This window comes from Ahaetulla prasina, chromosome 7, assembly GCF_028640845.1.
Source record: "Ahaetulla prasina isolate Xishuangbanna chromosome 7, ASM2864084v1, whole genome shotgun sequence".
NCBI classification, from domain to species: Eukaryota; Metazoa; Chordata; class Lepidosauria; order Squamata; family Colubridae; genus Ahaetulla; species Ahaetulla prasina.
The window spans coordinates 69,379,675-69,668,032 of NC_080545.1; the positions used below are offsets into that span (position 1 = coordinate 69,379,675).

The 288,358-nt window shown below is 40.7% G+C and overlaps 1 protein-coding gene across 3 annotated transcripts; it reads left to right on the plus strand.

The window, feature by feature from the left end:
- The first annotated feature begins 13,628 nt into the window (after positions 1-13,628).
- On the plus strand, positions 13,629-222,474 carry ELFN2 (extracellular leucine rich repeat and fibronectin type III domain containing 2). 3 transcript variants are annotated; one of them, XM_058191292.1, is made up of 4 exons: positions 14,205-14,312; positions 41,312-41,376; positions 80,139-80,317; positions 211,344-222,474. In XM_058191292.1, the coding sequence occupies exon 4, from the start codon at positions 211,934-211,936 to the stop codon at positions 214,343-214,345; it is 2,412 nt and encodes an 803-aa protein (XP_058047275.1). In that variant the 5' UTR covers positions 14,205-14,312; positions 41,312-41,376; positions 80,139-80,317; positions 211,344-211,933; the 3' UTR covers positions 214,346-222,474. The 3 variants fall into 3 exon arrangements, with proteins under 3 accessions (XP_058047274.1, XP_058047273.1, XP_058047275.1); XM_058191291.1 differs by lacking the exons at positions 14,205-14,312; positions 41,312-41,376 and adding an exon at positions 13,629-14,136; XM_058191290.1 differs by lacking the exon at positions 41,312-41,376 and having other exon boundaries at positions 14,180-14,312.
- Positions 222,475-288,358: the final 65,884 nt, after the last annotated feature.

Sequence of the window (288,358 nt, forward strand, 5' to 3'; positions counted from 1 at the left end):
TCTATTCTATTCTGTTTTATATAATCTGGCTTTATTGAAATTAGAGAGAATGAATTTTGTTTGGGATTTAGCACTCCCAAAGAATTCTAATGAAGATATTAGAGAAAAGATTAATAAGGTCTTGGCAATTTGTTTGGATTGAAAAGAGGAGCAGAATAAATTCAAGGTTTGTGAGAACAAGAAATGTTCCAAGGGATGTTTTGGGGCACTTTGTTAGGAAGAAATAAGGAATCAAGTTTTGCAGTAGCAATTTAATACAAGATTTAAGATAGATAACACAGATATAATTGTACTTAAAGAAATTTCTACTGGAATTTTATGTGAGAAAAAGTTTTTTTAACTGAAAGATTAAAGTAGAAAAATGCCCATTTTGATGGGATAAATTCCAAGTTATGGTTTTTACTTTTCATGTGAGGAATATGAGGGAAATTCTAGGGAAAAAAATCAAAGAATTGAGGGGATTACACAAAAAGTCTTAACATGTGCAACAAGAAAGAAAGTGAATATAATCAATATTGAATGATTAGATTTGTTGGGATGGAAATTAATTCACACAACACTAAGACTTTGATATTGGGGACTTTGTGCCAGAAATGAAACTAAGTATTGTTTTATAAATGACTTGTAAAGAGATTGATAGTTATTTCTTATGAAAATTAGTGTTAGATAGAGGATTGAAATGGAATGATCTCCCTACAACCTGACAGAACTTCTGAGAAAAATGTTAAAGTCACTCAAAGCAAATTATGAAAGTTTTCTTTGATTTCAAGGACAAAATAGATACATGGTTGATAAATGGAGACAGAAAAATGGTAAATTAAGAACACATACCTAACTTTGTAAAATACATTGATCCTTTACAAGAATAGACATGATTTAGATTTCAAAGAACTTGCCTACTAAGGTTTCTCAAGTAGATATATTACCAAAGACTTTTTTAGATCATAATCCTGTGAGTTGGTTTATAGAAAATCTAATTCTTTTATATGGAGGCTGAATAAAATGTGGCTATAGAAAGAAGCAACAGAGGAGGATTATAGAAAGGAACTAAAGGAATTTTTTTTGAAAATAATGTAAGTAAAGACACTGATTTAATAATGGTTTGGGTTGCAAGTATAGGTTTTATTAGAGATTATTTTATACAACATAATAAACTTGAAAGAAGAGTTAAGAGAAAGCAGAAGCTGTTTTCAATGAAATAAAGAGAATAAAAATGTATAGAGAATTTTTCAACAAATTAAGCTTTAACAATGACAATTATCTAAGTTAACAGTAAAAGAAATGGAGATAAAAATGCATTGTATAACACAATTTTTTTTTGTTTGCATTAAAGAAGTGCCTAGCATGTAAAGTACCAAAAGAAATGAAAATGATATCAAAATTACAAGAGAAAGATACTATACTAGTGGAGGATTCAGCCATACAAAGAACATTCTATCAAAATTATACCAATTTATATAAAGGAAGTGACATCCCACTAGAGAAAATAGATGAATATCTAAAAAAAGCAAATTTACCAAGGATTACAGAGGGACAGAGACAGATTATGAATGGATCTAATACAATCAGGAAAGTTTCTGAAGTTATAAAAAACACATTAAACTGCTGAAGGTGCTTGGATCGGGTGGGTCATTAGGTTCTTATTACAAATATATTACAATGTAAAATGAACTTTTTACAACCTGTACAAAATACAATGAGTTCTATCCTATACGGAGGAAAAATACTGAAATTGAAGAGATCAGTATAACATTGATCCCCATGTTTTCCCCAAAATAAGACCCGGTCTTATATTGTTTTGCCATCAAAGAAGGCACCGGGTTTTATTTTCATGGGATGTTTCACAGCTGCAGCACCGACAGCCCTGCCTAGCAGGAGCTCTCGGCTGGCCCACTTTTTTTTAAAAAAATCATTTTGTCACAACAGTATACATAAACATCGACATAAAACAACAACACATCATAAAAGAAAAACATATATATAAGCAAAAGTATGCAACAACTATGTTAATTTGATATAATGAAAGGGAACAATAAGACAGGAACGGTAGGCGCTTTTGTGCTCTTATGCACGCCCCTTATAGTCCTTTTAGGAATGGGGTGAGGTCAATAGTAGACAGTTTTTGGTTGAAGTTTTTGGGATTTTGAGTAGAGACTATAGAGTCAGGTAGTGAGTTCCAAGCGTTAACAACTCTGTTACAGAAGTCATATTTTCTGCAATCAAGTTTGAAGCGGTTGACATTAAGTTTGAATCTATTGTTTGCTCTTGTATTATTGCGATTGAAGCTGAAGTAGTCTTTTACAGAAAGGATATTGCAATAGATGATTCTGTGTGTTAAACACAGGTCATGTCGGAGTCGGCAGAGTTCTAAGTTTTCTAATCCCAGGATTTCAAGTCTGGTGGCGTAAGGTATTTTGTTGTTTTCAGAGGAGCGAAGAACTCTTCTAGTAAAATATTTCTGGACGCGTTTGATTATATTAATATCAGAGATGTGATATGGGTTCCAGACGGATGAGCTGTATTCAAGAATAGGTCTGGCAAATGTTTTGTATGCTCTCATTAGTAGTGTAGAGTTTTTGGAAAAGAAGCTGCGTAAAATTAGGTTTAAAACTTTTAGAGCCTTTTTTGCTATGTAGTTGCACTCTTTGACAGGGTCGGGGTCGTCAGTAAGGTAATGTCCATCAAGCTTGTACTTGTTGTTAGGGTTCTTTTTTCCAATATGTAAGACTGAGCATTTGCTGGTTGAGATTTGGAGTTGCCAAGTTTTAGACCAAGGATACAAAGTCAAGGTCTTTTTGAAGGGTAGAAGTATTGTTAGTGGTGTTAAATAGTTTGACATTGTCAGCAAAGAGAACACAATAACTTGAGATAAGGTCACAGAGATCATTTATGTATAGTATGAAGAGTGTTGGTCCAAGAACACTACCTTGGGGAATGACACTTTTGACAGGAACAGGATTTGATGGAGCGTTGCCAATTTTGACCACTTGTTGTCTGTTTGACAGGAAGGCATTTATCCAATTGTGAAGAGGTCCTGAAATGCCATAGGATTTTAGTTTTAGGAGAAGTTTATCATGTACTACTGAGTCAAAAGCTTTACAGAAGTCTATGTAGATTGCATCTATTGCTTTTCCTTGATCAAGGTTAGTAGTCCATATGTTTTTGCAGTGGAGAAGTTGTAAGTTACATGATAATTTTTTTCTGAAACCAAATTGTTTATTAGAGAGTAGGTTGTTTGTTTCAAGGTGGAGTGTAATGGATTGGTTTATGATAGATTCCATTACTTTGCATGAGACACAACATAGATAGGTCTGTAATTTTCAACTAGGCTGGGATCTCCTTTTTTGAAGATAGGGATGACTGTGGCTAGAGATCAGAGTTTGGGAAGGGAACTAGTCGTGAAAACTTTATTAAAGATTATGCTTAGGGGTTCTGCTATATTAATTGAAAGTTTTTTTAAAAAGTATGCACATAGTCCATCAGGTCCAATATATAATGATGGTTTCAGGTTGCGAAGAGCTTTTTCAACATTATCTTCTGTGAAGTTTATATGTGTTACGTCGTTGTTAACATTTTGAGTACGATTGGGGAATGTCGGATATGAGCCATCGCTGTTTACAAAGACTGAGTGAAGAATGTGTTAAAGAGGTTTGCTTTAACTGTTTCATCAGTACATTCTTTGCTGTTAGATTCTTTTAGTGGTGGAATGGATTTTGTTTCTTTAAGTTTATTGTTCACAAAATTATAAAAAGCACGATTGGAATTAGTGCGTAGAAGGTCTTCTTCTTGCTTGGTGTGGTAAATGTTACATTCAGTTTTTATTTGGTTGCAAATATTTCTGTAGCGGTTTTTGAAGTTTGCTACATAGCCCTTTTTGTTTCTTCTCCAGAGGGATTTTTTTTGGATTGAAGCTTTTTTATTGATATGGGTGATTTGTTTTTGTTTTTTATTTGGTGGTGGCTTGTTGCCCCTTGTGCAGCTGCTTGTTGCCACAGGTGCGAGTGCCTCTGGCTTCCATTTTGTTATCAGAGGCCTTCAGCCAAGAAACAGGCTCAGATTGACATGCACGGAGCACCCAGGCCTCGTTTCACCATCAGAGGCCTTCAGGAGAGGCCTCTGTAGCTGAGAAATGAACTCCGGATTGATGCGCATATAAATCCAGAGCTCTTTTCTCAGCTGCAGAGGCCTTTCCTGAAGGCCTCTGACAGCAAAACTGAAGCCAAGGGATGCTATGGATATCAATCTGGAACTTTTTTATCGGCTGCAAATCCAGGGGGCGATGAGGGCAAGCAAGTGGCAGCAGAAGTGGGCTGGCAAGGTAAGGCAAGTGTGGGGGTGTGCGAGGCCTGGTTGCAACTGTCCAAAGGTAAGCAGCTCCATCCCCCCATCCCCACCCCATTTTACCCGTGCACCTCACCCCACACCATGTAATCAGGTGCAACAGAGTGGGCAAGTCTTAACTGGGGCTTATTTTGGGGGTAGGGCTTGTATTGGGCACACAGGTGCAGCAGCTGTTAAAAAAGCCAACACAGTTCTGGGCTGCATAAACAGAGGGATAGAATCAAGATCACGTGAAGTGTTAGTGCCACTTTATAATGCCTTGGTAAGGCCACACTTGGAATATTGCATCCAGTTTTGGTCGCCACGATGTAAAAAAGATGTTGAGACTCTAGAAAGAGTGCAGAGAAGAGCAACAAAGATGATTAGGGGACTGGAGGATAAAACATATGAAGAACGGTTGCAGGAACTGGGTATGTCTAGTTTAACAAAAAGAAGGACTAGGGGAGACATGATAGCTGTGTTCCAATATCTTAGGGGCTGCCACAAAGAAGAGGGAGTCAGGCTGTTCACCAAAGCACCTGAGGGTAGAACAAGAAGCAATGGGTGGAAACTGGTCAAAGAAAGAAGCAACTTAGAACTAAGGAGAAATTTCCTGACAGTTAGAACAATTAATAAGTGGAACGACTTGCCTTCAGAAGTTGTGAATGCTCCAACACTGGAAATTTTTAAGAAAATGTTGGATAACCATCTGACTGAGATGGTGTAGGGTTTCCTGCCTGGGCAGGGGGTTGGACTAGAAGGCCTCCAAGGTCCCTTCCAACTCTGATGTTATGTTATGTTATGTTAGGTAAAAATCAAGTTAGGTCTTATTTTTTGGATAGGTCTTATTTTTGGGAAACACAGCACCTAAAGAAAGTCAAGATTTGACTTTAACAAGAAATTATAGGCTGATATAATTATTGTATACAATGTATTTGTACAACATACAAATTGTTTATAATCATTTTAGCTGATAGACTGAAAATAAATTTGCAACCTTTTATTCATGAGAATCAATGCTGGCTTTTATCTAAGACCGTTCAAACAAAGCTAGAAAATTCTAAATTCAAATACATACATTGAGTCAGAAGATTTTAAAGATTGATATACAACTGAAACCAGAGGTATTTCTTTTTGAATCGATGGACAAGCAGTTGGAAAAGTCATGGAACTTCATTTTTGGAGATGATCTCTACAGTGAGATTATTGTATGCCCAAGACGGGAAAGTTCAGCACTACCCACAATGGAAGAACAGTTGGTGAAGATGACAGAACCTGCTAAATTGACTTCTCTGATTAGAAGAAAAAACAATATGTTAATTGTACCTTATGAATGTTTTGCAGAAAACAGAAAAAAATATATGAATGATTAATGCTTTTGATGATTAGAAATATTACAGAAAGGAAAAAGATATGTAACTTCACAGAAAGAATTATTAATTTATAAATACTTATAACTGCTCTGAAAAAGCTACTTCTTTTATCTATTTTTCTTTTGAATTTTTCTTTTTCCATTTTTCCCTTTCTTGTACTTTTTAAGATTTTTCTTTGATTTCTTTCTTCTTCTCTCTTTTCTCATTTTAGTATTAGTTTTATCTTTTCTTATATTTTAAAAGATATTTAAAATTCTTTAATAAAATTAAAGAAACAAAATAGTTTGCATTAACATGACTTTTATGGCTTTATATCATTATATATTATATTTAAGAATATGATCAGATTGAGTTTATTCAAACAATCAAATCTTTAAAGGAAAAGCAGCATGTTCACAGTAGGTGGCAGCAGGTGGCCAGTTTTATCTGGGCTTGGAAGTTGAGCAGAGCCAGGCTCAGTTTTTGGATAGGAGACTACCAGGCAATTTCAAGTCTATAGAGGAGAGTAGGAAGGTGAATAATACATGCCTAAAATGACGACAACCTCTTTTTGTATGCTACTTCTTGATTTAACAACCATTTGTTTAGTCACTGTTCATAATTATAATGGCACTGAAAAAACTGATTTACAACTGGACCTCACACTTGTAACCATTGAAGCATCCCTATAGTAATGTGTCAAAATTCCTGTGCTTGGCAACCAGCATGAAGTTAGATGGTTGCAGGGTCCTAAGGTTGTGTGATCACCATTTGCAATCTTGCCAGCTGGGATCTGATGAGAAAAGTCAATGAGGGAAGCTGGATTTGCTTAAGAACTTCATGATTCACTTAAAAACCCTGGCAAAAAATCATCATAAATTAGACAACTTGCTTAACAACTGCCATGCTTAGCAATGTATATTCTGGTCCCAACAGTAGTCATAATTAAGGCTACCTGCATCGTTTCCATGAATGACTTTTGACTCAAGGAAGACTTTACTTTTATTCCAATTGCAAATTTGGGGTGAGGTTGGTGACACTAGTGTTTCAATATACTGAATTAATTAAACAATTAAATTAAAAAAAATTGGGATATTAGATCATAGACATAGCCTTTCGTCATTTTGGTCAGTCTATCAAAGGAAAAAAAAGATAGTTTGATTGTTTTTTTTAGAATTGGCACTTACAATTGCTCACATTTTAAGAGAAAAGAAAGGTTCACACGATAACTACTTTTGTTTCTACTGTTCACTAAGGTCCACAAATAACAAATTGGAGACTCAAAAGACTTCTTTTTAACTCATAAAAATATCTCAATTTACCTTTGGAAAGCATTAATCCAAATAGCATCCTAGCAATTCACAATAGCAACCTTTGATCCAGTCATGTTCTATTCATAATGAACGGAACGCGCTAGAATTTTATATGGATGAATGATAAATTGTGTATAAGTCAGTGGTGGGTTTCAAAATTTTTTTACTACCAGTTCTCTGGATGTGGCTTGGTGAGCGTGGCATAGCTTTTTTTTTATAAAAAGTTTTTTATTTTGAACACCTTAAAACACAAGAACAAACAACCAACATTTATATACATATCACTGTTTCTTATCAGCTATTCAAAGCGGTCCTTTCTTATTATTTATACATATTTTAATTCTATCTTATTCTACTTTTATATTATCTATCTTCCTTTATTTCATCTACATTCATCTACATTTTCTTTATTTCATCTACATACAGATTTTACCCTGTTGTTCAATTTTCATTATCTTTCCTATTTTCTAACCATCCATACCATCTACACCAGACCTTATAATATTCTGTATACTCTTTTTCTTTGATTTCTTTTGTGAGTTTATCCATCTCTGCACATTCTATGATTTTCTTAATTAAATCTTCTTCTGTTGGTGGGTTCTCCTTCTTCCAATTTTGCACGTAAGCTATATGTGCTGCTGGTAATATGTGTAGTATTAAGTATTGTGCATCATTTGTATAGTTTTCTGTTGGAATCCCTAATAAGAATTGTTCTGGCTCTCCCTTTATTGATCCCTGTATTATCTCTTCTAACCACTTTTTGATTTTGGCCCAGAATTGTTTTGCCACTGGGCAGGTCCACCAGAGATGAAAATATGTTCCATAGTTACTCTTATATTTCCAACACTTTGGTGAGTTACTAGGGAACATCTTTGCTATTCTGGCTGGTGGAAGATGCCATCTGTGAAACATCTTCATCTGGTTTTCCTTGTATGCTGTCGATATTGTCAATTTCATGTTTGTTCTCCACATCTTTTCCCACTTTTTTAGTTCTATTGTATGATTAGTTTCTTACCCATTTAATCATAATATTTTTCACTATTTCCTCTTCCATTTTATACCGTAACAGGAAATGATATGTTTTACTAATTAATTTTTGGTCCTTCCCATATATTATTTTATTCAATTCATTTTGCTCCAATTGTATCTGATTAGTCTTTGTATCTTCTATATATTTTGATCTAATTTGGAAGTACAACCACCATTCAACTTCCCTATTCTAATCCTGTTCCAATTCTTGTTTTATTTTTAATTTTCCCAATTCATTTGTTATATCCCTGGGTGTGGCATAGCTTGGTGGGCGTGGCAGGGAAAGGATATTGCAAAATCTCCATTCCCTCCCCATTCTAGGGGAAGGTTAGTGCAAAATCCCCATTTCCTCCCGATCAGCTGGGACTCGGGAGGCAGAGAATAATAATAATAATAATAATAATAATAATAATAATAATAATAATAATAATAATAATAATAATAATAATAATAATAATAATAATAATAATAATTTAATTTGTATACCGCCCTTCTCCCGAAGGACTCAGGCGGTTTACAGCCAGGTAAAAATAGCATACATAAATATAATACAACAAAAACAGAATTAAAAAACTTATTCAAATTGGCTGATAATTAATATAAAATACATAACAATCTAAAACCCCATTAAAATCCAACTAAAACCCATTTTACGCCAGTCCCGCACGGAAGAATAAATAGATCTTCAGCTCGCGGCGGAAGGTCCGGAGGTCAGGAAGTTGACGAAGTCCTGGGGGAAGCTCATTCCAGAGGGCAGGTGCCCCCACAGAGAAGGCTCTCGCCCTGGGGGCCGCCAGCTGACATTATTTGGCCGATGGCACCCTGAGGAGGCCCTCTCTATGGGAGCGCACCAGTCGGTGGGAGGCATGTGGTAGCAGAAGATGGTCCCGTAAGAATAGATGGGGGCAGGGCCAGTCAGATGTGGTATTTATTGGTTCTCCGAACTACTCAAAATTTCTGCTATCGGTTCTCTGAACTACTCAAAATTTCTGCTACCGGTTCTCCAGAACTGGTCAGAACCTGTTGGAACCCACCTCTGGTATAAGTGAACAAAAATTAAAGCAGCCCAGATCTAGATATATTTTCTTAGAAAAGTGTCTCATCAAAAAAAAAGAAATTTGCCTCTTATTAAATATATTTGAGCATGTAGCCATGCAACCTAATATGATGAATGTTCAGTCAGATATAAAACCCAATGCTCTTCTAACAAATCTTTGATTATGGCAGTTTCATTCTGCACACCATGTGTCTTTTAGGCATGGTAAAAATGTCTAGACAATAAATGTAGTTGGTAAATGGAATTTATTAAGTCAGTGTAATCTCCTGAGTGGGATGAAACTTGCTAGCAATGTCTATCATAAAGAAAAAAAAAACATCTTGGATGTGACTACTTACTTGTATGTGTAGGAAGTTGATAGATATTATAGAGATCTTAATGTAAGGCTTTTGGGCTTTCTATTCTATACTGAGGTGATCTTAAAAACAGTGTCATGCTTCATTGGCTGAGAATACACATCACACTAAATATTAAACCATACAATAGACTTTTTGGTCTTGATTTAGTATATAGTGTGATTCATGCCCATTCAACAAAATAATACTTAAGAAATTCAATAATTAAGGAATAGGACATATACCCACAATTTGAGATCAGAAGTGTCATGAAATTTTCACAAAATTGCTTATATGAGCCTGGAAAAGAAATGGGAAACAGAAAAAAGGTACCACCATAGTAGTTGCTGAATATCTCTCTCCAGTTGTTTGTATCTAGGGAAGTTGATAAACGGAGGTGTTGAGGCAGCAGTGAAGCTGCTTTCTACAAGTAAGTTATATATATGTATGCTGGAAAGGCTTGGCTTATTTCTTTGGAAAGACTGGATGTATGGGGCATATATGTGATGGGCTAGTGTTTTACAGTTGAGGAGGTTTCATATACATACATACATACCATGGTTCCCTGAAAATAAGACCTCCTGGATAATAAGATCTCCCCTGAAAATAAATCCTCCTCAAAAATATTTAACTGCATGCGCAGCCGGTCCCCGCCATTTCCTCTGGTGAGGGTTAGGGAGACAGAACTGGAAATCAGTTAAGACTGCAAGAGGAGCCCTGTCTTGCTCCACACCCCCCAAAATAATAAGACCTCCTTGAAAATAAGGCCAAGCGCTTGTTTCGGGGTATTAAAAATATAAGAAAGGGTCTTATTTTTGGGGAGACACGTACACACACACACAAACATATTCAGAGGGTCATGTACAAGGAGGAAAAACAGATTTTTCTCATCAAATCTTAGGTCAGAGCTACAAATTCTTCTAACAGCCCTTCCTCTCTATATATGAAGGAGGAAAAATGTTAACTGGATGTGAACATGTTTTAGTTTTTCTCCACATTTTATGGAGTGATGCAACGTAAAGATGTGAATTAAATTAAATCCTATTGATTTTTATCACCAAAATGTTAGTAAATTGTCATCTTCTTAAAGAACAGAAGATATATGTCCACAAAATCAACTGCAGGGCCATATATTTTACAGGTTCATCTGGAGGTGTCTGTAATGGAGAATAAAAAAGTCAAGATGGCATCTATGACTGAATGATTGGAACCCCACATGGTCCCAGCAGCCATCTTGATTATTTCGACCTTCCCTGTGAAACTGCTACACGCAGCTTTACCCACCGGGAGCAATCAATGATAAAGTGAGTCCATAAATATCAAATTGCTCTGCCTGCCACAGCTCTGTGAAAGGCACAGTGTCCCCATTTGTTTCCTCAGAGAAAACAAGTCACAAGCCTGACTGCTGGGCCGATCCATTTTTTTTAAAACAATGGAAATTTACTGTGAAAGTATTTCTGGAAAAATATGGGTTTTTTAAAATAAACCTTCCAAAAATATAAATTTTCTATTTGAATTAAAGTCATCCAGAATTGAGCTGGACCCCTTATGACCATATGCAAACAAGATTACAAATTTCTTGGCAACAGTATGTGAAATGGGTTTGCCCTTGTAGTTTTGGGTTTTTTTTTGACTACCCAGTCTAGGTATGATTAATGGTACTTGCAGGCATAGGGGATAAGAGGGAATACACAGTGTACAATCAAATGCAGACATATATAACTTCATAGTCATGTTCCAAGAAAAGGGGTTTAAATAAAATAAAATAACCAATGTCATAAAACTGTTCTATTATTTCTTGATGACCGAGTGGCAGTCTGGAATCCTGAGTATTATATCCAGCAACATCTGGAAGGCTACGTGGTCCACTACTGTTAGGCTGGGCTGCCTCTAAATATGTAGTTTTGTGCATAAAAGAGAAAGACTAGATGTGCAAGAGAAGGCAGAAGCAACGTATTTCCTGACTTGTATATGTATAATAGAGTTATGAATAGTTTTAATGGTTTCTGTATTTTTTTTAGTTGTTCCACATTTAAATTTATCAGAACTGATGTTTTATGGTATGTTATGTGATAGTCCTCTAGTGACTGTTTATATTTTTGATGGTGGTGGTACCGACACTGGAATTCCCTCCCCCAGTAAGTATAATTGATTATTTTTGTGTGTGCTTTAACAAATAATTTAAAGTGCATTTTGATTCTCTACCTTTCCCTCCATAGAAGCCATGCTTGATTTGCTGCTAGATTGCTCATGCCTTGTATTTTTTTTCAATGTAGAGTGCATTGCTTGTTCATTATTTTAAATAGCTTTATGATAGCATTTTATTTTGGGTTTTTAAAAAATTCCTGGCTGTGATAATTATTTATTGAGTGTACTGTTAACTGCTGGGGGCCGGCCTGTAGGTTGGGAATGCACAGTATATAAAATGAACAGAAGAAAGCGTATTTGAGAAGCCAATAGGCAGATTTCAATGCTTTGGGTTCTACCACAATTAGATTGTACCACATTCTGAAATTATTTTAATAATCCCTTATTTCCATGGAATCCAGGGAATGGTAGTTTTGAGATAGACATAAAGTTCCACCAGATCATTTTCTGCTCTCTTTAAGATATCCCTTATCCAGATAATTTTTTGATAAGAGGAACTGTAGTAAAATACTAGCATGTTTAGAAAGATCTAGGTAACTAATTTTCGAATAGCTGTTCTCTGAGATTATGTCAGAACAAGTTAAGAATGATGTAGATTAGAATTGCTACATTGTTGTCCCCATAACATCTGGATGCTTTATAACACCCAAACCCATGTTTTGTAACATCATATTTCAAAAGTGCAGCTTCCCTATGCCTATATTTCATGCCAGAGTGTTTTTAATGTACTTGCTGTATAACTATTGTGCCTGCTGTATAACTATTACTGATAGACATCTGCTAGGAAAATGTTAATGAAGTAACAAGTAAGTAGTTTTTGGCAGCAGCTGGAATGTTTGAGCTTTGATGTACCTTCCCAATTGTTTTTGATTATGTGATGGATGTCTCTTAGCAGCTGTTTTGCAATTGATATAGGCATGTGTCTGACTTATATGTAGTCTTTGGTCTTGTTGTATAGAAAGTACTCTTTTTTTCTATCGATGCATTTATGTAGCTTTGGGAGATGTTTCCCACTTAGGGATCTCTATGCTCATCTTTACAAGATTCCTACTCACTGCCCATGGCCTACAGTCATTAATGATGCTTCCTGCAGGGATGTGTATTCAGCTGGTGAGAGTTGTTGTAAAGAATGTTGGTACCTAGCAGTTGGAGAAGCCTATATAAAAAAGATTTCTCATCACCTGTTGCTCATGTGTAAGATTATTTTCAGAGGATGTCAAAGCCTATCGCCTTCACATCCCCACATTTACCTATGTTTAGATCAGAGGGAGTTAAACAGCTTTTATAGGTATGTATCTGTAGGGCTGCAGGCAAGATACAGCTATTTCTTTGGCAGCTATTTTCTTTCTCTAATGGATGGAAGGTTTCACAGCTGTGATCTAGGATGTCAGTACCATAACTGTGGCTTGCACAGGCATGTGCTTTGGCTATACAGGAGGGAGCTACTCAGCAGCTGTCCTGCAAACTGCTACTTAGTGACCATGTGGGGCATGCAATGCACAAAGCCTTTGGGGTGGTGTGTGCGTGTGTGTGTGTGTGGTAACTGATCCTGAGCACTGATATGCTCACAGGAAAGATGGTTTCCTGGCAGCTCCTGCTGGTGGACAGCGTAGGCATAAGGTTACATGAAGTCACCGGGTTAATTTTCCAGTTGCTGCATTAACATCTGGAAAATTGCTCTCTCTTCTCCCTGCACACCTCTCTCCAAGCTTCTTCCCAGCTGTTGTGAGGGACGCGGGTCGGCGCCGGCAGCTGGTCTCGGCCGCGTGCACACCCATTGGGGACTTTCCAGGCAGCTGCTACCTCTCGCGCGCCTAGGTTTTGGGTGGGCAAATGGAGAAAAGGAGAGCGGATAGGAGGGGGGGGGGGGACGGCGAGAAATACCTGCAAATGCGACTTCTGGCGCGCCCTGCCTTCCCCCCCTATCTCTTCTTCCTCCTCCTCGCTTCCCATCCCACGCTGCCGATCTCGGAGCTTCGGCGCTGCCATTCCTTGCAGCCGGGCACATGGATCACACTAACCAGCTGTTGCGTGTGCACGCAGGCGTGCGGCTGTTTCCCAGCCCCTGTTAAAGTGTGTGCGTGTGTGTGTATATGTGTGTGGAGGCGTCTTTCGCGAAAAGGGAGCGTGGAGATCCCGAATCGGGCCCTACGACCCCACCTGGAAAGGCGGGGAGGCGCCCGGCGTCGTCCCTTCGACCTGCCACCGCCTGGCCTCCGGGATCACTCTCCAGGCACGTCCCGCCCGCCTGCTCTTTATCCATTCCCAGTGACGCGGCTGCGGTAGCGACGGCGGCAAAGCCCGGCTTCTTCCGCCGGTTTATCTCCAGCACCAGCGCCGCAATCTCTGCTGCTGGCTCCCCCCCTCTACTCCAAACCCGGTCGGGGCTTCCCCGCGGTGAAATCTCCGTTGCCGCGTGGTGGAATCGTACTTTAAGGCGACCGACGGCTTTCATTCCTCCCCGGGTTGGTGGGCGCATAAACCGAAGACTGGCACCATTTCAGAGAAGAAGGGTGTGTGTGTGTGTGTGCGTGTGCGCGCGCCTTACACACACACACACAAATACACGCACGCACGCAGAGGTACGCAGGCGCGCGCACACAGCGTGTTTCTCTCCCGTTTCGAGTCCTCCCCTCGGCGAACGGCAGGAATTTGAATGAAGAGTGGTCCTCCTCCTCTTCCTCTTCCTCCTCCTCCTCGATCTCTCGTTGGGATGCCAAGCCTGAACTTGGGGGCAGCGTCGCTTGCGGAGAAGCAGGTAGGCGGCCGGGGTCCCTCGAAGCGGGGTCTGGGCGCAAGGCTGCAAATGCAGCTGATCCCAACTCGCGTCGCCGTGTGCGTGTTGCCTTTTGTAAAAGCTCGGGGAGTGGGCGGGCGGGCGGGGTGGGTGAGAAGGGTGGGGGGTATGGAGGGAAAAAAAAAAAGATCGACGCTTCTCCCTCCTCCTTGCCTGTCCCCTGCCCTAATCCCCTCCTTGGCTGCCTGGAAATGCCGGGGAGGAAGAAAATAGGCGATGTAGGCGGAAGGTCCGGGGGGCGCCATCCAAGCGAGGGAAGAATCGGGCTTGCAGAAGGGAGAAAGGGGAGGACGAGGAGGAGGAAGAGGAGGAAGGCGAGATTTGCCGGGATGCGGGCAAGCTGCGCGATTTCCTTGCTTTCTCAGGCATGGAGTTCCGGATGGATCTTCAAGCCTGCTGGGCGCAGCTCCCTTTGGCTCGCTTTCTTATCCCGGTCTCTGCAAGAGCATTAGCAGCAGGAGGGGAGGAGTAGCTTTTCAATTTTTTTTCTCTATTTAATTTGCAAGCACGGTTGTGGCGGCGGCAACAGGAGGAGGAGGAGGAGGAGGAGGAGGAGGAAGCGAAGCGAAGCGAAGCCCATCCCCGCAGCCTCCTGCCTCCGCTTCTGTGTCATCCCAGGAAACTTTGGCAGGAGCGCTTTGCGGAGCCCGCGAAGGCTGATCTTGGGCTTTTTTTGTGGGGTGGGGGCGGAGGATCGATGCATCTCCCGGTGCCCCGGGTTGGGGAAACCTTGGGCGGCTTGGCTGCGTGCAGGAGAATGCCCTTCTTGCCTACCGGCTTCTATACCCAAATTAAATGTAAATGAAACGCTGATGCCTCGTTTGCACACTGAATACAACCGGCTTTTTCTACAGGAGCATCACAGTGGAGTCCTGCACAAGAGCATGCAAGTTTAGAGGGAATTGACCCTGCATGATGTCTGGTTGTGGTGGTGTGTGTGAGAGAGAACAGGTGGATCTGTCCATTTTGTATTTCAGCAGCAGCAGCAGCAGCAGCTCCTCAAAGCACAAAGCTTCTCAAGGAGAACCCAAAGAACTGGATGGAGGGAAGAAGCCACACAGCCCTCCATCCATTCCACATTAGTGGAAATAGTGTAGCAGTTGACTGTTGAGTACTGTTGTGGTGGTACACACCTCTCTAGGTTGCCGTGGATATGTGTGCACACAAGACATATATGTATATACATTGATTTTCATCATGGATGGCCAGGAGCAAAGCATGGAGGATTCAAGCCATCCATCTCAGGAGCTGTGATTGCTGTCTGTTGTATTTAGGAGCCCAGGTGTATGGTCCAGGAAATCCTATAATCCTGTAATAAATCTATATTTAATCTTTTACCCAGTAAGTTTTGAGGATCTGTGGATTTGAGCAGAGAGAAGTGTCAGTGCAGATTAAGAGGCACACACAAGTGTGTTTCATTTTATACATTGACTTCAGATCTATCTGCAATGGGTTACATTAGCCAAAACATTTGATCTACGCTAGCTAGAAGACAATAGCCATGGGGGCAAAGTCCCCTATTTGCCCCAGGTATCATGATATCATCTTTCAGCACTTGGGCTAAATGGTTTTGCAAGGCACGGCCCCTCCTGGCAAGTCTAGGAAAAGTGCAGCTTGACAACAGTGCTAATATTTTTAAGCTAGCCTTATTTGCATGCAGCATGCATTTTTAAACAAGAGCTATCCTGGTCTTTCCATGCCCTACTCAAGTCACCTAGCAGGAAAACCAGATGATGAAACCGAAGGAGACAGAGGTTGTGATGGGGTATATGATAGTATCTGAGAAAAGGAAGGAAGAACAAGACTGCAGAATTCTTCTGCCCTGGTTCGCTTGAAGGGCAGCAGTGACTGGAAAAGGGGCCTTATGTGTTGTTGATTTTTAGGATTGTGGGAAATACTTTTTTTCTTTTGGAATAATTATTCTGTAGGTCTCCCCCAGCGCCCCTCAAGTGATGCCCTCTGTATTGCTATACCGTTTCTAGAATCGCCCAAGTATTGCCCCTGCTGTTTGGAAATTATGGAATTTATAGCACACTATACCAGATAACATAAAACCAGTCAGTGGCTGTTATCAATTTCCAGTCAATGGGATTGTTTCGTAATGTATAAGTGGTTTGTTTTGTGGAATGTTTGAAGTTTGGTCAACATTGTGATTTAAATGCTGATAATTCCAGAAAAAGTCCTCAAACTCAAGGATTTGATGATATGTGATGATCATCACCTAAGGATAAATGCAAGAACATTTTCATAGGTCTGTAAAGTGAGGATTTATTTTTATTTATAGATTTACTTTTGGGCATTCACAACCTGTTTATCAGCATGAAGTATAATATTGATGTTTATCAACATTTGGATAGTCTTCATTTTTTCTGGTATTAGCTGTGTGACATTCATCTCAATTGTAACATTTTAAATGTCTCTCTTCTCTCAGAAATGTTTGCTTTTAAATAAGTACACTTACTTACTTTTTTAATAAAGTTGCAATCTTATGGAAAACTCTCAAATTGGATCAGCTGAGAGGCAAAGACATTTGTTTATTTATTATATTTATAAAGCTGCCCCATTTGCTAACACGATTCTGAGCAGTTTACAAAATTAAACATCCAGAAAATCATACCCCAAAATAACTGCAAAAAACATTAAAATAATACAACTATTAAATTCATAGTCAACAGGAGAGAGCACCATTCATTTTCCTAAAAGTACAATCACTTTTGGTTTTCCACCAGATTCATAGGATTATCAGATGACAAAGCTATATCTTCAGACATTTCTAGAAGGCCAACAAGGTCAGTGCCAACAAAGAGATAGTGGAGCCTTCCTTTTGAAAACAGGTTGATCATTACCACATTGTGCAATCCCCAGGGGCCAAATATATAGGGCAGCCTCTCTCTGTCTCAGGCATCTTATATGTCCAGCATGCTGGCTGAAAAATTCTGGGAGATGCAGTCCACTCAACTTAAAGTTGCCATGGGCACTTAAGGCATGATTGGCAGGGATATAAGTGAGGGCCTTCTCCCAGATGCTTCTCTGCTACAATATGAATTCCTCTTCAAAAAAGTCTGGACTGGCTCAATTCATGTTGCCTTTCTCCCAACAGACACAGTTTTTATTCAGAGAGGAATTTGGCTTTATGTAGATTTGCCCACTCAAATAGTCTTAATTTACAACACATTCCCCTTTCATGGATTACTGCCTTGTCATGGCGAAGGGGCTCTTCTTCATATTTGTTTTATATTTCATTATAATTCTGTATTTTAGAGTTAATTGCTTTAAACCTTATTAGGAATGGAAGGGTAGGACATACATAAAGTAATCTGTGATTTTAGCAATAATTTTCCTCATGATATCTCCATGGTGTAAGAGAAGGAAGGAAGGAAGGAAGGAAGGAAAGGAAGGAAGGAAGGAAGGAAGGAAGGAAGGAAGGATGGATTAGAATTTGATGTTTTCTCTTCTAAGCCCTGCCTTGGGAAGCCCTGCTACATTATATTTACTTCCAAACTTTTTTCTTCGAACAACTCCACCCCCCCACACATTAACTGTTGCTACAGAATGCAAGCATTTTGCAGAAGATTTTTGGATAATTTCTAAACAAATTCTCTACCACGGTTCCTCAGCTGTGATAACTTTAAGAACTGTGGAGTTTAATTTCCATTCCATAGTGGCTGGGGAATTCTGGGAGTTGAAGTCCACCCATCTTAAAGTTATCAGGGTGGAAAAATCTAGCATCTGGGTAGGACTGTTGCTAAAACACCTTATCCTTGCTAGCTGCTGGTTTTCTAGTACTCGGTAAGATACACTGCTGCATCCGGCCTAGGATCTTTGTAACTTGGTCCTGAGGACTACCATGCAACTACTAGGCTATACTTTCTCTTTCTGGACCCAGGAAACAATCATATTAGTATAAATTGTGCTATCTGGAATGCTGTTGCGTTGTGTTGTGCTGCTGTCTGTACAGTTGTAACACTGTTAGGAAAAGAGATTGGTGCCTGATAAAGAAACTCTTGTTCTGAGTAAGTGTACACCAATAGGTAAACATTCTTTTGAAAATGCAACATATAAACCAGTTCGTTCAAAGTTCAACATATAAACCAACATATAATTAAACTTCAGTCCAAGGATCTGGACTCACTTGTAGCCCAGCATAGCCAGCATAGAGACTAGATGGGAAGGGTTGATCCCTCAAAAGACATGTCCCAAAGGTGCTTTTTCAAGAGGCAACTGGACTTTCTGGTTTTTCTTTGAAGAAGTTTTGTTCCTCATCCAAGAAACTTTTTCTCATCCAGGAAGCTGCTTCTTTGCTTCTGAGAAGTGAAACATCTTCAAAGGAAAACCAGAAGGTCCAGTTGCCTCTTGAAAAAGCACCTTTGGGACAACCATGACCTGGATGACTTGAGAATCTCCATAAACACTCAGAAGACATGCTGAACCAACTAGAGATTAGCTCTTTGTCAATCTATACTACACTGCCCTAAGGCTCCTCCTAAATTTGCCCTAGATTGTTTACATGAAAAATTTTGGGATAAGAAGGAAGACACTCCTTGTATACCAGAACACAACTGACTACAAACTGTCTGAGGAACAGGCTGGTGATAAAATTGATATTATATTATGACATTTTTTTCTACAAAGATATGATGGGCGATCTTCATGCTATGACAAATGGAATATATGGATGAACACTGTGGAAAAGTGTAAACATTTTGAAAACTCTCAACAAATCTTAAATTAAGTCATTATGAGATATTAAAATTGGGTGTCCCTGGAGCACTGCTGCTTCTTGCAGTCATTATTGCCATACTGAAGCCTCACCAGAAAGTATTTTCTTGAGAGTTGCTTCAAACCAGGAGTTTGCTCTGATTAACACTAGTTGAATCTCTTGTTGTGTCAGCACATCTGGAGGGTGCCAGGTTGGGAAAGTTAACCAGACACACTCAGTCATCTAAATTGATACCAAGTATGTCTTTTAAAGAAATGCATCTCCCACTTTCATGAAATTCTTTCTACATTTTTTTAGAAAGACAGTTTCATTGTCAAAATAATATTAGTTGATGGTTCTCTATGTTCAATACAAAGAAACGATTGAGTTTCTTGTGATGTATGTGCATTGCCAGAAAGTAGCATTTTATTATCTAGAAATGGTTTCTAACTACAAGCTGAAGTGCTATAGAGAAAAGGTTACCTTCATATTACAAAGCACTGACTTGCTACCCAGATGCAAGAAAAACAACAAAAAAGCTTGCAATGATTTAAAAACTATACATTTATTATGATATACCGTATATACTCGAATATAAGCCGATCCGAGTATAAGCCGAGGTCCCCAATTTTACCCCAAAAACTGGGGTAAACTGGGGACTCGAGTATAAGCCGAGGGTGGGAAATGAGGCACCTACCGGTTGGGGAAACCCCCCCTCCCTCAGCTGAGAAGGCTGGCGGCTCCCCCGCCCCGCCCTCTCACTGCACCGGCAGGGCTTCAGTCCGGTAAAATGTGAAAAAAAGAAAAAAAAAAAACCTCGAGTATAAGCCGTATATACTCGAGTATAAGCCGAGGGGCTTAAAAAAAAAAAAACTCGAGTATAAGCCGTATAGACCCGAGTATAAGCCGAGGGGACGTTTTTCAGCACAAAAAATGTGCTGAAAAACTCGGCTTATACTCGAGTATATACGGTAAATGTTGATGAATTACAGGCCGTAAGAACTTGGTTCTATCAGCACTGAACTTGGTTAAATGCTAAATAGACGTTCGTTCCTTATCAAATACATATGATATCAAAAGAAGAAGGAAGGAAGGAAGGAAGAAAGAAAGAAAAAAAGAAAAAAAGGGAAGAGGTATAAGAAAAGAAGAGAGAGAGAGAGCAAGGATTGGGTTAACCAATGGATAAAAGCAAGTTGATCTCTTAGCTGCCATACAGGTTCTCCTTGGAAACAAGGATCCTGACAGACTCTTGGATTCAATAGAAGAGAATATACAGTATATAGTTCAGGGTTGAGCTGTGAAGTCTTCGGCGCTCTCTGAGCCTGGTTGTTTGCTTGCAGACATTTACCTAGTCAGGTAATGAAATGTCTCCAAGCAAACAATCAAGCTCAGAGAGCACCAAGGACGCTATGACTCTTAAGATTATTTACAGATAGAATTTCACATCAAAATGCATTGGACAGCTCTCCGGTATTTCCTTAGATGCGTGCATAGATTTGTGTGTGAGAAGAAAAAGTATGAAACTAATGTTGGAGAATAATTGAAATAGTCATCCTTAACCCCCCTTCTATGATCCCATTTAACATTCCATGTAGGAGACAGGGCAGTTATGCAAAAAAAGTATTCCTAAAAGCCCCTTGGCTTTCTGGCTGGCACCAAAAACCAGGGTGGTGCTTTCTGTTTAATAACCCCAAGACAATGATGAAATGAAATGAATATTCTTTTATTGATGGCTTGAAATGGGGTTTTCTGTGATTCCTTTTCAGTTTTTAAAATTAATTTCATTTGCAATGACCTTGAAGGGGAAATATTGCAATGGTTACATCTGTGGTGCTTTCCGCCTCTCCTGAGACTTGTAATTACTGAACAGGGATAAACAAACATACCGAATGTGAAGTGCTTCTGTGGGCAGACTGATCAATTTATGTTTGAGTTCAAGAAAGAATAGTTCGGTTCTTTGGTTTTTCTGGATTTTCAGTCCTGTAACTTTTCTATGAATAAAATAAAATGCTGGAAACCTATTTTGCATGAATACTGTGACGGAGAACAAAATAAAAATGTGAATTATTCTGCACATTAAAAATCCTTCATGAAGAAATGCCCTTCTCCTCAACAGGCAGTGGGTTAAGCTTCAACGAATGGCTCTACTCATTGGAGGATTTAAGCCGGCAATATTTTTTTTTCCAGGAGACACTTATTCTTGATTCAAGGCTGAAAGTCAGCACTGAAATCTATAGTTAACAATTATCTGAGGCTTATTCCCCTGGCTATCATGCTCTATGGCAGTTTTAGGGAAAATCTGGGCCAGTTTCCCACGATCCTGTCTGACTTTGAGATCTCAACCCTGTTGCGGCATGGAAAATTAGGACTGTGCTGTATAGTGGCAAGAGCATTGGACTAGAATGAGAGAGGGGTCAAAATCTGCATTCAACCATGAATATTACTTGGTGATTTAGGGCCAGTCAAACTAACTTTTCCTCATAGTCTGTTCTGAGGTTAAAATGGGAGAGACAAATAATAAGGATGTTGCCTTAGTTCTTGGAGGAAAGGGATATTATAAATGCCACAAACCAATAAATGAATGTGCATGATTTGATCTATTACTGCAAACACTTCAAAACTGATATTGCAGATTTTTATGACTGCCTCAGCCACAGTTGATGTGATACCGTATTCCCCCTTCTCCAGTAGCTATTTGCATTCTGCCAGAGGCAGAGGCGTTTGTATGAACAGGGCATGATTTGACTGTCAACATCAGGACATATGTAATGATTTGCTGGTCTGAGATGAAGGACAATCTAATGGTTCATAGGAATTACCTCCCTTGATGCTATCTTCAGAATACTATGCACAAAGGAAAGCAGATTAGAGTAGATAACTTTTGGTAGTAGCTCTGAGACATAAGAATGCAAAAGGCTCCTAAATAGAATTGCCTGGTCATTTGATATACAGGGGAAATGTCAGGGTTTCAATGTGAGCAATGCTAAATGACATTCATTACCACCTCCAATTCCCACTGATTTTAGCCCAAATACTGTATGTATGTATGTATGTATGTATTTATTTATTTTATTTTATTTTATTTGTCACAACAATATATATAAGCATCACACAAAAAGATTATATAGTATATAAACATATATATGAGGAAATATAAGGAGGTATAAGCATATATATATATAAGAAGAAAAAAGAAAAACAATAGGACAGGAACGGTAGGCACGTTTGTGCTCTTATGCACGCCCCTTATGGTCCTCTTAGGAATGGGATGAGGTCAATATTAGAAAGTTTTTGGTTAAAGCTTTTGGGATTATGGGAAGAGACCACAGAGTCAGGTAAAGTGTTCGAAACACTGAAGATTCTGACCCGGCGTAGGTCTCAACCGGCTCCCTGGTTTTCCGAGGAGCTGAGGGAGATGAAACGCCGGAAAAGATGCCTAGAGAGTGTCTGGAGGGCCAGCCGTTCTGAAGCTGACCGAACACTAGTTAGGTCTCATATTCAGACCTACCTAGTGGCTCTGAGGGACGCCAAGCGGGCCTATGTCTCTATCCTCATTGCGTCGGCAGATAACTGCCCGGCCTCCCTGTTTAGGGTGACTCGCTCTCTCCTTCATCAGGAAGTGTGCGATGATCCTTACAGGGTTGTGCTGAGGACTTTAGTAAGTATCTGTACGATAAAATCGCTCAGCTCCGGTTTGGACCAAAATTGGGTAGTCTCAGGCAAAGTGACGGAGGCGAGTCTTGTTGAGTCCATTTGGGAGGACTTTGATCCTGTGGCTCCCGAGGACATGGACAGGTTGCTGGGGCGGCTGAATGCCACCACATGTTTATTGGACCCGTGTCCCTCCTGGTTGGTACTGGCCACTCGGGAAGTTACACAAGGCTGGCTCCAGGGAATTGTGAACGCTTCTTTGAGGGAGGGGGTTGTTCCCACCGCCTTGAAAGAGCGGTGGTGAGGCCCCTCCTCAAGAAGCCCTCCCTGGACATAGCTGTTTTGGGAAATTACCGTCCAGTCTCCAACCTTCGCTTTGTGGTGAAGGTTGTTGAGAGTGTGGTGGCATATCAGTTACCCCAGTACCTGGATGAATTTGTCTATCTAGACCCGTTCCAGTCCGGTTTCCGGCCCGGGTATAGCACGGAGACGGCTTTGGTCGCGTTGGTGGATGACCTCTGGAGGGCTCGGGCCAGGGGTTATTCCTCTGCCCTGGTCCTGTTAGATCTCTCAGCGGCTTTTGATACCATCGACCATGGTATCTTGCTGCGCCGGTTGGAGGGTTTGGGAGTGGGAGGCACTGTTTTACGGTGGTTCTCCTCCTATCCCTCTGACCGGTCGCAGACGGTGTTGACAGGGGGGCAGAGATCGACTTCAAGGCGGCTCCTGTGTGGGGTGCCACAGGGGTCGGTTCTCTCGCCTCTCCTGTTCAACATCTACATGAAGCCGCTGGGTGAGGTCATCAGTGGTTTTGGGGTGAGTTATCAACTATACGCTGATGACACCCAGCTGTACATTTCCACCCTGGACCACCCCAATGAAGCTGTCGAAGTGCTGTCTCGGTGTCTGGAGGCCGTGTGGGTCTGGATGGGGAGAAACAGGCTCAAGCTCAACCCCTCCAAGACTGAGTGGCTGTGGATGCCGGCATCCTGGTACAGTCAGCTACAACCGCGGCTAACTGTTGGGGGCGAATCATTGGCCCCAAAGGAGAGGGTGCGCAATCTAGGCGTTCTCCTGGATGGACGGTTGTCTTTTGAAGAGCATTTGGCGACCGTCTCCAGGAGAGCTTTCTACCAGGTACGCCTGGTTCGCCAGTTGTGCCCCTTTCTAGACCGGGATTCCCTATGCATGGTCACTCATGCTCTCGTCACCTCTCGCCTAGACTACTGCAATGCTCTCTACATGGGGCTCCCCTTGAAGAGCACCCGGAGGCTCCAGTTGGTCCAGAATGCAGCTGCGCGGGTGATAGAGGGAGCCACTCATGGCTCCCATATAACACCTCTCCTGCGCAAGCTGCACTGGCTACCTGTGGTCTTCCGGGTGCACTTCAAGGTGTTGGTTATCACCTTTAAAGCGCTCCATGGCATAGGACCCGGATATCTACGGGACCGCCTTCTGTTACCATATGCCTCCCACCAACCAGTGTGCTCCCATAGAGAGGGTCTCCTCAGGGTGCCGTCAGCCAAACAATGCCGGCTGACGACCCCCAGGGGGAGAGCCTTCTCTGTGGGGGCACCTACCCTCTGGAATGAGCTCCCTCCCAGACTCCGTCAACTTCCTGACCTCCTGGCCTTTCGCCGCGAGCTGAAGACTTATCTATTCTTCCGAGCAGGACTGGCATAATATGGGTTTTAAATTGGATTTTAAATGGGGGTTTTATATCATGTTTTTTATAGTTTTAATTTGGCCAAGGTTGAATAAGTTTTTTAAATGGGTTTTATTGTATATTGAATTGTGTTTTTAATCTGGCTGTTAACCGCCCTGAGTCCTTCGGGAGAAGGGCGGTATAAAAATTAAAAATAATAATAATAATAATAATAATAATAATAATAATAATAATAATAATAATAATAATAATAATAATAATAATAATTACAGAAGTCATATTTTCTGCAATCTAGATTAAAGCGGTTAACATTAAATTTAAATCTATTGGTTGCTCTTGTATTATTGCAATTAAGGCTGAAGTAGTCTTTAACAGGAAGGACATCACAATAGATGATTCTATGAGTTAAACTTAGGTCTTGTCGAAGGCGACGGAGTTCTAAGTTTTCTAAGCCTAGGATTTCAAGTCTGGTGGGATAAGGTATTTTGTTGTTTTCAGAGGAATGGAGAACTCTTCTTGTAAAATATTTCTGGACATGTTCAATTGTATTGATATCAGAAATGTGGTGAGGGTTCCAGACAGGCGAGCTGTATTCTAGAATTGGTTTAGCAAATTTTTTATATGCTCTGGTTAGTAGTGTAATGTAGTGTAGTGTATGTTATCCTTTTTTGTGGTGTGGATGTGTGTGCATGCGTGCATGCGCGCCTTTGAGGCAGAATTTTAACTCCTGATGACTGCCTGGACTAGCCCTCGCTATTTCTTTGGCAAAATTTTTCATAAGTGGTTTGCCATTGCTTCCTTCCAAGGACTGGGAGAAAGTGACTAGTCCAAGGTCATCCAGTTGGCTTTGTTACTAAAGTGGGACTAGAACTCACAGTCTCCTCTAGGTTTCTAACCTGATGCCTTAATTGCTGCAAAAGGATAGAATCTTTTTTTTTTTGGGGGGGGGGACAACTGGGACAATCATTTCCCATAATTCAAGCATCAGAAAGACTGCATGTTCTGGGCACATATTGAAGACGTGGAGAGTATTGGTTTTTGCCAAATACTTATTTTGTATTTGCTGTGAAGGAGGAAACATGAAAGTTAAGTCTTTGTAATGGCTCCAAATTGGCTACCAATTCCCAGCTAAAAGTTGGTGGATCCTTAGAAATATACTTCAGGGTGACATTTCAAATTGAATCTCTTTCTGAGCTAGATTGCTACATAAATGTTGCTGGACTTTGCTGAATGACATTAAGAGTTTATTTATATTACTGGTAGTATTTTATGTTTGCATAAAAAACAACCTTTTTGTTAAATGCATTGTTGAAATAATGAAGATTCAGGAAGTCAGTGATGAATTTTTGGTAGGACAGATGTATACAGTCTTAGAGCAAATATGCTGGTTGCAAACACATGGCCTGTTACTTTTGTCTGTTGAATGGGATAATGTTATTCTTCATCTTTACAGGTCCATCCAAATAGTACATTCCTTAAAGTGCGTATTTTGCATTAGATTATACCATCATTCCTTAAGCATTCTACTCCTCAATCTGTTGGATTTCCTTTTCCAAATTTCCCAGCCTTTTCATAAATCACAAGCTATTGAATTATAAATACATTTTTTTTCCAATACATGGCAGAGATAACTGAGGCAAAATAATAGGATTAAGTTTTTCACATCAGTTTCTAACAGATTTTGGATCAGGTCATGACTCTTAATGGCATGCAGCAATGCAAGATTATCAAAAGTTCAGATATAGTGTTTATTATATATATATTTTGCAATGTCATGATCAATTTGTCATATTTTGTGTTGGTTGACTCAATGAATTCACTAGAATTAGTGGAAACAGATAACCTATTACATTTTCCTAGAATGCCTTGTTCTCTTTTTTTTGTTCAACATGTATTGATGGTTTCTTACAAAGATTGCAAGGAAACATAAGTTTAGATATTACCCAAATGCAGGTGACGTAAAACTACTTCATCTTGTTTAAGTGCTTTGATTTTGTTCTTGAATATGACTAAAGTGAAGATGATCAGCAGATCAAATGTCCCAGAAAACTTTGGGTTTTATACTATGGAATTGCGTAACTGCAACATAACCTACGGTACAAACAACAACCTTCAGTTCTAGCAGATAAAGCTGTCAAGCAGCTTGTTTATCTAAGATGGATTTGGAAAACATGTCTATCTAAGATGGATTTGGGAAACTTCTTTATATGTTCCAGACCACCATAACTCTGTTGAAGTTAGGGTACCCTTGAAAACTGTTCATTTTGTAAACTTTTGTGCTGAATAGTTGTTAGTATGCTGAATCAAAATAACAGTTGTACATGGAAGCATTCAGAACTAGATGATCAAAACTCTTGCAACAATCATACATTGTTGAAAGCCTGTTGCAATGTACTTTGAAGCCTCTACTGATTCCCTGTTCTCTACAATATATATTCCACACTGCTGTGCTTAACTTGGAACTTTCTAAACGTCTTGTTATCTGGATACCATGGTTGCTGCCACCTCTGTTGCTGCTTCTACTGAGCTTTGACAACATTATATAGCCCACGTATTTTAACTTAAATACATAGGCAAAAGATATGAAATTCATCAGAATGAAAAATAAAATAAAATAAAATGATCATCCTCTTCCAGGTTATATAAAACAGAACCTTAGACTAGCCTTTCCTAATCTGTAATTCTCCTGATTTGTTAAATTGATAACATGCTCTGGAGGGCACAAAGCTGGGGAAACATGCTTTGGATGAAACTTTTTTTTTGGAGAGGGGGCAGTTTCTCTGTATTAAAATCTGTAAAATGAAGCATGGATATACTTTTCATATTAATATTAATATCTTTTGTTTATTTTATTTAGACATGGAAATAGTATGGTGTGGAAATGCCCTAAGGATTACAGCAGAATGATATCTATTGTGATTAATTTTATTTGATCAGCTGTACATGTTAGCAGATGGAGCACTGATACTTTAGCCCATCTCTTTCCATCCATCTTTTATACATATGGTTGTAAGTGAGGCAAGATGCTTTTTATTTCATCTACAGATCTAGGGGTTATTGCATCTGATTTCTGTTTGGCTCTCCTTTGACAAATTACTTTCTTAACTCCTTCTTCCACCAACCTCATTTATTATAGCTATTAATAAAGCTATATCTCATCGTTATATAGTGCCGTCATTGTAATCGGTGCTTCATAGAAGTGTTACAGACTATGTCCTGCTATTTGGACAAAATTGGCCCGATAGGCAATAGATTTCATTCTAGTTTTAAGTAGCAAAAATGGAGTAAGCTGTTTGCTAAGATGGCTGCCAGGTGATAGGTATCCTGCCATAATAGAGCATGAACTTTGACTTGTATCTAATGCCTGATGATCACTGCTATGCAATCTGCATGCTCACTTATTGGATGTATAATTAGCTTTATGTTTCAAAGCCAGATTCACCTTCGGACAAAAGGGATATTTGCCCTAATGAGGGTTTAGTATATTAATTGCCTTTTTACAGGATACCTCTTATTCAATACAGTTCTCAATAATATAAACACACTTTTATACACTTATAAAGTAAAGCCAGGTGAGGGAGAGAATTCAACATAGCTAAAGAGTGCCAAGCTATAAACATTTATATACTTGTTCAAGGAAGTTGGTAAAAGTTCTGATAGGTAAGCCCTCCAACGAGAGAGGCAAATGCATATATAACATAGACCTGATGGGGCATGGAGGGAAACTTCTCCTCTTAGAAATGTGTTCATGCAGGTTTCAAGGGTGACACACTGCAGTAGCAGTGGAGTAGCTATGGTTATCCAGGAAACTCAAGTGCTTCTCAGTTGTGTTACTCCACTGATAAGCATAAGTGAGATTGAAATTGTGCTCTAGAAGCCAATTTATTTATTTATTTATTTATTTTTATTTATTTGTCACACAGTATATATAAGCATAAGCATGAAATAACTATACAATATATAAGCATATATATGAGTATGAGTATGTAATAACTATATTAATTGGATATAACAAAAGGAAACAATAGGACAGGAACAGTAGGCATGTTTGTGCTCTTATGCACGCCCCTTACAGACCTTACAGACCTCTTAGGAATGGGGTGAGGTCAATAGTAGTTACTGCTACTGTACCTTCTCTTTAGTAGCCTTCTTATTTATGATGCTCAGTATGTAGCTGGGTTGGGAATGGAGCTTCCCAGGTTTATGGTTTAGGGGACTTCAGCTAACCTTCTTTGGATATGAAGTTGGAGGAAACTATGGAGCTTATGGTTACCGTCACAACCATGGACCTGTGAGGGTTCAGCTCATTGTGTTAGCTCCATGCTAGATTTTTGTCTTAGGATAATAGCAGTGCAGTCTGTGGTTGGGATGTTACCATCAGTCCTTTGTTCCCTGTTGACCCTGGAGTTTTCCATGATTGTTTCCCACCAGATGGAGGAAGAATTTATATGATGGGTCTGCTCCAGAAGCTGAATGAATCTGATTGAGTTTCAGAAGAAACTTGAGGTTTTTCCTGAGGCTTTGATATATAGTTTGAGGCTCTAGACACCATGGAATCAGAGTGTTATGATAGTTTTGAACTGGATTGTACTTCTGCTTTCTCTGACTTTCTCTGCTCATGATTCTTTAATGTGAGTTGTTAAAAGAATGCAAATGACCAGCTGTCTGCAAGGAGTATAAATCCCTCCATTCCTCACCATCCAGTCAGAGCTGAAGAAGCTTCTTGGATGAGAAGTGAAAAGTCTTCAAAGAAAAACCAGAAAGTCTAGTTGCCTCTTGAAAAAGCACCTTTGGGACTACATCTGAAGGGCATCAACACTGGGGAAGGCTATTTTAAGGAGATCTTTTATTCCATCAGAATCCTTTCTTGTAAATATCATTCTTCCTGCTCTGTTCATTCTTAGATTCAGAACTATATTTGTTGCATGGAAACAATATCTTTTTGATTACAAACTTCAAAGAGATATGGCAGGAAGGAAAACCTTGAAGTTGGAGCCAGATAATAGCTTTTCAGAGTATTGAAGGGGCCATTATGTGATGCATTGGCCTAAATTTTCCATGGTATATACACGAACACACACACACACACACTTTTTTCAATCCTTTGTTGTCTTGGTCAAACAGAATTTGCATGGGTTTAGAATTATAGCAAGTCCAGAGATGCACATCCTTAGTGACCTGCTAGCCAGCTGGCCCTTGTCCTGGGTGGAATGGGACAACTTGCCACAGCCAACTTGCTGAAGGACAACTCACCATGGGAAAACTTCCTGCGGGACAATTTAACACAGGGCCGCGGTGTGGCTCAGGCTGTAAGAAGCCTGTTATTAAACACAGCTGCCTGCAATTACTGCAGGTTCAAGCCCCACCAGGTCCAAGGTTGACTCAGCCTTCCATCCTTTATAAGGTAGGTAAAATGAGGACCCAGATTGTTGGGGGGGCAATAAGTTGACTTTGTAAATATACAAATAGAATGAGACTATTGCCTTACACACTGTAAGCCGCCCTGAGTCTTCGGAGAAGGGCGGGATATAAATGTAAACAAACAAACAAAAAACTTCTATTTAATTATTTAAAATAAATTAAAAAATATTTTAATTTTTGCCATTAATATTTCATTTTGTCCCTCCTTTTGCATCCTTTCTTTAATGATTCTATTCCACTCTTTCTTTAATATTAGTGTAACTCTTGTCCCACAGTGTGTTTTCCCACGGTGAGTTGGCCGTGGCAAGTTGTCCTGCAGTTAGTTGGTGGTGGCGAATTGTCATGGCCCCACCCTGGGATTCAGCAGCCGCCGCCGTTTGTTGAGTGAGAGAGGAAGAAAAATCCCTGCATTGACATATTTAAATCACTGTTCATCCTGGGTTCCTAGATCAGCTCTTCTTTCTTTTCTGTGTGTCATGTCTCTACCTTGAGATTGTAACCCCGAGGGCAGAATCTGTGTTCATAATTTTTACACAGTTATTCACAATTTAGGCATGACTAATTATTTTTGCACAGCACAGCTATTGCTGCCACCACAGCACCTTTCTATTTTTAGGAAAAAGAAAAATCGGTGTCTGTCCAATCTGTGATTGCTCTTGATTTTATTGTAGAATGTGTATTTCTTCGAGATGGGTCATTTATCGATTTATATAGAAGCCAGCCTTCTTTTTGAAATGTTGACCAATCCATGTCCAATTTAAAGATAAGACATCCTAAAAAATAATGTGAGAAAAACAGATGCCCTGAAACAATCCTACAGTTCAATAGCATCTGGACAGAAAAAGTCACCTGATCAAAACTCCTGCTGCTATACTAAGCTGCATTTTAATACTAATTGAATTCCAGTAATTCTTTTAAAATTTGCAGATATACATAAATCAGCATGTGGAAATTGCCAACTGGTCTCCTCTTCAGTGATATGTACCTGCTATCCTAATGGCTACATATGCTGTTAGTATAATTCCAAGGACATGATATATACATAAATGCAGAGAGAGAGACATATACGGACACATACTCATACACATACATACATAAACTTTATTTTGCTCTTTATTGGACTAGGTTACTTCTGGCTCAATGTCTATCAACTGTCAGAGAATATTTAAAAAAAGAAGCCCTTTCCAGTTCTATTTTCCAGTGTCAAATGTATGTAATGAGGTGTCTTTGTATGACAATATCCAGAGTCATTCTGTCTCTGTGCCTGAAGGTAATCGTTCTCTATGCTGCTCTGTGAAGATGGGCTTAGAAATTACATTCCACTCTGGGCGCTCCTCTAGCAAGAGAGGAGAAGTTGACAAATTAGAAGGAATTCAGGGAAGAGCAACAGAAATGATTAAGAGGTTGGAGAGACTGATTGATGAAGAGAGATTACAGGAGCTAAATATGTATAGCTTGGCTAAACGGATGACACGATAACAGCCTACAAGTATTTGAAAGGTGTAAACACCAAGGAGAGAAAGGTGGAAGAAGAGTTATTTCTTATGGTACTCAATAGGATAGCTCAAAACATAAGATAAACAGCAAGATTTTAGCTGGTGTAAGTGAATGGGAGTGAAGATATAGCTGCCCGTCCCTCTCCAGTTGCATGGATTGTTGAAATTGTAGAAGTGACTCCCCTGGATGTATGTCTGAAAAGACATGTGGAATGGTGAAATCAGTGCTAGTCTCATATGGAAAATGAACTTGATGGGGCTTTCTTGGCCAAGGCTCAATATTCAATCAGGGAAGGTTTTTAGAATAGAATAGAATAGAATCCTTTATTGGCCAAGTGTGATTGGACACACAAGGAATTTGTCTTGGTGCATATGCTGTCAGTGTACATAAAAAGATAAGATACATTCGTCACGAATGATAAGGTACAACACTTAATGATAGTCATTAAGGTACAAATAAGCAATCAAATCATACTAGGAAACAAAATCAATATAAATCGTAAGGCAACAAAGCAACAAAGTTACAGTTATGCAGTCATAAGTGGGAGCAGATGGGTGATAGGAACGATGACAAGATTAATTGTAATAGTAATGCAGTGAATAGTGAATAGTTTGACAGTGTTGAGGAAATTATTTGTTTAGCAGAGTGATGGCGTTCTTGTGTCTAGTTGTTTTGGTGTGCAGTGCTTTACAGCATTGTTTTGAGGGTAGGAGTTTGGAGTTGGCAACGTTCTCTAAGGGCTTATCTCTATCAGAACAAAAATGTTTTCCCATACGGTTGTGCTTTTTTTTTTAATTTGTAAAGTTTTTTCTAGGAAATCAAGTCCAGAGAAACTGATGAAAAAAAACGTAGGAAGGCTTGAGAAGTCTGTAATATTTCCATATTGTTAGCTATGCAAGGATTGTCTTGCATCTGTATATAAATAAATGTTCCTGAAAAATCAAGCATGCATGAAACAGATGTACTTCACTTACTATTTGAAAGTGGATATTGCACAAAGATTTCTCTTTCTCCTTCCAGTAAAAACCAGGGCTGTCTTTTTCTCAGTTGATGGTTGGAAGCTAGTCAAATGGATAGCACTGCCTCATTTAATTTAAGGGTAATCTATTTTTACCCTATGGTCAATCTCATAGGCCCAGTTGGGCAAGGTCATCTATTCATTTGTAGGTCCTTTCTTAGTTACTATACATATCTTATATTTGGCAAAAATAGGTAATGAATAAGGCTGGGTATAATATAGGATACAAATATATTAGCACTTACATTATGTGTATATTGTGCATTCTTCATAAACCCCATAGCACTTGCCTCCTCTGTTTATCTTAATTATGCTCCCAGCAGATATGGGCCCATCACAAAGGATAAGATGCATGGGCTTAACCGTTACATTTGTTCCCTATTATCAGGGTAATAGTTTATACTACACATTTAAATTAGTTTAAAACTTGTATTACTTTCTGTGCTATTTCTGCCCAACCCTGGCAACAAAATAATATTCCCACATCAGCATGTTCAGAAATGTATAGTTTTTGGTAATACGCTGGAGCATTAAACTATTTTATGATCCACACTATCATTGTACAAAAACATAGAAAGCAGACAAATATTGGAGGTATTGCTATTTTCTCTTATATGACAACAGACTTCCAACTTACTGGCTATTTACTTTAGTAGTTTTAAAGGAAAATTTGAACAATTCTGAAAATCCCATATGAGTGAAATGGGTTTAATACCGAGAACAATCTGGCAATCGAAGAATGTAAGTTTCCTTCATTATCATAAGAAAAAAGTGACGTTATAGCACTCAAAATAGCACATGAAAAAATGGCGATATGACAGTTATAGAAAGCTGACTGAATAATGCCTTGGAACAGTGGGTAAGAGCCAAGTATTGCTGAATTACATCTCCCATTATTTTTAAAAGTAGACCACGCTGGTTAGCTCTTGGGAATAATAGTTAAGCAGCATCTGGACTGTCAGATTACTGACTGGACTTGGAATTAAAAATCTAATAGGATGTTCCCCTTTGGTACTGATGCCTCATTCATGAAACATGAATACTCACCTATTCATTTAGAAATTCAACTCTTTTGGCTATTCAACTCAGGTGTGGGATTAACTGTTACCAATATGTCCACAATATGTCCCACCCTCCTCCAAAGTTGGTTATCATACTCTTAGCTCTTTCACTGCTATGCTCAACTTTATTCAGTTTGTTCTAATTGTACTTATTGACCACAGCAAACTTAATCTGCGTTGTTAAGTGGCATGGTTGAGTGACTAAAGTTTAAAAATTTTGTTTGAAGGTGTCCTTAGATATCACATTCCATCTCTTGGAATGAAGAGTTTTGCTTCTGTCAAGGGGTACAGTTGGCTCTGCTTAGGGCATCAATTGGCCATAATCCAGCCCTGGTTCAGTTGTACATTTAGAGAAGCAGAGAAATTTCATGATGGGACCCCCGGGAGAGGAGGGATGAGAATTTCAGAATGATTATTCTGAATAATTATTATTATTTATCATGTCAAGATATTTGAAAGTAAGGCTTACGGGACAATAAACTGTGGAATGATGTAGAAGCCATGAGCAGAAAGACAAGACAAAGGTTAGAGGTCAGAACTGGAAAATAAGAGAATGGAAGGGAATGACAACTGTGATAACTTTCTTTTTCCTTTCCTTTCCTTTTAGGGTGGGGTGTGATATGTACTGTATTTTTCGGAGTATAAGATGCACTTCTCCCCCCAAAAGAGGGTGAAAATTTGGGTGCATCTTATACACAGAATAAGGGGATGCAGTGGCTCAGTGGCTAAGAAGCTGATCTTGTTGATAGAAAGGTCGGCAGTTTAGCGGTTCGAATCCCTAGTGCCATGTAACGGGGTGAGCTCCCGATACTTGTCCCAGCTTCTGCCAACCTAGCAGTTCAAAAGCACGTAAAAATGCAAGTAGAAAAATAGGAACCACCTTTGGTGGGAAGGTAACAGCGTTCCGTGTGCCTTTGGCATTTAGTCATGCTGGCCACATGACCACGGAGACGTCTTCAGACAGTGCTGGCTCTTCAGCTTTGAAATGGAGATGAGCACCGCCCCCTAGAGTTCGGAACAACTAGCACATATGTGTGAGGGGAACCTTTATCTTTACTTGTACACCAAATGTAGCCCCACCCACCTGCCGGTCCCCACCTTTTAGCCTCTGCCTCCCAGCAGCAAATAGCCCGTTTCAGCTTCCGAACAGCCTGATTAGCACAAACAGCTGATTGCCGGTTGGATTGGCCTCCCGACCCTCAGCTGTTTCAGGCTGCAGGGATTTCCATTGCCTATTGCTGAGCAGGCCTCTGCTGTTTGCTGCAAGGAGGCAAATTGCTGGGAGGCAGATTTTTTTGCTTGCGATAATCAGGCTGTGCTGAAAATGAAACTAAAGCAAATTGTTTGCTGCAAGGAGGCAAATTGTTGGGAGGCAGAGGCAGATTTTTTTTTTCTTGTTTTCCTCCCCTAAAAAGGCAGGTGTGTCTTATAGTCTGGAGCATCTTATACAGTGGTGGGTTGCTACTGGTTCACCCTGGATCGGGTGAAGAGGTAGAGCTGGTGGCGGGAGGCTCCTCCCACCCACCCAGACGTCTCTGTGCATGCGCAGAAGCTTCTGCACATGTGCAGAAGCGTTGTGCACATGTGCAGAAGCGTTGCGCACATGCTCACAAGCAAACCGGTAGCAACCAAAATTGAAATCCACTACTGGTCTTATACTCCAAAAAATACGGTAATTTGTCAAACTACTCTAAATATACATCATAGTATGTTTTTGCAATTTGGGGATTTCTTAAGACTGCTTTACAATTTGCATACCTAATCCAATTACAGTCATTTAGCGACTGCTTACTTTGGCAACCATTTGCAATTACGACAGTGATGAGAAAGTAACTTTATGACTAGTGCTTGTATTTATGATCTTTGAAAGTCTGTAAAGCAAAGAAAAGCTGAAATAGGATCATGAGCACAATCACAGTTTTAATTAGCAATCCTGCTTCACTTAAAAACCAAATTGCTGGTCCCCGTGTGGTTACTAAATGAAAACCACGTGTATGTCTGCAAAACTCACCATCGCAAAGGAATTCTGAATTGCAGACTATACTGCTCTGTTTTGGCTTTCACTCATGTTTGTTGGTTTAATTTATATTCAGCTTGATGAAGTTTTTTGAACAAATTCAAAGTTTGCTTTCTATGCAGCAACCTTTAATTAATTAAAAAAAATGAAAATGTTGTACTGTGGATTTTGGAATGAATAAAAGAAAATTAGGTCCCAAGGAGACCTGTTTATATACTTCTATTTATTTGTTTTTATTCGGGCCTCACAGTTGCTTAACCTGTGGTTTATAAAAATGCTAAATGCATATGGAGTTCCAGGATTGCTTGAGTGCTGCCATAAAAAGTGACAACATATCTAGTAGGATATGCTTATATGAATTCATGCTCAAATTAAACATTTGGCAGAGTTTCACAATCACTTAATGATAGAGTCAGAAGGCAGGAAGATGCAAGGAGAATGGATCAGACAGGATTCAGCTGCTGAATTTAAGTTTTGTGATAATAACTGCAGCTTTTATTTGAATTTAACAATTATACCCACCCCTTTTGGGAGACAAAGATTCTACAAATGAAAATGCCATGATTCTGGAAAGGCAGGCAGAAATGCTGGTGCATCCCTTAATTTCAGTACCTGTCAGAATATGTCAGGTAGATCCTTCCCCTTCCTATGCTACAAATTAGCTATCTATGACATACAGTCCCTCTGTCATACCCTTCACTGCATTCAAGTTGAAATTTGAGTCTCTGGTAGATCATTGCAGCTTGCTTAAGTGATTGGTGTTGCGTGTTGGCTTAGAAAAATGTATAGTGACAGGTTTTGTGCTTTCAATGTCCAGTTGCCATCTAATTCAGTTGAATTATAGTGAGACTTTTGTGTGAAAGTCTAAGCAAAGAAACTTGCCCCAAAGAAGATAGAAAGAATGCCACTGTAGCTATTTCTATACATATTTATAGGGTAGACTGATGACTAGGTAGGATTCACTGTTTCTGACACTTCCTCAACAGATGCCTCTTTCTATAGTTGTAAGTTTGATGGATTTCCCCCCCATTGCTTACTTCTTCTCTGTTACTATTTCAGACCTAGGTCAATAATAGCCTCGAAAAAACAGTATAATCCTTTCAATATTTGTTGCGATTTCTTTATTTTTGTTTTTTCACATCATAGGAGAATACTGAAAATAATGTTTGGATGACTTTTGTATTAACATTAGACAACCCATGTCTTGTTGGGTTATCATTACAGAGATATTCCCATACCCAAACAAAGAAACAGAATGACCAAGGGCAAAAAGCAGTGGCAGCAGCTGTAACTTCTTACTTCCTACCAGTTTCCCCACTGAGTTTCCTTGTAGGAATCTTGCAAGGAGCAGCAGAAATTTCTCTCCCCTTCCCTTCTCACCCCATCCCATCCCATCCCATCCGCTGGGTGGGGGAGGGAGTGGGGGATTGCAAGACTGGCTGGGAAACTACCCCAGAATGTTGAAAATGAAGATTATCTGACCATAGCAGCATCACAGCAGCAGCCAGTAGCATTGAAACAGTCACAACTTTCCCAAATTTTATTCCCTTGGGAGTTATGGATCTGGACTTTGGATACATTCTGTAAGTTAGCCCATTTGAGATACCTCAGTTCAAAAATTGTCTTATTCATGCACTGTTTTGCCCAGTTACAGGACATGATTCCTACTGACTTCTATGTACTTTTCTTGGCAACTGTATTGAAATAGTTTCCCATTGCTTACTTCTGAGATTTTTTTAAAAAAATTTCTAAATCAAGCTAGCCTGTTATTTTCTGTTAGTTTCCTTCTAAGTACTAACCAGGTCCAACCCAACTTATCTATCTTGAGGAGAATTCTTCGTTATTGGGTGCCATGGGAGGGACTTTAGAATGGCTATTGGTTTTAATGATTTTTTAAAAAATTATTTATTTTCATTTATTTCGTTCTTCAAATGTGTTAAAATAAAAATTGTAAATGTTCAAGAAAAAAAGAAAAGAAAATGTTCTTTTTAGACAGAAATTCTTTATGTAATACTTAATACTTTTGTTTTCATGTCTATGAAAATATTACCTACTAGATAATATCATCAGCGCTAGTAAGGAGTGGGCTTTCTCTCTCAGTTTATATTCTAGTGGCTTTCCCTGTCAGTGTTTGTAGGAATGGCCAAAGAACCTCCAAGATCACTCCCACCAAAACGGACAGGGAAAGTGCTACCTAGTTTGGATAATGTTTACAAGAAAACAACCAAGCTCAGAGAACATTAAGGACATCTCTCTATAGTTTTCTTGACAGTTTTGGGGAGTGGTTTGGTATTACCATTTTCCTAGGGCTGAGAGAGAGAGACCTGCCCACCTAGCTTGTTTTGTGATTAAAGTGGGTATAGACTCAGGGTTTCCCAGTTTCTAGCCTGGTGCCTTAATCACTACATCAAACTGGTTCTCACTGCTGATATAATAGTATAATATCACTAGCTGGCTTCGTTACGAAACTATGTGACTGGGCTCAATGAATTGACACAGCTTGAATCCTCCCCTATCCTCTTCCCTTCTCTCCCTCAGCCTTGTCCTACAGAAACATTTCCTATCCTAGCCCCTTCTCTCCCTCAGGCTTTCTAGCCCCTTCTCTTCATGAGGCTTGCCCCACAAAAGCCTGTCCTATGCTATCCCATTCTCTCCAGAGTTATTTTCAAGTTGGGAGGGGGAGTAGAACATCTAACTAATTAGCATCAGAGTGTGTTATAATAATATAGGAAATACTAATGCTCTGATGGTCATTTCGAAAAATCCTTTCTTACTGAGCACCTAGAAGCTAAGAGGAACATATGTGGCAAATTTCAAGTTTGTTTGTTTGTTTGTTTATTTATTTGTCAACAAGAACAAGGAAACAAGTAACAGTACAGACATAGACATGTACACATGAAAAGAATTGGCACCAAAAAAAAGGATAAATAAGCAAAACATAGCCATAAACACAGAATGATTACATATAATTGGGAACAGTAGGACAGGGATGGTAGGCACGTCCCCTTAGAGACCTCTTAAGAAACATGAACGATCCATGGTAGACAGTTTAAGGTAAAAGGTAAGGGGATTAGAGAGACTAACAACAGGATCAGGTAGAGTGTTCTAGACGTTTACTACTCTATTGCAGAAGTCATATTTCCTACAATCAAGATTAGAGCAAATTACATTGAGTTTGAATCTATTGATATCCCTTGTGTTATTGCGGTTGAAATTAAAGTACTCATTTACAGATAGGACATTTTGGTAATAATCTTATGAACTAAGCATATGTCGGAACAGAGACGATGTAGTTCGAGGCTATCTAGATCTAAACTTTCAAGCCTGGTGATATAGGGAATTTTATTTCGAGCAGAAGATTTGAGTACTCTTCTAGGACCCTCTCTTAATATAATGATGTCTGAAATACAGTGAGGGTTTCAGGCAGGTGAGCAGTATTTAAGTATAGGTTTGGCAAAGGTTTTATATTCCCTAGTTTGAAGAAAAGCATTACCAGAGAGAAAACTTCTTAAAATAAGATTTACAACTCTTAATGCCTTTTTTGCAATGATGTTACAGTGAGTTCTGGGACTTAGATCTTTTGAAATGAATACATAAAGTTTGTAGGCTTTACGGTTCTGGAGATTTTGTGATTAATGTGGTTTTCGCTTTTATATATATAGATGGTAGGCAATATGCTTGTTCCAGGCTGTGTTAGACCACAGACTACAGGTCCAATTGTTATCAATCTGTGATCACCTTGAAGATAGTCTGTGCATGTGAGAATTTTTAAACTTGCAGAAAGCAGCAATTAAAAGAGTGCTTAAAAATCAGTTTGAGCTGGTTTAGGGAGAAGTAAATTAAGCAAAATATGCATGCTCAAAAATTTGTATGGTATATGATCAAGCTTGTGTGTACCTGTAATGATGTGATTAGGGTGGAAACACCAGATTATATAAATAGAGGCCTGTTAGTTAAATCTTTAATGCTTCTTGCTATGAGAGGCTGCTGACTTTGGGGTCAAGTTTTTTTTAAAAAAACCTGCAGCCAATTTTCTCTGGTTATATCTTTGAGTCTGGAAGAAATTCCGTAACATCATTCTGAAGATCAGCCAATGGCAGGTCAGTGCCACCACTTGCATTGTCCAGAGCCATTGTTCTATTTTCTGTTGTGGCAAAAACAATAGAAGGAACTGCACAATCTATTCTGGTGGACTACAAGCCACTGTGTGAAATTGATCAGATTGCCAGGTTGGCTTTCTCGGTATTGGCCTTTAACCAGTGAAATGTTAAATATCACATGGCTGTTAATACAGAAAACTTTGATATAAAGGAATTTGGACATTTCCAGAGAAAGAAGAAATTGTGGAGGAGTTAATGCTGAGTTTTGTTAGCATACAGTATGTGATATGACTTTGCTCAATGCTTAAAAAGCATCTGAGACTTAGCAAGGGCTGAACAGAGGAGATGATTCTTGCCCTTTGGTTTACAATTAAATAGATGTGATACAAAAATAGAAAGGGAGGAAGACAGGAGAAGAAAGAGGAAAACAAGCTTTGAGTCACCTGTTTGATAGGTGGTGGTTGGTCTCTCAAGTTCTTTCCAGGGAGTGAAGATATGGTGCTTCCTAGAGGTTCTTCACAGCTGGTGTTTCCTTGTACCTCCATCAAAAGGAATTGAACAAATTTGAGTATGTATGCGTGTGCCAAAAAGTCATGCCAGAAAAATATAAGAAAATGGTTGAAATATATCATCAAGTGGTACTGGCTACCATCTTGGCTGGCTTCAAAAAATGGCTGGACTAATTCATGGAAGTCATGGAGATGAATGGCTGTTAACTTTGGTGGCAGTGCGACTGCCTCTGGAGGCTATCTGCTAGGAGATTGGTAGATTTCCTTGGGCAGTTGGTTGACCCTTGTGAAAACAATTGCCTGGACTAGATAGGCAAGGAGTCTGATCCAGCTGGGCACCATCCATCTGATTCCAAAAGATTATGAATAGTTTTACAAAATTAAATATAAAATAATCCTTGCAATAAAAACAGCACACACTGTATAGATGACATTGCTTAATTGAAAGGACTCAAAGGAAGGCAACGCTGTCAGAACACATAGAGTAGGTGGGCATTTTAGGGATTAGGCAGTCCCTTGTAACATTTCTTACTAGAAACAAGATGATGGTGCATCAGAATCTTAACCATTCGCAATCTTAATTCAATTAGGCCTAAATACAATATACAATTCTTCTTTTTCCTAGAACCTAGCTTTCTTTTTCCTAAAGGACACTTTTAATATGTTTGTTAATTAATGCAAATTCTCATGTTAAAGGAAATACTTGGAACCATTTTGATAAATTAAAAAGTTAAAGGGAAAATTGCACTTTTACTGATCTTTCTAAACTTAGTTTATAATTTGGTTAGAGGGAAAAGCATGTAACTTAATGAGCTTCATATCTTTAGCATAATAAAAATACTAAAAATGAAACCTTGGAAATGAACTTTGGGAAACAAGGTATTGTTTTTTTAATATAAGATTTAGATACAGGAAAAACAGAGATGGCCAGCTCAATGTCACTCATGTTGAGGGCACCTGTGGTGGCCCGAGCACTTTGCCAGTGAAAACGGGCTCCCCAGCTTCATTTTTGGCTGCAACAGCCTCCTGCAACCCTCTGCCAGCGAAAACATAGCTTGGGAGGGCTGCCCTCCTGAGCTCTGTTTTCACTGGCAGAGGATTGCAGGAGGCCATTGCAACCAAAAAATGGAGCTGGGGAGCCCGTTTTTGCTGCAGAGGCACTGTGGGCTAGTCTTCACTGTTTCCAGGGCGGCCGTGCAGGCCAAATCTAAGCACCCAGCTGGCCGCCTCCAGCCCCCGGGCCTTCAGTTTGATACCCCTGCTCTAGAACCACCATGGGCATTTATCTTATCACTTCCACAGCTTTCTATTACATTTGCAGATAGGGGAGAAGAACATGCAGGAATGTTCAGTGGGTAATGACCTTTCCGGATCATTGAGAGTCAGGTAATATATAAATTGAATAAATTGAATACATTTATACATTTATTATTTAATTGTTCTTCTTATAAGTCACATTTTATTTGGAATCTGGAAAACCAACAGATAACTACTTGGTGGCTTATCAGAACTATAATAGCTTGAAGCAATTTCTGTAGTCCTCCTCATCAGCAAAGTCCAATTCTCCTGGTAAAATTATATCGTGTGGAGGCTGAAAAAAACCAAGCATGACTGTATTGGGAAAAGCAGTCACTCCCAAATGTCCCCTTCTTGTGACTGATGGAACAATTGTTTGGTGGGGCGGCAAAAATACAATTTAATGGAGAAGACAAAATATGAAGAGAGTCATCATAACAAATATTTTCAATTTAAACCACAAGCTTTCCCCCAATGGTGTAGATTTCAGATGGCAGATATTAATTGTTTAAATGTTTACATCTGTGCAACTGAGGTCTATTGGGAATTGTATCCTCTCTTCCTTCTCTTTTTACCCATTACTGAATTTTCTGCAGTAAGAAAAAAAGAAAATAGAGGCATTATTACAATTAAATGACGATGCTGTGTAGAGCCACCTCCCTTGTGCGAGGCACAACAGTTGCACATTAAAGGCTTCATACAGAAGCGGCATTGAAACTTTGAGTGGATGTGAAAGAGTTCTCTTTCTTTTATAGCAGTTCTCATATTTCACACAAACCATTCTCTGAGCAAGGCACCTGTAGAACCTGTTGGCTCTCCCACTCTGTGAAGGGTTAGAGTCTCAGTTGATATCAGATAGCTTAAATTCCCCTGTGTGCTAGTGACATATTTTCTGGACATCTTGGTTCCCTGTTTGCAAAGATTCCATCCATATCTTCTGCTTTTAATTGATACTGAACATTTCTGTCCCCAAGAATCTAAAATTAATACAGTTATCAGTGCATGTAAGATAGATGTCTGTACAGGTAAGATTGTCAACCTTGCTGTCAAGCAAAACCAAGCATTTAATAGTGAGTGCCATACCATGTGCACTAATCAAACAAGTGGCAAGAAAGTAGGGGCAGTCAGGTACAACACAGGTTATGTAGACAGTAAACACAGGGTTAATCAAAATGGGCTCAGATGTCTACACCCCAATGCACAGAGTTTGAGGAGTAAACAAGGTGAATTAGAAGTTCAGGTAAATTCAGGCAGATATGATATTGTTGCCATTACAGAAACTTGGTTCCACAAATGGAACATACAGCTAGAGGGATTTAAATTATTTTTTTAAAAATAGACCAAATAAAAGAGGAGGTGGAATTGCACTATATATAAGAAATAACTACATCTCTACAGAAATAGAGCACAACAATGACAAAAATGATCTTGAATGCATTTGGGTCAATATTAAAGGGGAAAAAATGACTTTGCCATAGGTATATTCTATAGGCCACCCAACCAAACAAACACAGGAAATAGATGAACTTTTTGCTTGTCAGCTAACTAAGGTATGTAGGAAGCACATCACAATAGTAATGAGGGATTTTAACTACCCTGACATCAACTGGGAGACAAACTTTGCACCAAGTGGATGATCCAACAGGTTTCTAACAAACCCACCAGACAACTTTGTTTCCCAAAAAGTGGAGAAGGGAACAAGGGGATCAGCCATATTGGACTTAATTCTCACTTACAGAGATAAAACAATAGAAGGTGTTGAAGCTACAGGAACCTTGGGGTGAGTGATCATGCAATATTGGAATTCAACATTATGCAAGCATAAGCAATAGAACAAAGTCAAACTAGGGTCTTGGAATTTAAGACAGCTAATTTCAATAAACTTAGAGCTTGGGAAGGATTCCATGGATGAGAATCTTCAAGGGGAAAACAACTCAAGAAGCTTGGGAAATTTTGAAAAGTGGGATAATAAAAGCCCAGTCTAGCACAATACCAATGAAGAAGGAAAATAACAGCTCTCAAAAGAAACCATCATGGTTGCATAAAGAACTTTCTGACAAATTGAAAGACAAAAGGACAAGTATAAAAAGTGGAAAGAGGGGCAGATAACTAAGGCAGATTATCAGTGAATAGCCCGAGCCTCCAAAGATGAAGTGAGGAAAGCTAAGCTCACAATGAACAAAGGCTTGTGAAAAAAGTAAAAAATTACAAAAAAAGAGCTTTTTCCAACATGTTAACATGTTAAAAACAAGAAAAAAGTCAAGGAAACAATTGGTCCATTGCTGGAAGAAAATGGCAAGAAAGTGACAAGCAATAAGGAGAAAGCAGAACTACTAAACTTTTTTTTTTACATTTGTCTTTACACAAAGGGAAAAAAGTCCAACCTATCAAAACCAGCACCATAAAAAACAGATTAGGAACACAAGTTAAAATAGGGAAGGAAATGGTAAGTGAGCACCTCTCTACCCTAGACGAGTTCAAATGACCAGGACCCGATGGACTACACCCCAAGGTTCTGAAGGAACTGGCAGACGTTATCTCAGAACCACTAAGCTATACCTTTCAAAGATCCTGGAGCACCGGGGAACTGCCAGAGGATTGTAAAAGAGTTAATGTAGTTCCCATCTTCAAAAAAGGAAAAAAAGTAGATCCAGGAAACTACAGACCTATCAGCCTGACCTCAATACCAGGGAAGATTCTGGAAAAGATAATCAAGCAACGAATCAGCGAACATCTAGAAGCAAACAAAGTAATAACCAAAAGCCAACATGGGTTTGTCAAAAACAGAACATGCCAGACTAATCTTATTGCATTCTTTGACAAAGTGACACAATTAGTGGACCAGAGGAATGCTGTCAATATAATTTATTTGGACTTCAGCAAGGCATTTGATAAAGTGGACCATAACCTACTACTAGATAAAATAGAAAAATGTGGGTTAGACAGCACCACCACCAGATGGATTTGTAATGGCTGACCACACTCAATGTGTAGTCCTCAATGGAACTGCATCTACATGGAGGGAAGTATGCAGTGGGGTACCCCAAGGCTCTGTTTTAGACCCAGTACTCTTCAACATCTTCATCAATGATTTGGATGAGGGGATAAGATAGGGAGCTCATCAAATTTGCAGAAAACTCCAAGCTAGCAGGAATAGCCAACATTCCGAAATATAGGCTTAAGATACAAAAGATCTTGACAGACTTGAACATTGGATGCTATCTAACAAAATGAAATTCAATGGTGATAAAAGTAAGGTTCTACATTTTGGCAAGAAAAACAAAATGCACAGATACAGTATATGTGGTATCTCGCTCAATAGTAGTAATTGTGAGAGGGATCTTGGAGTCCTAGTGGACAGCCACTTACATATGAGCTAGCAGTGTGCAGCAGCTGCCAAAAAAGCCCACACAGTTCTAGGCTGCATAAACAGGAATAAAATCAAGATCACGTAAAGTCTTAATACCACTTTATAATGCCTTGGTAAGGCCACACTTGGAATCCTGCATTCAGTTTTGGTCGACACGATGTAAAAAAGATGTGGAGACTCTGGAAAGAGCACAGAAAAGAGCAACAAAGATGATTAGGGGACTGGAGGCTAAAACATATAAAGAATGGTTGCAAAAACTGTCTAGTTTAATGAAAAGAAGGACTAGGGGTGACATGATAGCAGGGTTCCAATATGCCACAAAGAAGAGGGAGTCAAGCTATTCTTCAAAGCACTGAGGGTAGAACAAAAAGCAACTGGTGGAAACTAATCAAGGAAAGAAGCAACTTAGAACTAAGGAGAAATTTCCTGACAGTCAGAACAATTAATGAGTGGAACAACTTGCCTGCGGAAGTTGTGAATACTCCAACACTGGAAATTTTTAAGAAGATGTTGGATAACCATTTGTTTGAAGTAGTGTAGGGTTTCCTGCCTAGGCAGGGGGTTGGACTAGAAGACCTCCAAGGTCCCTTCCAACTCTGTTATTCTGCTTTGTTGTGTGTTCTACAGTATCAATTTTTCTTCATTTTTACCCAGACATTTTCAGCAGAATTAATATCATGAATTAACGTAGTTCTGTTCCCAGGTTTGGGATTAGACTCTTAGTGGAGCCCCTGTAGTCTTTTTGAATATTATTGTTGCTGGTTTGTCTAGGTGGAGAAGTTTTTAATTGGGCTTGTAAATTATGTATTTGAAATATTGTAAGCTGCCCAGTCTTTTCACGGTTTTAAACTTTCTAAATAAATAAATACATATCCATACAAGTGTAATCATTCTTTATATGTAATGTAACCCCCCTTTTTGTTGGATCACATTTTTTAAAAGATTTTCCAGTACTGTATTCTTACCATGAATTTCATCCCACCAGGTTTTAATTTCATCATTTTTATATTTTCCCTCTATGTGAGGATGTCAACTTTTTCCTAATTATTCCCATGCTCTGTACTCCTGAGTCCTTTAGTGCTGGTCTTTTTTGGTTTGCCTGATATATCACTGTATATATTCCTGGGCAACCTTTTCTATTTACCAGTTCTTTCCTTGCTGTAAGATTTGCTGCTTTTAGACTTATTCTTTGGGTGTAGTTTAGATATTGGTCTTCTCCTCTTAAGGTGTATCTTAAAGCCTGCTAGATGATTGGAACAAGTTGTCTTCCAAACATGTTCTTCCATTTCTTGTGAGGTACAGATAGGTGCTTGCTCTAGAAATCTTTCCCAGAAGTAATCTATATCACGGTCCAAGAATCCAGTGTTTTCTCAATGAGACCCTATGCTGAGCCAGTGGTTCACTTTAAGAAACTTCCATTCCTTTTTTTAGGGCCATGACCATAAATAGAAAATGTGGACAAATTCAACACCTGCATCCTGATCATTTTCACTTTCCTGTCTAGCATCTCATAACCTCTTGGTATTATTTCCAGATTCTTTCTGGTGTATGATATAATCCAACTTGAACAAAAGAATGGTATAGTAGCCTTGAACTACGCCCTCTGTGTTCCGACCTAAGCTTAGTTCATAAGATTATTTACCAAAATGTCCTATCTGTAAATGAGTATTTTGATTTCAACCACAATAACACAAGGGCTACTCAATGTAATTTGCTCTAATCTTGATTGTAGGAAATATGACTTCTGCAATAGAGTAGTAAATGTCTGGAACACTCTACCTGATCCTGTTGTTAGTCTCTCTAATCCCCATACCTTTTACCTTAAACTGTCTACCGTGGACCTTTCATGTCTCTTAAGAGGTCCCTAAGAGGGCGTGCATAAGTGCACCAGAGTGCCTACCATCCCTGTCCTACTGTTCCCACTTATATGTACTCACTTTATGTGTTTATGGCTATGTTTCGCTTATTTCCTTTTATTTGTGCCAATTTTTTTTTATTTGTCCATGTCCATGTCTATACTGTTACTTGTTTCCTTGTTCTTGTTGATAGATAGATAGATAGATAGATAGATAGATAGATAGATAGATAGATAGATAGATAGATAGATAGATCTACTCTGCAGATAACTGACTCCATTCTTTTCAATAGCAGGTCATCCATCATCACCTTTTTCTTTTTAGGATAGCTGTTGGATGGCTGAACTTCATAAAAGTCTAAACACAAGTCTCCTTTCCATCCCTAATGTTAAGTTTGGGCAATAACGAGGCAGGAGACGAGTGACAACAGCTCTTTAGTTTATTGTGACCCAGCAAAAGACCAGCAGCAAAACCCCCTCTTTAAATACTATTTTGGCTGAGGCATCAGCCAATCAGCAACGTGCTTGTTCCCGCCCAAACTTCCCTCCTAAAGTTTAAATACATAACACCTGGAATGCTAGATGAAAACTTTTCTCCAGAAGCCTGTAAGTCCAGAGAAAGAACCTGAGCTGCAGTAATAGTCCATCTTCTGGTTCTCTTAGCCCTCTGAGTTATAGGCTGCCAGCCTCCCTTTCCTGGATTTGGTTTTCTTTATGGCAGTTTCTCCCTTCCAGGGTTTTTTGCCTCGTCCAGAAACTCTACTATTATTTCTGTGAAGTGAGTATTTGCTGGAAAGCAAATTGTGAAAATAAGTAATAATCTTATGTACATTTGATTGTTATATATAATAAGTCGTACATACAATTTTGAGAAAGATTGAGACATGGGATGACAGAAGCATTCTTTTTTTCCCCTGACAGATAATTATATTTGTCTTTTTCCCCCCTCTGCCACTTTTGACAATACCAATTGCATAGTTATAGAATGACACACCTGCAAAATCAGCAAACACAAATAATACAGGGATTGGAGGCCATCAACAAAAACAGCAGCGGTTCCATCAAGTCACCTTCAAATCCCTGAAACAATGCTGTTATCTTTCTCCAGGCTGTAAGGTTTTACTTGAGTTTCCTGTAATCCAGATCATTCGCCTTGTCAGGGCTGCTGAAAGGGGATTGCAATTTATTGTAAGTTGCATTGTGTTCCAGAAAAGTGGGAGCCCTCTAAGCAAACCAGCAGGTAGAAACCAGCTTTGAGCAAGCAATCTCAATGTGAAAGCAAAGAGGCTCTAGCTGCCTTCTTTTGTTACTCTACCTTTAAGAGTGCTTCATGTTTATCCTTAGCCAGTAGGTAGATCAGCTTATTTTCCCAGGCAAGACTTCATTTTGCTGTAAGTGGTGATGATCTCTTACCAGATGCTTTTTGTCGATGCAAAGGACTGTTTCCTCTAAAATTCATGGTCTCTTTTTCCTCCCACATCACCTCCTTTTGCAGGAATCCAGTTGAGGGCTTGTGTAGTAGGGGAAGGGCTCCAAATCTGCATTTGAATTGGGGTTCCCCTTCCCAATTCCTTAAACTAACCCCGTGCTTTGCCTCTTCTTCTCTGTATTATTCATATTCTCCATGTGATTCTTCTCTATATTATTCTCAAAACATGACAGTATATAATTGAAAAATGTAAATACGAAGCCTTTGCCTTGTTGGTTTACTTTTTGGTAACTAAACACGTTCACTGCTGGGTTGTGACTCATGACTATTCGACATTCAGAGACTTGGTCTTCTGCAGAAGTAAGCAATCTGTATTATGTCAGATTGCAAATGGACACCCTGCTCTGCTCAGTGAGATTTCTTCCATCGTGTTTCCCTTGTTCTTTTGCTGCTTCAGAGGTCAGCTATCTCTGCCCCCCCACCCCCTGCTTCACTGTTACAGCTTTCTACCACCATATTTCTCCCTTCATACATAGTTGTGGCATACTTACTGTCTATTTTTCATTTATTCATGTTATGCCTTTAATATAATTCTATAAATCAATCTTGATTTTAAATCTTTAATCTTGACATTAAAAACCAGTTTAAAAAAAGCAGCACAGTAGAATTAGAAAGGAAGGAAATTGGAAAACAAAACAAAAAAAAGTCATGATCTATATAACAGTTGCCTATGCAAATTTGCATGGATAGATGCATATTTTTGTAACCAAATTCCAACACAATTCTGCACATTGGGAAGATGGATGGATGGTGTTGGCAAATCTTCATTCTTTTCTTAACTGCTGCCAGTCACATGAAATCTCCCTTATCTTTATAATAATATAATAATAATAACAGAGTTGGAAGGGACCTTGGAGGTCTTCTAGTCCAACCCCCTGCCCAGGCAGGAAACCCGACACCATTTCAGACAAATAGTTATCCAACATTTTCTTAAAAATTTCCAGTGTTGGAGCATTCACAACTTCTGCAGGCAAGTTGTTCTACTGATTAATTGTTCTAACTGTCAGGAAATTTCTCCTTAGTTCTAAGTTGCATCTCTCCTTGATTAGTTTCCACCCATTGCTTCTTGTTCTACCCTCAGGTGCTTTGGAGAATAGTTTGACTCCCTCTTCTTTGTGGCAACCCCTGAGATATTGGAACACTGCTATCATGTCTCCCCTAGTCCTTCTTTTCATTAAACTAGGCATACCGAGTTCTTGCAACCGTTCTTCATATGTTTTAGCCTCCAGTCCCCTAATCATCTTTGTTGCTCTTCTCTGCATCTTTTTTTAATCATGACGACCAAAACTGAATGCAATTTCTCATGGTGCTTTAACTTTTAAACACTTAGACTAAGCAATCCTCAATCAGAAGGCTAGTTTCTGCTCATGATTAAGAGTTAATCCCAATCCTAACCCTAATCTTAATCCTGAGACATTTATGTTTTAAGGGTTAAGAGAAATAGCAATAGAAGGGGAGGAAAGGAACTAGTTTGCCACAAGAAGGAAAAATGGGAGGAAGCAAAACCACAGATGTTGGCCTATTAGAACTGTAGACTGATGAATTGAGGTATTAACAAAGAGTGTACAAAATGAAGAAAGATAGCATAAACCCTGAGGGATGCAGTATATAGTCAGTGGACAAATGCCAAGCAGTCAAGATATTGTGGTCATGTGTCATATTTTGAAGAAAATGACACTGTATTTGAAAGTCTAATTAGGAGAGCTAGACATCCTTTATAAGGTAGGTAAAATGAGGACCCAGATTGTTTGGGGCAATAAGTTGACTTTGTATATAATATACAAATGGATGAAGACTATTGCTTGACATAGTGTAAGCCACCCTGAGTCTTCGGAGAAGGACGGGATATAAATGCAAAATAAAAATAAAAATATGGTGGTTCATTTCTCTGATTTTTTTGAACAAGTCTTCAAAGCCTCTCTAACTAGGCTCCTTTTGAGTAATGATAGTACCAGTAGCTCTGCTACTGCTAAGCTTAGGGGAAGAGTTCCCTCAATGGGACTTCATTCCTGGTGATGTCTTTTCTTTGGGTTTAATTAACAGGTTGTAAATCAGGGAAATTGCAGATTCTTGTACAATGAAAGACAGTCTGGCATTAAGAATTGTGTGGACAAAATGCACGTTACTGTATTTCCACTGTTTGGTGATAATTTAAACATAAAGAGAGAATGGTCCTTTGAGACCATTTGCACAAGAGATTGAGGAAGCACACGAGTCTTCTAGTCCAGGGGTCTCCAACCATGGCAATTTTAAGACTTGTGGACTTCAACTCCCAGAATTCCACAAGTCTTAAATTTGCCATGATAGAAAACTCCTGATCTTGTCTGTAATCTTCTTTCTGATGTTGTGATGCTCTTGCTCTCTCTACCCCTCCCTCCCTCTCTCTCTTTACTTGTCTATTCCACTAAATGCTATTTTAAAGTATTCATTTTCAAATAACGTTCATCATTTGGAAGGTATTCTGTTTCAAAGAACTGAAAGATCTAGATTGGACAGGGAATTGGTGATTGATATAGAGCTCATTATGACTTTTTAAACCATGTTGTTTACTTTTTTAATGGTATTTTTTTTAATGGATCTAATTTTATAATGTTCAAACCATGCACATTTCTTTTCAAGTAAGCTTTGAGCTTCTTAAGATAAGCAGTATAAATACATTATAGGCTAGAATTTACTTTTGGATTATATTTTTAATCTTTTCCAATTGCCATTGTTATATCATTTGAGACGTTCATGTTTTCTGTTGCATAAGGGAATCATAGAACTGATTTGTTCAGAGTTTTGTCTTCTTTTTTCAAACTTTAATTAGGGAACATGATCTTGTAAGAAATAGTGAATATCAGTGAGGTTAAACTGATCCCGAAGCAGCCATTTTCTTACCTTTTAGGTTTGGGAAATTGGAGTTAATTTCTAGCCCTTGTCTCATTAGTTCATTGTAAAACAGTCAAGAAGTGTTACGTCTAGGCCTTAGGTCCTTATGTTGCCAAGAGTACTTATGGTTGCCAAATGGGCAACCATAAGTATACTTGGCTAGAAAAGATGATCATGGTTGGAGATAGAATAATTCTTGTGTACTGTAGATTAGAGGAATATTGGTGTTTCAGTTGATATTAATGAACCAAGAATCTCACCCGGTCTGGCCCTGTGTGCTTTGTCACCTTCAGCAAGCTTTCTCGTGTGTTCCTGAGAGCAACAAAGCTCTGTTGGCACAGGGCTAAGTGTGAGGCAACACTACAGAGGTGCCAATGATACAGTTTCATTTCCCTATGCTTCACAAATATTCTAGAACTTATTGACAGTGTCTGATTATTTATTCCTTTTCTTCTTATTAGGAACAAAGAAGTGATGTGCATGAAAGCAAAACACTGAGATCATTGTTCTGGATACAGATACAAAGTGTGCAGTCACTGACTATGGTGTTCTTTTCTTTCTCATTGCTTTTATCCCCCATCCCTTCAGCAGGATCTACAAGTTCTTTGGCAATTTCAACCTAGACGTATACTCAAATAAGTGTGTGGAAGGCTAGTAGAGGCCAGTGAAGCTTATTTCTTTTGGAACACTCAAGATCCATATATATATATATTTTCCCCTGCATGTAAGAAGAGGGAAATATACTCAATTAACCCCTGTTCTCTGGTTCTGCTGATAAGTTATGGCCTTACCTCCTCTGCAGCTGCCTTATAAGCAGAATAGCAGGAATGGGCAGTTAATTCACTTTATGCTGTTCCTGCTCCTCCTCCTCCTCCATTTTAGTCTGGAATAGCCAAGTCTGAAACCCAAAATATCTCACTCTGCAATACTTTGAGTTTCTCTTATTATATCAAAATAAAGACATCTTGTTCAGAGGGTCTCCAAATGCCAAACCATTCAAATTCTCCCAGACAAATATGAACCATTGACTTTCATTTCACCATCTCTTCTGGGTCATCTTGTCTTTCAGAGCATCTGTGTGCTGAAACTTCCATTTATAAGCCAGGGGAACACTTTTTCTCCCGAGTTTAAATCTAAATCTTAATTTGCAACCAGTGTCTCTACCAGGAGTAATAGCCATTTAAATTTCCTGCTTGTCAGAGAGAAAGCAAAGATGACTCTTTCCACCTTTTAACTGAATGAGCTAAGATTTTTATTCCTATACTGACTATGCAGCTGAAAGCCAGTTTATCACTGCGAATGAAATAGGGATGAAAGGCAGAGCCATGTAGGAATTGGGTAGGAGATAGGATTGGTTTCAAACTTAATGGGCCTTTGATAAAAGCCCTTTTAATCAGTAGATCCCAAGGGTTATTAGTTAGTCTTCTTTCTTCTTTTTCCTATTCTTTGCTGCCTGGATGTGGCAGTATATGATTTTTTTTGTCCAACTGAGGAAGAGATAGATGAATGCTTCTTCAATGAATGATGGGTGCTTGCCATTATTTCCTACAAGGTACTTCAAAAATACAACATTATTCTGGGGAGGTAATTACAAAAGAAGGTGTTGGAAAAATAGCTTCAAGCAATGGTTGACTAAACTCCTAAAACCACCAATTTTTCCTACTTTACAAAATACCACATTTAGTATCTATGCTGCCAAGTGGCTCTTACCGTTATTTTCCTAGAAGTTATGGTGAAATTGCAATAACTTTATTAATAATGAATAATATTAATGATGTACCTCATATATTTTAAAGAAAGGCATCCTTTCAAGGAATATGGAAGAAAGTAGCCTATAAAGTAGACCAGACTAAGAAATAGATGCTGTGTAGCAGCTTAAAGCTATGTCTATTAGAATAGCCATAGTAACAGAATCTTGCAAGTCTGAATGGACTTCCCCTCCCCTCTGTATTATCTTCATGTGAACTCAGGGGTGAGATTTAGGGACGCTATCTGAGATGCTTTTGTAGATCTCTTCCTTGATATGGGCTGAAGCCATGTTTATTTGATTGCTGCCTTGATAAGCGGCTTTCGATACCATCGACCATGGTATCCTGCTGCGGCGGTTGGGGGGTTTGGGAGTGGGGGGCACCGTTTTTCGGTGGTTCTCCTCCTACCTCTCTGACCGCTCGCAGACGGTGTTGGCAGGAGGGCAGAGGTTGGCCACACGGTGCCTCACTTGTGGGATGCCACAGGGATCGATCCTCTCACCTCTCCTGTTCAACATCTATATGAAGCTGCTGGGGGAGATCATCCGTGGTTTTGGGGTGAGTTGTCAACTGTACGCTGATGATACTCAGCTATACATTTCCACCCCGAACCACCCCAACGAAGCTGTCGATGTGATGTCCCGGTGCTTGGAGGCTGTCCAGGTCTGGATGGGACGAACAGGCTTCGACTCAACCCATCCAAGATGGAGTGGCTGTGGATACCAGCGTCCCGGCACAGTCAGCTGGTTCCATCGCTGACTGTGGGGGGCGAGTCGTTGGCCCCCAGGGAGTTGGTTCGCAACTTAGGCGTTCTCCTGGATGTACGGCTGTCTTTAGAAGAACATTTGACAGCCGTCGCCAGGGGAGCTTTTATCAGGTACGCCTGATTTGCCAGTTTAATCCTTTAATTAAATTAAAGACCTTTAATCCCTTCCTGGACCGGAATTCTTTATGCACGGTCACTCATGCCCTCGTTACCTCCCGCCTGGATTACTGCAATGCTCTCTACATGGGGCTCCCCTTGAAGAGCACCCGGAGGCTTCAACTGGTACAGAATGTTGCTGCATGGGGGATAGAAGGAGTATCTCGTAGCTCCCATATAACACCTCTCCTGCGCAGGCTGCACTGGCTGCCGGTGGTCTTCCGGGTGCAGTTCAAGGTGTTGGTCATCACCTTTAAAGTGCTCCATGGCTTGGGACCGGGATATTTACGGGACCACCTACTGCCACCAATAGTCTCCCATCGACCTGTGCGCTCTCACAGGGAGGGCTTCCTTAGGGTGCCGTCAGCCAAACAATGCCGGCTGGCGGCTCCCAGGGGAAGAGCATTCTCGGTGGGGGCACCTGCCCTGTGGAATGAACTATCTGTGGGGCTACTCATACTCCCTGACCTCTGGACCTTTAAGCGTGAGCTCAAGACTTTCTTATTTCGTCGAGCAGGGCTGGCCTAATGGGAATTTTAATGGGGTTTTATAGGGTTTTTATAATTTTATTTTATTATTTTTTAACTTTCTAGCCAAATTGAATTAGATTTTTAGTGATATATTGTTTTAATTGTTATGTTACTGTTTTATTCTGGCTGTACACTGCCCTGAGTCTTCGGAGAAGGGCGGTATAAAAATAAAAATAATAAATAATAAATAAATAATGGATCTTCCCACTGTTCAAGGTCATCCTTTACACTCTTTACCAAAAGCTATACCATTGCTGAATGTCTATGGAGATTCTCAGTCATCCAGGTCATGGTTGTCCCAAAGGTGCTTTTTCATCCAAAAAGCGAAATGTCTTCAAAGAAAAACCAGAAAGTCCAGTTGCTTCTTGAAAAAAACACCTTTGGGATACACCATTCCTGGTTATTACCGAAGTTAAAGCTCAAGGCTTGTGAAAAGCAAATCATCTGCTAAGAATTGGGGACGCATTGAGTTGGGGAGAACACCAAGGAAATAACTGATTATTACTTCCAAATGTTTTATCCATATGAGAAATGACCTTGACTACTTATAAAAGCACAACGGTGTTTGGATACTATACTTGTCATTGTGAACTCTTAACTGGCTGAACTTGTTTGATGATTCAGAAGGCTTGCCACTTTATGGCAAAATTCATCCCACTTTCTTTGATGAGTGGGAATGTTGTTTGTTTATCCAGATTAATTCAGCTGACTGTTTGGAATATGTCAAGGACCATAGGGAGGAAAAAGCAATAAGAATAGAATAGAATAACAGAGTTAGAAGGGACTGTAGAGGTCTTCTAGTCCAACCCCCTGCTTAGGCAGGAAACCCTACACAACTTCAGACAAATGGTTATCCAATCTCTTCTTAAAATCTTCTAGTGTTGGAGCATTCACAACCTCTGGAGGCAAGTTGTTCCACTGATTAATTGTTCTAACTGTCAGGAAATTTCTCCTTATCTCTAAGTTGCTTCTCTCCTTGATTAGTTTACACCTGAGATATTGAACACTGATATCATGTCACCCCTGGTTCTTCTTTTCATCAAACTAGACATACCCAGTTTCCGCAACTGTTCCATATATATATTTTAGTATCCTCCGGTCCCCTAATCATCTTTGCTGCTCTTCTCTGCACTCTTTCTAGAGTCTCAACATCTTTTTTACATTGTGGCAACCAAAACTGGATGTAGTATTCCAAGTGTGGCCTTATCAAGGCATTATAAGAACCTAGACTTAAAGGTCGCTCCAGAACAGAAACCAGACCACAAAAGGAAGGAAAATTAAATCGAGCACAAAGCATGTGATGCAGTGGTGAAATTCAGCCACTTCTATCCGGCTCTGGCGTACCGGTAGCACCGGTGGCAGGAGGCTCCACCCACCCACCTGGACATCATCATGTCCCGTTTTTGACCCTCTGCGCATGCGCAGCAGGCTCTGTGATTACATGGAGGAGGCACGCATGTTCACATTTGCGAATCAGTAGCGAAGGTAAGTGAATTTCACCCCTGATGTAATAAGAAGAAATTGAGGCAAGGCTACAGGTTCTCTTGCGCTTCCAACTGGTCATTCAATATGAGCATTACAAAGGTCTTGGAAAGGCTGATTTATAGCCTGTAAAACACTTCCAGGGGTCTTAAAATGTCCTGATACCTTCCTGTGGTCACCTGTGGTGATCTTATATTAGATGCCTGGCTCACATTTACAACTTATTGCAGCATCCCACGGATACGTGACCATAAATTTGAAATACTTTTTGCCGGACACCTGAAAAACATATCCATTTAGGAGAATGGGTTTACACTTATGATCACATGATTCACTTAATGATCATATATTATGAATTATGGCCATGTGATTCACTTAACAGCTGCTGTCAAAAACAGTTGCGAAACTGGGTCCGTTCACGTAGGTGCCTCGGCTGTAATGAATTACAAGTGAAATTCTGGTTCCAATTGCAGTTGTAAGTTGACAACTACCTATACTTAGTTGAAATCGGGGCAGTTTGCCAAGTTTAAGCACAGCTTAACCGATTTTATGGCCTCCATATAATCCTGAGCCAAGCAATAAAAGCCTACACATTCTTCTCCACTTTAAATTAAATATCAAATCAAAGCCTGAGCTAGCGAACAGTTCCCATTTCATTTCTTTTTTCAAGAAGTGCATTCAGAAAAAAAATAGGGATTTAAGACAAAGATAACTCTGCAAAATATCAAGATATCCTTCTCATGAGGAAATATATCTATGCCCCTTAATAAAGCTTGGAGAAAAATATTGTGGTGCCGTGTACAGAAATGAAGCCTCTTGGCTCAACATTCTGAGCAAGAAGTGGACTTTTCATTTTCACCCTGTTTTTCTAGGAGCAACTCCTAGCAGTATAACAGTGGTATCTGTTGTTTGACTTAGTGACTATTTTGTAGATTGAATCCTGAAAAATAACAGTGGTATCTCCCTGATATTTAAAAAACCTTAAAGAGTGATTTGGCCCCTTGTCAGATTTGTTTGAGAGTGTTGATGATAGCCACACTCATCCTTGCTTCTTGTTCTATATTCCTTTCTTATTTCTTTTTTCTAAAAAAATATTGTTTTTTCTGTTGAATTTGATTCTATTGTATACCACCCAAAGTCAGTCTGTTGTTGGACAGTGCTTAAATTGATCCAATCCAATTCATTCCTGCTTAGAATAAAATATGTCTCTCCATGACTGACTATCAAAGCAAATACATTTTATTTAGGAAAAGCTGGCAGTATGACTAATTTTTCGAGACTTAAATCAGAAAAAAAAAATTCTTTCTACCTATCCCACAGAGAGGAATGCTTAGGAAATATAGAAAGAGTTCCAGAGGATAGTATCAGAGAGATGACATAGTGTGGGAAGTAAAAAAATGGGCTAAAAATGGCACCTGAACTAAAAGAGAAAAAGAGGTGTAGAAAGTATGATGGGGTCATGAAAACAGAATGGAATGTTGCAAGTACATCAGACAGTTGAAGAAGAAAAATGGCTTTCGGAAGACTATGTGAAGGACAATGAAGAAGATGCAAGGAAGTTAGCACATCAGGAAGGCTTTAAGAATGCTAAAGAAAACACATTGGCCGATAAAAAAGTCCAAATGAAGAATAGAAAAGAGACATGGCAAGGCAAAGTATTACATGGCCAGTATATTAAAAATTAGGCAGAGTGGATAAAAAGATCTGGCAAAGGCTAAGAGCAGAAAAGTTGAAGAAAGAAACAGAAGGGTTAATTCTGGATGCACAAGAACAAATGCATATACTGTAAAATCGGAATTGAGAAGAGAGCAACAGAGAGCAAATGCCATCCTTGCAAGGCTAAAGAAACTGTGGGCCACCTTAGCTGCCGATTGCACAGACTGACAACAAACAATAGCATGACAAAGTAGTAACAATAGTGCATTGGAATATTGGCAAGAAATACCATTTGTCTGCCAGCAAGTTGATGGGATCACAAAATAGACAAATAATAGAAAATTTAGAAACCTAATGCTGGCCTAATATTTTAGAATTCAAACAGACAAGCACCTGTTGGACTTAACAATTGTTGATAAGAAAGACAAAAAAGTCTGGATAGTGGACATTGCAATCCCTGGAGACAACAGAATAGAAAAGAAATAACAGGAAAAATGTGCAAATAGAACTACAATAACTATGGCAACAGAAAGTAAAGATTTCCGTTTGAATCAATTGGTGCCTTGGTTGAAATTCCAAAACATCAATTGAATATCACTGGCATTGACAAAATTATCACCAATCAATTGCAAAAGGCAACTTTACTCAGAACAACTTACATCCTGTGACGATACCTTTAACATCATGAAAAAAACAGTACCTGCCTATCCCAGGTCCTTGGGAAAGATTTGATAGGTGGCCAAAAATGTCAAATCCTGTCTAAACCTCTAGCTGACTGTAGCGAACCATAATAAATTTCTAAGCCATACTTTTAACTGTGGATTAATTTACCCCAATTATGATTTTTAGATGTTTTAAAATTGCAGTCATTGTTAGCTGCCTTTAGGGTTTCTTTGAGGAGAAGGTGGGATATAAATGGAATAAATGAATAAAAAACTTGCCTGCCTTTTCACACCTTCTTCTATTCCTCTAAGAAAAATTTGTGAGCTCCATAAAGATGTTGAAAAAATTCATTCTGTGTGATAGAATGTAGTCTGGATTCCTGGGGGGGGGGAGGAGCTGCATTCCAGTGGACTAAGAGGCAGAGAAGTTTTAGTTGGGAGGAAGAGATTCAAGACAGTTTCTCCCTAAAAATTCACCGAGTATATCTTTATTGATGCAAGTTGTTTGCTTTAGTTTGGCAAGGTTTCTGTCTGTATTTGAGGAACAATAAAGGAAACTGCTTGGAAGTAATTTTGTGTGTCTTTCTTAGTTCTGGAGCTGGACATTCTGAGAATGTAAGTTGCATCCCTATGAATGCAGCACCTCTATGGGTGACAATAAGTGCTGAGATACAGCACATCATTTTGCAATTTGACTTACATAATCCTTTGTGTTCCCTTTGTCCAAGCACCCAAATTTTTCTCTGTGGATGCTACCCTTTGCCATTTCTCTCTTTCTCTGAATCTGAAGGGGATCCATATGCGTCATGCAGGAAGGTCAAAGCAAGATTATTTTTAACATTGTGCATTATTATATCCATTATTAACCCAACCTCTACCTCATATGCTAATTAAAATTCAAATATGTTAATTTAATCAGGAATTTGGGGAAGAACTAAATAGAACCGCTGGTTGAGTTAACCTCATGCACCATTTAATTGTGTCTCCTAAAGCAGGGGTCTCTAATCTTGGCAACTTTAAGCCTGGCGGACTTCAACTCCCAAAATTCCCCAGCCAGCTTTGCTTTGCTGGCTGGGGAATTCTCGGAGTTGAAGCCCGCCAGGCTTAAAGTTGCCAAGGTTGGAGACCCCTCTCCTAAAGGGAGTTGGGTGTAATAAGAATCCATGACAATCAGAGGCTTGCTTTGATTTAAAAGGAGGAGGCCTGAAATAGTCAGGCAAGTGGTTTGAAGCACAGTGGCAGAATTGTAGCTAGAAGCTTTGGCTGGAAAGACCAGAAGGAGAAAGCAAAGACCAAAATGTGTATGACAGACCTGGTTTAATGATCTGGGTTAATTAAAGAAGAAAGAGCTTCTGATAAGAGGCAAAATGAAATGGGACGAACAGCTGTAAATGTGAATGAGGATTGCCTTGATGCCAAAAACCTATCCTATAGTCTTTTTATTTAAAAGAAGCATAATCTTCGGTCCCCCAGTCATAATAAAATGGGTAAGAAACAAGCAAACATATAAACTAAAAGATTACAGGTATACATAAAAACTCCAGCTGCCTCCATAATACACTAATAATGTTAGAAGTTACATTAATGTTGTAATTTAAGAGTACTATATAGAAAAAGTAAAGAAAACAATTTATCCACCTAAAATCAATAGTTACTATGAAATGTTTGGAGAAATAAAAACTAGTTCACACAGTGAAAAGTACACTGTGTCACAGTCAGATGAACCTTATGTCGATATTTCCCTCCTATAGAAGGATTCAGAAAATAGGCTTCTTTTTCACATGACATACAGAATAGAATAGAATAGAATAGAATAGAATAGAATAGAATAGAATAGAATAGAATAGAATAACTGGGTTGGAAGAGACCTAGAAGGTCTTCTAGTCTAACCCCCTGCCTAGGCATGAAACCCTACACCACTTCAGACAAATGGTTATCCAATATCTTTTTAAAAACTTCCAGTGTTAAAGCATTCACAACCTCTGGATGGAGGCAATTAATCCACAGATTAATTGTTCTAACTGTCAGGAAATTTCTCCTTAGATTGCTAGACTTGCACAATCATTTAATCCCTGTAGCCATTAAAAAAAAATAAGTGAGAAGGGATCCCAGATTATTTAACCCGGTTCCAAATTTATCACAATGGTAATTTTATCAGTTTGCTACTTTTCTGGCCGCAGGTAAGTATTTTATAATGAAATTTTATTTTGAATATTTTTATACTATTTTGTCTACTTATCCAAAAGTAATGCTTAAAGCAGAATAAAGCAAGATAAAGATAATGTATTATTATTAATAAGGAATCAATTAAATTATGTCAATCAGAGATGGAGTTTTTAAAAGCCAATTGATATCATTTTTCCATTTTCTTTCTTTTTCCTTTTACCCCTTTCCTTCTTTTTTCTTTTCCTTTACAAGGTTATGTGCAGCTAACTTTGAAACAATAACAATAACAACAACAACAACAATAATAATTACATAGAAGTTTCTAGTTATTTTCTTAACATAATATAACAACTTCAACACATTTAAGTCAATCAATTAATGATATAATGAATTTTAATTTTTATGATAACTAAACCAATCATAAAACTAATTCATTCAAGTGTAAAACGTTGAGCATAATATTAGTCAGTGGAGTCTATTTATAAAGGTAAAGGTTTCCCTCGCACATATGTGCTAGTCATTCCCAACTCTAGGGGGCGGTGTTCATCTCCGTTTCAAAGCCGAAGAGCCAGTGCTGTCTGAAGACATGGTCATGTGACCGGCATGACTCAAAGCCAAAGGCGCACAGGACGCTGTTACCTTCCCACCAAAGGTGGTCCCTATTTTTTCTACTTGCATTTTTTACGTGCTTTTGAACTGCTAAGTTGGCAGAAGCTGGGACAAGTAATGGGAGCTCACGCTGTTACCAGGCAGCACCAGGGATTCGAACCGCTGAACTATTTATTTATTTATTTATTTACTTACTTATTTATCATTTATCATTATTTATTATTTTATTTTATTTATTTATAGTTTATTTATAGTTTATTTTAAATAATTCTATCTTCTCTTTTTCATAAGATGGTCATAGCAATATAAGCTAAAAATATAAAATAGGGAAAAAACCAATAACAAAGAGCAGCCAAAATATCTAAGCAGGCTCAATATAATTTTTTTTAAAAAAGGGGAGGGGGCTTTCAGCTGTATTGTCTTTCCTAAAACATGTTCCTGAAACATCCACATTTGTTCTGCAAGAGTATAAATGCCAGTGATTTAGGAATGCCCCCCAAAATGCAGTCTTGCTTAAAGGTACCCTTCCACAACCTGGTCACTCTTCAAATGTGATGATTTTAACCCTGATATTCTCAATAGCGGCTGTAACCCCTGGGGGAATTCTGAGAAATGAAGTCCACCATCTCTCAGTGCCCATGTTGGGGAAGAGAGGAAGAAACACCTTCATGGCTGGTTTCAAATGGGAATGTATGAAGACACAATATGAAGATTGCCATTTGCTGAGGACATGTCCTCATAACGAAGCCTCATTGCTAAGACAGGGTAAAGTTGGGCTGCAGTGTTCTGACATTGATTGATTAACATTCTAACAGTGTTCAATGATATTGATATTGTTTCCTGATTATTTATTTGTACCCTATGACTGTCATTAAGTGTTGTACCTTATGATTCTTGATGAAGGTATCTTTTCTTTTATGTACGCTGAGAGCATATGCACCAAGACAAATTTCTCGTGTGTCCCATCACACTTGGCCAATAAAAAAAAAATCTATTCAGTGTTCTCACAAGGAACTTGGCATGAGAGCATCCAGTAGGACAACACATGGTTCATCGAGGAAGAATAACCACTGGGGTTTGTGATCAACTGGGACCAATTAGTTCATTATAGGACTGTTTATCTGGTTGTTAGATTTTAGGCTTCCATATTTATTTATTCCACGAGTTCCAAAGAGTCTAAAGAGCTTAAGCAGCTGTTTTCTTTTGGGAAGAGGTCTTCAGAGATAGAAACATCAACCTCATGTAAGCCCAAATGCAGGTCTTCCAGGAAATCACTATTTTCACTGGTGGAATATGGAAATACTGCAGACTCTAGAGATTTTGCCCAGTGTGAAGTTGCATACACAGGATGCTATCATTCATATTGCTACAAAAGTAGCAAAGCAAATGTATTATTATCATCATCACAGAAGGGAATTAATTATAATATATGAATTGGCTATGAAAGGAATTGGATATTCTTTTGCTGGAACTGCAGCAACCTATTGTAGGCAATATGTTTTTATTTTAAAATGCTTGCTTTAATTGAAACAGCCTTTCTTTCTGAGGGGTGGAAATCATGCAAATTGTGATTTTTAAAAAACAGTTTTGCCCATAGGAGTGTCAAGAATGATTTCCAGTCTCTAGAAGAAGAGATGTGGAATTCCAAATTGGATTAAAAAGCTATACATGCTCTCTTTCTCTTAGTTTTATGCTGATTTGTTTTAGAAAAATCAAGCAGATTTTTTTTTTGGGTTCCTCAAATGAAAGGTAAAACATCAGGGTACAGGTAGTCCTTGACTTACAACAGTTTATTTAGTGACCGTTCAAAGTTACAACGGCACTGAAAAAAGTGACTTATGGCTGATTTTCACACTTATGACCATTGCAGCATCCCCATGGTCACATGATCAAAATTCATACACTGGGTAACTGACTCATATTTATGACGGTTGCAATGTCCCGGGGTCATATGATCACTTTTTGTAATCTTCTGACAAGCCAGATTCACTTAATAACTATGTGACTATTTTAACGATTGCAGTGATTCACTTAACAACTGTGGCAAGAAAGGTTGTAAAATGGGGCAAAATCCACATAACAAATGTCTCACTTAGCAACAGAAATTTTGGTCTCAATTATGTTTGTAAATTGAGGACTACCCTGTAGAATACTTTCCCAACTTCTTTTATATTCAGGGGAATGATTGGCAGTAGCTTTCTAATGGGTTGATGATGCTTGGTGGGGAGGATTATATTGATACTACCACCAATTATATTGAAACTACCTTGAATTGCAGTATACCACACTGACCCAACTCTGTTGCTGAGGCATAGTAAAGCTAACCACTTTTTCCCTCTCAAGCTTAGGAACTTTAAATCCTTTTCATGCTTCTGAATAGGGCTGTACAAATGGAGGTGACAATTGTGTGTGGTCCCCTGGAATCTTAGTGCAGGGGTCTGCAAACTTGGCTCTTTTAAGACTTGTGGACTTCAACTCCCAGAGTTCCTCAGCCAGCAAACTTTAAAAGAGCCAAGTTTGCAGATCCCTGTCCTAGTGTATCCTTTAGACTTTAAAAGAGGTGCTACTGAATTGTAATTTTAATGCAGTGAAAAAGGGAAATGTTTAAATATTCAGGAAGTTCACTTTAATTAAGTGAAACAAAATCAAGTTTAGTTATTTCCTGACTCCACCTACTTTTTGGAATTGAACATCTAGTCCTAGGAAAAAACACTGTTCGAGCCAGGGGTGAAATGTTCCTGGTTCAGACCGGATCAACTGATCTGGTAGCGATGGCGGCGGGTGGTTCGGAGAACTGTTAGCAAAAATCCCTGCCCCCCCAATGCCCCCCCAATCGCCTGGTCACCTGCTTTCCCACTTGCCGCTTCTTTTAAAAAAATGCTTTTAAAAGGTAAAAAAAAAGCTCTGACAATCACAGCTGATCCGCATGATCATCAGAGCCTGATCCAGATCGTTGGCTGAATAGGTTGTAAAAAAAATGCTTTTAAAAGTAAAAAAAAAGATTGCGCACCACAGCTGATCAAACCCCCCCTCCCGCTGTTCTACTTACCCCATGCCTCCTACGTACCTTGATGAACGTATCTTTTCTTTTATGTACACTGAGAGCATATGCACCAAGACAAATTCCTTGTGTGTCCAATCACACTTGGCCAATAAAATTCTATTCTATTCTATTCTATTCTTTTGGCATGCACTGTGCACACACGTGCACCTCGCATGTGCACACAGTGCACATGCGCAGCCAGTGAACCGGTAGTAAACTGGTTCAGATTTCACTACTGGTTTGAGCCCTAGTGTTTAAACACTAACCTTAAGAAGTTGCTCATAGCCATCCATATGGTCATTTCAGTCCGTTGAAGTGGTTAACATGTTCTTAGTAGCTGAAGTGAGATTCTTGCAATAGATTCTATCAGCAGAGACTTTGAAGTAAAGAAAAGCTCCAGGGGCTCTTTTGCTTTAAATAATAGTTTGGCTCAGACAAAGCATGGCACCATTATAGAAGGCTGTGGGAGCAAGTCATGCACTGGAATGCTTCCCTCACAGATTCCACTTCAAGTAATTACTTCAGCTTTAGTACACACCATATGGCTGCCTCAACCAGGAAGGATAGTTTTCACTTTTTCTCAGTCCAGGATTGTAAATCTGGAGCTTTCCACAATTTTGGTAAGAGTTGTGCAGTTGAATAATACTAGATACTGTACTGGATTTCATGAGTTTATAGTCCCCACAGCCTAACTGTCATGTAGATTGGTTTATCTATGAAGCAAACAACTAATGTTCTCTTCCTTCCCCACATGTCGTGCTCTACAGATGCTTCTACATTCCCCCTACGTTATTGCACAAAGATAAACAAAAGTAATAAAAATAAATAAATACTCTGAAGCACATACCATTTTACACTTTAAAATTGATTACATCAAAGCACTATTGTGGCTGCGGGAATAAAATTGAACTCAGTTTCTGCTTCCCTGGTGCTTATCACATTTCCTTGGAAATAATATTATTAATCATTTGAAGAGAAAACCTATATTGAAAAATATATTGAAAATAAGCATAAAATGGGCATCTGTTCATTCCAACTGCCATTTGTACTTTGGCTCTACAATGTTTGTGTGTGTGTGTGTGTGTGGTTTTTTAAAAAAGGATTCTACAGATTCCAGAACCAGCAGTAAACAAACACAATATGCCACTGAAAGGCTGTTGACCATTGTTACTCTTGGATTTTGGCAATGAGGTCCATTCTAAATGCATCAATAACAGTTCGTTCAAATGCAAAAATGTATCTCTGGTTTGAATTAAGGCAGAAATAAGTGAATATGGAAGGATGGATGGATGGGTGGGTGAGTGGGTGAGTGGGTAGATGGAAAGAAGGAAGGGAGGGGAAGGGAGAGGAGTGGGAGAGGAGATGAAAGGAAAGGAAAGGAAAGGATCCCAATAAAAAAAATGGTAATGCCTTTAATACAGGTGCATTTGCCATATTGTAAGATAGGTGTTGCAAAGCACACTCCTCCTAGAAAATATAAAAATAGCAAAAACATTAACACATGTTCCTTCTCTTGGTTTCCATACTATGTTGGGTTCCACTACTGTTGTCCTAAAGATAGGACAAACATCTACCAAGAAAAAAAATCCATCTGGATGGTAACCCTGTTCATCTTTAACTAGTGCCAAATAATGACAGAAACTTCCTTGAAATTATCCTTTCATCTTATAATCTTTTTTTTAAACCAGCTACTGAAAAGCTATATTTGGTTTTTATGCCTATTGTCTTAATTCTTCTGTCCATTCTGCTTCTGTGGTGGAAATAAATTACCTCTTGTTTAAAAATAATTGTCCATGTTTTGGAATATCTCTGGTGTACTTGATTTTAGGTTTCATTACTCAAGATTTTTCAAGTGTTAATCTGATAATATTAAGAAAAGGAGGAGAGAATTCTGGTCCTCTGGAATAAAATCTGGGTTCACACTATGAAAAATGGGAAGATTATCTTATATGCCTTATATTTTGCCAAATTGAATATTTGGTTATAAAATTAAGATTGCAGGTTTCTATTACAAATTTGGGGTGAGAGAAAGATTTGCAAATGTATGAATGCTTGCAGAAGGACTCTTAATTTCATCAGCTATATTCAGTTGTAACTGTGATACTGTGATGGAGCTCAGAATAATTGTTAAGAACAAATAAATAACTTTTAGGTATCTACCATCAATTGATTTATAAATATCTCTCCATCCAATTTATGGCCAGACTGATGAATGGCAGCATGGTTAGATTTCAGTTAGTCTTGCAGGGTCCAGGAAAATAATTTAGTCGGTAGCATTGCTGCAATTGATTTGAAATTTGTGGGCATTTCTTCAAAAAAATGACTATCATACAGAGTGTCCCAGCCAGTACTGGGAATAACTCCAAGACTGCATATGATGTGGGTTAGAATCAAGAGACTAGAAATATTAGCTTACGCTTTGGAAAACAGTATATTTTTTGTATCACATCAGATCCATAAATGTAGTCTTTATCTAAACAGATGACTACCAGTCCCAGACTATCACACAGCACAAAGTTTAGGTGCCTCTTTTACTCAGAAGGGGAATTCACTATTATATTGTCAACATATTTCTTCATGAAGAAATCTGAGTAACACTGAAAATTTTATTTTTTAGCCTTTAAAAATAACTTCACAATAGTATGTCTTGTTGTTGTAATCATATGTTTAATTAAAATAATGTTAAAACCTGCTGTTTAGGAGAAGCTTTATACCATGCTTTTTGGTCCTCTATTTTTTAATATTTTAAAAATATAACAATATTTAGCAGAGAGTTAATTTCACAGTGAATTATGGTTGCACTAAGAAATAGGTTCAATTAAGGATACTCAACATGTTTACAATGGACTATTTTAGAGTGATGGTGAAAAGAATGTGAGTCTATTCAGTATGAAATAAAATGAGTTCAAATATTCTAAGAGCCCTTTCACTGGATATGGAAACATTTTGTGACAATTTTAAAAATGCCACCAAATATATATATATAAATGTTAGGAGGGGGGAAAAACAGAGAAATTAAATACCGTGTTTTCCCGAAGATAAGACCTTGTCTTATATTTTTTGAACCCCGAAATAAGCGATTGGCCTTATTTTTGGGGAGGTCTTATTATTTTGGGGCACGTGGAGCAAGATGGGGCTCCTCTTGCCGTCTTACCTGATTTCCAGCTCTGCGTTTAAATTTTTTTGGGGAGGGCTTATTTTCAGAGGGAGGGTTATTTTAGCGCATGCGCTCAAAAGCCCGATTGGGCTTATTATCGGGGATGTCTTATTTTCGGGGAAACAGGGTATGAAGGGTTGATTTAACTCAGATAATTTATTCAATCCAAGTTGACACTTGAAATGATTTACCCAACAATTCTTATTTGGCATTTTGATTCCAAATGTTACATTGGAATATTTGATTGGAATTTTCAAATTGTTTTGGAAAAACAGGTTTGTCAGTTTGACGTGGCTTTCTTATTCAAATAAAATTTGTTATTTGCATAGACAGCACTGTTGACAAGATCTATTTATTGCCACAAAGTTCATTCAAAATATTCAGAAATGAACATTGTCAAAAAGCAGACAAAACAACCAGCAATCCAAAGCTACTCAAAGATGCAAGTGTTTCTTATTTACTTGGCTTTTTCTTTGACATGTAAGAAGGCTAGCAGGAAAACGTTTCTTGGTGGAGAGGCAGCATGAAGAGCTTCCTCTAGTTTGACTTTTGTGCATCACATTGCTATTAAAAAGTGCTGACAGACCATCCAGGCCACGGCTATCCAAATGGCTTTGATCTTTTGTAAGGCATTCAGGACTTGGTGTTGGGATTGGATGGTTAGGTTAATGTTCTCTTTTTATGAGTTGGGTTTGTTGCTTTTGACCATAGGCAATATAGTTGTTTTTGTTAAATTGCTGTTTTTGATCCTTGTACCCCACCCAGAGTCATCTTTGTGAGATAAGCAGCTATATAAATTGTATGTAAGTATGTATGTATGCATGTATTTATGTATATATATAGAATTAAAATGGGAAGTTGGGAGGTGTACCTGGAAGAACCTCTTTCTGAGAAATCTGTTGTAAAGTACACACAACCATTGACCAAATCTATAGACTAGTCCAACCTTCTGCAATGGTGCTTTCCATATACATTAGTATACAGTATTTGTGTATTCAATATTATGCAACTTATGTTGCATATGTTGGACATATAAATTAGGAATGAGGAGAGCTGTACTTGATCTCATTTACAGGGCATCAGGGCATCAGGCTTGGGAAGAGTGTGATTACCAATCGGAAAGAGGATCTTTGCCTTTATATCTCAAGCAAGTTATGATTTGTTCATTTGTGTGGACATTCCATAAAGTTGATAAGAAGGAAATATTGTCAGTAACAAAAGCCAGTCTATGCTTTTAATGAAGTTTGGTATTACTGCAGGGGTGAAATCCAGCAGGTTCTGACAGGTTCTGCAGAACCAGTAGCAGAAATTTTGACCAGTTCAGAGAACCGGTAGTGGAAATTTTGAGTAGTTCGGAGAACCGGCAAATACCACCTCTGGCTGGCCCCAGAGTGGGGAGGGAATGGGGATTTTGCAGTATCCTTTCCCTGCCATGCCCACCAAGCCACACCCACCAAGCCACATCACGCCCACCAAGCCACGCCCTCAGAATCAGTAGTAAAAAAATTTGGATTTCACCACTATATTACTGTTACCAAGTGAAAGTTGATGTAGTTTGAAGACCATGGTGTCCAGCTGATAATATTAGGTAGTACAGATTATAATGATGGCAAGACTGTTGGCAACACCTCAGCTAGTAAAATAGGCTTAGAAGATTAACGTAGAAAGCAACATGAAACATTATAAATGTTTGGGAGACATTGTAGTTGGGTTCTTCCAAAGGTTTGTAATATGTCGCTTAAAAGTCAGGTCCAAAATTACTGATTTTCCTGCCATGTTGTTATAAGAAAGTGTTGGTCATGTACACAGGGCCACTCTGAATGTGAAAAGCCTTCCCAGTCTTCTGAATGAACTGGATGTACTTAAGGGCAGCCTTTATCAAGCTGCTAGCTCCAGATGTATTAAGATGGCAATTCTCAGAATTCATAACCAGCATGTCTGAATGGATTCTGAGAACTGAAGCCCTAACACATTTGGAGGATTTCCGTTTGTAAATGATGACCTACCAGAGATTATGGCTGAAGAAACATTTGGGTGTTCATGTGTTCTTCATTCTAACATGAATGTATCTGATTCATGTCTTTTTGTGCTGATTAAAACATATTAAGATTTAGGTTATTGAAATGTATTTTATCCTTTCTCTGAATTTCATTTTGCTTTTCGAAACAGACACACAAATAAACATGAATCAGTACAGTCTGCTTCCTTAATAGGAAGGGTTCCTTACACTCTTTAAAGCTTATGGTTTCAGTTGCAACCAATACAGAGTGATTAATATCCCTTACTGTTTTCCTAATAAATATTTTGTTAGTATAGTAAACAATTCCATTGTCTCTCCTTTTATAGGACATTGAATGAATAGTTGTTTCCTATAGGAAAATGGTTTCTGCTGATTGATTGATTTAGTATGTGTTCTTATATACCGTATTTTTTGTGGGTTGATGCTCCGCTAAAATGTTGAAACAGCTATGTAATGATCACACAATATGCAATCAAGCTGTTCTTCCTAGCTTTTCAGTCATTTATCTGCATCTGTGACAAATCTATAAACACCTGTGTATTATTGCCTCTAAGTTATAAAAGGCATGCATTGTTAAATCCTTCTTGGGATTCCTCTGTTCAGCATAAGCCATTCCACAAATCTTTTGTAATGCTAAATATGTTTCCCTGGTTGATTAAAAAATATCCTTCAGTTACATCATATATTATACATCCAAGGATGAATTCTCCATGTTTCCTTGAGAATCTCATTGTGGGTACCAATCAAGCATATTAGTCTCACCCACATTGATCTTTGAGAAATAGAGCATAGTTCAGCTGTAGAATTACATCATTCATGACCTGTAAAAGGTTCAATGTTCAATCTTTGGCATCTTTATTTAAAGGGTTGAGAAGTAGGAAGGATCTGTGTCGGAAACTCTGGAAACTGCCTCCTATCAATGTTGCTTTCCAAATTGTAAGGACAATTGGCCAGTGGAGATTAGATATAAGCTGTCCGATGAGGATTGTACAGGCTAAAGTCACCATGCCCTTTCAAATGTATCTTTGGGTTAGGACCATTGCAATACAGGATTTGCTAAATAACTTCATGTGGAATTCAAAACTCTACCTAGTGTTTTTCTTATACAGATAGATCGGGATTACTTACATGTTCAAATAATGCAATATTGGATTTAGTGCGAATTTATATTGGATACCAGATTGTATTTAATGCAATCCCAAATTAATTAATTAATTAATCCCAGTTACTGTGAATCTAGCACATATCCGCTGAGGCTGTTGGATGTGTAGTTGCAGTTGAGGTTTTACATATTGTTAATATTCACACATGCAAAATGGAGAAAAGGAAGATTCCACTAGAGGAAAACAGTACAAATTTTAAATAAAGATGCTTTTGTCAGTGTAAGTTTACCTTTAGGAATGATATTTAGAGGGTTTTTAACATTTTATTTTACTTTCTCTAACTACTCTGTGACTTTGTTAATCATACTTTTCAATTATATTTTTATCCTTTACTGTAATATTTCATTAAAATAGATAATATAAATCTATGGTTTGCATTTTTCATTGCCTGTTTCTTTTGAGCTGGAACCAATTACCATATTTTCCATAGAAATATCACTTCAAATAGTGCTAATTTGAATAATGTGACCATTTTGTGGGATTCATTAACCACAGTAATTGAGATCTACCTGTACTTATGCAACCCCTTTGGGGAATTGAAATGGATAACTTTCACGTATGTATTTATCTACTCATGCAATATGCAAATATGACTTACTGAACTCCTAGCATGGTCTTTGAACAATTCTTGTTTTTTAAAAAAAAGTAGTTTTGAATAAGATCACCCTTTGCTTTTCTCTCCAATCAAGCTCTTTCGCTCTGCATCACTTTTAATATGTAAACTGCTTTGGGTTCTTCCTCCCAGCTTAATAACGAAAAATGTATTCCTTTCCTCATTGTGCCAAGAATTTCCAATCACTTCCTGGATGCAGTCATCAGCCAATGTCATATTGCATATTGTAGAATCTATGGTAGATTCTTCTTTGCCCGTAAATTATGCATATATATATATATCTCCAAAAGAAGAGAAACAAGAGATAATTTTTTTCAGTGGGAATGCTCATTTTTCAGATGTGCAGTCCAGAAATTATTGTGGAGTAGGAAATACTAGGCAGATAGGAGAAAGTGAAAGTGTAGAACTGACCACCCAGGGATGCATCTACAAAGCATCATTGGTTTAAATAAAACTTTTAAAAGATTGGCCATTTCTAGACCTTTGAGTATATCTTTCACTAGAACAGCACTGATGATACTACCTAGTTGGGTAATAAAATGTCTGCAAGCAAGCAACCAAGCTGAGAGAGCACCAAGGACTGCATAGTTCAATCCTGAGCTATGTTGTCTTTTCTGTTGAAAATTTGTTTGATCCAGAATCATTACTGGATTGTGTACCAGAAACATCCTTAGTGAAGTTGGGACCATACAGAACTATGAAGGAGAAACTTCTATCATGTTGGAATAGACATATTTATTAAAGAATAGCACCCAGGCGAACTTTCTTTTTCCCTCCCTACTCATGAATACAAATTAATTTTAGATTCAATGTAATGTTGATCTGACTGCTGTCACCATTTCAACAGTAATGAATTGCTGATGATTATTCTTTGTGTACAACATTTTCCAAAGAGATTGAAAATAGTCAGCTTCTGATTTTCTGCTTCCATGTTCAGTGTTTGCACTGATCTCTAGGTAAGTAAGTGGGTGGTAAATAGTTTATTAAATAGCCTCCAGGCTATTTCAAGTAAAGAGTTTTGTATGTTAATGTAAAGAAGTAGTGCCTTCCACACCTCTGATTCCATTGGGATCAGCTTACATGTGGGTGAGGGGTAAATGATAACCTGTGGATTGTGATACCATCTTGCAGATAATGTGATGTGTATCCTTTCATCAGATGTCATTATGTAATCAGGCCATTTGTGTGATGATACACATGCCATTTTAATGTTGTGGCTTATTACAGATGCCATTGGATCAAACACTGGACAGTCTTCTACTCTTTTTTTTGGGGGGGGGAAAGTGCGTCTTATACTCTGAAAAGTATGGTACTTTGTGGAGTGGGAAAAATTAAGAAAAGGACATATGGAAAAGGCATTTCTTAGTTCCTGGATCAGTTAGAAAAGGAGTTACCTGCTTTGTCTATATTCATTTGTATGTGTTCGAAGCTTCATTTCAGTGAAGAAAAGGGGAGAAAAAGAAAGAAAGGCCTAGTTTATTAAGATTTTCTAAATCTCCTCTGGATGAGATGAGCTTCCTTTGGGATTTTAAAAAAAGCAAATCAAAAGAGAACTGTTGCTCAACTGTGCACAAATTCTTGTTCTTTCCTAACTAGCTGGATCAAGTGGGCCATTTTTTTTTTACTTTCTTTGGGGAATTTAGCGAACTTGAAAATATACACACACACCAAATACGTGCTTCAGTATTTGGACACTCATTAATGAGGTGTTGAATAGTAAAAGAAAAAGAGAGAGAGAGAGAGAGAAAGAGGGGAAAAAAAGGTTTTTCCTCTGCTCCTCTTTCCTGGGTGATTTAATTTGGTGAGAATGGTAGGATATTTTTATTTGCGCACAGATTATTCCGGTGACTCAAGATTAGTTAATCTCTTTCATTTTCAGCATCAGAACATTTTGATAAGAATAGAAATGTATTCTTACACGGGTATATGTAAGTCATTCCCATGTCTAGCAATGGATAGTGTGTTCTAAAGTCCTCCAACTATCACTGTGCCAACCTAAATGTAATGAGGATATGATTTATACCACAGATACTCTAGAATCATAAGTATTATTGAATTCAAAGAAACTTCAAGGTTCAATTAGCCCAATCTTTTTCAATGTGCAAAAAACCTAATTCTACCATTCTTGAAAAATAACTGTCCCAGCTGTTAAAAATCTCCAGTGATAGAGAATCCAAAACTTCTGTAGACAAGACTATTTCAAATTTGCAATTTTTTACTGCCAGAAAATTTTGTTTATACTTAAACAAAATCTAGGTAGCTGCAACTAATACCCATTATTTCTGGTTCTAGTTTTTGTGGCCATAGGAAATAATTCCTTACCTTTTTCTTGGGGGAATTCTTTTATGTACCTCAAGACTGTTATCGTGTCTCCCTACCTTGTATCCAGTTTGAACAACCAAATCGGTAAGAGTCTAATAATTACCCTGATCATTTTCCTGTACTGCCCCAACTACTAATACCTGTTTAAGTAGCTCTTGGTGTAAAGCATGCGTGACAAGACTGTAAACTAGTACGAAATTAAAATGGCAATTATTAAAGAAATACAAAACATACTGTATGTTAAAAATACTATTATGTAATGGGAGTTAATTTTCTAGTTTGGTTAATGACTTATCCTCCAGGCATAAGCAAAAGATATTGCCCATAAATGTTGATATTTGCTTTACAACACTCAAACGCTCTTGTGAGTCATCGTGATGCAAATATATTTCTGCTAGATCTGCCATTGCCTTGCTAAGATCCTCAAATCAGCCATGTAAATGAGGAGGTTGAGAAGATGTAAGCTCATCTTTGGGTGATGCCTACTTGGGTTGGTCATCTTTATTTCCCTTTTAATAACATGTTTAAAAAGTTTTCAGCACTTTGCTTAGCAAAGGCACTGTAATTGAAGGAAGAGCTCTTATATTACAAGCCTTCCCAGGCCTGTCTGCCAATCTCCTTTTAGGGAACAAAGAAAGGGCACTAGTTTTACTTACCTTCCAACAGCATGTTTGGCCTCATGGCTTTTATCATACTATTGAGACCGTGCAAATCTTGAGCCAAATTGGGAATGCAATCCCAGTTGCAAGGACAAACCAGGTAGCACCAGGATCTGATTTGCTCTGATTTTATAGTTATCCTACTTGGGTGATCTTAGATCTTTTGATTTTTAATGTGTAGGTTCTATGCATTGTTGCCTTGTGCTTTGCTCAATTTCCTTTGTACGATGTGTTGTTCTATTTTATTTGATCAGCCTTTTCTTTTCAGGATTACAAAACATTGTAAAGCTCTGGCAGCTTTTAGAAGGGGAATTAATTAAAGAGCTAGTATTATTCCAAAGGGTGGCTCAGTGGCTAAGACGCTGAACTTGTCGATCGAAAGATCGGCAGTTCAATGGTTCGAATCCCTAGTAGTGAGTAATAGGGTGAGCTCCCGTTATTTTTCTCAGCTTCTGCCAACCTAGTAGTTTGAAAGCAGGTAAAAAATGCAAGTAGAAAAATAGGAACCACCTTTGATGGAAGGTAACAGCATTCTGTGTGCCTTTGGCTTTAGTTATGCTGGACACATGACCATGGAGATGTCTTCCAACAGCGCTGGCTCTTTGGCTTTGAAATGGAGATGAGCACCGCCCCCTAGAGTCGAGAATGACTAGCACATATGTGCGAGGGGAACCTTTACTTTTACCTTATTACTCCAAAGCAAGCCAGTGCATTTTGGGTAAGGTGTTTTGTCCAGGAGAAAAAGAAATACAGGTTGACTTGACATGGTATTTCATCTGCCCTGAAGATGAGAAGAAGAAGCTTCTCCGCACAAATTGCTTACGCTCAGAAGTTTCTACTAGCATTTCGAGTAGTTAATTGAAAGCCTCTTCCAATTCATTCAAGCTTCTAAAGTGATGCAGATTCAAACAATAGGGTTGCTTCATTTCAGAATTAGGACTACGTATAAAGTAACTTTGAAGGAGTGCTTCTCACAAACCTTTATCAATCATTTGGCATCCCTTCTGTTGATACCTTGAGAAACACAAGTGAAGATGAACAGACAGCATCTAGACCTGTGAATTGTAATGCTTGTGGTATATTTATTTTCCTGGCGGAGAACAATTTGACATATATTTTCAGCAAGTGTAAACTTGTAGTGGCTCTTGAAGGAAAATTCAGAAGATTGGAGTAGCAAGTGACCACACTTCAGGTGAAAGAAGCTAAAGATTTATCAGCTCAAGAGAAGGAGGCACTATAAAAGGAAATGACAGGAGAAGCAGTTCTCTTAGGGAAGAGAATTAAACAAGGGAGCAAGCTGAGAAGATGAGAGCCACAACCAGAAGCAAGTACTATGAAAGATATTCTGGCTGCTGGAACTTGGAAACAGTTTTTTGACCTTTACTAATGAAACAGCCCTTCAGGAGGACAAGAAGATAAATGGAACAGGAGATAGATGGTTGCTATATAAAAGGCAGAAGGCCTTGCAAGAAGACAAAGATAAAAATTGTGGGATATGTGATGCACTCTTATGAGACATTGAAACAAAGATTTGCTTTCTGGACCTGTCACTCACAAAGTGTGCTGTATGTCAGGGGCACAGATCAGACAGAGCAATTCTGATGATCAATTGTTCCTTCTGTTATGCTATTTGGGGACAGAGATACTGCAAAGACTAGCTATGACCATGTCACTCGGAAGATTTGAAAAACTAGTGAGAACATTAATGTTCTCCTGCATTCTTCCAGTCCATGAAAGAGGATTGGAAAGGGAAAGAAAGCTGCAAGTTTGCTATTAATTGTGCAGATAGTGCTGATTTGGTTTTGGGACCATGGTCTGAATTACCTAGATCAGGGATCTCCAACCTTGGTCCCTTCAACTGGGAGTTGAAGTCCACAAATCTTAAAGGGACCAAGGTTGGAGACCCCTGACTTAGATGATCAGAGTTGCCAAGATGGAAGAATACAGAAAGATCTATAATGGGGAAATGGATCATGAATATGGCTGAGTTTGCAGAAATGGATAAATTGACTTATTATGTTAAGGAGGGTAGTTACAATTGCTTTTATAAAAGACGGAGACCCTGTATAGATTTTTTATTGAAAAACATTAAAAATAAACTGGAGATTTGGGGATTTATTGATTTACAAGGTTTGTATATGGGAAGAAGGGAACCATGATATGTAATTTGGCAAGAAGGAGATAGTAATTACTATACTTGTAATTGCTGCAGAGAAGGGTGGAAGTCACTTCTTTAGATATCCTTTTTCCCCCTTTTTTGTTATCTTTCACATTTTTTCTCTCTTATATTTCCATTTCCTACTTTTTCTTTTATTTATTTTTTTAGTTTTTAAATTTATGTAAAATATAAAAGCTAATTTTTAAATCAAAGAGTTACCTAGTTGTAATGTTCACCTATGCAAAACTCTTGCTATATATGAGTTGCATTGAAAGCCTGTAGCACATAGGGTCCAGGTACTTACAGAATTGTTTCTGCATTGAATTTGGTAGGTCCCCTTTCAGGGTCCATTTTTTTCAGACAAGGTGCCATCTTGCAGAATTGCGATGTGTCTCCTTTGCTACAATATTTGCACTTCAGAACAGTTCCCTTTCCCTGAGAGTCAGATGGGCCCCACTTTCTTGGCTTTCTGAAAGACTGTAAAAACTTGGTTCTGTTCTTAAGGGGAGAATCAGAATGTTAGGGTGGCTCAATAAACATGTGTTTATTTTTATGGAATTGGTAGGTAGTATCTTGCCTATTTGTTTTTCTTGTATTAGATTATTTTAATTGGCTATCAGCTTTTAGATTGTTTTTGTTTGGACTGTTTACATTCCAGAGTTATGAATTTAAGATGGAGAGCTGTATAAATTTTCAGAATAAATACTGGGCATATCATGTATTTCAGTTCAACAGAATTGGCAAACATACAGTATATCTGGCTAAAGCATAGGGAGTTTGATCAGGAGAAATTTAAAATGAACTCTCTGAGGTTGAGAATGAAAACTCTGAGATAAGATTTCATTGCTTGGGCATTGTAAACAGGCTAAAGCTGAATTCAAACAGAAAGGAGTTATTGTATGTCCATCATGGCTTTTATTTCCAGTAGGAAATAAAGGGGAGGGGGGAAATGAGGTGAGACATTGTTCCTGAAATAGTAAGGTCATGACTTGGGATCCTCCTGGACTCACAACTGGGGGACAGGTTTCCTCCAGCTTTAACTACTGCAGCTGTTGTAGCCTTAACTAGAACATAAAGACCCTGCAACAATTAGCTTCTGGATTTTGTTGTATAGTTTTACACTTTTATTTTTGTATTATTAATATTATATTGTGGACACTTTAATGTATTGAATGATTAATCTGTCAAGAGTTGTTTGGTTGCAGTTACTAATAATGAATGGATGTATGAGTGAACAAACGAGAAAGAAAGAGAGAAAGAGAGAGAGAGAGAAAGAAAGGAAAGGAAGGAAGGAGGAAAGACATAAAGAAAGAGAAAGAAATGAATGTTGATATAATAGGATATGTTAATCACCTCTATCAAAAATATTGAGATCAAAAATCACCACTATCAAAAGATGCTGAGACTCTAGAAAGAGTGCAGAGAAGAGCAACAAAGATGATTAGGGGACTGGAGGCTAAAACATATGAAGAACGGTTGCAGGAACTCGGTATGTCTAGTTTAATAAAAAGAAGGACTAGGGGAGACATGATAGCAGTGTTCCAATATCTCAGGGGTTGCCACAAAGAAGAGGGAGTCGGGCTGTTCTCCAAAGCACCTGAGGGTAGAACAAGAAGCAATGGGTGGAAACTGATCAAGGAAAGAAGCAACTTAGAACTAAGGAGAAATTTCCTGACAGTTAGAACAATTAATAAGTGGAACGACTTGCCTGCAGAAGTTGTGAATGCTCCAACACTGGAAATTTTTAAGAAAATGTTGGATAACCATCTGACTGAGATGGTGTAGGGTTTCCTGCCTGGGCAGGGGGTTGGACTAGAAGGCCTCCAAGGTCCCTTCAAACTCTCTTGTTATATTATATATTATAAAAATGAAGATACTGTGGGAGACCCTGGCACAATGATCCATTCTAAGCAGAGGTGGGTTTCAGCAGGTTCTGACCAGTTCTGGAGAACCGCAGGGGTGAAATCCAGCAGGTTCCGACAGGTTCTGGAGAACTGGTAGCGGAAATTTTGAATAGTTCGGAGAACCGGCAAATACCAACTCTGGCTGGCCCCAGGGTGGGGTGGGAATGGAGATTTTACAATATCCTTCCCCCAGGAGTGGGAAGGGAAGGGGGATTTTGCAGTATCCTTCCCCTGCCATGCCCACCAAGCCACATCCACAGAACCGGTAGTAAAAAAAATTGGATTTCACCATTGGAGAACCGGTAGTGGAAATTTTGAGTATTTTATTTATTTTTTATTTATTTATTTTGTCACAACATCATACAAAAAGATTATAAAGTATATAAACATATATATGAGTAAATGTTAGGAGGTATAAGCATATATATATATATAGGAAGAAGAAAAGAAAAACAATAGGACAGGAACGGTAGGCACGTTTGTGCGCTTATGCACGCCCCTTATGGTCCTCTTAGGAATGGGGTGAGCTCAATAGTAGAAAGTTTTTGGTTAAAGCTATTAGGATTATGGGAAGAGACCACAGAGTCAGGTAAAGTATTCCAAGCACTGATGATTCTGTTGCAGAAGTCATATTTTCTGCAATCTAGATTAAAGCGGTTAACATTAAGTTTAAATCTATTGGTTGCCCTTGTATTATTGCAATTAAAGCTGAAGTAGTCTTTGACAGGAAGGACATTACAATAGATGATTCTGTGAGTTAAACTTAGGTCTTGTCGAAGGCGACGGAGTTTGGAGAACCGGTAAATACCACATCTGACTGGCCCCGCCCCCACCTATTCTCAGCCTCCCGAGTCCCAGCTGATTCGGAGATAATGTGGATTTTGCAGTAACCTTCCCCTGGAGTGGGGTGGGAATGGAGATTTACTACCCACAGAACCGGTAGTAAAAAAAATTTTAAACCCACCACTGATTTTAAGTCATAGAAGCTCATAAGGTAACTTTGGACAATTCACTTTCTCTTAACCCAACCTACCTTATATGTTTGACTTGGAGAGGAAAATAGGAGAAGCAAATATTGTATATGCCATCTTGAGCTCATGAACGAAATAGATAATAAACCTAATAAATATAAAAAAGGAAAAACACTAGTTCAGAAAATTCACAGTTCTTGTGATCTATCATATAACACTTACAATGTGGGAAATAAAACAAATCTTCCTACAATAATGGAAATTTAATATAATAGTATGGAATGAACCCTGCCAGTCAGATAAAGCAATTGAAAAATGTAATTTGTTCAAAAGAAATAGGTGCAATAGAAAGGGATGTGGCATTTTACTTTGCATTAACAATAAACATAGCTCTGGTTTCTTTGGTTTTCTCTGAGCTTGGTGGTTTGCTTGCAGATGTTTCGTTACCCAATTAGGTAAGGAACATCATCAGTTTATATATGTAAGCTTAATCTACATATATTTCCTTAGGTTAGTAATTATAGCTGCATAGACTTTCAAGTGAAAGAGCTTGGCAACATTTATATAGAAGCCATCTATGTTAAAATAAGTTGAAAAATCAATAAAACAATACTGTGGTTGCTGTCTATGATTGCTTCCACAGCTAAGGAGAAGATGCGGATGATCTTTCCAAAAGCAACCCTTTTCTCTTTCATAGAATTATGTAGTAATGGTGTTGAAGGGTTTAATTAACCTACCATATGTTAGGAGACAAACTCTCATAATACGATCTTTCTAGGAAATTCTTGATTTGTTTTGCTGACAACTTTTTCCTTCAGAGGATGAAGGAAAGCACAGAAAGATCTACTATCCTCGATTTGATACCGACCAAAAGGGAAGACTCATTCAAGGCTCAGTTAAGCGCCAGGAATAACGAGGGGAAAAACCATACAATGCTGTAGTTCTTGACTGTAACAAAATAAAATCTGCCAGATAGATATTTTAGCTCACTTTGCAGATCGGCCTGCTATCTGATGTGAAGCTAACTGGACAATTTTAAGCACTGCTTCCACAGTTGTGGATGTGGCTGGGAATAATTCATCGTGGCTGAATAAAATAATAAAGAATAGAGATTAACTAGATGCCCTCCTACTTACAGGGAATGCAAGGTAGGGAGGAACAATTTTTCAAAATGTACTGTACTGTGTACTCTTTGCAAGCTTCATCTCTTTGGCTTCCATAGGTCTTTCTGTTTTTTGCATTTCTTGTCTCTTTCCATGATACCCTGCTAGGTTCCACTGCCTGTGGATTCAGCAGCTGTGTGCCCCTCTCTCATTCTCTCGCCCCCCCCCCCCGCTTCTCTCTCACACACATACATGCATTCAAATGCACTCACTATTCATTTGTGGCATATCCTGTTGCCATTGGAAACCTAAGAAAGAAGTGAATATATCCTCCAACTCTCAGGCTTTTTCTTCCCCCTTTCCTCTCTTCCCCTTGCAGGAGACGAAGAGCTCAGCAATGAATCCATTGGAGCACCGATCCATCAAAGAGCCAGATCAACGAGTCACAGATCGTACCTAAATGTGATTAAATATCCTTCTCTTCCAAAGCTCAGAAGGAACACGGATTTATCTGGCATAGCCTTTTCACAATTTGATGTTCAAAGCACAGCATTTGAGGTAAGAGAAGCTTCTCTTTTTGGATTTTCCCTCTCCTTCCCTTTTCCTGTTTGCTTTCCATAAAAGACACATTGGAGAGGGATCTTACTCTTTACATATTGTCTGCTGAAAGGGTGCTTAGTCCAGGGGTTGCTTGCCAGTCTTCCTTAGCAGCTTTTGCTTGGAACTGTGATGTACAGGGGAGAGGACATACAATCTACCTGCAATCCAGAGATCTATCTTTTCTCTCCCTTTTTTCTTGTCTACATCTGGCCTTCTAAGCCCTACTCTTCACCCCTGTGGAGCACACCCCTTCCGACTTTCTCAATCAAGCAACATTTTGTTTTGCGTTTGATAAGTAAAGAAGTGACAAATGTTCATTATGCTGTGTAAGTCGGCAGTGCGTTTGGAGAAGGACAGCAGGCCACTTAAAATACCTTTTATTAGGTTCAGGCCTTGTCAGTTCATGAGTGACGTCCCATCTGGAGGTATGAATGATCAGAAGTTGAATATGTGCTTGAGAATCACCTTTAAAAGACAAAGCTGGAGATCTCAAAACCCAGCTATCTGGATATGCTTTACCATCCAAGTTAATGTGAGATTCAGTTTCATTAGGTGATACTTAGAAGTATAAACTAAGATCGTTGCCATAGCAGTGCTTTGTTGTTGATCTTGTTGACACATTAGTTTATCACACTATTTGTTGGCACTGGAAGCAAAGTTTATAATGATTTATACTTTGAATTTATAAGATTGCCCAACTCATATTTACTCCAGTTGGCAGGTAGATTAAAAATAAATAAATAAATAAAGCCTGCTACATTAGTTTAAATAAATAAATAAAAGATGGCTGATGCCAGGAAGAACAAACCTACCAGAAACATACTAACTATAACCTATTCTAGGTAGATCCATAGCCTGACCTAACACAGAACCAGATTTTCAAGGCTCATTTAATCGAATAGCAGGGTTGGATCCATTTGGATCTCTGGGGAGTGGCTCTCCCAGAGGAATCGCAGCTCAGTGACATAAAGGTAAAATATGTTTAGAATTAATCTCTTTATGTAAATTTAATACCCTCAAGTTTTCCTAGAGATGAATGAAATGTTTGAATCAATTCCTGATTTTTCAGTGCAAATCTACATTGTACACGATGGTTCAAATTTTTGGGGTAAGCTAGTGCAGTGAAACCTTAAGATCTTTAGAAATAATTGTGATTTCTGTAGGCCATGAAAGTCAGATGCTGCTGCTTTATAATGAATCACTCCATAGGTCTACCTGCCTTAGTAGCTTTCTAAGTTTTTACCTCATCTTTTGCTCTGCAGTCTTGTGCATGGTCTTAAGACCCACCTGTGTGGCTTAATGATCACATGGTCCAGTGTTGGCTCAAGTCACTCATTCAAAATTTGTGTGATTCTGATGGAATTGTAGGATATTTATAGGAAGAACGTTCTCCAGCTGAAGCAGTTCCAGCTATGACATTCTCAGCAGTAGGCACAGAAGAAAATTTGTCTCTGACCTGGATGAGGAGAAAGAGATTGCTAGAGAAAGAAAACAAAAAGTGTATTCCCTACTGACTTCAGTTCCATTCTGATGGACCACCAGATGAGAAAAGCTGTATTAATCAACAGCAATAATGGAACATTCTCCCACCTCTCCAAAGTTTGTAAAACTATGTCTTGTAATGCATCTGAATGGCTCTGCATTATGCAGAATTCCCAGTATTTGAGGCTCATGGAGTAAAGTAGGCAATTGGTTCAGGAACTTTTATAAATAAGATTATAAAATTACTAGCTTACTATCAATTAATAAATACATTGCCAGAATTGGCAGAGGATGGTTGCTGAGCAGCAAGTTTATCTGCCTCTTACTTAGTAGATAGATGTTCTACATTTCATCCACCCAATAACTTTTTTTTAAAAAAAAATCAAGATAGGGAAGGGCATTCAGGTAAAAATATAAAATAGAACTTGTAACCCTTGACTCTGTCCCCTTCAAAATATTCCTACTCACACTTTTAAACTGTTGGAGAATGAAAATGTGCTGCTATCCTTAAGGACCCTCCATTCAGTGTTTGCAAAATAATAATTACTCCCAAGTTTTTGTCTTGTGCATGCACTGTGACTAATGCTTAGAGTGTGGCTGTAGAACTTTAAAATCAATAAATAAAGGCATGCTGAATATTTCAAGGCTTGATTGAATGTTAACAGTAGAGTAGATTGTTCTGTTCTTACCTCCTTTCAGGCATTTATCAGAGAAAAAAAATCAGGAATAGCTGTAAGAATTTCGGGTATCCAGGACCAGTATCTTTCATGCATGGCCCTGTTGATGATGTCTCTGGCCAAGACACATTGACAAACATCTTCAGTAGACTTCTATTTGTGTTTTCTCAGAAAAAGAAGTAGAAATCACATGCCCGAGAAACCTGCCTGATCAGGGTTCCCAAGCATGCAGAATGCTTGGATTGTGTTCACATGCCAGATGTACATATGTTAAAAAATAAGCCTCCTACAGATCACTCTAGTCAACTTGGGAAGATTAAGATCAAGAGTGGGTTGCTACAGGTTCACCTGGGTTCGGGAGAACCTGTAGCTAATGTTATGGCTGGTTCGGAGAACCTCCAAATCCCACCCCTGGCTCACCCTGCTCACCCACCCCTCCCACCCCTCCCCTCCCCTCCCAGGAGTCTCCACATAGCCCATTTTGGATGCGAGGTAAGTGCAGGACCTGTGTGGAGGCTCAGAGAGGGGGAAAACTGGGCCTCCGAAAGCTGTGGAGGGCCTCAGGACCCTGGGGGAAATCTGTTTTTGCCCTCCCAGTGGCACAAAGAAAGCCTCCGGAGCCTAGGGAAGGTGAAAACAACCCCCGCTATGGTGCAGGAGGTTGACTAGGCCACGCCCACCATATCCACACCCACCCAGCAACCGGGTAGAAAATCCATTGCTGAAATTTTTGAAGCCCACCCCTGGTTAAGATACAACCCCATTTTACTTCTATATTTTAGTAAGATATAATGCATGAGTAGAGTTAGGGTGTCCTCAGAGAAGACACTTATTCTACTTTCTAGATCGTGTTCTTTTACCAGGAAAGTCACAGGAATTGCTTATTTTGAAGCAAAACTATTAATATAGTGCTGGCAGAATGCAGTGAGGCTGCTTAATTATTATTATGGTTAGGGACCTTGCTCAGGCTGGGATTACTATTTTGCATTCTTTGAACTTTTCCCCTTCATGGTAGGAAAAAGGATCTCAGGCTTGAGGTGAATTCCTAAGCCTAAAGACATACATATTTTTGGCTATCAGTCTTGTCTCCTGTCTTCTTATTCTGTCTCCTGTCTCCCAAACCTTGAAGCTTGAATTTCAGCTGCTTCAAGCAGTTACCTCCTTTTTCTTCTTCTTCTTCTTCTTTTTTTTGACAAATCACCAAGCACACTGATGGTATAAATAATAACAATTTGGCAGATAATGGCAGAACACAACTGAGTTCTCCTGCAGACTGTTCATGCTGGGCTTGCTTCTCAGCGGTAAACTCCACTTCCATGCTGTTGACCTTTCCAATTGTCATCTATTTTGAATAACTCGGGTTAAATGCTGTGGCCAATGACGCCATCAGCAGATCCCTTTAGATGCTAGGTAAAAGCTTGCTCTCAAGGCCAATTTAGCCTGTGGCAACTTCAGCTTTCAGGGAGTCTGTGAAATATCAGCTTGCATACTCATCAGAGCTTTTGTACTCAAGTCAACCTGGATGGATTTTGACATACATTTGAAAAGCTGCTGTCAGCGATCACATTGGCTTTGGATTACACATGCCATAAAGCATAGAGGCAGTGGTGTCCCTAAGAAGACACATCTACAGGCATATGAAGATTTTCTTCTTTTGAAGATCATATGATAGCCGTCACCAGGGGAGCTTTTCATCAGGTTCGCCTGATACGCCAGTTACGTTCCTTTCTGGATCGGGCTGCCTTATGCACGGTTGCTCATGCCCTGGTTACATCCCGCCTGGACTACTGTAATGCTCTCTACATGGGGCTCCCCTTGAAGGGTACCCGGAGACTCCAACTGGTCCAGAATGCGGCTGCGTGGGTGATAGAGGGAGCACCTTTTGGCTCCCATGTGACACCCCTCCTGCGTAATCTGCACTGGCTCCCAGTGGTCTTCCGGGTTCACTTCAAGGTACTTGTTATCACCTTTAAAACGCTCCATGGCCTAGGACCGGGATATTTACGGGACCGCCTACTGCCACCATTAGCCTCTCACCGACCAGTGCGCTCTCACAGAGAGGGCCTCCTCCGGATACCGTCAGCTAAACAATGTCGGCTGGCGACCTCTTGGGGGAGGGCCTTCTCTGTGGGGGCCCCTACCCTCTGGAACGAGCTTCCTCTGGGGCTTCGTCAACTCCCCGATCTCAAGTCCTTCCGCCGTGAGCTGAAGACGCTGCTGTTTCGAAGAGCAGGACTAGCTTGAACGTAGTTTTAAACTTGGGATTTTAAAAAAAAGGGTTTAAATGAGGTTTTAAATTTGTATTTAAAAGTTAGAGCATCAATTGAATTTAACTGTCTATTCTTTTAGCTTTTTATGTATTATATGTTTTTCTGTTGTTTTTGACTGTGAACCGCCCTGAGTCCTTCGGGAGATGGGCGGTATACAAATATAATAAATAATAATAATAATAATATATTCCACTGACCAAAGATGGAAAGGAGAAGATCCAGGTTGTTCAGCTTACTTGATAGGTTATTGGATGAAATCATTTTAAAAGAATGTAATGTAAAGCATGGAAGGGATCTTGGAGATCATTGAGCACAAGCCCATGCCTAAAATCTTCAGATCTCAAATGAAGCAATTCATTTCACAACTCATTTGATTCTTCCAGATTGGGAATTCTGCTTATTTAAATAGGCAAAGCAAGAGGATGGATGAAACTTTGGGAGTTAAGGGCTGTTAGGGCAGAGTGTAATTCCCTAGATTGGAATTTGGCAACCATGAATGCCTCAGCCATAATAATATTATTAACAATTGTGTTAACATTATTAATATGAAGTCACTGCTGCTAATTCTTTAACTGGCATTGGCCTTCATATGCACTGAGGTATTCCGAAGAACTTAGGATCTCCATTAATTAACAATTAATAGCATTAATATTATTAACAATAACATATTAACATAGTCACAAATAATGTGCAAAACTAGTATAATGCTTTAAAATTGGGAAATGATGCAAAACAAAAATTAGTATTTTGTCCTTTCTTAATGTCTAGGAACTGCTCATCAGTGACACATCTTTTTCTATAATTAGGAGTTGCAGCTTGGGTCATCTTCCTATTCACACATATATTTTGCCTTTTTGTAACTAATCAATATGCTTGAATCATCCTTCCCTCTGCTTCCTATGTTTATAACTTCCTCTTACTCAGTTCTTTCTTTTATTTCACTTACTACGTTTATAGAATGCAGAAGAAATTCTAGATAATGCCTCTCCACTGGTATTAGAAGATCCTTCTGGTATAAAACTTTTCCTTATTTTGCTCTCCTGACCAAGTAGATCTTCTGGAGAGATTACAAGCACCCTTCAGTTGTGTATTTGCCACTCTCTGCTTCTGATGCATTATGACCTGCTCTATTTGCTTCAGTGTTTGGCAGGTTTCTCTGAGTCTTGCCTTCCACATCTGGCTTTGTTGAGGCCTTGAGCAGGACCCATCTGGCTTCCTGTAAAAGTACAGCAACAATTGCAAGACTTTCAAGAGAATTAAATGCTTGCTCCAATAAGACTGAAACTCAACTGAAGTCTTTTACTCTCCGTCCTTACTCTTCCTGGCCAAGATCCTACCATTTGCCTGTTGCCATTCTCTGATTGCTACTGCTGATGTTCAAATAAGGTGGCACAAGGTTCCATTAACTCAGTGAAAATAAGCTCAATAGTTGATTTATATATAGTAAGGGTCCTGATTATCAGCTTCTTCACCACTTATATCTTGATATAGAGCTTCTCCTCATCTCTTGTGTCATCTTCACAGGAACCTTGTGACAGAGGGAGAAAGGTAGGGTGTGAGAGAAATGAACCACAGAGGGCTTTCAGTGATCGATGACTTTGGCTCTTCTCCACTTGATGTGCATCAAAACTGGAGAAACAACATTTTTAAACACAGCTGATACCATTTGGCCAAAAATAATAATGGGCTGAATGTATCCACATCAGGCAACAGTGACATTATAGTATCATTCTCAACTCTTTGGGTATGATCATCAAGTTCTAGGTTCTGAAATAATGGTATCAAAGAATGAAAGGCGTCTTTTCTATACATATGGGCAGATAAATTCAAAGCTGAAAACTGATGATACATTTTCACTAATAATGATATTGCGGGGTAGCAAATGGCTGTTTAGCAAGTGGAAAGGATTGGCAAAGTTGCCCACTAATTTTTGAATCATTGTAAGCATTTTATGATTTACCATTTATTATTACAAATATATCATTTTTCTGAGTCATAAAACCAGTGGCCTGCCCATTTAATCTCTGCTCAGAATAGTTCTGATGTTTCAAGCAACAGCTTTTAAACTTTTAATAACTACACTAAAATGCCAAAATAATAGTAGCATAAAAATATTAGGCTAGATTCATGTAACAACACTGTTATCAAACATGTCTAATTAGTTGTAAAATGTATTAGCAACCATACATAAATGTAATTATTTTGAAAAATATATAACTGTATAGTAACTATAAGAGAGCAGATGAAAACAGATGATTTAAATGAAAGATTTCAAGTTGATGCTTTTAAATCATCTTCAGTTGTGGGTCTTGCTGCTAATCATTATGACTAACAGCATTGTTCTGTGCATGGTAACTCAGATATAAGGGCTAATGCCAGTCTAAGAGATGCAAATAAAGCTATGTTTGACAACCATATAAACTGAAAATCTTTGAAAATCTTTATACTGGAACACTTAATCTCTGGAAACTTCCAATAAAATCAGACGTGCAAATTTTCCAAATGATGAAAGCATTAACCAATAGCACTACTTTTTTCTGTCATCCAGGAAAATATAGGACTTGAATATCATCATCCATCCATCCATCCATCCATCCATCCATCTGGATAGAGCTGGAAGGGACCTTGGAGGGCTTCTAGTCCAACCCCCTGCTCAAGCAGAAGACCCTATATAATTTCAGACAAATGGCTGTCCAGTCTCTTCTTAAAAAGACTGAAAAAAATGAGGGGAAAAAATGCTGGATCAGCAGAAATGTTTATGTCATTTAATTTTCCGCACTTTCTTATTTCTGGGCCCCAGTCCATTATTTCAAAGAGAGTCCTCACTTTTCTGAATTAGTTTAATCTTTTATCAAAGCCATCCAAGTTAGTGGCCCTCGTAGGTTCTTGTCACAAATTCCATAGCTTAATTTTGTTCAAGGTGAAGAAATATTTCCCTTCCTCTGTCCTGATCCTCCCACCATCCAAATTCATTGGGTGACCCTAACTTTTAATGTCAAGAGACAATGGAAAATACTTTCTCTGCACAGTGCATAGTTTTATGTATTAGCCATACTGTCCCTCCCTTCCTTATGTATTTTATAATACTCATATTATTTTCTATCTCATGTTTTGTTGCTTCTTTGAGAACTTTTTCACATTTTTTCATACATTCACATGAGCAGATACTGATGTTGTGAATTTTTCCCCCAGTTCCTCAAAGTTCCCTTAAAATGTCTCAATTATAATACCTTTGCCATTTCTGTAAGATTCACTGCTTTTCTAGTAACAGCCATTTCATCAAGCACAAAAGTAAAAAGAACAGTTGTTCTTTCTTTTTTATTGTCCTTCTCGAGTCTGTAAGTCTTTGATCCCCTCCAATACTCTACAGTCTGTTTCAAATTTCTTCCCTCTCTCCCTCTTGCTCTCCCTCCTCCCCCCACTGAAAATCTAAACATTCTGCATTCCTATGAAAGTATTATTTTATTTCTTTAATTTCAAAAGCACTTTAGCAAAAGCTCTAACATTTCAAACTTATTATGGCAGTGGTCTCTTACCTGTCTTCACCTAGCTTCTCCCCACCTAGTAGTTTGAAAGCATGCAAATGTGAGTAGATAAATAGGTACCACTTTGGTGGGGATGAAACAATGCTCTTGACATCATGCTGGCCACATGACTGTGGAAACATCTTCTGACAGCGCTGGCTCATGGCCTCAAAACGGAGATGAACACCACCCCATATAGTCGACAATACTAGCAGAGTAAAATCTGCAGAGACTCTTTTCCTTTCCTTTCCTTACTCCATTTAAAACTTTCTTAGACTGAATTGTAGCAAGCATTTTGCTATTACTCTTAAGTTCTTTAAATTTGTCGTGGCTCCAGCCCTCCACCCCCCTGGGCCTGCCCCCCTGCCAGAAAGTGACTCAGAGAATGAGGGGGAAGGGCTGTCGGGGCTCCCCCTCTGCAGGGCCGGCCTCTCTGGCTCAGCTCCAGGAGCCAGAGGCAGGCCAGGTGGAGGAGATGATGAGGCCTCTGTCTCCTGTATCTCCCCCCACCCAGGCAACGCTTCCAGACCCAGCTGTGGACAATCAGTCCTGGTTAGATCCCAGGTTTCGTAGACAAGAGAGGCGGGAGCAACAAAAGAAGGGGTGGGGCAGGCCTAGAGAGTGCTGAGTCATGAAGCCACACCCCACAGGATATAAAAGCAGGAGGGGCTGCTATACTACTTCGTGACGGACAAAACAAACTGACTGGAGAAAACTTGAGCTGAACTATTTGACTGAGCATTTGGCCTGGATTGCTGTTTGTTCCTGACTTCCTGGTTGCTCCGGTAAAGAGCTTCTGGGATGCTGGTATCAGGGAAGATAAAAAAACCTTGGCAGACGTTCGCTGGTCTGCTGCCAGAGCTGATAGCTGCCATGAACTAAATTGCTGGCTAATTGAGTCAGTTCATGTGTCTCCTGGACTGAGGTGGGGGGAACAGAACAAAATTGTAATTTAACACTTTGTTCTAGAATGCAGGATCACTCACCAGTTGATTTTATTTAGACCTGCTGCTCAGAAGATCTCTTTTAGCATTACAATAGTTGTAATTCTAAAAAGGCTTTAGAAAGTGAGGCTTAGTGAAATCAGTGTCCTTACAGCCACCACAGCGGGTATGAACATGTTGTCTTTTCCAAGTGTCCTAGCATTCAGATTCAGAAATTGATCACAGTCCTGCAGTATCTTCATGAGGAGCAGCTGACTGGAATACAAGTGGACAATCTCTTGGCATATCTTTTCTGGAGAGGTTCCTTGGCTTTGGCTTGTCACCTGCCATTGGTCTTCACCATAGTGTCAGCTTTGCTCCTTAGACACATCTTAGCTCACCACTAAGGCCAGAAGTCTCTGCCATCACACTTTGGTCATCTCCATAGGCAGTTCTACATGGAACATATGATAAAAATCTAATCTGGTTGCAATTAGAGTACAATTTACAGATATTAAGGCACACTGGTCTAAATTGGATCATAATTGGTGTACCAGCTGAAGCTGGGCAAAGATTCCTTTAGCCATGAGTTCCACGTCCTTTAGCAGAAGTCTTGATTTCAGGGGAAAAAAAACCTAAGACACAAACCACTTCCTTCATGGTGCTTTTAAAATGGTTATAAGGTTTTTAAAAAATTCTATTGTTTTTAAAAATTATTATTTGATTATATGTAAAAATGAAAGAGTTTTTTGTTTGGTTAAGTATGCCATTCAGGAAGGAAGGAAGGAAATTGTGAGAACAAAAATACCAAAGGATTCAGTGTTGTATACATTCTGAAGTGAGCCTCTGTTAACTCGATCTGACTTCTGAAAAATATGTGCCCAGGACTGTGACCCAAATCTGATCGCAAGACCCACCATGTCTGTTCTTCCTTCTTCTAAAGATGAGATTGTGGTGGTTTGGGTTGTTTTTCTTCTTGATTATAGGTTGTTCAACTGCTCAAATTACAGCTCTTATTGTCTTTATGATGGGGAATAAAACAGCATACAAAAGAAGCAGGTGCACTTGCTACAGAGAATGCATGTGTTTGCCAAAAAATTATGAAAACAAGGTAGAGAAAGCACACAGAGCTTAGCTTCTGCGATCCTTTCCAATTCCTTTTCCGGCAGCAGTCATAGAGGCATCTGTGCAATGAAGGGATGTGTTGCATCTGTGGGTCCATGTACATGTGTTTGCCTTTCTTCTCTTCTCCCTTGTTACAGTTCTTTACGTTTGTATGTATGTGTGCATTGGAAAACATGCAGTTGAAAAGCATAGGCTGCATGTGTTTTGAGTCAAGGGACTGGAAAAAAAGGAGAAAGGTTTAGATTACAGCAAATGCCAGTATCCTGCAGCTTTTCTGAGGGATCCATAGGGTCAACTGAGGGAATATTTATTTCTCTCAACTCTCAGCCAGCTCAGATCTGGTTTTTTTTTGTTTGTTTACATTTATATCCCGCCCTTCTCCGAAGACTCAGGGCGGCTTACAGTGTATAAGGCAATGTTTTTGAACTCATTGTTTCCTTTCCCAGCTTCCGTCCTGACCCTCACTCTGCTAAATTTTTGGAGAGTTACTTCGACTTACAACGGTTGGTTTACTGACCGTTCAAAGTTACAACAGCACTGAAAAAAGTGACTTACGACCCTTTTTCAGAAATTCAGACAACTGACTCATATTTATGACGGGTGCAACAGTAGTGGGTTCCTCTTACCTTTGCTACTGGTTCAGAACAGGGAGCGTGTGTGCGCTTGCTTTGCTCACGCACGGCACTTTTGCACGTGCACAGAACCTTCTGCACATGCGCAGAGCATCTGTGATGACGTCCAGGTGGGTGGGTGGAGCCTCTTGCTGCTGCCACTACTGGTTCACACGAACCAGGGCAAACCGGTAGGAACCCATCACTGGGTTGCAATGTCCTGAGGGCGGTGTGTGTGTCATGTAATCCCCTTTTGCAGCCTTCTGACAAGCAAAGCCAATGGGGAAGTCAGATTCACTTAACAACCATGTTTACTAACTTAAGAACTGTAGTGATTCACTTAACAATGGTGGCAAGAAAGAAATAAAATGAGGCAAATTCACTTAACAAATGTTTCACTTTGCAACAGAAATGTTGGGCTCAATTGTTATTGTAAGTTGAGGACTATCTGTATGTTCTCTAGAGTCTAGACCCTCTTTACCTGACTTAGTTGGAAAGAATACCGAGATGGGAAAACCTGCAGATCCTAATTTCTGGATTTTTTTTCTTAATAGCAGCTCCAGTCTGGGTTATACAGAAGGGGTGGAGGGGAGGACAGTTTAAGAATGGAACCAGCAGTATCCTAATTCTCTACTCAACCCATTGGGATTTTTTTTCCATACTGTTTTTCCCCTTCAACCCATCCTGGGTCTAGCCCATTTTGACACCCAGTCTTTGTTGTTGTTGTTGTTGTTGTTGTTGTCATATTCTCCCACAAAGCCATATTTCTGTCCTGTTTTTAGAGTTCTATTGCTGGCGCATGGATTGACAGATAAACAGACAGAATATAAATCCATATATTCTGCGTTTTCTTTCTTTCATTGCATGGGTTAAAGAGAATAATAAAAAACCCTGAAGGTGAAATATAGGAGAATGGTAAAAGAAAAAAATTATTTCCAACTCAAATACATACAGGAACCCTAATGTACACATTTAGGAGAGAGATTTATGTATGGAATTTTTGCGAGCAACTATTAGCCAGAAATGCAGGAAAACCATGGGAAATGCAGTGCTTCAAAGCTTAAAGGAAGCTATTCTCAAGAGCTGAAGTCTTAGAATTACACTGGTGCTAAAGGGAATCTCACTAGACCTTTTGAAGTAAAGCAGGAAAAAAAAAATAATTTCCTCCAAATATTTATGTGAATGTTCTCAGTTTGAGCCTAACTTCAACTACATTGCTCTTGCTCACTTAAATCAACACATTACAGTTTAAAGCTAAAAAGAAGAGCAGAAAAATAGGGATGTTAGGTAATAGTGTGCAATAGCACGTATATGTTTGGGGAAAATGCAGAACGTAATTCAATCTATTGGGGAAAATTGCTTCGAAAATGGTTTACCAATATGCCTACATTGTATGCAAATCTTCAAGCAAATATTATGAATATTATAGTGTTGAGTAAGAGAAAGATCCTTCATGCCTATTTTAATAAGTAGGTACAATTGAACAGATTTATCCATCCCCTGAAGTAAGCTGTTTGTGTTAAGAAAGGTTAGAAGTATTTATACTCGTGACTTTTTAAGCTGCTGTTGCTGCACTAACACTGTTGTCACTTTTTTTTATTTCATTTCACTTTGCTGTGTAGTGTCTCACTGATCTAAAATAGTCTTTGAAATCTTTCTCACCTTTGGAGGTTCTTCTATGTTAACTCCCTTTGCGGTATAGAGGCTTCGGCTTTGGCTTTCTCTTAATTGCTCCATCAGCACTGGCCGTACACTCCCAACTCCAGAAATCATCTGGGGAACATTCAGTGCAATGGCACATATGAAATCAAACATTTATGAACCAAATAAGTATTCAAATGGAAGATTAAGACAAATCTCTCTAAGAGCTGCTAAAATATTTTGATAATTTTTCTAAAGGGGTGGAGGTTGGGGGAGGCAGTCACTGTGTTTCATAGTTTCAAGCATCTAACCATCCCAAATTGCTCAAAGAAATAAACCAGGAAGTGATGCTTTCCTAATCGAGGTTGAGAATTGAGTAACAGGAAGACCATTCATAGCAATTATGCCTTTTAAAGGCCAGGAGAGTATACAGGCCTGTTCAAGAGTTTGGGTTTTTTTGAGGGTTGTTGTTTTTTTTTTGAAATTCTGCCAATGGCACAGAAAGTTCTCCCCCCCCCACCATCTCCTTGTGATGAATAAAAACAGTGAAATAACTTAACAGATAACAGTGGGTAGCAATTATTTTCTCACTTCCTTAGAATTTCTTGCAGTTTGTTTGCTTCTGCGTTCTCACGCCCCCCCAGCCCTCCCACTCATAGGCTCATTTGCTCTGCCTTTTTCTCTTTTTGTCTCTCTTTCCCTTCCTGTATCTCCCTATCTCGACCCCCCCACCCTGTCTTTTCTCTGTCTTTCTCTACTTCCCTTCTAATCTACTTCTCTCCATATATAAATCCTGCATATTCCCATTAGTATGGTAGCTTTCCTTTCCCTGTCTTCTGTGCTCTTCCCTTACTTCTCAGCACCCCTCTAATCACAATATTAAACTAAACTGTCAAAATGTCTTACAACACTTAGTGTCATGAGAATAGGTGGCATATGAATGGAGGGGGAGGGGAGGGAGGAGAGAGAGAGGGGGGAAAAGAGAGAGAGAGAGGATAAAACATAAAAATATATTCAGGTGGAATGATCTAGGTTCTCTATTAAAAATAAATGCTCATGCTCTCACACAATTCTGAACTGTGATTTGGTCAATATATTCTCACACTGGTTCTCTGCTTTTCTTCCAGGGTAGTATTTATTTATTTATCATTACATTTATACTCACACACTGCCGGCAAGCTAGCCTGTAGTGCTTTACCATACAGCAATAAATATTGTTAAATCACAACAATTTACATCAATTAAAACAGCATTAATATAATAACAAAAAATAAACTGTGACAAATCAGCCATCATAAAAAGTTATCCATGTGCAAAATTAGGAAGGGAATGCTTCCTGATTCAAGAGCACTTCACTCAGTGAAGTGAATGCCCATATTCACAGGTTGTTGGTACTACTTAGAATGCCCTGGTCCAAGTTATTTCTATCTGACTATCCTTTACAGGCTGGGTTTATAATTTATTTACAGAGAAGAAGAAGAAGAAATTAAGTTGATGAAAAAATAGTGGAGTCCTTTATTTAGGCAAGAGCTGAGGAAAAGAAAGGATTTATATATTAAGCAATGTGAATTGGTATGAATTTTTGATAGAAGTCCCACCATCCAGCAAGTCAATATGATGAAAATTACCATATATCAATTTTGAATGGGGTGAGATTGGAGAAGGTAGCTCTGTGGAACAGAAACATCATCACTTGACAGTTAAAATACTTTCTTCCTGACCCTTTTAACCTAATAAGCGCTAGAAACATTCTTAATGTAAAGGAACAAAAGAGAGACTCTCAGGGTATTTCCTTTATATTCCTGGATAAAACTTAATGCTGTCTTAATGCTATGTATGCCATGACTAGAATAAATGTAAATCTACAAAAGTGTTTCTGTCTCAAATGGGTCACTTATTTTAGTAGTAGATGAGGTTGCTCAGGATTGACTTGTGATGTGTTGATGCCTGGGCTAGCTAGTGATAGCAAGCCTTGTAAATAATATGAATAGCACGAGGGCAAAGGCTCAGTGAGGCTTCTGCGTGCCAGGACTGAGGCCACTGTTCTGCCTCAAGACCCTGTTTGTTTGCAAAGAGAAAGGGAGCTTGTGGTTTTCCAGTCTAAAAACAGAGTGAGGATTCAGTAGGAAGGACTGGGAGGGATTCTTAGATGTTTCTCAACAGAGAAGCCATGGAATATGCATGCCAGAAGTGCAAAGGGAAGCCCAGTACCAATCCCAGTCCCAGGCCTTTCTGTGAACCTAGCTGAGGAAAGTAGCAAGCCAGAATTAGCTGCACAGCCATTTAATAATGGAAGGAAAGTCGGTACATGCCTTCCTCACGGAAATGGCAGGATAAGCAAGAGGGAGGGAGAAAGGAAAAAAACAATATAGTGTTCTATCTCCCCATTCCTTAGCCATTTCCTCTGACTTTTTCCCCTCCCTTCTTGTCTCTCTCTCCCCTCCCCCATACTCGCTCCCTTTTTGGTTCTTTTTCCATTCTTTCCTCCACTCCCCCTTTGACCAGATATTGGCATTAGCATTTCCAATTTCCTTTAGCTTTACAAGAATTAGTTATGCCATGTAGCAAAATTGCATTCCATTCTGGCACCCCCTTTTTTCTTTCTCTCCACAGGACCTCAGAGAGAGGGAGCTTAAATTTATTTTGTGTTTTATTGAGATCGTGAGATCCATGAAATGTTATATATCCAGTATCAAGAAATTGGAACATGTGGACTTGATTCAAGTACCAATGTTGTTTCTGTAATCCTTCCACACAATCCCCATTTGCATATTACTTATTTCTTCATATAATTTCCAAGTGGCAATAATGATCCCCAAAACTAAATGTAAATTTTAGTTTTAAAGTAAAAATCCCCAAACCTTTAATCTTAGACTGTCTACTGTTGACCTCACACCATTCCTAAGAGGTCTGTAAGGGGTGTGCATAAGCGCACCAGTGTTCCTACTGTCCCTGTCCTAATGTTTTCTTTTATTCATACCCTTTACATGTGTTTATAATTATGTTTACACTTGTATCTGTCATAAAATACATGCTTGATGAAAATAAATAATAAAAAAAAATGATGCTATTACCATTGTTAACGTAACTGGGAATCAAGAATCTTTGCCACTCTATTTCCCACCCAGCTGTTTATCTCTACGTACCCCTTAAATAAGAACCTCAGTGCAGCCCTTCAAATAAACCAATGGAAAAAAAAACCCTAGAAAAATCTGTTTCTTTAAAAATAGCCATGAAACAAAGGAATATTACTATCTTCTACCTTCTGGAAAAATTAGGTTTTAATTCAGAGAAGAAAATTTTTCACCTGTCAAGAATGTCCAAAAATGACATCTTATCTCAAAATGGCAACACCATACATCTTGCATCAGAATCCCAATTCGTACCCAAATGACACTGTGAAATTCTGACTTGCCACTTTCTGCTACCTGGTGATAACTGTACAGTCTAAGATGGCCTGTTTTTTCCACAACAATCCTATAGAGACGTTGCCAACCTCCTTGTTTCACTAATTTCACCAGTGTAAAGGGCTGTATCACAATAGTGTAAGTGGACGAGTGTTATTAATGAAGCTGATGGTAATTATGATTTTTAAGCAAAAGCCTCTGCAGTTCCAGTTTCACTGCATCCTTCAGAATGGCACTCATGAGTCGAAAGGAAGTTGGGTATTCATGTGTTTTGAACATCCCAACAGTGCCCAGCTTCTTGAGCTGGGTGGTATAAGAATATTTACAAATAAACGTCCAGCACACTGAAATTGTGATGGGCACTAAGGGAGGTTTCTGAGGTCATATTATTGCCCATTGTGCCATATACTATTATTATTATTATTTTTTTTATAAAAAAGTTTTATTTTTACAATCATATCAAATAATTCATCCAATGTACAGTTATATACAATTAGTCGGGCCTGCCCAGTCACCACCCCCCTTTTTAACCTTCTTCCCTCTTCTACCTTCTTTTACTTTCCAAACCTTCCTCTCCTTCTCTTATCTACCTCCTCTCCTCCCTCCTCCCTACACTCTTCTCCCTCTTCTACCCCTCTTCCTTCCTCTTCTCCTCTTTCCTACCTCCTACTCTCTCTTTTTTCCCTCCCCACCGTTCTAAAATGGCAACTGGTCAGACCCGACCCTACATTAATTATATTTATACATCTTCAATAATCCCTGTACATTAACCATCACTCCATCACTAACCTCAACCCCCCAATTCCCTTCCCCTTTACCCCCCACCCCCCACCCCGACTTCCCAGAACAAAATGCAGGGTATCAAAACTAACAATCATAATCTAAAATAATTCCTAAATTATAATCTCTAGTCTCTCCACGCTTATTCACACTCTCAATTCCCCTCTCCTTCAAAAATATATCTAATACAAATTATTCCTAAATTTACTCATATGCTATTTGATATTTTTTTATCTGATACTTATTTTGAATATAATCAATCCACATTTTCCATTCTAAAATATATTTTTCTTGTGTATAGTCTTTCAAGTAAGCAGAGATTTTTGCCATTTCTGCCAGATTTGATACTTTAAGAGTCCATTCTTCAATTGTAGGTAATTCTTCTTTCTTCCAATATTGAGCAATCAAAAGTCTTGCGGCTGTTATTAAGTTCAGAATCAATTTAGTCTCTATAGCTGTACAATCCATAATTATTCCTAGTAAAAAGAACTGCGGGGTAAACTTAATCTTCTTTTTCAAAATATTCTGCATGATCCACCATACTTTAATCCAAAATGCTTTAACTTTTTTGCAAGTCCACCATATATGATAATAAGTAGCATCTTCACAATCACATCTCCAGCATTTAGCCTGTACATTAGGATACATACATGACAATTTTTTGGGGTCTAAATGCCATCTATAAAACATCTTATAAAAATTTTCTCTCATATTTTGCGCTTGTGTAAATTTAACATTCCTCACCCATATACTATTATTGATTTGAGGCAACTAGGCGTGCATATTTGTATGAAAGTGTTATGAGTTTACTCACATCTGATAGTGAAACTAGATTTCTTGGTTCAGAATTCCCTTGTTCTGAGTAAATGTATTTGGTATCCAGTTCCAAGTAGAAGTTCTGAAGATTCTAGTAAAACATCAGTCTAAGACTAATAAACAACTAAATTCTGCTTACTCCTAAAATAAGGTAGTATACATCACAGTGGCAGAGCCCATATACTAACAGTAAGACTTTTTTTCTTCAAATGTGACCGTTTAATGTACCCAAGCTGCACCCATGAAAAAAAGAAAAATGTCAGCAGTGTTGAAAATGTCTATATTTCTCTGACATTTATCAGTCAATCAGTAGAAGGCTATTCCCACCCACAAATGCTCAAGAGTCACTGATTGTTAAGAAGAGGAAAAGAAGAAATATATATTTAAGGTCCTTCTATTGTGTTTCATTTGTGCAACCATCCTGAAATGACAGGGTAGTTGGAACCAGTTATATTTATCGTAGATCAATTATCTAGATTCAAGGTTGAACAGCTCTTATGGATATGACAGAAATGATATGGGGGGAGGGAGTCAAATCCCAAGCTAGCCAGGAAGAGACCCATTGAGTTAAAACAGATGAGATTAGGGATGAGATGTGGGAATTTAAGGTTGTGGTCTCTCCTCAGATAGGAAATTCCTCTTTCCCTTCCCCTTTTCCTTCAGTTTTGTTTGAGACCAAAATTTACTCCTTGAGAAAGGAAGATGTGATAAGTAAATCTACGAGTCATAAAGTAAGTTTCTTTATGAAAGTACCAGTTTAGTCCATACATATGAGCTATGTGTATTTGTAATGTATAATGGCAGGATAAAGTTTCAGTCTTAGCAATCGGCAGAATCGGACAAGAGTCTCAGGCAGCTGTTTGGAAATTATGGAAACATTTTTGAGCTATTTAACATATTGTTACTTATTTTTATTATCAAGGAAGGAGAAGGGTTCTTGTGAAGGGTGTTTTTTTTTTTGCCTCAGGTCCCAATACTATTTTGGGTATTACATACTTTGACTTTTGGGTAGAAGATGCCATATGCTTCTGTGCCTCAGGTGGGAAAATGTCATGGGCCTGTTTTCAACAGGGCAGAAAAAAATAATAATAATAAAGCAAGCTAAGATATGGAATGGAAAGTTTGCTAGAAGCAGGATGAACAGTAGGATAAGGCTTTGTTGATTTTTCTTATTAGTAGCATAGTTTTTATTTTCGAGAAACAGAATCTTCAAGAGCTGTTCGACAGCTGCTGCATATGACAGTTGATGTTAAATCTGGGACTCCAAATTGGTAGTTACATTCCTTGTTAGCTCTCAACTAATGAAGTTACTTTGTGTGCATTTGTGTTTGTGTCTGTTTGTCTATCTCTCTATCCGTGATATGGAAATCCAGTATTAACAAATGTAGGAAATACTTCATGGGAAATAAAGGCTTCAATTACGCTTTTAAAGATATCAGAGGAATGGATGACAGAGAAGAAAAATGTTCTAGGTGCCAGGAGACTGGAGTAGAAGGCATGGGGGCAAGTAAGGAGAGAGAGTAAAAATGTTCTAAGATTAGAAAAAAGCTAAATCCTGATTAAAATTCAGCTAACACTGTTATACAATACTATAATGTAACATTGCCAGAATAACTAAGAATCTGAAAGACATTATGCTGAAAGACAAGAAAAATAGCCAATTTCAAAAAGAAATGGAAGTTGCATAATAACCAAGTAGGATAGCAGCTGATGAAATAGTAAGTACATTTAACATTCACATCCATTTAAAAAATTCAACAAAATAATATATTTTCACTAGTCAGAACTAGTATCGGGCAACCCAAGTTCCTCAATCATGGAAACTCACAGAGTCATCATTTTTTCCTCACTCCAATCTATTTCAACAGCCAAGCCCTTTGGGGGAGAAAATGAAGAAGAGGTCTCCATATACACTTCTAGGCCTCCTTAGGGCAGGGGTGTCCAAACTTGGCAACTTTAAGACTTGTGGACTTCAACTCCCAGAAGTCCTCAGCCAGCAAAGCTGCTGAGGAATTCTGGGAGTTGAAGTCCACAAGTCATAAAGTTGCCATGATTGTAGATCCCTAGACTAGATGACTCGTGTACTTCCTCAATCTCTTGTGCAAATGGTCTCAAAGGACCATTCTCTCTTTATGTTTAAGTTTGAACACCCCTTCCTTAGGGGAAAGGCAAGATCTAAATCAAGCAAGCAATGAATGATCTGTGCATTTGAAAGCACATAGATTGTATTTTGTTTCTTTACTGTAATCTTGACTTAACCCTATTTTTTTAATTCATTGTTCATTTTGACCTGCTTAATACAGGTAATCCTTGACTTACAACAGTTCATTTAGTGACCGTTTGAAGTTACAGTGTCACTGAAAAAAGTGACTTACAACCGTTTTTCACACTTACAACCATGGTCATGTGATCAAAATTCAATCACTTGGCAACTGACTCATATTTATGATGGTTGCAGTGTCTTAGGGTTACATGGTCACCTTTTAAGACCTTCTGACAATTAAAGTCAATGGGGAAGCCAGATTAAGTTAACAACCATGTTACTAGTTTAACAACTTCAGTGATTCACTTAACAACTGTGGCAAGCAAGGTCATAAAATTCCTTGTGTGTCCAATCACACTTGGCCAATAAAGAATTCTATTCTATTCTATTCTATTCTATTCTAAAATGGGGCAAAGCTCCATTTAACAAATATCTTACTTAGCAACAGAAATGTTGGGTTCAATTGTGGTTGTAAGTCGAGGACTACCTATATATAAATGATTTTGCCTGCCTTTGCTGGTCATTCTTACAGTGTCATAAAGGAGAGAGATCCATTGTTTATTGAAGAGTGTTTGTGGAAGGGACTATATGATGAAGTTCCTGAGAGTTTTCTTCCCACTGAATCTGTCACTGATTCAGTGGTGAAAGACAATCAGTGGTGAAAGACAATCAGAAAGACAATGTGGCACCACATTGTTCAACTCAAAGCTCTGATTTACTCCTTTTCATTTCTACTGTTCCCCACTGCCTGTAAAATTCAGGTCAGTGATGTATATATAAGCATCAACCCTCTCTTCTGCCAATTTCCTCTAAATATTCCAGGCACAGAATAGAGGTCAAGTAACTGTTCTCCAGGGAGCATCTTCACCCAAAGATATTGAAAAGCAGTCTAAAGGAAGGGCATGCTTTTGACAGTGAAGCACAAGACACATGATATAACATATTGTTTTTTGGGAATAAAGTTAGAGCTAGACAAGTTGAGTTTCAGGCTTAATTTTCTGATCTCCTTTAGTCAGCTTTAGTGTGCTAATTGAAGGCTGGGGTGGTCTCAGGACCATACACAAAGAATTTATAATTTGTTATCCATAGGATAGTTTTTCTCTGCGTTTGCTTTGGATTCATTGTGGCATAGCTGCATAGCTAGCTGGTTTGGTTAGTCAACAACCTCCATATTCAGCACTAATCTGAGGTAAAATACTGATAAATATTAAGAGTCAGGGCAAAATATTTTATTTTTGCTGTCATGAATGTATACATTACCCCCGAGTCTGCTCCACTCATACCTAAACTTATCCAAATGTATGGGTCTCTGTTTTCTCTGCCTGTTTTACTCTGAGGCAAGATGGAGAGAAATTGTCGGAAATGAAGGTGCATGGGAAGGTAAGGTGCGAAAGAGAATCGTCTCTTCTCACCTTTGCAATGCTTTTGCTATAAAACTAGTGTTTTCATTCCATTTTTAGACTGAGCAAACAAACTGGCTGTTTCCATAACATCTACTTTGGCTTCAGTTGCTCCCTACTGAAGCTGAGAGATGGTGCATTATGCAGTGAGCTGTTTATCAGAGTCTTTGTTCTCTGAGTGCAAAAATACACACATTAAAATTTGAAATCAAAATAATGGAAGCAGTATGAGAAAACAATAATACACATTTCTATTCTGTGTCATGCTAAAAGTTCATTTAGCCCTTGCCAGTCAGACCAGTGTAAAGCTCAGAGACAGAGAAACAGGATCCAGTAATCTACCCCAGCAACTAATGCTGAACTCATGTATTTAGGTAGCCATGGTGGCGCAGTGATTAGAATACAGTATTGCAGGCTGACTTTGCCCACTATCAGTAGTTCGATTCTCACTGTCTTAAGGTTGACTCATCCTTCCATCCTACCAAAGTGGGTAAAATGACGACCCAGATTGTTGGGGGCAATATGCTGACTTTGTAAACTGTTTAGAGGAGCTATAAAACACTGTGAAGCGATATATAAGTCTAAGTGCTGTTGTTATTGCTAATAAACAGTGTAGATTTATCCTCAATTAAAATGTTTAAGCACCAGTGTAGAGCCATATCCCCTGTGTTATGCAAATATCATTTAGGAGTGTGAAAGTGCATTATTGCTTTCAGCTTGAATCGTGTTATTGTTATTTTATGATAGAAGAACCCAAGGCTGAAAGGTTGTGGTGACTTGCCTTGGGCTATATATTTGAGAATTAAAAATTCAATCCCTTATTTCAGTTTTTCTAAAAAAGATTATGCCAATAAAAATATGCAGCAATAGAACAGCTTGAACCTTTAGTTTATAATATTCATATTTGATTTGCCATTTAATATACTCTTCTGGAATAGGTATAATAAATAATTAAATCCATATTTATTTTTGGGAAGACCAAAAATGACTTCATGGTGTTCAAGCTTGATTCTCTCTAATCATTACTGTGCTCCAAGTTTATATTTCCAAGTGAGAAAATCTAGAGAGCTTGAGGCTACTGCTTGACAAAGCTTAGAAATTGGAAAGCTTTACAAGGTTACCTATAATCACAATGACAAACCACCTACACTGCTCTTTCTCCTTCTGTATGTTCATTTCATTATTTCTCTTAGGCATGAATGCATATTTCTTCCGCCATCTCCCCCAACACTCAAACTGCATCTCCTTCTGTTCCAGTTGATTTTCAAGTAGAATAAATTAGGGTGGGGAAAAGAAACCCAAAATGTGAGCACGAATAACTTTTGATTTTTGGCTGCATAATATGAAGAATGTTAGTGCAGACATCTTTCTTCCTCTTTCAATATTAGTCATGGAACAGCAAAAAAATGTTGAGGAACACATTTTCTATTGGGGGAAGTTAGTGCTAATTTTATACCTGCTGAGGTTTAAAGGCCTGCAAATTCAGTTATATGATTATTGAAAATAAATTGGATTTGAATGCAAAGTTTCTACTGTGCAGGAACTAGCACCTGAGCTGGACATCAGAGTTAAAAGGTTACTTGTTAACTTTTTGTATGGCTTCTAAAATTTCTCTCAGAGAGACGGTTTTGCACTCTGCACAGTAGAAGAGCCACAGCTTGTGAAATGTGTCCTAGAATTACTACTCATCGTGTCAGGAAAGCAATATATAAAAGGAAGGAAAGAAAGTCTTAAAAGGATAGGAAACCAAAACTGAAGAGAAAGTTGTTGAAAATTCCGAATGTCACATATAGGTCAGACCTGTTCCATGATAATATTGTGGATTTGTCAGTATTTGTGCCAGAAACATGTAAAAAGCTTGCCAAAGGATACTTCTGGAGTGAAAGGATTTTCTGGTGACAAAACCATTGCCCAGGAAGGATGCCTGATTGCCAAAAGTAATGCAATTTTCGGGGAGGCTCCTTTCATTTCTCCCAATATTGTGGGTGTATCTTAGGAAATACTATGATATACTATGGAGTCCTACTAAAGACTCTTCATGACTAGAGTGTGGATGGACAATAATGGCTGAACAATGATAATAGGAACTTGGATTTCTGATCATGCTCTTGAATCAACTGACCATTTTGTACACATTATTTAATCCTTTGAGAAAGGTTTGCAATCTTCACTGTTTCTTCCATTGTTTTTTGTAATGAGTGAAAGACCAAACTAAGCTTGGAACTACTTATTTATTTATTTATTATTTATTATTTAAATTTATATACCGCCCTATCTCCCAAAGGACTCAGGGCGGTTCACAGGCATATAAAACATCAGTGTACAAAATTAAAATAATCTTTAAAAAACTTATTCCAGTGCCCTATCATTAAAAATAGAAATATAAATATTAAAATCAATTTAAAACCCCTATAAAATTTAAAATCTAAGCCAGTCCTGCACAGATGAATAAATGTGTCTTGAGCTCGCGACGGAAGGTTCGAAGGTCCGGAAGTTGACGGAGTCCTGGGGGGAGCTCGTTCCAGAGGCGGAGCCCCACAGAGAAGGCCCTTCCCCTGGGCGTCGCCAAACGACACTGCCTAGCTGACGGCACCCTGAGGAGTCCCTCTCTGTGAGAGCGCACGGGCCGGTGAGAGGTATCTGGTCGCAGTAGGCGGTCCGTGAATAACCCGGCCCTATGCCATGGAGCGCTTTAAAGGTGGTCACCAAAACCTTGAAGCGCACCGGAAGGCCACAGGTAGCCAGTGCAGCCTGCGCAGGATGGGTGTTATCACGGGAGCCACGAGGGCTCCATCTATCACCAGCGCAGCCGCATTCTGGACTAACTGTAGCCTCCGGATGCCCTTCAAGGGAGCCCCATGTAGAGAGCGTTGCAGTAATCCAGGCGAGGCGTCACGAGGCGTGGTGACCGTGCATAGGGCCTCCCGGTCCAGAAAGGGGCGCAACTGGCGCACCAGGCGAACCTGGTAGAACGCTCTCCTGGAGACGGCCGTCAAATGATCTTCTAGAGACAGCCGTTCATCCAGGAGGGCGCCTAAGTTGCGCACCCTCTCCATCGGGGCCAGTGGCTCGCCACCGATGGTCAGCCGCGGATTTAGCTGACTGTACCGGGGTGCGGCATCCACAGCCACTCTGTCTTGGAGGATTGAGCTTGAGCCTGTTTCTCCCCATCCAGACCCGTCGGCCTCCAGACACCGGGACAGCACTTGATAACCGTTGGGGTGGTCCGGTGTGAAAAGTACGGCTGGGTGTCATCCGCATACAGCTGGTACTTCACACGGAAACCACTGATGATCTCACCCAGCGGCTTCATGTAGATGTTAAACAGAAGGGGCGAGAGAATCGACCCCTGCGGCACCCCACAAGTGAGGCGCCTCGGGGCCGACCTCTGCCCCCCTGTCAACACCGACTGCGACCGGTCGGAGAGATAGGAGGAGAACCACCGATAAACGGTGCCTCCCACTCCCAAACCCCCCAACCCGCGCAGCAGGATACCATGGTCGATGGTATCGAAAGCCGCTGAGAGGTCTAATAGGACCAGGGCAGAGGAACAACCCCTATCCCTGGCCCTCCAGAGATCATCCACCAACGCGACCAAAGCCGTCTCCGTGCTGTAACCGGGTCGGAAACCGGACTGAACGGGTCTAGATAGACAGTTTCATCCAGGTGCAAGGAAACTGATATGCCACCATACTCTCTACAACCTTCGCTGGCGGGTTGGAGACCGGACGATAATTACCTAAAACAGCCGGGTCCAGGGAAGGCTTCTTGAGGAGGGGCCTCACCACCGCCTCTTTCAAGGCGGCCGGAAAGACACCCTCCACCAAAGAAGCGCCAGAATCGCCTGGAGCCAGCCTCGTGTCACCTCCTGCGTGGCCAGCACCAACCAGGAGGGGCACGGGTCCAGTAAACATGTGGTGGCATTCAGCCTCCCCAACAACCTGTCCATGTCCTCGGGAGCGACAGGGTCAAACTCATCCCATACAATGTCACCAAGACCACCCTCAGACGTCTCACCCGTATCACCGCAATCTTGGTCCAAACCATCCCGAAGCTGAACGATTTTATCGTATAGATAACCGTTAAACTCCTCAGCACGTCCCTGCAACGGGTCATCCCGCTCCCTCAACGACCAATTGCCTAAGCTCCTCAGTTCATTCCCACATAACCATTCCGTTATATATAGAGAGGAAAACGTGCATACATTCATGCAAAACGTTGTGTGGGGGGATCACTGTTCACAAGTCATTATTACTCCTGTTTCCCTTGCCCCTCCCCCCAAAATCTGTAATTACAATATAACATTCCAAGCATTGGATGGGGGCAATTGTACTCTTCAAGGCAGCTCCTTCATTCTACAAATACCATTAATGCTGCTAATTTATGATATAACATCTTTCTGAGACATTTGAAGGGAAATCTAACTGTGGTTGCAAGCCTCAAGAGCTTGTAGAAGTAGAAGCTACCCGAAAAATTTGCTGATACCCTCCTGAAAATTAAAATCACAAATGAGAGCTTTCCCTTTCCCCCCCCCACTTCAGATTCCCTCAAATTCTGATTCAGAATCTGCAGTGACTATCTGGTTGGCTCTCTGTCTTTTTGGCATCCCTAACATGTAATGAGGGGTGTCTAGAGTGTGTGGTCCAAAAAAGAGAAGATGGAGGCCTCAATGATGCAATTGAAGCTCTGCATGTTGTTTTTAATCTGTGTCACCATGCAGATAAAATTTGGTAGAGCTCCTGCCATCTTGATTTTTTTTTTTACCCCTGCCTGTAATTGCCAAATGAGTTGGGTTACAGCTCCATGTTTCATGATATATTAATTCTAATCCATGTGATTAGAATCTGATGTACAGACACTATCTGTGCATTGGATACTCAATGAAAGCTCTTGCCTTCAGGTCTCTGCCTCAGGAGTTTACAGTCTAATGCAGAGGTCTTCAAACTTGGCAGCTTTAAGACTTGTGGACTTCAACTCCCAGAATTCTCCAGCCAGCATAGAGAATTCTGGGAGTTGAAGTCCACAAGTCTTAAAGCTGCCAAGTTTGAAGACCTCTGGTCTAATGCGTATCATCGCACCTCCCTTCCTAAGAAGAACTCGGCACCTGGCATCCTGATGCGAGTGGGTAGAAACTGGAAAGAAAGCAGTGGAGGTACATAAAAAAGAAATGACAGATTGGAAAGAAATGTGCAAAAGATTGTTCACTCGCTCTTTAATTATCCTTTCTCAAAGCAGATTTGACTTCCTGACAGGAATATCCCATGAGGATTGAATGATGTAGGGAGGGACAGAAGCAGAATCTTTTTTAAAAGTAGTTTTTATTATAATAAGATTTTACATAAGTTAAAAAAACCTGCAGAAATATAAAAGAAAAAGTAGGAGAAGAAAATAAACACCCAAAAGATAACAAAAGAAAAAGATATCCAAAGAAGTGACTCCTGTCTTTTTTACATCAGTTACAAATCTAATAATTGTTGTCTCCTCCCACTGAAATTACCCATCAGGGTTGGCTTCTTCCTATAAACAGACCCTTTTCATCAATAATTCCTGAAATCATCAATTTATTATTATCCATTTTCAGCAAAGTGTCCATAAAGGGTGTCCTGTCTTTTATAAAAGTAATTGTAATTCCCATCTTAACCAAGCAAGTCAATTTAGCTATTTCTGCAAACTCAGCCACTGTCACAATCCATTCTTCCATTATGAGTGCTTTTGTATTTTTCCATCCTTGTGCATAAGATAGCCTTATTGCAGTTGCCATGTATAAAAATAATTGTCCATGATCATCTTCTAGTTCAGGGGTCTCCAACCTTGGCAACTTTAAGCCTGGAGGACTTCAACTCCCAGAATCCCCCAGCCAGCAAAGCTGGCTGGGGAATTCTGGGAGTTGAAGTCCTCCAGGCTTAAAGTTACCAAGGTTGGAGACCCCTGTTCTAGTTGCTGCTGCTGCTGCTGCTGCTGCTGTTGTTGTTGTTGTTGTTATTACTATTATTATTATTTATTGGATTTCTAGACCGCCCTTCTTCCGAAGGACTCAGGGCAGTGTACAGCCAGGATAAAAAATAAACAATGTACAATTAAAAACTAATTAAGAAACTTATTATACAATTGGCCGAAAAATTAAAATATTTAAAATCTAAAAACCCCAATTTAAAACATAAATAAAATTTAGAATTTAAAAATTTAAGCAGTTTAAGAAAAAAACTTAAGCCAGCCCCGCGCGAATGAACAAATGTGTTTTCAATTCGCGGCGAAAGGTCCGAAGGTCAGGTATTTGGCGTAAAACCAGGGGGAAGTTCATTCCAGAGAGTAGGAGCCCCCACAGAGAAGGATCTTCCCCTGGGGGCCACCAGCCGACATTGTTTGGCGGACGGCACCCTGAGAAGTCCCTCTCTGTGTGAGCGTACGGGTCGGTGGGAGGCATGAGGTAGCAGCAGGCAGTCCCGTAAGTACCCAGGCCCCAAGCCATGGAGCGCTTTGAAGGTGGTAACCAAAACCTTGAAATGCACCCGAAAGGCAACAGGTAGCCAGTGCAGTCTGTGCAGGAGAGGTGTTACATGGGAGCTACATGGAACTCCCTCTATCACCCGCGCAGCTGTATTCTGGATCAACTGAAGCCTCCGAGTGCACCTCAAGGGGAGCTCCATGTAGAGAGCATTGCAATAATCCAGGCGAGAGGTAACGAGAGCATGAGTGACTGTGCATAAGGCATCCCGATCGAGGAAGGGGCGCAACTGGTGAACCAGGCGAACCTGGTGAAAGGCTCTCCTGGAGACGGCCGTCAAATGATCTTCAAACGACAGCCGTGCATCCAGGAGAACACCCAAGTTGCGCACCCTTTCCCTTGGGGCCAATAACTCGCCCCCAACAGTCAGCTGCAGCTGCAGCTGACTGTATCGGGGTGCCGGCATCCACAGCCACTCCGTCTTGGAGGGATTGAGCTTGAGCCTGTTCCTCCCCATCCAGACCCGTACGGCTTCCAAACACCGGGACAGCACTTCGACAGCTTCGTTGGGGTGGCCCGGGGTGGAAAAGTACAGCTGAGTGTTGTCAGCGTACAGCTGATATCTCACCCCGAAGCCACTGATGATCTCACCCAACGGCTTCATATAGATCTTGAACACCAGGGGCGAGAGAATCGACCCCTGCGGCACCCCACAAGTAAGGTGCCTCGCGGTCGACCTCTGCCCCCCTGGTCAACACCATCTGCGACCGGTCAGAGAGATAGGAGGAGAACCACCGATAAACAGTGCCTCCCACTTCCAACCCCCCCAACCAGCGCAGCAGGATACCATGGTCGATGGTATCAAAAGCCACCGAGAGATCTAACAGGACCAGAGCAGAGGAATAACCCCTGTCTCTGGCCCTCCAGAGATCATCCACCAACGCGACCAAAGCTGTCTCCGTGCTGTATCCGGGTCGAAAACTGGACTGGAATGGGTCTAGATAGACGGCTTCATCCAGGTACTGGGGTAGCTGCCGTGCCACAGCACTCTCTACAACCTTCGCAATAAAGCGAAGGTTGGAGACCGGATGGTAATTACCTAAAACAGCTGGGTCCAGGGAGGGCTTCTTGAGGAGGGGCCTCACCACTGCCTCTTTCAAGGTGGCAGGGAAAACCCCCTCCAACAAAGAAGAGTTGATAATCCCCTGGAGCCAGCCTCGTGTCACTTCCTGTGAGGCCAGCACCAACCAGGAAGGGCAAGGGTCCAGTAAACATGTAGTGGCGTGCAGCCTTCCCAACAACCTGTCCATGTCCTTGGGAGCCACAGGGTCAAACTCATCCCAAACAATCTCAACAAGACGTGACTCCGCCCTCTCACCCGGATCATCCCAATTTCGGTCCAAGCCATCCCGGAGCTGAACGATTTTATCATATAGATAACCACTAAACTCCTTGGCACGTCCCTGCAAAGGGTCATCCCGCACCTCCTCATGGAGGAGAAAGCGGGTCACCCGAAAAAGGGCAGCCGGGCGGTTATCTGCCGACACAATGAGTGTGGAAGTTGACTATTCATTAGCTGGGATGTAGCTGGTTCTGTATTGTGACTGAATATTGTTTCTTTAATGGGCTTGCCTCTGATGGCCACAGTGTGATGAAAAGGGATATGCATTTTTGTAGATCTGATCCCATTTGTTTTTTAAATCAGCGAAGTCCCAGTTGATATAATTTTCATCCTTCAAATTTGCATGAAGATATTTTAAGGTTACAGAATAATTGGAGTCTCAGAAGTTGTAAGACATAAGGTTTGGGGGAAAAAAGGGATTTTCAGGAAATATTTCAGGAACAGAGATAAATTTCATATGTAGGTGTTCTGAGAAGGGAATCCTTGTACACAGAATGGCAAGGATGGATGGATAATGCCGTTTTAAAACAAGATTTTTTTTTTCATTCTGTATGCAGAAGCTGTATGAGATTTTCTCAATATCTGGAGGTTTGGGTATAATTTCTAACCAGCATAACTGTTTTAGAATTGAAATTGGGAACAGATACTGCAAGTATTAGAAATGCATTAAAGCAACATCTAAAGTAGATCACATGTCTAATTTTATAGAAGGCACTTCTATATTTGAAAAGCTGTTTGAAGGACTGTTGAGTTCAAATCTAATATAAAAAGTAAAAATAGTATCAAGAAAGGAGTCTCATGAAATTGTCCTGGGGAAAAATACCAGGCTGGATAAGGAGTAAGCAAGTAGTATGGTCTTAGGTATTGGATCTATATTTTAAGCCATTGTACTTGTAACTGTAATTATTACATTTGTTTGCCTTCGCACAAAATTAGAGGATTTTGGAATGGCTGCTTTGACTTTGGAAGTGACAGTTTTGAGTCTATTGGAAGGGCTCCAGCCTTGAAATTGCATCCTAGAAAAAGCAGTTTCTAAACCAATGGAGGGAGTTTGTTATTACATTGCCACAATGGTATTCTGATGATAATTCCCCCCCCCCCCCGCTCCACTCACTCATTCAACCACATACAAACACACACAGTTATACACCATTGTTGCATCAAAGAGGACGATGGTAATAATATTTAGATTTATCTTTCAATTTGTGCTTCAAAATAAATATGACAGTTGCAAAAGTTGTTACATACTCATCAACAGCACCAGTAAGCTAGCAACAATCAGATATTAAAAACAGCCTATTCAAACTGTTTGTTACAGCACAGTGGATATAAACTAGCAAAGATTAATCCTGGCTAAACTATTGGAAATCAATAGAACTTAATGAGTTGAGACAGAGTCTCATTCTGTTATTGTAAATGAAACTTAGTCACATTTAATTTTTGCTGGGCTTTCTCCAAGGCTTAAGAGTAGAGTCAGTTGCTCTACAGATGTTGAGTACAAACTCTTCTTAGCAACTTCTTTTTTTTATAAAATAGCTAAGTCCTAGAGGAGATCAACCCTGACTGCTCTTTGGAAGACCAGATCCTGAAGATGAAACTGAAATACTTTGGCCACCTAATGAGAAGGAAGGACTCACTGGAGAAGAGCCTAATGCTGGGAAAGATTGAGGGCAAAAGAACAGGACAACAAAGAACGAGGTGGCTGGATGGAGTCACTGGTAGAGGACAGGAAGGCCTGGAGGAACGTTGTCCATGAGGTTGCAATGGGTCGGACACGACTTCGCAACTAACAACAACAAAAAGAATCTTAAGATTTTCCTCCCCTGCCCCCCATTTCTGGTGAATGAAGAGACATGATATTTTATATTCTGCAATTGAAAACAATCCTGGAAGCACTTTAACCACTGACATGACCATGATGGTGAAAATGCATTTATTTATTTATTTATTTATTTATTTATTTATTTATTTATTTATCTATCTATCTATCTATCTATCTATCTATCTATCTATCTATCTATCTATCTATCTATCTATCTATCTATCTATCTATCTATCTATCTATCTATCTATCTATCTATCTATCTATCTATCTATCTAATCGCCCTTCTCCCGAAGGACTCAGGGCGGTTTACAGCCATATTAAAAACAGCCTATTCAAACTGTTTGTTACAGCACAGTGGATATAAACTAGCAAAGATTAATCCTGGCTAAACTATTGGAAATCAATAGAACTTAATGAGTTGAGACAGAGTCTCATTCTGTTATTGTAAATGAAACTTAGTCACATTTAATTTTTGCTGGGCTTTCTCCAAGGCTTAAGAGTAGAGTCAGTTGCTCTACAGATGTTGAGTACAAACTCTTCTTAGCAACTTCTTTTTTTTATAAAATAGCTAAGTCCTAGAGGAGATCAACCCTGACTGCTCTTTGGAAGACCAGATCCTGAAGATGAAACTGAAATACTTTGGCCACCTAATGAGAAGGAAGGACTCACTGGAGAAGAGCCTAATGCTGGGAAAGATTGAGGGCAAAAGAACAGGACAACAAAGAACGAGGTGGCTGGATGGAGTCACTGGTAGAGGACAGGAAGGCCTGGAGGAACGTTGTCCATGAGGTTGCAATGGGTCGGACACGACTTCGCAACTAACAACAACAAAAAGAATCTTAAGATTTTCCTCCCCTGCCCCCCATTTCTGGTGAATGAAGAGACATGATATTTTATATTCTGCAATTGAAAACAATCCTGGAAGCACTTTAACCACTGACATGACCATGATGGTGAAAATGCATTTATTTATTTATCTATCTATATCGCCTTCTCCCGAAGGACTCAGGGCGGTTTACAGCCATATTAAAACAATTTTTACAAACACTAAAATAATTTAAAATGATATATTTAAATTTAGGCTGACTCCTTGAAACCCATTTAAAATTCCCAATTAAAACTATCAGGCCAGTCCTGCACGATGAAACAGCCATGTTTTCAGCTCGCGTCAGAAAGTCCGGAGATAAGGGAGTTGGCGAATACCTGGTAGTAATTCGTTCCAGAGGGTTGGGGCCCCCACAGAGAAGGCCCTCTCCTTGGGGGTCGCCAGCCGACATTGTCTAGCCGACGGCACCCCGAGGAGGCCCACTCTGTGGGAGCGCACTGGTCGCTGGGAGGCTGTCGGTCACAGTAGGCGGTCCTGTAAATAGCCGGGTCCCATGCCATGAAGCGCTTTAAAGGTGGTAACCAGTACCTTGAATTGCACCCGGAAGATCACCGGAAGCCAGTGCAGCCTACGGAGGAGTGGTGTTATATGGGAGCCTCGATTTGCTCCCTCTATCACCCGCGCGGCTGCATTCTGGACCAGCTGAAGCCTCCGGGTGCTCTTCAAGGGGAAGAGATGTTGTCTAGATGGAGAGATACTGGCTTCCTTGCCTCTTCCTCATTGCTAGTAATTTGTTTTCTTTTATGAGGGCTTTGAAGCCTTGGTCATGATCCTCTAATATTTAGTGCACACAAGAACTACAAGCAAAACAGCCTGAAGGCGCATAGACTTGATACATGAGATCATTGCTTGAAGTTCCTGCTGGATTGGTTTGTCAATCTGTTCCCAGAACTTCACCTCTTTGTCATCATTTCTGACTGCAAAAAATCCTGTCATCGGCATTTGTTAAATAGGCCATAGAAATTTAGTTTCTAATTCGCCTTATTGTCTCTTTGTCTGTCCTATGTCCTATCTTCTATTCTATGAGGACCCAGATTGTTGGGGGCAATAAACTGACTCTGTAAATCACTTAGGGAGGGCTGTAAAGCATTGTGAAGAGATATACAGTATAACCTTAAACAAGACACTATATATAAAATATAAAATTAAAAACTTATTATAATTTGCCTAAAAATTTAAAATCTATAAAAACTTATTATAATTTGCCTAAAAATTTAAATAACTTGTCCATAAAAACAAAATATCTGCAAAAGATGTGTCTTCAGTTCGCGGCGAAAGGTCCGAAGGTCAGGTATTTGGCGTAAACCCGGGGGAAGCTCGTTCCAGAGTGTGGGAGCCCCCTTGACATGCTGCCAAAGACCTAATTGGCAATTAACTTTGCAAGCAAAGAGTCAAAACGGAGCTTCAGAATTTAAACTGACCAGAACGAACAAAGCTGCTTCCTGCAAAGGCTCATGTGCCTTTGCTCCTCCTTTATGTCTTATGGGAGGGGCCAATCATCTCCAAGCCCTACTCCCGAATTGTCCCTTTTGTCTTAACTGTTCTTGCCTTCTGGCAGCTCTGCGCATGGATGCACTGGGAATAGGCTCCCCCTGTTCCTCTGCCTCGTTGATGTCCGACTCTGGAGGCTCTGGAGGCAGGACATAACTCCCAGATGGCCCTGGCCCCCTCTCTGCCTCCGATGCAGAGCCCTCATCTGAGCCTTCCCCAGACTCCAGGACTGGCCCATGTTCCTCCCCAACCTCCTCACTGTCTGGCTTTGCTGCCAGCTCTGCAGGTTGCCGGTGGACCACAACACCCCTATCTAGCATCAACACAATCTGAAAACATTTCCAGGTTATTACATCAGGTGTCTACTGTCTACTGATGCCATGCAGGAAGATTCTCCTACTTTCAGTGGTTGGATAAAAGAGACTATTTTGTCTGTTGTAGATTCTCTTGCCACTCCAGCAGTGAAAAGGGAGATTTATCTTCTGCTAAGCATTAAACGTAAGGTCCTTGCTGTTAGAAGCTGGTAGCTCCATCTTTTATTTTCAGCCTTCTCTGGCTCCTGGACGAGTCCTTAAAAATAGTACTTTTCTTCTGCAGCTTTCTTGAATACTTTGTTGATTTAGGAGGGTATATGTTATAATATGATTTTTTTTCCTTCCTTCCTTCCTTCCTTCCTTCCTTCCTTCCTTCCTTCCTTCCTTCCTTCCTTCCTTCCTTCCTTCCTTCCTTCCTTCCTTCCTTCCAACCACAAATCACTACTTGATAAAGGACTACACTGAAAGCCACAGGACTGCCTCTGTAATTTGTAGATTGCAGCCTTCAGTAATTTATATTGCAGCACTTAGAAGCAGCTGGAGCAGAACTGCAACTGCATTGCTTCTTGTAGGTTACCACACTTGTCTCCTCCAGGGTGAAGGTACATCTGCATCATTTCTGAATTAATACACTAATTGGTAATCTGTTTTTATTTCTCTCTTCTTTGTATCTGACACTGTCTAGGAATATTCCTTAACAATGAACAGAGTCTCTCCACTGTTACCATAGCTGAAAATCTGCAGTGGCTGGACAAGGCTGCATCACCCTTCCCATAAATTTATGTCTGCAATACTGAAATGTTGTGACGCAATAATGTCATCCTACCTGCTTATGCGAGAAACAAGTCTAATAGAAATCTCTGGAGCAGAACTGTGCAGGGTATCATTTCCGCTATATTATGGGAATCTCCAGCTTCCATATTTGATGGCACCAGGCCTGTTGTCCTGTGCTACAGCTTCAGCAAAGTGCTAGCACAGAGGCTGAGAACACAATTGTGGTGTAACATTTGCAGGCAATGCCTACCAAGACGTTTCAGGTAATGGAGGGAATTTCTGGTCGAAAGTGGGGATGTCATATCCAGCATCATTCTGTAATTTAAGAAATACAGATGGATCTTAGTAAGCACCCACGAACTGGAGTTTGTCATGTTACAAACTGATTGTAGATTCCAGAGAAAATCCTAAAAGCTTTTGATAATAGAGGTTTAATGCACTTAATGCCCATGGAATTAAAAGTCCCTAGGCACTCTCTGAAAATGGATTTACATCACAGAGATTAGAAACGGGAAGAAAAAAATGGTGTCCAGGAGACTCAAGTGATCAGCTGCCCAGAGGCTTCCTTGGAATATCTCGTAATATTTTAGTTCAGTGATGTGCTCATGTGATCCAAAGTCACAATTTCAAACACATTTGCATGTAAATGCAGATCTTCGCTGATTTCCCTGTGCAGGCAATTGAAATGTCTTTAACAGCAGCATTTTTGGTTAACCAATACATATACAGAGACAATTTATATAATTTTGAATACTAATAGAGTAGGAATGTTGGTATCTTAATGAGGTTTATATGATTACAGAGAAAGGGCAGAATTTATGTAGCCACCCCTTTGCCCCATGTTTAACTATAGTTAAAGTAGCCTCTTAACTACAGAAGCAGCATCAGATGCAGGATTATTATTATGAATAAGACAAGAATTCTAGTTAAGGAAACTTAATGGTTCAACGCTTTCATTATTTTCATTGTCTAATCTGCTGCTTTGGAACTATTTATTTTAAAGTGTTGTTTGTTTTGTTTACGTTAGTATTTTTTCATTTACATTCCATTTGATTTTATGCTGTTTTATATTGCATTGAGTTTGGATAGACTGTACTTTTGTAAATAGGTAACCCATGTACACGCCTGTGTAGCTACCTCTCCAATCACCTCACGTCACATTAAAGAGACACATATTCATATACTGCTTAACCTCAGACAATCCTTTAAGACTTGGTTCCTGGGTATCTTTGTTACCATCACTATCAGTCAGATCTGACCTGTCCAAGGCATTTGTCTTGCAAGAAACTATGGTAGTGTCCCATTTTGGGGAAATGAGGAGGGCTGGCCCTGGAGGTTTTCTTTCTCAGTGCTGCCCTAGATCGTCAGAAATAACTTCCCCCAGAAAAGATATTTTGACTGTTGACAATAGCCTTCCAGAAGCTTAATGAGACTGAGCTATTCTGGAGGGCACTGGGGAGAATTTGACACACTCAGGATGGCGTGCTTTGATTTGACTTTTAATTTAATCTATTTTTAAATTATATTTATCACAGAGTTTTATTCTTGTTTAATGCTGTTGTGAATTGCTAAAAGCCATGAAATGTGGCAAGATATGCAAATTTATCATCAATCTGTTTTTCTATCATCTACACACACACATATATACATACGTATAAATCTATATGCTGTCAGTCTTTTAGTTTGTTGAACAAAAAGTCCTAAAATTCTCAACCAGTTTAGCTGGGAATTCTGGGAGTTGTAGTCAATTTACATGGAGAGTGTTAGGTTAGATGCATACATGGAGGCAGCAACTCCAAATTTAGTGTCTTCCTCCCTCCCCTCCCAGTTTCTACTTGATTTTCTGAAACGACTTAAAATTCCAGGTTTTTTGTTCCCAGCAGATCATAGGCAATACTTGTATGGATTCTTTCTGTATGTTCTAGTGCTGATTGAGGACTGTTTCTGGGTATAGAGTTTTGTGGACAATGGCCCATACCTCTACACAGAATCCATATTTTACCAAAGAATTTAGAAGATTGGACACTAGCGGGATCAGTGTGCTTGGCTCATTCTAAAATAATTGTATGCTTTAATACATGTATTAGTTGTTATTCACATATTCAAAGTTATTCTTTTTGATCTCCACAACCACAGACACTCAGATGTGAATTTTTAGTCTTGAATAAGAGAGATCCTAATGGTTTTTTCCAGAAGATTTGAAATTAAACTTGTTTGGGCCAATAAATCATGAGCACACAAACTTGCATTTGGAATGTGGTTTGAATGTCAGCTTAATTTAACATCCTTTTTTAAAAAAAGCTCTCCAACCCAGAATAGAATAGAATAGAATAGAATAGAATAGAATAGAATAGAATAGAATAGAATAGAATTTTTATTGGCCAAGTGTGATTGGACACACAAGGAATTTGTCTTGGTGCATATGCTCTCAGTGTACATAAAAGAAAAGATACGTTCATCAAGGTACAACATTTACAACACAATTGATGATCAATATATCAATATAAATCATAAGGATTGCCAGCAACAAGTTATAGTCATACAGTCATAAGTGGAAAGAGATTGGTGATGGGAACTATGAAACGATTAATAGTAGTGCAGATTCAGTAAATAGTCAGACAGTGTTGAGGGAATTATTTGTTTAGCAGAGTGATGGCCTTCGGGAAAAACTGTTCTTGTGTCTAGTTGTTCTGGTGTGCAGTGCTCTATAGCGTCGTTTGAGGGTAGGAGTTGAAACAGTTTATGTCCAGGATGCGAGGGATCTGCAAATATTTTCACGGCCCTCTTCTTGATTCGTGCAGTATACAGGTCCTCAATGGAAGGCAGGTTGGTAGCAATTATTTTTCTGCAGTTCTAATTATCCTCTGAAGTCTGTGTTTTCTTGTTGGGTTGCAGAACCGAACCAGACAGTTATAGAGGTGCAAATGACAGACTCAATAATTCCTCTGTAGAATTGGATCAGCAGCTCCTTGGGCAGTTTGAGCTTACTGAGTTGGCGCAGAAAGAACATTCTTTGTTGTCCTTTTTAATGATGTTTTGATGTTAGCTGTCCATTTGAGATCTTGCGATATGATAGAACCCAGAAATTTGAAGGTTTCTACTGTTGATACTGTGTTGTCAAGTATTGTGAGAGGTGGAAGTATGGAAGGGTTTTTCCTAAAGTCTACCACCATTTCTACGGTTTTGAGTGTGTTCAGTTCCAGATTGTTTTGGTTGCACCACAAGGCTAGTCGTTCGACCTCTCGCCTATATGCGGATTCGTCATTGTCTCGAATGAGACCAATCACTGTTGTGTCATCTGCGAACTTCAGTAGCTTAACAGATGGATCATTGGAGATGCAGTCATTGGTATACAGAGAGAAGAGAAGTGGGGAGAGCACACAGCCTTGGGGGGGCCCTGTGCTAATTGTACAGGTATTTGATGTGATCTTGCTTAGCTTCACCTGCTGCTTCCTGTTTGTTAGGAAGCTTGTGATCCACTTACAAGTCTGTTCCGGTACCTGTAGCTGGTTTAGCTTAGTTAGAAGAATGTCTGGAATGATGGTATTGAATGCTGAACTAAAGTCTACAAAAAGGACCCTTGCATAGGTCTTTGGAGACTCAAGATGTTGTAGGATGTAGTGCAGAGCCATATTAACAGCATCATCTGTTGATCTATTTGCTCGGTATGCAAATTGCAAGGGGTCTAACAGCAGATCCGTGATGGTTTTCAGGTAGGAAAGCACTAGCCTTTCAAAGGTTTTCATGACTACAGATGTTAAAGCAACTGGTCTGTAGTCATTCAGTTCCTTGATGGTGGGCTTCTTCAGCACTGGGATGATGGTAGAGCATTTGAAGCAAGAAGGAACATAACACATCTCTAGAAGGAAAGAACTGGTCTATTTTCAAGAAAGATTTTTAGAGGAGGCTTTGAAATTGTAGCTCAGTTTGTCTTTGCTATGTTGAGAGGTTAAAGCATTATTACTGTATATAGTGAAGGTATCAGTATTGCGATACTGGCTGTTAAGTGAAAGACCAAATGAAGATTTCTACTGTGACTTTCTTCAGGTTGAGAGAGCTGTTACCTCTTGAAAGAGCATAGATATTGATACTTTCAGCTCTCATTTCTCCATGTGTCCTATCGCCATTGTTCTGTACTGTGCAGAGGGGCTGCAGCATAATAAACTCAGGCTTTGCTTTAAGTGGAGTGACCTCAAGGAGATAAATAGTTCAAATCCTTTTTCAGTTGTTTTATCCTTTCTTTATGCGGAAAGAGTCAACTTAAAAAGAAAGAGCAGAGAGCTCTTTCCATTCAGTATAGTTTTCTAGTAAGCGTTGTTGATTTTAGAAACAGTTTGCTTTGTGCACAGTGATTGAAGAGGGGAAAATAGTTGGTTTCCTAAAAAATTTCCACTATTTAGCTGCACATGTATATCTATATGGTTCTTGGCATTTCATACCTATTGATCATTTTAATAAGTCATAATTAGAATATTTTAAAGCCAATATATTTATCTTTAGTACCTGTCTCACATGCAGTGATGTTAGCTCTTCTAAAAGGAGGCAGAAGTTGGTTATAAAACAGTAGGGAGGGCACATTCATTTTTAGTTCCCTTCTTGTTAATTTTTCATTTTTGTTTTCTATTTTCCCTCCTATTCACACCATAGGGAGGGATAATAACTGTACCAACTCTATGATACAGTGTTGGTACTGGAAAATTAATGAAAGAGTTTGGAATCCTGTGAAAATCTATTTTAGGTCATGCCATAATCTGAAACTTTAATACCCTTTGTTTTCAATAAGATGTCCATGGAAGTACCAGAGCATTTGCATACCGGCAATGTACTGTATCTTGTTCACAGAATTGCATTATATGTTACTTGGACTTGACTAGGTTTTAGGATTGCTCTGGTTAGCAAAACATAATTTAACACAATAGAGTCCTGCTAATTCAAGATAGGAAATGAATGGCACCTTCTATCAGCTTCCTTTGGTTTCTTACTCATTTTGCACATGCACGCGCACCCACACACTCACTTTTAATGCCATCAATATATAAATATACAATGCAGTTCCCTTTTTGGCTAAATAATATTATGAAAAGCAGAGAAAAAGTAACTAAATGTACAAGATAAGAAAAAGGAGATACAGAGTTTATGTTAAGCCCATTCCATGTATATTTTCTTACCTTTTTAAACTTTGTAGACCAGGCCTTGCTTTTCTTTTTTAAATTTCTCATATCGCTCTTATTCAGGATCTCATCAACACCACCTGACCATGACTTTCTTGGACTTATTCCTTCATTCTTATATTTCTTTTACAATGCAATCCTCATTCTTTCTCACTATATGATTTAACAACTTCAACATTCCTCTATTGTAACTGTTCACTCATGTTTATATTCAGCCTCTGTGGCTCAGACTGGTAAGACAGTCTGTTATTAACACAGCTGCCTGCAGTTACTGCAGGTTCTAGTCCCACTAGGCCCAAGGTTGACTCAGCCTTCCATCCTTTATAAGGTAGGTAAAATGAGGACCCAGATTGTTGGGGGCAATAAGTTGACTTTGTATATAAATATACAAATAGGATGAAGACTATTGTTAACATAGTGTAAGCTTCTCTGAGTCTTCGGAGAAGGGCGGGATATAAATGCAAATAAAAAAAAAAATCTTGACCCTATTTCTTTTTGTTATAGTAGACCTCTGTTTTTCAACCTTGACAACATGAAGAAGTGTGGACTTCAATTCATGTTGGCTAGAGAATTCTGGGAGTCAAAGTCCACATATCTTCAGGTTTCCAAGGTTGAGAAATACTGTACAAGACATTCCCAATACATTCAACTTAATTTTTATATTTTTTGTCCTGATACACCTAACTTTATTATTTATTTATTTATTTATATTTCTAGACCACCCTTCTCCCGAAGGACTCAGGGCAGTTTACAGCCATATAAAAACAATATTACAAACATTAAAATAATTTAAAATGAAATATTTAAATTTAGGCTAACTCCATTTAAAACCCATTTAAAATTCCCAATTAAAACTATCAGGCCAGTCCTGCGCGATGAAACAGCCATGTTTTCAGCTTGCGTCGGAAAGTCCGGAGATCAGGGAGTTGGCGAATACCAGGTGGTAATTCGTTCCAGAGGGTTGGAGCCCCCACAGAGAAGGCCCTCCCCCTGGAGGTCGCCAGTCGAGATTGTCTAGCTGACAGCACCCCGAGGAGGCCCACTCTGTGGGAGCGCACTGGTCGCTGGGAGGCCGTCGGTCGCAGTAGGTGGTCCTGTAAATAGGTGGTCCCATGCCATGAAGCGCTTTAAAGGTGGTAACCAATACCTTGAATTGCTCCCGGAAGATCACCGGAAGCCAGTGCAGCCTACCCAGGAGTGGTGTTATATGGGAGCCTCAACTTGCTCCCTCTATCACCCGCGCGGCTGCATTCTGGACCGGCTGAAGCCTCCGGGTGCTCTTCAAGGGGAGTCCCATGTAGAGAGCATTACAGTAGTCCAGACGGGAGGTGACAAGGGCATGAGTAACCGTGCATAGGGCATCCCGGTCTAAGAAGAGACGCAACTGGCGAATCAGGCGAGCCTGATAGAAAGCTCCTCTGGCGATGGCCGTCGTTTGATCTTCCAATGACAGCCGTGCATCCAGAAGAATGCCCAGATTGCGAACCTTCGCCGTGGGGGCCAATGACTCGCCTCCCACTGTCAGCGATGGAATCAGCTGATTATATCGGGATGCCGGCATCCACAGCCACTCGGTCTTGGAAGGGTTGAGCCGGAGCCTATTTCTTCCCATCCAGACCCGCACGGCCTCCAGGCACCGGGACATCACTTTGACGGCTTCGTTGGAGTGGTTTGGGGTGGAAATGTACAGCTACGTATCATCAGCGTACATATGACACTGCACCCCAAAACCACGGATGATCTCGCCCAGCGGCTTCATATAGATGTTGAACAAGAGGAGTGAGAGGACCGACCCCTGTGGCACTCCACATAGGAGGCGCCTCGTGGTCGACCTCTGCCCCCCTGCCAACACCGTCTGCGAATGGCTCGAGAGAAAGGAGGAGAACCACCGATAAATGATGCCTCCCACCCCCAACCCCTCTAGCCTCCGCCGCAGGATACCATGGTCGATGGTATCAAAAGCCGCCGAGAGATCCAATAGGACCAGGGCAGAGGAACAACCCCTGTCCCGGGCCCTCCAGAGATCATCCACCAACGCGACCAAAGCCGTCTCTGTGCTGTACCCAGGTCGGAAACTGGACTGGAACGGGTCCAGATAGACAGTTTCATCCAGGTACAGAGGGAGCTGATATGCAACCATACTCTCAACAACCTTCGCCACAAAGCGAAGGTTGGAGACCGGACGGTAGTTCGCTAAAACAGCCGGGTCCAGGGAAGGCTTCTTGAGGAGGGGCCTCACCACCGCCTCTTTCAAGGCAGCCGGAAAGACACCCTCTCTCAAAGAAGCGTTAATAATTCCCTGAAGCCAGCCTCGTGTAACCTCCTGAGTGGCCAGTACCACCCAGGAGGGACGCAGGTCCAGTAAACATGTGGTTGCTCTCAGCCTCCTCAGTATCCTGTCCATGTCCTCAGGAGCCACAGGATCAAACTCCTCCCAGCTGACAACCTCAAGACCTGCCCCCATCCCCCCGTCTGAATCTACCCAGTCTGTGTCCAGCCCCTCCCGAATCTGAGCGATTTTATTGTGCAGATACTGTCCAAAATCCTCAGCACGACCTTGCAAGGGGTCCTCCCTGGCCCCCTGAAAAAGAAGGGAGCGGGTCACCCTAAACAAGGCAGCTGGGCGATTATCTGCCGATGCGATGAGAGCGGCAAAATATCCCCATTTCGCCACCCTTATCACCACTAGATAGGTCTGAATATGAGACCTTACTAGTGTTCGATCAGAGTCGGAACGGCTGGCTCTCCAGACACTCTCCAGGTGTCTTTTCTGGTGCTTCATCTCTCTCAGCTCCTCGGAAAACCAAGGAGCCGGTCGAGAATAGCGCCGGGTCAGAGGCCACAAAGGCACGACACGGTCCAAGGCCCCCGCCGCCGCCCTTTCCCAGGCGGCGACGAGTTCCTCAGCCGAGTCGGGGCCAGGGCCTCAGGAATAGGCCCAAGCTCAGTCAGGAACCTCTCCGGGTCCATCAGGCGCCTGGGACGGAACCAACGTATTGGTTCTGACTCCCTGCGATGGGGATAGGCGGTTCGAAGATCCAGTCGAAGAAGAGAGTGATCAGACCATGACAAAGGTTGAACGACTAATTCTCTTACATCTAGATCACTCAACCACTGTCCAGAGACAAAAATTAAGTCCAGCGTGTTTCCTCCAATGTGAGTGGGACCGTCAACTAATTGGATCAGGTCCAAGGCCGTCATGGAGTCCTTGAACTCCTGAGCAACTGCCGATGCCTCGCCAAGCGATGGCAGGTTGAAATCCCCCATAACAATAAGTCTGGGGGTGTCAACCGCCAGCCCGGCTATCACCTCCAGCAGCTCAGGCAGGGCCGCTGTCACACCGCAGGGAGCCAGGTATGTGATCAGCAGGCCCATCTGTATCCCACGACCCCACTTCACAAAGAGGGATTCACAGTCGGCTATCTGTGGTACAGTGGCTTCCCTCGGCCGCAGATTTTCTTTAACTTCATATAACAATATGAGGAGAAACATTCTCTCAATAGTCACCATTTTTGCTTCTTTTTATAGACATGCATTCCTCATAGCAAATTACATACCACACCTTCAGAGGTGGTATTCAGCAGCTTCTGACCAGTTCTGGAGAACTGGTAGCAGAAACTTTGAGTTGTTTGGACAATCGGTAAATACCACCTCTGACTGGCTCCGCCCCATCTATTCTTTGCCTCCTAAGTCCCAGCAGATTGGCTGGGCCTTCTTTTGTTTCCCTCCACAGGAGAATGGAGCTGGAAAGCAGGTTAGTGGGGTGGGAAGGGAATGGGGATTTTGCAGTAATTGTCCCTTGGAGTGGAATGGGAATGGAGATTTTATAGTATCCTTTCCCTGCCACACCCACCAAGCCATGCCCACCAAGCTACACCCACAGAACCGGTAGTAAATTTTTTTGAATCCCATCACTGCATACCTTGTTTGATTTTTCACCAACATTTGCTTAATATTGCTTCACATTTTCCTCTTTAATAAACATTCAGTCAATTTATAAACATTCGTCTACTTGCTTGAACTTGTTACTGTTATATATGTATGTATGCATGCATTTAAAAAGATTTATGCAGCTGCCCGTTTTATGCAACATAACCCTGACAGTTTATAAACAATAAAGTATAAAAATTAACACAGAAAGTTTTGACATCTCCCAAAAATATATTCACAAAAAACTTTAAGGGTGGTCTCTCAATTTACAGCAGGAATTGGGACTGGAATTTCTGTTGCTAAGCAACGGGGTGGTAAAATGTGACATCATATGACTGCGCCACTTAGCAATGGCAGTTCAGGCAATCCTGGTTGGCCTTGTTAAGTGAGGACTGAAGGGGCTAGGACTATTAAGCTAGGACCTTATGTGACTTTCTGTCAGATTTCCCCATTGTCTTTACTTGTGAGAGGCTTTACTTATGAGAAGAAATCCTGATCATGTGATCACAGATAAACTGCAATGGCTGGAACTCCAAGAGCCATTCGTAAGTCCCCATCATTGGATTCACTGGAGAAAATCACAGAATACGAAGAGTAGCAATTAGATGTAGAACAACTGTGGCAAAAGAAAACAAAAATGGTACCAATAGTAATAAATGTCTTGGGTCAATCCCACCTGAATCACCACTTAAATACCATCAGCAATGACAAATTCACCATCAATTAATTGCAAAAGGCAGCCTTACTTGGAACAGCTACATCTTGCAATGATATCTTTAATACCATCAAACAACATCTGTATTTTCCAGGAAGGAAAAGGCTCAATAGTTGGATAAAAATACCAAATCCATAAACATCTGGCTGACTGTGTGAGCTATCATAATAATGCATGAAACCTGTATGGTACCCAACTGTTAACAATTCTGGGTGGCTCACAACCACCAACCAAAGAAATTACAATAAAACATAACCAGCAAAGAAATAAAAAGGCATGTGTGAAGAAATGGGAGGTCATACTCTTTAGGTCTTTATGAATCCTTTAAATAACAGCAGATTGGTGGGGGGCATCTGTATCTCAGGGGCCTCTGAGGAGCTGCACTTCCATGATCCTGAAAGATGACCTTATTTAGTCAAAGGAATCCAAAACACATGAAACCTGTAGGATTGAATCAGTCAGGCAGATATTAAAGGAGACAGTGGTATTTCAAGTATGCCATTTAATTTCACCAAAGTATTTCTTATATATTTATCCATAAATACATTAAATATTCAAAGCAACCTCACTTATCCTTGTATTTTTCCCTGCTCAATGTTCAATTGTTCACTAAATATTCTATTCTGATACATGCTTGTCAGTCACCCAAATGACCAGACAGGAAATAGGAGAAAATGAACTAATTGTACTTTATATGAAGGCTACATTAACAAAATCTTGCAAGTTTGAAAGTACATATCTTCTCACTGTCTCTTTTTGCTGCCTGATTAGTGTCAAACCCTGAAGTCCAGGGTTTGCCATGATGGGGCAGGAGGGAGCACTGGTGAGGGTGGGTGGGTGCCGGAACCGTAGCGATGGAAGCACCAGAGCACTGGTGATGGGTGTGTGTGTGTAGGGCAGCTGCAGTGGCAATGGCTGCAGCATGATTTTACACACTGGATGTGGTGTTCTGCAATGTAATATTTTTCAATCTTTTCCAAGTAGTTTTCTTTCTTACATCCTTTCTTACATCCATTCATTCTGTTGGAATATGAGTCTAATCCTACTAATACCTTTAGATGTATGGCTGGTAGTTTCTCTTTAACTTTCACGTCACTTATTCATTTTTTTCCATGTCCGATTTTCTCCAAAAGTTACCCTTGACATTACCAAGAAATGTTCTTCTACATTCAGATTTTCTCTTTACTCTTATTCTTCATTATTCTTTTGATTTTTCATAATAAACAACCAAAATAATTTTTGGTTAATTCTTTTTCTACTCATATATATAAACAGACTTATTCCTAATTTAAATATCGAAGCTTAGTATCAGTTCATACTTTCTGACATATAATCTAGCTCTTTCATTCATAAATAGATCAGAAAATATCTATTTTTCTTTTGTTCATTTAATTTGTTAATTCACACATTTACTTTTCCTCCATGACACTTCGCAATCTTGTACAATGCAGAACTTATGCCAAATGTAGCACTTTCTGCTGATGGTAAGGATAGTCACAGTAATGACTCTTTGTACATACAATATAGATACTTCCCATTCTACTTTTCTTACGTCATATTACCTCACCATTGTGGGGAAATTTGAAAGTAGAAGCACTTGACCTGGCTTGACTGCAAGCAAGCCCAAAGAACATTAAAGTCTTTTTATGGTCATAATATAGCTAGCAGCTAGCATCACCATATTGAATAGGAGCGATGATCTCTTAATTCAAAATGATTGGACTGTGCCAGTTTTGAGAAAGCTATGCAATGCAATCTGACATTTGTAGAAAGATGGGGAGAAGCTTGGAATCCTAGCCATATATATTTTTGGTAAACTCAAACATCTGTTTTGTTCATAAAGTTGATGACCCAAATGACTGTATTTTGTGCAAATCAATTACTTTTTTATTTCTGCCTTTTCTTGTTTCTTATTTTCTCTGTCGGTTGGTTCACCAACTCACTGCTCCTTAGTTTCTGCTTTGCTTCTTTTTGAAATATAACATTCCTTTCATCTCTTTTGATTCCTTTCGTCTAATTCATTGGGTTTTTTTTAAATTGCTGCTACACACTATGCTGAGAATTTGCTTAGTCATTCCTCTCAATCCACTGAAAGTTAGAATTGCTCAGGAACTTATATTGTTCAGATAGTCTTTGAAATTTGATTTTTTTTTTCATCTATAGTCTGGTAACCAACTTCTAGAGTCAGTATTTTACCAGTTTTCTAGAGAACCTCATCTCCTTCATGAAGATACATTCCACACAAGTTATATATTTCCTGATTACTGTACCACTTTACAATTTGGTAGCTTTCATTCATGAAATTAAAAAAAAAACTAGTTAAGTATTAGCCTTTTACTGGGATATCTGGATATCTGTACTTATTTTCCATTATTTGGCTGATCTTCTTGTAATCTTCATTATAGTATTTAATATTATGTGCTAATAGTATCAGATTTTTAAAAAATTGCTAAATACTAGAAGATTCACAAACTGCCTCCACTAGCACACCTGGACACACACTAAAATTCTAAAGTATATGTTGCTTGACATGTGGTCTACTTTGTGAGAATCAAAACGTTTTAATATCATCCAGCAAAGAAACTTAACAGCAGTGTGTTGCTGCACTTTTCAAACATTATCTGTGGCACATTTGTAAAAAAATGCCCTAACTTCAGAGAAACCCAGGTTTATATAGGAAATCTTTTGAGGAAATAACAGTTGCAGAGTCATCTCTTTGTGTAACAGAAGGGTTCTCTGAATTAACTTTTGAAATCTAACAATTCAAAAACACATACTCTAGAAATCCGTATGTTCCACAAATGCCAATATTTCACTTGAATTGTGCTGTTTTAACATTGAACCAGTATTTGGAGGTCATCTAGACCACCTGCTCGGTTCACTAGTCTTGCACTTACAGCATGCTTGCCAGATGGCTGTCTATCCTCTGCTTAAATACCTTCAGCAAAAAGAGAGGCCACCATTTCCTGAGGCAGCCCATTCTGATTTTGAATATCAATTATCACTCAGGAATTTAGCTTAATGTTTAGTTGAAATCTGCCTGGTTGACACTTCCATCCATTTGGCTCTAACCTTGCCATCTGGAACAATAGAAAACAAGCAGGTTCCATTTAATTCATGACAGTCCTTCAGATGCTGAAAGTCTTGAAATACACCAGCCTTTACATAATTCTAACCATTACCATTAAATCATTTCCATGATTAAAAGTATTTACACCCATAGATTACTGACAAGCATCAATAGCAGCAGTTAAGCTGCACCTTAAAACAGGATAGAGATGGTCAAAGGTGTCAATATGAAAGTCAGAAAAGGATGACTTTTGTGCTCTTTTGTCCATGCATGTGAAGGTATAAATAGAAAAATGAGTGTGGGGAGGGAGCGAGGGGGGGGGACTGACTTTAACTGCCATGTGACACAGTGCAGGCTAACTCTGCATTCCACTGCCAGGATTTCGATCCTGACTGGCTCAAGGTTGACTCAGCCTTCCATCCTTCTGAGGTCAGTAAAATGAGGACCCAGATTGTAGGGGGCAATATGCTGACTCTGTAAAACCACTTAAAGAGTGCTGTCAACACAATGAAGTGGCACATAAGTCTAAATGTTATTGCTATTATGACTACTGCCTTCTTGTGTTTTTGACCCTAACCCAATATCATAGATGCTGCTCAACCCCATAGATTCAGTTCAAACTTGTTATCTTGTAGTGATTTGCTGTTGCTTAATTCTCATGTTTTTTTTTCCATTCCCCAGACTGTCAGCCCCACAAATTAGACTAGAATAGGCTATCAACAGCCCTAGAAGACTAGAACTACCTTTATTGAGATTGGCTATAGTAGTAGAATCTTGCAAGTCTGATTATGTTGTATCTCTTTTCCTCATCAACCTTCTTAATATCTCAGTGAATCTGGGAGGGTTTGCTGCTTCTAAATAGTAATTAGTTTCTTGGAGTTAACAATATTTCAGCCCTTTTTGCCTCTATAGCAGTTCCTGCATATTTCCATTAAGGTTATCTTCCTTACTTAAGTCCAGTCTTGAGGTAGATTTTCTTTTAAGAACTTAACTAGACTTAATACTGTTTAGTTTTTTTGAGACCAGACAAAGTTTAACTAGAGGCACCCACTTTTATGGTTGGCAAGTAAGGATGTACATAAAATATTCCCAGCCCTCAAGCTGACAGACATGCCAGGCGTATGAAGGAAGTAGAATGGTGAAACAAGCTGGAGAATACCAGGCTGGAGAGAGAAATTTTAAATCAACCATTCCAACACAATTAAATTTACTCTGTCTCTCCCAGGAATTGATATTGTTCCCTGGTCACCAGAGGTCACGACCCCAATGGTAGCTTGCTGATAGCCAAAGAGCTTTCTGTGCAATACCAGGCAGAAAAATTGTATTTTGTTACCAAATATCTCTCCCCTGAACCTCTGTTGTGCATCTTTACATATTTTGACCTGTGAAGAAATTTTCCTTTACCAAAGTTTCCAAAGGAAAAAAGAGGTTTGGTGACATTCTATGGCAGTGGTTCTCAACCTTTATAGTGCTGCGACCCCTTTAATACAATTCCCCATGATGTGGTGACCCCTTTAATCAATTCCCCACGATGTGGCGGCCCCCAACAGTAAAATTATTTTCGTTTTGAATTTATCGCGCCTGAAGCCGTATTGGCTAGCGATCTGAACTGCTTGCGATTGCCTTGAGGATGGAGGCATTAAAGCGGAGACTCCTCCCCTATTAAGTTTATCATGCCTGAAGCCAGATTAGGCTAGCGATTGGGAGTGATTGCAGCTGGCTTGACAGGGAGACATCAGAGCAAAGATTTCTCTCTTTTTTAATTGATCACACCTGAAGCCGAATTCGGCTAGTGATTTGAAGAGCCTGCAGCTGGCTTGTGGAGTCAACCATTGGAGCGCGATTCTTTGACTCGCAAGTATACTTCCCATATTTCCGATGGTCTTAGGCGACCCCTGGCAAATCGTCATTCGACCCCCAGTGGGGTCCCAACCCACAGGTTGAGAACCGCTGTTCTATGGTATGTTGTATCTATTTAGTAGCAAACTTTCTAGTGTTTTTAGTGTACTTGTATTTGTCTGTGCATGTTCATCCCCCTGCAACCTCTCTGACTTTTCTTTTGACTTTATTAGATATCTCTTTTCTTTAGGCCTTTTCAGAAATGCATTGTTATCGGTGGAGAAATTGCCCTTGTTGAATTATGTGAATTTTTTCCTCTTTCCTTGGAGAAATTGATAAAAGATATCCACTATTTTTCTGCCACCTCCAAATCCAGAGTGCAAAAGAAGCAAGCAGAACTGCACATTAAGGGATCAACAGTTTTGATCCAACCTTCCACCCTCAGCTCTTCAGCCATTTTCAGTGGTCCCCTTCAGCAGCCTTCCTGACATCTATTGTCCATCTTCCTCTCCCTATAATAACAACCAGATCTGTTCACTCCCTGAGATCAAAGCACCACTCCTTGTGTTATACTCTGGGCTAGAGAAGAAGGACCTGCAAAGCTGCCAGATGCCTGGGGACTCATTTGAAGCTTTATTAGAGTTGCCATGGGAGATATAGGAGGGGAGGGAGATCAACCTTTGCAGCCCTGATGATGATAGAAACCCCAACTCTCAGTGGAAAAAAACACTCCCCCTCTTGACTTCTTCTCCCCAGACCTCCCTCTAAGAAGGCAGCTTGCAAAATGCTGGCTTTGAAGACCCCTAATTAACATCTCACGTGTCCTGAATAGAGTCCTTTATTATGATGCAGGGATGCTCAGTAGGAGAAGATGTAGCCTGGGTAGCAGGGTAAGGTTGGTGGCAGGCCTTCTCCCTTTCATGGCAGGGGTGGGATCCCTGCCACAAAGAAACCTTTCCCCCATAATTCCATTTTCTTGCAAAGAAAAAGAGAACATAAGTTTAGAAAGACAAATCCAAAAAGATGATCAGTACTTTGGAAATGACGATGTTCCTTTGCGCCTTTCGCTTTCATTGCCATGTAGAAATATTTGGGAAGACAGTTTTTCTCCCACCCTGATCTTGCAGCATATGTGCTCAGAGGTGGGGGGTCATTACCATCCCCACCAATACCTCTGGAAGCCTTCATGCACACTCAGAGGGTATTAATTAATGAAAGGAGGGCTGATTAGACATTAAATGTTTGTTTTCTCTTCTTCTGGTATTCATAATTGAGCAGATGGAGACTCTGGAGTCTTGGGATGACAGGCAGCCAAAAACCTAATTGGGAATGGAAAATCCTTTCGGCCTTTTGGTGCAAGGCAGGCATCAGAAAGAGAGCATTTCTCCAGTGTTTACAAACAACACATTCCTGGGAAAAATACACGATTCCAGTTGCAACAATCCCTTGCAGGCTCAAGGGTAGGGGAGGACTCTGCTCAGATACGTAGGATGCCTTTCCATGTGGCAGAATGAGCAACACACAGGAAAGGGCTGCTCTGGACTGCAGGTGAAAAATCCCATCTTTGAATCAATAGTCAGCACCGAAGAGGAGCTGCAAAATTGTATTTGGCTCCTTTTAGAGGAGGGGATAGTAGGTAACATTGCTAACTGGGTTAGTTACTATCAAAAGGAATTCCAGCTTTTGGGATGGTTGACATAGTAAGTTTCTGCAGCCAGAAGGCCGTGCTTTATAGAATTCCCCCAAAGAAAACATAGAAGCTTCCTTTCTTTTTTAAAGTTTTTTTATTTATAACACAACACAACATAACAAACACAAAACACATAAAATACATTCCCTTTTTACAACTGTTTTGTAGCGGAGATCTCCTAATATTTACATTTTCTCCCATTTCCCTTTATAATATTTGTATCCTTCTTGTCCCATTATCCCTTATTACTCTATAGTTCCTGTCACTCATAATATTAAATTTATACATTTTACACACTATCTTACAGACATCTTGCACTTATTGTTTCTCTCCTTTCCTCACTGTTCATTTTTTCCAGTCTCCAGCCACTCCTACCATTTATCCCATATTACATAATATTCTGTATCTTACATGGAAGCTTCCTTATCCCAGGTTAGACTAATTAGTTCTCTATTGATTTCGGAAATGTCCATGTTGATTGACAGTAGTTCTCCAGGACTCGGAGAAACAGATTTAAGTCACTAATTGTCTCTGGATTATTGGGTCACATTCTACAGTCCTTGACGTTGGCTATGTTGCAGAGATTGATGGGAAATGAAATCTAGAAGTTCAGGTGGGGACAGAGTTGCCTGTTTCTGCCTGTTCTTTGAAACAGAGAACTTAGCATTTTCTACATAATAACAAGTGCTTCACCACTGACCTCAGTCGCCTCCCCATAAATGTTCGAATTTTGGGTAAAGCAAAATGTTCAGTTCCTTTAACTGAAATGATGATATTGCCTTAAAACTAATCAATATGAGTATTATTTTGTCTTTAGCACTATGCAAATGTTTCCAATTCTATTTTATTCCCTTGGGAATAAAAGGGATTCATTTTACTTGATCCCTTTACTTGGATCAAGTAAAATATCATTTCAGCGTTTGGTTCCTAAAAGTATTACTTTAGATAAATCTAATCCAGCTGGTCAGTGAATTAATTTCTCAAGATAAAATGTTGCGGTTTTTTCATTATTGCTTTTGACACAGTACACTGGCAAAGTGTTTTTTTTTTCTTGTCTTTTTCCATGTACATCCATGGCAGCATTCACCTATGATTTTTTGTTGTTGTTGTTGTTGCTCCATCCCTTCAGTTTTAGAATAGTTAACTCAAATAATCTAATTAAGATTCCAGCTTTAGCACATGTTGGCAGTAGATTTAACAACACAGGTCATGTGTATGAAATGTTTAGGTGACCAAGTACTTTATCTTTACTTTATTTATTGTTTTGTTTAAGAGAGTGAAACTCCAGAGGCCAGATATTTTCTATAGAAACTGTGGCAAAGAGGCCAGATTTTTCCATTTATTTTCATTTTTTTAATGACAGAGTCCTTATTTGTTATGCATTTTCTACCTTAAAATGATGGTCAGACATACCACCTCATAATAATCAGTACAATTGGAAGAAACTGAAATCTGAAAAAGTTGCAACCCTGAAACTCAATATACAGAGCCAAGCTGATAAAATATGGCAAGAAAATATTTTGAATAAATTTAAATAGTACACTGTTTGGATTATTCAATATAATGATACACACCCTCACCACTCAATTTTTTAAATACCCTTGAAAAGTTACTGAAAATCCTCTTTTTCCCATTTGTAAAGGATGGCTATTTAACTATCTTGCTTTGCAATACAACTAGTGGGAAGGTAAGTCATTAAATTTAACATTTTTGTGTAGCTTCTCAGAATTCACTTCTAGGGCAACTGAGGGTTTCTCTTTACTCATACATGCTGAGCATCTCACAAGAAGACCTGCCACTCAAATAAGCTAACTTAATTTTTGCAGGTCCTGAAAGACCTGCTGTGGCACCATCTGCCTAAAACAGGAGGAAGCAGGACTAAGCGGCAGGTTTCCTTATCTCCTTTGAGAGGATCTGGGATTTGTGTGTGAAGTATTGTTGGCTCTTTTGGCGCACACACACTGGGCATAACGGAACTTTCTGGCAGAACAATTGGGGATGCCCTCTGGATAAGCTACACTGCAGGAACTTGGCATACTATATGTGCACAAACAGAAGACTAATTCGGGAAGGAAGAATATAAATCATGGCAAGGCTCAGCATGTAGTTGTTAAGTGTTTTCCAGTTCTTATGGCCATCCTTGCAATTTCCTAGTGAGGTTGGCCATGATTATTACATTGTGCAGATGGAGAGCTAAAATTAAAAGGATTGCTTGTCCAAAGCAATTCATTTTGTCCATTGCTAAGCTTGAATTTGAATCAGAGTTCATCACTGTTCATTCAACCATCTGGTAACCCTCATGCTAATACCCAGCTCACATCATCAGGCTAATATTGCAATTCTTCCTTAAAATAGAAAGCTGAGGAAGTTTTCTTGTGGTCGGTAATGTAAGAATAGCATTCTTGTTTGTATTTTTTTTTTTTGGAAAGCGTATTTTATATAATTTCTGGTACTGGAGAGGAAAAACAATAACATAATTATAGCATCATTAAATTATGAGGCAAAACAGAAAGGTCAGTTACACGATAGCACATAAGTAAAGGAAGAAGTGAAGATGCGAGAGTGCTTTTTTGTTTTTGAAGAAACAAAATGAGATTTGTCCTCTACTTAGGCTGCAAAGGGGGAAAATGCTCAGCTGCTAAATGCAATTTTTTGAGGCTCCCCTAAATTCTTTCTAAAAGAAGAGTGGTGCTTTGCCCCAAGACTGTCCAAGAGTGGTTTATATTCATGTGACCTCAGTCACAATGCTTGTGATATCTGGGACTGCAATACAGTAGCCTTTTATTTACTTATTATGGTTATTTGTCTGCTGTCTACATGAGCAACTTGGCATATAACATTTTGTGAATCCCAGTAATTGAGAATGTGAATGTTAAAGAAAGGTGTTGCTCTGATATTAGAAGTATATGTTGAGGAATGGCAGGCGGATCTTATGGAGTGTGTAGCTAACTACTGTACATTTGGCGTGATAGATAATATGTGTATAATGGGATGGGTAGATGATATATTACATACATTGTAATGTAACCTGAATAAAGAACGGGTGATAGCATGGCTATTGGACATTCTGCCCAAATGAACAACATGAATGGGATCCATATGGATAGTCTTCAAGCAATGTTATAGAATGTGCACAGTTAGATCTGTTATTGTGTATTTAATGTGTGAAGTTCTCACATTCTCCAACACTATTTGGAAGTTATGCATATTGATCAAACAATACACATAAATTTAGGAGGAAAGCCATAGCTCAGTGGTGCAGCATCTGTGATGCATGCAAAAGATTTTAGATTTAATTTCTGTCTTGTTTACTATAGAACTGGGAAAAATTCTTGTCTGAGGCTATTATTATCAAAATATTATTTATTTGATTTGTATTCCAGAGAATACAGCTGCCAATCAGTATAAAACAATTTCCCCCATCATGGTGCTCTTTAGATGTTTTGAGACTACAACTTCTATATCCAGCAAGCATGTATGAGAGTTTAATCTAATATATTTGGAAAGCAACAAGTTGCAGATTTGTTTAGGCAATGTTGAGATTGATGGACAAATGGTCTATCTCAGTATAAAGCAACAGTTTCCTAAATTCTTGTATAATTTCCTGTTCATATTAATAAGGATATAGGCAGGACTCACCAAAGGCTCATATTCTGTTTTCCATTGTAGTCAGCCAGTTGCCCTTGAAAGCCCACAAGCACAAGGCTGAAGACAATGGATTATCTTTGTGTTGAACCTCAGTAATTTACAGAAAAATCTGATCTCTAAATCTTGAGATAGTATATACTCATGATTAGTAGCTGCTTATAGCCTTCTCATTCTTGATGATACCTCTTTAATACCTCTATAATATCCCTTTAAAGACACTTGAATTAGAAGCCACTTGTGAGAACAAATTCCATAGATTTTGTTGAGTACTGAATACTGCTCGCTTTCCTTGTGTCACCAAACTACGAATGTAAAAAAGCCAACCTCCAATTTATATAACTCCAAAGATGAGTCTTCTTCTGAATTCATTGCACATATTGCAGAAGAAATGGAAAAGCCAGTAACCAATAAAAAATTATAGCACTTGATGAATGTAAGCAACAAATACATTGGGCCTCTGGTGGCTCAACAGACTAAGCAGTCTGTTATTAACACAGCTGTTTGCAATTACTGCAAGTTCAAGTTCCACCAGGCCCAAGGCTGACTCAGCCTTCCATCCTTTATAAGGTAGGTAAAATGAGGACTCAGGTTGTTGGGGGCAATAAAAAGTTGACTTTGTATATAATATACAAATGGATGAAGGATGCTTAACACAATGTAAGCCTCCCTGAGTCTTCGGAGAAGGGCGGGATATAAATTCAAATTAAAATAAAAAAATAAAAAAAATACAAAAGGAGAAGAATAAGAATGACTACAACTTAACATACTCCACACCTTCCAATTGACTTATTCATTATTATTAGATTTATTAATCTAAAAGATTCATAAAAAATGAATCTGTAGTACTGAGGATAAAATGTTGGTTCAAATTCAGTAATAGGACAGCCATTACTTCACTTGACCAACCTGCAGAAAAGTAAGAGTACTCAGTCTCTTTAACATGATGAATCATACTTTTACCTGTCATGATTTACATGTTTAATATGCAAATTTACTATTCAATAATCTGATTAGATCTTGTTCTTGGTTTAACTAGTATATCCAAACTGAGTTGGGACAATATTTCTCATCCCTTTCTAATGTTGTAATCAAAAAGATTTCATCTGGATGATTCTTATATGTCTAATGATTTTTAAAGACCAAGGTCGGACCAGTTTTTATTTTTTAAATTCTAATGATAATGGAAGAAGTTTATTGTAAAAAAATCTAAACATTTTTTTTAAAATTTGAATTAAATGCTTGTTTTGAAAGCTGCAGCTATTTAGGATGGATTATTGATCACTGAGAGTGAGTATAGAGTCTGCAACTTGGAATAAACCCAGGGCAATGTGGATACTATTGTTATCCTTAAATGTACTGTACCTTGCAATTTTTCAGAAGTTTTCTTCTCCTATGAAACAGGCTTATACTCAATAATTTCTTTGCCGATGCCTTTACATTTACTTTATTGTAATAAATGCCTTTGCAATTGTTGTTGTTTTATATAATACCTCTTTTAATGACTTTCATACCTTACTGGTTGTCCACCTTTCTTAAACAGAAAAGTCCCATAAGGAAGTGTCCTATTGCAACTGAATTATGGGAACAAGGGAAGGTCCAGGTCATTCAATAAATGATTATACAGTAAAAGCCAGAACATTCACTCCATTGCCAACAGGTAATTAAGTAAGTAGTTGGTCACTCAAGCATATAGGCAGCAGTAGGTTGCCATTCAGCAATTCAAGGTGATACCCCAGTTTTCCATGTTGCATTTGATTTATTGCTTCACTCTTAAATGCCCACACTCTTTTCTATGGCTTCCTGTTTACATTCCTTACATTAGGCATTAGGCCTGCCACAAATGGAAGCTGCATTTGCACTCAGGACTTTGACTTGACCTCTTGGTCCAGCATGCTGTTCATAACATGCCAACACTTCTCAAGGGCTTTTCAGAAAGTGAGAGTGTTGCCTACTGAAGATGTGGAATGCAAGAGTAAAAGAAGAATGATTGGGGAGAAGGTAGAATGCATGGGGACATCTCACCCAGGAACTGTCTGTCCTGCCAGTACTACTGTTCAAAAGGCAATTTGCTCACAGACTTTTCCATCCTTGATAAGAATTTGATTGTGAGTTTAGTGCACATGGTTACTATGGACTTTATTTAAATTTCTCACACTCTGCCTTTGTTATAGTGTTGCTCTGGGCATTATGGAAAATTTAATTTCTTAATTTCTTCCTTACATTGGCCTGCTGAGAGCCCTGTGGAAAATACAATACAAATGACTATCTGCTGCTGTGAGCATGTCATACTGTGTAAGTCTATCACCAGTGACTAGAACAAGTTGGACTGCAGAAACACTGAAATATCAGGAGCTGTCCAAGAGATTTTGGTGCTGAATCCAGGCTGGGTTAAGTGTAATACCTGATCCATGGTCAATTTAAACCCATCTTCTGACTTGAAGCATGTTAACAGAATAAGCAAAGAGTTCCCATGAAGCATCTGCAAGCTATGATTTACTCATTACAAAGTAAACACCTAAAAAAATCAGAGTCTTTGACTCCTCTGACTCACTTTAAAACAACAACAAATAGGTAACCCTTTTCTGGAGCTTTTAGGAAATCAATATTCCAGCTTCCCTCATCTTTCTAGAACTGGGATAGGCTACTCTTTGTTAATGACACATTCCCCAATTTACTGGTGGAACCTGTTTCAAAGCATCTGGGAATTAACAACTTATAATTGTGACAGGTCTGTGAAAAAGCTGCTAGAAAATAGGATATACATCTGTCACAACTCTTGCCCCCAGTGGCCAGCAGTGCTCCTTGAATGGGGAAAAAAAAAAGGAGTGGCAAAATTAGCCCTGTGAAACTGCTTTTCATTTCACTGCTTTTATTCCTAAAATGCATTACTTTGGCAGCAAAATGTGTTGTTAATTCTGATGCTGGCAGTTGGGAGAAAACCTATAATGGCTCCCTGTTCAGCAATTTAATGGCTGAGGTGTGCATTTCTTCCTTGGCAGGTGGCTGGAGGCAAAGAATTTGAACATGTATATTATTGATAGTGGGAAGGTACACAAAAGCTCTCTGTGTTTCCTAAAAGGGCCTTCGGTTCCCATACTTCACATTTGTTGCAACTGAGGGCTGCTGCCTCCTCTTTTCTTTTGGCACCAATGGCCACAAGAGGCATGCTGATGATGTAGAGCAGAGATGGCTAACCTTTTTGCCATCAGGTACCAAAAGTGGGGGGAGCGCAGGGGGTCATGCACGTGTATGCCCACATCCATAATTCAATGCACCTCGCCCCCCTGCGCATGAGCACGCAACCCCCCGCGTGACCCCGCTTTTGGCTCATGATGGCACGGTAGGCCCATTTTTCACCCTCCCCAGGTTCCAGAGGCTTTCTAGGAGCCTGGGGAGGGCGAAAATGGCCTTCCCCACCCCCCGGAGGCCCTCCGGAGGCCGGGAACGGCCCATTTCCCAACAGCTGGTAGGATCGGAAGGCCCAAAAATCAGCTGGCTGGTGCACCCTAAGCTAGGGCAATGCTCGCTTTCCCAGGTGTGTACCACCTGTGGCACACGTGCTATAAGTTTGCCATCACGGATGTAGAGTATTAACTAAAAAGTAGGATTGGTCTTGGTTAGAATTTGCATGAGAAACCATCAGAGAAATTCAAGGCTGTGTATGTATATTATACTGAAAAATTGAGGGGGGAGGGGATAACAAACTGAAAAAGGCTATAGCAAACCACTTGCATAAGGTTGCCAAAATACAGTAACTGCATTGAGGCAAGTAAAGCTGTCAGAGCCCTATTCCCCCAAGTTTATATTCCTCATAATATCATTGAATTTCTAAGCCTGTTATTTAAAAAATTCCACTTAAAATTAGTACAATCCAAATTTCACCTTTTCTGGAATTCAGAAAATCTTTGCCTGCTTTCTCCCAGGAATCCAATTCTCAGCTTTCTACTGGCTGCTTACGTGTAAACACAGTGTATCTCAGCATGGCAGTCTGACAGTCTGGATGGTATGCAGCTGCTTAAAACTCTTCGTTGCCAAATATAATGATAGGAGAGAGTGTTGCTGTGTTTCTTGTGTGCCAGATTGGACCTAGACATCCACATAGAAGCAGAGTTAAAGGCTTAGCTGATGGGAGGATCTCATCTTAACAAGATTTCCCTAGCTATGATGGCTATCAAAAGGTGGAGACAAGCATCGGTAGGGGTCATTTAATGATTTATGTAGTTAAATGTATGTGTCCATGTGCATGTGTATTATACACACATGCACATACATGTGGAAATGTCTTCTCTTAAATCAATCAAATGACTATTTATTTATTTAGTAAATTTATTTGCTACCCATCTCCCTTTTAAGGTGGCTCTGAGCACCCTGTGTTGTTCCGGATCACTTTATGTTTTTTTGAAAAATATTTTCTGTTTTTAGTATAATTTTGACATGATAGCCAATCTGTAAGATTCACAATTGTCTCAAATTTCCCCATTTCAGGACTATGTCTCTACCTACCGCATCGATCTGTGGAGCCCCAGAGCTTTAGGAATGGGTTTGTAACCTTTGCAAGACTGATAGATGTTAATGACTCTTTCAAAAATGTCTTCAGAAATGTATTTTGAGTGGCATATGATGTACCATTGAAATTTGTGTGGGGAGAATTTCATCATGATGTTTGAATTAGAGTATGTGAGATTTTTATAGGGAAAGCCTAGTCTAAGTCCAATCTAATTGCTTGATAAGTTACTCGTACAATTATCCTAGTTATTTGTTTAGCCACATTAAATGAAGGATGAGGGGATATTATTTTTCATACTTGCAGATCAAATCTGAGATTTCTGTATTGATAAAATAAATAATTCAGGTGGCAAATTGTTGTTGTTAGTTGCTAAGTCATGTCCGACCCATCGCGACCCCATGGACAACATTCCTCCAGGCCTTCCTATCCTCTACAATCCTCTGGAGTCCATTTAAACTCAGGTGGCAAATAAATGCAAAATATTTTTAAAGGGGCAAATGCATTTATTAGGGTTAATAGCAAAACCCTCATATTTATTTATTTATTTATTTATTTATTCATATTTTTATACCGCCCTATCTCCCTAGGGACTCAGGGCGGTGTACAGCCATATAAAAACACATAAATATACAAAGTAAAACATTCATCTAAAAAACTTATTATATCGGCCAAATAATTAAAATAGACATATAAATAATAGAACCCAGTTTAAAACCAAATCTAAAATTTAAGCATTTAAAAATTTAAAAAACTTAAAAATCTAGTCCAGCCCTGTGCAAATGAATAAGTGTGTCTTAAGCTCGCGGCGGAAGGTCCGAAGGTCAGGAAGTTGATGAAGTCCTGGGGGGAGCTCGTTCCAGAGGGTGGGAGCCCCCACAGAAAAGGCCCTTCCCCTGGGTGTCACCAGTCGGCACTGCCTGGCCGACGGCACCCTGAGGAGTCCCTCCCTGTGAGAGCGCACGGGCCGGTGGGAGGCATTCGGTGGCAGTAGACGGTCCCGTAAGTAACCCGGCCCTATGCCATGGAGCGCTTTGAAGATCATTACCAAAACCTTGAAGCGCACCCGGAAAACCACAGGCAGCCAGTGCAGTCTGCGCAGGAGAGGTGTTACATGGGAGCCACGAGGGGCTCCCTCTCACCCGCGCAGCTGCATTCTGAACTACCTGGAGTCTCCGGGTGCTCCTCAAGGGGAGCCCCATGTAGAGAGCATTGCAGTAGTCCAGGCGAGATGTCACGAGAGCATGAGTGACCGTGCATAAGGCGTCCCGGTCTAGAAAGGGGCGCAACTGGTGAACCAGGCGAACCTGGTAAAAAGCTCTCCTGGAGACGGCCATCAAGTGGTCTTCAAAAGACAGCCATCCATCCAGGAGAACACCCAAGTTGCGTACCCTCTCCATTGGGGCCAATGACTCGCCCCCAACAGTCAGCCGAGGCTGCAGCTGACTGTACCGGGACGCCGGCATCCACAGCCACTCCGTCTTGGAGGGATTGAGCTTGAGCCTGTTTCTCCCCATCCAGACCCGTACGGCTTCCAGACACCGGGACAACACCTCGATAGCTTCATTGGGGTGGTCCGGTGTGGAAAAGTACAGCTGAGTGTCGTCAGCGTACAGCTGGTACCTCACACCGAAACCACTGATGATCTCACCCAGCGTGTTGTGACCCAGGTTCCTGGACCCGGACTCCTGGACTCGGATGATTCAGAAAGTGAGGGAGAAGACCTGGCCAGCCCTGCTTCTCTTGAGCCCTTTCCCTCCCTGGCACCCACTCAAAGGGAGGGGAGGCCGCACAGCCTGATACCATGGAGCCTCCTTCTGATTTGGCAACGCCCCAAGAACAGTTTTGGAGCGATGCAAGGTCACGTAGACGTAATCGCCGTGTGCAGCAGCGGAAGAGTTGGGACAAAGCCAAGTCATAATTGTCATGCAGTGACATCTGCAGAGACTATAAATAGGAGGCGGGACTTCCTGGTTTTTTGTCTTGGACAAAGTAATGAGTTGGCGCGAGCTAATGAATTGGCGCGAGCTAACTATTTCAATGGAGGGAAGAATATATTCGTGAGTAATTCTGGCCTTATCTATAATTTCCTCGTTATCTCCAGAAACTTGGCAGGCCCGTGGGTAGACGTGGCCAGGACATGTATCTATGTAAATAAAAAGGAAAAAAAGGAAGGCCTCTGACGGACTCTTTGCTGGGAGTATTGGGGGAAGGGAAACAGAACATTTTGTCCAAGACCTGACTAAAACATCTTCTACCAAAGATGGATCAGCAGCAGGTACAGCAGCAGTTACAGCAGCTACAAGCAGCTAATCAACAGCTCCAGCAGCAAGTGGCTCACTTGGCAGGCCAACTTGCTGCCAGGAATGTGCCTGCAGCCCCCCCCCATCCTCCCACTCCTCCTCCTCGTCGCAAGTGCCCGATAACCGTACCGGATAAGTTTTCTGGGCAGCCTGAGATGTTCCCGACCTTCTTGGGACAGTGCCAGCTCTACATGGCTATGAGGCCAGAGGATTTCCCAGACGACCGGGCTAAGGTGGCCTTCGTGATTAACCTTCTTCCGCTCGGCTGCTCGATGGGCCACGCCTCTTGCTCCAGGACAGCCCCTGCTGGCGGACCAACAGCTTTTGGCAGCACCTGCGCACCATGTATGAGGACCCGTCAATGCTGACGGCAACCAGGCGCTTTAAGGAACTCAGTCAAGGGAAACGCCCCTGCAGGAGTACACCACGAATTTCGCCTTTTGTGCCAGGACTCTGACTGGAATGATGATGGCCAGGACGCTGCAGGAGGGACTCTCAGAGGAATTGCAAGACGAGCTGGCCCGCGTGGAGGCGCCATGGACTTGACAACTTGGTGCCTTTGTCTCCGCCGATGCCCGCCTGCACCGGCGCGTCGCCTCCGCACCCGCCGGCCGACATCTGTGCCCCCACTTCCTGCACCACCAGCACCCAGGGTCGCCCCACGTTTTGTAACCGCTGCGGAAGAGCCCATGGAGTTGGGAGCGGCCAGATCTCGCCTGACAGCCCAGGAGCGGAACCGGAGGCGCCAAGGGGGATTGTGCCTGTACTGTGGGGAGCCCGGCCACTTCGCTGCTTCTTGCCCCAGAAAGCGAAGTGGGGCACGCACGCCGGTCCCCGAATCACAGCGTGACCAATCGGGAAACGGAGCAGGCCCGACCTCGGGGAAACCCTAGGTCGGGCACGTACTAAGCCCCCACTGGACGTTGCGGAATCGCTACCCCCTGCCGCTCATCCCGGAGCTACTGGAGAGGTTGCAGGAGGCCACGATCTTCACCAAGCTTGATCTTCGGGGGGCCTACAACCTGGTGCGGATGCGAGAAGGAGACGAATGGAAGACGGCATTCGGCACCCGATACGGACACTACGAATACACTGTCATGCCATTTGGGTTGACCAACGCTCCCGCCGTTTTCCAGCACTTCATGAACGACGTGTTCCGAGACATGTTGGATCGGTTCGTGGTTATCTACCTCGACGACATCCTGATTTACTCCCGGTCCAGGGAAAGCCACCTTCGACACGTCGGTCTGGTTCTGCAACGCTATGGAGCAACAACTCAATGCGGTTGAGAAATGTGTCTTCTTCCAGACTTCCATAGAATTCCTCGGCATATCATCTCGCCCAAGGCATAGCCATGGACCCATGTAAAGTAGAAGCTTTGTGTAGCTGGGAAGCCCCTCGTCGGGTGAAGGATGTTCAGCGCTTGCTGGGCTTCGCCAACTACTACCGGACCTTCATCCCCGGCTTTGCCACACTGACGGCTCCACTTACCCAGCTCCTCAGGAAGAAGGTTGCGTTCCGGTGGGGTCCCCCGCAGCAAGAAGCATTCACAGCCCTCAAGAAAGCCTTCGTCACAGAACCCGTCCTGAGGCATCCCGACCCGCTCCCGCCTTTTGTGGTGGAAACAGACGCGTCCAATGTGGCTCTGGGAGCGGTGCTGCTACAGGCTCCGACGAATGGTGGCACACTTTTTCCCTGCGCTTACTACTCCCGGAAACTCAATCCTTCCGAGCGCAACTACACTATCTGGGAAAAAGAGTTGCTGGCTATCAAGGCTGCATTCGAGGCTTGGCGACATCATCTGGAGGGGGCCCGACATCAGGTGGAGGTCCGAACGGACCATCGGAATCTCGAGCACCTCACCACAGCTCGGAAGTTGAACCAGCGGCAGATCCCGTGGTCGTTGTTTTTTGCCCGGTTCAACTTCCGCGTGACCTACATTCCCAGCGGTCACAACCGGAGGGCGGATGCCCTGTCCCGCAAGCCAGAGTACCTCTGCGCCAAGGACCCCCTTCCTCCACGGACAGTGCTGCCGGCAGAAGCCTTGGCCGCAGCACGGGAGCCAGTGGACTTGCGGGCCCAGGTGCGAGAGGCGCAGCGCCAGGACGCCTGGTCGCAGCAAAGGAGAGCGGAGGTGGGCCCCGCGTCTCCTTGGACCTTGGAGGAGGACTTACTCAAGTTTCGGGGGCGATTATATGTGCCCACAGGACCACTCCGAGCCCTCGCCATGACCCAGTGCCACGACAACCCTGCAGCAGGACATTTTGGGTTCTTCAAGACCCTCCACCTGGTGACACGGACCTTTTGGTGGCCCCGAGTGCGGCATGATATACATGCCTATGTGACATCCTGCGTACCGTGCCGGCAAGCCAAGGCCGCCACGGGGGCCCCTCCCGGGCTCCTCCAGCCCTTGCCGACACCCGACAGACCCTGGGGGGCGATCTCTATGGACTTCCTGACAGACCTGCCGCCGTCCTCTGGGTTCACCACGGTGCTGGTGGTGGTGGACATGCTCACCAAGATGGCACACTTCATCCCATGCCGCGGACTGCCCACAGCCGCAAAACGCCCGCCTCTTTCTGCAGCACATCTTCCGCCTCCATGGTCTACCGGACAGGGTGGTTTCAGACCGCTGAGTTCAGTTCACAGCCCGCTTCTGGAAGAGCCTGATGGCGCGTTGGAGGTGCAGGTGTGTCTGTCGCCATCGCACCATCCGGAGACCGACGGGGTACAGAGAAGGTCATCGGTATACTGGAACAGTATCTCTGTTTCATCAACCAGCAACAGGACAACTGGGCCGACTACCTGTCCCTGGCGGAGTTTGCTTTTAACAACTCTCAGCACACCTCTACTCAGATGACCCCGTTCTTTGCCAATGTGGGTACCATCCGCTGCTCTTCCTCTGGCACCACCGGACTCTCCTGTTCCCGAACGCAGACCTTCCTGACGGAATTGCATGCGGTCCAACACTTGGTACGCCAGCAACTGCATCGGGCAAAGGCGGATTACATGCCGTCCGCCGACCGCTCCCGACGGGCAACGCCCCCGCTGGCAGTTGGAGACCGGGTGTGGCTCTCCACCAAACACCTCCCGTCCGACCGCCCGGTAAAGAAGTTGGACCACCGATTCATCGGCCCGTTCCCTGTCGAGGCAGTCATCAACCCGGTAGCCTACCGACTGACCCTGCCACGATCCATGCGGATCCACCCCGTTTTTCACCGGTCCCTTCTGGTTCCTGAGGCCACACCGAGTCCCCTTCGGTGCCCAACAGCACCCGCCACTGTCGCCGAGGACGGATCGGAGGAATACGAAGTCCACAGCGTACGAGACTCCCGCTGGCTGAAGGGTCGTTTCCAATATTTGATCGCGTGGAAGGGATACGGGACTGATTTCTCCTGGGTAGATGCCTCCGACGTTCATGCCCCTGACCTGGTGCAGGCCTTCCATGAGCAGAACCCAGCCCGACCGCATCCCGATCGTCAGCCCCGGGGGAAGGGCCCTGCGGTGAGGGATAGTGTTGTGACCCAGGTTCCTGGACCCGGACTCCTGGACTCGGATGATTCAGAAAGTGAGGGAGAAGACCTGGCCAGCCCTGCTTCTCTTGAGCCCTTTCCCTCCCTGGCACCCACTCAAAGGGAGGGGAGGCCGGCACAGCCTGATTCCATGGAGCCTCCTTCTGATTTGGCAACGCCCAAGAACAGTTTTGAGCGATGCAAGGTCACGAGACGTAATCGCCGCGCAGCAGCGGAAGAGTTGGGACAAAGCTGTTACATAATTGTCATGCAGTGACATCTGCAGAGACTATAAATAGGAGGCGGACTTCCTGGTTTTTGTCTTGGACAGTAATGAGTTGGCGAGCTAATGAATTGGCGCGAGCTAACTATTTCAATGGAGGGAAGAATATATTCGTGAGTAATTCTGGCCTTATCTATAATTTCCTCGTTATCTCCAGAAACTTGGCAGGCCCGTGGGTAGACGTGGCCAGGACATGTATCTATGTAAATAAAAGGAAAAAAAAGGAAGGCCTCTGACGGACTCTTTGCTGGGAGTATTGGGGGAAGGGAAACAGAACACAGCGGCTTCATATAGATGTTGAACAAGAGGGGCGAGAGAATCGACCCCTGAGGCACCCCACAAGTGAGGCGTCTCGGGGCCGATCTCTGCCCCCCCGTCAACACCGTCTGCGACCGATCGGAGAGATAGGAGGAGAACCACCGATAAACGGTGCCTCCCACTCCCAATCCCTCCAACCGGCGCAGCAGGATACCATGGTCGATGGTATCAAAAGCCGCTGAGAGGTCTAATAGGACCAAGGCAGAGGAATAACCCCTATCCCTGGCCCTCCAGAGATCATCCACCAGCACGACCAAAGCCGTCTCAGTGCTGTAACCGGCCGGAAACCGGACTGAACGGGTCTAGATAGACGGTTTCCTCCAGGTACCGGGAAGCTGACATACCACCACATTTCTCTACAACCTTCACGCCAGGCAAGGTTGGAGACCACGATAATTACCTAACACAGCTGGGTCCAGGAAGGCTTTGAGAAGAGGCCTGACCACCGCCTCTTTCAAGGCAGCCGGAAAGACCCCTCCAACAAAGAAGCATTTGTAAGACCCTGAGCCAGCCTCGTGTCACATCCAGCGGCCAGCACCAACCAAGAGGGACACGGGTCCAGTAAACATGTGGTGGCATTCAACCTACCCAGCAACCTGTCCATGTCCTCGGGAGCCACAGGGTCAAATTCATCCCAAACAATCTCAACAAGACGACTCTCAGACATCCCACCCGGATCTACCCAATTTTGGTCCAGACCATCCCGGTTGGAACGATTTTGTCGATAGATAACCACTAAACTCCTCAGCACGTCCCTGCAGCGGGTCATCCCGCTCTCCCTGATGAAGGAGAGAGCGAGTTACCCGAAACAGGGCGGCCGGGCGGTTATCTGCCGACGCAATGAGGGAGGAGACATAGCAATGTCTCGCTTCCCCCATTGCCACTAGGTAGGTCCTAGTATAGGACCTAACTAGTGTCCGATCAACCTCCGAACGACTGGACCTCCAGGAACTCTCTAGGCGTCTTCTCCGGCGTTTCATCTCCCTCAGCTCCTCTGAACATATAAAGCCACTCTGTATGATGGCGATCCATGGTGGTTTACAGTATAATGACTTAAAACAATCAAATCAAGAAAGCCAAGCTAGTGTTTGTAATTACGGATATCCCCTTAGACAATGCTATGCAATACCATTTCATTAAACTTCTTAAATGCAAACAAGAAAAACATCATCTGGATTTCTAGGAGGAAACTGTTCTGAAGGAGTGGGACATCAATATAAAACATGTTTCCTACTAACCTAGCCCCCTTCCACTAATCGCACAATTAGAAGGTTCCACCATGGATAAATAGATAAGAAATGTACTTATATGACAATTATTTGCAGATACCTAGGAACCAAACCACATAGAATAGAATAGAATAGAATAGAATAGAATAGAATAGAATAGAATAGAACAGAACAGAACAGAACAGAACAGAACAGAACAGAACAGAACAGAACAGAACAGAATAGAATAGAATAGAATAGAATAGAATTTTTTATTGGCCAAGTGTGATTGGACACACTTTGGTCCAAAGGAATTTGTCTTTGGTGCATATGCTCTCAATGTACATAAAAGAAAAGATACCTTCATCAAGGTACAACATTTACAACACTTAATGATAGTCATAGGGTACAAATAAACAATCAGGAAGCAATATCAATATAAATTGTAAGGATACAAGCAACAAGGTTACAGTCATAAATGAAAGGAGATGGGTGGTGGGACCGATGAGAAGATTAATAGTAGTGCAGACTTAGTAAATAGCTTGACAGTGTTGAGGGAAATATTTGTTTAGCAGAGTGATGGCATTCAGTAAAAAACTGTTCTTGTGTCTAGTTGTTCTGGTGTGCAGTGCTCTTAGCATTGTTTTGAGGGTAGGAGTTGAAACAGTTTATGTCCACGATGCAAGAGGTCTATAAATAGTTTCGCAGCCCTCTTTTTGACTCGTGCAATATACAGGTCCTCAATGGAAGGCAGGTTGGTAGCAATTGTTTTTTCTGCAGTTCTAATTATTCTCTGAAGTCTCTGTCTGTCTTTTTTGTGGGGTGCAGAACCAAACCAGACAGTTATAGAGGTGCAGATGACAGACTCAGTAATTCCTCTGTAGAACTGGATCAGCAACTCCTTGAGTAATTTGAGCTTTCTGAGTTGTCGCAGAAAGAACATTCTTTGTTGTGCTTTTTTAATGATGTTTTTGATATTTGGTGTCTATTTTAGATCTTGTGTTATGGAAGAACCTAGAAAGTTGATACTGTGTTGTCTAGTATTGTGAGGTGGAGGTATGGAAGGGTTTCTCCTAAAGTCTACCACCATTTCTATGGTTTTGAGTATGTTTAGCTCCAGATTGTTCCGGTCGCACCAGGCTAGTTGTTCAACCTCCCGTCTATATACGGATTCATCATTGTCTCGAATGAGACCAATCACTGTTGTGTCATCTGCGAACTTCAGTAGTTTAACAGATGGATCGTTGGAGATGCAGTCATTGGTATACAGAGAGAAGAGAAGTGGGGAGAGCATATAGCCTCAGGGGGCCCCTGTGCTAATTGTACAGGTACCTGATGTGATTCTGCTTAGCTTTACCTGCTGCTTAGGACAAGGACTTCAGAGATCAAAACCAGCACTTTCAACTATAGTCTAATCTATTGAAAGCCAATGCAGTGCCTTTAACACAAAGGTTACCTGGCTATACCAGCTCTTACTTGCCAATAAACATAGGCTATCACATTTTGTATTATCTGCAGTATGTGGTCTCCAAACGAAACTCCATATAAAGCACTTTGGAGTAAACCATCCTAGAAGAAGTCCACCCTAAGTGTCATTAGTCTACCAACTGGCGATAACCAATGCATCAAACAATATGGCTACAATTTTGAGCAACCCATTTATTCAGTGACATCTCTGTTTCAGCTGCCCAGTGAGGAAAATACTGCAATGTACTCTTGCAGGTTATAGAGCTGCATCCATGACCCTGATTCTATTTTAGAACATTAAGAATGCAAGGTCTCCCCTTTCAAATTGTTTCTACCCGTTATTCTTGCAGTGATGGCAAAGATTCCAGTTTGGTCTGCAGTAGTGAGTCACTCCCGATCTATATGCAGCCAAGAAAGTCTGTTCAGAAACATTTGTCCAAATGTAACTATTGGTTGATGAGAATTTTCCGTGCAGCTTCACTGTCCCCTGAAATGAAACCTATTCACAAAACATAAAACTATATGATTTGAATTTCCCTGGGAAGAAATAAAGAGGAAAAAAGTGTGCTTGAAAGAAGGGAAGAAAAATAAGACAACAACAAAAATATTTAAAAATGCAATTATTTTGGCCAAAAAGAATCATGCAGCAACTGCAGAAAGAATCACTTTTACTGAGCTTGTTAGCATTTGCAAGATAAAACCTAAATTTATGCCATTAATTTGCATATATTAGATTTCTTTTTACTGCCACTGGTTTATAGTTTCTGTGGATTTTTTTTTTTTTGCAAAAGTGTGTGTGTGTTTCCCTCCTTCCCTGGTATTAATTAACACTTACAGTATGTATGTGTTTGTGTTATAAAACACATACATACATAATATATCTCAGCACTACAGTCTGACATGGTCTTCAGCTATTTAACTCTTAATTGCCAAATATTTCCTCCATGCTAGAAGATGATAATGCAAGCTTGGATGTAAACATCTACACATAAACATTTTTAAAGCTTAATTGATGGTAGGACCTCATGTTGATAGCAGCCTATGTTAGATAGAAAGATTCCAGTGTGGAACCAAGCATGAATAGGAGCCATTTGATTATTTAAAATTGCCTCTAAATACTATCAGAGCTTCATTGGTTTATATGTGCATTGTTATGCCTGATGGACACTCGGCATTACATGCCACATAAGAACTTCATATAAATTATCAAGTGCAGAGATATGGGCATCATAGTTCAGGGATATTTTGCTACCTCAGGATTTGAATGACTTGCTTTCATTGTAAGTAAAGGTAGAGGTTGCCCTCGCACATATATGCTAGTTGTTCCTGACTCTAGGAGATGGTTCGCATCTCTGTTTCAAAGCCGAAGAGCCAGCGCTGTCCGAAGACGTCTCCGTGGTCATGTGGCCAGCATGACTAAATGCCAAAGGCACACAGAACACTGTTTCCTTCCCAATAAAGGTGGTCCCTATTTTTCTACTTGTATTTTTTATATGCTTTCTAACTGCTAGGTTGGCAAAATCTGGGATAAGTAATGAGAGCTCACCCCATTACGTGGCACTAGGGATTTGAACCCCCTGAACTGCTGACATTTCGATCGACAAGCTCAGCGTCTTAGCCACTGAGCCACCGCCATCATTGTAGAAAGTATGAATTTTGCTTTGTGACAAAAGTTTTTCTGGAGGATATCAAGCAATCTGTTGGCCAGTTGAAAGGCAGTGGGTAATGCAGCAAGACAATTATTTCTGAGAAAAAACTAAGTCTATAAGACAATGGCCAGAACAAATTCAGTGTTTTGGAATGACCTGATCAAAGCCTAGACATATCTCCCATGAAGATGTGTCCAGACCTGAAACTGACAATTCATGCTAGAAAGCCTCCAAATTTTACTTTACTAAAGAAATTCACTAAGTTGAAGTGGATTCAGCTGCCTGCACTATAAAGTGAGAGAATGATGACCAATTACAGAAGCATTTGGTTATAGCTACGTATTACTTTTATTGGTATTATATAATGAGTAACTGACTCATAGAGAACAGTTAGTATTACAGTGGCATATTGCAAGTTGCATGACTTTGTTTATGAAATTAATGTAACCACCAAACTCTGGTCTTTTCACTCAGACTCCCATCATAGGACCCATATGAAGCTCTGAAAATATTCATAGCAGAGAGATGCAAACATTCAGAAAACAGAAAAGGATGAATGCTTTCTTACTGAACTGTTAACTATAGTTATGAATGCAATATCTGGACTGTAAAAACCTGGCTAACCATTAAGCTGAAGCAAAGAAATGCAGGAAACACTTAAAATTATCTCATGGAATGACAATTATGAATCTAGTTATTTGTAACAGTCTGATTACTGGCTAATAGACTACAGTGGATGGTGGATATTTTCTCAGTGGGAGTATATGGTTAAGAAATAAATGGTAATCTCTCTGAGTGTTTGAATGGAGGACTTATTTCAGCATGCAAGGTGATACAGTCCCCTCTCCCGCATTCTCTGAGATAAGAGTAAATAAAAGGCGAGTGTATGTGTGTGGTGTGAAGGGACAAAGGAGCAATTATAATCCATACACAGGTGCCAAAGAGAGAGCAGTGGCTTAGCAGGAATCTGGAAACAAGGTGTCTCCTTTTAATGTAAGGAAACATAGCCTGTGCCCTGTAATTATGCTCTATTTATAAATAATCAAGGGTTGGGAGAAGGTGCCTCCAATGAACTCTATTCAAACAAAGCTGAAGTTAAGCTGCATGTTAAGTTCGGGAAGTAACGAGGCTGGAGACCAGGGTAGTGACAACAGCTCTTTAATATATGGTGAACCCAGCAACAGGCTGGGGGAAAAACCTCTCCTTTTATACAGTTCTGCTGGAGGCTTCGTCCAATCAGCAACGTGCTGATTTCCCGCTCAAATATTTAAAGGCACAACTGTTAATACATAACACTCCTCCCCTCCCAGAAAACACTTGGTCTTATTTACATATTTATTTACATGTTATTTTTCGACGTAGTCACGCAAATAACCTGGGCGTCTCCTAGTTCTTTCTGACCTGCGCGGTTCAGTTCTGGGTGGTGTTTCGAGCTGGTCGGAGGGGCTGTTTTCTCCTCCCAGCTCTTTCTCTGGGCCATCGGGCTCTGGATTATTGGCCGACTTTTTCTTGGCCATCCGCCTTGGATTAATTTTGGAATTTTCCTTGCTGTTTCCTCGGGACCTGATGGCGTCGCTGGAACTCTGGGACCTCAGCTAAGTCTTGCGCCTCCCGGTCATTGTCAGCTGTGGATTCAAAGTGGTATTGGTCATTACCTGTCTCTGTTGGTTTGGTTTGGTCAGTTATTCGCTTCCTTAACTGATCTATGTGCGCCGCCACATTCGGTTGTCTGGTAGCTCTACCACATACGATTTTGGCCCTGTTACTCTTGTTACTTGTCCTGCGAGCCAACTAGGGCCGTCCCCATAGTTTCGGCCCACACCCGTCGCCTATGCTCATTTCCTTGTTTTTCTAGTTCCCCTTGTAACCCTCGGGTGTGTAATGGGGTTCAAACGGTCAAGTGGGCACCGGAGTTTCGTCCCATTAGCAATTCGCTGGGCTTTTCCCAGTGGCTGTGCTTGGGGTTCTGTGCTGGACGGCTAGGAAAGTCTATTTTTGTTTGCCAGTCACCTGGCTTGAGCCTGGACAATGCCTCCTTAGCGCCCGGACGGAACGCCTGCAAGGCCATTCGACGCAGGGTGGAAAGGTGCAGAGAGGGCATGTCGGATGCCTTCCTCTGCCAGGTACTCTTCAAACTGGGCTGCCGTGAATTGGGGCTCATTGTCGGACACCAGAGTGTCCGCAACCCGTGAGTTGCGAATAGGTGGCGCAGGGTTGCGATTACTGCTTCGCTGTGGTGGACTTCATAAGTATGATCTCTAACCATTTGGAAAATCGTCCACCACCACTAGGAATGTTTGGCCGTGAAAGGGCCAGCAAAGTCAATGTGGATTCTTGACCAAGGCCCTTGGGGCTTTTCCCATTCTCTGACTGGGGCTGTTGGGGTAGCGGTCTGGACTCTTGGCAAGCTTGGCATTTCCCTACCCTCTCAGCAATCTCTGCGCCCATGAGTGGCCACCATACATAGCTTCTAGCTAACCCTTCATCCTTACGATGCCTGGGTGACCTCGTGGAGGAGGTCCAATACCTTGCCCTTAACTTAACAGGAATTATTACACGATCACCCCATAACAGGCACCCCTTGAGCCGAGAGCTCATCACGCTTAACAAATTCTTTGAACTGTCGCCGCGCAGCGGCCACCCTCTGTACCCAACCGAGTACAGTCCTTAACACAATGTCCCGGTATGATGCCCGAGCCACTTCCTTTGATGTGACTGGGCCAGAGTCCAACGAGTCAATAAGGAGGATGGGTGTCCCCGGAGTGGGGTCTTCGGTCGCCCCTGGCAGTGGGCATCGGCTCAAAGCGTCTGCATGCCCCACTTCTTTCCCGGTCGATGCTGCAGCTTGTATGAGTAAGCGGCTAAAAATATAGTCCATCGAGTCAAACGTGGCGAAAGTGCCACAGGTGTTGGCGGTCGCCAGCCAGTAATCCCAATAACGGTCTGTGGTCAGTCACGATTTCAAAATTCCGCCCAAAGACATACTCATGGAATTTTTGACCCTGATACAATGGCTAATGCTTCTTTGTCTAATTGGCTGTAGTTCCTCTCTGGGAGGACATCGTTCTAGAGTAGAACGCTATAGGGGCTTCTGTGCCGCTTTGAAGTCTATGGCTGAGTACAGCCCCACCCCATAAGGGACGATCGCAAACCAGCACTAGGGGTAGTGAGTCGTGATATTGGATGAGCAGGCTATCACTTGAGAGCAGGTTCTTTACTGCTTCAAAAGCCCTATTTTCTGACTTTCCCCAAGACCAAACAGTATTTTTCCTAAGAGCCTATGCAGCGGTTCCAAGAACGGTTGCTTTGTTCTTTAAAAAGACCGCGAAAATTAACCAATCCCAGGAATGCCTGCAGCTCTGCTTTGTTTTTGGGCGCTGGAGCCTTCCTAATTGCCTTAACCTTGCTCTCAGTAGGGTGAATTCTTTCTTGTCTATCCGTAGCCCAAGAAATCGACGATTCGACCCCTATCTGACATTTATTTGTCTTGACTTTTAATCCGCTGTCCGGAAAATGCTCAATACCTTTCTTAACCGCTCCCCCAATTCCTCCATGTTTTCCCCTGAAATTAGGACATCATCGAAGTAAGGAACTACCCCTGGGAGCCCTTGCAGTAGTCGTTCCATCAGGTTTTGGAACAGCCCTGGTGCCACACTAACCCCAAATTGCAATCGGGTGCACTTGAATGCCCCCCTGTGCGTCACAATCGTTTGGGCTTGGCCAGCGGGCGTCTACTGGCAGTTGTTGGTAGGCTTGGGCCAAGTCTAACTTTGCAAAGACTTGCCCTTGCCCCAAAGAGTGCAATAAATGTTGCAGGGAACCGGGGCGCTTTTCTGTAAGGCTTTGTTAAGCGTCGCCTTGTAGTCAGCGCAAATTCTAATTGACCCGTCCGATTTGATGGGGGTGACGATTGGCGTCTCCCACTTTGCGTGATCGACTGGCACCAAAACCCCCTGATTTATGAGCTTGTCCAGCTCCTTATCAATTTTTGGTTTTAGGGCAAAAGGGACTCTCCTCGCCTTAAGCCTAATGGGGGCTACCTGGGGGTCTAAGTTGAAGGAAATAGGGGTCCCCTTGTACTTGCCCAGGCAGTCCTTGAAGACATCTTCGAACTCGTTAAAGAGAATGTCTTTCAAATTGCAGTCACTTCTGTAGATGCCAGTCACTCCCATGCCCAGGGCACGAAACCAGTCTAGTCCCAACAGACTGGGCAGAGTTCCTTCGACGATCGTGATGGGCAGGGTCTTTTTGTGAGGGCCGTACTGACTCGGACGGAGGTGGTCCCTCGAACAGGGATGCGATTCCCCTGGTAGTCGTGCACTCGTAGCCGCTGTGCTTGCAGATGGCGCTTCGCGACGGACGGCAGCGACTTCGCCAGGGTGTCCCAGGACATGATGGTGATCGCTGATCCCGTGTCTACTTCAAGCCTGCACCGTACTCCCTCGATCTTGGGCTTTGTGAAGATCTTCTCTTCCACTTTGGTTGAGGCGCGCCTATAATGACAGTCGTTTGGTTAGACTTCGCGCTTTCTTGTTTGAACCAATCGCGGGCCGCCTTTCCGGTTCCGCTTTGATTGGCCGATTTGAATTTTCGGCGGGAAGGTTGGGCCGCCTGCAAACCTGAGCTAAGTGTCCTTTCTTCCCACACCGCCGCATGTTGCGTCTTTAAACCTGCAGCGTTGGCGCTGATGCTGCCCTCCGCAGCTTCACTCGCCACGGTCCTCAGTGTCGCTTCGGTCCGGCAGACCCTTCCTCATCCTCGCCTCACCTTCGGATTCGGACTGAATCTCCTCCTGGTGTACTGGCGCTGGCTTTGCGCCGCCTTGGATTGAAGAGGCTTTTGCAGAGTCTCTGCTGCTTTAGTAGACATTTCGTGCTCTGGCCTCGCCCAGAGCGGTGGCTAGTGTCAGGTTGCTCCTGGCTAGCAGTCGCCGCCGAGGCGGATGTCCTTGACCCCTCGGATGAGTTGCTCGAGTAGCACGCCTAAGTCTCGGTATCCGCAGTCCTTGGACGCTCTTCTCAAAGCGCCATGTAGTCACCGATGGACTCGCCTCCATCTGTCTACGTTCTCCGAATTCAAACCGCTGCACGTATTTGGACGGCGCCGGTGCGAAATGGTTCTTCAGCAAAGTCTGCAGAGTCGGCCACGATACCGATTGTATCGGCGTTGGCTCTGCCAGGGCTTCCGCAATCTCGATTACCTCCGGCCCGCAATGGCTTAGGAAGTAAGCCGCTTATGTTATCAGGGATCCTGTAGTTCGTTGGCTTCTAGAAAGCTTTCGAAACGGGTCATATATGTTCCCCATTTCTCCTTGCCCGGGTTGTACGGTGCGGGTGGCGTGTTTGCCATTTCCGCGTTTCTGCCCTGAGTTTGCTGGGTTCGGAACTAGCGTGCTTCAGCTCGGTTCTGGTTCTCCTTAGCCTCGAGATCCCATCCTCGTCGCCAATGTTAAGTTCGGGAAGTAACGAGGCTGGAGACCAGGGTAGTGACAACAGCTCTTTAATATATGGTGAACCCAGCAACAGGCTGGGGGAAAAACCTCTCCTTTTATACAGTTCTGCTGGAGGCTTCGTCCAATCAGCAACGTGCTGATTTCCCGCTCAAATATTTAAAGGCACAACTGTTAATACATAACACTGCATGTCCCTGAATTTTCTCACTATGGGTGTTGGGATATTTTAATTAAGTATAGTTAAATAAGTAAGTGTAGGCACCGTACACAAAGGAAGATTAAAAACAGATGTACAATAATATAAGAAACAGCTTGGGGAATGATCTCATTGGGGAGCATCAATAGCTTAAAAGATGAGCCAGGTTACAAATCTCTCTGCCCTTCAGACACAAAAGATCAGGTCCATACATAAAGGTCCAATTAAACTAATTGATTCCTAAACAGCCTATGCCCAGGAATCTTAACAACTCACAGTTTGCACCTGCTTGGAATTAAATAAGGGTCTGTGGAATTTAAGGGGATGGACTTAGTCTGCTTCTGTCTATTAGGGATTCTGGGCCGATTCCTCTTTTAACGCCACTCCCTGGTTCTACAACTTCTTCTGGTAAACTATCTTGGAGTCTGGCCAAGACATCTGAGCTCAGGAGTAAGTAATAATTTCTTAGAGCAAGCAAAATTGTTTGGGACTCAGACTAAAGAACTGTAACTTGCTGTACTCTTTCAAATATAAAGCTGTATCTCTAGGCTAGGATTACCCTTAAATGAGTGGAATGCTGTGGGCTGTCTCCCGCCACCAAAAAAAAAAGGCAGTAAATGGAGCCCTAATGAAAGCATTTGATTTCATCTTATTCATATGCATATTTAATGAGGATTAATTACTTGATAAGATTATTCACTATGTCTGTCTTTCTGTCCATCCATCCATCCATCCATCCTGTATATGTGTGTGCCTATGTATGTGTGTTTTTGTCTATAAATTAATTAAAAATTTAATATTTTTCTATTCTGGCACTTTAAACATTACTGTAACTGGGGCTATTTGTGGGTCCATAGAATTTGAGAAAGAAAACAGTACTGAAATGTCTCTTTTAAATCCTTTCCTATTTATTAAGGAAATCTATATTAAAGTAAGCAAGCTACTTTTGATTTCACCCCATTCCTTAGCAAAAGTTACCAGTGATTATTTACTGCTAGACAAAGTGAGGCCATCTCCACACTCTCTGCTTCTCATCCTTCTTTTTCTTCTTGCCTGCCAAGGCTTGAAATTAAAAAGATATTGCAACATAAACTTTTTTCTCTAAACGTGCTCTAACTTCATACTGTATATTTTTAAGCTACAATATTACTCTAGTATGTGTGTGTGTACACACACACATGAGATGATAGATAGATAGATGATAGATAGATAGATAGATAGATAGATAGATAGATAGATAGATAGATAGATATAGAGGTAGATAGGTAGATCTTATCTCTAGTTAAGTCTTATAAGTTGAACAAATAGAATAAAAAATAAAATGTATATCTGGTTATTTCTGATTATTAACTTTCCTTTACAGACAAAGAAGAATCAAATATACTGGATGACATTCATATTCTCTCTCAGATTGCTAGAGGCTGTCTTGCTCAGTTTTTTCTGATAAAATGTCTTATCTTTGGTCCTAAAAAGATCACTGTGAAGGGTAAAGAAGATCATGCAGCACACCCTTCTCCTTATTTTTAATTATCTTTTTCCAGATCTCATCCAACATTTCTCTTCAGCAATATTGTCTGGAATGGACCTCAAACAAGTAAGCTTTTAGAAGTCACCAACCAACATTGCTCTTTACTGAAACTAAATGCAACCCTGTCTAGGTCTATCTCAATTTGTACTGACTCTTATGTACCCCCCATCAAAGTCCTCTGTTAAGAGGTGGGAAATCAGGAAGTCCAGGCAGTTCAAATGAATAGAAAGGTTTATTGCAAGGGATACTCTCTACAAGAATCTGAACTACTAATAATTAAAGCAAATAGGTGGCAGATAAGAGTCAGTGGAATTCATCATGAGCCGAGATCTCTCTTGTGGGCTCAAAGTGACTCAAGACTGAGGATATGCTTGACCCCTCCATCCCCAAGCCATCTCCTGCATCATCTTTCCAATTCTTCTTTCTAACATCTTCTCTGACTTTATTAATACTATGCATACAATACCAACTCATTAGCCATTCCTTCTCCTCTGGGTACATTTTCCAATGAGAAACAAAGTTCTCTGTTTTTGTATCAGTTTTAATTTACCTACTGATTATAACAAACTATTTGGGGGAATACAAAAATAGGAAACCATGGCTGAATCAAACTGTCACAATTAAAATTTAATAACAACTACAGGAGACCTTTGGAGACAGCGATTTGCATAGACCCTGGAAGCTACCATTGTGCACACCTGCCTTAGATATTTTAGATAGTATGTTAATAAATAGTAGTTACAACTGGATGTCATCTTGAGTTATGGCTTTGTGTGATATGATTGAGCTTGGCAGGCTACTAGTTTCATGTGCTCCCTTGTCCTAATTCCCCTCCTGCATGGTTAAGAAAACAATTTGGAAAGTGCAGCTCCCAGGTTTGGTTAACTGTGTTATATTATCTACACCTAAAATAATGTTTGGTGGTTTCAGATAAGCCTTTGTCTTATGTGCATGAAATCCTCTTGCTTTACACACAGCTTAATATTGGATCAGATTATGACACCTTTTGTAATATTTCTGTATTTTTGTACTGCTTCCTCCATTGTTGCTTACTATCAACTCTCCCTCCCCCCCCCAAGGAAAGTCAGAATACCAACAAAATGACGTCTGATAATAGGATTAGGAATTCTTATTTGGATAAATGTGCTATGTATATAGTAAATTCGACTCTTTTGAAAGTAGCTGCCATTTTTTCTCTTGACTTTGCTAGTTATAGATATATGAATAAAACTCCCTTTCTCTTTCCTTTTCCATACTGTTTTTCTCTTCTGATTCTATAGAAGTCTTCAGGCATTTAGCTTAGTGATGTATGTACAATCTGCCAATTTTCAATTATACATTTTCCATACTACAGGTAACCCAGTGAGGCAAGAAACAAATCTTCAATTGAACAGCCGGACTTGTTTATCTACCACTTAGATTGCTTTTGATATACATCAAAGGAATTGAGGAAAAGAGAGCAAGAGAGGCAGAGGAAGAAAAACATTAAGATAACTATCTAGGGAGATGAGGATAAACGCATTCACCCAGTGAAGGGTTTTTAAACAACTTCCTTTCCCACATCGTACTTTTATACATGCTGTGTTTCCCAACCATGCTGAGCTGTTATGGAAGAAATTTTCTCTTCTGGCTGAGGTCAGGCTGTCCAACAAAGCCATGAATATTTATCCCATTTATTGTTTTTCTATACTTGGTTTCCTGAATGCCACCTGCTTGGGTTACATTTAAGATCAATACATTTTCAAATAAATCTCATTTTTTTTCCAGCCCTGCATAAGTGAAAGTGAACATGTGCACCCCTCTGTTTTCCTTTTTTGCAAAAGCAGCAGGACTATACCAATCTGTGTGGTTGCTGGTGATGTGTAAATTTCAGTTTTCAAGGCAGCCATACTGATAGCTGGGATAGAAAGTAGAATCTCATGTAACACAGCATTGATACCAGATGAGGCTGCTAAGGGAATAAACATCAAAGAGAGAACGTTGTCATTCTTAGTGGTAATTCATGTTTCTAGCTATTACTGAGTGTACTTTTATACCCCTAGAGACCTGAGCATTAGTAGACATAGCACTACTATATTGCAGCATCATGGGCAATGTTGTCTTGACACAGCAGCCCATTTTGAAAGAACATTCTGTATTTTCAGTGTAACCAAGGGAGTGGAAACATCAATATTTCATAGATCTCAGTCCTTAAGAGCAGGAAGATGGAAATATAGCCTAGTCTATCTTTTCAACAGAAATAGGGAGTCATTAACAACTCCTGAATGAATTAAGTAGCAACACACACACACACATAACCCTAACCCTAACCCTCTACCTTCAAAAGCAACCACAACTGCTATATGAAAACATCAACAATCCATATGAGAACAATATTTTAACTAAACCAACTCTTCAGATTTTTTCAGAGGAAGAAAAGAAGATACATTAAAATGCCATTAAGGACACACAGAGTTTTTGTGGTGGTGCTTTATGCACCTAGTAACAGTTGTTCAGCTGTCTACTACAGCTACTACAGTCAAAATGATAAAATGCATAAACAGTTTTGTTAGTTTGTTTATGGAGCTTCCCTTTGAAGAGAATGTGGTCTGCCCTTCATGTATACGTTTATAGAACCATAGAACTAGATGGGAACTTGGACGTCTTCCAACTCCCTGCCCTTTCATCATCATAGACAAATGACGATGCTCAATCTTTTCTTGAAAACCTCCAGTGTTGATGCACCCAAAAATATGGGAGGCAAACTGCTTAATTTTTCTCAAGGTCAGGAAGTTTCTCTTTAGCTCCAGGTGGGATTACTGTTTAACAAGCTTCCATCCATTGCTTCATGTCCTATCCTTAGAGCTTTGTTGACCTCTCTGTGGCAACCCTCCATATACTAGAAGACAATTATCATTTCATCCCTAATTCTTCTCTTTGTTAAGCTAGAGATAACTAGTTCCCATAACCATTCCTCTGATTATTTATCCTATGGACCCCCCTAATCTTACTTGTACTTAGTTACATCTTTTCTCTATCATGGTGACCAGAACTGGATGCAGTATTCCAACTGTGGCCTCACTAATGCAGTATAAAGTATAAAACTATTACTTCTTGTGCTCTTGATGGTATCCCTCTGTTGATACAGCCTAGGACTGCACTGGCTTTTTTGGCAACTGCAATACACTGCTAGCTCAAACTTAAGTGGTAGTCCACTAAGAAACCTACCGGTAGATCCCTCTCTGGTTGCTGCTGTGATCCAGGTAGTGCCTATTCTATATCTGTGCAGTTAGTTAGCCAAATGTGAATCCACATGGTGGTGGCATTGTCTATTATACGTTGCTCTATCTTACCAAGAAATGGCTATGGTCCACTTTGTCAAATGCCTTAATGAACTCTTAAGATTAATGGATCGGGGAAACACTGTACCCACAGTGTTTCCCCGATCAACTAATTTAGACACTTTATCAAAGAAGGCAATGAGGTTTTCTGACAAGATCTGTTTTTAGCAAACCCATGCTAGCTTCTGGTAATCACTTTGTTCATTTCTGGTTGCTCACAAATCTGCTTGATTATCTTTTCCATGATTTTCCTGGGTATTGATGCCAATACAGACTGATTGGTCTGTAGTTTCACTTTTTTTTCTCATCTTTTGAAGATTGGAACCAAATCAACTCTTTCCCAGTCCTATAGTAATTCCCCATGCTATGGCAGCTGTGAAAGATTTTGCTCAGTGGTTCCGTGATCACATGTGCCAACTCCTTCAGAATCCTGGGATGTAATACATCTAGTCTTGGCTATCTGAACTTATCTGCAGTGAATAGGTGCTTTCTTACTAATGTCTTGCCTATTTTGACCTGCATTCCTGTTCTGTTTCCTATAGTGCTGCTTTTGGTAAGTTGGACTACTTTTTTCTTTTCATGTAAAGACTCATGCAAGAATGAATTAAGCAGTTCCATTTTCTCCCTGCTTTCTATCGCTTTCTTGCCCTTTCATTAGTGGACCAATCATTTGCTTGATTTATTTTACATATTGAAAGAAACTTTTTTTTTGGTTATTTTTTGGCATTTGTTACAAGTCTTAGTTCATTCTGAGCCTTAGCTTTCACAACTCTGTCCCTGTGGATTCAGGCTATTTGTTGGTATTGTGCTTTGTTATGTTTCCCTCTTTCCATTTTTTCTCTCAGTTTGTCAGAGAGTTCTTTATGCAGCCATGCTGGTTTCATCGAGGGTCACTTGTTTCTCATGATATGAATGCCTGTGATTTTCAACCAAGGACTTAAACTGAGGATCCCGAGCAACTCCCTGTTGGAAGGGTTATCAGCCTTGGATGTGGCTTATAGAGCTCTTCCAACAGTTGCCACTAATCTGTAACCTCTAAAATGTCAGAAGAATATCTGAACTCAAACCCAAACTCTGGCTTAGATATGTAGATGACACTTTCGCAATTTGGCCACATGGCAAGGAGAAACTGGACAACTTCCTCACACATCTCAACAGCCTACACCCCAAAATACAATTCATTATGGAAATAGAAGCTAACAACCAACTCCCCTTTCTGGACAGCCTAATCTACAAAAAACTCAACAGCTCCCTAGGACACACCATCTACCAGAAAAAAACACACGCCAACCGCTACTTAAATGCACAATCACATCACCACCTGCACAGATCAACTCTGTAGCCAAGACTCTCATCTCCAGAACCAAACGCCTAGCCGAAAAAGACCACCTGAAAACTGAATTACACACACTCACAAATGTATTAATCTCCAACGTATTCCAAAGAAACACAATTACCAACCTAATCCAAAGGGAGACACCACCCAAGAACCAAGACACAGAACAAGACAACGGCATCGCCCTCCTCCCATACATCAAAGGCACCACAGATAAAATCAGCAAAATTCTCCACAAACACAACATCAAGACAGCCTTCTGCACAGACCAAAAAATAGCCAACATCTTAAGAAACCCCAAAGACAAGATCTAGCTAGAAAACCAATGAGTCTATGAAATACCATGCAAAATCTGCCCAGCCACATACATTGGACAAACTAATAGGAGAATAAATGCACGCATCGCAGAACACAAGAACGCAGTCAGAAAAGAAGAAAAAACCTCCTCCCTTTTCCAGCACCTTAAAACCACAGGACATGAAATTGATTTTGAAGGAACCAAATTAATCTCCAAAACTGAACACTATAACAAGAGAATAATTATGGAAGCCATCGAAATAGAGAAACACCCCCACAACATGAACAAACGGAACGAAACCTCCCACCTACCAGACATCTGGAAATTAGCCTTAGTCAACAAATGAGTCCCATCCACAAAAATTGACACCGGACCCAGGATAACACAACACCACCACCAATCATCCTCACCAGATTCAAACCCAAACCCATTCCACAGACGTAACACAACCACCATCCAGAAGCCAGACTATGCTGGCATCACTGGCTGCTGCGCCCCCTTCTGATCCCCACACAAAGCAAGCTGACACAAGCCAGGAACACATTTATTTATTTATTTATTTATTTATTTATTTATTTATTTATTTATTTATTATTTAAATTTGTATACCGCCCTTCTCCCGAAGGACTCAGGGCGGTTCACAGCCAAGTAAAAACACACAATACACTATAAATACAATTAAAATACAATTAAAAAACTTATTAAATTGGCCACAATTAAAATTTGGAGATAAAACCCATTAAAAACCCATAACTTAAAAAACTAACCCAGTCCAGCGCAGATAAATAAGTAAGTTTTAAGCTCGCGGCGAAAGGTTCGGAGGTCCGGAAGTTGACGAAGTCCTGGGGGGAGTTCGTTCCAGAGGGCGGGAGCCCCCACAGAGAAGGCCCTTCCCCTGGGTGTCGCCAGACGACACTGTCGCGCCGACGGCACCCTGAGGAGTCCCTCTCTGTGAGAGCGCACGGGTCGGTGAGAGGTATTCGGTAGCAGCAGGCAGTCCCGTAAGTAACCCGGCCCTATGCCATGACAAGACCTCGGACCCGGAGCCAAACCAAAACCCGGGATGCTGCATCACAGCCATCTGCTCAAGACATCACATCACAGAACTCCAAAGGCCACAACACCAAAACTCAGGAAGAAAAGACTAGAACCACACCCACACAGGATGCTACGAAACAGCCAACCAATCTGCAAACACCCACTCCATCTACCAATCAAGATGCAATCACACAGTTTTTATAAAAGGGAGGCAGATGAGGAATAATGTTAGACAGATTATTAATATATTGGAATATTTGGAAAAGAAGAATACTTCAGCGGCACTTATTTTTTTGGATGCAGAGAAAGCCTTTGATCGATTGCATTGGGATTTTTTATTTAAATTAATAGAGAAAATGCAATTTGGAGACTGTTTTATTAGAATAATTAAAGCGATTTATGGAGAGCAAACAGCACAGATTATAGTAAATGGTAGTTTGACAGAAGTTATTAAGATTGCGAAAGGAACAAGACAGGGATGTCCCTTATCACCATTATTGTTTGTTTTGACTCTGGAACCATTATTAGATAAAATACGAGAATTAATGAAAATAGAGGGAATTAAGATTAGACAATATGAGTACAAAGTTAGAGCTTTTGCAGATGATGTAGTGGTTACGTTAATGAATCCTATAAATTCAAGTAGATTTTGTTGGAAGTAATTGATAAATATGGAAAGGTATCAGGATTTAAAATAAATCAGAATAAAACAAAAGTGATAATTAAAAATATGTCTATACAACAGAAACAAAAACTAGAGGAAATGACAGGATTTGAGGTAGTAAAAAAGGTTAAATATTTAGGGTCTATATTAGCTCATCGAACAAGAAACTTTATAAGAATAATTATGACTTGCTATGGCAAAAGTTCAGAATGATATGAATGGCTGGAAGAAATTGCAGTTATCCCTATTGGGAAGGATTGCTATTAAAATGAATGTGTTACCTAGATTTTGTTTCTGTTCCAGATGATACCTATAATTAAAAAGGATAAAAATTTGGAAGATTGGCAGAGTGGGATTAATAAATTTATATGGCAGGGTAAAAGGCGAGGTTAAAATGAAAATAATACAGGATTCACGGGAAAGAGGTGGTTTAAGAATGCCTAATTTTAAACTATATTATGAAGCAGTAACCCTTTCAGTAATAAGTGACTGGTTTAACTTAACAGAGGAAAGAATTTTGAATATAGAAGGTTATGACTTGTTATATGGATGGCATGCGTACTTATTTTATGGAAAAAAGTGGATAGGGCTTTTAAGAATCATGTGTTGAGAAGTGCTCTTTATGGTCTGGAATAAATATTCCTATAAATTAGATTATAAGATTCCTATATGGGCGAGCCCTAGACATGCAATAGAGAATATAAATATAGAACAGAAACAGGAAATGATTACATATAAAGAACTTTTGTATGCTGAAGGAGGTAGATTGCAATTAAAATCATTACAGGTATTAAATGAAGAAGGAGGAATTATACTTGGTTTCAATATGGGCAAATAAGTGCTAGATGGAAAGAAGATCAAAAATTGGTATAATGCAAAGGAGGAAAATTTAATAAAGCAAATTAGAAATCAGACCCAGGAGCATATAAAGAGATTGTATAATGTGTTGCTTGAAATAGATTCGAAAAGGATTTGGTAAAGGATTGTATGATAAAATGGGCACAGAATATTCAGGAACCAATAATGTTGGAAACATGGGAGAAAATTTGGGTTAGAAATGTTAAGTTTACACAAGCACAGAATTTAAGGAAAATTTTTATAAGATGTTTTATAGATGGCATTTAGATCCCAAAAAATTATCATGTATGTATCCTAATATCCAAGCGAAATGTTGGAGGTGTGATTGTGATGATGCTACATATTTTCATATTTGGTGGACTTGCAAGAAAATTAAGGTCTTTTGGATAAGAATTTGGTGGATTATTCAAAATGTACTGAAGAAGAAGATAAAGTTCCTGCCACAATTTTTCCTTTTGGGAATTATAATGGATTGTACAGGGATTGAGACTAAATTGATTTTGAACTTAATAACAGCAGCAAGACTGTTGATTGGACAATACTGGAAGAAAGAAGAGATACCTACAATAGAAGAATGGATATTGAAAGTTATTAATTTGGCTGAGATGGCTAAAATCTCAGCGTTTTAAAAGACAATACGCAGGAAAGATATTTAATTGAATGGAAAAATGGATTGATTATCTACAAAACAGATATCAGATTAAGAAATATCAGATTGCCTTTGAATAATTAGAAAGTTATTTTATGTAATGGGGAGGGGGTTGGGAGACGAAAAGCTTTGGATGTGGTTATTTGGATTGGACTTTACCTTGTGATTGACCCGGGAAGCCGGGGGGTGGGGGAGGGAGGGGGGTGTTTTGTTTTTTTTTTTGGGAGGGAGGGGGAAAAAAGGGGGAAAATGTTTTTGTTTTTTTTAAAACTCTTTCAATAAAAAAAAAAAAAAAGATGCAATCACACAGCCAACCAACCCCCTCACAGCAACATTCCCCATCTTCATTCGTCATCTTCAAACCCCCATTAGCAGTTAAAAGGAAGAAACAGCTGAGATCACACATTGCTCCTAGAAGCACGAAGCTTTAAACACCAGCCTGAAGATGATGAATGAAACTTCGTTGAAATGTCGCCAAGACGCTTCCAATTTTACGCGGGAGAAAACCCGAATAACCAAAGACCTACATACAAACACCCGCGAAAACCTCAGAAAACAAATATATATATGTATGTATGTATGTATGTATGTATGTATGTATGTATGTATTTATTTTTGTAGGTTTTCATGGGTATATGTATGCAGGTTTTGGTATGTTCGGGTCTTTTACCATGTAAGGTTGAGAGTATTTAGGCAACGTTTCAACGAGGTCTCACTCATCATCTTCAGGCTGGAGTTTTTGGCTTTGTTCATATATAAGAGCAAAGCCAAAAACTCCATCCTGAAGTCGAAATGTTGCCTAAATACTCTGAACCTTACATGGGAAAAGACCCGAACATACCAAAATCTGCATATATATGTATTTATGTATGTATGTATGTATGTATGTATGTATGTATGTATGTATGTATGTATATATTCATTCATTCATTCACTGGGAATAATCATGAATTTGTCAAGCCCAAATATATATTTGAATTTCTGACCTCTCAAGCATACCTTTGAACGACCAAGTATGAAAGACCCAAGTCTGGCCCCTGTAAAATGTGCATCTCTTGTATGCATCCTCAAATGTTTGTTCACACACTTAACACTATATCTGCATTCACAGATTTATGCACAGAACAAGAGTGCGCTCATCACTCAAATTCATTTATATCAGCACAAAAGGCATAATTTTATTCTCAGCTATAGCATATCCACTCATTCAGACGTGTACATACCTACTGACACTTTATTAAAGGTGACTAATGGAGGATACCATAGAAAATATGGTATGGAGCGAAGAGGTTTATTCTTGTCTAACAACAGTCTCTATTAATTTCCCCATGGCTTTTATGAGGGTTGGGGGTTAAAGAAAAGCATGTCAGTGAGAGAGGAGTAAAAACTGTGGGTTGAGAGGTTTATTGTCGTGTTCCATGTAAAAGCATACATTAGGCACATACGCATTATGAGTTAAAAGAAATCAAACAAGTTCAGTCAATAGCCCTATCTGATGGGGCTTGATGTTTCATATATTTGTCTTCTGAATAGAAGTACACTTAAGAAAGTTAAGCTTCAACTTTATTGCAGTTACATTTAATTCTTTAGTCCATTATTTTTCATTTATTGTTGCATTGTCGTTCATTTATTGCCCATTGTTCATTTATTGTTACATTACAAATAAGTTGAAATCGCCATTTCCATTCTATTGTCATGCTTGCATTCTGCAAGAAATGGCAGCCTCCTCTAAATTAATAACCCAGCACAAATATCCTCAGGAATCAATCTGAGCACAGCCAGCTAGCACAGTAACAACAATAGTGAAAGAGCAACTACAGAGGAAAAGTCTAGGAATACAGCTATCTGGGTCCCAACCTTTTCAGGCTTCTAATATTTCACATTGCCTAAGCTGTAAGATCTTCTCCAATGTGGTATTAATTATTCAGTATTCTGCTTTAGGATTATAAAGAATTATGATTATAAGGCCAATCTTTCTACAGAAGAACAGCTTTCTTATAGTGCTTTGGGTACATGCACAATTTCCACTCTGAAAGGTAGGATGTCAGTGTTCCAGAAAAAAACCCAACTCGAAAGTTTTCCAGTTAAAAACTCTGAAGCAAGCATTTTTCAAAGTTCTATTTACTAGAATAGGTAAACTAGAACTTCTGGGAAAACCCGAATCCGAGACGTCCGGGTTTCCCCTCAGTAAATCAAAACCCTCAAAACCAGCCCCTCACTCCTCAGTCGATCACATGCTCCAATCACCATCCATCCCATCTCGAGACAGCACTCCGACCACTCCTTCTCCAGATGCAGGATCAGCCTGACCTTGACCAACAGGAAGAATGCTATTATGTCTAAAGCCAACCTCTCTACTAAATCTGCCCTCCTACTTTCCCACACCTGAGAAGGTGGCAGCATGGAAGCTTCCGGCCTAATATGGCTTCCAGAGCTGACATGGGGTTTTTGATGTGTTCACAGATCATCTCTTAAGATATGCATCACTGCATCGTTTGGAAGTCTCTATCAGGAAAGGAAAGCATATGGTTAGAGAAGAGTGAGTGACATAAACTAAACAAATTAGCTTCCCTTCTCAGAATGGCAGTCTGATGACACCAGTTGTTCTTTTCAGTGATGTGTTTCAAATTTTTTTACTGCCGGTTCTCTGGGTGTGGCATAGCTTGGTGGGCGTGGCTTGGTGGGTGTAGCAGGGGAAGGATACTGTAAAATCTTCATTCCCTCCCCAATTCAGGGGAAGGTTACTGCAAAAATCCCCGTTTCCTCCCAATCAGATGGACTCGGGAGGCAGAGAATAGATGGGGGCGGGGCCAGTCAGAATTTTTACTACCGGTTCTCCGAACTACTCAAAATTTCCACTGCTGGTTCTCCAGAACTGGTCAGAACCTGCTGAAACCCACCTCTGGTTCTTTTTTATTAGCAACACGAGCAGCCAGTGGTTTATATAAGAGCTGCATTCTCTGGTAGACAGCTATTAGGTCAATGTTGCCGGTGGGTGGGTTTGATAAAAAAGAAGAAATCATTATCCATACTTTCTCTCCTCTTTTGCTGTTTTCTCATGGCTAGAAGGTTAGGTTTCTTTTCCCATTGAACGGATCACTTTGAATGCTTTTAAGTAGCTATTGCCGGATATGGAAGATCTCTTGAGCATTAAAGATCTCAGGGTCTTTGGGGTCTTTGGTTCCAAAGACCCCCAAGGCTAGGAATCATAAACCTCTGTTTGAAATCTTAGAAATGCTGCTGTATCAGTTAGAGCAAGGGTTAGATCAGAAGTCTTCAAACTTGGCAGCTTTAAGACTTGTATATTTCAACTCCCAGAATTCTCCAGCCAGCATAGCTGGCTGGAGAATTCTGGGAGTTGAAGTCCACAAGTCTTAAAACTGCCAAGTTTGGGGACCCCTGGTTTAGATAGACCAATAGTGTTCAGATATTCAACATACGTTCCGTTTCCCAGTTGTCTTACGTATTCTACGTCACAGAACATTCTGTCCTGGAGAACCAGAAGGATAAGGTCAGTATTCCTACAGAAGGTAATGCAGCCCAACAGCTAGAGAAGCTTTATTGTTAAGGAAGAGGAAGAAATGAATAAGCATATGTTTTTCAGTGAATAAAAGAAACTTCCCAGGGCTGGAGAGTGGTGTACTGTATGAATCATTCCTGAGGAAATTAGCGTTAACTAGATAAATGCGAGGGATAGCAAAAACCAAAAAAAAAAACCCCAAGAAAACCCTGGCTAGAGAACATTTCTGAATTAAAAGAGTTGTGTAATTGAAGGGACGGAGTGAATACCTACCAACAACAACAGCAACACTAAATTCTCGTTTAGAATGAGTCCAAAATAACAAGAGAAAAAGGACAAGCTTGAAACATTGCAGCTGGTAAAGCAAGCTACCCTGGCTTTTGAGCATAGCAGATTGGTTGGACTAAGTTTGCCAAATCAGGCAAGGCTTTCCCTGTAGCTACAAGTACACAATAGAATCGAAGGAGTAGGCAAATGCTGATCCAGCATGTAAATGGGTCAAGAGATAAGATATCTGACAGAAAAGCTGCTGAGTTTTTGCAAAATTGGGTGCGATAGTTGTTGTTGCAGCAATATTGTACTGGTGCCCCAGCTGAATGCAGGAACTAGGGAAATTGAGGGCATTGCTGTAATATACTGTATTTGGTTAGTCATAAATACAGGTGGTCCTCGACTTACAACAGCTTGCTTAGTGACCATTCAAAGTTACAACAGCACTGAAAAAAAGTGACTTGTGACTATTTTTTCACACTTACGACCATTGCAGCATTCCCATGGTCTGCATGGGATAATTTATTTATTATTATTTATTTATTTAATTTGATTTTTATACCGCCCTTCTCCCGAAGGACTCAGGGCGGTGTACAGGCAAAATAAAACCAACAATACAAATATACACAATTTAAATACCCTTAAAAAACTTATTCAAAATTAGCCTGATGTTAAAAATCATCGTCAATTAAAACCCCATTTAAAATTGGTAAAATTCCCTTTTAAAATCCAATTAAGCCAGCCCCGCGCGAATAAAAAGATGGGTCTTCAGTTCGCGACGGAATGTCCGAAGGTCAGGTATTTGACGTAAACCAGGGGGAAGCTCGTTCCAGAGAGTGGGAGCCCCCACAGAGAAGGCCCTTCCCCTGGGGGCCGCCAGCCGACATTGTTTGGCGGACGGCACCCTGAGAAGTCCCTCTCTATGGGAGCGTACGGGTCGGTGGGAGGCATGTGGTAACAGCAGGCGGTCCCGTAAGTACCCAGGTCCTAAGCCATGGAGCGCTTTAAAGGTCGTAACCAACACCTTAAAGTGCACTCGAAAGGCCACAGGCAGCCAGTGCAGTCTGCGCAGGAGCGGTGTTACATGGGAGCTACGCGTAGCTCCCTCTATCACCCGCGCAGCTGCATTCTGGACTAACTGAAGCCTCCGAGTGCACTTCAAGGGGAGCCCCATGTAGAGAGCATTACAGTAATTTACATTCTGATGTCTGACAATTGGTTCACAGTTATGACGGTTGCAGTGTCCCAGGGTCATGTGATCCCCTTTTGCGACCTTCTGACCAGCAAAGTCAATGGGGAAGCCAGATCCACTTAACAACCCGTGTTACTAATTTAACAACTGCAGTGATTCACAGAACAAATGTGGCAAGGAAAGTCGTAAAATGGGGCAAAACTCACTTAACAAATTTCTCAACTTAGCATAAATTGTGGTCGTAAGTTGAGGACTACCGGTACTTGGAATCATGGAAAAGATTAAAAGATGATTCTGTAGAAGCCTGGCTAGAAATGGGAGCTAAGCAAAGGAAGCTGCAAGGGTTACTTCCATCATTTCAGGTGTGATTCAAGGTGATGGTTATGATCTGGAACAAGATTGCCCCTGATCTCCTGTGTCATTCTAGAAAGAGTTAAAGACTCGGCTGTTCTCTAAGGTCTTGGATTAGGGTGATTGGGACCCTTGCGGGATTGTGTGTGGGTATGGTTAGCCAGAACTTCCATCAGTTGCTTATGTTTTTTCCATTGTTTTAAATTCTTTCAATGTATAGTATTTTCATTCATTTTGATTTTATTGTGCATCACTCAGAATTAGTCCAGAGTTGGTGGGCAGTGCCTAAATAGGATCCATCAAATTAAATGGTCTGATTGATTGATTGATTGATTGATTATGTGCCATCAAATCACTGTCAACTCCTAGATTTTCTCCATTTATTCCTAACTTGGTGTTTCAGACCTTCTAACCTGAAGAGCTATTGCCACTGTCAACGAGTCCATCAGCCATGCTGCTGATCATTCTCTTCTCTTTCCTTCCACTTTTCTTAACATCAGAACTTTGCCCAGAAAGCTAGATCTTGGGCACAATGTGTCCAAAGTGTGATAATTTCTTGGCTGCCATTTTTTTTTCTGTTGATGATTGATCCTAAAAGGCCAAAGTTATCCATCACTTCAATATCTTCAGTGTCAGTTCTAAGGCAGGATGTGCCTGTTATCATTAGCTTGGTTTTCTTTATATCTAATGTTATTTTTATTTCTTTCACTATTTTCCTTGATTTTTATTACTAGATACAGATGCTTTACATTTTCAGCTGCCCAGGTAATATCATCAGTGTAATGCAGGTTATTGATGTTTCTTCTTTCAATTTTAAATCGATGCTCATCTTCCAATCCTGTTTTCCTTAATATATACAGACTACAGTAAAAGAGTAGCTGAAGACATATAATTAAAAGATGGCATCAAATTCACACTGTCGCATAGAAGAGGGAGTCAAGCTATTCTCCAAAGCACCTGAGGACAGGACAAGAAGCAATGGGTGGAAGCTGATCAAGGAGAGAAGCAACTTAGACTTAAGGAGAAATTTCCTGATAGTTAGAACAATTAAGCAGTGGAACAACTTGCTTCCAGAAGTTGTGAATGCTCGAACACTGGAAGTTTTTAAGAAGACATTGGATAACCATTTGTCTGAAGTAGTGTAGGGTTTCCTGCCTAAGCAGGGGGTTGGACTAGAAGACCTTCAAGGTCCCTTCAACTCTGTTATTCTATTCTATTCTGTTCTGTTCTGTTCTGTTCTGTTCTGTTCTGTTCTGTTCTGTTCTGTTCTGTTCTGTTCTGTTCTGTTCTGTTCTGTTCTATTCTATTCTATTCCACATCATTGGTATATTTCTATATCAAAGAATTAATATACATAACTGGAAGACCCAAACTATGGTTAAGAAGGAACCTGAGCTTTCCTTATTGGACAGCATGCATCAGGCTCACAAGTACTATTTTATGCTCCTTCTTCTATGTTTTAACATGGTAATTAATCTCATCTTTGGCAGAAAATTTAGGAACCAGTAACTTCAGATAATACCCTTTTCCTTTTTAAATGTTAGAATAATGTATTCACATGCATCATTAAAATTTCTGAGATATAGTAATTATATTACTGATCTCAGGAATTCATGTACAGTGTCTTCTCACTGTCACCATCTGAAAGGTCAAATTAGCTAGAAAACAATGTCACATTTTATTGTCTTTTCTTGTTTGTTTCATTAGATGCCAGGCAAGGAAAAATAGAGAATGTTGGCTGCCTTTTGTCAAGCTAGTTGTTAGCTTCCCCTACCAGAATACCTTCTTGTGTTTGTGCAAGTGCTTTTCTTGGAAGATGTTTAATATTTAATTCACTAATATTTTCCTCCGAGGTAGGTGACGTAGTTGTTAATATATGTGCTCTATCATTTAGAGAGGTGAACAAATCCTACATTAAGATTATCAAAATCTAGAATTATTTGATTCAAGGAGAGACAAAGATTAATATGTGTGTCTTTCTGGGTGTATGTGTACACACACACACACACACACACACACACACACACACACACTGTATGACGAATCTAAAAAAAACATATGAAAAAAACCCATTGAAATTTCTTAAAATAGAATAATGAGGCAACTTAAATATTTCACTGAAGTAAGAAACCAGGAGAGAAATTGTTTGATAGAAGAAGAGCTAGGAAAAGCTATGGGTGATCATTAAGTATCAATGGCAACACTTTTGTATTTTTTAACAAGCAGAGGCTATGTTGTCTGATCTGTAGGTGAGTGTCCAAATGCTGCTACAAACTGTTCTGAGATATGCAGAATGATTTTCTTTTAAAGCTTTAAGTCTGTGCAACAAAAAATGCTTGCTGAATGACTTTTGATGACTTGCAGAACTACTCCTACGTGGTGGTAGAGACAGATACGGACTGAAAGAAGCTGTTTTGTTGGAATGTAATTCGCAGAAAAGGAGGAGGATGCACAGTTTTTCAACGTGGTGGCAAAAAACAGGCATGGAAAGTCATAGCTACTTGTGGTTGCTTTTGTGCAGCAGTAGAGCTGTACAGACCAGCAATATCTGCCTATGTGCTGGCATGTGTTAAATCAACAGCTAATTATTGCTTTAACATAAGTGCTTTTGTAAAGATTTGTCCTAAGACAGGCGTGTCTGCAGAGTGGGGATAAAAAAGAAATCAACATGGCAGCCACAATCTTGTGACTGAAGCCCTGTCCTTTGCATGTAAAAAAAGAGAGAGCAGGGCTTTCATTGTATGGTTGTGCAGGCCATTTGCCTCCCTACCCCTCTTTAGGCACTCCTGCATATGATAGATAGATATATATCTCTTAAAGAGTTGGAGAAGGCAGGAGTAAGAATTGGATGTTCACTGGATCTTCACTGAAAAAGGTATTAAGTGGCACATCTATTCTTTCAGTATGCAGGATGCACTAGATCAGTAGAAATACGGAATATATTCAGAGGCATGCAGACTGAGTCAAAACCCCAGAAATGATTAATGGAATGAGTCTCTGCTTATGTGAGGTTCAGGATCAGGTATTGATGTCTCTCTCATGGACAAACAATATCATGTCTCCAAGTAATCTGTGGAGTTCAATCTGGGATCTCCTTATCGATTTCCATAGATGTTGTGCACTCTGGAAAAGCGCTTTCTCAGATGCCTCTAGCCGTATCACTCTGGCTTCATTCTGTTTATAATAAACCGCTTCACTATCTCTCTTTTGCATCATGAACAGTCAGATTTTAATTGCTTAAGAAGAGAGCAGAACTAAAGATGCCAGGAAAGATAGAAAGACTCATACTGCCCTTGTAACTGCAAAGAGCTAACTGAAAGAGGAGATGGAAAAAATTAGGAAGAGGCTGGAAAAACAGAGAGAGGGAGAGAGAAAGCATGCTAGTGAGTGAAATATTCAGGAGATGAAAAGAAATTACCATATGCCAGGATCCTGTTATTCAACCTAATTTTCAAAGGACTGCAGCTGTCGCACTGAGATAATCTGTTAATTATAACAGTCATTGTGTTTTGGCAATGGAAAGAAGGGGGAAAAAAAACAGGCTGTAAAGCAAGTTGAGGTGTGTGGGGGAAAGCAGGACTATGTCAAAGCATATGTCAGGTGTTCACTTGCTGGTGGGTGGTGGGAGGGGGCACAATGGGGAGTCCTTGAAAGTTTCATATGTTTTGTCATCCAGGTGTTGAAGATGGCAAGGAAAACAGAAAGAAAATGTGCTATGACAAAAAACATCAGCAGCATTATTGTGGAGCACAGATGAAAGTTTGGATCGATGTAACATGTGGGCCAGCTAAATGAAGATGAAGAGCATTATGACCTTAAAATCCTCTCAATTTATAACCATCTGTTATGATTTTTTAGGTATTGGAAGTGAGCTCCATTGAACCTAATTTTTAACAATGAGTAAGCATAGACCAGTGTCAGAAACCTTCAGTGAACGAGGCAAAAAGATGTCCATCTGTAGGAGCAAGATAGAATTAGACCTCCATCCAAGTTTGCCCTAACTGGATTTCAAGCTAAAACGCATGGTTTTCTGTCATTTCTTTGAAGTATCTGCTTAAATAGAAAGAGCATTGGTGCATTCTTGAATTATCTACACTATCATCCTTTAATGCATATTAGTGCAACAATTTGTCTTCTTGGGTTTAGCCCAGTGTTTTAATCCTTTTACATCAAATTTGAAAGAATAGGAGATATATATTTTTTTACCAAGCTTTGACTGGTTTGCAAATATATCACAGAAAAGTTCATGGAGAAGAAGTGATTTGAGATAAATCAGGTGAGCAAAAGCCAACTCATATCTTGCAAGGGCAGACTGAATGCTGCAGTTTAGAACAGGCTCACAGATTCTAATCCTTTCTGGTATGTCTCTCAATGAATTTACACCCCACCTTTCTACTCTAGTAAGTACTCAAGGAGGCTAATAAAATTTGAAGAACAAAGAGTATAAAAAAGGTTAAAAACATAAATTAAAATCCATACTAAAACTGACATCTAATCTTTTTATCAACTGAAGTCCGGTGAAAGAGATATTCTTTTTTTTTTTTTTACAAATGCTGAGAAAATTCGCCCAAAAATGTGTGTTCCATAAGCTGAGAACAATAGGATGAGGATCTGTCCTACAAACCAGAAGGAGAAGGTATGACAGCAAGGGCAACCATGAAAGGACCTCACTGCAGATCAAAAGAACTGGTCAAGTTCATAAAAACAAACTTCCAAGGGGCCCAGTTGAAGTGTGGACTAAAATTTCATTGTTTTATGAACAATGTAGACTGGTGGATATTTGTGCTGGATACCAAAGCCTAAGAGACTGGAAAGGCATATGATTAAAGAAGACTTCCGATGTCTTCTGCAGTCCCTCTCCTTTACACAACCTTTTCCTACCTAAGTTTAAAGAAGGTTCAGTAGCTAGTCTAGTGAAGAGAAGGACCAGGGGAGACATGATAGCAGTGTTCCAATATTTGAAGGGCTGCCTCAAGCTATTTTTCCAAAGCACCTGAAGGCCAGAAAAGGAACAATGGATGGAAACTGAACAAGGAGAGATTTAACCTGGAAATAAGGAGAAATTTTCTGACAGAGGGAACAATCAACCAATGGAACAGAAATTGCCTTCAGAAGTTGTGGGAGCTTCATCACTGGAGGCTTTCAAGAAGAGACTGGACTGCTATTTGTCAAAAATGGTGTAAGGTCTCCTGCGCTAGACTAGACTACAAGTGACCTACAAGGTCACTTCCAACTCCGTTAATCTGTATATGCACTTGCAGTGATTACTTTTTGGTGCTGGTGGAGGGCTCCCTGGCTGCTTTAAAAGAATGTAAAGTAACTGTAAAGTAAAGGTAAAGGTTCCCCTCGCACATATGTGCTAGTCATTGCTGACTCTAGGGGGCGGTGCTCATCTCCGTTTCAAAGCCGAAGAGCCAGCGCTGTCCGAAGACGTCTCCGTGGTCATGTGGCCGGCATGACTCAACGCCAAAGGCGCACGGAACACTGTTACCTTCCTACCTGTCGTGTCCCACTCCTCCGCTGACGGCTGGGTCAGGGAAATCCGAATCAGGCTTGCCTCTGCAGCTCTGCCCAAAGTCCTAGCAAAGTCCTCAGAGCAGGCAGGAGACCAGTAAGTGACTTCAGCAAGATAAGTTCGACTTTTGCCTGACTCAGAGACTGCCAGAAAGTAGATCCTTTATATAGGCCATGGGGTGTGGCTCCATGACTCAGCACTCATTAAGGCCTGCCCCTCCCTTCCTTCTGTTGCCTCCGCCTCTCCAATCTTTTGATGCCAGGGTCACTCCAATCAGCTGTTGTTGGGAGTAAACCCTCCTCAGGCTCACCTGCTGTGGAGGAGGGGGAGGGGTCTAGCTGCTCCGTTTGCCTGGGCATGGAGTCAGGGCTGGGGCAGGGAGATTCTCCTTCTTCTGCAGTTTGTGTGGGCATGGAGCCAGGACTTGGGCCGGGAGGCATACATTCCTCAGTGTTCGGGAGCAGGTAAGAAGGCCCCGGCTGCTCTGAGGGCGGGCAAGACACAACACTACCAAAGTTGGTCCCTATTTTTTCTACTTGCATTTTTACATGCTTTCGAAACTGCTAGGTTGTCAGAAGCTGGGACAAGTAACGGGAGCTCACCCCATTACGCGACACTAGGGATTTGAACCACTGAGCTGCCGACCTTTCGATCGACAAGCTCAACGTCCTAACCCCTGAGCCACCGCATCCCCTTAAAAAAAAAAAAAAAACTGTAGGTGGCTTTAATTTGATCATAGAGCCAGAAGTGAATTGTTCTTTCCAGATTTTTTTTAATCCATTCAGAACAAAACCAGTCCCAACTGCTTTTTTAGAGAAAAAAGATTCTAAATGTCGTGCTTTATGCAGTTCTCTGCTTGGATTTTTTTTTTTCTTGTATGCAAAAAGGAGAACAAAATCCTCAAAAAAAGAGACATGGAGACATTCATGCCATTTGAAAAGACTCTCTAAGAGAACAAGAAGGAGGCAGGAGAAAATCATGAATGAAGCATTTTAGACTCATTCTTCATACCTCTCACAGGTATCTTAGTATCAATCCTGGATTTCTTTTTTAACAAATAGTATTCCTTGTATTTAATTTTGCAATTCTTTTCAGTGCACAAGTATTTGTTTTCATCTGCTTGCTTTTATAATTTTATTCTGCTTATTTTTACTTCATTTTTGTGTTGCTATTATTTTTACTATAAGATGCATTGAGTGACTACTGGTCCTCGATTTATAGCAGTTCAATTAGCGATTGTTTGAAGTTACAATGGCACTGAAAAAAGTGACTTATGACCATTATTCACACTTACGACCATAGCACTTATGCATACCATTGCAGCATCTCCCAGGGTCACGTGATCAAAATTTGGATGCTTGGCAACTGACTCACATTTATGATGGTTGCAGTGTCCCAGGGTCATGCATTCATGTTTTCTGAAAAGCAAAGTCAATGGGGAAACCAGATTCACTCAACAGCCTTGTTATTAATTTGACAAATGCAGTGATTCACTTAACAAATGCAGCAAGGAAACTCAAAAAATGGGACAAAGCTCACTTAACAAATTGCTCACTTAGCACATTACATTTTGGGCTCAATTGTGGTCGTAAGTTGAGGACTACCTCTATCGAGTATACTGAATGATCATTCCAAATAGAAAACTGTTTGTGTGCATTTATTAAATAGGTCACAACCTAAGCTTCGCAACATTTTAGCTTTCCCATTTGAAACTTTATGTTACAATATATAAATGTATATATTGATTTAGGAACCAATCATATTCTTATTTACCTGAGGACAAAACCCCTTGAGGGACGTGGTGGCTTAGTGGGTAAGACACTTGAGCTTGTCGATTGAAAGGTCGGCAGTTCAGCAGTTTGAATCCCTAGTGTCGCATAATGGGGTGAGCTCCCGTTACTTGTCCCAGCTTCTGCCAACCTAGCAGTTCAAAAGCACGTAAAAAATGCAAGTAGAAAAATAGGGTCCACCTTTGGTGGGAAGGTAACAGCGTTCCATGCACCTTCGGCGTTTAGTCATGCTAGCCACATGACCTCGGAGACATCTTCGGACAGTGCTGGCTCTTCGGCTTTGAAACGGAGATGAGCACCACCCCCTAGAATCGGCAATGACTAGCACATATGTGCGAGGGGAACCTTTACCTTTAAAATCCCTTGAGAGAACCAGTTTGGTGAAAAGATAGACCTCAACTTATGACAATTGGGACCAGAATTTTTGTTACAAGTCATTGAAGTTGTAAGTCGAGTTGGGACCCAATATTACGAAGATTTTTATGACAGTGGTTAAGCTAATCATTGTGGTCATTAAGCAAATCACATGGATTAAGCAAATCCAGCTTCCTCAAGAAGTGTTGTCAGACAATCCCACAAGTCGCAATCATGTGACCATGAGATGCTGCAACCAGTTGTAAATGCAAGCCAGTTGCCAGAATTGTGATCATGTGATTGCTGGGCCAAGGCAACAGTTGTAAGGGAGAGTAATCCACTCTTCCCATGGCTGTCGTAACTTTGAATAATTGTTGAATGAACAGTTGTAAGTCTGTTGTACCAGCCCAACACTGAGTTTATTCATTTGGTGGGAGTAACCAATAAAACACACACGAGTAGTGGAAACCAAAATCCTTTTTTATTCTGTAGAGAAGAAAGAGGTGCGCTTGGGGCAGGTGCCACAAATCAAGCACACCAATTTGCAATTTGACAGCATATTTATATTGCCCTTCAGGCAAGGAACTTATACAACTGGAGCTATTATTGGTTAATTCAAGTAAGCAAGTCTCTAAATAACATCACTAGGCAAATTTCAAGTAATTTTCATGGGGGCTGCATTTCATTATCTGAGCTCTCGGCCTCTGGCCATGATTTTTAGTAAATGCACTTACCTGGTCTTTCTTCCTGCATAACTCAGTTACTTACATAATGGAGAGGAAAGCTTTCTCAGGTGGTCATCAAGCTGAGGACTACCTATAATAGTTAAGGCATCAGGCTAGAAACTGGGAGGCCATGAGTTCTAATACTGCCTGGACACCAAGCAAGCTGGTAACTTTGAGCCAGTCACTTTATCTCAGTCTTAGAAAGAAAACAATGACAAACTATTTGTGAAAAACCTTGCCAAGAAAACTGAAGGAAATTCTCCAGAAAAATCACACTGGGAACAGCGTGAGCCTGTTCCCAGTGTGCACAAGCGCAGAGCTGCCAGGAGACAGGAACAATTAAGAAAACAGGGTCGACTTGGGAGTAAGGCTTGGAGATGATTGGCCGCTCCCATAAGACATAATAAAGAAGTGAACGGGACATGAGCTTTTGCAGGAAGCAATGAGCTCATCTGGTCGGTGAAAGCTGTGGAAAAGTTCTGTTTGACTCTGTGCTAAGTTTGGTCTTGCCCTGTGTGCGCCAATTAGTTCTCTGGCAGCATTCCAAGGGAGATAAAGTGAGTGTTTGTAAACACTCCCCTGCAAGACTGTTTGATAAGCCTTTTGACTGGGAATGACAATAATTCACAGCCGTCTGTATTAAAGAGATTTGCTGGGACTAAGTTTGTGTTGTATACTGTCTAAGGAAGTCTAGGTCAGAACACATCCATGGATAAGCTAATCCTCAATATTTTAACCAAAACATCACACAAAATGCTGCTCAGCTTATCTGCGGGTGGCACATTTTTCACGGTATTTTGGTTAAAAATTTGAGGATTAGCTTAGCCACAGATGGACTTATCCATGAGTCCATAGTATCCATGCTAGAGGTCCCTTGTCCATGCTTTCACCAGTCTTGGTGGGGGCTACTGTGAGGGCAGAGTTCCTGGTGAATATATTGCTCCCTCCATGGAAGAAGTGATGCCAATTTATTTCTGATAACTCTTTGGATGAATTTAGTAATTCCTTCTGATCCTTTCCATCCGTTCTCCTGCCCTGCCATCCCATTCTCTGCTGGCAGTCTCTGCAGACTCCCTGACTGGATCAAGACAAATATAAATCCCCTTTAATCTTTAATAATGACACTAAAGCATTTTCCCCATTGCTTTCTAAAACAATAGGAGCCCTTCCTCTTCCTGAATGTAAGGGCTGGAACATGAAAGAAGAGCTTTCCCTCTGGCCCTGCCACCAACACCCCTCCCCATGCCTAGCAGGAAAGGATTGGCCCTTCTAAAGCTTTCTCCTCTGTTCCATAGCTCCTGTTCCACCTCCGTTATTTTCTTTCGACGGGTACCCACTTTCTCTTTTGCTTGCTTTCTAATGAATTCAGGCGCTAATCACTGCAAGGAGCTTATTTACACGATTGTGTCGTTTTTATGTGCGGTTACTTTCCACTTCAAAGGTCCTGGCTTAACAAAGATTTCCTTAGGGCTCAGTGGTGGAATGAGCATTTCTTGTTATGCCTCAGGGAAAGCTAGGTGCTTGAATCTGCATGCACATGAGCATGTACATTATATGCGAGAAAGATTAGAAGTCATCCTTCAGTCATCAACTCTTTTGATGAGAAGTCTGTTTAGAAGATAGCATGTCTGCCTGCTTGTCTCGCATTGGGTCGCAAGCAGAGATCATTCCTTGCTCCCATAATTGCTGATGGATAGAGAACCAACATGTATACTAGCACTGGATTGGTACCGGAGAGATCCAGGTTCAAATACTAACTAAACATGAAACTCACTGAATAACTTGGGGCAAGTCTGGTGCCTTTTAATGTGACCTACCTCACAGGTTGATTGTGAAGAGAAGAATGTGATGAAAGAAAACTATCACATTGCCTTGAACTCTTTATGAATGCAATACATAAAGAGCCACGGTGGTGCAGTGGTTAGAATGCAGTACTGCAGGCTACTTCTGCTGACTGCCAGCAGCTGCCTGCAATTTGGCAGATCGAATTTCACCAGGCTCAAGGTTGACTCAGTCTTCCATCCTTCCGAGGTGGGTAAAATGAGGACCCAAATTGTTGGGGACAATATGATGACTCTGTAAACTGCTTAGACAGGGCTGTAAAGCAGTGTGAAGCAGTATATAAGTCTAAGTGCTATTGCTATTGCTAATGGGTGGGGTGGGGGGGATGAGTGAAACCTGTATGCCTCAACTGTGATTTTTTTTACTTTACTTTGCTAGTCATTAATTACAGGGAAACGTTATCAGATCTGAAGTCAAAATTCAGAATAATTAAAAATGTACCGATTTAGCAATCAGTACATCTATCACACCTGTGTTCCTGTTGCTCATTTAGAGCTTCTTTTTAATGTCTGCTTTGCTTTAGCCTCTCTAATCTGTTTGCTCTTGGAATAACCCTTTGAGGTAGGCTAGAAGGAGTTTAAATAATTTCACCCTAATTCGGAATATGGGTCCCTTGGTGGGAGAAACTCAGGTCAATGCCAATTATTAACCTGGAACAAAAACGACGCTGAAAGATTGTTATAAAGGCAAATATGTATACAAAAATTTTACATAGTGTAGAGGACAAATTAAATGAATAGCAGAGTTGATCTTTTTATGCATGTCTAAATTTCTACATTTTTAATTAGGTGGGGTTTTTTTTAATTTCAAAATGAATGCTAGTACACTCTTAATTAGCAATTTGCAGTTTAAGACCAAAGGAAATCCCACAGAGGAAGAATCTGAAACCAGGGTCTGGTAATTCTAGTAATATTCTTTTTTCATTGAATGCAGGCTTCAGGAGGTATGTGATATCGCTGGGATGTATAGCCCCAGGGGCAAAGCTGTTTTTTGTCTCAAGTGGCAAAAACCAAAAAAAAAAAAAAAAAAGGTCTTGCCAACCCATTTTCTACTTTGTCCCAATGCCAGAGGGACTAGAATTTTGTGCTAAGTAATGTAGTGCTAATTCAGAAGCTGGATTTTGTTGAGTTTATATGTGTACCTTATATCATGCAAATGTTAGTGATTTGAATGTCGTTTTATTTTCATCCCCCCCCCCCAATTCATTTCTGCTCTGAAGATTATCTTTGCAGCAAGGTGACAATGTTATGAAAGTCATTGCAGCACCTGGTTTGTGCACTATGAATTCTAATGCTAGGAGTGACCGTGAACATATACCTCAACCATATCATTTCATGGTTTTCCTGCCATGTTTGATATCAAAATATAGGAGACTATAGCTGAGCAGGATTTAGTACTGCTGATGCCAACTGAGCCTAGTATATGTCTTTTCCTGGGTTTTTGGTTTGTTTGTTTGTTTGTTTGTTTTGGCCCACTATTAATGAGAGCACTGGCTTGCCATTTTAGCTAGTGATGTATGTCTTTGAAAACTGGGTGATAGAAATGGATGTAGTAGGCCAGCTCTATAGTCAGTGCTGCCACTCCGGCATAATCTGCTGCTCAGGCATGGAGATTGGATTCCTTAAAAGAAACAGGAAGCCCAATTAAAGAATAGGAATCAGGGAAATCTGGAGTAGTAATTTCATTTTCTCAAAATACTTTCACTGCTTTTTTCTCCTTTGTCTCTACATTGATGATACCATATATATATATTGCTGATAGCAATATATTTCTAAACCAATAATTTGAAGCTATAACTGGTAGCTTTCTGCATTAGCTATGGTTTAAAAAAATGGGGTCCAGAAACAACTCAGAAGAGGACATTTTGTCAGGAGTTGGCAACCCACGGCTCTGGAGCCTCATGTGGCTGTTTCATCCCTCTGCTGTGGCTCCCTGTTGCCAATTGGCTCCACAATTGATAGAGCTTTCGGTTAGGACTGGTAGAGGAAAAAGGACTCCGTGTTAGGAGGAGACTCTATGGTGGGGGAACTGGACTTCCAGTCGGCTCCAGAATTGAATCGGGGGCTTCCGATTAGGACCTTTGTGGCTCTTTGAGTGTTTAAGGTTGCCGACCCCTGGTGTAGGTGAACCTGAAATAAGTCTAATTTGATTTTTGGTCTACTGTGGGAAAATATAGGTAGTTCTATGTTCTTGATTTTTTCTTTGGAACCAGTTGAACTAGTCTGATCTTGGTTTGTTTAATTGTTTATTTGTTGAAATCCCGATAACCAGGACTCTGGAAAAAGAAATAACTCAAAGGGCATAATGTAAAATAAGGTGTAACAATAAAAAATGGTTGCTGCACAATGGACTGAATAATCATACATGTTCTTTGTTTAGCAGGCCTATAGCTAGAGGTCCCCAAAAACAAAACATTTTGAAACAAATAAGTCAGATCAGATGGGAGTATTCAGGTCACTGGGAATATGGCTGTTATACAGTCCAACTTTGCTATTGTCAGTTACCACATGCTGGAGTTTTCGTAGATACCTTTCAATTTACAGGAACTCAGATCAAATGTCCATTTGACTGCATCTCCTACAGTCTCATTTTTGTAAATGGAAGCCATTGTATGAGAATATATACAATATGCTCCAAAGTTTGGCCAATGGTCCAAAATATCAGGGGTTGGGAACTATAATTCTTTCACCTTCTGATGCCCCTTTGATGGATTACCAATATAACTTTTCACATGTTAAAATAATCTTTCAGGGCAGATGATACTAAAACACATCCTGGCAGAGCTTTGCTCTTCTGAGGAGGTCTAGTCACATAATCTGCAGGTTAGGAGTACAATCTTAGTTTTCATTTCTGTCTTTATATATGGAAATGCCCACAAGTAGCCTCCACTTGAGAGATTTTTTCATCTCAAATGTGGTATGTTTTATTAATAAGTCTTCTGCACTTTGTGCCCCTCAAAATCCTTAAGTATTTTCATTAATTTGTAAACCATGTAATCCTTAACTAGTCTTTTTAATTTGTACCCAGTGCTGCTCCTCATACAAATAATATTCATAGAGCAAAGTGTAATTTCAGCTCCATTCTTTCAAACTAAAATATACGGAAGAGCATTTTAAGCTTTTTCTCCACTTCCTTAGAATAGCAACGAATGTGCTACAACATTTCTTACTTTGTACCCCTTAGCTGCTCATTCTTTCTGAACATTTTTGCCCAGAATGCTGTCCAGTCCATCAATGCTTTGCATAAGGAGACTCAAAACTGTATTCAGGAATGCTTAATCCTTGTTAAGATTTTTTTTACAATTTTTATTATTTATTTATATCCCACCGTTGTTACTTTTATAAACAACTCAATGTGATGAGTATTTCTAATAATTTCTCCTCCTGTTTTCCCCACAACAACAACCCTGTGAGTTGAGTTTTGTTTTGTTTTTTTATTTTGTCATAATAATAATAATAATTTTATTTATTTATTTATTTATTATTAAATTTCTATACCGCACCATCTCCCAAAGGACTCTGGGCGGTTTACAGCCATATTAAAATACACAATACCAATACAAATATAATAAATAACAATATTTAAAAACAATTAAAACCAAATATTTAATGGCCAGATCATTAAAACGGTCAAAGACTGATTTAAAACCCATTTAAAAATTTCACTAAAATATTTCTTAGGCTAGTCCCGCTCGATGGAATAATAAGGTCTTCAGTTCATGTTTGAAGGCCCGGAGGTCGGGAAGCTGTCGTAACCCCGGAGGTAGCTCATTCCATAGGGCCGGTGCTGCCACAGTGAAGGCCCTCCCCCTGGGGGCCGCCAACCTACATTGTTTGGTCGACGGCACCCTGAGGAGGCCCGCTCTGTGGGAGCACACAGGTCGTTGGGAGGCAATCGGTGGCAGAAGGCGGTCTCGTATATATCCCGGTCCTAAGCCATGGAGCGCTTTAAAGGTGGTAACCAGCACCTTGAAGTGCACCCGGAAGGCTACCGGCAGCCAGTGCAGGCCGCGCAGGATAGGTGTTATATGGGAGCAGTGCGGTGCTCCCTCAATCACCCGTGCGGCCGCATTCTGGACTAGCTGGAGCCTCCTGGTGCTCTTCAAGGGGAGCCCCATGTAGAGAGCATTGCAATAGTCCAGGCGGAATATAATAATAATAATAATTTAATTTTTATACCGCCCTTCTCCCGAAGGACTCAGGGCGGTTCACAGCCAAATAAAACAACAATAAGTAAATACAATACAAATAAAATCAATAATTAAAAAACGTATTAAATATGGCCCCAATTTAAAATACATTTAAAATGATAAAACCCAATTAAAATTTAAAACCCAATAATAAAAGTTCTAAAAATTCTATGACAGTCTTCATAAATACGTCTTCAGCTCGCGGCGGAAGGTCCGAAGGTCAGGAAGTTGATGAAGTCCTGGGGGAAGTTCGTTCCAGAGGGTGGGAGCCCCCACAGAAAAGGCCCTTCCCCTGGGGACCGCCAGCCGACATTGCTTGGCTGACGGTACCCTGAGGAGTCCCTCTCTGTGAGAGCGCACGGGGCAGTGGGAGGCAAACGGTGACAGTAGGCCGGTAAGTAATCCAGTCCTAAGCCATGGAGTGCTTTAAAGGTATTGTGTATAACAATATACACAAACATCATCATAAATAAAAAGAACACATCATGAAAGAAATATATATATATATATATAAGTAAAAGTATGTAACAGCTATGTTAATTTGATATAATGAAGGGAACAATAGGACAGGAATAGTAGGCACTTTTGTGCTCTTATGCATGCCCCTTATAGTCCTCTTAGGAATGGGGTGAGGTCAATAGTAGACAGTTTTTGGTTGAAGATTTTGGGATTTTGAGTAGAGACTATGGAGTTGAGGTGGGATGAAAGAGAGTGACTAGCCCAAGGTCACCCAGCTGGCTTGTACGCCTAAGACAGGACTAGAACGCATGATCTTTCTTTTTCTAGTCTGCTGCCTTAACCATATTCGGACTATCCAGAGAAGTGTGATGTGTATGACTACTATCCCAGCCATGCTATCTAGGAGATTATGGGAGAAGACATTCAGTAATCTAGAGCAGTGGTGAAATGCACTTACCTTCACTACCAGTTCGGAAATGTGACCGCACGCACCTCTTCTGCACATGCGCAGAGCCTTCTACGCATGTGCAGAGGGTCAAAAATGGGACATAATGATGTCCCGGTGGGTGGGCAGAACCTCCCACCACTGGCCCTACCAGTTCGCGCAAGCCAGATAGATCCGGCCAGATTTCACCACTGATCTGGAGGCCACTGAGTAAAGAAAGACTTAGCTTTAAGTACTGAGATCAGTGGAATTCAAAAATGCATTTGACTATCCTTCAGTGGCAAATTGCTTCTTCAGAAGAAATAAAACAGAGGATTCCGTCAAGTTGAGTTTGGCTTCTGGAAACCCCAGGGGCTCATTGGCCACAACACTCAAGTGGTTTCCATTGTTATCCTCTAGGAGAGATTGATAGATGAATCGACCTTTCTAGTCCAGCCCAGTGGTAGTCAACCTGGTCCCTACTGCCCACTAGTGGGCGTTCCAGCTTTCATGGTGGGTGGTAGGGGTATTGTCCGATACTGAAGCACTTTCCTTTTATTTAATTGACTTTTTAAAAAATTTTCATAGCAATATTTAAAAACATTTTCATTAGGTTTTCATAAAATTTCTGCTTACTTGAAAAACTATACACAAGAAAAATATATTTTAGAATGGAAAATGTGGATTGATTATATTCAAAATAAGTATCAGATAAAAAAATATCGAATAGCATATGAGTAAATTTAGGAAATATTTTGTATTAGATATATTTTTGAAGGAGAGGGGAATTGAGAGTGTGATTATGTGTGGGGTGACTAGAGATTATAATTTAGGAATTATTTTGGATTATGATTGTTAGTTTTGATACCCTGCATTTTGTTCTGGGAAGTCGGGATGGGGGATGGGGGGTAAGGGGGAGGGGAATTGGGGGGTTGAGGGTAAAGGATGGAGTGATGGTTAATGTACAGGGATTATTGAAGATGTATAAATATAATTAATGTAGGGTCGGGTCTGCCCAGTTACCATTTTAGAACGATGGAGAGGGAGAAAAGAGGAGAGAGTAGGAGGTAGGAAAGAGGAGAAGAGGAAGGAAGAGGGGTAGAAGAGGGAGAAGGAAGGTGTAGGGTGGAGGGAGGAGAGGATGTACATAAGATAAGGAGACGAAGGTCTGGAAAGTAGAAGAAGGTAGAAGAGGGAAGAGTGTTAAAAAGGGTGGTGGTGACTGGGCAAGCCCGACTAATTGTATATAACTGTACATTGGATGAACTGTTTGATATGATTGTAAAAATAAAACTTTTTTATGAAAAAATAAAAATAAAATTCCCCGTGACAATTTAAATTTCTGAAAATATACTATTTGTATCGCCCACACATAAATTTAGTTGACGTTACGTAAGTGAAACTAAATGGCGCTATAGTGCAACCGCAAACAAAAGAGCCTCGTCCCAGAATAGCTCACGCATCTCCCCCTGAACCGGTTGGCAGTTAGAAAATTTTACTACTAACAGAAATATAAAAGTGGGCAGTAGGTATAAAAAGGTTGACTACCCCATGTCTACTCTAATGTGTTTGTCTCTCCTCCAGGTCCTTTTTTGAGAGATGACAGTAAGGGATAGGTTTTAGCACTTGAGTTAAGTGCAGTAATGAACAGAAAGACGCAAACACTGACTCAGCAAAGGGTGTTTTATGCACTCAAGTATTTTTTTTAAAGAAAAGTCTGCACCATTCTTTAGATGATCAGAATTCTATTTCTTCAAAGCAAAGCTATCAGCGTATTTGCTACAGTTGTAAAACTCTCCCAGAAATAGAAATGGGAGCTACTCATCCTTGTCACATTGCAGCCTAGCAAGGCCTGGTGGTTTCAGATGCACTGAACTAGAATTCTCACTATGCCCATTCCTATCTTTGGATGGTTGGAATTATAGTAAAAATCCTGGAACTTCTGGACAATTACTACTCAAAGTAGTAGACAATTACTACTCAAAGTCATCTCATGGAAGCAGAAATGACTTCTGAGCAGTAGGAAACGTGACAGAGCCTTATAACCTCCCTGCTGAGATTAGGCAAGTTTTATCAGCTATAAAAGTCTAATAGAGAAGATCTTAGCACCATTTAGGCAATTGTAGAATAAAGGTCTACTTTCTAATATACATGTTTTCTATGGGGCAGGACACTGAAAACATTGGCTTAGGCAGGCAGTGCAGACAATATACGGATGGTACCTCTCTGTGTGAGGAAATGAAACTGGAGTTGGTGTCTGTGTTTGAGAAAAGTAGCTGCAGCCAGGCAGAAACAATTTCCACTCTCAGTTCACCAAGGCTAACTTTCTACGTTTTTCCCAAAGGCGAGTAAAACTTCACATCCCAGAAACTTAAAGGAAGATGGTCTCACTCACTCACTCACTCACTCACTCACTCACTCACTCACTCACTCACTCACTCACTCCCCTGTTCAGTTTACTCACAAATATCCAGGCTGGCATTCTAGGTGTCTGGCTAATTGAGCCACACCTTGGCTCAATCTTGCCTCACCTAGGCCCTTAGCCTACAAAAATGGGGGTGGGAGTGGGTTGTAGGAGAAAAAGAGAAAACAACAGGCGGATGAGCAAGTAGGTAGTGGGAAGTAATATCCGAAAATGTACAACTATTACAAGCAAGCAAGAGTTATGTCAGTCATCTGTTAGGACCACAAGCTACCATAAGCAGCCCATTGCAGTATGATTCTACTCATAGAATCCTAGTAACTTAGTAGTAACTGTGAGAGGGATCTTGGAGTCCTAGTGGATATGAGCCAGCAGTGTGCAGCAGCTGCCAAAAAAGCCAACACAGTTCTGAGCTGCATAAACAGAAGGATAGAATCAAGATCACGTGAAGTGTTAATACCACTTTATAATGCCTTGGTAAGGCCACACATGGAATATTGCATTCAGATTTGGTTGCCACGATGTAAAAAAGATGTTGAGATTCTAGAAAGAGTGCAGAGAAGAGCAACAAAATGATTAGGGGACTGGAGGCTAAAACATATGAAGAACAGTTGCAGGAACTGGGTATGTCTAGTTTAATGAAAAGAAGGACTAGGGGAGACATGATAACTGTCTTCCAATATCTCAGGGGTTGCACAAAGAAGAGGGAGTCAAACTATTCTCCAAAGCACCTCAGGGTAGAACAAGAAGCAATTGGTAGAAACTGATCAAGGAAAGAAGCACCTTAGAACTAAGGAGAAATTTCCTGACAGTCAGAACAATTAATGAGTGGAACAACTTGCCTACAGAAGTTGTGAATACTCCAACACTGGAAATTTTTAAGAAGATGTTGGATAACCATTTGTCTGAAGTGATGTAGGGTTTCCTGCCTGGGCAGGGGGTTGGACTAGAAGACCTCCAAGGTCCCTTCCAACTCTGTTGTTGTTGTTGTTATTATTATTATTCCAGCCTGGGGCCTGGCTTGGAGTTTGGCCTGGCAACCAGATGAGGAGCAGCCACAGTGAGGCAGCACCTGGTCCAAAGAAGCCCAAGATCTTTTGGAGGGAGGCAAAGGTTGTATGGCACTTTACAAACTTTAAGACTTTTATTAGTTATAAAATATTTGTTATACCATCAAAGATTTATTTATGTAGCTACATTAACTAACTTGCAAGGCCTGGGAGGGTGGAGTGAACACAGGGCAGCAGCCTATTGTTAGGGAAGGTGTGTGGAACAACTGTATGCAGCCATCAATCACTTAGTGGCATGTCCATTCTTGGAAAAGAAAGAACCTCACACTATGCAAACTTTCTTAATTCTTTTTTTTTGTATTCTAGCATATGCATGCAAATATATAAAGGAAGAAAGTAAGAAAGAGACAGAAAAAAATCCTTATCATATGAATTTCAATGCATTTTTTGACTCTGCACATTTAGTCATCATTTAGCACCACATAGTTTAGGAAGATCTCTCAAACCTGCTATAGATGTCATGACTATCATTTTTGTAAGACATTATGCAAGGTGCAATTATTTCATTATTTATTTATTAAATATATAAACCACCCATCTCACTGTTATATAAAGACATTAAAGGGGAAACATCTGAATATTTGCAAAATAACCGCTCCAGAGGTTTTTTTTTGGAGTGAAATCCACCCTCCACTATATGTGTGGTTGCAATAAACTATAGAGGTAAAGCCAAGTAGAAATGGCTAACAACCCCTGCTGGCTTGAGCCTCAAATACTGTACTTGCGTCATACCTTCCATCCCTTTTGAGTCTATATTTACCATCACTTAAAAATGATAGAATTTCTACAAAATTGGTTTGCTTGTGTTGAAAAGTAGACTACACCATATTTAATATTCAGCCTTGTCTGCCTTCTCCCACGGTTATGTTTTAGAAATACATCTATATGAAGACAATGGGGCATTGAGGGGGGTGGGATGTCTGGGGAGGTAGGACCACCCTCCCAGCTGGGCAGAGCTTTGGCCCTATTTCTCCACAGTAAGCCTCATCATGTTTTCAGGTTCCTGACATTGAAGTGTTTTCTTTTTATATTTTTGGCTTCTAAGAAGTGACAGCAGAAGAATGGAGCCAAAAGCAGGAGTTGGCATGTTTCCTGGGCAGTACGAAGGGCACAGGGCTGTTTTTTATTGTTGTTCTGCCAGATTGTGGAAGCTTTACAATGAGTGTGCTGCTGTTTTGGTTAGGAAAGGATTGTAATGCCTTCCTTCCAAAACACCCACTGTTCACCTAGTTTTCCTCTGCCTCATCTGGTGAATAATTTCTGGAGCTGAGTGATAGATGTATGAAAATTACTGGATAGAACAGAGGATGGTGAGGTTTAGGATGGGTACCGAAAAGTAATGAGTTTTTCTTCCTGGTTTTGTAATCGAAGGTTGAATGAATGAGAAATTTCCAGATGAAGTGAAGCGTTGGAGAACGCATCTCTTTGGTTTGGGATAAACTCCCATCCAAGGGAGAGACAGAGTAATTTGAATTTGGTCTAACATTCTTTATAGCCACAAATCCAGCACGTCAGGGAATAAATTGAAATGCATTGCTTTATTTAAAACAACGTTCCAGACTGTGTGGGGAAGCTATAACTGATTCAGAAAGTTGGAAGATTTAAACATGAGGACTAGACTCTCAAGAGCTCATGTGGTTAAAAATAGAGATATCATGAGTATCTTTATTGTTTGAAACTGGAATACTAATCACATGCCTGACAGAGTAGATTGAAAGTTGTATTCAATCACCCCCTCAAACAATCAGCCAGTTCAAGAACCAAATAAATATGTTGAACAAACTCAGCCAAAGAGATGAATAACAGAAACAAGCCTGTACCCAAAGTTCTAAATGGAACTTTTGAGGGGAAAATTTTATGAATACATTGGAGTTACCTCCTACATATTTCACTCATTAGTAAAATTCCTATAGCTAAGAGGTGGATTTATAATAAGAAACCTCAGGTACTATTTTTGCAGCCTTTCCTGGGCAATTTTAACCCAAATTGCTTTTGTGCAAGAATGCTAGATATGGAATATAATTTAATATGCAATTTGAGGCATGGAAATCATTGCTGCTCTAATGAAAATAAAATTGTATTTTCCCCTATCTGATTACAGGAAAATATGTATCTTAAAAAAGAACAAAATATAAGCTACCATGCCCACCTTTAAAGCATTTAGGAATCTTTCCAGCATAATATCTCAAAATACAGACAACTGGATTCCTAAACTGTAAAATGTCTCTGAGTAATTTAGCTATTTGGCTAACTCTTAGCTGCGATGCGAAGGAATGAGGGTTAGACATTGTTAAGGTATATTATGAAATATGTACTGAGAAGCAAACTATAAAGGGGGAAATTGCATAAAGTTCCAATACAATGGTAGTCATTAATGCAAAAACACCCCCAAAATCCATGGAGATAAAATGAATATTTTTAATGAGAGGGAGCCTGCCAGAGCATTTTATTATTTGTAATGTAGATCAGCTTGAAAGGTTATAAACTGGACAAAGTACATGATGAATCAAAGGTTCAGAGAAAACAGCTGCAAATATAATAAAGGAATGAAAAAGGGACCCTAAAATCAAGTGAAAGTGAAAAAGAAAAAGAATGTTACTTGAGAGACGAACTACATGGACAAATCAACACATTTAGAGAGCCAGTATGGTTTTTAAATGTGATTATTCTTAGAAATCTGGCATTATTTGTTTAACAGATTTATCATTTCTTGTAGTTCTTCTATCTCTGCCTAATAAGTATTGCTCCTCCATATCCTTCAGCATCAGTCAGACAATTGAATCACATGACTTCAAACCATTTTGTAGACCACTATCAGCTATGATGAAACTTCAGGAACCTTCAGTCTGAAAGATTGTCTCATCTAGATCCAGTTGAATGTTCACTAGTTGCCCATCAACAGCAAGCACTGGGAGGGCAGATTATAATAAAGAATGGAGGACATCTAGTCATAACCTTTTCCATGAGGTTAAATTGTAATACACGCCTGTTGAAATTAAAGTAATTATTTCAATTTTTAGTATCTGCCCCTAAATTAACATTTGCAGAGTCTATAAAAATGTGCATCTCCATTTCCATTGCAAGTGACAGAATACTGTCATTTTGCCTTTTACTGTTACAGTTTTCTTTTGCTTCTCCTCCTCCTCCTCCTCTTCCTCCTCCTCCTCCTCCCAACTCTGTTCCTGGTTATTGAATATTCAACTGCCTCTTTCTCCAGCTTGATCTGTGATCCTTTAATCCAGCTGCCCTAGAAATTTTAGCAACCCAGATCGGCTCAGATCTCTCCGTGCACAGATTAAGTCAAATTCCTGAAAGGTTTGCATTCTTCTTTTTCAGCCCTTTTTTCTTTGTCCTATTTTTACTCTTTGAACAATTATACTAGGATTTATTTGTTTGTTTGTTTGTTTATGAGAAGTTTAGGACAAGCTTCTATGAAATAAATGAAGGCAAAGGAATTCCGGTAAATGTAATAAGACTGCTATTAATAAATACTTTCATTTTATTCTTAAAATTTCCTCTAATTTAAATTAGTGATATATTCCTAGTTTAGATTAGTGATATATTCCTATAATTAGCAGTTTTCTAGCTGAAATCTAGTAAACAGTATTCTAAATCTTATTCTTTTCCAGTCTGATGTTCATTACATCTTCTCCTGTTCCTAAACTTTGTATCTTAATCTACCTTTTCTTTTTAAATTAAGAACATGAACCACTTTTAAATAAAATATAATAACAACAACAACAAAAACAATAACAACAACAACAACAACAGATTTGGAAGGGACCTTGGAGGTCATCTAGTCCAACCCCCTGCCAAGCAGGAAGCCCTACATTACTTCAGACAAATGGTTATCCAACATTTTCTTAAAGATTTCCAGTGTTGGAGCATTCACAACTTCTGTAGGCAAGTTGTTCCACTGATTAATTGTTCTAACTGTCAGGAAATTTCTCCTTAGTTCTAAGTTGCTTCTCTCCTTGATTAGTTTCCACCCATTGCTTCTTGTTCTAGCCTCAGGTGCTTTGGAGAATAGTTTGACTCCCTCTTCTTTGTGGCAACCCCTGAGATATTGGAAGACTGCTATCATGTCTCCCCTAGTCCTTCTTTTCATTAAATTGGGCATACCGAGTTCTTGTAACAGTTCTTCATATGTTTTAGCCTCCAGTCCCCTAATCATCTTTGTTGCTCTTCTCTGCACTCTTTCTAGAGTCTCAACATCTTTTTTACATCGTGGCAACCAAATCTGAATGCAATATTCCATGTGTGGCCTTACCAAGGCATTATAAAGTGGTATTAACACTTCACGTGATCTTGATTCTATCCTTCTGTTTATGTAGCCCAGAACTGTGTTGACTTTTTTGGCAGCTGCTGCACACTGCTGGCAAGGTTCTTTGAGGGCACCTGCTCATAAATGGGATGTTCATCTTCTGTATTAATAGGTTGCATATACATTTTACAAATTACGGCGATATTTCACAGTGTGGCAAGAACAAGGGAAAATCAGCATTATTCACATTGTGTAATGCATTTACTTGATTGAAACAATATTTCCCCTTTTCTGTTTATGTTCATTCAGTTTTGCAGTCTCTCTGGAATATTTTAAATGACATTCCCTCTAGGCATCATTCAAATGGTTCCTTAGAAAATCTGCCAGCACTGTATCATTATCCTGGATCATGTGACTCTCAATCAAATGCACAGGCCTACTATAAACACTTTAGAGAGTAACTTGATTGTGCCCTTGGGCATCCTTACTTGGTGGATTCTGCTGCTCACACATTGTTGATGATGCAATACATTTTTTTTATTTCTAACAATTAGCAGCAGTAGAGATGTCCATGGAAACCCAGGGGAAGCAATAAAGAATGGACTTATTCCAGAAGCAAAATTGTGGCAAATGTCCTCATATCATTTTTATATGATTTTTATTGAAACTTTTAAAAGAGGAGATTAAAAACTAATACAAAATAAGGATGAAAAAAGACAAAAAAAGACAAAAAAAATTAAAACAAGGAAGAAAATGAGGAAAATAAAGAAAAAAGGTACAAAGAAATGGTTTCTGATATTTCTCAAAGCAGTTATGTGCAATTATATTTTATCCTCTCTCTTTAAAGTTATAATACTCAGATCTATAATCATTTTTCTTAAAAAAAGATCACTTTTGTAGCTTTTTAAAGCATGATAAAATGTTCCTTCATGTTGTTCACATTTTCAACATACTTTCAAAGTGCCTGTATTTATTCTAGATAATTTCTCTGACATCATATACCAACAATGTAATCATTTTTAAAAAAATACCTTTCAGATCATAACATATCAAACTTTTTCATCACAGTTTCCCATTTGTCAAACTGCAAATTATAACCAAAATTCTTAGCCCACTTTATTATACATTCTTTAATCTCTGCTTCTTCTGTTTCATATTTCAGCAAAAGTATGTACTTTTTACCAATTACATGTTCATCTTCAGTGCATAATTATATTTCAAATTCTGCCTTACCATACATCTTTTTTTTTTGTCCATTTTGAGTCTTTCTGATAATTGTAAGTGAGAAATCCATATATGCTTCTCATCAGACAGGAGCCATGAATCTAGGAGGATCCTCAATCTGGACACTGCGTCTATCTGGAACAGTGCAGCCCCATTCAACACCAAAGATGCCACAATCCTGAAACCAGTTGTCCCAAAATCCAGAGCCACTCAATCATGCCAGAGTTCAACTGAAGCTTTCCAGATCCTCACAGCATCTAGACACCATATAGCATCACTTAATTTGCTGGGGGGCGGTAAATGGGTATCATCAGCATACTGTTGATACCTCAAATCAGCATACTGATGAAACCTGACCCCATGGGATTGGATCAATTCACTTAGTGTCCTCATGTAGATGTTAAAAAGGAGAGGAGAAAGGAAAGTGCATCAAACTCTATGGCACCCATTCAGTAAGAAGTGGATCTCTCTTCCCCAATCACCATCAATTGGAATAAGAGTTGTGGTGGCATAGTGGTTAGAATGCAGTATTGCTGCCAACTGCCAGCAGTTTGATTCTGACCGGCTCAAGGATGACTCAGCCTTCCAATCCTCTGATTTTGGCAAAATGAGAACTCAGATTGGGGGAGGGCCCCCCCCCCAAAATATGCTGACTCTGTAAACCTCTTAGAGAGGGCTGTAAAGTACTATGAAGCGGTATATAAGTGTAAATGCTTTTGCTATAATTCCCAAAGGAAAGGGGAAACCAACACAGAACCATGCCACCACCACCCCATCATCTGAGCTGATCCAGAAGAATATCATAGTTGAGGGTATAAAAAGCCACCAAGAGGTCAAATAGGGCAAGGATGGATGTACTACTCCCATCTCGTCCATGCCAGAAATAATAAAAAAAACCATTACCAATTATTTCTGTAATGGAATGACTTCTGATATTCTCACAGCAATTATATAAGTACAATTATATTTTAACCTTTTCCTCTAAAATTCACCATAATACTCTTTCTTTTATAATCCATCCAGTCTAGTCATCAAAGTCATAAATCACAATTTGTTTTTGTTTTACTTTTAGGCAAAATGCCCATAAGAGATTTCCACTCACAATTAATGCAGGTTGTGTTTTTTGTCTAATCAAAGAAGATGAATCACCCATCTTGGCAAGATCTCTCAATTTTACCAATCACTTCTCCTATGCTAATATGTGCAGCGTTGAATCTTTCCATTTCCATGCATATATTATTGTTGCTACAGTAATCATATTTTGAAATAATTTTCCATGGTTTTGTTTTAACTGTTTATCCATTAGTCTAAAAGGAAAAGTTCTGAATATTGATCTTTAAAATCCTTTATATGAAACTATTTTTAAATCAATTTTTAACCTTTTTAAATGTCCACCGAACATGATAAAATGTCCCTTTGTATTATTTACATTTCCAATATACATTTGAAGCATCTTTATACATTCTAGATAATTTTTCTGGTGTCACACACTAACAGGGCATTATTTTATAAAAAATATTTTTAAATACATAACACAATGTAAATTTAAACCCTTTTAACCACATATTTTCCCATTCATTCAACTGTGTATTATAGACAAACATATTCTTTAACGTCAGTTCTTTTTTTAATTTTTCAATCTAAGTTTCTATTGTATAAAAGTAAAAATCACTCTTTTCAACTTATCCCATCTAAATGTAATTTTCTTCTGTTTAGTTTTGTCAGCTGAAAAAAAATACTCTGCGTAGTATTCCATTTGAAATTTCCTTAAATATAATTACATCTGTATTATCTATCTAGTATTATAATTACTTGATGTCTTGTCTTCTTCTTGACAAAGTGTTTGGACAATTTCTTAATTTTGAAAAATGTGTATTAATCCTATATATTTTATCAATCTCTGCGTCAGGGTCATCCTCCTTCAAATCCATGAAATTAGAGACTTTACAATATTTTCTGTGGTATCTTCTTCATGTTGTGTCGAATTGCTTTAAAGCTTAAGAAAATTCTTTTTTCTCAGTTCCAATAATATCAAATTGTTCAAATCTTTCTCCATCTCTCCATTTATAACTTCTGTCTTACTTTCCAAAACTTCCACTTTGTCAATAATTGGCTTTAAATCTCCAACCAGTTGTCCTACAGATGATTAACTTCTTTCACTTTTTTAAATTTTCAAAAAACCTTTAATAAAATTTAAAATATTAAAATACTAATACAAATTCATCTTTAACAAAAATGCATCCATGATAGTTGTACAATTCAACATTGTTCCAACTGTACACAAATCTTAACTCTATTCATATATTCTCAGATATTCCTTCTTGATCAAATATATGTAAACACAATCTATGTCTTATTTTGATCTATATATTTCTTATTTTTATTTTCTATCCATTGATACCAGTTTTCCCAGGTTGAGTAATATTCTGAGTCTTCCTTGTTATTTAATTCTATAGTAAGTTTGTCCATTTCTGCACACTCAAAAACTTTCTGGATTATTACACAATCTGTCAGTGTAGTGGACATTTTCCAGGCTTGTGAGAGAACAATTCTCGCTGCTGTAAAAATAGGAATGATCAAATATTTAATCTTTTTAGGATATTTTTCCTTAATGATCCTCAGAAGAAACAGTTCAGGCTTCAATTCTATTTGGCAATGTGCAATTTCATTTAACCATTTTTGTATTTTAATCCACTATTTTTTTATTTCTGGGCAAAGCCACCATACATGAAAAAGGTACCTTGCACTTTTTTACATTTCCAGCTACTAGGGTTTAGATTGGGGTACATTTTTGCAAGTCTTGTTGGGGCTAAGTGTCACCAATAGAACACTTTATACTGATTTTCTTTATATGCGGCGGATTTTGTTAATGTATAATTTTTCTTCCAAATTTTTTTCCAATCTTCTAACTCAATATTATGTCCCACATTTTTAGCCCAAGCTATCATTGGCCCCTTTATGATTTCCTCTTCCAAATCAAAATTTAATGAATAATTATAAATTTTAGATAGTAATTTCTCTTCCAGACCTGTTAATAATTTGTCTAGTTGTGTTAAATTCGGTTCAAATCCAAATTCCTCTAAATCTTTTTTGTATCTCGGTTATAGCTGGCAATAAGGCCACCGATCTATAATTATTCCCTGCTCCTTTAATTCTTGGTTGGATTTTAATCTTCCCCCATTATCCAAAATTTCATTATATTTTACCATTTTACCAATGTCTAATGTGTTAGGGTGAATCATTGCCTCCATAGTGGATAGCCAGCCTGGTAATTTAAAGTAGTGCTTCTTCCCGATTCCCTCCCAGGTCTGTATCAGCGAATCTCACAATGTATGTCTATAGAAAAATAAATGTTTCTTGTTTCTGGCATTCCATATGAAAGCATGCCACCCCATCTGAAGATCGTGTCCTTCCAATGTTAGAATTCTCCTGTTCTTTAAATTTATCCATTCCCTGACCCAAACCAAACTTGCTGCTTTATAATAAGTCTCTTACGCAAGGAGTCCAAACCTCTACTTCTATCCTGAAGTGAAATTAATTTTATCCTTGCCCTTTTTCCTGCCCATACAAACTTCATAATCATCTTATTTAATTCTTTAAAAAAAATCTTGTCTAGTTTTATGGGGAACGTTTGAAATAGATAGAGAATTTTTGGCAAAATATTCATTTTAATTGTTGCAATTTTCCCTAATAATGACAGTTGTAACTTCCCCCATCTTTCCAGATCTTTCCCTATTCTATTAATTTCATGTAGTTATCCTTTTTTAATGCTGAGCATCTTGCTCTTAGCCAAACACCTAGATATTTCATTTTTTTTTTTACAATTTGAAGCCCCGTTCTATTCTCAAATTCTCCCTTTTGTTTCTCCAATAAATTCTTGACTAACATTTTAGTTTTTTCTTTGTTAATTTTGAGGCCTGTGATCTCCCCATATTTCTCTATCTCTTGCAATAATATCAGTCCAGATCAGGGTTCCCGGTTCGCACCGGCTCACCCGATTAGGTAGCGATGGCAGCTGCTGGTTCGGAGGACTGGTAGCAAAAATCCCTGGCCCTGCCCCCCGCCTCTGCTGAGCCGCACCATCAGCAGAGGTTTTATTTTTTACTTTTAAAAGTTTTTCTTCAACTGAACCATGCCTTTAAAAGTAAAAAAAAACACCTTCTGATGATCGCAGGGCTGAGCAGAGATCATCAAAACCCTTTAAAAGTTTTTTTTAAAAAACCCTCTTCAGCCGAAAGAAAAAAAGAAAAAGAAAAAAAACCCTGAGGTTTTAAAAGCCTCCTCTGGTGATCCCAGAGGAGTTTCCTGATCCTCACAGGCTTTTAACAGCCCCCACTTACAAGAGCCCCCACACATGCCCAGCCAATTCCCCCTCCTCACTTACCTATAATTACTGCTCTTTCGGGCTGGCAACGCCATGCTTTCTTCAGCTACTGAAGAAAAAAAAAAGCTTGCTTTGACTTCCTGCTTTGCTGGCTGAGGAACTCTGGGAGTTGAAGTCCACAATAAAATAAAATAAAATATTTGTGCAGCTTTCTAAGATTTGGTGTGTTTCTGTAGTGTTTCACTCTAACTACACAAACACACAAAATCTCACAAAGCTGTATGTGGCATTGTGTGTGTGTGTCAGTTGTGTTGTGTGTGTGTAAAGTGTGAAAGTGTGAGGTTCCTGCTTGTTGCAGGGGCCATTTTGGGTGAAGTGTAACTGCTTTTACATCGTGTGTGAGTCAGTTGTGTTGTATTGTGTGTGTGTAAAGTGTGAAAGTTGGTTTTTGATACACCATATAAGGTATGTTTTGTATACCTTATTTATTACTTTTATTATTTATTGTTATTGGCCACGCCCACCCAGTCATCTGACCACCAAGCCACGCCCACCAATTAAGCCACGCCCACAGAACTGATAGGGAAATTTTTTAGATTTCACCCCTGGTTCAGATTCCAATGGGTCCTCTATGACAAATACCATATCATCTGCGAATGCCTGCAATTTGAATTATTCCTGTTTAATTTTAGTTCCTTTTTTTCCCACATTTAGTCTAATTCTTTGTTGTAGTGTCTCTAGGATCAGGATAAAGAGCAGAGGTGACATTGGACAGCTCTGCCTAACTCCTTTCGTTATCTTAAATAGGTTTGTAGTCTCCCCATTTATTATTACCCTTGCCTTTTGCATAGAGTAAATCAACTCAATCATTTTTTCAAATTTATCTCTGAATTTCATGGCTTTAATTTGTTAGACCATAAATTTCCAATTCATGTTTTTTGAAGCTTTTTGAGCATCCAGGAAGACAAGGGCCCCTCGTCTCTCTAGGTGCGCTTGTAGTATTCCAGTATATTAATTATTATTTTAGTATTATTTCTAATTTGTCTCACAGGGAAAAATCTGTTTTGGTTTGTATGTATCTTCTCATTTAGTATTTTTTTAAGCCATTCCGCCATAATATTCATAAAAAAATCCTCTCTTGTAATCTTGTATAGAATGACTCTTACTTTCTTGCGGGCAAATGTTGTGTGAACTTCCCTAGGGAGTTTGTGGCATCTAGTGTAACTTGTATAGACCCTATACACATCGTCCAATTCATTTATGATCTCTTGCTTTTCCTGTTGAAGGGCTTTTGCAATTAGATCTTCCATCAACATCCCTAGGTCTTCTTCCTTTGTCTCCATGACATTCTGGAACGTCAGAAAGAAGGAGGCCTGGTCCATCTCTAAATGCATAAGAGAATCTTCTAGCTCCTTATTCAGCCCAATCATTTCCCAATCTACCATTTCTAGCTTTTTTTCAGATTGCTCTGTTATATCTTCAATAGTTTTTATTCTTTCCTCGTTTTTCTGGAAAGCTCATTCTATCTAATCTGTGTATTTCAGTCTTCATCTCTCCCATTTCTAATTTTAGGTCTCATTTAATTTCTCTATGGTTTTTTTCACCTCTTTTTTATTCCTGAAAAACCTCCTTCTATTTCCTTTTAATCACTTCAGCCATCTTTTTGAAAACTCTTCAAACATTTTTGCAATAAATCTGGTAAAATAGTCTCATTTGTAATTGTTCTAGTGAGACCCTGTGTCCTTCACCTAATTTAGCAGCTTTTCTTGTATTGGCCATTTTGAGAAAATGGAAATAGGTTGATTACTTTGGTGAGAAGTAATAATAATAATAATAATAATAATATTTTAATTTGTATACCGCCCTTCTCCCGAAGGACTCAGGGCGGTGAACAGGCAGATAAAATATAAATACACACAATAATTTAAAACAACCCTTAAAAAACTGATTTAAATGCCCAAAACGTTAAAAACATACTCCCCTGTAAAATAACACAATTTTAAAAACCCATCTAATAAAAATAAAAATCAGGCTAGTCCAGCCATATGAAATAAATAAGTTTTAAGTTCGCGGCGAAAGGTCTTAAGGTCAGGTAATTGTCGGAGCCCGAGGGGAAGTTCGTTCCACAGGGCGGGAGCCCCCACAGAGAAGGCCCTCCCCCTGGGGGCCGCCAGTCGACACTGTTTGGCTGACGGCACCCTGAGGAGTCCCTCTCTGTGGGAGCGTACCGGACGATGGGAGATAGAAGCCGGCAGTAGACGGTCCCGTAGATAGCCGGTCCTAAGCCATGGAGCGCTTTAAAGGTGGTAACCAATACCTTGAAGCGCACCCGAAAACCACAGGTAGCCAGTGCAGTCTGCGCAGGATAGGTGTTATGTGGGAGCTCGAGGCGCTCCCTCAATAACCCGCGCAGCCGCATTCTGAACTAGCTGAAGTCTCCGGGTGCTCTTCAAGGGAGCCCCATGTAGAGAGCATTGCAGTAGTCCAGGCGAGGTAACAAGGGCATGAGTGACTGTGCATAAGGCATCCCGGTCCAGGAAGGGCGCAACTGGCGGATCAGGCGAACCTGATAAAATGCTCTCCTGGAGACGGTCGCCAAATGGTCTTCAAAGGACAACCGCCATCCAGGAGCACGCCCAAGTTGCGTACCTTCTCCATCGGGGCCAATGATTCACCCCGACAGACAGCCGCATCTGCAGCTGACTGTACCGAGTGCCGGCATCCACAGCCACTCCGTCTTGGAGGGATTAAGTTTGAGCCTGTTCCTCCCCATCCAGACCCGCACGGCTTCCAGACACCGGGACAACACTGACAGCTTCACTGGGGTGGCCCGGGGTGGAAAAGTACAGCTGGGTGTCATCAGCGTACAGTTGGTATCTCACCCCAAAGCCACTGATGATCTCACCCAGCGGCTTCATATAGATGTTGAACAGGAGGGTGAGAGAATCGACCCTGTGGCACCCCACATGAGGCACCTTGAGTCGATCTCTGCCCCCTGTCAACACCGTCTGCGTCCGATCAGAGAGGTAGGTGGAGAACCACCGATAAACCGTGCCTCCCACTCCCAACCCCTCCAACCGGCGCAGCTGGATACCATGGTCGATGGTATCAAAAGCCGCTGGGAGGTCTAATTGGGCCAGGGCAGAGGAGTAACCCTATCCCTGGCCCTCCAGAGATCATCCACCAGCGACCAAAGCTGTCTCCGTACTGTATCCGGGCGGAAGCCGGACTGAACGGGTCTAGATAGACAGCTTCATCCAGGTACTGGGGTAGCTGACATGCCACCACACTCTCTACAACCTTCGCCGTGAAGCGAAGATTGGAGACTGGCGGTAGTTCCTAAAACAGCTGGGTCCAGGGAAGGCTTCTTGAGGAGGGTCTCACCACAGCCTCTTTCAAGGCGGAAAGACCCCTCCCGCAGAGAAGCATTTGTAATCCCTGAGCCAGCCTCGTGTCACCTCCTGAGTAGCCAGTACTAACCAGGAGGCACGGATCCAGTAAACATGTGGTGGCTCAGCCTGCCCAGCAACCTGTCCATGTCCTCGGGAGTCACAGGATCAAAGTCATCCCAAACCACCTCAACAAGACGGGCCTCGGAACCCTCGCCTGGATCTACCCAATTTTGATCCAATCCGTCCCGAAGCTGAACGATTTTGTCGTATAGATAACCGTAAAACTCCTCGGCACGCCTTGTAGGGGTCCTCCGCCCCTCCTGTTGGAGGAGCGGCGGGTCACCAAACAGGGCGGCCGGGCGGTTATCTGCCGACGCAATGAGGAGGAAGCGTGGGGCGCCGCAACCCTCATTGCCCCTAGGTAGGTCCTACTATAGGACCTAACTAGTGCCCGGTCAGCCTCAGAGCGGCTGGATCTCCAGGCACTCTCTAGGCGTCTTCTCCGGCGCTTCATCTCCCTCAGCTCCTCGGAGAACCAAGGAGCTGGTTGAGACTGGCGCCGGGTCAGAGGCCGCAAAGGCACGACACGGTCCAAAAGCTCCAGCCGCGCCCGTTCCCAGGCCGCAACTAGCTCTTCAGTCGAGTCGTGGGACAGGTGTTCGGGAAACGGCCCAAGCTCCGTCAGGAACCTCTCCGGGTCCATCAGGCGCCTGGGACGGAACCAACGCATTGGTTCCGTCTCCCTGCGATGGTGGGTAGCGGTCAGAAAGTCTAGACGAAGGAGAAAATGATCTGACCATGACAAAGGTTCCACAACTAAATCATTTAAAACCAGATCATTAAACCACTGGCCAGAGATAAAAATCAGGTCTAGGGTACCTCCCCCGACGTGGGTAGGGCCGTCAATTAACTGAATCAGGTCCATGGCCGTCATGGAAGCCATGAACTCCTGAGCTGTCGAGGATGCTACGCCGGCTGATGGCAAATTGAAATCCCCCATGACCAGCAGTCTGGGGGTCTCAACTGCCAACCCGGCCAGCAACTCTAACAACTCAGGCAGGGCTGTAGTCACGCAGCAAGGAGCCAGGTACGTGATCAACAAGCCCACCTGAGTTCTACGACCCCACTTCACGAAGAGGGATTCACACCCAGCTATCTGAGGCACAGTGGTCTCCCTCGGCTCCAGACTCTCCTTGATGATAACCGCCACCCCTCCACCCCTACCCTGGGCCCTCGGCTGATGGAATGCTCGGAAGCCTGGTGGGCACATCTCCACTAGGGGAACCCCCCCTTCAGTGCCCAACCAGGTCTCCGTAACGCCCATAACGTCCGCGGTCCCTTCCTGAATAAGATCTGAAATCAGGGGGGCTTTATTAACCGCGGACCTGGCATTACATAACATCAGCCGGAGGCCCAGGTCCCGATTATCCTGGCCACTCGGGTCACGGGAAATTCCTGGGGGGCCGGAGCACGCAATCGTCAGAAACAGCGAGGGCGAGCCCCCAAAACCTGATGTGGCCCCCCCCTTCCGTCATATCTGCCTCTCCCACTTACCGTAATAATAGCTCGACCCTGACAAACTGGAACGACACCCCTCGCCATAACCCCAGGACCTATTAAGTTACCGCCGCGAACACATGGTGGACCTAGCCCCTTCCCTGATGGGCCCATCCACCCCCCAGAACCAAACCCGTCAGTTTCCCTCCCCCCCTTAAAATTCCCCTTAAAACTCCCTGGTAAAAAACGATTAAAACAGTTCATTAAAAATCCCCTAAGCCTCCTAGATTTCGCATGCCAACTCTCGGGGTTCCAAAACCCGTCCTCGAGATGTGCCCTCGATAGTGTGGAGGGCCAGACCTGCGAGAGAGGGGAATCTCGCAGGGCAAGAAGGTCCGCAGTTGAAAATCTTCGCATCAATAAAAATACAGCACAGTCAGCAGTCCATCCAAGCCGGTCAAGATGGCAAAATGTCATTGCAGCAAGACTAGAGTCCCTGGCTGGCAAGATGGACAATGGACTTCCAGGATTCCGTGGGGCCGTTATTCTACCCCCAAACCCAAACGGCCCCACTTTCCCAGGTCCAGATGATAAGCCATTCTCCTCCAAGTCAGTCCGTACGGCCTTGGTCTTACAGTCACTCTGGGCCTTGATGTCAGAAAAAGGGGGGTCTAAAAGAGGCCCAGCCTCGCCTCCAACTCCTCCTCGTGGGCGAACCCTCCAGATGACACATCCGACCCCCTGCGCTACCACTCAGCGACCGATCTTCTCCTGTCTCCTCGTCTCTGGCAAATGATGGAGAAAAGTACTCAAAAGTTCTCAAACGTTGATAGAAAGTCCTCGGCCCCTGGGAGTAGGGGAGGCCGTCCGCCGCCGCTGCCACCGCCGGCGGAGCCCGAGGGCCAGGCGCAACCACCGCGGCCATCACCCCAGCCATGGCCCACCAGAGGACAGAGGAACGCCGAGAAAACGCCAAGAGCCGAGGGAGGAAGTCCGCCAGGCTCATACCCGACATTCCCCAACCGCACCAACAGCAACCTAACACATATAGATTTCACTGAAGAAAATGTTGAAAAAGCTCTTCACAAACTGAAACCATGCCTATCTATAGGACCTGATGGACTACATGCATATTTCTTAAACAAGCTTTCCTCTAATATAGCAGAACCCCTAAGCATAATCTTTGATAAAGCTTTCACTACCAGTTCCCTTCCCAAACTTTGGTCACTAGCCACGGTTATCCCTGTCTTCAAAAAAGGAAACCCCAGCTTAGTTGAAAATTACAGACCTATCTCTCTATGCTATGTCACCTTTAAAGTTATGGAATCTATCATCAACCAATCCATTACCCTCCACCTAGAAAAAAAACGATCTACTCACTAATAAACAATTTGGTTTCAGAAAAAAAGTATCTAACTTACAACTTCTTCACTGCAAAAACATATGGACTATAAATCTTGATCAAGGCAAAACAATAGATGCAATTTACATAGACTTCTGTAAAGCTTTTGAATCAGTGGTACATGACAAACTTCTCCTAAAACTAAAATCCTACGGCATCTCTGGACCCCTCCACAATTGGATAACAGCGTTCCTGTCTAACAGACAAGTAGTCAAAATAGGCAGTGCCATATCAAATCCTGTTCCTGTCAATAGCAGCGTTCCCCAAGGCAGAGTTCTTGGACCAACACTCTTTATATTATACATTAATGATCTCTGTGACCATATTACAAGTAATTGTGTTCTCTTTGCTGACGATGTCAAAATATTTAACACCACCAACAATACAACTACCCTTCAAAAAGACCTTGACTTTGTGTCAGAATGGTCAAAAACTTGGCAACTCCAAATCTCAACCAGCAAATGCTCTGTCTTACACATTGGAAAAAAGAATCTAAACACTAAATATAAACTCGATGGACATTACCTTACAGATGACCTCCACCCTGTTAAAGACCTTGACTTTGTGTCAGAATGGTCAAAACTTGGCAACTCCAAATCTCAACCAGCAAATGCTCTGTCTTACACATTGGAAAAAGAATCTAAACACTAAATACAAACTCGATGGACATTACCTTACAGATGACCTCCACCCTGTTAAAGACCTTGACTTTGTGTCAGAATGGTCAAAACTTGGCAACTCCAAATCTCAACCAGCAAATGCTCTGTCTTACACATTGGAAAAAGAATCTAAACACTAAATACAAACTCGATGGACATTACCTTACAGATGACCTCCACCCTGTTAAAGACCTTGACTTTGTGTCAGAATGGTCAAAACTTGGCAACTCCAAATCTCAACCAGCAAATGCTCTGTCTTACACATTGGAAAAAGAATCTAATAGCAAAGAAAATAATGATGAAACAGTTAAAGCAAATCTCTTTAACACAGTCTTCGGCTCAGTCTTTGTTAACAGTAATGGCTCATACCCGACATTCCCCAACCGCACCAAAAGCAACCTAACACATATAGATTTCACTGAAGAAAATGTTGAAAAAGCTCTTCACAAACTGAAACCATGCCTATCTATAGGACCTGATGGACTACATGCCTATTTCTTAAACAAGCTTTCCTCTAATATAGCAGAACCCCTAAGCATAATCTTTGGAAAAGCCTTCACGACCAGTTCCCTTCCCAAACTTTGGTCACTAGCCACGGTTATCCCTGTCTTCAAAAAAGGAAACCCCAGCTTAGTTGAAAATTACAGACCTATCTCTCTATGCTATGTCACCTTTAAAGTTATGGAATCTATCATCAACCAATCCATTACCCTCCACCTAGAAAAAAAACGATCTACTCACTAATAAACAATTTGGTTTCAGAAAAAAAGTATCTAACTTACAACTTCTTCACTGCAAAAACATATGGACTATAAATCTTGATCAAGGCAAAACAATAGATGCAATTTACATAGACTTCTGTAAAGCTTTTGAATCAGTGGTACATGACAAACTTCTCCTAAAACTAAAATCCTACGGCATCTCTGGACCCCTCCACAATTGGATAACAGCGTTCCTGTCTAACAGACAAGTAGTCAAAATAGGCAGTGCCATATCAAATCCTGTTCCTGTCAATAGCAGCGTTCCCCAAGGCAGAGTTCTTGGACCAACACTCTTTATATTATACATTAATGATCTCTGTGACCATATTACAAGTAATTGTGTTCTCTTTGCTGACGATGTCAAAATATTTAACACTACCAACAATACAACTACCCTTCAAAAAGACCTTGACTTTGTGTCAGAATGGTCAAAAACTTGGCAACTCCAAATCTCAACCAGCAAATGCTCTGTCTTACACATTGGAAAAAAGAATCTAAACACTAAATACAAACTCGATGGACATTACCTTACAGATGACCTCCACCCTGTTAAAGACCTTGGAGTTTTCATATCCAATGATCTAAGTGCCAAAGCCCACTGTAACTACATCGCAAAAAAGGCTTTAAGGGTTGTAAACCTAATCTTACGTAGCTTCTCCAGAAACACTACACTGCTAACCAGAGCTTATAAAACATTTGCTAGACCAATTCTTGAATACAGCTCGCCTGTCTGGAACCCATACCACATTTCAGACATCAATACAATTGAATGTGTCCAGAAATATTTTACAAGAAGAGTTCTCCACTCCTCTGAATACAACAAAATACCTTATGCCACCAGACTTGAAATCTTGAATTTAGAAAACTTAGAACTCCGCCGCCTTCGACAGGACCTGTGTTTAACTCATAGAATCATTTATTGCAATGTCTTTCCTGTTGAAGACTACTTCAACTTCAATCATAACAATACAAGAGCAAACAATAGATTTAAACTCAATGTTAACTGTTTCAAACTTGATTGCAGAAAATATGACTTTTGTAACTGAGTTATTAGTGCTTGGAACACACTATCTGACTCTGTGGTCTCTTCTCAAAATCCCCAAAGCTTTAACCAAAAACTGTCTACTATTGACCTCACCCCATTCCTAAAGAGGGCTATAAGGGGCGTGCATATGAGCACAAACGTGCCTACCGTTCCTGTCCTATTGTTTCCTTTCATTATATCCAATTAATATAGTTATCACATACTTATGCTTATATATATATGCTTATATATTATATAGTATTTTCATGCTTATGCTTATATATACTGGTGAGACAAATAAAATAAATAAATAAATAAATAAATTAAATAAATACTGGTGGGAGGGTGTTTCTTGAAATGCTGGCCTAGCTGCTGCAAGCTGATTGGTTGGCTGTGTTGCTACATCATGATTGGTTAATGGAGTTGATGTTTGTGTGGGATTAGCATTTTGGGCCCAGGTCTGGTTCCGAGTTCGAGGTCCTGTCATGTGCTCATGGCATGTGTCAGGTTGCTTTTCATGGGGATCATAGACACATCCAATGTATGTTATTCCATATTTGCCATGTTTAAGCCTGTTCATCCCACTGATGGCACAAATCCACTTTATTGCACTGAATGTTTTAGTTTCTTCTGCAAACCTGCCCACCTTGCTGATCACCTTTAATACCTGATGTTTATAAGCAAGTTAAAGACTTCACATATCAATAAAGTAAATCCCACTTTTTATATCTCTTCTTGGTAAACATTGTTCATTTATTCATATTCACAAGACCTGCATCAGATGGTGACTTTTACTGCTGTTCACCAATTCATCCTCAAGACTGCTGGGCCTCCCCTGTGTTATGATCACAACCTCAGGCATTTTAAGGCACTCTGTAAATCTGATCCAATAGTTCTAGATCTTACGATGATTAAAAAAATTATTCGATCAGTGAATTGGTTTTAAAATGTAATCAATTAAAAGGTGCCTTTAACTAAGCAAGTAGAATATTTTCCAAAAGTTATTTTCATAAATACAAATACTTAGAAAAGAGTTGAAAAATACACTTTCTTAAAAGGGGAATTTATCTTCCCTCCCATGCAGGCAGAATGCTTCTGCTGAGACAGTGGGTAATACCACACATGCACTGTCTATAATGAAAGAATATGCTTCTTATTTGTCTAATCCAATTTGAAAATAAGATTACATTTTTTTTTTAAAAAAACAGCTTTTGTATGTCTGTGTTTGTGTATGTGTGTTTTTAATGGGAAGTAAGTCTAATGACCATTCAGACTCTTTGGGAAGGTCAAAAAGAATGGAATGAGAATTGAAGCACTGCTACAGGAACTTGGTGAGGAGATTTAAAAAAATGTGAAGAAGGAGCACAATTACTGAACGTTTTGACTGGAACCACTTAAAAGTCTAGGCTGGAAAAGGATAGAACAGCATTGGATCTTGATCTGGAAGTGGGGGGGGGGAAGAAAACTTGCTGAAAGCTCATAAAGATATTTATTTGAAAAATTACAGGTAATCCTTGATTTACAACAGTTCATTTAGTGACCGTTCAAAGTTACAGCAGCCCTGAAAAAAGTGACTTATGACCATTTTTTACACTTACAACCATTGCAACATCCCCATAGTCATGTGATCAAAATTCATATGCTTGTCATCTGACTCACAGTTATGACAATTGCAGTGTCTCGGGGTTATATGATCACCTTTTATGATCTTTTGACAAGCAGTCAATGGGGAAGCCAGATTCACTTAGTAACCATGTTAGTTACTTAACAACTACAGCGATTCAGTTAAAAACTATGGCAAGAAAGGTGGTAAAATGGGGAAAAGCTCCCTTAACAAATATCTCACTTAGCAACATAAATTTTAAACTCGCTTGTGGTTGTAAGTCAAGAGCTTACCTGTACCTATGATAGAGCATTCAACAAATTAAATTCAAGGAATATTGAATTTTAAAGACATGACAGTTGAATTTTCTTTAAAAAATATTACAAATTGAAAAAAATAGAGAAGACAGCTCTTCCCCCCAAAAAGTTTGGTCTAGAATTGTTTTTGTATTGATAGCATTTTTGTTACAGGCCTGGTATGAAGTTATAGATAAAATATCATGGCATGTATGCGTACTCCATACTGATGGAAAGAGAAATCAAAGCTCTTCAACAAATAAATTTAAATTCTGTGATATTGAAAAACATGGAATTAGCAAAGCAGCAAAAGCTATGAATGGATCCTGTTCAAATCATGCAACTCTTACTATGTGTGCTTAAAGCAGAGATGGAAGTAGATGTATTGAGTTTTCTGGTTAGTTTATGGGGATATGTAATATCACAACAAGGAACTCTGACTCAGGAATTTGTTACGACAGCCAAAAATTTTCACCATAACTTCGTAAAACAAGGCAACTGAAATCAAGAAAGCCAAAATAAAGTGTTTTTGTGGGGGAAAAAGTGTGTTAGGAGCTTCAGTTTCTCGATTAAAAACAAATTCCTATATATCTTTACAATTCATCATTTTCCATGGTGAGTCACTATGTTACAGTTGGTAGATATCAGGGTTCTTTCTGTCCATCCCATCTCCACCTATATCTTGCAAACGCCATGGACGACCATTTCTGATCTGTGTAAATTCCAATTTATTTCTGCATCTTGTAGAATCTTGTCTGTTTGTTTGATTTAAAAAAATGTTCAGGTCTTCCATAAGTCAAATTTAGCACCAACATTCTATACTGCTGTGGGTTGATTGTCACTAAAGTATGAAAGTACATAAAAGTATGAAAGTACACCACAGCCCGAAGCTAATGAGTGCGGAAACACTTCTGTAGTTCACATGGATAAAGCATTCACTCATTAATGACAGTGTTAGTCTTTCCTTTGAAGGGGAAGGTTAGCCCAAAGGATAACTAATTGTCTGTGTTAACACATCTACTCTGAGCCTCAGTGTGCATCTAGACCTGCTGTGACCATCACCGCTATACGTTCCTCTCTACCAATTAAGGTCCTGCTTCTCTATAGTCTGCACTAACCAGCAACATCTCCCCTCCTCCCCCCTGCCACACCGGTGTCTGTTAAAGTGAGAAAATTATTTTTAGAAGAAGAGCAGTTATACAACAAATGAATTCTTTATCTATGTGCGTCAAAGAGGAAAATATTTAGATAGGAGCCTGATTTATATATTTTGTGTGTTTGTGAGTGTATGTGCACAAGTACACAACTGATAGATGAGGTAGCAGAGATGTTTCTTTTCAGGAACAGCTGAAAGTCCTTGTCAGAGGAAGTTGACAAATCAAGCACTCAGAATATAATTCTAGATCCTGTTTTTTTCCTCACATATTTCCATAGTCCATGTTTTCTCTGAATTGCCTCTCTATTACACCTTGGAACTGGAGGACACCTTGGCCATCGGTGGTACACACAGTTATGTTACCAAGATTCCTTTTGCTAAAACTTATCAACACAATAGACAATATTAATTCCATTCACCCCCTTTTCTGCCTTCATTGCTTTCCACTCCACTTCTCCCTATCCTCTTGGGACTAAGAAATCTAGTTGCCTTTTTTTGATGTTTCAAAGCTTTCCCTTTAATTGATAACCCTTATTTCTTGTGTGTTTCCTTTCCAGATTTCAGCGACAGATGGATTTATCGCTTTCCTTCTCCCTTTTTCTTCCCCTCTCTCCCTCCCTCCCTCCCTCCCTTTCCCTCCCTACTTTCTACTCCTCTCTTTCTTACTTTCTTTGTAACAAATTTGATGTGAAGTTCTGAAGCACTTTGAAGAGGACTGTGAGAGAAAGTGGAGGAAGCAGCTGCATCCAGCCAGAAACGTTCCTGACACCAGGGCAGCCCTGCCTTGAACATTTAATCACATCATGCTGTTTTTGAAAGGAGGGTATAGAGGAATCAGACAAAGAAGATTCGTTGTTGAACATTTGGCTTTTGTTTGGCTTTGAGAATATACTTGCACACAAATATATTTTCCCTCTTGGAGTTCAGCATTTATCCTGATTGACCTCAAGAGCCAATTCCATTTCACTGACATCTGTCTATGAAACTAGGCAAATAAGATGATAGTGGCGTCAAACAGAACTGGGGTGCCCATGCCCTTCAGTTGTTGAACTTCAAGGGTATTTGTTGCTGTTTTGATTTTTTTTCGCTCTTAATTTTGGCTGTGAGTTTGCTCCTTTTTGCCTACAGGGGGCGCTGTAAGCCCACCATGCTCCGTCTGGGATTCTGGGTGGCCACCCTGCTCTTTATTTTTGCTCCTGGAATAGTCCACTGTGACTGCTGGCTGATTGAAGGAGACAAAGGCTATGTGTGGCTTGCTATCTGCAGTCAGAATCAACCACCCTATGAAACTATTCCCCAGCATATCAACAGCACTGTGCATGACCTGAGGCTGAATGAGAACAAACTTAAGGTGGTGCTCTACTCCTCTCTGAACCGCTTTGGTAATTTGACAGATCTGAATCTAACAAAAAATGAGATTTCCTACATTGAGGATGGAGCTTTCATGGGCCAGACAAATTTGCAGGTGCTGCAGCTGGGCTACAATAAGCTAACTAATCTGACTGAGGGCATGCTGCGTGGCATGGGCCGGCTCCAGTTTCTCTTCGTGCAGCACAATCTGATTGAGGTGGTTACCCCCAATGCTTTTATGGAATGCCCTAGCCTCATCAGTATTGACCTATCTTCCAATCGTCTCAGCCGGCTAGATGGAAGCACCTTCACCAGCTTGAACAACCTGATGGTATGTGAGCTAGCTGGGAACCCTTTCAACTGTGACTGCAACCTCTATGGCTTCCTCATGTGGTTGGTAGCCTTCAACAATGTCACAAAAAACTATGATCGCCTGCAGTGTGAGACTCCCCGGGAGTTTGCTGGTTATCCGCTTCTGATGCCTCGGCCGCACCACAGCCGCAATGCCATCACAATTTTCAAGTCAATGTGTGGGGATGGAACCTTTCCGCCCATCTCCAGGATCAGACCTACACAGTTCATAACAGATCCTCAAAGGGATCCAGATGACAATGCTGAAAACTCAGGCATTAGCCCAGGGGATTTCCTCTCTGTTGAACCTCCAGCGTCTTCCACCACTGATTCTTCCTCTAATCCCAGCATAAAGCTCCAGCACGTATCCATCAACTCAGCTGTTCTAGTGGTGACCATTCCATTCCCTTTTAGCAAGATGTATGTTCTGGTTCAGTACAATAACAGCTATATATCTGATGTGATGACTCTAAAGAAAAAGAAGGAATCGGTAACTCTCACCCACTTGAAGGCTCACACAGATTATACATTCTGTGTTGCTTCAATCCGCAACTCCAAACGTTATAACCACACTTGCCTCTCATTTGCCACAAGGAGTAAAGGGAGGGAAGAGCCAATACCCAGTACATCCACCACTACCCACTATATCATGACCATATTAGGTTGCCTTTTTGGGATGGTTATTATTCTTGGCATTGTCTATTATTGCTTGAGGAAGCGTAGGATGCAAGAGGAAAAACAAAAATCTCTCAATGTCAAGAAAACTATTTTGGAGATGCGCTATGGTTCAGATATTGATACCAGTTCAATTGTACATCCATCACAGAAATTGGGAGAACCACCAGTCATTCCTGTCTCACGGATGTCCTCTCTTCCATCCATGATTGGAGAGAAGTTGCCTTCATCCAAATCTATGGAAACTGGCATGGAAACTCCCAAGGTCACCACAAAAGGCAATTACATTGAGGTTAGGACCGGTGGTGGGGATGGGCTGGACAGGTCACAGCGGGATGATGATCTGCATGAACTGGATAATGGCCAAGGTTCAGCAGCTGAAATCTCAACAATTGCCAAGGAAGTAGACAAAGTGAATCAGATAATCAACAATTGCATTGACGCCTTGAAGCTGGACTCGGCTTCCTTCTTGGGAGGAGGGGGTGGTGTTGATTCTGACATGGCGTTTGAATGCCAGTCCATACCAGCCAGTTCTTCCGCTGGGCTGGAGCGACCAAGTTTTCTCTCTCCACCCTATAAAGAGAGTTCCCACCATCCCCTGCAGCGCCAGCTTAGTGCAGATGCTGCTGTGACAAGGAAAACTTGCAGTGTCTCATCCAGTGGCTCCATCAAAAGTGCTAAGGTTTTCAGTCTCGATGTACCTGATCATCCTCCATTGAGCAAAGCAGATTCCAAGTACATCGAGAAAGGAAGTCCACTCAACAGTCCTTTGGATCGTCTTCCCCTCGTGTCCCCAGGTGCCATCCACCACTTAGAAGTGAAACCTTACCACTGCAGTGAACACCGGCATTCCTTTCCAGCCCTCTACTATGAAGAGAGTGGTGACACTTTAAGCCAACGGGTGTCCTTTCTTAAGCCACTCTCCCGTTCCAAGCGGGACTCTACATATTCTCAGCTCTCACCCAGACACTACTTCTCTGGCTATTCCTCCAGCCCAGAGTACTCTTCCGAGAGCACCCATAAGATCTGGGAGCGTTTCCGACCTTACAAGAAGCACCACCGGGAGGAGGTCTATATGGCAGCTGGTCACGCCCTGAGAAAGAAAGTCCAGTTTGCCAAGGATGAAGATCTGCATGATATCTTGGATTATTGGAAAGGTGTATCTGCTCAACAAAAGTTGTGACTCCCTCGTTAAAAGGAAGATAAACCGACCGTTCAAACAAAGTAACACCCTCCCCCACCTGACTGTGGAAAAAAAAATCTGACAAAAGAAACTGAAACCATTTCTTAAAGTTTACAAAAAAAAAAAAACCCAACAGGAAAAAAAAACCCAAGTGAAATGAAGTGTCTCTGTTCTGTTACAGAGACCACTGTTACTCCTTCAGATGGTGGGGAGGAGACTTTTCCTTTTAGTCTGTGGTGAAGAGAAGGGGAGGACTGTTAGAGGAGCTACTGGACTTGCAGGTAGCAGAGGCAGGAGGGGAGGGATGCTTACCAGGCCTAGATTAAGACACTAACCATCACTTTTTGGTTACTTTTATTTTGTTCTCAAAAAAAGGAAGTGGTTTTACTCATTCCCTGATAAAAGTGAAGGGGAGAGTGATCACTCTGCTTCTATCTCCTTCCCTTTCTTTCCTGTGCTTGCCAGGATTCTTTCAAACGATGCTCTATTGCATGGGAGATAGTTTTCTGTGAGAGGTTCACATAAAGCTGGAGTAGCATTTCAGTCACCTAATTTTGTGTAGCAAATGTGCATCCAGCCCTCTCCTGTGAGTAGGCATTCTTGACCTCTGGGAAAGGTCTACATGCTCTCAACATGGATAGGCTACTGAAATATTACCTCAGCTGCATTAGCACTGATCGTGGAATAGGTTGAATCCAGACTTAGTCATGATGGGCAGACCAAGTGCATATATTTGAGGCATGACTATATCGGGATTCAAGTCACTGATGCTTGTGCACTTATGGCAACAATTTAAAAGTTCCCAAAGTCAAGTCAAAGATGTACCACACATTAAGGTTTCACTCAGGATCTTCTGTGCTCTCTATTCTGTCAATCTTTGTTGAGATTTGTGCATGCAAAAGCAAGAACAACATTTACAGCTTTCTTCACCTATCCTCACATGCTCAGGATTGTCCATTACTGTAGGCTGATGCAGGATATAATTTTTCCTTCATTGGGGAAAGAATTATGAGATGAAGCAGATATATTACAGAGTCTCTGTGTTTTCTATGCCCTTCGTTGTTTGTCAGGAAGGGAGAGAACATTAGTTCTCAAGGAGTATCTCCACATTTCAGTAGAATTTCAGTTGTCTTCCAAGAAAAGTGAATTATATAGTCTGACCCTGGCCAAGAGGGGATGCCAAAATAAGAGCTTGAGAGGAGAGCAGTAGTTGCAATCCCTCTTAAGATCTCAAGGAGTTCTAACTCCAAACAAACCTCAGCATATGGACTTGGGGAACAGCACACAACTCCTTCCCAGGATATACTGTGCTCCCTTACAGGGCTGAGTCTATCTTGGCTCTTTGAAAATAACTGGCTGTGATCCATGACATTCCATGAGAAAAACATTACACCTCAATGCTAGAATTGGACTGATGTGAGTAACAAGATTGAAAATAATAGAATGCTGCAGAGGCTGGGAGGATACAGCTGGGGATGGTCTTGCAACAGAAAAATGAAGGATTGCCCTGGGAAAAAGAATAAGAGTGGAATTCTTCAAGAAAACATTAAGTGGTTAAGCTAGACAAGGTAATGCAACAAAGCATTCAGTTAGCATATGGATGGGATAAAGGCATAGATAGATACCAGTTGATGCATTGGTTGGCAGTCCAGATTCGCCCATTTTCCTACCATCTTGCTGACATCATTTTTTCTCTATGACTTGGGGTTTTTGTTTTTTGTTTTTTGCAGCTGCTGTATTCAAGTTCTGACCACTATATTTCTTTATATTCTTGGGAGAACATACAGCAAAAAATGGTTCCAAGCCAGTGGTGAAGGGATGAGTTGAGTTATTCAGCTGTTCTCATGAGAATATCAGTCACCATAGTTAAGATTGATTAGTTAAGGAGTTGGCACAGATAAGGAAATGTGGATGTGGATGTATACATACATTCAGACACATTCATGTTCATATATAGAGAGGACCATTCTGTGGTGCTCTGCTTTATTATAAAGATTGAAATTATTAAGTATTTTACTAGGAATAGATCAGAGTAAAATCTGATTTAGATAAGGTGCACTTGGTTCCCAATGAATTAATGGGGACTTAAAATCATGGCTAACTTATCCCATTGATTTTTATGGTATCAAAATGATCTTTTCTTGTATGAAGAGAAAAGAGCTCCATGTTTCTAAATGTTTCTACAGCCTTTTATCTCTGATTTGATAAACTTTACCATGACAACGGATATGGCATATCCTTTTTCCACTGCTCACACCTCTGCCTTGCAACAAGAATTCATAGGTGCAACAAAAATGCATCACTCGTACATTATCTTTCTCCCCTGGTGCTGGCCTATCTCAGAACACACCAACAAAGCACAAGCTGCTACAGCCACGGAATACATTAGCTATTTGTTTTCAATGATTAACCCCACTGGGCAAGGACTTTCACAGGAGAAAACTCTTCTCAAAGTATTTATGTTGGTAGTATTGCCCTCTGAGAAGAGCCAGGGAAATTCTAGATTCAAGATTCCAAAGTGATCCACTTCCTTTTCATTGCAAGAAATATGCTTCCCTACATTGCACACTCAAACTGAGGATAGATGGGTGCCTTGCAGCCAGAACTAGCCTGTCTTTATCTTGCAAGATTTCCTCTCCCCAATTGTTTCCTGCAGAAAGGTAGTAGAATAATAAGTGATGCTGGGTAACATGGTGAAGTAAGCCAAGAAGCTAACAGTGTAGTGAAAGGGGATTCACATCCTTTCTTGGGAAAGTTCCTTCCTGAAAAAAATCAAGAAGTTGAACAGCCATTATATCTGGGTGGTCGGAGCAGATACCTTTTCTTCATCCTAGCCTCACTTCTGGTAGACACTGTGCTTCAGCAACCATAGGAGAGTACCCTTCTCTTTACCCAAACAGTGAAGACAGAAAACTTAGTTCAAAAACAGAAATGCCAGCCTTTTGTTGGTTTATATTAAATCTCAGGGATTCATTTATAATGAAACCAAGTGAGGACTGTGATCCCAGAAAGGAATTCTTGTGATATTTTGTGAGGAATCCAATGAAAGACACACATTTTCTGATGTGAAAATAGATAATAGTGATGGGTTCCAAAAACAAATCCTAGAGGAGTTGAGGCTTATATTGGATCCAGCTGTCCTTTCTGTTAGTAAGATGAACCCTAAAAGTAAATCCTTTGTAGTACTCTATGATAACAGTCTGGAATATATATTTCTGAGGTCTATCTGGGATCCCACACATGAAAACTTTGAGGGGAAATACTAAAACATGGGCTGTGAGAGAAACTTCTTGAATCCTAAATAAAAAGAGTATGTTAAGATTCGTTGAAAATTCAGGAGGCATGCATTTGGAAGGATACTAACATCCATCCTGGTCTCAGTGAATTTATTAAGAAATTGATGACATTTTTCCAGCTGTTTTGCATGCCAGCATGTTCCTGTATTGTGTGCTGTTTGGTCACACATTGATCACAGACTAGGGGATTCTTTTCAGTATGTTGGATGGGTTGGCTATAGGCAAGCACACTAGGGCTGTAGGACATCACATGGTCCCATCCTAAAGTAAGTGGGATATCTTCCCTGCAGCTGCATATTTCTTCCACGCTTGCCTGATCCTAGATAGACATAAGAGCAGGACCAAGCACAGTTTACGATCCCAAAAAACATTGGAGGGAATAGGAGATGGAGAACTGGAAGTAGGGTTGTCCAGAAGGACATTTTCAGAATATTTCAGCTGTGGCAAAGGATGTGTAATGGACTTTCTGGATTGCTGAGGAACACTGACTCATGTAGAGTTATAAGATGAGTCCTGGGTCATCCCAGTGCCATAGGATTGTCCAAATCTATCTTAGAATGCAGGTTGCTATTCATATTTGAGTGAGATGGGAAAATATTCCTGGGGTTCTCCCCCACCCCCCTTATGAATGACAGCTTTTACAGTAGAAATGGAACAACCAAAAATTCTTTCATTTCCTCTATTAAAAGGCATATAAATGCCATCCCAGATAGATTTTTGCAATCCTTAGGCAGTGAGATAATTTGCCTTTTGACTCGGAATCAGGGTAAAGAGTGGTGATGGTGGATTAATGGTGCAGACAAACCCTCTTTTCCACTTATACTGCTTCAGTCCAGCCTCTGTCTGTCATCCTATAATCCCTACTGTGGCATAACAATATTTGTAAGAGATCGGGATTTCTTTTTTTACTGATTTCAGCTTTGCTGATACCCCTCTGAAAAGGAATAGAATTTGAGATTCAGGAAAAAAAAATTGTATTGGGACCATAGCCCAGCATCTTCCAGAAGATGGACGTTTATAGGGCACAAGCGATCCATACCCTTTTTATGCCCTACAATGAAAGCCTTAGTCTGTGGGTAAAGTTTGCACAAGTTGGGGTTGTTTCAGCAGGGGATAGGAGGAGAAAGGGGAGGTAACAGGGAAATAATACTTTCCCTTTTGCTTTTGTATCCACCCCTTTCCTGCCACTATTTTCAGACTTGGAGTAATTACAAAGTATACCCACAGTTGGAGAAGAGGAGATTTAAGCATTATATCTGCATGATGATTTTATTGTATTTTTCTGAGCAAAAACATCTTTTGTGTATGTGCTGGTTTGTCAAGACTAAACCTAATCATGCTCCTTTGCTCTTTCCTTTTACCTCACCCCTAACTTCCCCATATTTCCCTGACCACCATTGTGATTTGAAAACTTTGGGAGGGAGTGGACTCCAAAGAGAACCCAAACCTGGTGCCATTACAAAAAAAAACACAAAAAACAGCACCTCCCAGTGTAACTCACCTGCAGGTGCGCTGCCTTTGCAAAACTCTCTGAGTTGGTTTCAGCTTGGTTAATTTTCAGAGGCATGGCCCCAATCCATTAATTCATGCTCATCCTGTAACATCCTGTAACAATTAACTCTCATAAGCCTTTAGAAATGCTTGTATAGCAAGGGCTTTTGGGTGAAGAAAACTCCTGGGTTTTGGCCAAACATTAGTTCACTAGTTGGCTCTTCTGAATCAGAGGCAGATTTGCTGTCCAGGAATAGATTAAAAACTCAAATTTTAAGGGTGTCTTGGAAATGAAAAGGCTTCTTTAAGGGCACCTTGGGAATTTGAAGCAATTTGTTTACATGGAAAGTCTCCCCTTGGACAAAGTAGATTTCACCTCCTGTTCTTTTTGCATATGATTAAATAACAATGCTATAAGTGTACATGACCTTCTTGATAGGCCCTTTATAGTGGAGATATGCACTAAATAAACACACACACCCATTTAGTTTCTCACTAGTATAGTTCTTCCTTACAAAGTCCCAAAACATCTCTGAGGAGAGAATTTCTCCTAGAGGAAACTGGAGAAGAAACTTGATATTTCTTCTGGAGAGCTTCCAACTTGCTTTCATTGTCCATAATGTAACTGTTATGGAGCAATAGACATTTTGTTTATCCTGTTGAAAAAAAGAGGGAAAGCCAGAGTTGGATTCTGCTCCCTTTGCTAGGACCTCTTACGTCATTGGAACGGAAGCGTCAAAGACGGGATTTTGTTTCACAGAACAGATTCTGGATGCAGTCTGTCTTCCTGTGATCGATTTGGAGAAGAATAAGGAAACAACAAAGAAGTGGTCTTTCCATACTGAATCTTGGCTTGCAAAAAGGACACTACTGAAGTTTTGATCCAATTGGAAGACACTAGATCCTAACTCTTGTGAATACTGCAGTGCTCTCCCAGCTTCATTTGCCAGATAATTCTTCTTGAGAAACGGGTGTGAAATATTCATTAATAACAATTGAAAATTTATGTAAAGGAATGTTGGCTGAGGCAGCACTGATGTGCTTGCAAAATCTTTACTGGGATTTTTCAAAGACAGCAGCATGGAGCAGATAGGCGGTCATGGGAAAGGGGGCCTCCACAAAAAAAGAGAGATCATGGTGGGAGAGAAGGAGATTGGTGGAGGAATGATCACAACAGGAATAGAAAAGAAGCGAAGGCTAAGAAACATAGAAAGGTGTTTGGAAACAAGACATAAGACTTAAGTCTAGATAAAGAGAAATATGTCTTTAACCCATAAGAGGAGCAAGACTAGCGGTGAAGCTGCTTCGCATTCTTCACTGTTCAAATCTGGGCTAACCCCACTGCTTTCTAGAACTAGAATAAAACTTTCATTTATCATGATGTGGGCATCACCTATTTAGCCACATAATTTTGGGTCCCTGTCATGAACCCATAATTTATCAAGACTGGGTTCAGATACAAAAAGTGGTACAATGATACAAAACAAAATTCATGTATGTTTTTCTAAAGTTAAGGCAGGGTTACCATCCAACATACAAGTTGACTGGTGGACTGGAATTCTTTTATTATGACAATGTCTGTGGACTCCTTGGTGCTTTTTGTACTTGGTATTTGCTTGGAAGCATTTCATAACTCAACCATGTAACATTATCAGTGTGAGAAGAAGGTGGAGTTTGTTCCTTTGTATCTACAGTAGCTTGCCTTTCCAGTGCTGGTGGCAATGTGATTTTCACCTTGGTAGTTCTTAGAACCTAGTGATGATGTTACCTAGTTGAGTGATGAAACATCTGCAAGAAAAAGAGCCAGGTTTAGAGAACACCGAGAGCTGTACATTTGAGGATTTTCAAGTGTCCCTAAAAGGAAAAATATCAGTTATTCACCACTACTGCAAAGAAAAATATCAGTTATCTCATCTCCTAGTTATGTAGCTGTTCAACCCTGAGCTACATATATTCCTTTCTATTGAAAATGTCTTTGAATCTGCTGTAGTCACTTCTCTGTTTCCCTCTATTTCACTTTTTTTTTTTTACTCTACTTTCTCTGCCACTGGGCAAAATAACAAACACAGCAGAATTTAAACAATTTTGCCTGAATTTGTGAGCACAAAGTAGTACACACTGTTATACCAATAGAGAAAGAGTAAATAAACTTCAGTCCCTAGGAAGCCAGAATAAATCCCTGTCTATTTCTGACTGGAAAATATAGAAAAACATTTTAGGAAGATAAAGCAGAAATAGTGGTGATTAGATTTTGATCCTGAAGAGTTATAATAAAATTAAGTAAATAAAAAATTAGTGTCCCAAGAGCAGTAGTTACAAAGAACCTCAATGATGCGGCTTAACTGACTAGTTCAAACTCTTTCATGATTCCCTTAGATCAGGGGTGTCAAACTCACATTGTCACAAGATCGTCACATGATGTATCATGACTTTTCCCCCCTTCGCTAAACCGGGCATGGATGTGGCCGGCACATGAAGCATCTGGCCCACAGGCCACAAATTTGACAACCCTGCCTTAGATACTCAGAAATTCTTACATCCTGTATATATTAAAAAATCTGTACCTTTTGCATCATTTCCCCAAGCTAATTTTAGGAATTCAAATAAATGCCCACCAGCCCATGTGGTCCTCAAAGGCTGTCCCTAAATCACCTGCCCACTCTCTGAATTTCATCTTTACCACTGCTTACTTTCAAGTGTGGTGGTTAACAAGAGAAAAGAGACTTTGCATCCCAATACTTTATTAATCCACATATCAAGTCAATAAAGGGAACAGTAACCCCCCCCCCCCATTACAAAGTGCTGTTGCTGTTGGTACTATTGAAAGGTGAGCTAAGCAAATGCAGGGACATGTGGAATGATGGGGAATTATGAGGTGAGCATTTGGTGACTACAGAGATTAGTGAAATAGGCATAAGAAACCAGGGAAACTGGCTTGTTTTAGCCTGACACAGACAAAAAGTTCAGTGGTAGTGCTTTTCACCTCTTCTTTGATACGTCCTAATGATTAATTTCTGAGATCAAATTGAGCATAATAATAAATAAAGATAAGCCAAGATGAAAGAATAGAAGAACGAATGGTTTATGGTGGGATAAGAATAAAAATATTGAGGGGGGGGAAGAGAAAAATTATCCGAAAAAATAATCAGATTAGATTTCAAGTTAGCAGTGAAAAGAAATAGGTTGATGAGAGCTCTACAAGAAGATTAGCACAGGTAGTACACTAAACTGCTGAAAGAGAAGTCTGGATGAAGAAGCAGATAAGAGTAGGAGTGAGAGCAAGTTGGAGGGTTCACTGGCCAATTGTGGGCACTCCTCTTAAATATATGTTAGATCAGGGGTCTCCAACCTTGGCAACTTTAAGCCTTGGCAGACTTCAACTCCCAGAATTCCCCAGCCAGCTTTGCTTTGGCTGGGGAATTCTGGGAGTTGAAGTCCGCCAAGGCTTAAATTTGCCAAGGTTGGAGACCCCTGTGTTAGATGGAAAAAGCATAACATGATGCAGTACATTATTCAGACAATATGGCAAGAGGAACTTTCCCTGAGTTAATCACCACTAATTCAGCCAAAGCTACTTGAGAAGAATCAGCCACAGAAGAAAGAAAATCAAGAACTGATACATCTGCTCCAGTTTCCTTGGCCTAAGATGCAAAGGGGTAGCAAAGATAGTGTATAGTAAGCTCATCTTTCCATGTGGAAAGTCCCATGTTTATATGGAGGCCACAATCCATTGATCAACAGCCATGACGCTGCACATAATTAGAAGTGCAATCCTTCCAGAGTCAGGGACAACAGCCTCCCTAGAGTCACAGTGTATGAACTACAACATTGGGAAGTTGTTCTTTAATGAATTTCACTGTGAAGTATTTTGTACTGAACTTTATTTTTTTCCTTTTGTGGGGGAATATTTCCAGAATTTGAGGAAAAATTCACCCCCACTATGCTCTTAAAATCTTTGCTTTTAGGTACTTTGTGATGTTTTATTCCATGAAACAGATCTTAACTATCTTGAAGTATCTTCATGGATAGTCCTTTCTATTGCAAACCAGGAGAAAACTCAGCATCTATCTGTTGTATCTGATTCACAATGAAGATTTAACTTTACAAGCTCCAGGGCAGTAACCTTATCGTGAAAAGAGACTGCAAACGGGATGTTTGTCCTTCTCAAATACAAATACACATTCTTGTTTCATCATCTGGATGGATGAACTTCTCTAGATCAGTGTTTCTCAACCCTGACAACTTTTAAGATGTGTGGGTTTCAATTCTCAGAATTCACTAGCCAGCATATTGGATGGGGAATTCTGGGAGTTGAGGTTCACAGACCTTAAAGTTGCCAAGGTGAAGAAACGCTGTCATAGATCCTTATTTCTCCTGTTCCCTATTTCTTCCATTCTTGACCTTTAATTCCTATATATATCCTTGCTTTTAGATGTCTCCTACACTCCTAATCCTGTAATAAAGCCTTCCCTAGCCTGGTCCCAACTTGGATTGCAATTCTTACAATTCCTAGTTGTTGGGAATTCAGAGAGTTGGAGTCCTAAAGATCTGGAGGACAACACATTGGGATAGTCTATTATGCCACAATATGTGGGAAAAGAGACAATTATAAAAGGGGTAGAATCTCAGCTTTGCCCTGCCACCCACAAGCACAGAATTGGGGTACAAGAGTGGGGGGTAACCCCTCCCCCAGTTTCTTTCTTGAGTCCCTCTTCTGCTCCCCTTGAATGTAATACACAATTCGAGGCAGCTGCCGGTTTGGGTCCTCACCAGCTACTTGGGTTTCCACCTCCTGTTACAATCCTGTGAACCTTGGTTGTGTATGGGGATTTATCTTTGAAATTTGACTTTATTTTAGGTTGAATTTTGATTTGATATATATATTTTGTTTCTCAACACTCCATGTTTTAAACTGAATGGCACGACTTTTTTTTCCCTTGAATCGGAGATTCCTGTATGGAGAAAATCGATTTCTATATTTGCAATAAATTTCTTATTTAAAAAAAGATAAATGATTAAGAGTGTGGATGCTTGATTTTTGTTGCTCTCCATCTTGTCAAAAAAAGAATTTGTAGCCGACTACAATTTTTGTAGAATAACTTGTGAGAGATTAAAGACTGGCAAAAAGGAAGCATAATTAAAGCATAAAATTTACGATTGTAAGATGTAAAAATAGCCATCATTGAAAGAGAGGATTAGATTTATGGAGAAAAAAGTTGGCAATGGCTTCACATCCAGATTAAGTGTTTAACATAAGGAGGTAAAAGGGAGACACATTGTTGTATTATTGTGGGTACTTAGCATCTGTTGAAAGATCTCAAGCCAGCCGCCTTGCTTCTTTACACTGCACTATATTTATTTATTTTATTTAAAATACAGTATTTACATAGCTGCACACCTTATAACAAACTCTGGGTGGCTCCCAATATGGGAGAGGAGAATACTTACTATACTTTGGCTATACTTTAATTCTTAAGACACAGAGAATTACAATTAAGCTCATAGAAACCAATGCATGTAACGCACACCCGATGTTGCATTTTTTTGGATAAAAAGATCTTAAAGAGGTTAACTTTGTATGTGGAGACCAGAGAAGAACCAACTGGATTGAGTCTGTATTCATATATTCTTGCTGTCCACAGAAAGGCTGCCACGACAAAAATAGATGTCATTGTTCAGCCAACATTGTCCAAATAGTCTAGAACCTGAATTAATATCAGCCTTAGCCCGCACAGACAAAAATATAAGAACTGTGACTCCTTCAGGAACAACTGAAGAATCACCTATCCCTGCAGCATATTGTAATATTCTTCTTTCAAATATGAGAGGGTGTTGCATAGAAAAAGAATATTTTTTAATCAGTTTGTCTGTATCATCTATTTGAAGAGTTGGATTCAAAGGCAAATAACTATACTAGAAAGGAAAGAAAGCAGAACTAGCTTTTAAGTTACTCCTGATCTCCCAGGACCTGGACAGCCACTAGAAGGCACAATACTGTCTATCCAGTCACAATCTTTGCCACAGATTGATGTGATGCACAGAAATTATAGTAATTCTTCCTAAGAACATGCAAATCTGTGATTTCTTTAATTCTCATGTTTGCTGATTTGTTTCCTCTCTGTTTCCCATTTTGTAAGAGGCTGCCCTACTTCTCTGCTACTCCAGAACAGGATTAAATCTCATAAATAAATCTAAATTATACCAAGTTGGATAGCAATTAAACACTACGGGTTATTTCCTGAATTAGAAGCAGTGTGACAATTAATGAGGGGAATGTTAAGCTATCCTTAATGAAGATTTCTTAAACAAAGACTGGACAGCCATCTGCTGGGGAGTTCTCTCTTGATTTCTTTCATTAATGACCTATAAGATTTCTTCCAATACTAACAACGTTCAGAATTACCAAGTTTAGTTTGAAACACAATTCAAAAAGATTCCATCTTGTATCTACAATGTGTTGCTAAGGAACACTCTCAAATTTATGAAAAAGCAATAAAATATCTAGGAGCGCATAGAATGTACCCTGCCCTTCCCAATAGTGAATGTTACTGCCGGCACAATTTCTACTTTTTATGGTTTACTCTCCCTTGACACTAGACAAAGGCTTCCTTTTTTAAAAAAAGAATGTTTATCATATAAACCTTGTTTGCCAGTATACAGTAATATAGAGACAGCATACCAACATGAGATTTCCTGCCTTCTCTCTTTGGAGAATAGCTGGCAGGTCTTTTGATCACAAGTTTTCAAATATGGTTCGGACGAGTTTCATTTAGCGTATCAGTGTAAGCATTGCATTGATTCAGGTGGCTCAGTTTTCAGATTTCAATGTAGAACAGGCTTCTGTTTTGGAGATAATCTCATCAAGTCTGAAGTATCTTTTTGTTCCACAGTACATGACTGGCTTTGTATATTGCAGAAAGAAGCAGGAAGAAAAAGGATGCCTGAGTGACTTGGCAATCTGTTTCCATTCTTTGATTATAATGTTTAGTGATTAGCACATTTCCATTTGGGGAGAAATGTGAACACTAATAATTGAGTCAATCATTTCTACAATACCCAACCTGCTTTAGTGGCTGGATCCCAACTTGATGCCCATACAAGTATGTGCCTGCAAATACTTGCCTTGTTGCCCAGCCCAATTCTCTAATAACCCATCCCCAAAATGGTTTCATTTTTATTTTTTCTTCTATTTTTTAAAATGGGAATCTAGCGTGCTAAACCGAAGCGCTAACCTTAAGCATGATTTGTATTTTCAAGAACATTGCTAGACCTTGTCTACTGTACACCCTGGAGGTATTTTTTAGAAGAAGAAAAAAGATACATTGAACCCCAGATTTACCTTCTTTTCAAAAGCTGCTTTTACTCTTTATTTATGGATAATTAAAAGAGACAGATAGTATCTTAAAGCAGTTATTGAAAACACAATGTTCCTAGCAGGAGGATATACATTTACCCTAAAATCACCAAAAAGGCCATAATAGTTTAGTGATATCAGGCAAAAAAGTGTAACAAAATGACCCTCATGTCTCCTCAAACATGCTCTTGCTGTGGGCTGCCAAGGATTATTGTGCAGTTGGTCCTCAAGTTACAACCATCATGGGGCAAGCCCACCATTCTTGTAACTCACGACAGTTGTAAAGTGGGTTGGTCATATGACGGACCAAATTTAACAATCTTTCTTGTGGTGGTTGTTAAGCAAATCACCACAATCATTAGACAAATTCACAGTCATTAAGCAAACTATGTAGTTTTGCCCAAAACTAGAAGTCAATTGCAGTTTTCAACAACTGTTTTAAAATGAAGTCAAATGACTCTGGCACACTGCAAACAGCTGTAAATGCAGCCCAATTGCCAAGAGATCGAAGTATGGTCATGTAACTGGGGGGAGTGAACCATCAGAATTTCAAATCCAGGTTGTAGGTATCTCCCAGGTAGGCAGAGCTTGTAAAGTTACTAAGCAACCAGTCATAAGTTGAGGACTATCTCAATAAATTCAGGGGTGAAATGCTCCCGGTTCAAACCGGATCACCTGATCCGGTACCAATGGCGGGTGGTTTGGAGAAAATCCAAAACCCCTACTCCCCCATGCTCAGCTGAGCCGCGTGGTCATCAGAGGGTTTTTTAAAAACTTTTAAAAGCATTTTTCTTCAGCCAAAAAAGTAAAAAAAAACCTCTGATGATCACGCGGCTCAGCTGGGATCGTTAGAACCCTTTAAAAGCATGTTTTCTATAAGCTCGTCGGCCGAAGAGGTTGTAAAAAGAATTTTTTAAGAGGTTCCTGCAATCAGGCAACTCAGCTGGGATTGTCAGAACCCTTTAAAAGCTTTTTTCTCTCTGGCGATCCCAGCTGAGTTGCCTGATCATCGCAGGCTTTTAAAAGCATTTTTTTTACAATTTCTTTGGCAGAAGAGGTTGTAGAAAAAATGCTTTTAAAAGTAAAAAAAAAAATTGGCCATGCCCACCCAGTCACATTACCACCTCCCATAGAACTGGTAGTAACAAATTTTACATTTCACCCCTGTATAAGTTGTTTAAATAAGTGAAATATGCATTCAATGTAAGCCATACAAGTTCCATAAGAATATAACATATGCATATTTGCAATTTGTGGGGAACACCAATACCTATCATACTAAGCCAGAGAGGTTTGCTGACCCTAGGCTTAAAGAGTTATTAGGTAGAGGTATTACCATCTATGACATACTTATGTATTTTGGGTCCTAGTGTTACCGATAGTCCAACAGGAGACTTTGTGCCTTCCCATTTTGGGAAAGTTGCCTTTCCCATTATTAAATAGTTTAAACTTATGGAATGATCCTTCCGAAACCTCTGGAGCTTTTTAGAGACACAAGATTCTTTCCTTTCAGGAAACATTTGTTTTTTTTTATCAGAATCTCACCAGTCCTATTCCACCATGGTTTTTTTGCTCTTCACCTTCTCAATCCATTTACTCTTCCTTCATATTTTTGTTTTGCAATTTGATCTGCATTCATTCCCAGTGTAGTGGTCATGCCATTCAAAGCACTTTTTTCATTCTGGTCTGTTATTTTTGTATTTAATCAACGTTCATTCAGCACCCACTCACTCTTGACTCTATTTCTTCTTGCAATTTCCTTTTTATACCCAATTCTCACTTCATGAGCAAGTGAGCAGAATACCCTAATATACCGCCATTTTTGCTCCTTCTTTTTTAAAAAAGATTATTCCTTGCAACAGACCACACGTAACCTACTAGCTTTTCTCAAGAGTGTGCACATTTCAAAATTCCCCTATCAATTTCCATGTTTAGTTAACATTCTGGAGAGAGACACAAGAAGTTATTTACTTGTTCCAGCTATGTATAATTTGCAGCCATCCATTTTTCTGTCAAGCACAGCTACCTTGGGATTTTGATACCCTAATTCTCAGATCCATATGCCTTGTTGCATCACATAATTTATCTAACATTCGCTACAAATCATTCAGATTTTTAGCCAATAGCATGGCATAATCTGAATACAAATATACCAATACAGTCACATCCCTGAGCAATGCATTTCTAATGTCACCACAAGCGTTCATTATATTTTTATCTACAACCACATTCAAAACCAAGGAGACATCACACATTCCCAACTTACCTGCTGCTTAAGCTTCAACTGTTTTCTCTTTAATATTCTGTTTAGTATGAAGCATATTTGATTTCCATTCTATGACACTCTTATCACCAAACTTCCATTCCATATTCATGAAAAATGTTGCATAATTCAAGCCTATTTCATTCAAACCTATATAACAACAACTTTCTCATTTACCTTCACACATTCTTCAGTGTTCTTTTTAAGAACAGAATTGGGTCTATAAGCTCTCTGCTCAGCATAAAGTTGCAATATAAACCTGTCACTTCTCATATCTTTTCAGCCACAGTTTTGCCAAAGACCTCCCCTACCACCAGGCTTAACAACTAATTTCATTGCAGGTTTTGCATTCATCCTTGCTATTTCTCCATTCTTAGAGGAAAACAATAAAAATTCTTCCAATCATTAGGTAGCAATGCAATCATCATGCACTTGTTAAGCAAGTTGAGCGACCATACCATAAGCAAACACATCTATATTTGAACATTTTTAATGTAACATCTACATTTACAGCCTTAGTACTTTTCAGGATTATATTTTGTCTTTATACACATTATAATAATCACTACAATACCATTTTGTAATAACATTTTCTCATGCATTTTTCTCATCCACAGCTTCTTTTACTTCATCATTCCACCTTCTTTTTATACTTAATATTAGCATAATTACACACACTACTGTGACACTCTTTATTTTTCTTTCAATTCCAAGTAGCTTTAATATTCTTTTTCTTAAACCCACTTTCTGTCTATTCTGTTGAAAGATTAATCTGGCTTCTAAAACTTTTTCATACACAATATATACATTTCATTTACTGTAATTCTACATTCCTTCACTTTTTTTCTTTTTTTTTCTTCCGTATCCATTTCCCCCAAGATTCACACTTGGCACTACATATTAGAGTCTCACATTCTCTTTGCAAACTCCATTAATTCTCTCAGTTTTCCATCACAAACAATTAAATCAATAATATTGTAAGATTTATGTTCATTCTTTTGCAGTGTGAATGTGTGAATATATTTACATTTAAACCACTGATCTGGGACAAATGGACTTTTGTCTAAGCAGATATTCACCAGCTACCATGTTCATTCATTCATTCATTCTAATGGCCCAATTAGGTTTTCTGTAGTCTCTCATCTTATTCCCAGCCATCTCTTCATATCATCTAGTAGAAAAATTATTTTCCTCTTAAATCACATTCATTCAGAATATTGCACGTTTTTCTCCCAAACTGGTATCTGGTTCTTTTATTATTACCATTCACTGGATCATAATAAGCAATTTATACCAATCTATGTATTCCTACTTTTAGAGACACACACACATATTTTCTTTCATTTCTTATTTATTATTTATTTATTTATTTATTTATTTATTTATTTTATTTGATTTTTATACCGCCCTTCTCCCGAAGGACTCAGGGCGGTGTACAGGCATAATAAAAACCGACCATACAATATACAGGTTTAAAATACGAATTAAAAAACTTATTAAATTAGCCCAGCAATTAAAATTTACCATACTAAAAAACCCCGATTAAAATTAATAAATTCAACATTTAAAAACCCAATTTAAGCCAGCCCCGCGCGAATAAAAAGATGAGTCTTGAGTTCGCGACGAAATGTCCGAAGGTCAGGTATTTGGCGTAGGCCCGGGGGAAGCTCGTTCCAGAGTGTGGGGGCCCCCACAGAGAAGGCCCTTCCCCTGGGGGCCGCCAGCCGACATTGTTTGGCGGACGGCAACCTGAGGAGTTCCCCTCTATGGGGGCGCACGGGTCGGTGGGAGGCATGTGGTAACAGCAGGCGGTCCCGTAAGTACCCAGGTCCTAAGCCATGGAGCGCTTTAAAGGTCATAACTAACACCTTAAAGTGCACCCGAAGGCCACAGGCAGCCAGTGCAGTCTGCGCAGGAGCGGTGTTACATGGGAGCTACGCGTAGCTCCTCTATAACCCGCGCAGCTGCATTCTGACTAACTGAAGCCTCCGAGCGCACTTCAAGGGAGCCCCATGTAGAGAGCATTACAGTAATCCAAGCGAGAGGTAACGAGCGCATGAGTGACTGTGCATAAGGCATCCCGATCAAGGAAGGGGCGCAACTGCCGAACCAGGCGAACCTGGTGGAAGGCCCTCCTGGAGACGGCCGTCAAATGGTCTTCAACGACAGCCGATCATCAGGAGGACACCCAAGTTGCGCACCCTATCCTTTGGGGCCAGTAACTCGCCTCCAACAGCCAGCCGCAGCTGCAGCTGACTGAATCGGGGTGCCGGCATCCACAGCCACTCCGTCTTGGAGGGATTAAGCTTGAGCCTGTTTCTCCCCATCCAGACCCGTACAGCTTCCAAACACCGGGACAGCACTTCAACAACTTCATTGGGGTGGTCCGGGGTGGAAAAGTACAGCTGAGTATCGTCAGCGTACTGCTGGTATCTCACCCCGAAACCACTGATGATCTCACCCAACGGCTTCATGTAGATGTTGAACAGCAGGGGCGAGAGAATCGACCCCTGTGGGACCCCACAAGTGAGGCCCCTCGCGGTCGACCTCTGCCCCCCTGTCAACACCGTCTGCGACCGGTCGGAGAGATAGGAGGAGAACCACCGATATACGGTGCCTCCCACTCCCAATCCCTCCAACCGGCGCAGCAGGATACCATGATCGATGGTATCGAAAGCCGCTGAGAGGTCTAATAGGACCAGGGCAGAGGAATATCCCCTGTCCCTGGCCCTCCAGAGATCATCCACCAATGCGACCAAAGCTGTCTCCGTGCTGTATCCGGGTCGGAAACCGGACTGGAACGGGTCTAGATAGACGTCTTCATCCAGGTGTTGGGGCAGCTGTCGCGCCACGGCACTCTCTACAACCTTCGCAACAAAGCGAAGGTTGGAGACTGGACGATAATTACCCAAAATAGCTGGGTCCAATGAGGGCTTCTTAAGGAGGGGTCTCACCACCGCCTCTTTCAAGGCGGCAGGGAAAACCCCTTCCAACAAAGAAGCGTTGATAATCCTCTGGAGCCAGCCTCGTGTCACCGCCTGAGTGGCCAGTACCAGCCAGGAAGGGCACGGGTCCAGTAAACATGTCGTGCCGTGAAGCCTCCCCAACAACCTGTCCACGTCCTCGGGAGCCACAGGGTCAAACTCATCCCAAACGTGTTCAACAAGACGTGCCTCCTCTGCCTCGCTTGGATCATCCCACATTCGGTCCAGACCGTCCCTCAGCTGAGCGATTTTATCGTATAGATAACCACTAAACTCCTCGGCTCGTCCCTGCAAAGGGTCATCCCGCACCTCCTGATGTAGGAGAGGCGGGTCACCCAAACAGGGCGGCCGGGCGGTTATCTGCCGATGCAATGAGGGTGGGCGTGGGCGCCTCGCTTCCCTCATTGCCACTAGGTAGGTCCTAGAATAGGTCCTAACTAGTGTCCGATCAACCGGGCGACTGGACCTCCAGGTGCTCTCTAGGCGTCTTCTCCGGCGTTTCATCTCCCTCAGCCCCTCGGAGAACCAAGGGGCCGGACGAGATCTGCGCCGGGTCAGAGGCCGCAAAGGCGCGACACGGTCCAGGGCCCCGGCCGCGGCCTGTTCCCAGGCCACGACCAGTTCCTCAGTCGTGCCGTGGGCCAGATCCTCAGGGAATGGCCCAAGCTCCGTCTGGAACCTCTCAGGGTCCATCAGGCGCCTGGGACGGAACCACCGTATAGGTTCCGTCTCCCTGCGGTGGTGAATGGCGGTTCGGAAGTCTAGGCGAAGGAGAAAATGATCCGACCATGACATTGGTTCTGTTACTAAATCATCTAATACCAGATCATTTAACCACTGTCCAGAGATATAAATCAGGTCCAGCATGCCTCCCCCTGTGTGTGTAGGGCCATCATTTACTCGAATCAGGTCCAAGGCCGTCATGGAAGCCTGGAACTCCCGAGCTGCCGTCGATGACAAGCCAACTGATGGCAAGTTGAAATCCCCCATGACTATAAGTTTGGGGGTCTCAACCGCCACAGCAGCCAGTACCTCCAACAGCTCGGGCAGGGCTGTGGTCACGCAGCAAGGAGCCAGGTACGCGATCACCAAGCCCAACTGATTCCTATAGCCCCAACGCACACAGAGGGATTCGCAGCCGGCAATCTGAGGAACAGTGGTCTCCCTCGGCTCTAGATCTTCCTTAATAACAACCGCCACCCCCCCACCCCTACCTTGGACCCTCGGCTGATGAAATGCTCGGAAGCCTGGAGGGCACATCTCCACCAGGGGGACCCCCCCCTCAGGGCCCAACCAGGTCTCCGTAATGCCCATGAGGTCCGCGGACCCCCCCTGAATAAGATCACAAATCAGGGGAGCCTTATTAACCACAGACCGGGCATTACATAACATCAGCCGAAGATCCAAGCTCTGAGGATCATGGCCACCCGAGGAATTAACATGAATCTTTGTTAATTCATGTTCTTTGACACATATTCTTCTTACATTATAGTCTGTAGTTCTCCATAAGCTATTGTTGTCACTAAATGGCTCCATAAATAATGGCCTCAACATCATTATTTTGGTCAATTAAGTCTTTCATATAATGCTTCTTAATAATATAAGGTATATGCTAGGTTACCAGTCTTCGTCCTATTTTGATCATATGCAGCGTTTTGGCTGAGAGTAAAGAGCAATTAGGATGGAACTAAAAATAATAATAATAATCTAAACATGTCAGCTTTCTTGAAGCTTCAGTTATTGGATCAAGTTCTAAATCAATTGCCTCTCTTACTGAGAATAATTGTCCAGACTCCTGATATTCCCTAGTTCTGCCAGGAACTATGAACTATTCAACTATGAAAAGAAGAGCAGCTGACTTGTGCAGGAAAAATCATGCAATGTGTGTACTTACAGGCACTGCCACTTCAGAATTTGCTTAAACCAGAGAGGTGGCCCCGTTTCAAATCCCAATGCTATGATCCTTTAAAGCCTAATTAAATAAAACAAGGCTGGATTTGAAGGCCTAAGCCCAAAACTTGGTTACAAAGTCTCAGATTTGATTTTCTGCCCTTGGACCAAACTGCTTGCTGATGAGGCTTAGAATACACTGGCGTCACGCCTCACCTGGAGGAAGAGGTTGAGGCATTTAAAAGGTTGAAAAAACCTTTTAAATTCTCTAACAGAATTGCAGGAAGACAAATTCTTCAAACAAGCTCTCTTGTGGTATGATTTTGGGAAAAAGAAGCAATTGAGAGGAGACAGACACCTCACCAGAGGTGGGTTTCAGCAGGTTCGGACTAGTTCTGGAGAACCAGTAGCGAAAATTTTGAGTAGTTCGGAGAGCCGGTAGTAAAAATTCTGGCTGGCCCCACTCCCATCTATTTTACAGTATCCTTCCCCTGCCACGCCCACCAAGCCACACCCACCAAGCCATGGCATGCCCACCAAGCCACACCCCGGTAGTAAAAAAATTTGAAACCCACTACTGCACCTTACATATTGTATAGCACAAACCATGCAGGGGATGAAATAGAAAAGTAGAGGGGATTCATTCATTATGGAGCTGGTTTGAGGCTGAGCAACTGCCACCCCAGTTGACTAACCTGGAGCAGCCCTGGAAATCCTAGGATATATCTGCTAGGTACATATCTTAAGAAGTGGAAGTGACAAATGCTCTCTTGGTCATTAGTTCTTTGGGGGGCTTTCAGATAGAGCAGTTCCCAGTTTAAAGATATAAACTCTCATTGCCTCTACATTATTAATCTGGATCACAAGCCAGGCAGATGCCCAGAAAGCCATGTCAAAGTCTTCCTGGTTATTATGATATGGATTATGTTTCTTTCCATATATGCCAATTCTTTAATAGCATATGGGAAGTTAAGCAAAAGGTCTATTTCGTGGCGGGCGGAGGTTATTGCATCTTCATAACAAATCTTTGCAAACACCTAAGTGGCTATTTGAATTATTGCCTAGTCAAACACACCATAAGATGCCAGGCTGACAATTAGAGAGCTGTTTGCATATGATGATGCTGCCCTGCTGATCTCAGAGTGAAGTCAATGTAAAAATATTTGTCATACAGTTGCCTTTGTTACATTAGGGAATTTACTATCTGAGAGCTGTTAATTTAGTTCTGCTTCAACATCTTCAGCAAATGCACCTCTGAGAGCTTGCTGATGGCCTACTGGGAGCCTATCCTTTGTCCTACTTTCTCATGAGCTAGGGCCAATTACAGCTAAGTGTTGCCCCTAACAAGGCTGTCAATTTAGGGTTTTGATACATTGGCAGAGGAGACTGAACTTCTTTGTCCTCCTCTGCTGATCTACCCTTCTACTTCTTTGCAACCAATTGCAAAAAAAAGAGAGAGATGAAATTGGCAGATGCCATATTTCACGCAATTAACACATGGGGAATACTAATTTTTAAGTGTATTTGACAACTCTATAGTGATTAGGAGGTGGCCTGTTAAGTTTAGATTTCATACAGAATTACTCTGTTCCAACTGGAATTGTTGCTTTAAATCAGGGGTGAAATCCAGAAGGTTCTGACAGGTTCTGGAGAACCGGTAGCGGAAATTTTGAGTAGTTCGGAGAACTGGCAAATACCACCTCTGGCTGGCCCAAGAGTGGAGTGGGAATGGAGATTTTGCAATAAACATCCCCTGCCACACCCACCAAGCCACGCCCACCAAGCCACACCACGCACACAAGCCATGCCCACAGACGCGGTAGTATAAAAGAATTGGATTTCACCACTGCTTTAAATCATATTGTTATAGTGATCAAAAATGAAATAGTAGCTCAGCCTAGAAAAATGAAATCAATCCAGTGAATTAAAATGAGTTGATTTGGCCAACTATTTTGTTCCATGGGAAAATTCATTCCATTGAAAATACACGTAGGAGCCCTTTTATCATGTAATAGGTTGTGCTTCAATTAGGTGTTTTGAAGATAAAGCTTGAATCTTCATCAAATTAAAGCATACTCTCAAAACATTACACAGTACTACTATTACAACTAATATAATATGACAAATCATTGTTGACAAGTCATTTGGGGACTTCAATACATGGTACAAGATATCTAGATGACCTTAAATGGGTCCTGCAAAGGTGCTGGTGGATAATAATAATAATAATAATAATAATAATAATAATAATAATAATAATAATAATAATAATAATAATAATAATAATAATAATAATAATAATAATAATGTTTTAATTTGTATACCGCCCTTCTCCCGAAGGACTCAGGGCAGTGAACAGGCAGATAAAATACAAACAGAAACATACACCATAATTAAAACAAACCTTAAAAAACTATTCAAATTTGCCAGAAATTTAAAATAACATTACACCCCATAAAAAATTACAAAAATTTAAAACCCACAATTAAAATTTAAAATTTAGAATTTGAAATCAGGCCAATCCAGCCATACGAAATAAATAGGTTTTAAGTTCGCGGCGAAAGGTCCTAAGGTCAGGTAGTTGTCGAAGCCCGAGGGGAAGCTCGTTCCACAGGGTAGGAGCCCCCACAGAGAAGGCCCTCCCCCTGGGGGCCGCCAGTCGACATTGTTTGGCTGACGGCACCCTGAGGAGTCCCTCTCTGTGGGAACACACCGGACGCTGGGAGATAGAGGCCGGCAGTAGAGGTCCCGTAAGTAGCCCGGTCCTAAGCCATGGAGCGCTTTAAAGGTGGTAACCAATACCTTGAAGCGCACCCGGAAAACAACAGGTAGCCAGTGCAGTCTGTGCAGGATAGGTGTTACGTGGGAGCTTCGAATCGCTCCCTCAATAACCCACGCAGCCGCATTCTGGACTAGCTGAAGTCTCCGGGTGCTCTTCAAGGGAAGCCCCATGTAGAGAGCATTGCAGTAGTCCAGACGAGAGGTAACGAGAGCATGAGTGACCGTGCATAGGGTATCCCGGTCCAGGAAGGGACGCAACTGGCGGATCAGGCGAACCTGATAAAAAGCTCTCCTGGAGATGGTCGTCAAATGATCTTCAAAGGACAACCGACCATCCAGGAGCACGCCCAATATTATCAAGAATATTGGTGGGCTGCAAAGCTCCACCCACCCGCCCAGGTGTCATTACTTCCTGGAAGTACTAACCAGGAAGTAATGTGTTTTTAACGCATGCGCAGAAGGTTTTGCGCATGTGCAGAAGGTCTGTGCGCATGTGCGGCACGTGCACTTCCGAACTGGTAAGGAAGGTAAGTAGATTTCACCCCTGTTGTAGTAGCTTGTTGGTTGTTTCTGAGATGTTTTTGATGTATGGCACTGGTATCGTTTTCATAGCTTGTGTTGATTGTGCTATAGATGGTTGAGTGGTCAGGCACTTTTTGTGGTCATCCACTTTTATGTGGATATCCATTTCATTTGAAGATATTTTAGATGATCTGTTTCCTTTTTCTGATATTCAGGGGTGCTGCAATGTGTTTGTGTTCGTCTAAATATAGTTGTTACATAGCTTCTCTTGCAGGTGGTTGGGTTGTTACTTTGGCAGTGGAGCACTTGGTTAATGTGGGTGGTTTTATGACCCACATTAACAGATCCACAAAAATACAAGGCTGGTTTTATACCACTCTCGTGTTTCTAACTTCCTATCCTTGCCTCTGCTAAGATAATACCCAAGAACTCTATTATTGTTCTCTTCTTTTTCCTTTGAAGATGTTGGTGATCGTTTCATATGTCTTCTTCATGGCTGGCTGGGGAATTCTGGCAGATGAAATCTACACATCTTAAAATTTCTGATGTTGAGAAACACTGATTTAAATGATTCCTTAATGAACAAAACATGGTGCAAATCCTAAGAACACTGATTTTTTTTAAAGGAAAATAATCAGAAGCAAATAAAAGGGAGAAAACTGAAAAGAAACTTTATACGTGTATATGTATCCTAACAGATTCCTCTTATCTATATGAATGCCATTCCAAAAAGCAAAATTAAATGTGAATATTTAAATTATTTGCGCTTCTGCTTTAGGTCATATTTGCACACATGAAATTTGTATAGATGGGGATAAATGAAGGAAATACCGTAGGAAAAAGTTTGTTAACAGACCTAAGAAATGGTGACTAATTCTAGACTTCTTCAAAGCATTTTACTGTCATGTTAATTTTTTAAGCCAAGCAATTTTCTACTCTTTTAAATACCATTGAATCAAAGCCGCTGACATTTAATTTTTCACCCTGGCCATGCTGTTCAGAGACCCCAATGTAAGATGTAGAAATAAATGGCTCAAATTCTGCACGTATAACTGTAGCTTAGAATAATAGAAAAGGGTTGCAGTTACTTGTTATTTTAATTTGTTGTTCCAAAGGAAAAGAACATCACATAAACTGATCCAAAACAGTGTGAAATCTGTACCCCAAAAGGTTAATCTCCCAAGCAAACTAAACCTGGGGATTGTACAGATTTGATATAGGTTAAAGAAAACCTACTACTCTAAATAATCTATAAGATTCTGAGAATGGAGTATGGAATCATGCCAAGGAATGTTTCAGAGTAAAATTCCACGAACTGAAGATGAATTCATACCTAGAGGATATTAGTAAGGTCAGCTCATTTCTTGTAGAAAATGAATTCTAGTGAGTGATGAGAGTTATAATCTTCCTATCAGAAGTGATTCAAAGTCTTTACTTTTTCAAAATCCATCTTTCCTTTTTTATAAGTAAGTTAACTTTTTTGGGTTAATCCACTTGCAGAAGAGGATATCCCCCTTCTCCCCCCTTTTTTTACTGAGCTTGCAAAGCTAACCTTACAGACTTAACCATTAAAACAGTTCTATATAGCTTTTGCTTTCAAGCCTCAGTTAAAGCCAAATGCTACCTTGTTTGAGATATTGCAATCATATCTTGGGTCACTGGCTGAAAAGTGTTTTCAGACGAAATTGACACTGCTGGTGCTTCTTTGTAAAGCCTTCATAGCTGGGTTTCATGTACCTCTGAAAATGCACCTTCTTTTACTGTTCCCAATGCAATTATGATCTCCTCCTTAGACCCTGGTCTCAATACCTACAGCACCTACTTTGCATGTAAAGCAGAAATCATTATGGAAAATATTTACATGTATTTACACAATCACTTTGAGGCTGGATGTACTTCCTCCTGATACCCATTTTCCTTCCATTTTACCGGACTTATGGAAGAGGTGTTTAATATTTCTCACTGGATTTTTCTTATTCAGATTCTTCCAGGATAGAAACTTTTTGGAAGATGGTACTTGTTTATGTACTAGATGTGAGGTGTTCTGTTTAAAGTCAGGCTCTAGAGAACAATTGGGATAGTTGCTGATGTACTGTTCCCCTGCTGCCCAGAATCACCATGCCTGCCTTGCTGGGTTCTGTCATTGGGATTGTGATGGTGTTTAGGGATTTTCAGTCTGGTGCCAAGTGACATAGAGTCCAGAAGAAATGGATGAATGAATGAAAGGCCTTCACAGCAATTATGGATTTAACCTGTATCATCATTGACCCAACACATATTGGAGGTCAAACACTAGATCTGGTTTTTATTTTGGGCAGTTGTGACATGATCCACTAATAGAGGACATTAATATCGCTGTATTGAGATAAGCAGATCACTCCTTTTGGCTTGTCATTGCCAACCTATTCCATGGGGAGATATGGACCATTTGATCAGATTGCTCCCAGAAACTGATGGATCCTATGGGTTTCCAGTGGGAATTTTCTCTGAAGATTTAATAGTCATCTTTGGCTTTGACCACTGCCTGGAATTAATGGATGCCTAGTGCCTTGAAACACATCATCCTACTTCCCATTGCTAATTCCGGGACACATAGTGGTTTGTTTAGGATCTCCAGGAGGTGAAGTGTCAGAACAGAACCTTTAATGCTGATAGAGGAAGACTTTACATTGTGGTGATAAGGGCACTGAAATTGCACTATTTTCTCACCCTCGTTGTATTCATCAATAACCACCCAGTTGTCCTGTTTAGTGTGATAAGTAGGGACCTGGTCACAGAACCATCTGCAGAGTTTTTGTGAGGAATATTCTAATGGCTAAAATCACTCAGACTTTACATGAAACTATTGGGATTCATCTTCAAACTGGCTGTTTAGTATCACCAGTATGCTGATGTTACCCAATTACACCTTTCAATCCCAGGCTAGTCACATGAAGCTCTTGATGTCTGGAAACATCAAGTGTCAAGTGTCTGGAAACTGTGCTAACATGGATGGGAAGAACTTGAACTTTAACTCAATCCTGCCAAGACTGAATGGCTATGGGTACTGGGCTTCTGGGTATATTTTATTTTCAATCTTCATTGGGGTAGTACTTCCCCATTCAAGGGAAGGTCTGCATTGAGGGGATGTTCAAGGATGTTCATGGCTCCTGTTCACTCAGCAGGTAATGGCTCATGCCAAGAAGGCATTTTATATGTTGTACCAGTTGAACCCTTTCTTAGATAAGATGGTCATATATTCTCTAATTATCTCATGGCTGAAGTATTGCACAACCTCCTAGATGGGGCAGCCCTTAAAGACACCAAAGCTTTAACTAATCCAGGACTGTGGCCTGTGATGGGCATGTCTCTATATATGTCTGTGACATCTTTGCTCTGCAAGCTGCTTTGGTTGCCAGTTTACCTCTAGGGATTATTCAAAGTGATGATTATAATGTATAATATATAGTCTAATATTGCTTGAGGTAGTTCCTATCTTGAGTGGTGTCTGCCTCCACCTGACATATTGAGATGCTCCAGTTTCTTTTAATTAAACTATGTCTTCTATTGGGACCCACGAAGTGCACTTTCTTTGGAATGAAGCAGGGATGAAAACCAGCAAGTTCTGACAGGTTCTGGAAAACTGATAGTGGAGATTTTAAGCAGTTCGGAGAACCAGCAAATACCACCTCTGGCTGGCCCCAGAGTGGGGTGGGAATGGAGATTTTGCACTATCCTTTCCCCAGGAGTGGGTTGAGAATGGAGATTTTACAGTGTCCTTCCCCTGCCATGACCACCAAACCATGCCCACAGAACCGGTAGTAAAAAAACTTCATTCCAGTGGCTCCTATTCTGTTGTCATTCCAGAGGATTATAAAGACCTGGCTGTTCTCCTTGGTCTTTGGTTAGGGTGGCTAGAGATCCTTCCATTGGAATTTAGACATTAGAAAGATGTTTGGGGTGTCAGCCACATTTGCCACCTTATTCCTCTTTCTTGTTCTTCTATTCTAGCTTGGTGTTGTTTTTTTGTTGCTTCCTATTATATTGTTTTATACTATTTAGTGTTTCATGAGCCACCGAAAGTCATTTGGAATTGGATTATTGGACAGAATTAAATCAATTCAAATATAAAATATGTATTATACATATTGCACATCTCTTGCAATATTGGAAAGAAAAGATAATAAATTATTTTAATAAAAAACTTATCACTTTACTGTGTGTGGGATGTTGTGCAGAATTCTGGCCTAAGTATTAGATATAACATCCTACTTAATTTGCCTTCTTTCTAACTGTTTCTGTATGTTTTGCTGTCACTTTTCCTGAGGTCGTGAGTAAATTAGCTGTTGAGGGCCCATGCCAACATAAAGTGAGAGTGACTCACTTGTTTAGGAGGAAATGAAACAATGCCTGTCAAAGAAAGCGGCTCTGGACCAAACCAGCCCCCCAAAGAAGGAGGGAAAGGAGATACATGCATAAGAGAAGGAGAAGAAAGAAGACTGAGAAGTCACAGCTGAAGTCTGAAGTAGGAGACATAAAGGCTGCAGAGTCAGGCAAACAATCAGTTGTTGCATCAACCAACTGTCAACTATCACATGAAACTGATATACAGTATTTCTGCTATCAGAGAACATCTGTTCCATCCAAAGTTATTTGCAGGATTACGAAAGAAAACATTGTTGAACTTCATTCCTTGAACTCTAGCTATCATGGCCAATGGAATGCGTATCTCAAAGACTGCAAGTTGTTATCAAGAGTTGCTGTGTCTTTATTTTATTTTATTTTTTATTTTATTTATTTGTCACAACAGTATATATAAGCATAAGCATGAAATAACTATACAATATATAAGGATAGATATAAGCATAAGTATGTAATAACTATATGGAATTTGATACAATCAAAGAGAACATTAGGACAGGAATGGTTGGTGCTCTTTTTTTTTAATTGAAAAAGTTTTACAAAAAAGGTTTTTTTTAAAAAAAAATCCCCCTTCACCCTCTCCCCTCCCCCTCTCCCTTCACCCCTCCCCCCCAGAGACTTCGCAGAGCAAAATACAGGGTATAACTTCTAACAAACATACTGTTGTGTCTCACTCACTTTCCCCGCCCCTCTTATCTCCTTCCGAATGCTGAGGAATGTCCTGGCATTCTCTGAGTCAGACAAAGTCTACCTTGAATTGCTGAAGTCACTTCCTGGTCTCCTGCCTGCCTTGAGAACTTTGCTAGGACTTTAGCAGAGCTGCAAAGGCACGCCTGATACGGACTTCCCGGACCTGGCCGTCAGCGGAGGAGTGGGACACGACATCTTGCCTGACTCCTCACACATCACCATCTACACCACAAGATGGATCAGCAACAGCTGGAGCAGATTGTGCAGCAGCTACAAGCAGATAACCAGCTACCGCAACAGCAAGTCACCCAGCTGACTGCTCAACTGGCTGCTGGGAATGCCCCAGCAGTCCAACCTCCTCCTCCTCCTCCTCAGCGCCACAGCCCGGTACCGGTGCTGGAGAAGTTCTCAGGACGGATGGAGATGTTCCCGGCCTTCATGGCCCAGTGCCAGACCTACATGGCGATACGGCCGGGGGACTTTCCAGATGACCAGGCCAGGGTGGCCTTCGTGATGAACCTATTGTCTGGCCAGGCTGCTCAGTGGGCCACGCCCTTGGTGCTCAGGGACAGCCCATTGCTGGCGGACTACCAGGGGTTCTGGGGGCAACTGCGCCTCATGTATGAGGACCCCGTGCAGGCCCAGACGGCCGCCCGGCGCCTAGCAGAGATTCAACAAGGGCCGCGCCCCCTCCGGGAGTACATCGCTGAATTCCGGTTGCTGTGCCACGATTCGGACTGGAACGACACGGCACTGGTGGACGCGTTCCAGAGGGGCCTTTCGGAAGAGCTCCAGGACGAGCTGGCCCGGGTGGAGGCTCCGCGGACCCTCGTTGACCTGGTGCCCCTCTGCCTGTGCCTCAACACCCGTCTCCAGCAACGCCCGTCCCGTCGCCACCAGCAACCGTCAACGACTGTCGCACTCCCTCGACCCGTGCCGACCCCGTCCCGTGCCGCCCCGCGCTTCATGGCCGCCACCGAGGAGCCCATGGAGTTAGGAGCGGCCAGGCCTCGCCTGACGGCCCTGGAGCGGAGCCAGAGGCGCCAAGGGGGTTTGTGTTTGTACTGTGGGGAGCCCGGCCATTTCGCCGCCACATGCCCCAGGAAGCGCGGCGGAGCACGTGCGCCCGTCCCCGAATCCCAGCCTGGCCAGTCGGGAAACGGGGCAGGCCCGGCCTAGGGGAAACCTTAGGCCGGGCACGGACCAAGCCCCCGCCAGACATGGCTGACATGGACCCCGGGCCCCCTCAGCACCTGATTTTGGACACCCGGGTGTGGTTGGGTGACCGGCTGGAGGGGATCCCGGCGCACGCGCTGGTGGACTCGGGGGCCACCACGAACTTTATGGACTGGGCCTTCGTGGACCATTTTGGGGTCCCCTTGGTACCGGTGGACCCTCCGATGAGCGTCGAGACCATCGACGGGAGGGAGCTGGTGGCCGGACCCATTAACTTTGCCACGCAGCCCATGCGCCTCGCCATCAGGGACCACAAGGAGGCGATTCGCTTCTACCTGACGGCGGACCTCCACTTCCCGGTGATCACGACTCACGACCCTCAGGTGGCCTGGTGGCGGAATGCCATCTCGTTCCCCAGCCTGCAGTGTGTCGACCACACCCGCCACACCTGCGCCATCCAGGACGTCTTCACCCCGGCCGTCGCCGTGCCCCCTGAACTGCGGGACTTCGCTGACGTCTTCAGCAAGAAGGAGGCGGACCGCTTGCCCCCGCACTGGCCCTACGACTGCCCCGTGGACCTGCAGTCCGGCGCCCCGCTGCCAACGGGACGCCTGTATTCCATGTCCGAGCCCGAGTTGGCCGCCCTCAGGGACTTTCTGGACAAAAACTTTGCCCGAGGGTTCATCCGGCCTTCCAAGTCCCCTCTGTCGGCCCCGGTCCTCTTCGTGAAGAAGAAGATGGGGGATTTGCGCCTGTGTTGCGACTACCGCCGGCTGAATGCCATCACAGTGCGGAATCGCTACCCCCTGCCACTCATCCCGGAGCTGATGGACCGGCTGCGGGAGGCCTCAGTCTTTACCAAGCTCGATCTCCGGGGGCCCTTCAACCTGGTGCGGATGCGTGAAGGGGACGAGTGGAAGACGGCATTCGCCCCCCCCGTCTTCCAACATTTTATGAACGATGTGTTCCGGGACATGTTGGATCAGGTCATGGTGATCTACCTGAACGACATCCTGGTCTACTCCCAGTCCAGGGAAAGTCACCTCCAGCACCTCCGCCTGGTCCTGCAGCGCCTGCGGGAGCACCAGCTCTACGCCAAGCTGGAGAAGTCTTTTTTCCTCCGGACGTCCATCGAGTTCCTCGGGCACATCCTCTCACCTGAGGGGATCGCCATGGACCCGTGCAAGGTGGAGGCCCTGTGCTTCTGGGAAGCCCCGCGTCGGGTGAAGGATGTCCAGTGGCTGCTGGGCTTCACCAATTACTATCGGACCTTCATCCCGGGCTTCGCCACGCTGACAGCTCTGTTCACCCAGCTCCTCCAGTAGAAGGTCCCGTTCCGGTGGGGTCCCCCACAGGAGGAGGCCTTCACGGCTCTCAAAAAGGCCTTCACGGCTCTCAAGACGGAGCCCATCCTGCGACATCCCGACCCGCACTGGCCTTTCGTGGTGGAGACAGACGCCTCCAACGTCGCCCTCGGAGTGGTGCTGCTACAGGCCCTGGCGGATGGCGGCACTCTTTTTCCCTGCGCATACTATTCGCGGAAGCTCAACCCTTCCGAGCGCAACTATACCATCTGGGAAAAGGAGTTGCTGGCTATCAAGGTTTGAGGCATGGCGGCACCACCTGGAGGGGGCCCGGCATCAGGTGGAGGTCCGAACGGACCATCGGAACCTCGAGCACCTCACCACGGCTCGGAAGTTGAACCAGCGGCAGATCCGGTGGTCGCTGTTCTTCATCCAGTTCAACTTCTGCGTAGCCTATATCCCCAGCGGCCACAACCGGAGGGCAGACGCCCTGTCCCATAAGCCGGAGTACCTGAGCACCCAGGACCCTCTTCCTCCACGGACAGTTCTGCCGGCGGAAGCCTTGGCCGCCGCCTGGGAACTGGTGGACTTACGGGCCCGGGTGCAAGAGGCGCAGCGCCAAGACGCCTGGTCTCAGCAGCGGCGAGCGAAGGCGGGCCCCACATCTCCGTGGACATTGGAAGAGGACATGCTCAAGTTCCGGGGGCGGTTGTATGTGCCCACGGGACCGCTCCGGTCCCTCGTCCTGGCCCAGTGCCACGACAACCCTGCCGCGGGCCATTTCGGGTTTTTCAAGACTCTCAACCTGGTGATGCAGACCTTCTGGTGGCCCCGGGTGCGGCATGACGTCCATGCCTATGTGACGTCCTGCGTGCCGTGCCGGCAAGCCAAGAACGCCATGGGGGCCCCTCCTGGTCTCCTCCAGCCCTTGCCGACTCCTGACAGACCCTGGGGGGCGATTTCCATGGACTTCTTGATGGACCTGCCGCCGTCCTCGGGGTTCACCACGGTGCTGGTGGTGGTGGACATGCTCACCAAGATGGCACACTTCATCCCGTGCCACGGGCTGCCCACCACCACCAAGACGGCCCGTCTTTTCTTGCAGCACGTCTTCCGCCTCCACGGTCTGCTGGACAGGGTGGTGTCGGACTGTGGGGTGCAGTTCACGGCTCGCTTTTGGAAGAGCCTGATGGCCGCATTGGAGGTGCAGGTGTGCCTGTCGTTGGCGCACCATCCGGAGACCGACGGCGGGACGGAGAAGGAGCAGTACCTGGAGCAGTACCTCCGGTGCTTCGTGAACCAGCAGCAGGACAACTGGGCTGAGTACCTGTTCCTGGCGGAGTTCGCCTTCAACAACTCCCAACACACCTCCACCCAGACAACTCTGTTCCTGGCCAACTTGGGATACCATCCGCGGCTCTTCCCTCTGGCGCCCCCAGACTCCCGGGTTCCCGAGACGCAGACCTTCCTCTCCGAGTTGCACGCGGTCCAGCAGATGGTGCGTCGGCAGCTGAATCGGGCGAAGGAGGACTACAAGTGGGTCGCCGATTGCTCCCGATGGGCAACTTCCCTGCTGGCGGTCGGAGACCGCGTGGGGCTCTCCACAAAGCATCTCCCGTCTGACCGGCCAGCGAAGAAACTGGACCACCGGTTCATCGGTCCATTCCCCGTCGAGGCAGTCATCAATCCGGTGGCCTACCGGCTGACCCTGCCGCGTTCCATGCGGATCCATCCCGTCTTCCACCGGTCCTTGCTGGCCCATGAGGCCCCACCGTGTCCCCTCCGGCGCCCGGCGCTGCCCGGCACCATTGGCGAGGATGGGGTGGAGGAGTACGAGGTGCACAGCATACGCGACTCCCGCTGGCTGAAGGGGCGCTTCCAATACCTGATTGCGTGGCAGGGGTACGGGACTGAGTTCACCTGGGTCGACGCCTCCGACATCCACGCCCCGGACCTGGTGCAGGCCTTCCACGTGCAGAACCCGGCCCGACCGCATCCCGATCGTCAGCCCCGGGGGAAGGGCCCTGCGGTGAGGGATAGTGTTGTGTCTCGCTCGCTTTCCCCGCAGCTGGGCCCCTCTTATCTTCTTCCGAATGCTGAGGAATGTCCTGGCATGCCTCCAGGCCCCAGCCCTGGCACCATGCCCAGACAGGCCGAACAAGATGAAGGGCCTGAAGTGCCTCCAGCCCCCAGCCCTGGCTCCATGCCCAGGCAAATGGAGCAACTAGACCCCTCCCCCTCCCCCACAGCATGTGAGCCTGAGGAATGTGAATTACCAACATAGGAGCCTGGAGAGATCCTCGCTTCAGGTGAAATGATAGGCGGCGTCAGCGGAAGGAAGGGAGGGGCAGGCCTGGATAAGTGCTGAGTCATGGAGCCACACCCCATGGCCTATATAAAGGATCTGCTTTCTGGCATTCTCTGAGTCAGGCAAAGTCTACCTTGAATTGCTGAAGTCACTTCCTGGTCTCCTGCCTGCCTTGAGAACTTTGCTAGGACTTTGGCAGAGCTGCAGAGGCACGCCTGATACGGACTTCCCCGACCCGGCCGTCAGCGGAGGAGTGGGACACGACACATACACTAAAATACTACAAAAACCATACCCCATAATCCCTTCTCCCCCATTGATCCCTTAACTCCCCATTCCCCTTTTAAACTAATACCGAAATACAATACAATCCCTACCATCATTCATATGCTATTTGATACTTTTTGGTCTAGGTACGTTGGTACTCTTATGCACGCCCCTTACAGACCTCTTAGGAATGGGGTGAGGTCAATAGTAGATAGTTTTTGGTTAAAACTTTGGGGATTTTGAGAAGAGACCACAGAGTCTGGTAGTCCATTCCAGGCATTAACAACTCTGTTACTGAAGTCATATTTTCTGCAATCAAGATTGGAGCAGTTCACATTAAGCTTAAATCTATTGTGTGCTCATGTATTGTTGCGATTGAAGCTGAAGTAGTTTTCAACAGGAAGGACATTGTAACAGATGATTATATGAGTTAAACTCAGGTCATGTTGAAGGCAACGGAGTTCTAAATTTTCTAAACCCAGGATTTCAAATCTGGTGGCATAAGGTATTTTGTTGTAATCAGAGGAGTGGAGAACTCTTCTTGTAAAATATTTCTGGACACGTTCAATTGTATTAATGTCCGAAATGAGGTATGGGTTCCAGACAGGTGAGCTGTATTCAAGAATTGGTCTAGCAAATGTTTTATATGCTCTGGTTAGTAGTGTAGTGTTTCTGGAGAAAAAGCCACGCAAGATTAAGATCTTTGCTTCAGTTCATCCCTATCATGTGCATAAGAGCACAAGCGTGCCTACCGTTCCTGTCTTAATGTTCCCTTTAATTGTATCCAATTCGTATAGTTATTACATTCTTATGCTTATATATATGCTTATATATCATATAGTTATTTCATGCTTATGCCTATATATACTGTTGTGACAAATAAATAAATAAAAATCCTCTTTTCATACAAAATATTGCCACAGTAGAAAGGAGAGGCAGATAAAAGCTCAGGACAGGGAGCTTTTGTGTTAGTAATAAGACTTTAGAGTTAACAAAAATCTCCATATTTATTGTCTGTTTTTTGCGTGCCTTCAGATCAGTGTTGACTACTGGTTGACTACTAGACAAGCCCATGCGGTTTTCTTAGCAATGTTTTTCAGAAGTGGTTTGCCATTGTTTGTTTCCTAGGGCTGAGACTGAATGGCTCACCCAGCTGGTTTCATCCTGAAGCAGGATGAAAATTCATGGTCTCTTATTTTCTATCCTGATTTCTTTTAACCAGTATAGCAAATTGGCTCTCTCTTTTCCATATCTAGCCCCAAAATATTTTTTTCTACCACTAGTACTAATTAACCCTATCTCTAAATATTACCTGGCTATTCTGTTTTTGCTGCATGGCAACAATAATCTTATTTTTGCACAGTTGGAAATAAATAAATGTTTAAATGAAATAGAATGTATGATGCATAAATCTAGGTTGCTAATCTGTGAACTTAATCTAGGAACTAAATCCTTCTAAAAAAAGGCAACAATTTATAAATGGAATAGTAATTCTATTAAACACTACTGGAAAAATGTACATATTAAAAATATTCATTTGCTTATAGGAAAAAATAGATATATGACTTCTCCTGTGTTCCTTTCCAGAGACATTGATCAATAAACCTGGATACAAATGGCCTTTTGAAAATCTCTGTCAAATTGTTAGGCAGAGAAATTGGGAGATTTTGCTGATTTTTTTCAGAGAAAGAAAAAAAAATTCTCCCAAAATTTTGCAAGTTCCTATCTAGAATCTCCCCTTGAATTTAATCATAAGAACTACTACCCCTGGAGGGGATGATTGTACAAATAAGGATTGAAGAATATTTAGCTATCTAGTAACTAAACAAGGACAAGGACATTTCACTTATGAGAATTTCTTGGTAGTTCTCTTCTTTAAAATCATTTAAAAAAAGATATTATAAGTTTTAAAAAAAATTAAAACTAGTACAAATTATACGTAGTAAAAAAGAAATGAAAGAAAAAGCTAAAAGAGCCACAGTGGTGCAGTGGTTAGAGTGCAGTACTGCAAGCTATTTCTGCTGACTGCCGGCTGCCTGCACTTTGGCAGTTCGAATCTCACCAGGCTCAAGGTTGGCTCAGCCTTCCATCCTTCCAAGGTGAGTAAAATGAGGTCCCAAATTGTTGGGGACAGTATGCTGACTCTGTAAACCACTTAGAGAGGGCTGTAAAGCAGAAATTCTTAGTAATGAAAATCACAGTTTTTCCCATCTTAACATATCTGTTTAAACTTCATTCCATATCTTAACATGGTTATTCTTAAATAACCTACAATTCACATTTGTGCTAATGATACCCAGATATTTTACTTTCTTTTCTGTCTTGACCCATTTTATTTATCAATTCTGTTTGCTCTTCTATTTCTATGTTTTTGTTAATATCTTCATCTTCTACTTCCTTGTGTGTCCAATCACACTTGGCCAATAAAAAATTCTATTCTATTCTATTCTATTCTACTTGTTGGTCTTAAAACCTGCAAAATTATTTTTCCTTTCCCCATTAATGTTTCAATTCCCTTTAAAGGATCTTCCAGAAGGAACACCAAGTCATCTGCAAAAGCCCTTAACTTTTAATTTTCTTTTTTGAGCTTTATTCCCACAATTCTCTTCTCTTCAGTATTTCAAGAACCAAAATAAAGAAGATAGTGGGAATCTCTGTCTTGTTACTTCTTTGTATCTCGCAAAATTTTTTCAATCTTGTCAGTCAGAATTGTTATAAACATAGTTATCAATAATGATATCGGTCTATACTTTCTTGTTAAAATCAAATCTTGTCCCTCTCTGGGTATTAATGCTATATTGGCTTCTTTCCAGCTGTCTGTCAACTTTCCTTCCTGTATAATTAAGTTCATTATATTTTATAAAGGTTGCAAAAGTTCATCAAAACCTTTATAATAAGAATCTAATAATCCATCTGATCCAGGCACTTTTCCTACTTTAATCTTTTATAGCTTTAGAAACTTTCCTTATTGTTATAGGTCCATCCATAATAATCTATTTGTAATGCTTGGTAAATTTTGTTTCTTTAGATATTCATCTATTTTCTCTAGAGAGATGTCACTTGCTTTCTATAAGTAAGAATAATATTGATAATAATACTGAAATCTTTTTTGCATGGTTCACTATCCATTAACACAATAACTCCATCTTGTAGTTTTAATATCATTTCCTTTCCTTTTTCTTTTTGTAATCTATATGCCACCTACTTCCCTAGTTTGTTTGCAAACTCAGTTTTTTTCTTTACATAGTTCATTTCTATTTCCATTTCTTTTATCAGAAATAACTGTCATTGTAAAAGTTTAACTTGTTGAAAAATATTTATTTTCTCTGGAAGTTTTTTTAAATTCTCCTTTTCTTTCTATCTCAGCTAAAATAGCTTGTGTTTTCTCTTGCCTCTTTTTTTGAGTTCACTAAGCAAAATCTGTTTCATAATCAAATTAAATAATATCTGGTAGGGAAAACAACAACAACCAGGCACTGGTTATATAATATTCTTTCCATGACATAATAGTTCCGAATTTAAGTAATTTTCTAGACAGCATCATTCAAATACAGAGCTTTACCACACATGCAAAACCCCTTTTCCAACGTCTTAGTTTCACAATAACACCCGATGATGCAGATCAAAATACCTTAAAAAAAGGGAAAAAAAGGAGAGGGAAGAGTGAATGTTCTTGAAGGAGAGAGGAAGGGTCACTATCAATGCAATGATCAGACAAGTAAAACTGGAGCCCATTTCAAGATACTGTTTTGAGTAAATATTTCAGGCAAGCCCATCTCTGCTTTACACTCTGATAAAGGGAAGGAAGGGGGAAGTACATCCAGACTTGCAAGTTTCTGTTATTCTAATTGTTACCATAAAAGTAGTCCTGATTTAACTGACATTAGTTTCTTATAATGGTGTACCTTATAAGGCTGCCAAGGGAGGTCTTCAATGTATGGACAAAAAAAGTTAATATGGCAGCCACAACAATATCAAACTCTGCTGTTTTTAATATGTGTGATATACATAAAATCAGTGTCCATTTTTTGTACCATATACTATAGATGTCCCTGGAAACTCTTCATAATTTCTGAAGCAGTTTTGATTTTTACATTCTTCAGGCACATCTTAAACAGCATGTTGGCCTGTCAAGTCATTTTCTTGACTGCTGGAATTTCCTGTCACAGAATAGAGTACAGCAAAGCAAACCAGCCAGGCTTATAATGGAGTTTTACTCTTCTTGAAGATTTGGTAATTCCCTGGTACCTCTAGTTCAGGAGATAGATCATATTGCCACATTGATAGTGTTGAAATTTGGGACCAGTGAGGAGATGCAAGGAAATAGCACAACAGCTATAAGGGAGTTAGGAATGAATTGGAGTCCCCATGGATTGTAGGGAGCAAAACTATTTTGCTAAGCCTAACAATATTTTAGAAAAATACTAATGTTATGGTGCAAATCATTACTAGGGTATGATCTAATCATACAGAGCCATTCTTTTCATCCCCCAAATGGAGGAAATGTGTCCATGTGGTTGCTAGGAGTTCAAAATGACTTGAGGGCAGCTAAACAATCAACCAAAATCTAGTACTTCCTCTGCCTTGTTTCAGCTAGCCAGCAAGAGTGCAAAATCAGCATTCAGACCAAAGGTGGGTTTCAACAGATTCTGACCAGTTCTGGAGAACCAGTAGTGGAAATTTTGACTAGTTTGGAGAACCGTTAGTAAAAATACTAACTGGCCCTGCCCCCATCTATTCTCTTTCTCCCAAGTCCCAGCTGATCGGGAGGAAATGGGGATTTTGCAGTAACCTTCCCCGGGATTGGAGATGGAATGGAGATTTTACAGTATCCTTCCCCTGCCACGCCCACCAAGCCATGCCACACCCATCAAGCCACACCCACAGAACCAGTAGTAAAAAGTTTTGAAACCCACCACTGATTCAGACAGTGCTCTACTTCCTCCATCACCACTGTTGCTATATCAATATTGCTTTGCAGTGTGCATAGAATATAAAAGCTGTATTTTGAACCTATTGGGCAAAATGTGGGAAGAATAGCATGGTAGCATTCATGAGGGAGATGGAGATTTGTGAAGCCAGAAAACAAGGACAATTTCTACAAATGGGAAACCACCAAGCACCCCACAATTCCAAAGGAAAGTGTGATTCGGTCTTTGCTGCATTTTCTATAGTGTTGCAGCTGAGCTGGATGTTAAACAGCTCGTTTGCTGAAGATCTGCCCAAGACTGACAGCATTGTAAGGATACAGGGCACAGCAACTATCAGAGTGGCCAAGCTCATGTGTTTGGAAGGGCCTTTAATTAATTCAGTTACTCAATAGCCATGAGTCAGGAAGGTGGGGGGGAGGAACCATTTCCAATCCCTCCTTAGACGAAAAGAGCAAATTCCCATGATGTTCTGCCTTCAGAGAAAAGACACCCTTAGCCTCAAAGGGCATGCAACATTCTTCATTATGGCTTAAAAATGCTGTTGCTGCAGAACCCAGAGGCAGACACGGATGGGAAATGTGATGTAGCCTGGTCAGCACAGCCTCAGGAAATGAATCAAGAACATCAGTGTGTGTGCATGTGTATATGAAGAAAACCATACTACACAACAAAATATGTCTAGCCAGAAATGATGGCATTAAGAATTCATTGCTGCTTCTGTACTTAATTTTCCACCTCAGTGCTCTGTCCTGCTTCCCTCGCCCAGGCTCTGGATTCTGGCTGACAAAGCAGGAGGGAAGTGATTGGGATTTTGGCCAGAAGGCCAAGCCAGGTCAGCATCTGAATCATCGCAGGAGTACAGGTATGGGTCTAAGGATGCAAAGGGAGCAGCAGAGTTTGCAAATGGGGAAGAAGAGACCTGGTTGCTGGCCTTTAGCATGCTTCGAGTAACATCATCATCACTGCTTCTTGATTTTAACTTAGCTAGACCTAGCCAGGCTTTGGGAAAGGGAAGGAAAGAATCCGGATGAGTAATGAAAAGACGTCTTCTCTCATACATGGTATTCATCTCACTTTGCGTGACTACAGTGCTATTTAGAGCAGATGTGTGAGTGATTCGTTATATTTCTAACTTGGAAGTAAGGAGGTAGGGTGTAGCTTATCATAGTTTAGGGGTGATGGGTCTCCATGTAAAGGGTTCTGTTTCTGTTTTAGAGATGCGAAAGAGATGTGACTCAAAAGCTTTTTCTATGGCCCCTGAAATCTTGTTTTCAAATTGAAACTGTTAATGTCAGAGAAGGAAAAAATAATTAATTCATGACTGAAGAGTAATCAGATGTCCACATTTAATTTTAACTGAATTCAGATAGAAAGGAGCTGACTATAGGTGGCGATGCTCATCTCCATTTCAAGGCCATTGAGCCGGCGGCGTCTGAAAACATTTCCATGGTCATGTAGCCACCATGATGTCACAGAATGCTATTATCTTCCCACCAAAGTGGTTAACTATTTATCTACTCGCATTTGCATGCTTTGGAACTGCTAGGTGGGCAGGAGCTTGGATGAGAACGGGAGCTCACCCTGTCATATGGCACTCGGGTCTCGAACCTGTGCTGTCAGCTTTCCAGCCAACAAGCCCAGCATCTTAATTGCTGAGCCACCATACTGCCTTTTTACTTTTATGTTCACTTTTTGGTGCATCCTTCAAAAGCCAAGGCGGCCCTTGGCCTAGAAAAAAATGTACTGTTATTCACTCTGACGGGGCAAAGAAGAAGGGGGAAAGCTGCAAGCCTTACAGAGGGACAATCTTGGAAGCAGGCTGAGTGGTTGCATAGACCCCTTATGGTAATTCTAGCTGCTCCACCATGACTGGTGAGTGTAAAACGTCTGTTCAAAACATAGTGATTCTTCTCTATGTGTATCTACATTCAGATGCTGTGTGTTACGTCCTTCAAATGGAATACTGTCTTCAGTCAAGACAAATATTTAGCTATCATGTTCTGGAGCAATAAGGAATTTCAGAAAGAGAACAGACATGCTGTTACCTGCCCATGGAGGTAATTTTAAAGTGACAGAAAGCAAAATTGAAGCACGGGGGCCAAGAGCATGGTAGAGAAGAGAGTTCAGTCAAAGGAATTTTTTCTTGGCTCCCTTTTACTTCTTATTTTCTCTATTGTCCGTTTGTCTATCTGTCTGATCTCTCATCTTTTTGTCTTTAGCACACAAACAGCCGCTGCAGAGATAATTGGTATTTTTTGACACCGTCTGTTGAGTGCTCCATGGCACAGAGCTGCCGGAATGAAGCTGTGATTCTGGTAATTAGGGCTAATTATAGGCTTCTGGGCTGTGTAAACCACATGGGCTCTGTGAGGATAATGCTCCCTCTTTTGGGGACCATTGTGGAGAATGGAGGGAGGGAGGAAAAGAAGAAAAGAAAGCCAGAACTAGAGGCCATGGCATCAAAGGTGGGATGGCACCAAAGACTCTTACAGGTCACCTCATCATGTGCCAGATGGAAACATCTGTATGTCATATGGATGTTTTTTGCAATGAGGGTGCCAAGCATTGTATAGTTTGCCAACATTTAATCTGAAAAAGTTGCTTCTGAACCGCTTATGCTTGTAAGTTCCAGCAAGTCTACTCTGATTTATCCAGGTACAATGACACAGCCTATACTAAACGTCTTCCTGATGAAGTATACAAACATGTATGCAAAACAGAATTTGTGGGGTCCTTGGTGCTCTCTGTGCTTGGTTCAGCACTAAGAACCCCACAGTTCAACTCTGAACTGCAAATATTCTCTTCTGTTGATACAACAGGATTTGGTAATTTTCTCAAGCATTCATGAAACTTCAAATACTGAGTAACTATCCTTTAGGAGGCTCATACTAACCATCTGCTCTTGATGAGGGCCTTCCTGTAAAGTTATGGACAAGCATTGCTGGAGGTCATACTTATTATATGACAAACTTCCATTCAAGTGTTGTACACATGCTTTCATATGCTACTTTAGCTTTATATGTGACTGCTTAGAAAATTTGCTTTTATAGTATTTGAAAGACAAAATGAAAATTGAAATTTCCAGACTTTTGGTTATATATTATTACAAGAGCCATGGTGGCGCAGTGGTTAGAATGCAGTACTGCCGGCTACTTCTGCTGACTGCCAGCTGCCTGCAATTTAGCAGTTTGAATCTCACCAGGCTCAAGGTTGACTCAGCCTTCCATCCACCCAAGGTGGATAAAATGAGGACCCAGATTGTTGGGGGCAATTTGCTGACTCTGTAAACTGTTTAAAGAGGGCTGTAAAGCACAGTCAAACGGTATATAAGTGTAAGTGCTATTTCGATTACAATTGATGTAAAAGTTACAGATCATCAGCAAAGTTATGCCTTCAACAGTGGGTTAATTGCTTTGGTAAGGTTACCATTTGATATTTAACCCAATGCCAGGAAGTTTGGTATACAGGTAATCCTCAATTTACAACCATTTGTTCAGTCAAAATTACAATAGCGTTGAAAAAGTAACTAATAACTATTTTTTCACATTTACAACTCTTGTAGCATCCTCATGGTCATGTGAACAAAATTTGGATGCTTGACAACTGGCGTGTATTTATAATGGTTGCAGTGTCCCAGAATCATATGTTCCCCCTTTGCAACCTTCTGACAAGCAAAGTCAATGGGGAAGTCAGACAATCATCTTACTAATTTAACAACTGCAGTGAGCCATCTAACCACTGTGGCAAGAAAGGGCGTATAATGTGGCAAAACTCACTTAGCAACTCTCTTCCTTAGCAACAGAAATTTTGGGCTCAATTGTGCTTGTAAGTTAGGACTACTGTACCTGCATTCATTTCCTGCAGATCAAAATTTCCAGTAAAGGTACCTAGAATTCTGAATTTTGTTTCTCTTGAGGTAAGAAAAAAAATCTCCATTTTTTTTGACAAGCCAATGAACCGGGAGCCAACAAATGTAGTCCCAGCATGCTGCCATCAAACATAAGGTGCCTGTTAACAGCTAACTTATTTCTTAAAGCATGGGTATAATTGGTTGCAAGTGAAATAGCATCATTCCTAGTGCTGATCTCTGGAGAATACCACAGCTTTTTTTCCATCAATGTGTGAACTCTGTTCCAAGACACTGTCATTTTCTTGTATTTGGACTTATGTACCCTTCATCCCAAGTATCTCTCTTTTCTTATGTCTCTTTATTTCCACATATCCTTTGATTGGCTCTGAAGGTAGTCTTGAGATGGAATGAGATAGAGATTTCTATTTGGGTTTCATTTTAGTTTCATTAGGGGAAAAATAAGTTACACACCAAAATGATACATTTCTGCACTAGTACTTGCATTAGCTGGGCAGTCATAGCAACATTGGATTCATGGAAATTCATGTGAACTTTGATTCATGGATTACGATCCATTGATTTGGAATCTGATTTGTCCTTTTTGAAATCCACAACTAGAGGCCTGCCAAGAATCTAGTTTATACTGTACTTGGGGTCTGATAAATGTTTCTGCTTTATTGGTCTATACTGTTTGATTTTTTTTTCCTGAGTAGCTACTTGCATTTTATTGTGATGTATAATGTTGATTCTTGGTTTTTATTGCTCTCTTTATATTCTTGGGTATCTGCAGTTTTGACCCTATTTGTGTCGTTACTTTAAATTGAGTTTCAATTCACTTTAAACTGAGATTTTAAAACAATAACATTCTACAGGCATATTGGGCATAGGATATAAAAAAATAACAGAAGAGGAAGTGCTTTTAAAATAACAAACAGAAGTGCCAATCTGAGTAGAATTACTCATGAGTAAGCACATGCAGTCAACATCTCAATTACGCTCTTGATGCAAGTTAACTAAGTAATCACAAGTTAAGCTGAACAGTCTATTTCAGTCAATACACCAGCACATCTGCTTATATCTGACAATTTATGTTCATGAATGAGTTGGCATGCCCAATACCAGGCACACATATAACCAGGTGTTCTCATCAGTAAGCAGGTTTTTGGGAAAAGGAACTTGTCAGAATAGAGCTGGAAGGGACCTTAGAGGCCTTCTATCCAACCCCCCCCCCATTCAAGAAACAGACCCTATACTTCATCATATACTTCACCAGGTCACAGACACGGAGTATTATGAATAGTTTCAAATGACAGAGCTTTTCATTCAGGGCAGCAAATTATAGAGTTGTGCAAGACTTCAAGAGATGCTTCAATACAATAAAGCTGTGATCAAATCACCTGAAAAAGATTTATGAAGGAAAACCCATACTATATCGTTTTAGTGCCACAAATCATATTGGTTGTCTGAACATTGTTTCACAGATTTGACAACTTTGTGCTTCTTTGGGGGTTATTATAGTGGGGTTCTGACTTCACTGTTATAGATGTTGAAGGGTATCTAAGTAATTTGAATGGTATGATACAGGTTCTCAGACACTGATAACTGACTAATGAGTTTGGTCTCACATCAAACTCTTTGCATTTTAGGGATCTTTTAGGGTGGTAAGGCTAATATCACTTTGGGCTCCATTCATTTTCTCTGTACTCAGAGAAGACGCCTAGAGAGTTCCTGGAGATCCAGCCGTTCCGAGGCTGATTGGACACTAGTTAGGTCATATAGGCGGACCTACCTAGTGGCATTTAGGGAAGCAAGACGTTTCTATGTCTCCTCCCTCATTGCGTTGGCAGATAACCGCCCGGCCGCCCTGTTTAGGGTGACCTGCTCTCTCCTTCAACAGGGGGAGCGGGATGACCCGTTGCAGGGACGTGCTGAGGAGTTTAGTGGTTATCTATACGATAAAATTGTTCAGCTTCGGGACGGATTGGATCAAAATTGGGTAGATCCAGACGAGAGGTTTGAGACACGTCTTGTTGAGACTGGGATGAGTTTGACCCTGTCACTCCCGAGGACATGGACAGGTTGCTGGGGAGGTTGAATGCCACCACATGTTTGCTGGACCCGTGCCCCTCCTGGTTGGTGCTGGCCACAGGAGGTGACACGAGGCTGGCTCTGGGGGATTACAAATACTTCTTTGCGGGAGGGCGTCTTTCCTGCTGCCTTGAAAGAGGCGGTGGTGAGACCCCTCCTCAAGAAGCCTTCCCTGGACCCAGCTGCTTTAGTAAATTATTGTCTGGTCTCCAACTTTCGCTTTACGGCAAAGGTTGTAGAGAGTGCGGTGGCACATCAATTACCCCAGTACCTGGATGAAACTGTCTATCTAAACCCGTTCCAGTCCGGCTTTTGACCCGGTTACAGTACGGAGACGGCTTTGTTCGCGTTGGTGGATGATCTCTGGAGGGCCAGGGATAAGGGTTACTCATCTGCCCTGGTCCTATTAGACCTCTCAGTGGCTTTTGATACCATCGACCATGGTATCTTGCTGTGCCGGCTAGGGAGTTTGGGAGTGGGAGGCACCGTTTATCGGTGGTTCTCCTCCTATCTCTCTGGCCGGACGCAGACGGTGTTGGCAGGAGGGCAGAGATCGACCCCGAGGCGCCTCGCGCGTGGGGTGCCACAGGGGTCGATTCTCTCGCCTCTCCTGTTCAATATCTATATGAAGCCACTGGGTGAGATCATCAGTGGCTTTGGGGTGAGGTACCAACTGTACGCTGACGATACACAGCTGTACTTTTCCACCTCAGGCCATCCCAACGAAGCCATTGAAGTCCTGTCCCAGTGTCTGGAAGCCGTACGGGTCTGGATGGGAAGAAACAAGCTCAAGCTTAATCCCTCCAAGACGGAGTGGCTGTGGATGCTGGCACCCTGGTACAGTCAGCTGCAGCCACGGCTGACTGTTGGGGGCGAGTCATTGGCCCCGATGGAAAGGGTGCGCAACTTGGGCATTCTCCTGGATGGACGGTTGTCTTTTGAAGATCACTTGATGACCGTCTCCAGGAGAGCTTTTTATCAGGTTCACCTGATTCGCCAGTTGTGCCCCTTCCTGGACCGGGATGTCCTACTCACGGTCACTCATGCTCTTGTTACCTCTCGCCTGGACTACTGCAATGCTCTCTACATGGGGCTCCCCTTGAAGAGCACCCGGAGGCTCCAGTTGGTTCAGAATGCAGCTGCGCGGGTGATAGAGGGAGCTGCTCGCGTCTCCCACATGACACCATTCCTGCGCAGGCTGCACTGGCTACCTGTGGTCTTTCGGGTGCACTTCAAGGTGCTGGTTACTACCTTTAAAGCGCTCCATGGCTTAGGGCCGGGTTATCTGCGGGACCGCCTACTGTTACCGATTGCCTCCCATCGACCCATGCGCTCTCACAGAGAGGGACTCCTCAGGGTGCCGTCCGCCAAGCAATGTTGGCTGGCGGCCCCCAGGGGAAGGGCCTTCTCTGTGGGGGCTCCTACCCTCTGGAATGAACTTCCCACAGGACTTCGCCAACTTCCTGACCTTAGAACCTTTCGCCGCGAGCTGAAAACATATTTGTTCTTTCGTGCAGGACTGGCATAGGATTTTAGATTTTATATAGTTTTAATTTTAATGGGTTTTATTGTTTTAAATTTATCTTAAATTAGGGCCAAATTGAATAAGTTTTTTAAATAGTATTTTATCTTGTATTTATATTGTTGTTTGTTTTATCTTGCTGTAAACCGCCCTGAGTTCTTCGGGAGAAGGGCGGTATAAAAATCAAATTAATTAAATAAATAATAATTAAATAAACTCAGGGTTGTTTCTTTTTTAACATGCCTCTTGTATTAATGGAATGTTCCACTTTTGTGTTGATTCAGCCAGCCAAATTGGGAGTTCATCTCAGCCCTCAGCATTCCGAATATGGACCCAAGACAGATCCATCCAATATGCACTCTTGGGTCATACCTTACTTTTATATTCTACAGACGTGAATGGAAGAGCTTTATGTTGCTTGAAATTCAGTGAATTAGACTGGGCCGACACTTAGAAAACCAAATGCTTTCTGCTTTTAAGAATAAAGAGTGACAGGAATATAAATATCATTTTTGCTTTGCCAGGGACATTATGATTCACTATACCCCTATACCAGCCTGCTTCTATTACCTCCGCTGGGTATTGCTAGTATGTGGCAACTTGACATAACTCATCCTTTTCAAATGAAAACCTAAGTCTGCCAGTGTGCTTTGATTAGTCTGACATTCAACCACTTGTCACTGATAGAAGTCATTTCCTAGGGGGGATCTGCCTTGGCAAACAGTTGTGCTAAGCTGGAACCCCAGAAATCAGAGGAAGCAAAGCTAAATCATAAGGAGAAGTCATGGGCATTTTCCAGGGACATCCAAAGCTAACTCTTTAGAAAAGCAAGTGAAAATATCAGAGTTTTGTTTTTTTGAAAAAGTGACTACTTGCATGGATTCTGTCAGTATAGTGTAGGTTCCTTGGTGGATAATGTAAAGCAGGGGTCTTCAACCTTGGCAACTTTAAGACTTGTGGACTTCAACTCCCAGAAGGAGTTGAAGTCCAGAAGTCTTAAAGTTGCCAAGGTTGGAGAGCCCTGATGTAAAGGATGCTATGCCTTGCCTAATCCCTGCTCAGAGGCATCTCTTGGACACAGAGCTGTCATAAAAGTTATGGTGCATCTGCAATCATGCAGTCAAAGCCCCACACTTTTGATTGGAGTTTTGTGTGCCATTTTTATTTTTATTTTTTTTTAGCCAATCCACAGATACTCTGTTTCTACTGTTCTATTTTAAAAGATGTGTGTGAGGAATATGAAGCATTTTGATGCCTTCCTATTGCAGCCTACGGATGATTTTTTTTTTTTAATCAAATCTCGAAGCAGCTCAAATGGAATCAGTTAACCTTCAAATCGCAAACGGCAAATTTGAATGAAATAACTGCGGTATTTGAATTTGAATCTCTAATTTGAATGAAATCAAAGCAGATTGGAGCTGGCTGAATAAATTGTTAGTTTAATTCCAATATTTATTTCAGTACTTTGGATTTCCATACACCTTCATCTTTAGCGATTACCTGGCTTCAGAGGCAAATAATATTGGAGAGAAAAACTATTAGGTAGTTATATGAGTGGGATTTATGTAGAGACCCCCAGCCCACTCTAACTGGTGGCAATTCTCAGGAGGAATAAGTTTCAACTACCTGGTCTTTTGAGCTGAGATAGAGGATTGCCTCCTGATTTCTGTTCAAACAAAGCATGTTCAGTGCTTTGCCACTGAGCTACAACTTCTCCCATAACAGATAGGCAGCTATAAAAAGAATGAGATAGAAAAACAATGGACAAAACTAAAATTAAAAACACAAATACTGCTGGCATGAGGTATGTTACTTTCTGTCCCAGGAAGCTAGAGACATGGGTTGTGATTTTTATTGGAAAAACTTCAGAGGCATTTATTATGAAGACAAAACCTTCTCTTTTAGCCACTAGCTGTGTCCAGAGTGGATGTTTTCTTTACAAAATGATAATATATTGCTGACAAAATCAGCACTTGTGAGAAAGGCAGGTAGAGGATAGGACCTGTCTGGAGATCCCAAGTTAGAGCCAAGATGGATGGTACCAGCCTTGGACAGCAGGCTGTAAATTGGGCCTTGTCAGCCCCTCATCTCTCTCTCTGTCACTTTAGGGACAATATTTGAAACAGAAGATCATCATCTTTTGGAATTGGTGAAACAATGCAACAGCTTAGAAATCCCTGAGTTGGGGAAACAGCTGAAAGAGAATGGAACCTAACTATGGTGCACTGAAATTTAGAAGTGATGGAAGAGAGAGTGCGTCTTTCTCTATGCTCTGAATCCTATTCCCAGGATTTAGCCTATAGGTCATTCACTTAGTAGATTTGTGTGCTTTAATTCAGGAACACAATACTCTTTTCAAAGTGAGGGTCATAGTTTACTTTTAAATGGCACATTGAAGATGCAATCCCCCAAAGACATGGTACTGAAACAAAGAAGTCAGCCGGTCAAGGATTGCAGAAAATATGACTTCAGTAACAGAATTGTTAATGCTTGGAATACAATACCTGACTCTGTGGTCTCCTCCCAAAATCCCCAAAGCTTCAACCAAAAACTGTCTACTATTGACCTCACCCCTTTCCTAAGAGGTCTATAAGGGGCGTGCATAAGAGCACAAGCGTGCCTACTGTTCCTGTCCTATTGTTTCCTTTCGTTATATCCAATTAATATAGTTATTACATATTCATACTCATATATATGCTTATATATTGTATAATTATTTCATGCTTATGCTTATATATACTGTGTGACAAAATAAATAAATAAAAAATAAATAATAAATAAAGGAAAAATACCCTAAATGTAACCTCCTTACATTCCTTATATTTCAGTATTATTCCTGTTTGTCACATGAAAAATTACTGACTGATGGCAATCCTGAAGGGATTCTGGGAGCCATATATGGTTCTGGACAATTAAGCAACTTACCCATTTTGATTAACTATGCTAGGGTTTGTGTCTGGACCATCCCACCATTTCCATCTCACTGTTTCCACCTCTTTTGCCCAACGCTCACTTCATTCATTGCCCAATTCATTCACATCAGCCCTTAAAGATTGAAGTTGACTCAGCCAGAGAACAAGTGCTAACATTTCAAAGCAGTTAGATGGCAACAAAGGAGAAACTTAAAAGTATTTTAAAGTATATCTCAATCTTAATAGCAGCTCCCAGATTTCTGGTAATCTTCATTTAAAGAAAGGAAAAGAGAGAGTGAGAAAAACCTTTCATACTGTCAACATTCAGCAAGACTGGATGAATTGGTTCCTTCCAATTCATACACTTTAAGATTCTGTGATCTATATTTATCTCTCTGAAAGAAATATTACATCCAATGCCATATATTGATTTTGAAAATCTATTCCAGCCTAAAACATACAAATGCCAAATGAGGTGGTAAAGATAGGAAACTACTCCAGCTTGGATAATCACAATCCAAGCTGGCAATTAGTCATCTCTTAAACATTAACAAAAGCCATTATTGAATCTATTCTTCAAAATGTTAATTGTAATGCAAATTGACTCCATTCAACATTAAAAAAAACCCAATGGCTTCTGTCTGTCCTGAGAGGATTCACTATATACTGTATTAGCACTAAAGTTTTGTATGTGTGGTTGAGAAGAAAATTCTCATATCTTTATAGTCACATATTTTTAGAACATTGTCCTTTACCTGACTAAACTGCTGGCACCTCTTTTGGTTGGTACTGGATATATAACGGAAAGTGGTTCTTTGATATTTCATTTGTTAGTCTTTCAAAGTGATATCTGGGAACACCAGGTGTTTTTACATGGGGCCTTTTGCAAATAGAATTTGGAGACTTCCATTGAACTAAAATAGTTTGAACTCTTAATTTTTACCCAGAACCCCAATGTTTCTGTCTTCATGAAGCCATGGTGGCACAATGGTTAGAATGCAGTCTTGCAGACTAATTCTACCAGCTGCCAGCAGTTCGATCCTGACCGGCTCAAGATTGACTCAACCTTCCATCCTTCCAAAGTTGGTAAAATGAGGACCCAAATTGTCGGGGACAATATGCTGACTCTAAACCATTTAAAGAGGGCTATAAAACACTGTGAAGTAGTATATGAGTTTATGTGCTATTGCTATTCATCACTGGGGCTGATTTCAATATTATACAGAAGGCATACTTTTGCAAAATGCCACAGTTTCGTAACATTTTCCATCATGGACTAGAAAAAACTATATTTAAAAAAAACAAAACCCTCACAGCCTTAAAGGCTAGCCCTGTCTGCATTGCAATAAGCCATAATAGTTTGTTTGATTTGGTATCTTTGTTAACCCAATATTGAAACCATGCTTCATAATTTAGTATGTTGCAAAAATGTATGTGATTGTAGTTTACTCAATCATCCACGATTTACCAATTCATGCTTAGTGCAATCTGTGAACTCAATAGTTGATTCTTTAAAAACCTGGAAAGGAAGGCTATTGTTTTCCTGAATAATATATAGTAACCACACAGATGTGCACACACATACATTCAGTTGCTTTAAAATCAAATTTAAAGCATGTATCCTACTATGAAGGGGGGAAAAAACACCACACCATTTGTAACAACAGTGCTGTCTGTGTGACAGAGCAGGTCCAGTTTAAAACTCCTTCATTTAGTGAGCAATTATCAAATTACTTGATAACAAGATGCTGAATCTGGAATGAGTTTTGTGTTGCGAGAGGCTTTCTCCAAATATAGTGCATTATCCAGATGGCTGGATTTTTTTTCCTTCTCTCCTCCCTTTCTTCCCCAAACCTGCTTATTAGGAAAGGTCTTTTTACAAGGCAAAGGAAAATAATAATAAAAAAATCTACAGTGATTTAAGTGCTTTAAAATATATAAATATGCAGTGTCTATTTGCTTAAAGTTGGGGGAAATGATCTTACTATCTACTTATGGTTTTATTAATCATTTATAAAGATATTTTAAGTGCAAAAGGCCTTTTAAAATTTATTTTGTGTGTCCTTGCCATGAACCCATGACGAGATTTGCCGAGCTGACAATCTTGCTTTTCTCCTTTACATCTGTGAAACACAATGCATTTTGGATTTCCTTGCTCTCTTTAGGGTTACCAGATTTGCAGGTAGCCACTGTGAAGGCCAGAAGCACAACCTTTATTGTACTTACAGAAATTATGTTTCTTTGTTACAGATGAAGCCTGCTCTTGAAGACTATTTGGCAACCACAGTCCTTCAACTCTTAAGGCATTTGACTACTCTTTCTAGTTTTTACTATGCAAAGGCTACTATACTAGGCTACATTAATAGATTGAATCAAGATCACATGAAGTGTCAATACCACTTTATAATGCCTTGGTAAGGCTACACTTGGAATACTGCATCCAGTGTTGGTCACTACGATGTGTAAAAATGTTGAGACTCTAGAAAGAATGCAGAGAAGAGCAACAAAGTTGATTAGGGAACTGGAGCAGGGGTAAAATCTACTTACATTCCCTATCAGTTTGGAAATCGGCTTGCATGTGCATCACATGCACATATGGATCGTCTGCGCATGCACAAGAAGGTTACTTCCTTTTTTTTTAATGATGACTGGGAGGGTAGGCGGAGCCTCGCGTTGCTGTCGCTACTGGGTCTCTGAACAACCCACCGCCATCGCTATCGGCCACATATAAAGAACAGTTGCTGGAATTGGGTATGTTTAGTTTAATAAAAAGAAGAACTAGGGTGACATGATAGCAGTGTTCCAATATCTCAAGAGGTTGCCACAAAGAAGAACGGAGTCAAGCTATTCTCCAAAGTACCTGAAAGCAAGACGAGAAGCAATGGATGGAAACAAATCAAGGAGAGGACAATCTAGAACTAAGAAGAAATTTCCTGACAGTTAGAACAATTAATCAGTGGAATAACTTGCCTCCAGAAGTTGTGAATGCTCCAACACTGGAAGTTTTTAAGAAGAGATTGGACAACCATTTTTCTGAAATGGTATAAGGTTTCCTGCCTGAGCAGGGGGTTGGACTAGAAGACCTCCAAGGTCCTTTTCAACTATTCTATTCCATTCTGTTCCTAGATATCAAGACACCAAGAATCTTACTGAGACCTGTCCTTTTTCATAAAAGTCCTGCCATTAAGATTAAGCAGAGTAATGATCATGTTTGTTGTTGAGAGCCAAATTATTTAATCTGATTAGAATTTAAGGGAGCCAAACTTTTTCCCCAAACTGGAGAAAATGACACTTTTAATGGGAAATGTCATTCAATGTAAAATTATACACTTTGTGCTAAAGTTTGCTTAATTTCATATGTCAAATTATGGTGTCTCAGATTATACTGACTGATTAAAGGAGAATCTGACATGTGATGCATTGCAGAAATTGTGACCTAGTATGCTATTGCTTCTGCTGTAAAAAAGATTTGTTGGGGATCATTATGGGGAATAATGAAAAATAATTCTGTCAATATGATAACAGATCTATACAGTGAACCTTCTTTGAATATTCTATACAGTTTTGCTCTCTGCAGCTGAAAGAGATTCATGAAAAACAAGATAAAATGATAAAGGGTTTGGAACAGCTCCTTTTTTTAAAAAAAAAAGTTACACTAGCTTACACTAGTGTCTTTTTAACATAGAACAAAAGATAATTAATCAGAAGGATAATAAAGATGAACAATATATGTATATTATGTGAGAACAGTGAGACATACATTTTAATGTATATCTCACTGTATAATTATATAATGTATCCATCCTACAGGGACCTTGTAGGTCATCTAGTCCAACCCGCCACCCAAGCAGGAGACCCTATACCATTTCAGACAAGTGACTGTCCAGTCTCTTAAAAACTTCCAGTGATGAAGCACCCATAACTTCTGAGGGCAAGCTGTTCCATTGGTTAATTGTCCTCACTGTTAGGAAATTTCTCTTTAATTCCAGGCTGCTTCTCTCCTTGATTATTTTCCATCCATTGTTTCTTGTCATACCCTCTGGTGCTTTGGAAAATAAGATGACCCTTTCCTCTTTGTGGCAGCATCTCAAATATTGGAATGCTGCTATCATGTCCCAGGCCTTTAATCATCTTAGTTTTTCTTGTTTGCACTTTTTCCAAAGTCTCAACATTTTATTTTATTTTTGTAATGTGGTGAACAAAGCTGGATGCAGTATTCCAGGTGTTGCCTTACTAAGGCTTTATAAAGTGGTACTAATACTTCACGTGATTTTGATTTTATTTTAATTTTACAGTGAGAACAATTAACCAGTGGAACATCTTGCCTTCAGAAGTTGTGAGTGCTCCATCCCTTATGGTAAATGGAGTCATTTAAGAAGAGACTAGACAGCCACTTGTCTGAATTGTATAGGGCAGGGGTCTGCAAACTTGGCTCTTTTAAGACTTGTGGACTTCAACTCCCAGAGTTCCTCAGCCAGCTGGCTGAGGAACTCTGGGAGTTGAAGAACACAAGTCTTAAAAGAGCCAAGTTTGCAGACCCCTGGTATAGGGTATTCTGCTTGAGCAGCAGGATGGACTCAAAGACTTCCAAAGTCCCTTCCAACTCTGTTATTCTGTATTTTGTAATATCCTGGAGGAAAGGAGAAAGCTAACATAATAAATATTAGAACACCAAATCATCTAATGTCTGATTGATTGGAACATATATTTAAACTTTGAACTTTGCCTCATAAGTGATAGTGATGGCAAGCATTGGTCTGGCTTTAAAATGTAAAACAGCCATTTAGAAGGCTATCACGGTTATTAATCATAATAATCATATATTACTTCCAATATCTGAGGCAAAGTTCATGATCAATACAAGCAGAAAGAAGGCACTTTTATGCTCATGCCATGAATCTCACCCATCAACTCATCTGTTGAGGAAGGATGATTTAGGGCATCTCTCCCATTGCAATTAGTGGAACCATGTTTAAGTAAATATTCATAACATTGGTTTATATGTACCATTCATTTTTAATGTGACTTGAGTGCTGCTTGTTTGGAGGGTGTCCAAAGAAAGTTTAGGAGAATCAGAAGCTTATTGCATCTGTGTGTAAGAACAGTGATAGATCAAAGATGACAGGAAGCATGCAAGCTTCCAGATTGTTTGATTATCACTATTAAGTTGGATGCTGAATGCAGAAGGACTATCTTGTTCTGAATTACTCATTAACAATGATTAAATCGGCTACCGCAGGAAGTGTCTACATAGGTTTCTGGGTATATGATCATAGAAGAAATAAATCTGGGAAATGTGAGGTCTTTTCTGTATCTTTCAACATTTGGAGAACTTTGGATATCCATATTTTATTTATTTATTTATTTATTTATTTATTTATTTATTTATTTATTTATTTATTTATTTATTTATTTATTTGATTTTTATAACGCCCTTCTCCCGAAGGACTCAGGGCGGTGTACAGCCAATTTTAAAAACAATAACAATATACAATTAAAACAAAAATTAAAAAACTTATTCAATAGTCGGCCGAAAATTTAAAATAATTAAATTTAAAAACCCTTAAAATTCATAAAAAATACAACCCCAGTTAAAAAATATTTAAAAATTTACGCCCTTCAGGTGTAAAATTTCTCAGCCCTTCAGGATACCAGCAGACATATGTTCTTGCTCAAATTGTTCTCCTATAATGGATCTACCAGTTGCCAATAACAAGCCTGGTTATTAATTGTCTGATAAGGAAGATAGTGGAGATGTTGTTCTTTGTGCTTTTAGAAAGAAAGGACTGTAATTGCAAAACTATTGGAAAACTTTCCCTTCTGTCTTGTAAGAGTTCCATAGACCAATTTGTGATGTCTTGTGAGCTTTGAAAGCAATTGAGTGGGCCATTGGAGATGGAAATTTCCATCAGGCAGAAGCCAATCATGTCACCTGATGTCAAATTTCACACCAGGCAATCAATAAATTTTAACATTCTAAAAGTCAACCCTATGTTTAAGTATTGTCTACAGAAGAAACTTTGCTGACATGATATAGCTAGATAAATTGCTTTAGTGCAGGTAGCAAAGAAGTCACATATGCACAGAATATTTGTGTTACTTATTTATTTATGAGGTTACTTTCCATCTTTCTGGGTATTTAAGATAATTCAGTTTAGTGCCTCTATGTTTGCCACAGCAATAAACCTATGATTTAGATTTCTGTGGCTGGGGGTAGATTTGAACCTGAGTCTCAACAGTGCCATTCCATCACCTTAATTGCTACACCTCAGTGGCTGTCTGTGGGAAAACTTAAATAGAAATTCATTCATTATGGAAAACTATTATTTTAGTGTTATGCATATGTTGGATGGAATTGAATGGATGGAATTGATATCCCAAAGATGCTTTTTCAAGAGACAACTGGACTTTGTTTTTCCTTGAAGACGAAGATGTTTCACTTCTTGGAAAAGAAGCGAAACTTCTTTAACAAAAAACAAAGAAAGTCCAGTTGCCTCTTGAAAAAGCACCATTGGGACAACCATGATCTGATTGACTGAGAATCTCCATAGATGACGGAATTGTTAAGATCCTGAAAAAGAAATGGGAAATGAGTTATTTAAAGAACAAAAGGAAGCATTTGACCGGTATAGGGTTGTGGTGGAAGGAGTCATTTTCATGTATAGAAAGTACAGAGAATTACAGTGGATGGTATTGATATAAAATTGATTAACTATTTGTGAACTCCCAGCAGTGATTTATTTCCATCCCCTCAACTGTTCTACTTATCTTTATTTACCAATACTCTTTTCTTGGTATCACAGTATTTCTATTTTCACATTTTGGCAAGAAAAACCCTACTGAATACAGACTGCAGCTTGAAAATAAAACTTTTTTTGTGGGAAACTACAATATTTACCATGGGTGGGTTCCAGCAAGTTCTGACCAGTTCTGGAGAACCGGTAGCAGAAATTTTGAGTAGTTCAGAGAACCGGTAAATACCACCTCTGACTAGTCCCGCCCCCATCTATTCTCTTCCTCCCAAGTCCCAGCTGATCGGGAGGAAAAGGAGATTTTGCAGTAAACTTCCCCTCGAGTGGGGTGGGGGAAATGGAGATTTTGCAGCATCCTGCTCCTGCCATGCCTACCAAGTCATGCCACGCCCACCAAGCCACACCCAGAGAACTGGTAATAAAAACTTTTAAAACCCACCACTGATATTTACATAAGTTGTGATTTATTTAAGCTTCCAATAAAATATTTCTGAACAATTGGGGTTCCTTGGCAACAAATTTGGATTTGGAGAACTTTAAGATAACAAAGGCTATGAGGTACTCTTTATATAGATTTGGGTTGCATTTATGGCACCAAAGATGAGAAAACCCAGATGGAAGTAGCTGGCGTAAAGCATATTATCATAATGTGTTTTTTTTTTGTTTACATTTATACCCCGCCCTTCTCCGAAGACTCAGGGCGGCTTACAATGTATAGGGCAATAGTCTCATTCTATTTGTATATATTTACAAAGTCAACTTATTGCCCCCCCAACAATCTGGGTCCTCATTTTACCTACCTTATAAAGGATGGAAGGCTGAGTCAACCTTGGGCCGGGCTCGAACCTGCAGTAATTGCAGGCTTTGTGTTCTTAATAACAGGCCTTACCAGGCAGAGCTAAACCGGCCCCTGTGTTGACAGCTAGTATCACTAATTCATCCCTGAATTATTTGGGTTTATTTGGTGATAAGGGCTCTGATTAAGAAAGCTGATATTCAAATTGCTCATCAGTTTCCCTTGACCCTGCCATGCTAATTGCTCATTGAGAACCAGGGATAGAGGACTTACAGGCTTATCAGTCTTAGTCAGTGATTTGCAGTGGATTATCTTCAAATCAAAAATGTTAATCAAATCCCAACCCAATGAAAAGCGATGCTTGTAATATCTATCTCTGAAGTTCAGTATTGTCATGACATCAGATAACAATTGATGACTCTGAATGCCAGGTAGCATCACTTAGGAGCGAAAGGAATATTATTTATTTATTTATTTTATTTATTTATTTTATTTGTCATAACAATATAACAATATATACAATACAATACAAGCGTTGCATAAAGGGTTATATAATATATGAACGTATATATGAGGAGAAATGAGGTACTAAAAACATATATATACATAGGGGAAGAAACAGTAGGACAGGAATGGTAGGCACGTTTGTGCTCTTATGCACGCCCCTTAGAGTCCTCTTAGGAAAGTGGTGAGGTCAACTGTGGACAGTTTTTGAGTAAAGCCTTTGGGGTTATGGGAAGAAACCACAGTGTCAGGTAATGCATTCCAAGTATATACAATTCTGTTACAGAAATCGTGTTTTCTGCAATCTAAACTGGAGCGGTTGACATTGAGTTTAAATCTGTTGGTAGCTCTTGTGATATTGTTATTGAAACTAAAAAAGTCATTGACAGGAAGGACATTACAACGGATGATTTTATATGCTAAACCCAGATCTTGATGAAGGCGACGAAGTTCCAAGTTTTCTAGACCCAAGATATCAAGTCTGGTGGAATAAGGTATTTTATTAGTTTCGGAGGAGTGGAGAATTCTTCTCGTAAAATACCTTTGGACACGCTCAACTGTGTTGATGTCAGATATATGGTATGGGTTCCAGACAGGAGAGCAGTAATCAAGAATTGGCCTAACAAATGTTTTATATGCTCTGGTCAGTAGCGTGGTGTTTTTTGAAAAGAAGCTACGTAAAATTAAGTTAACAACTCTTAGAGCTTTCTTAGCTATATAGTTGCAGTGGGCTTTGGAACTTAAATCGTTAGATATAAAAACTCCAAGGTCTTTGACTGTGTGGGGGTCATCTGCGAGGCAATATTGATGCTATCACAAGAGAAAGAAATATTGATGCTATCATGTCCTCCAATCCAAGTATTAGATTTCAAATCTTATCAAACACCATGGCTAATGGCAAGCAGCATGAGAGCTACTGTTCCAAAGATTTGAACAGCCATTCAAATTGTGTATCTGTTCTAGTTGTGTATCTTGGTGGTCAAAAATACAGATCTCTTGGGGAGGGGGGGGGGAAGGGGGGGAAAAATTTTGTAAAACTTTTTGAATAATAATAATAAAAAAAATACAGATCTCAACCAGGGGTGGGTTCTACTTATCTTTACTACTGGTTTGCATCATGCCCATGCATGTGCAGAAGCTTCTGTGCATGCGCAGATTGCTTTTGATGATGTTTGGGTCATTGGGCAGAGCCTCCCGCTGGTTTTACTACCATTTCTATAGAACCAGTGCAAACCGGGGGTAACCCACCACTGATCTCAACCCTATAATGCTTTTCTTTTTTTTCTTGTGTAATATTTGAGAAACCATTACAAAGGTTCTGGCATAAGACGGTCACCTTAATATTTGATGCTCGGTCATATCAAGCCCTATCCATTGGCAGACATATATAGATCTTCAGAATAAATAAATATGCCATAATTGCTAGATGCAGGTAAAATGTGTAGAGAGCAATGAACCATCAGTACTGCAATTTTAATTTCATTACTAATAAAGGCTTCCATGTTCACCATAGCTTTTGTCTACTCATGTCAGCTGATGGACTCCCTATTCACTTTGCTTGGCAGAAACCAGCAGTGAAGATAGCAAATGACAATTACATGACTGCAAGATATTGCGTCAGTTGCAATTGTCAGATAGTTGCCAAATGGCCAGATCTTGATCATGTGAACACAGAAACTCTGTGACTGCTGTAACTATCAAAACAGGTCATAAGTCTCCTTGATCAGTGATCTTGTCACTTTGAATGCTTGTTGAATGAATAGGCATTAAACCAGGATCTCAAGCAGCAAATGCTCAGTCTTACATATAGGAAAAAAGAACCCAAACACTAAGTATTCGCTTGATGGACATTACCTTACAGATGACCCCCATCCCGTTAAAGACCTTGGAGTTTTCATGTCAAATGATCTAAGTGCCAAAGCCCACTGCAAATACATAGCAAAAAAGGCTCTAAGAGTTGTAAACCAATCTTGCGTAGCTTCTTTTCCAAAAACACTACACTACTAACCAGAGCATATAAAACATTTGCTAGACCAACTCTAGAATACAGCTCACCTGTTTGGAACCCTCACCATATCTCTGACATCAATACAATTGAACGTGTCCAGAAATATTTTACAAGAAGAGTTCTCCATTCCTCTGTAAACAAAAAATACGTTATCCCACTAGACTTGAAATCCTGGGCTTGGAAAACTTGGAACTCTGTCGCCTTCGACAAGACCTAAGTTTAACTCATAGAATCATCTATTATAATGTCCTTCCTGTCAAAGACTACTTCAGCTTTAATTGCAATAATACAAGAGCAACCAATAGATTTAAACTTAATGTCAACTGCTTTAATCTAGATTGCAGAAAATATGACTTCTGTAACAGAATCATCAGTGCTTGGAATACTTTACCTGACTCTGTGGTCTCTTCTCATAATCCTAAAAGCTTTAACCAAAAACTTTCTATTATTGACCTCACCCCATTCCTAAGAGGACCATAAGGGGTGTGCATAAGCGCACAAACGTGCCTACCGTTCCTGTCCTATTGTTTTTCTTTTCTTCTTCCTATATATATATGTATGCTTATACCTTTATATACTATATAACCTTTCTGTATGATACTTACATATATTGTTGTGACAAAATAAATAAAATAAAAAATAAAAAATTATTTGTACTGAAAGGCAATCCCAATTTACTGTTACTGGAACTCAAAGGAAAACATCTACAAAAGTATGATCACTACCTCAATCTCAATTTCCATAAGCCGGGAGAATTCAAACTGCAAGTATAGAATGTACTGGGAAAAGTATTTACAACTATATTTAATGAGGGGAATGTACTTACCCTACACATGATTTTGTGAAATCTCACTCCTTGAATGTGCAAATCAATGTGTAAACAAAATGCATTTATCATCAGAAAAATTGCCTGTCCTTCAAATCTCCATCTGGACAGCTGCTAGTGTCAAGATGTTAATCCTGTTTGCATTAACACAGAGTCCTGATGCCGTGCTTTCAGGAAATGAAAGATAATGCTTTCAGAAATGGGACCAGTTTGGTACTGAATGCAAAGTATCAGAGTTCAGTGCATCCCACAAAGTCCTTCTAAAACTGCCACCCTATTGTACATTTTATCATTTCAGAAGGTAGAATTAGATGTAAAGGAAATATTTTACACATGTGTGTGTGTGTGTGTGTGTGTGTGTGTGTGTGAGAGAGAGAGAGAGAGAGAATGTATATGTATATGTATGTATATATATTGTGTGTATGAGTGTATGTATATATAGAAAACAAATTTACTTTTTGTCCTGGTTTGGCTTTGTCCTATGGTTTCTTTCTTTCTTTCCTGATTGCTTATTTATACCCTATGACTATTACTAAGTGTTGTACCTTAGAATTCTTGATGAGTGTATCTTGTCTTTTTATGTACACTGAGAGCATATGCACCAAAGACAAATTCCTTGTGTGTCCAATCACACTTGGCCAATAACGAATTCTATTCTATTCTGTTCTGTTCTGTTCTGTTCTGCTCTGCTCTGCTCTGCTCTGTTCTATTTTCTACTCCATGTATGTCACACTACTCAAAAACCCAGCAAGGATTTTGGGAAATCTAGTTAAGCAAACCTAGATTAGGGAGAAGAAGAAATGCCTGGTTTTTGTAAGTAATTGAATGCTTTCTGTCTAAGATTAAAATCAAAATGTACATCTTTGCCTATATCCTATTGATCAGAACTCAGAAACTTCTTCAGTAGAACTCCATCTTCCCTGTCGACTCCTAACTCTGCCTCTAATATATTTCATCTGCGTGGTCATCTCAAGCAAGGCCTGCCTATTAAACCTTTTCCACAACACTTATACTAAAACCTATGACCTCCCAGCATTCATTATTTTCTATCCTTTTCGGTCAATGCTTTGAAAAAGAAAATAAATGGTCAGGCAGAAAAATACTCTAGCCTCAAGGTAGGTGAATGATTTCTCCCCCCACCAAACAGGGACTTCTGATGGATTTTTCTAATGAATCTTCTTGATTCCTGTCAGTTTTGTCGCAGATGCTCAGGTTGTTTTGATAGATAAGTGTCAGCTCTGAAAGGGTTTTTTGTTGATATTCACCTTCACAAAAGATCCATTGGCAGCTTGGCAGCTTTCTAAAAAATTGAGTTTTCTCATAGTTAAGCTCCATCACCCTCATTGGAAATTTTGTTTACTAATGAAAGCCTTCAATTCCTACAAATTTTGTCATCAACTGTACTTCAACAGGATAGCGTGCAAATGCCAATAGCTGCCAGCAAAGATACAAGGTGAATTTCCTGCTACTTTTTCCTCCATGGTGATTTCTTCTCACTTTTTTTTCTGCACATAGTTAAGGAAAGACATGCGATTGTTCTCCCCTTTTGCTCAACAATCTTATCAAGATGATACCGTCATTATTGAATAGCATGAATACAACAGATATGATGTGTCCCTTTTCTTCCTAATGTTGACCCTTTGGGTCAAACCATTACGGCTTATTCAGGCTCTTCAGAGTCTTCCCATAAGATCTTTCTAAACTTTGGTACCCAAGGATCTTTTCTGTGTAGAAGCTACGGAGTGCCTCTAAAGACTTGTTGTATGTGGTGGCTATGAATCTCTCACAATCATAACTGAGGAAACCTAGGACATTACCATACTTCCCAACATCACAATTAGGAAAACTAAGCCTTAAAAAAAGATGCTGTTTAGATTATTTAACACAAAAGCATGGTACTGGGATTCCAAATATTTTGGAATCCAATTCTCTATCAATACTAGTCAGCATGACTTGTGGAAAGAGTTTGATGGAAGCCTATAGTCAAAACATTTTATATTTTCCATGTATCACTTGGTTATTTTAATTTCCAATTGTATTTATATTGGTTTATTACTTGGTAGATTTAGAAACTACCCAGATCTGCTCAATAAAGGTAATGAAGTCATTGTCTAGTTCTGTGTAGGGCTTTCAAATAACAATGGTCAGTTTTTAACTGTGCCCTGCATATCTATGTTGGCATATTATTAATGTGACTGCATGCTAAAAAGCAAATGCATTAGAATATACTGTGCTACACACATCATATCTGACAACATAACATTATATTGCAAAAGTGCAATCTGTAATATACATAATATTGCAATTTATATTATAAAACAAATATATTGTATGTATCCATAATACATAAATGCATAGTTTTATGTGCAAGCAGTTACATTGAATAAAAAATTCACATAAAATAGCGAATGGTGTTTGAAGCCAGAATCTCCTCCAGGAGCTCTGAGCTGGGTTATTTTCTTGGAGACATTTCAAAACCCAAACTAGGTAACATCATCAGTTCTAGTAAGGAGTGAGGTTTGTCCTCAGTTTATGTTCCAGTTGCTTTCTGTCAGTGTTGATGGGAGCAGTTTTGAAGGTTCTTTGGTTCGGCTATTTACTGTTAGCTTGTTTGGCCAGTAACAGTATGCGGAACATAAATTGGGGGCAGGGCCAGTCAGAATTTTTACTACCAGTTCTCTGAATTACTCAAAATTTCTGTTACTGGTTCTCCAGAGCTGGTCAGAAACCCACCTCTGGTCTAAATGCTATTGCTGTTGCTATTGCTATTAGCAGGGGACACAGTGGCTCAGTGGCTAAGACGCTGAGCTTGTCAATCAAAAGGTTGGCAGTTCAGCGGTTCGAATACCTAGTGCCGCATAACAGGGTGAGTTCCTGTTATTTGTCCCAGCTTCTCCCAACCTAGCAGTTTGAAAGCAGGTAAAAATAATGCAAGTAGAAAAATTGAGACCACCTTTGGCGGGAAGGTAACAGTGTTCCGTGCATCACTGACATTTAGTCATGTTGCATGACCATGGAGACATCTTCGGACAGCGCTGGCTCTTTGGCTTTAAAACAGAGATGAGCACCGCCCCTTAGAGTCATGAATGGCTAGCACATATGTGCGAGGGGAACCTTTACCTATTGCTATTAGCATGGGTGGTATATGTGCTAAGGTTTCAAACACCAGGTCATGGCCCCTGTGAAATCCTTTCCCTCCACCCTGCGAACATTAATGCAGAATTTTTCCTTTCATTCTCTTATGGTAAAGAAGCAACTTATCTGGGTTGCATAATGGGCTTTTCTGATCTAAAGAGTCACAGAGACTGCAACTCTGACAAGAGAGCTATTCCCGACATGCTTTCAAACTTTTCTTGAAATAATTATTTTTTAAAAAAATCAATGTGAATCCCAGCTTTGAAGTCATCTTCCTTTGTTCTGAACTTTCATGGTAAGTAATGTATTCAACAGAGGGCCTAAGGAAAGTAAAATTGTGACATATGAGCAAATGTGGCTAATTGCTCTCCTGTTAGAAAGCTATAGGACTATAAACTCTGAGGTGGCCAAATACTTCTAACTGTTGATATAGAAAATCCCAGTATTTCCTATTACAGTATATGATTGTGTTTTTTTTAAGAAGTGCTACAATTCCATCCAGTTGTGAGAAGTTTCAGGGGTATAGTATTTATTTAGAGCAGATGTTTTTGGGAGGAGGTCACCAAAGGCTTATGAAATTTCTTTTTAATATTTTTTAATTAAATCTTTTAAACAAGAAAATAAAAATTAATAAAAACACTAACATTAACACTAATATAAACAGGAAAGGAAAGAAAGAAATCAAAGCAAAAAAATCAATAAAAGAAAAATATATAAAGAAAAATAGAAAAGAAAGAAAGAAGATACGAAGAAGAAGATTCGTATATTCTTCACAGCAGTTACAAGCGCAAATATATTCTAACCTTTCTGTCTAAAGTTATATCATATTACTCTTCTTTCTATAACCTATCTTGTCTAATCATCAAAACCATTAATCATTTTTTCCATTTTTACACAAAAAGTCCATAAAATGCTTCCAGTCACCAATAAATGTAGATAATGTCTTTGGTCTAGTCAGGCTTGTGACATTTTCTGATAATTCTATTTATTTATAGAATGATCATAGAGCATATAAAATGAATACTCTCATAGCACAAGCTACTCTTCCGCATCAGAACTCCAATCCAGATTTTAGAATACTTTATTTAAGTAATAGAGCTCAGGCTTCCCTTTCTATCTTCATGCCTCTCTCAGTCTAATTTCCTAGTTCAAAACTATAATTTGTGGTTGGACCTAGATCAGAGGTCTCCAACCTTGGTCCCTTTAAGACTTGTGGACTTCAACTCCCAGAGTCCCTCAGCCAGCAAAGCTGGCTGAGGAACTCTGGGAGTTGAAGTTCACAATTCTTAAAGGGACCAAGGTTGGAGACCCCTGACCTAGATCACATCAGTTTTAGCTAGGAGAAGAAAATATGAAATGGTTAGCTGAAGACCTGCAGTTGACAATAGCCAAACTAAAAACAATATACCTAAAATATTTGTGTTAACCTACAAAGAAGTCTCAGGAATTCTCTTGGCTCCTACCTCACTTTCAGAGTGAGGTAGGTATTCAGTCGGTTCAGACTGGTTCACCCAAACCGGTAGCTGAAATTGCAGGTGGGCCTGGCTACCTGCCCTGGCTCTATGTCGTCCTATTTAGGGATATTTTTCAGGTTGGGCACATGCGTGGAAGGCCGTATGCATGTGTAAACGCACACGTGGGCTCACATTTGCGAACTAGTAGGGAAGGTAAGTGAATACCACCCCTGCTCACTTTATTGTTATTGTCAAAGCAGCTTTTTTTTTTCTTATTTGTTTGGTCAATGCCAAGAGGCCAGGCATTTATCAATCTGCAGACACCAAAGAAAGAATAGAAAAGGGAAAAATTCTCTTCATTTTAATACAAACCAATCTAATTCTTACTTTCTGAACCAATATGTGAAGAAGAAAGTAATTATTCTTTATTTGATACATGTCTCTGCATTTTATGATGAACTTCACTAATTTAAGAAAATATGCAAAAATGTAGAAACAGGGAAAGGAATATATTAGAAGTCACTCCCAACCTCTTTCCCCACACAGATTATGGAAAATAGAAGCAAATATGCACCCAAGTAAATCCATATTTAAGTAGATACAAAGGGGCATGAAAACTGTATTTGCTCATAGTTATTCAGGCAAGGTACCTTGCAGGTAAATAAAAATAATTACTGAAAGCTCCTCCTTTTTTAAAAGAGATAATTGATTAAATCATGCTTGAAAAAAAATGGCAAAGTTATACAAAGCAAGATCTTCAGGTGCACCCATTCCTAGCAACAAAGGAAGATTTCTATGCGCCAGTTGGGGGGCGGGTTAGCATTTTTTTTTACACTTTTCATTTTCTAGTGCTTTATTAGAAAAGTAGAGCAAAATGAGAAGACAAATCAGAAAAAAATAAAACAAATATAGGGAAAAAAATTGGCATGAAGGGACTGACTTATGAGGAAAGCGTAAAAAAAGTATAGTTCTGTTAGGCAATGACTAAGATGACATGAGATAACCATCTGCAAATATATGACTGATGCAAATAATACTTTTGGGAGAAAAGAGGCCAGGGATGGAAATTTGTTAAGTTGTCTTATGGGAGGGGATGTATTTTCAGAAAAGCATCTGCTCTTACTATGAAATCCCATCCCCACCAATTACGTTTGCAAAACTTCTACCAAAGGACCAAAAGCACCAACATTGATAGGTCTTTGTGCTTTTCTACTCAGCAGGGTTGGCCTTAGAATTCCATACCTGGAGAAGAAGAAGATGGAGGAAGACATATCCACTAGCCCATTCATTCCCCAGGAAGAGGCACTACCTTTTACTTTCAAGCCTGTCAGCTGGTGATCCAATCACAATGCTCCAACTGCACTACTAACCAGAGCATATAAAACATTTGCTAGACCAATTCTAGAATACAGCTCGCCTGTCTGGAACCCTCACCACATCTCTGACATCAATACAATTGAACGTGTCCAGAAATATTTTACAAGAAGAGTTCTTCACTCCTCTGAAAACAACAAAATACCTTATCCCACCAGACTTGAAATCCTTGGCTTAGAAAACTTAGAACTCCGTCGCCTTCGACAAGACCTAAGTTTAACTCATAGAATCATCTATTGTGATGTCCTTCCTATTAAAGACTACTTCAGCTTTAATTGCAATAACACAAGAACAACCAATAGATTTAAATTTAATGTTAACCGCTTTAATCTAGATTGCAGAAAATATGACTTCTGTAACAGAATCATCAGTGCTTGGAACACTTTACCTGACTCTGTGGTCTCTTCCCATAATCCCAAAAGCTTTAACCAAAAACTTTCTACTATTGACCTCACCCCATTCCTAAGAGGAACATAAGGGGCGAGCATAAGAGCACAAATGTGCCTACCGTTCCTGTCCTATTGTTTTTCTTTTTTTTCTTCTTATATATATATATATGCTCTTATACCTCTTTATATTTCTTCATATATATGTTTATATACTATATAATCTTTTTGTGTGATGCTTATGTATATTGTTGCAAATAAATAAATAAATAAATAAATAAACTGTAAGGGGTGGGGATCCAAAAAACTCTCAATGGAGTTTGTAGCAGTGTAATGGAAGCCTCATTTTTTTTTCTTTGCGCAAAATATACGGAGCTTTGATCACAGTGTTGCAACCTCCATTTTAAGTTTTTGGACTCCACCACCACCAATGCAGATAACATTCCAACACCACAGTGATGGGGTGAAATGGCCATTGCAGTTGCCTAATCATAGTATAATTCTCTGGTAATCTCCCCACAGCAGTATTGTATTGCTAGGGCAATACAGCAGGTGTTGTGGCAAGCATGCCAGAGAGCTGGGTTTCTCAAGCACAGTGAACCAGGCAGAGGGTTAAGAATGTAGCAGGAAGCACTTTAGTCTCAAAACCGGAGCTTTTCCAATCTGTGTTTCACCGTGCCTTAGGGTAGGGTCAGTCTGGCCTATCAGAAAAAATGCAAATGAGATCTAGTTCAGTCTGGTGCTTTTGGGTAAGTGGCAGAGCCACCATCTGGAATGTATTTATGGGCCAAAACTATGGAATTGAGTAAAAGGACTTAGAAAGAGAAAGACAATATGTGCCTTCTATATCCTTATGTGTCAAATTGCTCAAATGTCTTCCTTCTCTTTTCTTCCCTGTAGCCCATTGTGGTTTGTTGCTTAGATTTCCTTCAATTTCATAACACTAAATCAATCACCTAAAAAAAAGTGTGTGTGTGTGTGTGTGTAGTTGTTTACAAATTACTTGAGGCTTGTGGAAACATTGTAGTTGCTCAGGAACATCAGGAATCCCAAAAGAAATCAAGCTATTGGAACTTACAACGGGACTTTTCAGTTTGCGTATTTGTCTATGTACAGGGATGGGAAAACTGGGACCAGAAATAACAAAACTTTTCCTTCTGGAAAAAGGTTTTTCATGATAATGGGAAGGGACAAGTAAATAAGCTCCAGCAATTCTCACTAAGAAAGATGATTTGGCAATTTAGAGAGAATCTACTTTCTATCCAATCAAAAGGATGGATGTATATATGCGATTTTAGGAATCATGCACAGGCTTATTATTTTATTTTTATTTTATTTTATAAATTATAAAATTTTATTTTTATTTATTTTATTTATTTTTTCTGTTTGTTTCTGTTTATATATATATAAACAGAAGGCCAGGCCCCTACCCAAACGGGACAAACCCGCAGCCAATCAGAGCACAAAACCCCCCCCAACCAATCAGAGCACAACCAAGCTCCCACCCAATCAGTTCAAACCCCCACTAGCATTTAAAAGGAAGAAACAGCTGCGATCACATATTCCTCCCAGAAGCACGAAGCTGAAGCCTGAAGATGACGAATGAGACTTTGTTGAAACGTCGCCAAGACACTTCCAATTTTACGTGGGAGAAAACCCGAATAACCAAGGACCTACATACAAACACCCGCGAAATCCTCAGAAAACATATAGTTTTTTTGCTCCCAGAAGCACGAAGCTGAAGCCTGAAGATGACAAATGAGACTTCGTCAAAACGTCGCCAAGACACTTCCAATTTTACGCGGGAGAAAACCCGAATAACCAAAGACCTATATATATATATTTTCTGAGGTTTTCGCGGGTGTTTGTATGTAAGTCTTTGGTTATTCGGGTTTTCTCCTGCGTAAAATTGGAGGTGTCTTGGTGACGTTTCAAGGAAATCCCATTCGTCATCTTCAGGCTAGGTGTTTACAGCTTCGTGCTTCTAGGAGAAATGTGTGATTGCAGCTCTTTCTTCCTTTTAACTGCTAGTTGGCGTTTGAACTGATTGGTTGGGAGCTTGGCTGTGTTCTGATTGGGTGGAGGTGTGTTCTGATTGGTTGGGGGTTGGCTGTGCTCTGATTGGATGGTGGGGTTGGCTGTGCTCTGATTGGATGGGGGTGTGTTCAGTTTGGGGGGGGCTTGGTTGTGCTCAGGTTGGTCTGAGATGCAGGAGGATTTGAGTTGGTGAGCTGCATTGCTGTTGTTTGGCTTCGTGTTCGTGGTCGTGCTACATCTTCATGGTGGGTGTCAGTCTGCTGCATGTATGGATTGGAGGGGTTTGAAATGGCTAATGATGCAGCTGTGGTCTGGCTTCTGGTCTGTGGTCATGCTTCATCATTGGTGTGGGTTTGAGTTTGTTTTTCACATGGATGTGTGGTGGTGACATGCTGTGTAGCAATCGTGAGTGTGGGTCTTGTGTCAGTCTTCATGTTAGGGATTCATTTGTCAATAAGGGCGGGTTTCCAAATGGCTGGTAGGCGGGAGGTATCATCTCGTTTATTCATGCTGGGTGGGCGTTTTTCTATCTCAATGACTTCTCTGATTATTCTGTTGTTAAAGTGTTCAGTTTTGGTGATAGGTCTGATATTTTTAAAGTTAATTTTATGTCCTGTGGCTTTAAGGTGTTGGACCAGGGAAGAAGTTGGTTCCTCTTTTTTGACGAGTTCTTTTGTTCTTCAATGCGTGCACTTATTCTTCTATTGGTTTGTCCGATGTATGTGGTGCTGCAGGTGGTGCATGGGATTTCATATACTCCTTGATTTTCTAACTCGATTTTGTCTTTGGTGTTTCTTAGGATGGTGGATATTTTTCGGTTTATGCAGAATGCTGTCTTGATGTTGTGTTTGTGATCTTGCTGATTCTGTCTGTGGTGCCTTTTATATTTGGGAGGAGGGCTTTGCCGTTTTCTTGTTCTCTGTCTTAGATTTTAGTGGGGGTTTCTTTATGGATTAGTTTGGCAATCTTATTTCTTTGGAATCCATTGGATGTTAGTACGTTAGTGAGAGTGTGTAATTCGGTTTTTAGGTGTTGTTCGTCAGCTAAGCGTTTTGTTCTGGAGATGAGTGTCTTGACTACGGAGTTGATCTGTGCTGGGTGGTGATGTGAGAGTGCGTGCAGATAGTGGTTTGTGTGTGTTTTCTTCTGGTAGATGGTGTGTCCTAGGCAGCCATTGGATTTCCTGTAGACTAAGACATCCAGGAAGGGAAGTTGGTTGTTAGCTTCTGTTTCTTAGGTGAATTGTATTTTGGGGTGTAGGCTGTTGAGGTTATATTTGTTTTGGATATAACAAATATATATACATATATTTGTCTATATATATATAATAGATACACAAAGAAGGAATCCCACTTAGACCCATAGTCAGCTCCATAGGCTCACCTCTACAAAACCTAGCCAAATTTCTCGCCAAACAACTACAGCCCTATGCAGAATCCATCACCTCACATGTAAAAAACTCATTCCAGTTCATAGAGATCATAAAGAAACAAAACTTACAGCCCAGCGATCTACTCGTGAGCTTTGATGTCATATCCCTCTTCACCCAAGTGCCAATCAAAGAAGCCTTGACAGCTATCCAAAACAAATATAACCCCCCCAAGCACATCCTAGATCTGACCAACCACTGCCTATCCAACACATACTTCATCTATAACGGACAAAAATACAAACAAATAGAAGGCGCACCCATGGGATCACCCCTCTCACCTGTCATTGCCAACCTCTACATGGAACACTTTGAAACCTAAGCACTAGAAAAATCTGATCACAAACCCAAACTCTGGCTCAGATACGTAGACGACACCTTCATAATCTGGCCACACGGGAAAGAAAAACTTGAAAACTTCCTCACACACCTCAATAGCCTACACCCCAAAATACAGTTCACCATGGAAACAGAAGTTAACAACCAACTTCCCTTCCTAGATGTCTTAGTCTACAAGAAACCCAATGGCTCCCTAGGACACACCATCTACCAGAAGAAAACACACACAAACCGCTATCTGCATGCACTCTCACACCACCACCCAGCACAGATCAACTCCGTAGCCAAGACACTCATCTCTAGAACAAAATGCTTAGCTGACGAACAACACCTAAAAACCGAACTACACACTCTCACAAACGTACTAACATCCAATGGATTCCAGAGAAATAAGATTACCAAACTAATCCAAAAAGAACCCCCCACTAAAACCCAAGACAGAGAGCAAGAAAATGGCACAGCCCTCCTCCCATATATAAAAGGCACCACAGACAGAATCAGCAAGATCCTCCACAAACATAACATCAAGACAACATTCTGCACAAACCAAAAAATATCCACCATCCTAAGAAACCCCAAAGACAAAATTGAGTTAGAAAATCAAGGAGTATATGAAATCCCATGCACCGCCTGCCCCACCACATACATTGGACAAACCAACAGAAGAATAAGTGCATTGGAGAACACAAGAACTCATTCAAAAGAGGAACCAACTTCTTCCTGGTCCAACACTTTAAAGTCACAGGACACGATATTGACTTTAAAAGACCAGAACTATCGCCAAAACTGAACACTTTAACAACAGAATAATCAGAGAAGCCATCGAGATAGAAAACGCCCACACAGCATGAACAAGCGAGATGATACCTCCGCCTACCAGCCATTTGGAAACCTGCCCTAATTGACAAACGTGTCCCTAACACGAGGAATGACACCAGACCCACACTCACGAGGTCCACACAGGATGTCACCACCACACATCCACCCAGAAAGCACACCCAAACCCACACTGATCAGGAAGCACGACCAAGGACCAGAAGCCAGACCGCAGCTGCAACATTAGCCATTTCAAACCCTCCAATCCATACATGCAGCAGACTGACACCCACTACAAAGATGTAGCACGACCACGAACACGAAGCCAAACAGCAGCAGTGCAGCTCACCAGCTCAGATCCCCTGCAACTCAGACTAATTTGAGCACAACCAAGCCCCCACCAAACAGGACACACCCCAGCCAATCAGAGCACAAAACCCCCATCCAATCAGAGCACAGCCAAGCTCCCACCCAATCAGTTCAAACCCCACTAGCAGTTAAAAGGAAGAAACAGCTGCGATCACACATTGCTCCCAGAAGCACGAAGCTGAAGCCTGAAGAAGGCGAATGAGACTTAAATCGAAGCGTCATCAAGACACTTCCAATTTTACGGGAGAAAACCCGAATAACCAAAGACCTACATACAAACACCATGAAAACCTCAGAAAACAAATATCGCACCTCTACGTGGAGGAAATCCACCATCTGACCATGACCTATGAAAAACTAGAAGTCCAGAGAGCTTCCATTTTATGTGACCTCGCATTCCAACGCAACGGCCGAGATCAAAAATTAATCCCCACATGCTTCCAATTGAAATTCCACTCCAACTCTGCAGCCACCAAACGCATCCTAAAAAGAACAGAATTGGCCCTAATCAGAAATGAACTTCACACAAAAAGATTCCTCCTAGATCAAATCAACAAAGATCTCCTCACACTTCACCTCAAACTCAGCAACAAGATCCACCCTGCACTTTGGGACAAATCCAAACAACTCGCCGTCTGGAGAGCCGAAACACAGACCACCCTCAAGACAGACACACACACCAACAAACTCCAAAGACTACAAGAACACCAGAAACAAACCCCTCCACCCTCACAGCCACACATGAAACAAACAGTGCATAACATCTCAGATAGGATCCTCACCAAAGCTGAAACCGATGTCCTTTCCAAAGGATTCAACTTTGCAGTCACTCCCAAATACATCCCCACTGAGACCATTATATGCGGAGTTGAAACCAGCCTGACCAAAATCAACCCCGATGACGCTAACAAAATCAGACTCAAATCACCAACATCCTCTGCAGCAGCAAGCCACCCAAAAGCAACTTACCCAAAGAGGAACAGACAGCACTACTTAACCTGAAAAAGATACCAGCATAATAATCCTACCAGCAGACAAGGGCAACGCCACGGTGGTTATGAACACATCTGACTACCAAACCAAATTAACCAACCTACTCCAAGACCCTGCATACAAGCCCCTAAAACAGACCCCACCACCTACCTAGAAAAACCACTAGATCCAAAATAAAAGCCTCCCCATCAGCGAAGAAATCCAACAAAGAATCATTCCCAGAGAGAAATCATCCAGATGCCCTAAGCTCTACGGCCTCCCAAGATACACAAAGAAGGAACCCCCACTCAGACCCATAGTCAGCTCCATAGGCTCACCTCTACAAAACCTAGCCAAATTTCTCGCCAAACAACTACAGCCCTATGCAGAATCCATCGCCTCACATGTAAAATCTCATTCCAGTTCATAGAGATCATAAAGAAACAAAACTTACAGCCCAGCGACCTACTCGTGAGCTTTGATGTCATATCCCTCTTCACCCAAGTGCCAATCAAAGAAGCCTTGACAGCTATCCAAAACAAATATAACCCCCCCAAGCACATCCTAGATCTGACCAACCACTGCCTATCCAACACATACTTCATCTATAATGGACAAAAATACAAACAAATAGAAGGCGCACCCATGGGATCACCCCTCTCACCTGTCATTGCCAACCTCTACATGGAACACTTTGAAACCCAAGCACTAGAAAAATCTGATCACAAACCCAAACTCTGGCTCAGATACGTAGACGACACCTTCATAATCTGGCCACACGGGAAAGAAAAACTTGAAAACTTCCTCACACACCTCAATAGCCTACACCCCAAAATACAGTTCACCATGGAAACAGAAGTTAACAACCAACTTCCTTCCTAGATGTCTTAGTCTACAAGAAACCCAATGGCTCCTAGGACACACCATCTACCAGAAGAAAACACACACAAACCGCTATCTGCATGCACTCTCACACCACCACCCAGCACAGATCAACTCCGTAGCCAAGACACTCATCTCTAGAACAAAATGCTTAGCTGACGAACAACACCTAAAACCGAACTACACACTCTCACAAACGTACTAACATCCAATGGATTCCAGAGAAATAAGATTACCAAACTAATCCAAAAGAACCCCCACTAAAACCCAAGACAGAGAGCAAGAAAATGGCACAGCCCTCCTCCCATATATAAAAGGCACCACAGACAGAATCAGCAAGATCCTCCACAAACATAACATCAAGACAGCATTCTGCACAAACCAAAAATATCCACCATCCTAAGAAACCCCAAAGACAAAATTGAGTTAGAAAATCAAGGAGTATATGAAATCCCATGCACCGCCTGCCCCACCACATACATTGGACAAACCAACAGAAGAATAAGTGCACGCATTGAAGAACACAAGAACTCATTCAAAAAGAGGAACCAACTTCTTCCTGGTCCAACACTTTAAAGTCACAGGACACGATATTGACTTTAAAAAGACCAGAACTATCGCCAAAACTGAACACTTTAACAACAGAATAATCAGAGAAGCCATCGAGATAGAAAAACGCCCACACAGCATGAACAAACGAGATGATACCTCCCGCCTACCAGCCATTTGAAACCTGCCCTTATTGACAAACGTGTCCCTAACACGAGGAATGACACCAGACCCACACTCACGAGGTCCACACAGGATGTCACCACCACACATCCACCCAGAAGCACACCCAAACCCACACTGATCAGGAAGCACGACCAAGGACCAGAAGCCAGACCGCAGCTGCAACATTAGCCATTTCAAACCCCTCCAATCCATACATGCAGCAGACTGACACCCACTACGAAGATGTAGCACGACCACGAACACGAAGCCAAACAGCAGCAGTGCAGCTCACCAGCTCAGATCCCCCTGCAACTCAGACTAATTTGAGCACAACCAAGCCCCCACCCAAACAGGACACACCCCCAGCCAATCAGAGCACAAAAAACCCCCCATCCAATCAGAGCACAGCCAAGCTCCCACCCAATCAGTTCAAACCCCCACTAGCAGTTAAAAGGAAGAAACAGCTGTGATCACACATTGCTCCCGGAAGCACGAAGCTGAAGCCTGAAGATGACGAATGAGACTTCGTCGGAACGTCGCCAAGAAACTTCCAATTTTATGCGGGAGAAAACCCGAATAACCAAAGACCTACATATATATATATATATATATATATATATATATATATATATATATATATATATATATATATATATATATATATATATATATATATATATATATATATATATATATATATATATATACACATTCATTTTTGATGTTTTATCTGCTTGCATACACAGAGGCAGAGTTAATGCTTACAGGATCCTCTAGAGCAGTGATGGCTAACCTTTTCCGGACCAAGTGCCCCCTGTATGTGCCCCACCCCCGCACATGCATGTGTGGCCGTCTGCATGTGCCCCCTTATGTGTAGCTCATTGCATGGGCTCCCCCGCATGCCCCATGACCCATGCACATGCGTGGCAGAGACTTGAAGACCAACTGGCCATCTGGAGACATGCGCTCATGTGTAGCGGAGCTGAACTGGGGCGATGGTTCATGTGCCATCAGAGAGGGCACTGTGTGCCACCTCTGGCATGTGTGCCATAAGCTTGCCATCATGGCTCTAGAGGAATCACATGTACTTCTGAGACAAACTTCCATTCAAATTCCTCCAGTTTCCAATTTATAAATAGGGCTATTATCAAAATAGGTCTGATCTCTTTTTACTGTTTGTACAGAAGCTG

Bases quoted from the DNA above. Each gene is read 5' to 3' on its own strand.
- ELFN2 (XM_058191291.1), top strand. From the start codon at position 211,934: ATGCTCCGTCTGGGATTCTGGGTGGCCACCCTGCTCTTTATTTTTGCT.